The sequence below is a fragment of the Vipera berus genome (genome assembly GCF_964194415.1).
Source record: "Vipera berus genome assembly, chromosome: 1".
Lineage (NCBI taxonomy): Eukaryota > Metazoa > Chordata > Lepidosauria > Squamata > Viperidae > Vipera > Vipera berus.
In genome coordinates this window covers 113,246,263-113,476,851 of record NC_138202.1, presented here as the reverse complement: position 1 = coordinate 113,476,851, position 230,589 = coordinate 113,246,263, and the positions used below count along the sequence as shown (strand labels likewise).

General features: G+C 40.0%; 3 protein-coding genes across 8 annotated transcripts; 1 reads left to right on the top strand and 2 right to left on the bottom strand.

Annotated features, from left to right (window-relative positions):
- Window positions 1-3,094: 3,094 nt before the first annotated feature.
- On the bottom strand, window positions 3,095-53,713 carry SIGIRR (single Ig and TIR domain containing). Of its 4 annotated transcripts, none has more exons than XM_081313014.1 (11): window positions 53,594-53,713; window positions 39,759-39,967; window positions 36,630-36,819; window positions 30,389-30,519; window positions 27,102-27,245; window positions 26,442-26,585; window positions 24,937-25,036; window positions 24,146-24,296; window positions 12,930-13,104; window positions 6,765-8,158; window positions 3,095-6,324 (listed from the first exon to the last, which is right to left on the bottom strand). In XM_081313014.1, the coding sequence occupies exons 2-10, from the start codon at window positions 39,763-39,765 to the stop codon at window positions 7,965-7,967; spliced, it is 1,236 nt and encodes a 411-aa protein (XP_081169140.1). In that variant the 5' UTR covers window positions 39,766-39,967; window positions 53,594-53,713; the 3' UTR covers window positions 3,095-6,324; window positions 6,765-7,964. The 4 variants fall into 4 exon arrangements, with proteins under 4 accessions (XP_081169140.1, XP_081169138.1, XP_081169141.1 ...); XM_081313012.1 differs by having other exon boundaries at window positions 3,095-5,805; window positions 8,076-8,158; XM_081313015.1 differs by having other exon boundaries at window positions 3,095-5,805; window positions 8,076-8,158; window positions 36,630-36,779.
- A 7,403-nt stretch (window positions 53,714-61,116) lies between these two features.
- On the bottom strand, window positions 61,117-130,293 carry ANO9 (anoctamin 9). Of its 3 annotated transcripts, none has more exons than XM_081313009.1 (24): window positions 130,075-130,293; window positions 121,451-121,507; window positions 101,654-101,770; window positions 101,186-101,337; window positions 100,350-100,402; window positions 98,476-98,534; window positions 97,994-98,076; window positions 94,214-94,348; window positions 92,444-92,540; window positions 88,153-88,213; window positions 87,339-87,421; window positions 84,772-84,876; window positions 82,498-82,662; window positions 82,383-82,419; window positions 81,936-82,047; window positions 80,699-80,756; window positions 80,083-80,180; window positions 78,102-78,256; window positions 77,478-77,630; window positions 75,953-76,100; window positions 73,183-73,290; window positions 72,690-72,783; window positions 71,082-71,194; window positions 61,117-63,371 (listed from the first exon to the last, which is right to left on the bottom strand). In XM_081313009.1, the coding sequence occupies exons 1-24, from the start codon at window positions 130,078-130,080 to the stop codon at window positions 63,344-63,346; spliced, it is 2,277 nt and encodes a 758-aa protein (XP_081169135.1). In that variant the 5' UTR covers window positions 130,081-130,293; the 3' UTR covers window positions 61,117-63,343. The 3 variants fall into 3 exon arrangements, with proteins under 3 accessions (XP_081169135.1, XP_081169134.1, XP_081169136.1); XM_081313008.1 differs by lacking the exon at window positions 61,117-63,371 and adding an exon at window positions 66,742-66,874; XM_081313010.1 differs by lacking the exons at window positions 61,117-63,371; window positions 101,654-101,770; window positions 121,451-121,507; window positions 130,075-130,293 and adding an exon at window positions 66,742-66,874 and having other exon boundaries at window positions 100,350-100,418; window positions 101,186-101,292.
- Window positions 130,294-146,096: 15,803 nt separating this feature from the next.
- Window positions 146,097-197,791, top strand: PTDSS2 (phosphatidylserine synthase 2). Its single transcript, XM_081345993.1, has 13 exons — window positions 146,097-146,479; window positions 160,708-160,809; window positions 172,535-172,617; window positions 174,666-174,733; window positions 183,370-183,504; window positions 185,136-185,186; window positions 186,702-186,815; window positions 188,024-188,142; window positions 188,620-188,734; window positions 189,936-190,081; window positions 194,284-194,469; window positions 195,809-195,908; window positions 197,326-197,791. The coding sequence occupies exons 1-13, from the start codon at window positions 146,241-146,243 to the stop codon at window positions 197,395-197,397; spliced, it is 1,530 nt and encodes a 509-aa protein (XP_081202119.1). The 5' UTR covers window positions 146,097-146,240; the 3' UTR covers window positions 197,398-197,791.
- Window positions 197,792-230,589: the final 32,798 nt, after the last annotated feature.

Below are 230,589 nucleotides of genomic sequence, written 5' to 3'. Positions count from 1 at the left end.
ATCTTTAAATTGCCAAGACTGGGAAATCCTGCTCTAAAGACAAGGAGTGGATTAAGAGCTCTTGTAGCTTTAACAAAAGGATAGAGATAAACCTTTTAATTACACCTTTTTCTTCATGCCTGCAGGACAAAGTGAACCTGCTAAAATTCTGCATCCTACAGTATGCAACCACAACTGTTGCAAATAATAGGAAGTCTGCTTGCCTTCAAAAGTCTTCCCTTCCCAGAGGCCTTTGTCCTCCTGCCACCAATAATGCCACTTGGGGGTGTGTGTGAAAGCCCTAATAAGCAGGCATATACATAGAATGAAGGCTACTGCTAAGCTTGTAAGCCGCCCTGAGTCTTCGGAGAAGGGCGGGATATAAATGGAATTAAAATAAAAAATAAATAATTACTGCAAAGTCTGCTCCCCAGCTTGGGCATTTGCAGGCTACCCATCCCTGAACAGACTCATTTGTTACCAAGTAACAACAACAACAAAAAGATCTGTCACTGGTGTTACTTCCTTTTTATGTGATTGGTATTATTAACTTAATAAGCTGATTGTACAATTCTCCTGTTCCACTGGTGTCTAGCAGTATTTCCAGCACTGCTACCCAGTTATCATTCCTAGAATTCTTTAAGGGAAACGTTGCTGTAATAAAACTGGTAAGCACGTAATCCAGATTTGTCCACGTAGGACAGGCTAAGAAAGAAAAATGTCATTCTTGACAGTGTCAAGGTCTATTTTATCTCATTCAGGTTTGGATAAACTAGGAAAACGCCTTAACTTTACAGTAGAAGGGATGAGCTCATGTTTTGCCAAGATGCTTTGCAAAGCAAATATTTTCTTAAGCATTTATCGTTTTGCATTTTTTGCCTAATAGCAACTGGTGCTACAATTCACTTCACTGTAGAGAGTATCTTGAAGCAAAGACAGACTTGAGTGTAGCCCAGGGGTAGGCAACCTTGGCTCTTTTATGACTTGTGGACATCAACTCCCATGCTGGCTCAGGAATTCTGGGAGTTGAAGTCCACGAGTCATAAAAGAGCCAAGGTTGCCTACCCCTGGTCTAGCGTGTGCAGCATTAGGTCAGCAGTGTACTGCAGCTGCCAAAAAAGCCAACACAGTGCTAGGCTGCATTAACAGAGGAATAGAATCAAGATCACGTGAAGTATTAATACCACTTTACAATGCCTTGGTAAGGCCACACTTGGAATAATGCATCCAGTTTTGGTCATTACAATGTAAAAAAGATGTTGAGACTCTAGAAAGAGTACAGAGAAGAGCAACAAAGATGATCAGGGGGCTGGAGGCTAAAACATATAAGGAACGGTTACTGGAATTGGCTATGTCTAGTTTAATGAAGAGAAGGACGAGGGGTGACATGATAGCAGTGTTCCAATATCTCAGGGGCTGCCACAAAGAAGAGGGAGCCAAGCTATTCTCCAAAGGGCCTGAAGGCAGGACAAGAAGGAACGGATGGAAACTAACCAAGGAGAGAAGCAACCTAGAACTAAGGAGAAACTTCCTGACGGTTAGAACAATTAACCAGTGGAACAACCTGCCTCCAGAAGCGGTGAATGCTCCAACACTGGAAGTTTTTAAGAAGAGACTGGACAGCCATTTGTCTGAAATGGTATAGGGTTTTCTGCCTGAGCAGGGAGTTGGACTAGATAACCTCAGGTCCCTTCCAAATTATCATTATTATTATTATTATTATTATTATTATTATTATTATTATTATTATTATTATTATTATTAATTATTAATTATTATTATTATTATTATTGGTGTTGTTGTTTGTTGTTGTTGTTTCTTGTTGTTGTTGTTATAGTTATTGTCATTGTCATTGTTATTATGCCTAAGATGAAACCTTGGGGTCAGCTGTTCTTGCCCTTAAAACTAGCAGCAACAATGAACTCAAAATCTAGACCTCTCTAAAACATGGGTGCAACTTGCATGCAATTGCACTGATAACAATTAAAATCTTTATAAGAATGCATGGTAGTCTCCTTTGAATCAGACCAAAAATAGAGTCAATTCCTGCAGCAAATTATAATTTCCTGATTTTGGGAAAATATAACAATTCCATGGAAAGTAAAAAACTTGGCTGTCTTCATATTATTTCTGAAAGGGGAAATTCTATCTAAAGTTCATAGCTAATAACTTTCTTAAAAGAGAATGGGCAATATAAAGCTAGCTAGGTTAATAGACGACCATATTTTGCTAGTTCAGTTCCTTAAGTCAGGGCTTTTCAACCTTTTCACCCATTGTACCACTTTTAGGATATGGCAACATCCAAGTACCACCAGTCGCCTAGCAAAACCTTGATGACCAAAAAAAAAAAAAGAAAGGAAAAAAAGTGATGAAGTACAGGTAGTCCTCGACTTACAACAGTTCACTTAGTGACTGTTCGAAGTTACAATGGCACTGAAAAAAGTGCCCCTCAAGCCACAGCCGAGCAAGACACCTGCCTGCCTGCCTGGTGGCGCTCTTCCTCCTGTCCGAGGTTTTCATTGTTGTGAACATTTCTGTTGATGATTGGCAGCAGGGGTGGGGTGGGGTGGGGGTGTTTGGTTTTATCCCCCCCCCATCTGCTGGATGGTTGCAGCAGGTTTTGGTCACTTCACATGACCCTGGAGATGCTGCAACATTCCAGCTGATCGGCACTTCTGGGCTCAGAAGCACCAGGATCAGCGGCAAGTTCCAGCTGGAGCCTGACGGTGATCCGTGTGCTTCCACTGAGCCCTGTGCAGCTCCAGCCATCTCTCGCTCAAGCTTGTCCAGTGCTGCCACCAGTTCAGCTCATTTCCCTCCCCCGCTACTTTTCTAGGATGGTTGTGTACCACCTGCCAGGTGCCAATGTACCACAGGTGGTACCCGTACCACTGGTTGAAAAGCCCTGCCTTAAATAGGCATGGTATGAATCAATCCTGAAATTACTGCCATTCAATTTCACTTGAGGTTTGGTGGCAGGAAGATTGTATCGGTTTTCTTCAAACCACTTAATATTTTAAACCTTTATCTTCCTTAGTTCCTTTTTCTTATTTAAAAAGCCATAATAATATTTTTTAAAAAAAACACAAGGCAAATGGTTTAACTGCTTGATAGTTTTAATTGTCCTTTAGCAAGACTCTTTTCCAAAAGAATAGAATAGAGCTGAAAGGGATCTTGGAGGTCTTCTATTCCGGCCCCCTGTTCAAGTAGGAAAACCTACACCATTTCAGACAAGTGGCTGTCCAGTCTCTTCTTAAAAACCTCCAGTGATGGAACACCCACAATTTCTGAAAGCAAGCTGTTCCACTGGTTAATTGTCCTCACTGTTAGGAAGTTTCTCCTTAATTCCAGGTTGCTTCTCTCTTTGGTCAGTTTCCAACCATTGTTTCTTGTCCTGCCCTCTGGTGCTTTGGAGAATAGTTTGATGCCCTCTTCTTTGTGACAGTCCCTCAAATACTGGAATACTGCTATCATGTCACCTGCAGCCGTTGTTCATATGTTTTAGTCTCCAGGCCTTGGATCATCTTAGTTGCTCTTCTCTGAACTTTTTCCAAAGTCTCAAAATCTTTTTTGTAGTATTGTGACCAAAATTGGTTGCAGTATTCCAGGTGTGGTCTCACTAAGGTTTTATAAAGTGGTAATATTACTTTGCGTGATCTTGAGCCTATGCCTTTGTTTATACAACCCAGGATTGTATTAGCTTTTTTGGCTGCTGCTGCACACAACTGGCTCATATTCAAGTGATCATCCACTAGGACTCCAAGGTCCCTCCTACAGTTTCTGTTTTTGAGCCAGGTCTTGCCTAATCTGTACTTACACCTTTGATTTTTTTTCCTGCCTAAATGTAAAACTTTGCTTTTTTCCACATTAAAATTCATTTTGTTGGATAGGGCCCTGCCTGTCAGACCTCTCCATGTGAATGAAATATGTTGCTCAAAGTGCAATACATTATACTAAGGCTGAAACAGAATTACTATTTTGTTGTACATCTGGCTTGGAACTATCTTTTTGAGGCTTTTTGCACAATGATTGCTTTTCAATCATCTTTTTGAGGCATTGCAATTTAACTATGCACACCTCATTCCAAATTATTTGACCACTGTAATAGCTCTGGTCCCAATTCTATGCTGCTTCCCATGTCAGAGATGTGTCAATTTATGCCACGAATAACATGTTAAGTCTGGGGCCTTTGATGAAGACCAGTCAAAAGAATTCACCCACTTTCTTGGCAGCCTTCCTTTAGTATTCCTGTCACCCTAAGTCACGTAACAAGCCAAATGATTCTTGGTTGATATCTTGCCTCATATATTTAAATAATTCTTTTCTGGATTTTCATTTTTAAAGCAATGTATTAAAATACTTTATATTTTATTATGATTTACTAATATATTTAATAACTTGCTTTATTGTAAAATAGTACCAATTTTTGGACTGCTTTTGTTGTAACAACTAATGCTAAATGTATATGTATCTAATTTGTTATATACTGCATGAAAGTTCTCAGAATGAAAAAAATCAATGCAGGTATTGCATGCAACCAAAAATGTTAAAGATACATTTTAACCTAATAGAATTCAGGTATGTGCTGCTTGAATAATTTTGCAGAATGCTCCTCTCTTTCAGCCAATGTTTTTTTTTTAATAAATGGGACTTAGTACCATATCCTGGCTGTTTCTTGATCAACAATTTACTTGGCTTCGACATGGAGCAAAATAGGTGTTTCCAGTCCCTTCTTTTTGCATTCTGTGCTCATGTTGCATTATCTTATGTTACATTCTAATCTCTTGTATCCCTCAACTTACACCAGACATCTTCAAACTTCCCTTTGACTTCAGATTGAAGTCTAGATTGAAAGAGGAAGAACATGCCAGTAAACATTTTCTAAACTTTGATATTTCTGGAGAAAAGCAATCACAAATGGATTCAGATGGAATTTCAGCCAGTTAAAAGCAAGACAGAAGTGGGCCTCAAACTTGGTCTGATTTTATAGGCCATATGAAATGGACTAACACAAGATAACATTAATATGCTTGGTAATGATGTTCTTTACAAACATTTATTGAAAATATCATTTTGATATAAAAAGAAACAGAGGCTCTCATTTATAATCTTTTTTAACCCCTTCTCTCAAGATAGTTTCGAGGATTCCCATTAGTTATGTCCTGGAAGTCACTTCTATCCTTGCTTGAAAAAGCTGCCATTTTTTCCCTCAGTTCAGCTTTGCTCTCTTGATATTCATGAAAAAAGATGGCTTCAGTTTTGATTCTGAGACCAAAGCCTGGTAAGCTATCAATCACATCTGCCTATATTAGAAGGAAATGGGCAGCAGCTGGTTAAAATTCCAACACTTTATTTGCATTCCAATCTTTAAAGTAATAATAGCTGCCTTTTGACTCAAATGTGCCCTTTTTTTCTCAAAAGGCAATTGGACAGTTTTTTGGAGGAGGAAGAGGAAGTAGAAGGAGAGGAAGAGGAGGGAAAGGAAGAGGAAGGAGGGAAGAGGAGGAGGACGTGGTGGTGGTGGTGGTGGTTTCGGTACTCATCCAAGAAGCTAAATGTTTTCTTCTTCCTCATCAAGGAAAAATAGCCCAGTTGCCTTTTGAAAAAAAAGCACCTTTGAGACCCCTATGAGCTGGATGATTGAGGAAACTCCACAGGCAGCTGCCTTTTGAATTGCATAAACCAGTACTTAAGCACAGTCTAAGATTGGCTTCTTGAAATGTTCCTGTGGTTCTTGGTCCCTTGATACAGAGAAATTTGCCTGAAGAAAATTGGTATAGAATATTGGACAAGAAAACGAGGAAGAAGAATTGTCATTACAATGATCTAAAAACAAAGAAACACTAGATCAAGCACCATCACTGTAATATCGGTGCAAGATTAACTTTGCTGCTCTCTGAATTAACTTTCCCCCCCCCCCCGAGTTTAATTTGGATGAAACTTGGGCAATTTCAATATGCCTCTCAAGATTCTATGCTTACTCAACTGCTTAGAAGAGTTAGTCCTAATTTCGGTACTTTCAAATTTGGGGAACTTGAGTAACTGTTCGTGATCCTAAGAGGAACCTATCCCAATGTGTTTGAATTCTTGATACTCCACGAGGCATTTGTTTTACACATTTTGACATCATACTTGCCCATCTTCTGTATTCAGATTTTTCCCTCTTTTTTGGTCTCTTTCTCAGCCCCATTTCTGCATCCCTTCTCTGTTTCCCATGGAAGTGCCCTTTCCCCTAGCAATAGGCATCTAAGATATTTTTCTCTTTTTTTTTCCTTTCAAGTTATTACTGGAACTAACTTGGATACATTATACATATTTTCCCCTTGGGGAAAAAAGGAAGTCTACCTGTGCTGCCACCACGTGGCTGTGCTTGGGAAATTACCAATATGCTAATTGGGTCTGCCAGTACCTCCCCCTTTGTGATGTATTTCCTATCCTGCTCATGATGCTGTATTGGGATCCACCCCTTCTGGGTTGGACTTCCTCCTTCTCCTTGCTCCTTTGTGTTCCATCCTCCATTGTAACATCTGAACACAAGCCATGTGGACAGTAATCCTGTTACTGTCTTTCGACCTTAAAGCTCCGTCCAGATTCACCTGACCACACCTTCTCTGCTGTAACCACCTTCTACATGCAAAATAAAGGTATTTCAGATGAACCAGGTGCTTTATGAGTTCACTGTCTGGAAAGGGCCGTTAAATGTGACTAAATTCGCTTAAACAGACCAATAAGTGTCTTAACAAGGAATTATATTCGCAATACAACTGCCTGTAACAGAACACTACCAGTGCAATTGAGCAAGAGATTTCTGAATTCAGTTTCTGTACCGAAATATTTCAGGCTGTCTTAGAAAATCCCAACAAACATAATAGTTTTTAGAAGGTACTGCAATCAATCTTACATATAATCTGCATCTTCATAACCACACTGCTATCCCCTCTCTTTCCCCTTGCGTCATCCCAATTTAGTTACTGCCTGCATCTTATGTGACCTGCAGTTTATGAAAGATTTCAGAATGCCTTCATACAATATATGTTCATCTGAAAAGGTGGTACCAAACACCTTCCATGTTTCGGCTATCGAAGACTAAGAATGCTTGAAAAGATCAATAAAATCAATCTAGCACCCTCTAGAGGTGTTTCAATTGCAACTTGCAAAATTCCTAATAAAGAATGCCATCACCTACTTAGATAGCATTATATAAAGAATAAAGAGCAATACTATTCCATTAGCCTAAAAAAATTCTGTGCAAGTCTGCATCTCTTGGTGCTAGCATATATTAAGGTGCATTTTCAAATTTACATGGAAATAAGTACAAGTGAGTGCTTTGTTATTTTCTTTCAAAGAAAATCAAAGCTCTTTTTCATTTAGAAACCTGCCATTTTTTGCAGTTTTCTAGCAAGGAGTCTCAGATCTCCTTAGTGTTGATATAAATCCAATTACACTAATAATGTTTAGCTATTAATCTTCACTTCTCACATATCAACACCTGCCTGGAGATGTTAGCAGTAACTGAAAAGCTTGCCAAGCCTGTTGCTTAGATAAGTCCCAGCATTGTAACCTGATGCAAGATAATCATCTGAAATTGTATGGCACTATTGGTGTATAAGATAACCAGATGTTCTCCAAAACTTTGCATTCTCCCAATGGTGAATGCCTATAGAATCATGTAGGAGGTTTAAAGTTCACTTTATTCAATTGCCCTATTTAATGCAGTGGCCAACAGAAGGATGCCAAGCCTCTGCTGTTTTATTCCTATCTTCTGAAGTCTATTCATATTTTTGTGTCATCTGAACATTTCTTTCACTGCTATCCTTTATCTAGGTTAGGGAAAGACATTTTGGAAAGTATTAAGACCAGGTCAGAGTTCTGTAGTACTTGTTGGACAGTTCTGGATTAGAGAGATTAATTGAGCAAATTGTCCTTGCCAAGGAATACCAGGCTTGTAAAAATTATCATTTTCACAGGAATATCTTTAGCAAGCCTTATATATCATCTTCGGTCACTAAGCAGTAAAAGTCTGTCCTTGCATCATAGTTGCGAGATCCCAGGTCAGAAATGTCTATCTCATTCTTCTGGTTTTCCTCAAGCCGTACCTCTTCCATTGCTCCGAGACATGGACCATCAGGACCAATCCTATCAAGTGGTGGTAGAGCCTGGATAATTGGTCTCCGAATTACTGTAGGGCAGAAAAGAATAATGGGATAATGGGATAATATTTCCAAATGTTCACACAAGACTAGTTAGTTTGAAGTAACAGAGCACATTATAATTCCTACAAAATATTCAAAGTGAAGCTATATCTAATACCGAACCCATTCAATACCATTTTAAGTAGCTTACTTTCCAACAAGTTATACATTGTTCTGGATCTAATACTTCTGCAAAATGCTATTAAGTCAGTGTAATGATTAAATTACATGAAATCCAAGAAATCTATGACTGGGGGGAAATTCTACTGGAGGAAATGAATTAAAATGATTTCTGATCAATACTTCAATCAAAGCTTGGATCCTGTGAGAGAACTCCAATTACAGACCTCTACATTTTCACATGGTTTGATCTTCAGTTGGTAGTTTTAGACTTACTCTGCATGTTTTACCTCAAAATATGCCTTCGCTTGGCATAGACAGTAGTAAAGGGGCTGATTTTTCAACCAACAGGAAACTGGAGAGACGTTTAAAGCTAAAATGAATTTGTTAATTAAATTTGAAAATAACAAATTGGTTCCTCTCATCACTAATTTGTGGTTATAACTTTCAACTAACTTCCAGTTATACATTTATGGTATGTTGATGTGTTAACAATAGCAAGTGATATTGCTCTGCATGTATTATCAAGACCTGTATTATCAAGGATAGAAATGCAGTCCTTTTCAAAATTTGTCAACCCAGATTTGAGGATTTACACCAAGCTCAGGATCATGGGAGGGGAAGGAGGTGGCAATGATGTTTTGTGACAACTTATATGATTAGAAGCTGATTTTCATTGTCAGCATGCAGGTGCACATCTGTTAGGTTGTGTTATAGGGAAAGAATGGGAATCCTTCTGATTACCAGTTGTCAGTGCATATTTGCCAAAAACAAAAAGAACTAATTTTATCAAATTTTCTTTTAAACTTGATAACCTGTTGAGTAAAATGTGGGAGAGTTGTAGATAAATACATCTAGATTTCAACAAAACATCCAACCAATGCCACGTAACATTCTGAGAAGCTAGTGAAGTAAAAGCTGAATGACATAAGCATAAGTGGAGGCATAGCTGTCTCAGAAAGTGCAATCCAAGACTGCTCATCAAGCTGGAGTGTCCTTAAGGATGAGAGTCCTTATAGACTGGAGCGAGGGATCAAGATGGGTACCACAAAATTCAGCCTGAGATCCTTTATAATACAATATTTCTGTTAATGACTTGGATCAAGAAGTGGCAGGAATGTTTATCCAACTTTCATGTGGGAGAAAATTGGACAAGACAGCAAGATGGCAGATATAACATTTCAAAGGAGTGGGCTGAATATAGCCAAAGGAAAGATGCACATGCAAAGTTCTTGTTTTGGAAAATAGAAATCAAGGATACAAATATGTGATGGGATACCTAGCTTAACAAGAGTATCTTTGAAAAAGGAATTAAAATACAAAAGAATTTTAAACTGGATATGAGTCAATCACATGATATGGCTGGGAAAATAGTAAATGCAATTTTAGTTACAACAGAAGCAGAGTTTCCTAATCAAGGGATCTATATAAAAATATGCTTCTAGACTCCTCTTCATTTTTATTCAAATCTTGGGAAGTACGGTAATTGTTCTATTTTATTCTGCTTTGGCCAGATCTCACCGCAAGTACCGTATGCTACTGCAGTGGACACCTTCTGGTTTTAAGAAGGGGTCAAATAAATTGGAAAGGGCATATAGAGAAGGGTAGAATGATCAAGAACACTGAACCTAAATGGAAAGAAGTCAGAGAAGAACTGCAGTGGAGAGGATATGAGAACAGCCTTCAAACACCTAAAGAATATCAAGAGAAGATAGTATGTGTGGCTCAGGGTTGAACTGTGGGATCCTTGGTGCGCTCTGTGCTTGGCTGTTTCCTTGCAGACGTTTCATCTACCAGGGAGTGGGGTTTGCTCCCATTTTATATAAAATGGCTTGCCCTTTCAGTGTTGGCAGGAGTAGCCTTGGCGGACCCTTGACTGTTGTTTATTGTTTGTTTGTCTGAGCTGCTGGTTGCTTGACTGAGGTATTTTTAACTTCTGGATTGTTGATCTAATGTTAATCTTGGTGTTAATCTCTGCTCCTCTGGGTGTTGCTTGCTGGTGAGGTGTTTTGGTCTTTTTGTTCCCGCTAGTACAGGGGTGTCAAACTCAATTTCATTGAGGGCTGCATCAGCATTGCGGTTGCCCTCAGGGGGCCGGGGTGGGTGTGGCTGGGGTGGGCGTGGCCTACTGGGTGGGCGTGGCTAGAGTGCATATGGCCTACTGGGTGGGCGTGGCCAGCTCTACATCGTTCGCATCAAGGGTGCCTATGGGGGCCTGGGCAGGAGTGGGACAGATCTGAGGGTCTCTGGCAGAAGGAGGGTCTCTGGGCCAGGGCCAAGGCAGTGGGGGCCGTTCCCTCACTGTTTCCAGGATGGCTTCGCGGGCCACATGAAACCACTTTGTGGGCCGGATCCGGCCCCCGGGCCTTGTGTTTGACATGTCTGCGCTAGTAGATGGTATTCATAGAGGCACTCTGTTGGTCTTCTGCCTGTTGGTCCTAAATGGTGGCTGTTATAGTCCTCACACTGCATGCTGAAGATGACTCCTGTTTTTTTTTCTTCTGGGGCTGCTGGATCTTTGGGTTTATGTAGGGTGTTTTGGATGGCTTTGGTAGGTTTGTGTGCCACGGTGATGCCATGTGGTTGTAATAGTCTGTTGGTCAGTGGTGGGGTTCAAATATGTGAACAACCGGTTCTCTGTGTGGATGCCGCTTCCAGAAGTCCATTCTGGGCCTGGGCAACAAAAAATTAGCTACCAGTTCTGCTGAAGTGGTGCAAACAGGCTGAATCCCACCACTGCTGTTGGTGGTTTCTGACATGTTTTTTATACATACAGTAAAGAACGTCATGCGTAAGAATATATACCGGTAAGAGTAGCTCAATGCTGGAACCAATTATCCAGAGATTCAACTTCACTGCATATGTTTGACTAAGGCTAGACAGAAATCTGTTAAGCATGCTTTAATTTGAATTCTTGCACTGAGCAGGGCTTGGGCTTGATGGTCTAAAAATATCCCCTTCCAATTCTGATTCGTGTTTCTTATTGCTTTCTTTTTTTTCCCCAGTTATGATATATTGGCATATACGACACAGGAAGTCAGAATGTTACTTAATGAAAAGATTATATGCCACCCTCCCATATTGCTACATTAAAATAAATTTATCACAATAATTAAAATGCAATCTCCATCTATCTCTATACCGCTACACAATTTATGGTTACTGCAAATTGTTTTATGGAAAGTCCTGTCTTGCTTGCTGATCAGTATTTAATATGAATTTATAAACACATATGGATTAATTAGCATGCAGTAAACTGTGCCCCAGTATGCTAAGGAGGTTCACTGTCTGTCATACATTGACCTTTACACAGACTGAGGCCAGGGGTGCTTGGGAAAGCAGGGCTGGCTAAACTAATGCCATTCTACATCAGCCACCATTAGGTCATTTGGAAGTCATGGAAACAGCAAACAATGGAGCTGAGAGTTGTCATCAATCAAAACATATTAAAATATTAGGCAAACATGTCCTAATATAAATACCATGAAAGTTAAGTACTTTCATTCATGTGATTTAAACCTAACTGTGCAAACCTGGACTGGAAGAAGAGAAAATTTGAGTTAAAAATAATTGGACAGCCTTCCATTCTCAAGGGATACATACTTTTTCACTTGTCTCCACTGTAACCTCTTGCGAATGAATGAAAAAAAAAATCTGTTTATTAGGAGCAAACTAATAATAAAAAAGCACAGACAGGAGTCATGTTCAACTTTTTGCAACTCTCTGCAAAAAGCCCCAGGCAAGAAATTACTTCTCTGCTTCGTATAAACAGTTGACTACGTATCTATTTGAGTGAGGGTCTATCTTTTTCATAGATGGTGTCACTTATATGGCCATCTGCTCAAAATGATGGGTTTAGCCAGACTACCGAACTCATTTAAGTCTCTGTGAAAGCCTTATGTCTTGACCCATTAATGTTTATAGTTGCCTACTATAATTGATACTTTGGCAATTCCATTTTTTCTTTCTTTCAAGCATTAGTCCCAATTGTCAAGCCTTTTCATGGAATAACTAAAGAAAGGAAAGTACGGCCCCAGCAGAATCGGTATGATTAACTATCAACTATGTCACGTTGAGATTCAAGGTACTGGTTATGACCTACAAAGCCCTACATGGCATGGGTCCGGAGAACCTTAGGGAGCACCTGCGGCCGGCATCAACTTCCCTCCGCCCAGTGCGCTCCCACAGAGAGGGCCTCCTCAGGGTGCCGCCGTTCGGAGAATGCCGTCTGGTGACCCCCAGGGCGAGGGCGTTCTCTGTGGGTGCGCCTGACTTGTGGAACCGTTTACCGGTTGAGCTCTAGATGGCTCCCGATCTTCGCTCCTTCCGACACGACCTAAAAACCTATTTGTTTGAACAAGCCGGCCTGGTCTGATGGGTTTGGGTTTTAATTACTGTTTTAATGTAATTTATTTTCTGCATTTGGGCACTAGGGTTTAATTTGTTTTTAATTTCTGTATTTTGGGTATTTTGGTATTTATGTCCCGGTTCACCGCCCTGAGTCCTTCGGGAGAAGGGTGGTATACAAATCAAATCAAATAAATAAATAAAATAAATATTTGTGCCCCAGAAAGAACTCGCTTCAGAGTCATTCCCTTAAGGAACAGGGACAGAGCTAATATGATATTGTGTTATTACCAATCTCTCCTTCAGGGTGAGAGTCCCCCTGGAATTCTGGATAGTTGCTATGGAGAATCAGCATTGGATCCTTGTCTTCCTGAAGATAGGTTTGAGGATCCCCCCTGAGGCCTTGAAAAGATACTTTCCGTGGCAAGGCGAGGCACAGTTCCTTCCAGAAATCGGATGAAATTGCCTAGAAGCAGGGGATAGGGGGAAAAAATTGTCATATGCTCACCCTCATATGTAGTCTTTTCTGTAATATATCACAATAACCTGACTCGAGAGCGTAGAAACAGTGTCTGGCTTCCAAAGGACTGAAGGAGGGAGATAAAAAGCCTGTTACTGGGAATAGTTTTCTGAGTAATATCTACATTCAGCTTCGTTTCATCTCTGAGATGAAACATCCTGCAAAACCAGAGAAGACTGGTGTTAGCTGCCAAACTTACTTTTTCTTTTTAACGTACAATTTTTAGTGCAATTGTATATTCTGCGTGTGTGTGTGTGTGTGCGCTTTAAGCCATTTTTCCCCCTTCATCATTGTAAAGAAAAAGCAGAAGAATATGTGGATATATCAAGGGGTGTCTCAAAAACTGTAGGGAGATCAAGCAGACAACAGCTTTGCAAAAATTCCTTTCCCTATCCTGCCATTTCTGGACAATCTGACTTTCGCGATGACTTACACAAATCCACCATTCAATTTTCTGCCAGCTATGTTCCTGCTAAATGATTCCAGTTCTACAGACATAACAACTTTTGATGCAACAAGTGACTTCATACAATCATATAAGATTAAAGGTAAAGGTAAAGGTTCCCCCGCACATGCGTACCAGTCATTTCCGACTCTAGGGGCCGGTGCTCATCTCCGTTTCAAAGCCAAAGAGCCAGCGCTTGTCCGAGGACGTCTCCGTGGTCATGTGGCTGGCATGACTAGACGCCAAAGGCGCACGGAACGCTGTTACCTTCCCACCGTAGTGGTCCCTATTTTTCTACTTGCATTTTTACGTGCTTTTGAACTGCTAGGTTGGCAGAAGCTGGGACGAGTAACAGGTGCTCACTCTGTTACGCAGCACTCTGGATTCGGCCGATCTTCTGATCGACAAGCTCAGCGTCCTAACCCACTGAGCCACTGTGTCTCTCATATAAGATTACTACAGTATATTTGGGTAACACTGATTACAATTGTGGAGGAGGAAGTGAAATTGAAACACTGTGATATGTATAATGTAAGCACCACTTCTCAGTCAACTGGCAGAACTAATAGAAGTTCTTGCCAACTTTACTATATTTTCAGACACACGGAGGCATCAGACACCTTCCTGGAGGGTCTATGACAATTTGCTGTGGCCAACTCGCCATGGCCAACTCGCTGTGGAACAACTCGCCATGGCCAACTCGCCACAGGACAACTCTTTGCTGGCCGAAAGTTACACTAATAGCAAAGAAATGGTGGAACAGAATCATTAAAGAAAAGGTGCAAAAGGAGGGACAGAATGAAGTGTAATCAACAAAAATCAAAATATTTTTTATCTTAAATAATTAAGTAGAATTGTCAAATTGTTCCGCACTGAGTTGTCCCATGGCAAGTTGGCTGTGGACAGTTCTCCTACAGCAAGTTGGCCATGGTGAGTTGGCTGTGGCAAGTTGTCCCATTCCCTCCCAGGATGTGGCCCTCCCTTTGTCTTTTTCATTATTTACTTTAGTATCACTGATCTACTGCTGCACCTTCCTTGAAAAGAAGTTGGGGTGAGTTGAGACACAGAAAAAAAATAGACAAGATTGTTTATAGCCGTCATCGGCTGAGGCAAAATAAAACTACATAAATAATGAACAGCCAGACTGTACAAACCTATAGGACAAATGTACACATACATACAAAGGAAACATGAAAATATTGCAGCGCCTCAGGTTACGGAAAGCTTTTCCTGTATGAATACCCCATATATTTCTAAAGTTCTCATTCTAAACAAGGCAGAGGTGGTGCCAGATTCTCCCTCTCCCCTGCTCTTTCCATCTCTTGTCCCTGTGCAGGGTATTAGGTTCCATTATGTCCAGCCAGGTGCCTTCATCTCCTACTCATCAATAATGTCTGCCTCTAGGAAAGGTAAGATGATCCCACCTGTTCAAGATATTTGGGGGAAAATATCCTTCAATCAGTGCATGGTACTTTTAGGATGAAAAATCTCATTACTGATCTAGGAAATGCTCTTAGACTATCTAATGAAGGTTAAGAACACAACAGCCTTTTCTGGGCATGACAAAGCCTCCCTTTTTTCAAAAATCTGGGAATAAACAATTGCAAAATACAACATTTATTCACTGAATATTAGCAGCACCTTTTTGTGGCAATGGAGGTGGCAAAGCGTGCTTACTTCGCCACCCTCATTGCATCCGCAGATAACCGCCCGGACGCCCTGTTTAGGGTGACTCGTTCCCTCCTAAATCAGGGGACGGGAGAGGACCCCTTGCAGGGACGGGCCGAGGAGTTTAGTGAGTATCTGGTGGATAAAATCGCTCAGATTCGGGCTGGCCTGGACTCCGACTGGGCAGTGTCTGACAAAGGGGAAACGATGGGTCTGGCCAATAATATTTGGGAAGAGTTTGATCCTGTGACTCCGGATGAAGTGGACAGGATCATGGGGAAATTAAGTGCCGCCACGTGTTTGTTGGACCCGTGTCCCTCCTGGCTGGTTTATGCGGCCCGGGAGGTCACACGAGGCTGGCTCCTGGCAGTTATAAATGCTTCCTTGAGTGAGGGGTGCTTCCCTGCCGCCTTGAAAGAGGTGGTGGTGAGGCCCCTCCTCAAGAAACCTGCCTTGGATCCAGCTATTCTAAACAACTTTCGTCCTGTCTCCAACCTTCGCTTTCTTGCGAAGGTTGTTGAGAGCGTGGTGGCATGGCAGCTCCCTTTGGTCCTGGAGGAAACTGAGTATCTGGATCCATACCAATCGGGTTTCAGGCCCGGGTACAGCACGGAGACGGCATTGATCGCACTGGTGGATGATCTCTGGCGGGCCCGAGACAGCAGTTATTCCTCTGTCCTGGTCCTTTTAGATCTCTCAGCAGCTTTTGATACCATCGACCATGGTATCTTGCTGCGACGTCTGGCGGGGTTTGGGAGTGGGAGGCACCGTTTTACGGTGGTTCTCCTACCTCTCGGGCCATTCGCAGACGGTGTTGACAGGAGGGCAGAGGTCAGCCCCTAGGCCCCTTAGTTGTGGGGTGCCTCAGGGGTCGGTACTCTCACCTCTCCTGTTCAACATCTATATGAAGCCGCTGGGTGAGATCATCCGTGGTTTCGGGGTGAGGTATCATCAATATGCCGATGATACCCAGCTCTTTATCTCCACCCCGAACCAAGCCAGTGATGCCCTCGATGTGATGTCCCGTTGCCTGGAAGCGGTACGGATTTGGATGGGGAAGAACAGGCTCCAGCTCAACCCGGCCAAGACTGAGTGGCTTTACGTACCGGCATCTCGTCTTGTCCAAGAGGTTCCATCTTTGGTTATGGGGGGAGAGGTGTTGCCTCCCGTTGATAGGGCGTGCAATTTAGGCATCCTCCTGGATTCACGACTCAGTTTTGAAGATCATATTGGAGTCGTGGCCAGGAGGGCATTTGCCCAGGTTCGCCTGGTGCGCCAGTTGCGCCCCTATCTGGACCGAGATGCCCTACGTACGGTCACTCATGCACTCGTTACCTCTCGGATAGATTACTGCAATGCTCTCTACATGGAGCTGCCCTTGAAGACCACCCGGAGGCTCCAGCTGGTGCAGAATGTGGCCGCGCGGGTAGTGATGGGAGCATCCTGATACTCCCATATTACACCCCTCCTGCGTGAGCTGCATTGGCTACCAGTTGTCTTCCGGGCGAGATTTAAGGTGCTGGTACTTACCTTTAAAGCCCTACATGGCTTAGGCCCGGGATATCTGCAGGACCGTCTGCTGCCGGGGACGACTTCCCATCGCCCAGTGCGCTCACACAGAGAGGGCCTCCTCAGGGTGCCGTCGGCCAGACAATGTCGGCTGGCGACCCCCAGGGGGAGGGCCTTCTCTGTGGGAGCGCCAGCCCTTTGGAATCAACTCCCCCTTGAGCTTCGGATGGCCCCGGACCTCCGGTCCTTTCGCCGCGACCTCAAGACGTTCTTTTTCCATCAGGCTGACCTGGATTGATGATGGGTTTTTAAAAGTTTTAATTTTAACTGTGTAATTAATATTTGGGGCTGTTATTTAATTTTCTCTTAACTTTTGTACTGCTGGTTTTTTATTGTTGTTAGCCACCCTGAGTCCTCTGGGAGATAGGGCGGCATATAAGTCCCATAATAATAATATAACAATCATCCAAATTGATGCTCCAACCACTGATACAGAAAACAAGGAGATTGATGAGTTTTACATCAAGTTCAATTTAAAATTGTCAGCACATGCAAGCAAACTTGCCATTAGAGACTGGAATACCAAAGTTGGAAACATTAAAAAGAAAAAATGTAGTTGGAATGTAGAGCTTAGGAAACTAAAATGAAGCAGGAGTCCGACTTATCAATGTCAGTGATGCCAAGGAATTCTTCATAGCCAACACCGCCTTCAAATAACCGAAATGATGCTTACATAAATGGACACCTCCATCAGATGCGCTAAAATCAAATTGATTAAATTATTACTGAAGTAAGATGGAAGAGCTAAATTGTAGCATCAAAGATATGGCCATATGGCCGTGGAAGAGATCACAAACCGGACATGTGCAAGTTGCAAGTTAAGCTAAAGAAGAAGAAAGCCAGCCAGTTTTCACAATATGTTCTTGAACATGTACCAACCATTTTCAAGGAGAACATCAGAAATCACTTTGAAATCCTGAGCCCCATTGATAGAAAACCAGAAGAACTATGGAAGGAACTCAAAGAGGTTGTTAAGGATGTGTGTGAAAAGAGACTGCCAAAGATGAAACAGAAGAAAGCAAACTGGAAAATGCCAAGAAGAGAATAGAAGCCAAAGCCAAGAAAGACAAAAAACTCAGAAAGGAGCATAACAGTTTCAGAGAGATTTTAGAAGAGACAAGAAACAGTATTGCCGTAATAAGTAGAACCACCAGTCTTACAATGGACAATGAAGAGACTGAAGTGGTAGGTAGCTACTGCTTTTCAGAATCAATCCTCAACAGTAAGGGAACAATCTTTCAAGAAATACACTGCAGACAAGCACTTCGTAAAGTAGCCACAAAGGCCTTGGGAAAGATATTCAAATGCTGTGATGTGTCTATAATACTTAACAAAGATCAGAAGTGTGCAAACTGTGGCATGCCCTGGGACCCTCTATGGAAACAAAAGTTGGGTTTGAAAAAGCAGGACAGGAAGAATATTGATGGTTTGAACTTTCATTGGAGAAGATACTTGAGGGTAGACAACCAATAAAACAAATACATGGATCACAGAGGAAAATCAACCCATAATTCTCATTCAAAGCACAAATGAGCAGGCTCTTTTCAAAGCACAAAAAGACCCAGCTCTTTGGAGAAGGCTTTCATGCTGGGAAAGGTGGAAGGAAAAATAAAATGAAAAGATGAAGGGACTCAGTTACAGAAATGATGTTTGCACTGTTAGAAGACCTGAAAAACCTGGTTAGGGAGAGGTCATCATGGAGAAAATCCATCTATATACTTTGCTAAGCATTGACAACATGTAATATGCATGTAATATGTCAACAAGCTGGTATAGGTAACAGAACAAGAGTATTATATTGAATTCACTGCCTTAAAAAATGCAGACAGCTTTTTCTTGGTGATTATAATAGGAAAATAGCAATCCTACTCATTAAGGGCAAATTTGTTAAGAAGTTGGAATAAAAGGGCAGCAATGCATAATTATGACAGAAAGTAAAATATAACTAGGTATTAAACATAAGAAAATATGTTGCTCATTTACTGATATTTCTAAATTGAATAGGAACAGTGCATTAATCTTTCGTTCTGACTCTCCTTGTATGAACAAGAGAAGTAGGCTGTCACTCTGATCTTAATCAGAGTGGGGCTCCAGATTTGGCTCTTTTTTCCCCCCTTATCCCGAGAGTAAAGCAATTATACTGAAAGTATGCAATTTGAGTATATCACTCTCAATAAAATTACCAAATAGTAATTGATGTTGGTATTAGAAAGGTTCCTTTAGAATGTATTTCAGCTGATTAAAATCGTCGGTCTGATTCAAAGTCCACAAAAGCTGCATCAATTTATTTATGTTAAAATACATTAAATAAGCAAGTACAAAACTGGTCTCTAATTTTGAGCCATGAGGACATTCTCCGGCAGTTTCATCACACAATAGGACCCATTCCTCATAAGTAAGTGAGAAGTATTTCACTTATATTTTTTAAAAATATCTCTTACACTCACTGGTGTATAATTTATTAGTCCCCTTTTTTGAAAACTGGGATCAGTGTTCTCAGAACTTATCTTGACACAACGCAACCCTTTATATTTACTGAATGGAATGATTTAACCATGATAGAAAACCTTCCATCAAATACACTTTAAAATCTCTTGAGATAATTTCCTCTTGTGCTTTCTCATTTTGAGAAGAGATGTTAAATGAGAGCTTTACTTTCAGTATTGGGGGGGGAACACCCAAAACAGGAGCCCCAGCTACTGACCAGGACTTAGGGGACAGTGAATGTGTCCAGATGGCCCCTCTCTCTCTGGTCACTTGCAGGCCTCTGAATGCTGGGTCAGGAAAGGACAGCAAAGGAAACACTCAATGTTTTAACTCACCCGGGGACAGCTAGAGCTGCGGTGGCAAACCTATGGCACGCGTGCCAGAGGTGGCACGCACAGACCTTTCTGTAGGCATGCGCACCGTCGCCCCAGTCCTAGGCCTTCAGCTGGGTTTTATAGAACCTTGTCGCTTTAGGCCTCCGCCACCGTGTGCAAAAAAAAAAGATTCAATCAATCAATCAATTTCAACTTCTCACAGGAAAAAAAAAGATCTCGCAAAGTTGGAATTGATTAATTGAACTTTTTAGTCCCAACCAGTCTGGCATTACCACCACAGCCATGCCCACCCAATGGGCCACACCCACCCGGCACCCAATGATACATAAGTGGGGTTTGGGTTGTTATTTGGACACTCGGTCTCGAAAAGGTTTGCCATCACTGAGCTAGAGTCTTGGGGAAACACCCAGAGCGAATAGATAGTGTCCTGGGGAAACACCCAAAAGGGAACATGCTAGCTCAGGGGTGTCAAACTCAATTTCATTGAGGGCCGCATCAGCATTGAGGTTGCCCTCAGGGGGCCGGGTGGGTATGGCCAGGGTGGGTGTGGCCTACTGGGTGGGCGTGGCTAGAGTGCGTATGGCCTACTGGGTGGGCTTGGCCAGCTCTACATCGTTCGCATCAAGGGTGCCTATGGGGGCCTGGGCAGGAGTGGGACAGATCTGAGGGTCTCTGGCAGGAGGAGGGTCTCTGGGCCAGGGCCAATGCAGTGGGGGCCGTTCCCTCACTGTTTCCAGGATGGTTTCGCGGGCCACATGAAATCACTTCACGGGCCGGATCCGGCCCCCGGGCCTTGTGTTTGACATGTCTGTGCTAGCTACTTCTGCTTTCTAGTTTCTTATCTATAGTGTGCCAGCCTTAAGGGGCGAAGTCTTAATCTTATGTGTGTCAGCTTTGCTGGGTGAATTGCTTATATAACCAAAATAGGTGTAAAAATAAGACATCTTTGCTATTTGGTGCTTTTCGTCTTTTTAGAGAAACCCGTTTCTATTCAGCTGAATAAATCCGTACTTTTGAAGGCAAATTCTGGTTTCCTGTATTTTGTTATCGAGCAAAACCTCAGAACCTGCACAACACAGCCATTAAGATCAGAGTGATAGGCTGCTTCCCTATTTCCCTATGGGAAATTTATTCAAGTTTGTATAGCTTTCATGCACTGACTGCAAACTGCAGAGCCCTCCCATGTCGGATTTGGATGGAATTTTTCAGGTAGCAGCAGTGTTTTTGAAACAGGATTTTTTGTTGTTGGTAGTTACTATTGCAGGAGAGGCAGATAATTTCTACAGTCGTGGTTTTAATTTCCCTCATAGCTTTTATTTACTTATTTAGGATTCTTTATAATGTAAATTAAATCGTGCTGGTCTTCTAATTGGTGATAAATTAGGAGCCTTTGATTTTAGTTACTCTACAATTTATCAGGATCTGAATATGTTAAGCCTCAACAATGGCAAAAGCATTATTGCTCTCTTACATATTGAAGTATTATCTCCATATACTGGTGAAATGAAAGGTCCACCATTTTGTCATTAATGGAAATGTGTGTGTGTGTGTGTGTGTGTGAAATTTTTAAGATGAATTTAGCAGCATTTATCACAGAATATCTGTGTAAACATAGTTCAACCATCAGGAAATGATTCCTTGTCAGTGATGTTCATGGTTAATATGTGCATACTGAAGGATTATGTGACTGAGAATGTCATTTTCCCCAGGAACATCACTTATTTTGGTATAGATTTAAAAAGCACAATGGGCACTAACAAACAAATATAGTACAGATCACCTTTCCTGCTAGTTCATGTGACCCAAATCTAAAAACAAATTCACGTCAGAGTAAGAATTGAGATCTCACAATTGTGAAAAATTACACAAAGATCATCTTGTGATGATTTCCAGATTCTGGCCAGTCCTACGTCCCTATGGCTGACAGGCTTCTATGTTTCAATCAGCTACCATGACAGAAAATAGAAATTATCACTCTCTATGACTGTGAAAGCATTCTGGAAGACTGACTGAGTGAGTGAGTGAGGCAAAGAAAACAAAAACTCTTCAAAAATACCTTGTTCTAATGTTCACACATGGGAAAAACCCCCGAAATGAAACAATGTCCTCTCCAGATTTTAAATGCACCTCTATTGTATGCATAAAAGAGAAAGTCAGCCTCTCCAGAAACTGCATACTAAGAATGAAAGAAGATCCCCTTTTCCTAGGAATGTAACATTAAATGAAAGGACAGGCAGTCTTTGACTTACAACCATTCATTTAGGGACTATTCGAACTTAACAACAGCCCCTGAAAAAAGGGGCTTATATGCGTCTTTCATGCTTACAACTATTGCAACATCCCCAGGAGCTCATGAACAAAATTAGGATGCTTGGCAACTGGTTCATATTTATAAGGGTTGCAATGTCCGGAGAACATGTGATTGCCTTTTGCGACCTTCTGACAAGCAAACTCAAAGGTAAAGCCAGATTCACTTAACAACTGTGTTACTAATTTAACAACTGCAGCGATTCACTTGATGGCTGTGGCAAGAAATGGGGCAAAAGTCACTTAACGCTCTTGCTCAGCAACAGAATTTTTGGGCTCAATTGCGGCCATAAGTGGAGAACTACCTGTTTATAAATAAATGTTGTCAGACTTCTATCCAATCATGGAATAAAGCATTCTGTTCAACCCCTGCCCCCCCCCCCCCACACACACTTTGTAGAGAAATCCAAATGAAAGCATTCCTGGCAGGTAGCAGTCTAGCTTTCAACACATCCACTGCAGGAGAACTAAACTTTCCATGGTTCCCCCCCCCCTTTTTTGAGAAACTGGTCCTCTTTTTATTTCTTATATATGCTTCAAATATGTGAACAACCGGTTCTCAGTATGGATGCCACTTCCGGAAGTCCATTCTGGGCCTGGGCAACACAAAATTAGCTACCGGTTCTGCCGAAGTGGTGCGAACCGGCTGAATCCCACTACTGCCCCCCTCCACTTATTGGAATTATTTGCATTGGATCTTTTAATGTATTCATTTTTGAATTCCTTCCTGAGCTCCTTTTCCCAATTAATTCCCATTTGGCAAGAAAATAATTTCCTGAGCCTCTCAAACAGCAGCCCAGCTCATACAATTTAGTTCTGGCACAGATCAGGAAATACTACATGGAAAATTTAAATTAGACACTTTTCACTGAGCCAGGAGATATTCTATTCCTAGGGAGGAAAAAAAAGATATCACATTTTCTGTTTCCCCCCCCCTATGGAATAGCACCCAGATTAGCATAGATTAACTGCTAGGTGTGTAACATCAGACCAGCAATCAAGTAAGCAATACCCCAATTAAGAAACTGCCAAAGAAGCCAACAGTAAACAGCCCAACCAAAGAATTTTTAAGACCACCCCCACCAACACTGACATGGAAAGCCACTAGAATATAAAATGATAGCAAACTGCACTCCTTACTAGCACTGATGATGTTACCTAGTTTGGGTAATAAAACGTCTGCAAGAAAACAAGGAAACTCAGAGAGCACCAAGGACCCGGATTTCAACCTGAACTACAGATATTCTCCTGTATTAATAAGGATTGTTTCAAATACTCAAGTTGTACTAAGCTCATGTAAAATTATTTTCATATCTCAAGAAAAGTTTTCATCCCTCCTTCAATAACCCAATGAAAAAAGACCTCATGTTATTATCCATTTACCACTGATATGTAAACAGAAATAAGTCTTAATAATAATACATTTAGTGCTTTTCTACATTCCTGCTTTGAGAATATTTGTGTTTTTTCATCTTCACTAATCCATATTTTTTATTTGACTTTGAGCTATCTGTGCGTTAAACATCTTGGGTGAAAAACCGTATGTATTATTAATTTTTATTTTTCCTGGTTTTGGTGCCTCACTATGGATTTTTGCCTGTTTCTTTTAAAGATGAGGCATCATAACATTTTTTTCTTATAATTTTCTGCAGCAGCACTTAAAACAAATTCTATGTATGTATGTATGTATGTATGTATGTATGTATGTATGTATGTATGTAGACAGAGAGAGAGATGTGACTTGAGAAAGATGTGACTTGTCAGCCTCAACAATCTATTTTCTAGTCAACAGGCATTCAGGGTAATCACCTATTGAGCAACGATGGAGAATCTCTACAAATCAAAGTTGAAAACTACAATTCCCAGCATCCACCACTGGCTATGCTGGCAACTGAGACTATTACTTTGGGAAGTTACAGGTTCACCACTTCTGAAATAGTTCATTATGAAAAGTTACACAATTAAGAAATGTTTCTAATTTCTACTCCTACTCCTACTAATTTACTACTACATGAAGTCAAAATCTAGGCTTCAAAGAATAGTCAAAGCTTCTCAATATGCAATGCTATTAGGTAAATACTTAAAGGATTGCCTATGGTCCTTCTCAGGAGAGAAGCTACCTTACACTTAGAATAGCATCTCAAATATTATTTGCAGTCTTTTCCTCCCAGTTTACCATGGAACCAGCATGCCACATCAACAAGGTCACGTTGCTCTTGTGCTGCTTTAGCAAATTAATGGCTGGATGTGCTATGTCTTGATATTGGCTCTCAAAGACAATGAAGATTGGTTTCTGGGACAGTTCCAGCAGTCTCCAAAGACCTTCCCTAAAAAACATAGGCAATGGCTTTACAGAATTCCGAACAAAAGTTGATTTTTAAAATTATTTATAGTGCTCACTCTGTAGGAACACTTACATTTCTTTCATTCATCCAATATATACCATACCCAAGATTCATTAAGCTTAGAAATATGCCAGTTGCTTAAATATCAGAAGCTAATATGTAAAATATATATATTAGTCTCCTAGGTGTCATTTACAAAGATGTAGGAGAGATTTTAGTGGCTTCAATAAGGTGATCTAGGAACCTATCAAAAAAGGGATTGCATGCAAATATCACATTTCTGGTGTCTTCAACTATAGCTTGGAAGACTGACAATCAGCTACATGCACATAATCAGTTGAACAGGATATTTATTGTTTTAGTTTTTCAAGTCAGAGTTTACCTTAACATTCAAACCAAACAGTGAGCTGCAAGAAACTCATGAAACAGATATTGGAAACCAGAATAATAATTAGTTTGAAAACTTGGCTTGGAGGAATCATACAAGAAACAATTTATTAGTTTATGCATCACAGCCAAATGCAGTTTACAAAACAGTACAGCATTTAAAAAAAACAACCCAGACATAATGAGAGAAGGAAGTACACACACACAAATGTTAGAGAAATGATTGTCTGTTTACCTGAAATTATTACACCATTCCTGTTCTAAATATGCATAAGAAAGAACCACAATAAGGCGTCGACATCGGCTAACATTCATAATCAGATCTGCAGAAGGTTCTGGAAAAGAATATTTATTTATTTATTTATCTATCCATTTATTTATTTATTTTCTGAGAAAGGCCAACCCTTTGGGGATTTTTTTTTTGTCATCCATCTTTACCTTATGCAGGACGATAGTATCATTAGCATCCAAATCAAGTCTCATAATTTGGAACTTAACAATGTTGGGATGGAAGATCTCTATCAGATCTCCATCAGAGGAAATTTAAACTTGTTCATCCTGCTCAGTTTTTTAATAGCTCCTGATTCTTTTCACCATGGTATCCTTCAGTAGCATCTCTGTGAAATAAGGTATTCAGGGCATATTGTTAGACTGGCTCTTTTTCTACTTCAGGGCTATTCTTAAAGAGAAATAGCCCTGAGTAACTATATTTTAGTCTGACGACAATTAAGCTGTAAAGTTCCACAGGAATTTATTCTGCTCCCAGTGATATCTAACATTTAGATGAAAACACCAGCAGAGACTTCACCAGTACATTGATAACAGCAGGCTGTATTTCTCTATATTTTTTGAATCAAGAGAATTTGTACAGCTTTTAGACCAATGTCTGAAAGCAGCGTTTGTTTGTTTTTTTCAAGAACAGGCAAATAAAGTGAAGCTGAGTCCAGACAATGGTGGCGCACTGCAGAGAGGGTTTCTTGTTCTAGATGGGGGATATTACTTCTTAAGGAGATGATGAGTTTAAGAATACTCCTGGAGCCAATAGTCCAGGATCAATGGAGATGCAGTTACTCCCTTGAAGGAAAGTCTTTTTTTTCTGCTCCATGGTTATCTCTTGGAGAGGGCCAGCCTGGCCACAGCTATTAATACACTAGCAATATCCATTACACACTACCCTGCTTGTTAAAATCTGATGATGCTCTGTTGTTGTTGCTTTATTGCCAGGGGTTTGCTGTAAGGCAGCCAGTTTGGTCTAGTAGTTAACATGGAATATTCAAAGATAAAACACAAGGTCCTGAAAACAAAGACCAACATTTCACTCCAGTATGTCAGCATTCCAAAAAAGCTACTCTGTTATGAACAGGAGGACAAACAAGCAAATTAACTATACTTTTTTTTGGTTCACTCAAATCATTCCACAGGACCAAATTGAATAAACCTAGGCCTTCGTGAGGTACCTCTAAAAGCTTGCTGCTGAAATTTAACAGCAAAATGTTCAAATTGAGGCAAATTATTTAACCCATATTCCATTTGAAGGAAAGATTAGAAGTGGTTTGCTTCTGGGAGTCTTCCTGTTCCTACCTTTCTATTCCAATTGATGGGGGGGAAACCTCAGTTAATTCCCTCTTGGTGATATCACAGTATCTTTGGATGCCCTCCTGCAATTCTCCATCAATTCAGGAAGCTAGGCTGTAGAGCCAACCTACCAAACACTGCCCTCTTCTTGTGCCTGGTTCTTACCTGAGTTGGGCAGAATGTCCTTCTCGTCTAAAAAGAGCTTGTAACCATAGCGATTCTCCAGCTGCGGCTTCACTATGAAATTCACAAATTTTCTATCATCCACTGAGTCAGCGTAAGATACATAGGCATCATAAATTTTTCCATCTGTAAAAAAAAAGCATAGACAAATGCAGTATGCTATACCAACAGATTATTTATTTATTTATTTAAATAATTTTATTTAAAAAATAAATAAATCCTCATCTAATTCCCATGGTACCTGCAAGCTTTTTTTTGTTGTTGTGGAATTTCAAAATGGGGTGGAGAGGAGGAGTTAACTTTGACCTTTGAATTTGGAATAACCTTGGAAGCAATGTCATATAAATAGATGGAATACCAGGCAAAGTTAAACTGAACAAGAGATACAGGAAATAAAATGCAATAAATTATACATAAGCCAGTTTCCCTCATCTATTGCACAGATCCCTGGATGTCAAGAGACAGCAGCCTGGCACCTGTTGTTGCCTCTGATTATTCCCACTTAAAAGAAAGATATAAAAATATAGGCTTGGTTAGAATTTTAAGATCCCATATAGTTTTCAAAAATCCTTCCTCTCTTATTTCAATGACTTCTCCAAATGTTAAATATTCTGAATCAAGAGGAAAGGGGAAAAAACATACCATTGATTTCTACTTCTCCATAATGATTCCGGTACCAGAGAAGAGCATTCAATCGGCACTTCACATACATTATAGCTACAAATAGCAGGAGTGCTGCAGCAAAAAACATGGCCAGCACTGCGCCCAAGTGCCCAGCAGTCTCGTCTGAAAAGGCAACAAACAACATTAATTAAAATTTATGACAAAACAAGTACACTGTAGGATAGAATTAAAAGTGAAAGCTGATTCTATTGGGGGAAAAAATGACACATTGCTGTCTAACTAAAATAACAGCAGCGCAACTACAGAGACAAGCAGAATTTGAAAAAAGGAGAGTTAAAATTCTCTGTGGTGAGCATTCCTATTCACAAAATAATAAATTAAAAGCCTTCAGATGAAGGATGGATGTGAAGTCAATTTCTGACATTCTTCAAAGTCAAGCTTATCTCATGAGCACTTGTACACAGAAACTGGCTTTTAAGGCTCTTTTTAACACCTGGAAGTTGCAAAAGGATGCTCTAAAAAAGTCTGCAGAATGCTCCTTTAACATAACCTGGTAGAATGTTCAGGGTGACTGAGGAAGCCTCATTGCTTAGAATACCAAAATGTGTTTTGTCCTCCCCCAAACTTAAAAACATGCAGCATGGATGCTACTCAACATTTACATTTTTGTTGAGAAGAAAAATCTTAATTCTGGCCAGTATAAATGGATACGTTCCTTGAAGTAGCCAGGCCAAGTTGAAGCTCAGCTCCTGGAGACTTCATAGTAAAGGTAAAGGTTCCCCCGCACATCCGTGCTAGTCGTTTCCAACTCTAGGGGCTGGTGCTCATCTCCGTTTCAAAGCCAAAGAGCCAGCGCTGCTGTTTGAGAGGCTCAGGAAATTATTTTCTTGCCAAATGGGAATTAATTGGGAAAAGGAGCTCAGGAAGGAATTCAAAAATGAATACATTAAAAGATCCAATGCAAATAATTCCAATAAGTGGAGGGGGGCAGTAGTGGGATTCAGCCGGTTCGCACCACTTCGGCAGAACCGGTAGCTAATTTTTTGTTGCCTAGGCCCAGAATGGACTTCCGGAAGTGGCATCCATACTGAGAACCGGTTGTTCACATATTTGAAGCATATATAAGAAATAAAAAGAGGACCAGTTTCTCAAAAAAAGGGGGGGGGGAACCATGGAAAGTTTAGTTCTCCTGCAGTGGATGTGTTGAAAGCTAGACTGCTACCTGCCAGGAATGCTTTCATTTGGATTTCTCTACAAAGTGTGTGTGGGGGGGGGGCAGGGGTTGAACAGAATGCTTTATTCCATGATTGGATAGAAGTCTGACAACATTTATTTATAAACAGGTAGTTCTCCACTTATGGCCGCAATTGAGCCCAAAAATTCTGTAGCTGAGCAAGAGCGTTAAGTGACTTTTGCCCCATTTCTTGCCACAGCCATCAAGTGAATCGCTGCAGTTGTTAAATTAGTAACACAGTTGTTAAGTGAATCTGGCTTTACCTTTGAGTTTGCTTGTCAGAAGGTCGCAAAAGGCAATCACATGTTCTCCGGACATTGCAACCCTTATAAATATGAACCAGTTGCCAAGCATCCTAATTTTGTTCATGAGCTCCTGGGGATGTTGCAATAGTTGTAAGCATGAAAGACGCATATAAGCCCCTTTTTTCAGGGGCTGTTGTTAAGTTCGAATAGTCCCTAAATGAATGGTTGACTCAGCCTTCCATCCTTCCGAGGTAGGTAAAATGAGGACCCAGATTGTTGGGGGCAATAAGCTGACTTTGTAATAATGCCGCTTGGGGTTTGTGTGAAAGCCCTAATAAGCAGGCATATACATAGAATGAAGGCTACTGCTAAGCTTGTAAGCCGCCCTGAGTCTTCGGAGAAGGGCGGGATATAAATGGAATTAAAATAAATAAATAAATAAATAAATAAATGTGGCCGGCATGACTAGACACCAAAGGTGCACGGAATGCTGTTACCTTCCCACCGTAGTGGTCCCTATTTTTCTACATGCATTTTTACATGCTTTCGAACTGCTAGGTTGGCAGAAGCTGGGACAAGTAACAGGCGCTCACTCTGTTACGTGGCACTCGGGATTCGACCCACCAAACTGCCGACCTTCTGACTGACAAGCTCAGCATCCTAACCCACTGAGCCACCGTGTCCCTGGAGACTTCATAGAAACACCCAAACAGGGACATTTTTAACAATATGGAAATGAAAGAGTACAGGTTTTCACAGTTGTTACTTATTGGTGCTGACTTTTTGCTAGTTGCACTATGAGCATTTTCAGGCTAATATATTCTGTGTCTCACAAGGCATTACCCTGAAATTATTTTACAGGATGGAAGTGGTTTGCCACTACATTACCTTCTTCCAGAATGTTTTTCAACTTCCCAGCCTACTCTACAACCAAGAAAATTTTGTTGTTACCTGGTGCCATCATGTGGCAATTTCTCTCCTTAGATTCACAGATGATAGCTTGGTACAACACTGCCCTTATACCATGAACTCCTAAGCTAGTGCTGCTTCTCATTCTCAAAAGCCCAAAGTTTAACCCACCCTCTTTTAATTTGAGCACAAATGTCTTTTATTTCCTCCAGGATATTGAGGCTGTATAATATTACTTTATTCTATTTTACACTCACATGAATCACCAAATAGAAGCAAATAGAAGGCCAACTCAAATTCTTACACCCCATGTTTTAAACTGCATTAATAATGAAAAAGACTGTATGAATGTTTATTCTATGACTGAACAGCAAATACAACCAATAAATATTTTAATTCATTAGTTTGTCGTTTGATTAACAGAATCAGGAAACTGCTCTTCAGTGGATATATATGATGATAACCTTTTGAACTCATTGCTATGAAACAGGGGTGTCAAACTCAATTTCATTGAGGGCCGCATCAGCATTGCGGTTGCCCTCAGGGGGCTGGATGGGTATGGCCAGGGTGGGCGTGGCCTACTGGGTGGGCATGGCTAGAGTGCGTATGGCCTACTGGGTGGGCGTGGCCAGCTCTACATCGTTCGCATGAAGCGTGCCTATGGGGGCCTGGGCAGGAGTGGGACAGATCTGAGGGTCTCTGGCAGGAGGAGAGTCTCTGGGCCAGGACCAAGGCAGCGGGGGCCGTTCCCTCCCTGTTTCCAGGATGGCTTCGTGGGCCGCATGAAACCACTTCGCGGGCCGCATCTGGCCCCCGGGCCTTGTGTTTGACATGTCTGCCATAAAACAATGCTATGCACATGTAGCTGCAGTGATAATCCATAGAATCTTTTATGACTATTTTCACAGGCACACTACCTGTTTTTTTCACTGTAAAGAGAGCGGAACTGTTTCTAATGAAACAGGCAAAAACTCCATAATTTTCATCAGAAGTCATGTTCAGTGCTAAAGAACTGGAGATAAATATTTGCGTTTGATTGTCACCGAACCTGGAAAGCAAACAAACAAAAAAGTTAGCTAGGAGCAATTACCAAAACTTAATGTGTCAGGAGCTCCCTTGCCTCTTGGCTTGTTTATCTGCCTACCCTCCATCCAAAACCTTCTTCTTGTCCACAAAATCAGAGGTGCAGAGGATGGAGACAGCCTAACCAGCACTACTGTGATTCTACACGATGAAAAAATAATTTCTCCAGCCTGAAGAAAAAACCCCACTTTCCTCAGGAGCATTGATCAATGCAAGCAAACATGCTCTGAAGCTTCAGTTCATTTAAGGTCTTTTCAAAGGAGCAGATTGGGAATTGTGGAAAGAAGATTAAATTTGCCATGAGTCAAACGGAAGGCTGAATAAGTTGTTTTATGGGCAATAGGCTTAGTTCTCATGAATGCAATCAAACCAGATAATTTACATTGCACATACACTAGCAGAGAGTTGGGATCTTCCAAAATTATTTTACATACAAATGAATTGTAGGTTCTACCTATGGAGCGTGTTAACGCTTCACTTAAAATGTGCTTTTGTTTTGTTTAGGGGGAAAAAGTGTGAGCTTTTAATCTAATTCTCTTTAAATCCCCATGTGTGCTTATTTCTTTTTTCACTTTCTCTTCTTTCATTTTTAAGGAGTCGTAATTATTGTATTCAAAAAAAATTTTATTATTATTTTTACCTCTGGATTTACTTTCAAGTTGGATTGAAGCTGCCTGCTTTGATTGTAAAAGTCACCAAAATTAGGTCAAAACTGTAAAATAAACCTAACTGCAAAAATGTAGTAGAACAAACAACTAATGATTGACAAAGTACTAACAAGTAAAGATATTGTAGAATTAAGCCCTTATTTATGCTTAACAAATTTGCTTTGCTTAGTTCTCACTGGGCAATAGGCTGAAAGGATAGGAATCGTCAATTAATATTATACCAAAGAAGGATCGCATAACCAATATAATACTGCTTACAGAAGTGTTCAGGGGGGGGGGGAAGCAAGCCTAAATTTCTACTAGACTAGATTATACAGCTGAATAATGTCTGTTTATAGGTCAGACTATTTGTGAACAATTATTGACAATAAATAACAAAATTAATGAGCTTAATACATCTTTCCAGCTTTATGCCCAAGGGCATTATGAGAGTCATTCCCTAAGGCAGTGAGAGTAAGCATGAAAGAAACAAAGGAGAGAGGAAAAAATATACAAATCTGACTCCCACAAAGGGTAAAAGACAAAGGAAAAACAACATACGGTATACTCACTGAGAATCATATGAAACTAAACAAGAAGTCTCCTTTACAAGTTAAGGTTATTTTTTCCAACCCAGCAGACTAATTCCACAGAACAAAAGGAACCACAGAAGGTGGAATTCTGAAAGATTTACTTTAAAAGCTTCTGTGGTGAAACTATAAGCACCTTATTGTTTAACAGAGATCCTCAACTTTTGGAGAAGATGAAGTGGAGTCTTTACTTAGGGTTTCCCACCATTCAGTTCTCTCACATGCTTTGGGGGCTTACAGCAACCAACACAAGAGAGGACTAAAAAAAAGAGAGACAAATACAACCACTAACAGAACCAGTCTGCTGGGCCACAATCTAAGGACTGAATAAAGCTCACTTGTTCTCTAATGCAGACATGTCAAACACAAGGCCTGGGGGCCGGATCTGGCCCGCGAATTGGTTTCATGTGGCCCGCGAAGCCATCCTGGAAACAGTGAGGGAATGGCCCCCACTGCCTTGGCCCTGGCCCAGAGACCCTCCTCCTGCCAGAGACCCTCAGATCTGTCCCACTCCTGCCCAGGCCCCCATAGGCACCCTTGATGCCAATGATGTAGAGCTGGCCATGCCCACCCAGTAGGCCATACGCACTCTAGCCACGCCCACCCAGTAGGCCACGCCCACCCAGGCCACACCCACCCGGCCCCTTGAGGGCAACCGCAATGCTGATGCGGCCCTCAATGAAATTGAGTTTGACACCCCTGCTCTAATGCTTTCCTAAAGAGTCATTTTTATGAAACGAGGCTACTCACAAATGTTGGGGTGGTAGCCCTGTCCCTACTGTATTCTCTCTTTGAGTAAGAGTATCAGAAAGAGAATATCAAGCACACCAAAAAAAAAAAACAAATACACAGACATAAAAAAATCTAAATATTTGGACCATTTGGTCTTCTGCTGCTCAGAAAGAGGCATGTTAGCATCATGATTTTTCATATGTTCTTCTCCAAGCTGTTGCCTTGCCATCATTTTAACCTCCTCTCTCATCTTTTGTTTCCTACAGCAGTTTGAAAATGGTAATAGCAATAAGACTTATATACTGCTTCAGAGTGCTTTACATCAAGGGTCCCCAATCTGTGGGGCACGGCCCACTACTGGGCCATGGCCTGCTGGTTACCGGGCCATGGAACAGGCTGGCCAGTGCGCACACATGCGCACACTCACCCCCCCACTCGTGCTCGTGCTGCTGCCACTATGCAAATAGGGCACCACGTGGCAAAAATGGGGTGGTGCTAGCAAGGGTCACGTGGGTGCTAGCACCGCCCCATTTGCATTACATGTTCGTATGTGCACATAAAAAGTTTCCTCCTCCCTTTCCCTCCGGTCCACCAACAGAGAAAGGTTGGAGACCTCTGCTTTACAGCCCTCTATGCGGTTTACAGAGTCAGCATGTTGCCCCCCAAAATTTGGGTCCTCATTTTACTGACCTTGGAAGGATGGAAGGCTGAGTCAACCTCGAGCCAGTGAGAACTAAATGGCTGAACTGCTGGCAGCCGGCAGTTAAGAAGAAGTAGCCTGAAGTTCTGCATTCTAACCACTGCGCCACCACAGCAGGTGGTGGACTCCAGATCTTAGCAGAACTGTTGGTGATAGAGCAATTTAGAGCAGGGCGCTCCAAATTTGGCAACCTTTAAGACTTGTGGACTCAAGTCCCAGAATTCCCCAGCCAGCTTCTCCCAGAGCAAGTGGAAGAGGAGTAGAGAAAGGTTCTCCTACTTAGCCAAGCAAATAATGTTCTTCAATTGCTTTCTCTATTCTGCCTCTTCTACCAGCTCTTTCCCTTGTTGCCCTTTTTAAACTTACTAGGCATTGCAAAGAAGCCTCATTGCCTCCACTCTAATGATTACTGAGTACCTGAAGAGTAGAATAATACTCTTGAATCAAGGTTCATTCTTCATGATTATAAGGACACAACCATGCAGTTTCAGTAGAGAAGCAATTTGCCCTTTCCTTCTTCTGGAATGTCAACTAATGATCAGGCTGGTGGAGTTAGAAGGATATGATCAGAGATTTGGATAATAAGATAAGATAACCTTTATTGTCTTTTTTTTTTACTGTGGGCACACGGCACACATCAAAAATGAAATTTAGTTGCCCGCTCTCAAAGTGAAACACATACATGACACACACCTAAACATACTACATACAATATAGGTATAGATCCACACCCCCACATATATATAGCAAATAAATATTAAATACTGTCCATCTCGAATATATAATGGAAGGAGGAAGCCTGAGAGATCACAAGGTTAATGCTGTATGGAATGAAACTATGGTTGAATCTGGATGTTCTACTGCAGATACCACGAAGCCTCCTCCCAGAAGGTAGCAAGGAAAACAGGTTGTGAAGAGGATGAGTAGTGTCCCAGATAATCTTATGGACCCTGTTCAAACAACACTTCTGTGCTATGTCCTGGATGGGAGGGAGGGAACTGCCAATGATCTTTTCGGCCATCCTCACCACTCTCTGCACCACCTTCCTGTCTGAAGCAGTGATGCTTCCAAACCAGACTGTGATGCTATATGACAGGATGATCTCACTCATCCCCCTGTAGAAAGTGGTCAGGACAGGGGAAGGAATATGTGCTTTTATCATGCGACGCAGAAAATGCACATGCTGCTGTGCCTGCTTCACCAGTTTCTCACTGTTGAGCGACCAAGCCAGCCTACTTGCTAGCCGCACACCCAGGAATTTGATGCTGGTAACCATCTCCACAGGTGAATCATTTATGCACAGAGAAGTGTGGCTGTCCCTGCCTTTTCTGCAATCGACAATGATCTCTTTGGTTTTTCCAGTATTTAAAACTAGGCTGTTTTCCTTACACCAGTTCACCAACCTCTCAACCTCCTTGCGGTAAGCTTCCACCTTGTCATCATGAATAAGGCCCACTAGTGTTGTATCATCTGCGAACTTCACAATAAGGTTGGTGGCAAACCTAGCACAATAGTCATGGGTCAACAGGGTGAATAGCAGCAGACTTAGGACGCAGCCCTGAGGAGAACCTATGCTCAAGAAAATGGTATTAGAGGTATTTGTTCCAACTCGCACATATTGGGTAAGAAAATCACGAATCCAGTTGCACAAAGGATGGTATGGATATTTGTGGTGTGATAAAGTCAAGGTTAATGTGGATTTTAAAAATCATTCTATTAGACATGCCATATGGGAATAGATAGAAATTCAGGTTGTATTTGAAAATACCTTTGTGGCTCTCAGCACAAAAAGGGTTTTACAGATGAAAACTATCAGGCAAATAAAATAGCTAACTTATCATGAGATAGCAGAATTTGTCAAGGGGAATGGATAGCTATAGCCATGACATCTCTTGGATTTCTTCCACCCATATACTAACGCCTACCTGCTCAACCTCTGGGCCCAGCTAAGTTTGGTCAGTGGCAACAGAACCCACCAGCCCAGGTTCTGTTTTTATTTCTACTCAGAAAAGTCAACAGACAAATGCAAAAGTGCTAAGGAGGAGGAGGGTGAGGGCAGAGAGTGGCTTGCAGAATCACCAAACAAGTTTTTTAGAAGTTGCATTGGGGGTGATACACATGAAACATATCAGTTTGTTATTGAGAAACATAAATGATTTTTTCAATACGAACTTGAATTGATTACAGACTTCACAAGAATCTACCGCTCAAGATTCCCTGGATGGTAGTAGGCACTATCTGATGGTAATATATAATACAGTTCATGTCATCCTCTCATATTAAATCATGAAAATTCTCTCTATATGTGTCACTCAGCAGCTCAGCATTACTACACACCATAACTCTGTGAAGGAGTGTTCCTGTCTATTCTAAAGCTGAAAATCTAAGACAACTATTCATTTCTCTCTCCAATTAAGCATACAATAATTTCTTTTTTTAAAACATAAACCATTTTCTTTCTGGTTCTTTACACATACGCCTTTTCTAAAATTCAATATACCGTAAGTATTCTTTCCAAGAAATACAACAAATGCACCTTCCACTCCATAACATCAGTTTCACTGCAACTTTGCTTCTCATTCCAGAAAATCAGAATAGGCAGGTATCTATCTATCTATCTATCTATCTATCTATCTATCTATCTATCTATCTATCTATCTATGTATATATATATTAATTCATTCCATTCCTATAGCTATCCCTCTCTGTCAATAACACTGGGTGGTTTAAAACTTTTTTAAAAATTATAATCAAAAATACTAAAAACAATCAAACAATAGAAACAATAGAAACATCTAAAAGAAATATGCATAGCAGCTAAGATCCTTGGCCAGTGAGCAATACAGCCAGGAAACAGGGCCCTTGACATATTCAGCGCCCCAGGCTCAGGACCACAGCTAGGGGTTTAGAGCCTTACGAAAGGCTAACAGGATTGGGGTCACTGTCATCTCCAAAGGGAGGATGTTCCATAGAGCAGGGGGGGGAAACCCAACTTCTAGTCCCTGCCAGCCAACACTCTTTGGCTGATAGCATCTGCAGTATGCCCATTTTGCTACATATAGGTAAAGACTCTTGGAAAAAGGTGATCTCTCTGGTACCCCAGTCCCAAGACACATAGGACTTTACAAGTAACCATTACTGCCTTAAATTGCACCCAGAAATACACTGGTAACCAATGCTGCTCACGCAGAGGTGGTATTATGTATGCCATGTATTTGGCACCATTTACTAACGCATTCTGCACCAGCTGAAGTTTCTGAATGATTTTCAGGGGTAGCCCTTGATAGAAAACTGATGATTGTCTTCAAAAGGTCTTCAGGGTTGGAGAGACTTCCCACCCTCCACAATGCCCACTGCCACCACCATACAACCAAATAAAGATAATTTTATATAAAAGTTTTCTTACCACTGAGTATAAGAAGCATGAGTTTTATTGTCTAACAACTGATTATCTTTCATCCAGCGCAGGTCAAGATCACAGTCGTTACTGAAAGGTAGCTGCACGGTGCAGTTCAGTGTTATTTGACTTTCCAAAGCTTGCTCCATAGTCACATTGCTAGAGGGATAAAGGAAGTGGGGAAGCATACTGCAAAGATCTGTCAGAAGAACAAATATATATATACATATATATATATTAAAAAGGGACTGAATTTCCAATTGCATTTCACAAATCCTCTACAGATTTTTTAGAGTTGGTTAACAGGTAAAGTTAAGTATAGTTTGGTTGAGATCTGCATCCCTACCTCCCTTTGTCACACTGGTTTCCCTATATGTCAGAGTGTCCAGATTCTCAAGAAAACAAGCTAGTTCTTAAACTAAAAAAAAGGACACGGTGGAGGAGAAGGGGAGAGAAAGTGTCTACACACAGTTCTAAGAAACAATAATAATTTTAAGTCTCACATTGACTATCAACTAAATTAGCATTAGTGCCTGTTCAGAGTCCAATAAAGGTCACTCTCTAACTTGTTTATCCATAACATATGGATGGAATTTTTGCACCTTTTTTTACTAGCTAGGAGATAAAATCTAGCTGATCTTAGCTCATCTCAGAAAAAAACTAAGCAGAGTTGGAGCTGGGAAATGCTTTGACGGGATACTGTCCAGAATACCTAAGGCTGAGAAGTCTTTGCCTGTCTGTGTGTCCATCCACCCATCCATCCGAGATGGGCAAACAACTTCCGTTGTCAAGAAATCTACAGTACAAGAACCGATCCATGAAAGTCAGACAGGTGGGACTTTTTTATGTATGTTTCTTTGATTCAGGATTGATTCCGGTGACTGCTGGAGTAGTCTAGCAGTTTGCTTGGCAAGAACTTGGAAGTGGTTGTTTTTCCTAGGACTGAGTGTGTATGACTGACTCAAGGTTACCCAGTTGGTTTTGTGCCTAAGGCAGAACTAGAATTCACACACCCCCAGTTTCTAGCCTGGTGCTATAATCACTGAAGCAAACCGATTCCCAAAAAGGAATTATTTTTACATAATTTCAGAATCCTTGAGTGGGGGGAAAAATGTCCACTATTTAAAATTACTGAGATTCATCACCTAAAGGTATGTAAAGGGAAGCTGGGGAGGCAGGGTAATGATGTAGAGCTAGTTATATTAATGACATACCAAATTTATCCTATCTTCTATTCTGTAATCCATAATTTCTTTCTTTTGTAGCCCTTCTCTTCTCAAAGCTAGAAATCAAACTTCTTTTTTTCTTCTTCACACAAATGAAATCATTTTGTAGAAATGGGCATTTGTATATTTGCCAAGAAATTAAGTCCATTCATGTTATTCTGTAGCTTAGACAGTACACAGGGCAAAAATCTATGAAGGTGCAGAGACTTAAATTGTGGCCTATTCTTTCAGCGATATCTACCCATATGCAATCCTTGTTTGCCTTTTAAAGGAAATAACATACATTTTAATTATAGGAAAATGGTACTTTTGATGTGAGTACCCAGTTCCTAGTCAAGTCAAAGCAACTTTTGAGATTTTTGTTTGGTTATTTTATTTTTAAGAAAAGTAACCGGCTTCCCAGTGGCATTCTACAGGTAGTTCTTGACTGACAACCAGTCTTTGAACTTAATAATGAATCCTGGAAAAGGGACTTATGACCTGGATTTCAAATTCTGAAGGCTGCCCATCCCCATGATCACGTGACTGTATTTTGGGTGCTTGGCAACTAACCTACACTTACAGCCATTTGAAGCATCCTGTGGTCATGTGACAATTTACATTTTTTTCTGTAAACTGAGGCTTACAGTACTTCCGAAACACACCCATAACAAACAATGGGTTTGCATTGCTTATGCAGTCACATAACATCTGTGTTTGCTTTAAGACTGCCATGTTTGCTGAATGACTATTGCAAAAAGATTGTAAAATTGTGTGCAGTAACGTGATGGCCCACTTAACAACCATCATGGATCAATTATGGACATAAGTCAAGGACTACCTGTATTCGAAAAATTATCATATAAAACAGTAAGGATAAAAAGTCCCAAAGGTGCTTTTATTAATGGGGAAACTGGACTTCCTTGTTTTTCTTTGAAGACATTTCCCCACCATCCAGTCAGAGCTGAAGAAGCTTCTTGGATGAGAAGTGAAACATCTTCAAAGAAAAACAAGAAAGTCCAGTAGCCTCCTGAAAAAGCAGCTTTGGGACAACCATGGCCTGGATGACTGAGAATCTCCACAGACATAAAGGATAGAAAGGAACATTTGTCTTTTCCAACTACTCTTTTAACCTACAGTAAATAAAAGACTTTTCCCACTTCACCCATCACTCCGCATCCATTTCTAATTCCATCACTCATTATTACAGTGCAATTTAAAAACTTTTTTCTCTTTTTAGCAGCACCCCCATAACAATGGATTATTCTTCAGTCGTTTTTTTAACTGCAAAATTAGTTTGCAATCTGTTTTTACAACTATTTATGTTACCCCAAGTACAATATAAAAGCAATGAAGAGCTTAAAGAAGCTCTACAAACTTGTGCCATTTCACAAACAGATGTCAATTTCTGTACATTTTCTACTTCAACACATAAAACAAGCTACAAATCAATATTATGGCCAACAGAATGCTGTTGCCAAAAGCAGACGCGTTGCACCTTCCTTTCCTCATTGAGTAGGTCTCCATAAGGAAACTTAAGGAATTCAGTAACATAGTGAAATTTGCTCACTGCTGCAAAAAGAGCCAAAGAAGTGGGATCAGGTAGGAAAACTCATTATACAATGATAGGATCGCAGATATTTTGCTTTACTAAATCAGTCATAGGCCAACACATCAAAAAAGCTGAAAGTGCAATTCAGATGATAATGATGATAGGCCCAATGCCCTTACTCTGGAGGAGGGACGGAGGAGAAAAGCTCGGGCCAAGCCTGTTTTTTGGTAAGGTACAGATCAGCTATGAAACCTTCTAAGAGCTAAAATTAGACGGAAAACCGATCTCTTTCAAAACACCAGTAGAACTGCTTCTCCTAGGATTAGGGAACACGGCTGCCCTCAAAGCAAAATGGTCACTTGTCTCATTTCTTGTACTCACCCGCCATGGTCCAGCTGAATAATAAAGGAGATATTTCTTTGATTGTTCAAGGAGAGGATACAGGTGTAGTTGCTACATCATTTGCCCTGGGGTACTCAAAAGGTGAGGTACGACCTTTTGTATTCTGCAGTGTGCTGTGCAGGTGGCTGAAGGAGGAGGTAGCAATCTTAGCTCCACTGGACGCTGAAGTCAGAGGCAGACCGAAGCAGCTGATTAATCCAAAGGGCAGAACAAATGATTAACAGACTCTTGTTGGATCCAAATGCTCTGATCATACAAGTGATCTGGGTCCATGCAGAATAAATCGGAAGCTAATGAAACCATCCAAGAAATTACTTAGTAATAAAGCATTATTTGTTAAAGAGCAACTGCTATATTCCTATGCTGTAGAATCCAGTCATACCTTTACAGCAAGTAAAGCACAACCAACTCCCTAAAACAGGGGTGGGCAACTATGACCCCTTTAAAACCTGTGGACCAACTCCCAGAATTCAACCCCATGCATGGCTGGCTCGGGAATTCCGGGAGCTGAAATCCACAAGTCCTACAGGGGCCATAGTTGTCCATCCCTACCGTAAATATCCCAATCATTTGCTTTTTCTAGGAGTTTCTTAGCCACAAAACTAGAACAGAAGAGTCATTGTGAGCAGAATATACACTAACTTTAATTACATATATAGATATCAAGTTGTGCCACAGGTTGTCTGTCAGTCTTTAAGTCAATATTAAGTAGCAATATTCTTTTAACACCGATGTTTCTGCACGTGAATATATGGCCAGCTCATGAAGAAGAGATTGGACAACCTTTTGTCTGGAATGGTATAAGACGTCCTGCTCAAGCAGTGGGTTGGACTACTAACTAGAACAGGGGTCGGCAACCTTGGCTCTTTTATGACTCGTGGACTTCAACTCCCAGAATTCCTGAGCCAGCTATGCTGGCTCGGGAATTCTGGGAGTTGAAGTCCGCGAGTCATAAAAGAGCCAAGGTTGCCGACCCCTGAACTAGAAGATCTCCAAGGTCCCTTTCCAACCCTGTTATTCTATGTTCCAATTTTCAGAACATAGACTACACAAAGGCTACTTTGATTATTATTTTTTCTACTGTTCCCTTTACATTTCCCCAAGATACACACAGAGATCTCTGAGAAAAATAAAGGAAAACAAGCATTCTCCAGAAGGAAGCAAAAATATGTTTGAAGATAGGAAATTAAAAAAAAAAACAACCCTGTACTGGCAGCATTCTCTGATTATTTTTAGATCTGGACTTCTTTTCTTCTTTTCTCCTCCTCCTCCTCCTCCTCCACCTCCCTCCCTTACTACTAAGAGCGTCAAAGGAGGAGCTCAAATTACAAATCCTTGCAAATGTAAGAGGGACCTGAGGCTACTATAAATTGTCTACTTAAAACAGAATGTTAAATTTTGCCAAACTCAGTGGGACATATGCCAAATAAAGAAACACACTTTCCACTTGTTTGCTCTCTCATAAACAGAACTAGTCTATAAAGATCATCTACCTTCGGACCTCAACTCCCAGAATTCCTGAGACAGCATGGTTGGTTCAGGAATTCTGGGGATTGAAATCTACAGGTCTTAAAGGGCTAACAGTTGGCCACCCCAATCTACAGAGTTGTCCTGCCATTTAGTTTCATGTCATGCTTTTTCTCTTCTATTCAAAATCTACAAATGAAAAAAAGGCAAGAATTTTATCATTCTAAGGAAGCTTATTTCATTGCAATGGCTGTGTTGAGCCCCTACTGTCATGTTAATATGCTGCATTTATATGTTGGTTAAAGTCTTCTCCCCCTGACTGGGAACAGGCTGCCTGCAGAAGTTCTGTTCTTTTAGCTTATATAAGTGAAACTTTATAGCACATTTGCGCATTCCCATAAGAAAGCTTGTAAACTCAGATTTGACATAGGGATGTTTATATTTTTGATAGAATATTTCTTGAACAGTTTAATTCTTTCCAGATCTCTTTTTCAGCACTTAACTTTACAAAGTGAATATCTACTAAGAAAATCTCATAAATGGAGATTAAGAGCTAGAATTACCTGGTTTGAAAGAAAAATCACTATTCATAGATTATATACATTTCCTTTTTTTCCACTTCTGGTTTACATATCAACTGAGAAACCTCCAAAGCATGTTTGGCTAGATCTTTAGAGTAGCTGATCTGAGATTAGCATTATAGACCTTATTTTATCAGCCCAATTATTGCTATTGACAGAAACTCTTTAGCCCAGGGCCAGGCACTCTTTGGGTGATGAATTCAGTCTGGTCCTAGAAGACAATCTAGAAAAGTCCTCATGGGATACAAACCCGTTGATTTCATGCTGAGAGTGTGAGGCTATTACTGAGAAGCTCCTATTTTTAGGATTTACTAGTGTCATTTTGATCAACGGCTAGCAGAAGAAAGAATAGAATAGAATAGAATAGAATAGAATAGAATAGAATAGAATAGAATAGAATAGAATAGAATAGAATAGAATAGAATAGAATAGAATAGAATAGAATAGTTGTGATTCAGGGTCAGCCTGTGGGTTCGGCAGTTGGGTCGGACGACTCAGAGGAGGACGGGGGTGTTGAAGAGCTTGCTGAGGGGGTTAAAGATCTTGCTGATGAGAGCCCTCAGCCAGGCCCCTCCCACCTGGTCACGACGGAGACCCAGCTGTGTGAGCCTGACAGCGTAGATGAAGATGACCCACAGCTGGCCCTGTTCAAGGACGCCCGATGCAGGAGGCAGTCAATCAGGAGTAAACAGAGGAAGGCAATGGGGCACCTCGGAAGGAGGCAGAGAGAAGCCACACCCTAAACTGTATAAAAGGGGAATGCGTGGGAGGGCTGGTTTGCTGAAGGCAACCGCTTGATTAGTTCCTGTTTCATAGCTCCTGTTTCATGGTTGGTGTCTTGTTTTGCTCTGTTTTATCTTAATAAATTTGGCAGGCTTAATTCCAGCCTCTTGCCGTTTGTAAAGGGGTTGTCCCTGCCTTTTCTGCAGGGCCGGTAGCAGGCTGGTACAGAACTAGAATAGAATAGAATAGAATAGAATAGAATAGAATAGAATAGAATAGAATAGAATAGAATAGAATAGAATAGAATAGAATAGAATAGAATAGAATAGAATAGAATAGAATAGAATAGAATAGAATTAGAAGGGACTTTAGAAGTCTTCTAGTCCAGCCCCCCACTCAAGCAGGAGAACCTATACCATCTCAGACAAGTGACTGTCTAGACTCTAGCCTCTTCTTAAAAACCTCCAGTGATGGAGCACCCACGATTTCTGAAGGCAAACTGTTCCACTGGTTAATTGTCCTCACTGTTAGGAACTTTCTCTTTAAGTCCAGGTTGCTTCTCTCTTTGATCAGTTTCCAACCATTGTTTCTTGTCCTGCCTTCTGGTGCTTTGGAGAATAATTTGACCCCTTCTTCTTTGTGGCAACCTCTCAAATACTGGAATACTGCTATCATGTCACCCGTTTTTTCTATTCTTTAGACTAACCAAACCCAAGTCCTGCAGATGTTCTTCCTATGTTTTAGTCTCCAGGCCTTTGATCATCTTAGTTGCTCTTCTCTGAACTTTTTCCAAGGTCTCAACATCTTTTTTGTAGTATGGTGACCAAAACCGATTGCAGTATTCCAGGTGAGGTGTCACTAGGGTTTTATCAAGCGGTACTAATACTTCCCGTGATCTTGATTCGATGCCTCTGTTTATACAACCCAGGATTGTATTAGCTTTTTTGGCTGCTGCTGTATACTGCTGGCTCATAGTCAAGTGATTGTCCAAGGTCCCTCTCACAGTTACTGTTTTTGATGTAGGTCTCACCTAATCTGTACTTATATCTTTGATTTTTCCTGCCTAAGTGTAAAACTTTGATTTTCTCCACACTGAAACTCATTTTGTTGGCTAGGGCCCATTGTTCAAGTTTGTCAAGATCTTTCTGAATCCCGAGCTTGTCTTCTGGACTACCTTTTAAGAGAGGGCCTCCACAACAAATCTTTATACCTAGCTAGATTTGCTCAGATGGACACAGATAGTCCTTCAGATAACCTGGTGCTAAATAGATTTTTATGGTTAGAGTTCAATTTCAAACTGGGGGCCAGAAGATGGACAGCTAATATAAATAGCACAAAGCCTCTTAAAACGTGCCCGGTCGATACTTTAGTAGTTACATTTTAAACCAGCTACCCTTTCTAAACCTTCTTTAATGAGCACTTTGCACTGTCATGCAAGTTCTGCCAATTTCTGAAACATTCCTCCAAGTAACTGAACTTAAGGTCAGAGCCCAAAGCAATTAATGACAAAGGTAGCTTAAGTAGAAAGGCGGGGGTGGGGGGGGAGAGAGAGAGAGAGAGAGAGAGAGAAAGAGAAATGTGTAATGAGAAAGAACACTCTGTTAACCTTCAGTTCACTAGATAGCTCAAAGAATAGAGAAATGAATGGAGAACAATGTGACTACAGCCTCCACACAAAAGCAAATGAAAACAAGATTTACTTTATCTCCCAGGCCCAGCCCTACAATTAGGTAGGGAGAACTGGCTGCCTTTAAGTGACAGAAGCTGGGAGCAGAAGGTGATATCCTGTCTTGACCCTCTCAACACTTCCCCCTTTTGATTCCTTTCTATTCTTATTCGCCTAAGTTGATGTTTTTGTGTCAACAATCACAGCTTTCTTTTGTCAATATGTCACAAGGCCCAAACATCCACCATGCCGGGCAACAACATAGCTTTTTCCATCAATGAATGAGACTGCATTTATTGGCTGTCCTGGCAAGCAGGATTCTAGCAGTTCGAAAGCACGTAAAAATGCAAGTAGAAAAATAGGGACCACTACGGTGGGAAGGTAACAGCGTTCCGTGCGCCTTTGGCATCCAGTCATGCCGGCCACATGACCACGGAGACGTCCTCGGACAAGTGCTGGCTCTTCGGCTTTGAAACGGAGATGAGCACCGGCCCCTAGAGTCGGAAACGACTAGCACGCATGTGCGGGGGGAACCTTTACCTTTACCTTACAAGCAGGATTTATCTATGACTAAGAAACCCTGCACATCAGCAAATGTACAGGTAGTCCTCTACTTGCAACAGTTCGCTTAGTGACCATTCAAAAATTACACCAGCACTGGAAAAAGTGACTTATGGCTGTTTTTCACAATTACAAATATTGTAGCATCCTTGTGGGAAGTCAGCCCCCCAGAGAAGGAAATATTAAAAGGGCAGGAAAATATATTTCCTAAAAGGATCTTAAAGAGGCAGAAAAGCATGCCCAGTTTTTCTTAATAGCCCCAAGTCTCCCTCCCTCAAGCAGAAACCAGCTCTGCAGAAATGCAGATGTAAATCCAGGAAGGTTGGAAGCCCCCTGCTAGAAGATTAAGAAGACAAAGACACCTAAAATCTACATGTTGTTGTTGTTGTTAGTTGTGAAGTCATGTCCAACCCATCGCAACCCCATGGACAACGTTCCTCCAGGCCTTCCTGTCCTCTACCATCTTCTGGAGTCCATTTAAGCTCACACCAAAATCTACATACCCCACCCAAACTTGAAGACAGGACATGCCAAAGGGCACACCCAGACTCAGGTCAGAATACATGACACAGGAAATACAAAGCCTCAAACAGGAACAGGAAACAACTCCAAACAAAAGCTCCACTCCTTACATGTGCTCACTCTCTTTCTTTCTAGAGCCGTCTTTCTGTCTGGCTCTCCTCTTCAATAAACTAAAACCAGTTGCCATGTTGTTTATTCCTAACTTGGACTGAAGACTCTTCCTTCAACACCAAGGTCATATGATCAAAATTCAGATGCTTGGCAACTAACTCATAACTCACTATAAGAGCCTTGGTGGAGCAGTGGGCTAATGCCTCCTTAAGTAACACCAGCTGCCTGCAATTAGTGCAGGTTCGCATCCCACCAGGCTCAAGGTTGACTCAGCCTTCCATCCTTCCGAGGTAGGTAAAATGAGGACCCAGATTGTTGGGGGCAATTAAGCTGACTTTGTAATAATGCCGCTTGGGGGTGTGTGTGAAAGCCCTAATAAGCAGGCATATACATAGAATGAAGGCTACTGCTAACCTTGTAAGCCACCCTGAGTCTTCGGAGAAGGGCGGGATATAAATGGAATTAAAATAAATAAATAAATAAATAAATTTGTTGAAGGAAAAGCCTTCATCAGGGTCCAGTCCAAGCCGGGAATAAACAACATGGTGACTGCTTTAGAAAGAAGGTTGTAGTTTATTGAAGAGGAAAGCCAGACAGTAAGATGGCTCTGGAAGAAAAGAAAGAGCACATGTAGTAGGGAGTGGGTTTTTATACCTTCTTGGACTTTTGTTTGGAGTTGTTTCTGTGTCATGAACTTTGACCTGAGTCTGAGTGTGCCTTTCTGGTATTCTGATGGTGGTGGGTTAATCCTATTATGTCCTGTCTTAGAGTTTGGGTGGGGTATGTAGATTTTAAGGGTCTTTATCTTCCTGATCTCTTCAGCTTCTAGCTGGAGGGCTCCAGCCTTCCTGAATGGATTATTACATCTGCATTTCTAAAAGTAAGCCCCTTCATGGATTACTGCCTTGTCGTGGCGAAGGGGCTTGCGTAATTCAATGAAGCTATGAGCTATGCCGTGCAGGGCCACCCAAGACGGACAGGTCATAGCCAAGAGTTCTGACAAAACGTGATCCACTGGAGAAGGAAATGGCAACCCACTCCAGTATCTTTGCCATGAAAACCCTATGGACAGTACCAAAAGGCAAAACGATATGACGCTGGAAGATGAGCCCCTCAGGTTGGAAGGCGTCCAATATGCTACTGGGGAAGAGCAGAGGGCTAGTACTAGTAGCGCCAGAAAGAATGAAGAGACTGGGCCAAAGCCGAAAGGACGCTCAGCTGTGGATGTGTCTGGTGGTGAAAGGAAAGTCCGATGCTGTAAAGATTTTTTCTCCATAGGAACCTGGAATGTAAGATCCATGAATCAAGGAAAGCTGGACGTGGTCAAACAAGAAATGACAAGACTGAACATCGACATCTTAGGTATCAGCGAACTAAAATGGACAGGAATGGGTGAATTTAATTCAGATGACCATCAGGTATACTACTGCGGGCAAGAATCCCTCAGAAGAAATGGAGTAGCCTTCATAGTCAATAAAAGAGTAGGAAAAGCAATACTGGGATACAATCCTCAAAATGACAGAATGATCTCAGTTCGAATCCAAGGCAAACCATTCAATATCACAGTAGTCCAAGTCTATGCCCCAACCACCAGTGCTGAAGAGGATGAAATTGACCGGTTCTATGAAGCCCTACAGCACCTTATAGAACTAACACCAAAAAATGATGTCCTTATCATCATGGGGGATTGGAATGCTAAAGTAGGAAGCCAAAAGATAACTGGAATAACAGGCAAGTTTGGCCTTGGAGTACAAAATGAAGCAGGGCACAGGCTGATAGAATTTTGTCAAGAGAATACGATGGTCATAGCAAACACTCTTTTCCAACAACCCAAGAGACGGCTCTACACATGGACATCACCAGACGGTCAACACAGAAATCAGATTGACTATATGCTCTGCAGCCAAAGATGGAGAAGCTCTATACAGTCAGTAAAAACAAGACCAGGAGCTGACTGTGGCTCAGACCATGAGCTTCTCCTTGCAAAGTTTAAGCTTAAACTGAAGAAAGTAGGGAAAAGCACTAGGCCACTCAGGTATGAATTAAATCATATCCCTGTTGAATATACAGTAGAGGTGACAAATAGATTTAAGGAATTAGATCTGATAGACAGAGTGCCTGAAGAACTATGGACAGAGGTTCGCGACATTGTACAACAGGTAGCAACCAAAACCATCCCAAAGAAAAAGAAATGCAAGAAAGCAAAATGGCTGTCTGAGGAAGCTTTGCAAATAGCTAAGGAAAGGAGGGAAGCGAAAGGCAAGGGAGAAAAACATACATATGCCCAATTGAATGCAGAATTCCAGAGAATAGCTAGAAGAGATAAGAATGCCTTCTTAAATGAACAGTGCAAAGAAATAGAAGAAAACAATAGAATAGGGAGGACCAGAGATCTTTTCAAGAAAATTGGACAGATGAAGGGAACGTTTAATGCAAAAATGGGCATGATAAAGGACCAAAATGGCAGGGACCTAACAGAGGCAGAAGAGATTAAGAAGAGGTGGCAAAATTACACAGAAGAACTATACAAGAATGAGCTTAATGTCCCTGATAACCACAATGAGGTGGTCACTGACCTCGAGCCAGACATCCTAGAATGTGAAGTGAAGTGGGCCTTAGAAAAGCTGAGCAACAACAAAGCTAGTGGAGGTGACAGTATTCCAGCTGAGCTATTCAAAATCTTAAAAGACAGTGCAGTAAAAGTGCTACACTCAATTTGCAAGCAAATTTGGAAAAATCAACAGTGGCCACAGGATTGGAAAAGATCAGTTTACATTCCAATTCCAAAGAAAGGCAGTGCCAAAGAATGTTCAAACTATCGCACCATTGCACTCATTTCTCATGCTAGTAAAGTCATGCTTAAAATCCTACAAGCTAGACTTCAGCAGTATGCGGATCGAGAACTACCAGAAGTACAGGCAGGATTTCGAAGAGGCAGAGGAACTAGAGATCAAATTGCCAACATACGCTGGATCATGGAGAAAGCTAGGGAGTTCCAGAAAAACATCTACTTCTGCTTCATTGACTATGCTAAAGCCTTTGATTGTGTGGATCATAACAAACTGTGGCAAGTTCTTAAAGAGATGGGAGTACCAGACCATCTTATTTGTCTCTTGAGAAACCTATATGCGGGTCAAGAAGCAACAGTGAGAACTGGACATGGAACCACTGATTGGTTCAAAATTGGGAAAGGAGTCCGGCAAGGCTGTATACTGTCGCCCTGCCTATTTAACTTATATGCAGAGCACATCATGAGAAAGGCAGGGCAAGATGAATCAAAAGTTGGAATTAAGATTGCCGGAAGAAATATCAACAACCTTAGATACGCAGATGATACCACTCTAATGGCAGAAAGTGAAGAAGAACTAAAGAGCCTCTTGTTGCGGGTGAAGAAGGAGAGTGCAAAAGTTGGGTTGAAACTTAACATTAAGAAAACCAAGATCATGGCATCTGGCCCTCTCAATTCCTGGCAAATAGATGGGGAAGAAATGGAGGTAGTGACAGATTTTATTTTCCTGGGCTCCAAGATCACTGCAGATGGGGACTGTAGCCAAGAAATTAAAAGACGCTTGCTCCTGGGGAGGAAAGCCATGGCAAATCTAGACAGCACACTAAAAAGCAGAGACATCACCCTGTCAACAAAAGTGCGTATAGTCAAGGCTATGGTCTTCCCAGTTGCAATGTATGGCAGTGAAAGTTGGACCATAAGAAAGGCTGAGCGCCAAAGAATTGAGGCCTTTGAACTATGGTGCTGGAGAAGACTCCTGCGAGTCCCTTGGACTGCAAGGCGATCAAACCGGTCAGTCCTAGAGGAGATCAATCCTGACTGCTCTTTAGAAGGCCAGATCCTGAAGCTAAAACTCAAATACTTTGGCCACCTAATGAGAAGGAAGGACTCACTGGAGAAGAGCCTAATGCTGGGAAAGATCGAGGGCAATAGAAGAAGGGGACGACAGAGAATGAGGTGGCTGGATGGAGTCACTGAAGCAGTAGGCGTGAGCTTAAATGGACTCCAGAAGATGGTAGAGGACAGGAAGGCCTGGAGGAATGTTGTCCATAGGGTCGCGATGGGTCGGACACGACTTCGCAGCTAACAACAAATTTCTAAAAGCTGTTTTCTGCTGAGTTGTCTGGCTGGGGGTGTGTGGAGAAGTTTCTGCCTTTTTAATATTCCCAAAAATATTTCTTTTCTCTGGATTGTTCCTACATATTTATGATGGTTGCAGTGTCCTGAGGTCACATGACCCCCTTTTGCAAACTTCTGACAAACAAAGTCAATGGGGAAGCCAGATTCACTCAACCAGGTTACTAACTTAACATCTGCAGTGGTTCACTTAACAAATATGGCAAGAAAGGTCATAAAATCGGGCAAAACTCACTTAATGAATGTCTCAAATAGCAACAGGAATTTTGGCTCAGTTGTAGTTGAAAGCCAAGGAGTTCCTGTGCTGCAAACATAAGTTTATAGATGGAATATTCTGTGAAGAGAATTTACAGCCTGCATTCTCACACCATAGAAAATAAGCCTGGAAAGGAAAATCAATTGTTTCTTTTTTTAAAAAAAAATTGGTACAATGAATTTAGAGGAATGACTACCGTACAAAATATCTTCTTGTCAAAAAGTAACAATGTATTTCAAGTACAGAATTCTGATTTTATGTTGATACTGAACCACAGCACAAGTGGGTCTTCCAGAATATTCTTTTGTGATCTCACGTGTAGACAGTGCTTTTTTTGTAAAAGAAAAAGGTGCCAGAACTCACACATGTCATACAACCCGCCTTGCCTACCCTACAAGGTTCCATCCAAAAAAGGTGCCGGAACTCCGTTCTGAGCGTTCTATGAGGAAAAAAGCCCTGCGTGTAGGGATGATTCACACAAATTGACACTTCATGGTTCAGCACTGCAAGACTAAGTGCAGCTAGCTGCCTTGTGCAGGTCAATTCCATTCCACATTTCTTTGTTTAAGGCAAGCCAGAATTTATCCCTTCCTTGATAGTCACATCTATTCACTGTATATCAGAATTGGGGCACAATTTAATCTCATAATAATACTGGTTCAAATCAATGTGCAAGCTATGTGTGTGTGTTTTTTTTTTCAAAGGAGGAAAAAGGAGAGAATTTCTCTGCATCATCCTTCCTCAGTGTAGGCATTTTCTAGATAAACAGACTTCCAAAGTCTATAGTCAACATGTCTGAAAGACACCTAAATTGAGAAAGGTTGCTCTGAAAATGGAGAGTAGAAAACAATTGCTGATGAACGTATTAGAAGCAGCTTCCTGAGTCAGTATTTTTATATTAAATATAATTCATGTGTACTGCAAAATCTAGCAATTCTGTGATGCATTATGCAAGTTTGCTTGATAAGCAGGGTTTTTTTTAGATGACTGCCCAATAAAATAATTCATTGTAAAAAGTACTTGATTCTAATAATGCAGTAAGGTGTTAGACCTTGTGTGTGTGTGTATATACATACATATATATATATATATATATATATATATATATATATATATATATATATATATATATATATATATATATATATATATATATATATATATATATATACACATACATACATACATACATACATACATACATACATATATATATATATATATATATATATATATATATATATATATATATATATTGACCTTATTGACAGTCATCTACATTATTTTCATTTTGCAAAGTGCATAAATACCTTTTTTCCTTAAGAATAAGCAAAAATGTTTTTTTTCTTATAAAATAATAACATATATTTTAAATACATCTATTTTGGCCTCTGTCTAGCTAGGTTAGTGAAGATGCTGATGCTAGGAATCTTGCTTCTAGTATCATCATAATCAGTTCTCAGGTCCTTAATTATTTCACAAATAACTCAAGATAGTGAAGATATCCAAATGTCATGGTTCCGGTAGATGAGACCAATTAGAAAAACTTCAAGGCAAGGAAATCTTCCTCAAAGAACATTTTTATTTGGCTACAAAATAACAGCACATATGAAGGTGAACCCAAGACTAAATTCCCCTCCCCTGGTTACAAAGTTGCAAGTTGCAATTCCCACTCCAATTAGATGTCATAAATCACATTCACCAATTGTTTCTCCAGCCGCCAAAATGTTATCAGTAATGACCTTGGTTCCCATACATGAGAATTGTTATGGCTAACTTAAAACTACACTTCCCCCCTCCTTCCTTTCTAAATATGTGGCAACTGAAAACGAAGTGAAAATGGCTTCAGTTCAGTTCGTTGCAGTGCTGACACCAACATACTTTCCTCTTTTCCCCACAACCACAACTGAGGTTGTGAGTTGGGCTGAGAGTGTGTAACTGGTCCAAAGTCACTCAGACAGCTTTCTTGGCTAAGGTGGGACTTGAACTCGTGGTGTCTTTGCTTTCTAGCCTGGTGCCTAGACCAAACTGGCTCTTTTAGTGGCAGACTAGATTTTAGTCCCAACACGGCCAATTTATATATTTTCAAATCCACTTGTTAAAAAATATTAATGATTAAGTGAAAATGTGCAAAGCCTGCTTTACGATGTGTCTGGATTAAAGATATAAAACCCTAAGTCATATTACAGCAGGGTCAAATGTATATAGCTGCCCACCTCAACAACACTGCATTGATACCTCCTCCTGAACTCATGGCAAAAGTACCTGAAATCTGGCACGTGAATGTGATCAAGACATATACAATACTCTATACTACAGTGGAACTACCACTAAAGTCATATGGCCACCTCTGATTAATTGTAAATATACGTACAGGTAGTCCTCGACTTACGATCACAATTGAGCCCAACATTTCTGCTACTAAGCGAGACAACTGAGTTTTGCCTTATTTTACGACCTTTTTCTTGCCACAACTGTTAAGTGAATCACTGCAGGTGTTAAGTTAGTAACACGGTTGTTAAGTGAATCGGGCTTCCCCATTAACTTTGTTCATCATAAAATCGCAAAAGGGGATCACATGAACCTGAGACACTGCAACCGTCATAAAGATGAGTCAGTTGCCAAGTGTCTGAATTCTGATTACGTGACCATGGGGATGTTAGAGTGGTCATGTGAAAAACAGTCATAAGTCACTTTTTTCATTGCCGTGGTAACTTAGAATGGACACTAAACAAACCGTTGCAAGTCATACACTACCTGCATTCTTCCCTTTCCAAACTTATAACAATCTTTCTAGAAAGCTAGCTAGCAGCAATACATGAAATAGAAAACAAAAAAATAAACTATTTGCATAACCAATAAAATCATGGTGTGTTAGGAAACAAACGCTGGATCTATTCAGTCAGTCAGCTATGTCTGTAATGAGCACTGTACTAAGAGGAAAACACACTCTCCTGCCTACCCTGAGCAGATAGCTTCTAGGCATTCTCCACAAAGGCCTTCTTCACACTGTGCTTGACTACAGTAATTGGCTTGTGGAAGTCAAATAGGGTTTGGCTTTCTGAAGCTCTCTGCACCCAACAAAAGAAACTTCAAGCCAAAGTAGAGAGAAGTCAGCCACAGTTATCTGACAGTGGAGAGAATTTCAGAACACACACACACCCACACCCCGCAGCAGCAAATGAATAACAATGTTCTTTATAAATTAGGCAGCTCATAATAAAAAAATCATTTTGACGAAACCTTCTCGTAGGAAAGGAACAGTACCAGGAAAAAAGTCCCCTATTAGGAAGCCATGACACTAATATTCCTAGCTGTGGGAAGCAATGATTGAAATCAATCTGTCAAAACAAAGTTCAAAATAGGGCCTTAAGTATACTAACAATATTTTTTACATGCAGAGCATAAGTTCCAAAAAGAGATATCTACCATGCCTTCATAAAGGAGAGAGAGCTGGGTCAAATAATAAGAACTGCAAGGAAAGGTATCTTGTCTAGAGCAAATAACAAGGAAGGGGATGGAAATTAGCCTAATGGCATGTCTTCATCTTTAAAATTCAAATATAAGGATTCCCCACTCACCCCTCCACTACCACTAATAGCACCACCAGCAGCAACAGCTTCCTTACCTTATGAAATTACTGTTCTTTCCTATCTGCCCCCTCTAGCAAGACAGAAAGTCAAGAGGACAAATGAAACAGACCAAACAGAGAAATTTCACAATCATTTTAACTTGTTCATGAAAAACACCTTGCAAATTGGAGAAGAGGGTGAGAAGCATTACCTTTCTAGGGCTTCCCCTCCACTTCTAGAGGCAGATAGATATCTTCAAAAGACTGAATTCTTGTGTGCCCTTGCTGTACACTCCTTTATTGCCACAATTTTAATCATATGACTGTCCAACAGACCTGCTTTGCCAGTTAAGTCTTCTCCCCTTTTTAATGACCTCATGCCCTTCTATAATGACTTGTTCTTTTTCTCTGTCCCCAATCAAAATCCTCCAAGCCTGCACTTCAGAGTCAGGACCTCCTCCTTGTTATCACTGCTCCTCCCATTTTTCCACCTGCATAGATCAGAAAATGGAACTTAAATATTTCAAAAAACAATAAAAGCTACTCAACCTGTTGGTAGCAATCAAGCATTCAAGTAGTAGAAGCTTACTCAATAGCTATGAAACAAGTTTTTCAGTAGATTTGCAGCTGTGAAGAGTGCAGCTTTATAACACTGGGTCAGCCAATTTTCCTGAAACTTGGCAAGGGTTATTCTGAAGCAGTTAACATAAAAAAAAGACCAAAAGAAAGAAAATATCCCAAGGAATAACACAGAAAACCTCAATTAACAAACAAAAACACTGAGATATGCTTCTATGTAAAAGAGAACTTTACAAAATAAGCAACATAACATAACATAACAATTACTAAATAATATTGTGTCCAACAGTGGTAATACAGCTGAATTATTTATATCCAAATTTCTCCCCTCTATTTTGCATGCACCATAATAAACACATGTGTAAGTTCAGTGCCCTGAGAAAGTGCTCTATGAGCAACAGCTTAATTTTGGAAGAAACCCACTAAGAAAGTGAAATTCTCTCTTACAGCAGGTTTTGTATTTCAAATATAATTTTGGAAAAACTGACAGACCCCACTGTCTTGTATTCAGATTGTTACCTGATTAAAATTGCCACCGTATCTAAGCTTACACAAAAGATAGCTATCATTCCTTAGTCACTAAATGTAAATAGCAAGAAACTGTTTACTCTGTTAACGAATACCTTATCTATGCTAAATGTTTCTGACTGAAAATCCCAAAATAATCCAATGCTGTACGTGAAAGTGTGTCCATCTGTTCAAAAAAAAAGCAAATGTGAACAGAGTGCATCTTGAAAAAGGGGAAAGCAGAGGAAGCATTTTGATAAAACTTGTCTTGTAATAAACTGCATTCTCATGGGAGCCATTTTGAAACAGGACACGTTTTCCCAATAGCCATATTTCTGTTAGAGTATCTATAATATGTTGTCAAAATTACAGCTATGCAAAACCAGTCCTAAAAGGTCGAAGGTAGATCTTGTAATTTTCAGTTGTATCAAAATTATGTTTCAACAAATCCATTTGATAACAGGCCTGTAGTCTTTTATGTTGCTAATCAATAATTGACACAAAAAAAAAACCTACAATAATTTTTGGAAAACTTTGTACTCTAATTTTGAATAGCAGTTAAAAAAGTGTTCATTGTTCTTTCTTCATGTAAAATGCCAGGTATCCAGTATGATCACTGAGCAATTCTTTTTTTCCTTTAGAAAGCTTTAGAAATCAGGTGCCACAATGTACATTTAATACTGTTTGGTTGTATAATCCTAAAATAAATCCCCAGAGTCACTGTTACAAGATAGGCAGCCATATAAATTGATTAAATAATTTAAAAAAACTTAAAAGCAATAGTGCAAGTTATTTAACAAAAACTGAGAATACTCTAATCAAAATTATCAGTACCCAAGTGCTGTTCATTTCAATAAGAAGTTATGAGTTTTGTTGTAATTTTAAACATACACACTTAGAGTATCCTTAGGCATTGCAGGATGGTGTCAAAGAATATAAGCACACTGTATTAAATCTTTTGAAGTATCACTGTAATCAGTTTAACTTGCTTTCGTAGAAATCTGATAAGAATGTAAATGTACTTTCCTTCTCTTCCTCTCACTCTCCCCTTCCAGTAATTTGAATATTTTATGGATAAATATCAACACAATCCTATTTACATTAAAAAATAAATTACATTTTGTCAGTAAAACATACTTTGGAAATAAGCATTTTAAAGATTGTAGACAGCAGCTATAAACCTATCTACGCTAATCTAGAAGCAAGCCTCAATGAAATGAGTGGGAATAACTTCCAAGTATTTTAGGAAAATACCTTGTCTAGGAATTCCAAGATTCTTCATATTAAAGCAGGTTTCTGATTCAAATCCTCCTCCCACTTAACTGCACTGGATAACAAGAGACTGAGATGTAACGCTTATATATGAGGAGATAAATCCCAAAATATAGCACGAACATCTTCAGTATATAACTCAATACAAATTATTTTCCATCTAAATTGTTTTGTTGGAGATTTTTTTTCTATTACAAAAACAAATCAATGTTTATTGGAGATAATGATTCCAATATCCCAAATAGTTTGCCAGATGTATTTTGTTCTGAGGAGGCTGAAGTTTTGCACACAGGAATACAAAAGCAGGGCTCTCTTTTCTTCTCCTAATGGAAGAATCCTTATCCCCGCTCCTGAAATCCATCTTTTTTTTTCTTGCAAAGCAGAGAAATGGGCCAGAGAAGTAGACGTGATACTTTTTAATTCATTCAACCAACCTCTTTCAGGCAGTTTAACCGACCTTATATCAAAGGTGACTTCCTGCTAACTGGAGCCAATACTTTGACTTGCTGTTACAGGGAGGAGTCTTCATTATCTTCTTTGTTGCTAGGGGAAACTCTGCCCGCCGCTTAGGTAGGTAGGTCATGGGGCAGTTCCTCATACCTTTTACGACAAAGCATTCTGGGTGATGTAGTTCGGCAGTTCCCACAGTTGTCATTCTTTGCGCGAAAGAACTACAGCTCCTAGCAAGCACTAGTCATGCACACCTGAGTAAGGTAAACGTTTTGTATTTACTCAGGGTGTATCACACAGGTGCCCGAACTGATAGGGAGAGTCTGGTATTGATCTAAGGTGTTTCTTGCTGGAATTTTAATCCTGTGCTTTGTTCCCGGAGATTAAGCATTTAATTTACTGGGGCTTTTTTTTCTCAAAGTAAATGTATATGGGGTTGAGCTAAAGCAATGGTAGTGGGCTTTGGAAAGTTCATTTAGAGCAGATATATAGAATTATTTTATTGAAGGATGAGTTTAGCACTGTTTCCTCTCATCACATGTGAAGGGCAAGATTTGACTACCATTTGGCTTTATTTGGGCTCTCTAGAGTTAGGGATGCAGGCAATTCCTCACTTACATAAATATGCTACTAGATCAGGGGTAGGCAACCTCGGCTCTTTTATGACTCATGGACTTCAACTCCCAGAATTCCTGAGCCAGCATAGTTCAGCATAGCTCAGGATTTCTGGGAGTTGAAGTCCATGAGTCATAAAAGAGCCGAGGTTGCCTACCCCTGTACTAGATGAAGCATGTACTTTGAAATGTCCTTGCATTAAAACTGCCAATCAATGCTACTTAAATAGTAAAAGAAATATTCCTGCTTCAATATTTAACAGTCTGCAGACAGGAAAATCAACTAAGATCATAAGAACATTGTATCATCATTTGGGTTTCTGGTACTTTTGTCTTTCTGAAAGAAATATAGGGTGCAGGTAAATAGGGCCTGGCTTTTTCTTTTTGTTGTAGAGCAGGGGTGTCAAACTGCAAACCCATGGGCCGGATGCATCATGCAGAGGCCGTGGCCACCCCAGCTCTGGCAATGCAAAAAACGTCATATGTCACGACACGTCACGTGACACGGCGAGTTTCACACCCGTGTTATAGAGTTTGATGCAAACTGGTTTGAAATAATGGAAGATGCTGTTAGAGTGGGACAGAAATATTTTTTTCTCATTCCCAAAGATATTGCAACGAATGTGTTTTCTGCTGGATAGTAAATTGCAGAACTAAGCAATTATAATTTCTCTCCCTCCCTTTTTGGAGTTCAACTTGACCCATAATGGTGATTCCCTCTTCCATTACCCATTTTTCAAGAATGTTTACCATATTTGGGTGGTTTTGTTTGTGTCAAAAGCATTTCATATATTAAGCTAACATGCAGAGTTTTCTACTCAATGGTTGCTTTTGGCTTGTGGCATGTTGGACATACTTTAAATCACAGACTTTATCAAATAAGTGGGTAAGGCAAGAAAAATGTGACATAATTACTCTTGAATATGTGAGTATGATTACCTCCCAGATACATAATTTTCCAATCTGTTCCATAAAAAAATATTCAGTAACTTTTCAAGAAGGTTTAATGATCCATGGGCTTCAAGTAGGGCACATCCATTATCCAGTCACTGTATAACTTTGGCACTAGCCTTTCTGAAAATATGTTTTATTAAAACCAGATTGCTAAATGTCCTGTCCATGGCAAGTGTAGAATTCAGTATATAAACAGTTAGTCTTCCCCAATACATTGCTTCCAAATGAGAATGCTAATTGTTTCTTGTGGGAACACAGACCTCTTAAACTTGTGAAAAGTAAAAATTGACCAAAGGGTATTATTATCATCATCATCATCATCATTGCCATAATCATCATCATCATTATCATTATAATTTTCATTATTAAAGATTTAATCTTCAATTTGATTCAGTCTGCAACTGGTAAAAACTTAACAGTTCAGGTCCTAACCAAGGACCTAAGAGCTATTAAGGTAGCATCTGAGTATACAGGTAATTCCAAGTAGGGTAGTTTTTTGCCAAGTCAGAATATTCAGGTCTAATAAGTAAAATTTCCATGTATCTAGGCAGCCCTTTGGATGTTGCTATTGGGTGCAACCGTTGATTTCTTCCTCCATAGTCGCTCAACTTCAATTTGTAAATCATGATATTATTTTCTAGCTATTTCTCTTCAATTCATACATCATATGGTATTGCAATATCAATGAATCAGACTTTTTTCTTTTCTATAATAGTATTATTGTTGTTGCTGTTGTTGTTGTTACAACTTGACATGCCAGAAGTACCATCAGAAAACAAAGTTACCATACCAATTATGGCCAAGTGGGAATATTTGGATGGCCTTGCTTTGGGGAACAAATTGAATCTATGAGACTCTCCAAAGAAGGAGGTCTTGTTTGGGAGGGAAGAAAAGTTAGAAGAGGGCTTGGGATTGGCATCTTTTTTACCTGAATGCCCAGTTTGTTTAAAATATATTCAGCATCTTACCTATTCTTATTTTCCAATATATTAAAACTTGGACACTGCCAATAGCGACGGTGAAAATGAACATTTTACCCAAACTACTCTTTATTTCAAACAATACTGATAAAAAGTGACAAATTTTTTTTGATGAATTAAATACATTGATATTGAAATTTATCTGGCAAGGGAAAAAATCAGAATGAAAATGTTACAAGAAGCAAAAGAAAATGGAGGCTTTGGCCTACCAGACTGGGTATCAAGCAGCCACACTAATATGGTTAAAATTCAGACAATGTGTTGCTTATTAAATACTAAAGACTGTTACTATAAAAATTAATAAAATATACATAAAAACGCCATTATGGGCAACTTTGTGAGTTAATTTGTGAAACAGTCTAAACTGCTGAAGTGTTATACTATTTGACACTGACAATCAGATATACATTAATTGCACTGGAAACCATACCTCAAATAACTAATGAGACATAAACAAATTGTTACTTCTGGATTTTTGAAAATCACCACAGCAATAACTACTTTGAGACAGAATATGCTGAAAGTATTAAAATAAGAGGAATAGTACACGTTAGTCAAGCTTCAGAATCAGTATTAGTGGTGTCTGTAATTTCATTTTTCTGCTTCTGCACTCTCAAACATAAATTAATGTAATATACACTAATGAGTCATCAAACTAATCCTGCATACAAGAAAGATTTACTGCAAAACTAAAAAAAAAGTCCTTCAAAATAAACCACTTCTTATTGGGTACATTGCCAGCACACATAAAACATGAGGAACTACAGAGTAGCCACTGTTCTTGCATGGCGATTCAGTTGCAGGTGCCAGGATGTTTCTTCTGCTAAATGTGCTCAAATAAAAATTCTTAGAGGGACTCTTTAATAGAAGTTGCCATACGAAAGTAGACGTGATTAGGATGAACCTCCGCTCCATTCATTCAATACAGACTGCATTTCAAACTCTGAATATTATGAACTCCGCTCCATTCATTCAATACAGACTGCATTTCAACCTCTGAATATAATACTAATGCCAGCGGTCACCCTCTCAATATAAAAGCTTACATTCAGAAGGAAGGTAAGTGGTGTGAAAGCCAGAGCATTGAGGTCTACTAGAATAAGTTAGAAGAGAACACATTTTGACATATTGTCTTGTAATTATTAACCCATTTTCAAGGTGGAACACCTTGTCCCTTGGAAGATTTGACTTTTTTATATCCTACATTTTTTTAGTCACAACAGCAGATTGATGAACCTACTCTGTTTATAACTTTTTATTTATACAGTTTTAATAGCCTACCTCTTTTACTGCTTGAGGTACTATACAGTTCTAAGCACTCAAAAACAAATGGTATATGTAAAAAAAAGTGATGAGATCCAGAAGATATTAACCAGTTTAGTTATTACTTAATTTTAAGAATAAATAAGCCTTTTTTCAAAATTTCAGAAACATTGCTGCATTTGATCTCAAAGCAAATTCCACACAGGTAATTATGGGCCATGGAAATCTGAATGGGATCATTTCAGGGTTGCTTGCTAAATCTATCCAACAACAACAACAACAATAAAGTTGGAAGGTACCTTGGAGGTCATCTAGTCCAACCCCCTGCTCAGGCAGGAAACCCAATACCATTTCAGACAAATGGCTGTCCAGTCTCTTCTTTAAAACTTCCAGTGTTGGAGCATTCACCGCTTCTGGAGGCAGGTTGTTCCATTGGTTAATTGTTCTAACTGTCAGGAAGTTTCTCCTTAGTTCTAGGTTGCTTCTCTCCTTGATTAGTTTCCATCCGTTCCTTCTTGTCCTGCCTTCAGGCGCTTTGGAGAATAGCTTGACTCCCTCTTCTTTGTGGCAGCCCCTGAGATATTGGAACACTGCTATCATGTCACCCCTCGTCCTTCTCTTCATTAAACTAGACATAGCCAATTCCAGCAAACGTTTCTTATATGTTTTAGCCTCCAGTCCCCTAGTCATCTTTGTTGCTCTTCTCTGTACTCTTTCCAGAGTCTCAACATCTTTTTTACATTGTAATGACCAAAACTGGATGCAGTATTCCAAGTGTGGCCTTACCAAGGCATTGTAAAGTGGTATTAATACTTCACATGATCTTGATTCTATCCCTCTGTTAATGCAGCCTAACACTGTGTTGGCTTTTTTGGCAGCTGCAACACACTGCTGGCGCATATCTAAGTGATTGTCCACTAGGACTCCGAGATCCCTTTCACAGTTGCTACTATTGAGCAAGGTACCACCTATACATAAAGCTTCAAAATTTTCGTTTTTATTTCTTAAAATTTTATTATATAAAATATTTTAATCCAAATTATGTATACATTTAATAATGTATTTGAAAAAAAATCTTATTTTAAACAAGTTGCAAAGCACACAAGATAAAAAAAATAGAAATTTTAAACTGCATTAAAAATTCTTGGTGAAATAACTGATTCACGTTTTTCATATTATCTTTAAGATTCTTAACTTTTCAAAACAAAAAACCATCCTTGAACAAAATGTTTTCAGAATTAAAGCCCAAGTTTAATTTACCATCAAATTTAGAATTTATCAGAACATTAAACTTTGGAATAAGATGCTTGGCACCCATTGTAAATTCACACAATTAAGTACCTAGTTGTTATTTAGTCTTTGTATGCTCTTTTGAATCTAAAGTCCCAATTATAAATGTGACTTCAGGAGGCAGAGAATATACGGTAATTGTGATCATTGAAATCAATAGTTAAAATTCCTTACAAGAAGTGAGAATTTGGCTCTGAAGAAAAGAAAAACTGTACCTAAACAGATTACAGTCAGTTTGTAATACAAGTATTTTAATGAAAACAAATGAAATTCACAAATAGGGAACCATGAGGGAATCTAAGTTAAAGGATTATAATAACAGAGTATTACTAACATATTGACTTCAGTGTTGATTTGTTTTATTCATCTATAAGCTATAAATGGAATGGACACTAAATTTAAATTTAAATCCATAGATAAATAGCAATGATAAAATTTCAGCTACTCTTTGGTTTTCAGCATTATTAGACGCTTGATTGGAAGGAAAACATAATGGTATAAAAATCAAAATCAATGCAGCAACTGAAGCTCATCTCACACATCACCTAGATTTCAACAAGCTACATTCCTAATAAATCGTCTTTTTATATGTATTAATTTTACCATAGTTCTCATCTTTGCTGGACCCAGCATTTATGTAAACTTATCTTTCTGAGATAAATAGGATTCTCTAAGATGATTCATTTTTGTAGCAATATACACGATTTCTGGATTAGGCAAAATGCTCTTAGGTTCCAGAATGACTTGCATGAAGAATCTCAAATAACCCAAATTGTAAATGAAAAAGTATAGGTAAATTAAAAAAACATACACATAAAAGAAATCAAATAAGAGCATATCCAGAACAACTTATTGGAATGTGGGATCAAGAACCATGTATAATTTAGACCTTACACAATATATGCATTAGATCTTAATAAAGCTGCCCATTTTTAGTGGCAAATTGGATTACTCTTAAAAACTGACATACAAGAAACCTGTTGCTATATATATCAAAATGGCATGCTAAGGTTGGGAATATAATCTAGAAATGATATGTACAGTAAAGACAAGAGACATTTTGAAGTGTTTCTCTATTAGCTCTTCCTAAATATAAAGAACAGTTTCAGATTATTTGTAAAGAGGGAATATTGTCTCTACTAGAAATTGGGGTATTTGGCTAAGGACTCTGTTAGGCAAGCAGCATATATTTACCCTAATCAAGGATTATCAGTAAATAATTGGTTCTGATATTCTACAGGAAGTGAGAGACTGTTCAGGGATTTCCCATAGTACTGGATTATCAGTCTGAGTTAACAAAGTAAACAACATTTCTGAGTAGAAGTTAGCAAGACAAAAAGGTCACAAATGATTTTGTCAACTTTAGAATGAGCATGGCTGCAGCCATTTTTTTCCTTCTCATTTCTAGTTGACACATAGCTCGGAGGGAGGATGTTTGACAGACTTTCTCTCTCAGATTTTCTCTCATGGGAACCAAGGTCATCGGCTGATCCCGAGACTGCGGGCCATGCGTTTCATGAAAAGCCGGCCAACAAGCTTATGGGGAAACGTAGTTGCTTGCATAGCCTTAGGGGTGGGATTTCTTAACTTTGTACTGGAGAATTGTTATGCATCTCTTCAGACTTGGTTTCACTTTTGAAGTGCCGATACTTTGTATCAATAAACATGTTCTTTGAGGAATTGCAAGCTTCGGAGTTCTGCTTTATTTGTCTCTGTCTGTCGGAACCTTGACAGATTTACTGACTGCAACTTCTTACAGAAGAATATGGAACATTTGAAAATGCTTCTGGCCTTCTGCAGTGCTGCATTACATTGATGATGACATGTCTTCTGGTAATTGTTTCCTTCACATGAGTCTAATTTTCCCCAAATCACTGAAATTTCAAAGCAGTTGTACCATACAAAGCTATTTTGGTGACGAAGTATAAAATCCAAGAACAGTGCAAGTGATAGACTAGGCATGGCTGCAGATTTCTGCTGGCATCTTCAAAGCATATAGCACCATTTCACTCAGCATTTGTTTCTATTCCTGTGATATAGCCACCATATTTTACTATATGTCTGTGGAATCATCCATTGCTCTGAAATACAGAGAAATAGTTTTTATAACTTCAGTTGAATTCAGCAGTCTTTGAATTATATATAATTCAATAAAACAATTTAGACTCTAAAGAGGCACTGTCTTGTTTACACTGATATAGGAAATCTTAGGACACTCTTGTACATCACTCAGAACTGAGATACAAAGATATAAGAATGAATGTGAGTATGGTATAGAAGTTGGAATGCCAAACCTCCCCCCCCTTAAAAGTGTTTGAAATATGGACATCATCCTACCAGACAATATATAACGTTCAGCTTGTTTTCCCATGATCTTCTATAGCTTGGCACCAGTACTTCAGATGCTTACTGGACCACCTTCTCCAATTAGAAATGACTTGCCCAATATACTCTAAGAAAAATTATCGATGGCTCCTTCATAAAGTGAGGAAACCTGAGGTCAGGACATGCTGTTTTCAATACTGGCTCCATTTCTGTGGAACAGCCTTCACTTGGAAGCTAGATTAATCTGTTTACCATAGATTTTAATTGCATTGTTTTAAATGTATTGTTATTACATTTTGTTGTTGGGAGACCATGGGAACTGTAGCAGTATGTACATTTAATAAAGAAATATATGGGAGCCTCCTATATGTTTCTTGAGCCACACTGTGAACTGGACATGATATAAACCAGTTATGCCCCAAAATCGTAATAACTCCCCCAAAGGAAGGTAGGATTATATATTGTTTCTATATGTAGAAATGGACATAAATCTTGTGCAATGCTTAGTTTTCTCTCGTTTATTAACTAACAGTAACCAATTTCAGCAGTAATAAATTCTGAAAACTTTATTTCCCCATCCCTTCACGAATGTGTCCAAATGACACACTTGTGTATGTATGAGTTATGTTTATTATACATTAGAAAACCCATGGATCATCATTTCAGAGATATTTCCTTACCAGATTCTTCAATATCTTTAATAATGGTAGAGCTTCTAATATACTGGAAAAGTTCTTTAAAAATATAGCAATAACAATAGCAATAGAACTTAATGTGCTTTATAGCACTTTGTGAAAGGTTTATAGAGTCAGCATATTGCCCCCAACAATCTGGGTCCTCATTTTATCGACCTCGGAAGGATGGAAGGCTGAGTCAACCTTGAGTCCGTCAGGATCAAACTCCTGGCAGTGGGCAGAGTTAGCCTGAAATACTGCATTCTAACCACTGCACCACCAGATAGGGAAGATGACCCATGTTGAATTGTATAGCACAGTCAAACGCCACAAAAGCTGGTTCACCACAGTTGAACACAGCACATATTTTATAATATATTGCATTACATCATAAAATGTTTTATTTAATTTGCCAAATTTTAATTCCATGGGACTGATAGGCCCTGGATTTTGGACACATCCTCAAGTTAGCCCATTTGAGGTACTTTATTCAAAAATTGTCACCCTACAATGTACCACTTCAACCTGTTAAAAGTTACACACAAAGAGGAGTTTTAGTAGTATGGGTAGTCCTCAACTTACAACAGTTCATTTAGTGACATTCAAAGTTACAGTGGCACTGAAAAAAAGTGACTGTTTTTCACACTTATGACCATTGCAGAATCCACATGCTCACATGATCAAAATTCAGACACTTGACAACTGATCCATATTATGACGGTTGCTATGTCCCAGTGTCTTTGGAGATCTTCTGACAAGCAAAGTCAGTGAGGAAGCCAGATTCATTTAATAACTATGTTATTAAATTAACAACTGCAGTGATTCACTTAACAACTGTGGCAAGAAAGGTCATAAAATGGGACAAAACTCACTTAACTGTCTCACTTAGCAACAGAAATTGTGGGCTCAACTGTCATAAATCAAGGACTATAGAGAGAGGAAGAGGGAGATGGGGAGGGAGAGAAAGAGAGATCTGTTAAAAGCCGCAGCCCATCCTACCTCCATGCAGGACAACGTCATGATATAAACTAAAAACAGAACTAGTAATTAAAATGAATTGTAATGTGAAATAATGTATTCCAGATATAATTCATTAATTCCCATCTGTATATACCACTCACTTTTTACATAAACAAATTCATGTTTGTACATGTACAATCCCCACCTTTAGCACAAACAGCAAAAGAGAGGGGAAAAAACACAGGACGGGAATGAGGGAACAGGGAAGGGGAGGGGGGGAGGGTGAACTCTGGATGGAAATGAGATAAGAGGAAATGGTAACAAGGCAGGGAAAGGTTGGTGGCAAACAGACCTCCTGAGCAATTTAGCTAATCATTTAGCTGATCTTCGTAGACACCCGGGTTTTGATGCTACCTGTATGTAGTCTACAGCTACTTGTACCTCTAGTAACTATCCCTTATTCATTCTTTTGTATTCAACTTTTGCTATTCTTTCTAGAGTATTGTGGAGTAGATACACACAACATCCAATCTCCTCCTCCTCCTCCTCCTCCTCCTCCTCCTGGCTTTCTCCTTTTAAGCAAGCCCTCACTTTCTGTTTTACTAAAAAAAAGTGGTGAGGACAAGAAGCGACTACTGTCACTTGGACTCTCCTGCCAGCAATCTGCTGGTCAAATTAATAATTAGCTGTGATAAAGAGACAGAGCTGCAATTATTGATGGCATTTCTGAAATGGGAGCCTTACTGAGAATGTACTGATGTTTTCGAAAATGTTACTGTTGGTTGGTAAAATAACACACTTTCAATGTGGCTTCCAGAATAACAATGAATAGACACGAGCATCTATTTAAAAAAACAACTGCTTCCTCATCTCTATTATTAAAACTGGTTTGTCTTTGGTTCCACTCAACGCTACATTCAATTTTGCAAAACAGAACAGACAATACTCAAAACAGCCCTTATTGGAACCCTCCCAAATCCATCAGAAACATATTTAAAACGTAAGAATAGTGGAATTGTTTAATAATAATCAGGGTGTAATCATCTTCACTGATTTGCATTCTAATTAAGTCTAAAAAAGATCATGATTAATTTTTGCCCTGCCCTGCCCATTAGTTTTTGGGTTATAGATTCTATTCAATAGTCATGTAGAGCTCTCAGCTCAGGAAAAAAAAATATCTTCTGATCTAAAAAGCCAGTGATTTTAATGCTATAAGTAGTTGGTTATTTTTCATGTTATCTAAGCTCAAAAGTATCCATGAATAGCATGACTTTTAGTACCCTAGTCCCAGTCAGTCTTTAAAATGAAACAAACACATCCATAAAAGTATACGGAGGCAACTGATGTGATTCACAGAATAGCAAGGCAGTTATTTAAAGTGAGATTTTCAGGGTTCAAATGATTGAACTTTATATTGTATTTCCAGGATTGCACCCAGCAGGCTTTCAACCATGTGAAAAAGCTCTAACAGAAATTGAACAGAGGTAATGATCACAAAGGGACGTGGTGGCTCAGTGGGTTAGGACGCTGAGCTTATTGATCAGAAGGTCGGCAGTTTGGCGGGTCGAATCCTGAGTGCCGCGTAACAGAGTGAGCGCCTGTTACTCGTCCCAGCTTCTGCCAACCTAGCAGTTCAAAAGCACATAAAAATGCAAGTAGAAAAATAGGGACCACTACGGTGGGAAGGTAACAGCGTTCCGTGTGCCTTTGGCATCTAGTCATGCCGGCCACATGACCACGGAGACGTCCTTGGACAAGCGCTGGCTCGTCGGCTTTGAAACAGAGATGAGCACCGGCCCCTAGAGTCGGAAACGACTAGCACGCATGTGCGGGGGAACCTTTACAACCTTTACAACAATGATCACAAAGGGGTGAGAGTTCATCCCAGAGGAAGAATGAAAATAGATTCCAGTCTGGTTTTGACTGCATTTGAACATCAAGACAGGACTGGGTCCTCATAGCCTTATAGGTAACCCTCAACGTATGAACACAATTGGGACTGCATTTCCAGTTGTAAGTCATTGCAGTTGTAAGGTGCGGCACTCATGTGAGCAGACCTGATCTTACAGCATTTTTGCAGCAGTTGTTAAGTGAATCCCCACAGTTATTAAGTGAGTGTCATGATTTTAAGTGCAAACCTATTCTTTCAAACGGGCATTTTTTATTTTTATTTTTTCAGTAAAAAATTCTGGAAACCAGCAAAAGAGAGCCACAAATCCCAGTCATGGGACCCTTAGGACACTACAATCAATTGCAAAGGCAAGCCAGTTGACAAGCACCTAAAATGTCGTGTGACCAAGCAGGGGTGGCATGACATTTTACGATGGACAGAAGTGCTTTTACAGACTATAACGCACCGTTCCAGGCCTGCTGTAATTCTGAACAATCACTAAGCGATTGGTCGTTAAGTCAAGGACTACCTGTACTTGGAGTAATCTAGGCAATTGCCTGCTTGCCTCTTTTATCTTGCCAATGTACAAGGAGACAAGCAAGCCACAGCCATAAAGAAGAGGCCTCACATTCCATGGTTCTGTCTGTACTGTTCAAAAAGGGCAGAATGCTCAAGGGAGTCAACAGTTAATATACTGTAGACTTCCGGATGGCAAGGCGTCGCCGGAGGCAGCCATTTCTCGGCTGTCAGCCTCGCGGCTCCGTAGAGCCGCCGAAAACAGCGCCGATCAGCTGTTCGGCGGCTCGGAAGCCCCCACCTCGGGAGAAGAGGAGGGGGTGAGCGTCCAGGTAGGGGTAGAGCTCTCCGGGGCCGCCAGAACTTAGAGTTTTGGCGGCGGAAGGATTGAGCCCCCCTGAAGCCTAGGCATGCTCCGGACTGCGAGGCGCCTCTGCTCCGGGTTTTTTGGAGCAGAACAGGGCGTTTGCAACCATCCCTGCTAGCAAGGAAGAGCTTTTGAGAACGAGGACGCAGGCAGAGCAATGCAGGAGATTTTGGTGAAGATGATGTTTTGATCTTTAACTCAATGGACTTTGCTGAATCTGTAAGTGAAAGTGCGTAGTTAACAATAGAGGGTGAAAATGGCGGCTATATCTTCTAAAGTTCCTGCCTTGAGGCAGCAGTCTTTGGTGAAAACTTCATTGTCCTCTGCATCTGAATCTGTATCAGCTTTTACAGCAAAAGATTTGCAGAATCTGTTGCAAGAGACTATGGGAAAGCAAATGCAGCAATTTGTTGAGATAATGGAGAAAACGTTGGAGGAGAAGTTTACAGAGAAATTAACAGAAATGAGAGCAGACATCACATCTGCAATACAAAGCATGGTTAAAAGTATTGAGATTTTGGATGAAAGAGTGGAAGATCTTGCTCAAAATGATATTAGATTGGAAGCCAAAATGACAGAAACTGAAAATGTGATAGAGAAAATGGATTATGATTTGATTTCGACACAGTATTAACAGATGGAATTTGCTTTAAGGATTAGAGGTCTGAAAGAAAATCCTAAGGAAAATTTGAAGAAAATGGTTTCTGAGGCTTTGGAAGGGGTGTTGAAGCGACCAGCAGATGAAATAATGCAAGATATAGATAAAATCTTCCGTGTTAATTCGTGGATCGCAAGACAAAGGAAACTACCCAGAGATGTGGTGGTTTATTTTACAAAGAGAATGATTAGAAATGAAGTTATCCAGGCCTCCTACAATATTGATTTTGTAATTGCTGAGCAAAAAGTTCTGATTTTAAAAGAGATCCCTGCAAAGATTTTAAGAAAAAGGAAGGAATTTGCTTTTTTGACACAAGAATTGAGACGACGTGATATCAAGTTTAGATGGCAAATACCAGTGGGTATGGTGGTGACCTATGAAGGTACGAGGTATTGTTTTACCACGGAGATTCAGGCACGTGATTTCTACAGTAATGTTTTAAAAGCAATCCCCATACCATCTTTGGAATCTACAAAGAAAAAAGATGAGAGAGTCTCAACGTTCCAGAGAGAACCCGCAAGTTGCTGAAGGGTTAATGCAGACAGATGTGAAAAGTACAGGAGTGGGTGAAATTTCATTATCACTGGAGAAGGCCAGAAATTGGAAGAGGCGTGCTGCTTCTGGACGAATGAATCAAGCCTGAAGATTTAGTCACATAACTGTAAGAGACAATAATGTAATAAGGATTATGGGAATTGGAATTGCTAGAAGGACTAAATATTTGGGGATATATTTTTTACCCTTATAAAATAATTATGTAATATTTTGTGTTTCTTTAGTTTTAAGATGATTATGAAAAGTTAATTGGGAAGATTTGTAGTAGTGTTTATTGATATTCTGTAGGTTATGATTTGTTATTTGGATGAAAAATTTTAAGCTTGGAAGGTAATGTATGGTATTTTAAGTTGTATAATACATTAGGAGAAGGGAAGGTGGTATAAACCTGGTTTTAGTATGTTGAAGCTTAGTTGGATAGAAGAATAGTTTTATAAAATTGATATAAATTGTTTTCTTTGTGATTGAAGCTAACTTGTAATATTTTTATGGGTAATATTGGAATAGGTAATAGAATATAAGAATATAAGAATGATGTGATTATATAAAAAAAATTTAAGTTTGGAAAGTAATCTATGGTATTTTAAGTTGTATAACGCATTAGGATAATATGAATTTAAAGCTTAGTTGGAATGAGGAATAGTTTTAGACAATTGATATAAATTGGTTTATCTGGGATTGTTTTTATTGGGTATTAGATTGGAAAGTATTATTTTGTATTTGAATAATCATTGATATGATATATATATGTATGTTTGGAATTTACCTATATGAGTTAAAGTTTGATAGTTTAAATCAGGGGTCTTCAAACTCAGCCCTTTTATGACTCGTGGACTTCAACTCCCAGAATTCCTCAGCCAGGCATGCTGGCTGAGGAATTCTGGGAGTTGAAGTCCACGAGTCATAAAAGGGCCGAGTTTGAAGACCTCTGGTTTAAATAGTTTAGGATTGTTTGCGTAAGTTAGATCATGATTGTTTGTATTTTTATACCCTGTGTTTTGGTATTAGATTGGAAAGTATTATTTTGTATTTGTATAATTATTGATATGATATATATATATATATATGTTTGGAGTTTACTTATATGAGTTAAAGTTCGGTAGTTTAAATAGTTTAGGATTGTTTGCGTAAGTTAGATTATGATTGTTTGTATTTTTATACCCTGTATTTTGCTCTGGGAAGTGGGGGGGGAGGGGAAAGGGAGGGAGGGGTTGGGGAGGGTTTTTTTTTTCTTTTCTTGGTTTGTTAAAGATAAAATGTATTGTAAAACTTTTTAATAAAAATAAAAAAAACAGTTAATATACTGTACAGCAGGGGTGTCAAACTCACAACGTCATGTGACATGTGACGGTTCACGACTTTTTTGCTGGGGTGGATGCAGTTTCGCAGGCTGGCAGTTGACACCCCTGCTGTGCAGCATCAACTCAGGGCTCGCAAGAACTCCAATAGCCAAAGCAAACAAGTTTTTTTTACTGTACTAATCCTAGTCTTGGCCCCTTTATTTCTGAAAAGGTGCTTGGGGAATAAACTTTTTTACAATCAAATATTTCAGGGGTGTCAAACTGCTGGCCTGCAGGCCGGATGCATCATCCAGAAGCCGCACCCATCCCATTGCCAGCAATGGCAAAACCGTCCCGATACGTTGCACAACGTCGCATGACGTCGCGAGTTTGACATGTCTGAAATATTTGCTACTGTTACAAATATTTAGCTAATTAATATGTTTCAATGGCAAAGCAAAGAAGATGGATACATTTGGAAAAGATGAATGTTCCTAATTGTCAACTGGCAATCTTCATATTCAATGCTGTATCTCTGAGAGTTTTGTAGTTGATAAACACTTACCTCAGCTTTAGCTTTAGTTTCTTGCGTTTTTCTTTCAGATGGTCATTTTTAACACTTCTGGGATCATCAGGCACAAACCATGCCGCAATTAGTTTAACACAAAGAGCCACATGCTGGAAAAGGATCTGAGAATTATCATACTATTCCTTAAGGCAGAATCTGCTTTATCTTCTAGAGTAGACAATATTTAATCGCAATAAAGCAAACTGCTCTTCTAAACTACCTGGAACATGGATTAATTTCATTACTACTGTATATGAGTTCAGAATGATAATAGCATTATAAATCAACCATCATATGGAAATCATCATAGATCATCCAGATGCAATGGTCAGGAACCCTCTTTGGGCCAACTCTGATTTAACTGTTAGTTTATAGTTTATCAAATAAGTCATAGTGGTTTAATTTATACATGAAGCCTAAACCCAAACTTTAGAAATCATACATCAAGCCAAACTAAACCACACATTATGGATTAGCACAAAATGTAAATCCTACTACGATAAGGTGGTGCCAGTGGTCGGATTCAAATATGTGAACAACCGGTTCTCTGTGTGGATGCTGCTTCCAGAAGTCCATTCTGGGCCTGGGCAACAAAAAGCTAGCTACTGGTTCTGCCGAACTGGTGCGAACTGGCTGAATCCTACCACTGGGTGGTGCCTTCTGAATTTTGGATTCAAGGTATGAGATAAAATATTTTCTATTGATAACTCATTCTAATGATGCTCATATCCTAGAACAAAACATAATTTCATCTCTAATCTAAATAGATCTGGCCTCTCAAATATTTGGCAGATAACAAGGGATTCCTATCTGCAAACAGATTTGGAGCTTTTTTGGGGGGGGACATTGCAAATGTTCTGGCATCAGCAGCTTCTTTAAAACAGGATATTTGCACTGGTCAATTTCTCTGGTCAAGTGGTTAAATTCCATCCTGATTTATCTGCTGCAGTATAAAGTCCTGAGTTCCTGCTATGAAACTGTTAAAAGGCAAGTGTTTGTAGATAGATTTCAACTAATAATCAGTTTATGATGAAGCAACTGAATTGATCTGGATTTCAATCACACTTCGCTGAAGGAGACAAACGCTTTCAGTGTGATACGTCCTACTGAAGTAATCAAGCATCTAGTAAAACCACAGACCATTAAGGCAGGCTATATTGGCTCTGGATGTTCACGCTGGAAGCCATATGTCAACAACTGTTAAGAAGATCACAGTTCAAGTCCACTGCTTGGATGCAGGTGTTGATGCCCTTTCCCCACCCCACTCTTGTTTTGCTCTCTATCATGCTCCATTCTTACTCTTACACACAACCCATTCTACTTTCCTTTCATACACACAAAGAAAGACAGCACAATACCTGTGAAGGAAGAGATGCTTTTTCAGATAAAGAAATGTGGTGGAACTTGAAGAGAGGCCGGGGGGGGGGGCAGATGGGAAAGCCTTACAGACATAGGTTGCCTTTTGGTAGAAGGTTTTGTACATTAGTCTTCAATAGTGTTCTTCAGTGGTTGTCCATGCTCATAAATAGTTCCCCTGAAACTAACTCTATAGACTTTGCTGTCTGCACCTGACTAAGTCCATACTTTTGTAACTCAAACACTTACTTCAAATACAAATAGAAAGGCAACACGTGCAGCAAAAATATGCCAAAACTCAATAGAATGATTGTAGTCATCACTGTTTCGGTAATCTGGGTACCTGGATAAAATGAATAGAAACAGGTAAACTTCACCATTTATTTATTTTTCCCACTTGACATACTTTTTCCTCTGCTTTAGAATTGCTTTTTTTCCTTCAGTAGGCAAAGGCTCTTAGAATGTAAAGTTTGTTCTAATATTGTTTATTTTAATGTAATTTATTGTTTAACTTCTAAAGAGCTCTGAGCATAGTCAGGTAAAACAGAAGTAGCATATAATAAACCCTAGTACGTGTATATATGTAAAATCAGTTTTGGTAAAAATCAGTCCTGTCACTGCAGTGCTGAATATAAATTATAGAAAAGGAGGCAGTCTACACCCAAAAACATTGTCTGGCCTGCTGTGTACTTTTCTATTTTGAATATGAGGCACAGGATCATTGATAGGGATTAGCCAATACCTGCAGTGGGTTATCTCATTCCCCATTGGATCCGTCAGATTCACAGTATTCTCAAAGTGCTGGACATTGAAAACTGAAAGGCTGTGGTTGACATAACCTGTCAAACAGCTGTGAAAGCACAACAAAGCAACAATCAGTGTGCAATATGTCAGTTCTGCAGGTTGTAACACACTTAATCTGGGACCATAAGAGATTTTTATTTAATCATTTCTATTCCCTTTTGGTTCATTCTAATATCCAAGGTAACTTAACAACAATCAAAAATTCAAATGCCCACAAAATAAGTTTAATGCAATTAAAATCAAACCCTATCATTTAAATAACAAATGCTTACATACAGCTATTAGAAGGGAAGGAGCAATAAAGCTTGGTGTTATTGGTGTACTGATAGCATCTCACTTCCAAAGTCTAATGGCCTCCTTCAGTTTAATGTTGATATTACATAAAACAGAGGACAACATAGAACTCTGGAGGAGACCATAAGTCAGTGACATAGCTGTTCAACCACTCTTGCAGTACCAGCTTCTGGGCATGTCTTAAGAGGAAGGACTTGATCCATTGCAAAACAATAGCCCCATGACCCAACTCTGCCAGAAGGCCCAGAAGCATACCGTGGTTGATTATCAAAAGTTGCTGAGAGCTCCAGGAGAAGTAGATGATCTACCTAAGTTATATACCAAGCTGACCAAAGCAGTCTCAGTACCATATTCCAGATGAAACCCTGACTGAAATTAATCCAGAAAATCAGTCCACTTTCTCAATAATATTTCAGATTCCAGAATGGAATATTTGATACTGGGCTATAATTGAAAAGGACTTCTGGGTCAAGAAATGACTTTGTCAATAAAGGTCTTTCTTCAAAAGTGTGCAGGAACAAATCCAGGGTTCAAGGAGATAGATAGATAGATAGATAGATAGATAGATAGATAGATAGATAGATAGATAGATAGATAGATAGATAGATAGATAGGCAGGCAGGCAGGCAGGCAGGCAGGCAGACAGACAGACAGACAGACAGACAGACAGACTGATAGATAGATAGGCAGGCAGGCAGGCAGGCAGGCAGGCAGGCAGACAGACAGACAGACAGACAGACAGACAGACAGACAGACAGACAGACAGACAGACAGACAGATTTGACAACCAGGAAAGGAAAAGCTTGACCAAATAAGTGGTGGTTCACATCTCTCATCATACATATCCTCAGGTCCAAGCTGGAAATAATCCATAAGTAGCAGCCAAGACAACCTACTACTACCTGTCCTAATATTGGAGTCCAAATTGAGGCAACTCTGACTGCTAAGAATGATAAAAAATGCCCCCATTGAACCTCTCTTATAGCTCTATCTCACTCTGCATCATTAAAGAGGAGATTCTGTGCATTATCAGCTTCGCCACTCTGTTCTGTGCAGAATACAGGCCAAAAAGTAAGTCCTCTTTGCTGGACCCACTGCCATGGAATAAGATTTGAAATGATCTTGAAAGACGGCTCCATTTCCATGTCCAGTCCTATTCATCACACTATATATTTACACATCTTAATTCTTTTGGAGTTCCTATTAGCAACATTGATAAATATGCCATGTTTCAAATTTCCAATTGCAAATTCAAGTTACTTGCCTAATACAATAATCTGCCCTAATATTGTAATTTCATTATTACATGAAACATGGAAGAAAATATTTCATCGGTATGCATCTGGATTAAGTTAGGAAGCACTTAAAAGCCACTGGGTTCTTTGGTGGTCAAACATGGGAGATATTTTTCCTCTGTGCCATACTTTTGAGGACATGCATGTAATATGATTAAATGAAGGCCTTCAATAATGGGACAATACTGGTTTTATTTTTTGTGAGGAAGAGGCAAAGATATTCTGTCATACATATTTCACAAAATGTGGCCAGTCTAGAAAACTTCCTTTTCTGAGGTTTTCAAGCACAGAAAAGAAACAGAAACAATTCTAATTGTTTTCTTCGTTTTAATCTATCTACTTGATAGAAGTCTAACACCAAGAGGCCACATGCACATGACACTCAGCTATTCAACTACATTCTAGATTGCTTAGTAGTGGGAACCCAGTCGATGTGGTTCAACATATCATGTGAATTAAGCCATTGAATTGAGTTGTTTACAATTATTTACCATAGATAAACATGTCATGTCACCAAGATGTAAAAAAGATGTTGAGACTCTAGAAAGAGTACAGAGAAGAGCAACAAAGATGATTGGGGGACTGGAGGCTAAAACATATAAGGAATGGTTGCTGGAATTGGGTATGTCTAGTTTAATGAAGAGAAGGACTAGGGGTGACATGATAGCAGAGGGGGTGAATGCTCCAACACTGGAAGTTTTTAAGAAGAGACTGGACAGCCATTTGTCCGAAATGGTATAGGGTTTCCTGCCTGAGCAGGGGGTTGGACTAGATGACCTCCAAGGTCCTATTATTATTATTATTATTATTATTATTATTATTATTATTATTATTATTATTATTATTATTATTATTATCATTATCATTATCATTATCATTATCATGAAGAGAAGCAACAGGGTCCACTACAAATACTAGGTCACTAATCCTTACAAATATATAATGTTTATGAAACTCAGTTATATTCATATGATAATAACAATAAAGATTATCCATATCTTTTATCCTACTAGCCATAAGCTTAGAGGAAAACTATGAAAAATATATCTATTTAAATAAAGAATAAATAAAGTATACATTATATTCAACAGCCATGTTAGAATTTCAGATAATACTAACTCAATGCCAGTATTATTCTTCTGCTTGCATGGACTGACTGTATATCGGTACACCAGCATGGGAATGAAATCTGAGGTGATGGCAATAACTAAGCCATTGCCAATGACAGAAAGTATACCAATTGTTTCTAGGATATAGTACCAGATACCTGTAAAGGGAATGAAAAACAAAAGAGTCTTAGTCAATATGTGGAACAAAGAGAATTTGCCCTGACTGCCCCTCATAGGAAAGAATAGTCCTTTTCCTGCAAACCGCTTTGAATAGAGCATTATTAGTGGAAAATATAGAATATAAATGAACTATAGGCTGCAATTAATTAATTGGAGTATCAAGGATTTTCTCACTCTGAGAGAAAAAGCAATATGGAACAATGTGGTGACGTCTGTTATTTAGAGCAGTTTCTCAACCTTGGCAACTTTAACATGCTAGCTGGAGAATTCTGGGAATTGAAGTTGAAAAGGTTGAGAAACACTGATTTAGAGAGAAAACTGGAAATATTTTATTCCTCATTTTCATTCTTCAAATAGCATCTACCTGGACCTTTTTGCTGTGGCCAAACTAGGGTAGATAATAATCGCTTTTTTAATTTTAAAAAAAATAATCGGATTTTTTAAAATTTAAATGAGATTTGTTTTTATTTTTATCAAATTTATTTTAATAAAATGCTTCTGGAGTAAAAATCTATAAAAGATACTTCTCTATTTAAGATACATTAATAATTTAGTTTGTTAAGCATGAAATGCAGCTTAGTTATGTAGCATGAGGCTGTATATTCTGCAATATTTACATTTTTGGTAAACTAAGTGTTTTAATTAAATAAAAGAGTTTAAGTAGTTCTCCAACTATGTGTGATTAACCTATTAACCTAAAATCTCACTGTTTTACTAACCTGACAGCTTATTATTCTAAATAGGAAACCTTCATTTTGTTTGCAAATAACAATATTAAAGATTTTAACTACCAGCAAGAATGAGTCCTTACATTTAAAGAGCACCTGTCATTTCAGATCTACCATGGCAGCACCTGTTAGCGGGCATCCACTCACCTGATGCCTGCCACGTCCCTTACCTTGTTGTGTCACTGCCACATCACCAGCCATCCCATTAAAGTGAATGGGACTGTCGGTGAGTCAACAGCAGGTCAGAGGAGGAGCTGCTGCAGGACAGAGATGACAGTTGCTCTTTAAAAATTATGTTTTAAATCGAATTGATTTAAATCAAGCCTTTTTACTAGTGATTTAAATCATGATTTAAATTGACTTGGTTTAAATCAAATCCACCCTGGGCCAAACCCAGCTAGATCTTAACTTGGAAGGCTGTACTTTAATGGTTTTAGTTGTTGAGTTGATGTATTGCTCTGGACCTCAAAGGCCATCAAAGCATTTGACTCAATCCCCAAATTCTATCTCCTTGTTTAAAAGCAGCTGTATCGAAAGAATGCCTTATCACAGTAAAATTGCTGTTTTGATGCATCAAGCAGACCTACCAAATGGGCTGAAAAAAAATCTCTTTGATCTGCACCTTACCAATGGTGTTAGCTTTCTTGGGCACCATTCGCTTCTGAAGTTTCACCATTTTGATAGCATCCAACCGAATCTCAAAAAGGTTGTTGACAAAGGCCAGAAATGGTGCAAGGGGGAAAGCAGCCACGAAAATAGTGGTGAAGCTGTACTGGATCACTAAGGATATATAAAGAAGAGGCTGAAAAGAGGCAGGAAATGAAAGAATATAAGCTTTTGAATACTAAATTTGTTGGGCACAAAAGGATTTGTACTGTATATTCTAGTCCAAGAGCTTGTCTATACCTTTTCTGAGAAAAATATCTGACATTAAAAATCATTATGGGAGCTCTAGTTCAGAATGCTTGAGCTTTATGAGCAACAATCCAATACTTTAACTGTACAAGTTGTATTCAAGATGTTAATATTATCATTGCGATCAAGAATATTTCTTTCAAAGCAATAGTGATAAGAAAAACTGAAAGCAATCAGTGCAACAATACAGCTATAGTATTTCATTCTCATGTTTCTCAAAACTACCATGTGGCTTTGACTGACAAAACAGCCAGCATTCTAACCTTAGTTTGGCCCCCATGGCCAGTTGCTGACTCTTACAATGTTCTGTGAGCTTTTTCACTGAACTTCACTTACTCATTTCCATGTATTCATCAAACAAGGTGAAGACATTGACTTCATTGAGCTGATAGTTCCACAGCCATTCCTCCTTGCACAAGTCCTGGGATGTCTGCTCCACATCAATTCTTTGGGGCTTTCTGCACAGCAGACGGCACTTGTAGGTCAGGCAGCTGAAGGGGCAAACATGTAACATTAAGGGAAGTAAGATTCAAAAGAAGACATCTGTCTACTGTTAAGTTGCTCATGAATATCCACTCTTAAAGATGCCAACAATAGACATAATCAACCCATCCTGCAACTTGGTGACTTCCCCAAATGTGGAACTCACAACTCCCATTTTCCCAGATTCTCAGCTAACCAGTTGCCTTTCTTTTTTATAACTTTTGGTAAATGTATATTTTTTCATAAAGGCTAGCATATCTGTACTTGGAACACTTCACGGATCTCTCTCCAAATAGTCATTTGAATGTTTCTGCAGAGAAAACAGTTATTCATAGGCTTGATTCACACTGGAGGTAACACTTCCCTTAGTGTTTCTTTAAATTTACATAGCCACCCATCTCACCTGACTCTGAATGGCTCACACATTAAATAGCAAAACCAAATGCATATAGATAAAATTTAAAACAATTAACTGTGTAAGCAATAAAAAGTAGCAATAGAAGAGAATGCTTATAGCTTAGGACTGGGGTCCTTGGTGCGCTCTGAACTTGGTTCTTCAGTGTGATGTAACTTAGTTGGGTAATGAAATGTCTGCAAGAAAGCAAACAAGCTCAGAGAGCAGCAAGGACTTCATTTAAAAAAAAAGTGCAGGAAAAGGCCAGCCAACAGCTCACAGACAATAAAACTATCTTGCAGGCTCCCTGTGCCAGCAAGGTCCTGATGATTGAGCCAATCTAACCTCAGGAAGGATGATGTTCCAGGGGATGGGTGCCACGGCATAAAAGGTTCTCCTCCTGGGTCCATCAGATGAAACTCTTTTGTAGATGGGACCTATAACATGCTCACCTGTGTAATGTAGGAACTCTTTGAAAACAATTAGCTATGTTCCATTTAAGAAGTGAGGCAATTTCTAAAAACTTGCTTCTCTATATATGATGAGGTGGGCAATTGCCAGATCCCAAACCACTTGTGGATTTCAAAGTCCCAGAGAAATTTCAGTTGTTAGCTAAATTTGACAACATATTTCCAATCAAACTTCACTGGAAGAATAAAGAAATCAAATGGGTTAAGTTTCAGAGAGGCTTAATGTACCTTTACACTGCAAAGCAAAAAAAAAACTGTGCCTACTCTCCATAGTAATTGTAATCACACAAAAAGCTGCCACTCTGAACATCATTATTATGTCTCTGTGCTGCCCCCTGGCTGCTGACGGTTTTTTGTTGTTCTTGTTCTGTTTTGTTTTGGTGCAGAAGCTGCCTGATACTAGTTCAAGAAATATTTGTGATAGGATTCCTGCAGTTTACCAGATCAAGATGCTCTTAAATAGGATTCCCACAATGGGACAAACTGCTGCAACCATATGTATAATCCCTTAAGCACAAGCACGGGATTGCCCTCACTTCCTACTTCAAAGTGTTTATAGAGTTACCATATGTGTGCACAGGAGAAGACTCACAATAGCAAAAAAAAAAGGACAGAATGTTGTTATTCCACAATCGCCAACTCCAAGAGAGCCTCCTTCATGTCATGGTTCTCCAATTGTTTGATATAAAAATGCAGGCTGCCTATCTCACAGGCAAAGACCCAGGTTGAAGAAAAAAAATTCCATCGCAGGATGTTCTATCCTAGATTTAAATTATTTAAGCATATGGGCTGCACCACATCTTCCAAAAGAAGAGAGGCCCCACCCACATTCCTAGATATTGGTTTTAAAGAACAAGACTACTCCTTTGTCCTGAAGCCAAAGAAGTACAATTCACCATTTCTTTTCCCAGAATTGAAACACACACACACCAGTTTCACTTGAGCTGTAACTGTGCAATGATCTACTTACGGATGCAAGTACTCCACGAGGTTGCTGAGAGTTTGCTTTAATGCCATAATTACAAACATCTGAATGAAAAGGTCTGTAATGCAACCACTAGGATGACACTAAAAAAGGGGGGGGGAAATGTTGTAAGTAAAGGGTGCTTCCAATGTCATTTTTTTGCTACTATCACTCTGCAAAAGGTATATGGGGAAAGAGCTAGAAAATTATGCACGTCTGTACATTTTTTACATGTTTGCCCAGCTTTCCCTCTCAAGAGTTCTCAAATAGCATACAAGGTCCTTATTTTCTCCATTTTATCCTCTCCCAAATCATCTGACCAAATATTACATTGAGAATGATCGACCCAATTAGTTCTAAGTGTATGAACTTGTCTTATGCACCTTGCATCCATACCTACCCATTACTATCATTAACACATGTATTAGGATGGTTCCTTCTGATAACTTTTATAGAAAGTTCAGAGTGCAAGTCAAAAGTTATAGTGAGATTTAAGTAACAGAATAATCTTCATCTGGAGCCAAGATTTAAACCATTCCAATATGCTAAGATATGAATGAGAAATTAATTTAATGGGAGATCAAGAGAGGAGTAGAAAAGGGGACTTAGTAAAGTAGCTTACTTCTTCCAGTCTCCATTTGCCAGCCACACGTACATAAGATCCTGGACGGCCATTAATCCTAATAAGGAAGTGAGATTAAAATATGAATTGTTCCAAAACCTAATAATAGCTTTGATAATCATTATACACAGAATGATACATTTAAAAATGTATCATGCTATGTGGGGTGTTATAGGTCATAACCAGGGCAGCTATGGACAGCTCATTAAAATAATCCATTTGGGAGGTGACCAGAGCACAAGTGACAGAGTAGAGCCTGCTGATTTAGGAATGGTACACAACTAGTGTATAGCCCAAAGTTCCACAAAAGTTCTCCTAGCCACAACTACCACCTGCTCCTTGAGCAGGAGCTCTGAATCCAAAAGGATCTTCAGAATATGCACCAGTTCTGTTTGGGACAATGACACCACATCCTGCACTGAAGATGGTAGGTTCCCAGATCCTGAAGGCCCCCAAACTCAAAGCCAGTCAGTCTTGCCAGGGTTTAGCTGAAGCCTATGGGTTCCCATCCAGACCCCACAGCTTCCAAACACCAAACATTGCTTAATTCTGGGGTGGAAATGTACAGCTGGGTATCTTCAGCATATTGATGGTATCCCACCTCATGGAGGCAGATGATTCATCCAATGGCTTCATGTATATATTGAACAGGAGTGGGCAGAGTACCAAACCCTATGGAATCCCACACACTAGGGGCTGAGGGTGGAATCTCTAGTTCCAAACCACACTGACTAGAACCGGCCACAGAGAAAAGAAGAAAAACAGCACAATATATTGCCATTTATCCCCAAGTCAGTGGTAGCCAGTCCAAAAACAGACTACAGTCAGTGGTAATAAAAGCTGCTGAGTGGATGCACTACCCTCATCTCGCTCCCACCAGGGATCACCCAAAAGGATGACCAATATTGTTTCAGTCCCATGCCCAGGTCTGAAACACAACTGAAAGGAATCAAGATAATCTACTTCATCCAAGATACACTGAAGCTAACGCACAATCACCTTCTCAACAATCTTTTCTAAAAGAAGGAAGGTTGGATTCTAGCTGAAAATGGTTTCTAACAGGAAAGAGATCTCCACAATAAACTTTAAGAAAAGGTCATCATTACTCCCATTTTACAAATCATTTTACAGAAAAAGGGTAGCAAAGTTTTTCATAAAACTTAGATCTTGAGATTCAGCTCTAATACCTACAGTTGCCCAATATCTAACTCTCCCAAGTTTACTACTTACTGTTTACCTCCCTAGGAAGAAAGCAACGTAGATGAGAGAAGAGAAATGGGTGAAGAACTGGAAGGTGAATACTTTAATTGTATAGCTTTTCTCTCGCTCGCTGAATGATCTTGGCCTCTCTGGGGAAAAAAGGCACAAAACTGCAGTCAGCTATAGTCCTTGGAACATCTGATCTGGTCTCATGCATGAGACCAGTTTCAAGAAAATATTTTTCAAGCGGCATGGAACATCTCTGTAGTGAGTCTTCATTCATCCCCTATACTTGGAAATCTTCAACTTGATATTTTCTAGTTATATTGAGATACAGTTTGCTTCATCTTTCATGACTGGCTATCTTGAGCCACAGATTTTACAGCTGGACAGCACAGATGAAAACAGACTGCTCTACAGTCATTCAGTACATATATATTTCAAATGGAAGGATGAATGGACACAGCATTGGAATGCTTCTTACCTAGTTCACAGAGAATGTGTGCAATATACTTGTTCACCTGCAATAGAAATATAAATTATACAAGTGCAGAGTGCCTGCAGAACAGACAGCTGCAAAATAAGTAGCAGGTGTGTACCTTGCTCATAATGATGATGCTCAAGTAGTGCATCACTGCACCCGTCAGGACTGCCACGGTAGTGGCTTTCTCTTGAAGGAATTTTGAATTGGACTGAGTAAAGACTACTGTCACCACAACCCGATAGATGACTAAGGCATGAGCAATTCCAATCAGCACACATATCTAAAAAAAAAATATATAAGAAAGTACTAATAGCACCAGAAAAGAAAAAGGAAAACATCAGAAGAACAGCCAAAGGCCAGGTGGTCCATCAGTTTCAGGTAAGCATGATGAAACTACATCAGTTCCATCTAAACACATGGTTTGTGACCTATATTGATTAACTAATAAAGTTATTTAGTCTTTAAAGTGCTATAAACTCTAATGTTTAGCTGCTGACTAATTCATACTACCTCTCTGAAAAATTTACTCATTTGTTCAGGTTTTATAGGAAGATGGAACAGCAGGTAGCTTACGAATCTTTTTCTCTCAGCCACTTGGTGGAGCAGTGGGCTAATGCCTCCTTAAGTAACACCGGCTGCCTGCAATTAGTGCAGGTTCGAGTCCCACCAGGCTCAAGGTTGACTCAGCCTTCCATCCTTCCGAGGTAGGTAAAATGAGGACCCAGATTGTTGGGGGCAATTAAGCTGACTTTGTAATAATGCCACTTGGGGTGTGTGTGAAAGCCCTAATAAGCAGGCATATACATAGAATGAAGGCTACTGCTAAGCTTGTAAGCCGCCCTGAGTCTTCGGAGAAGGGCGGGATATAAATGGAATTTTAAAAAAAACTTCTTATCAGTGAAAAGTTCTTCTATGCTTAGATTTTGGAAAGAATCTTCTAAAAATAAAGTTTCCAAATTTCTCTTTTCAGAAAAGTTGTCCTGCTGCAGTGTGGAACAGTGCAAATAAACAGCTGATCTGTGACAAATTCCAGCTCCATATGGTAGGGAAGGTCTGGTTTTACTTTCATAAAAGCTTCCAATATTTGAAACTTCTTGGAGAATACCACAATGGCCAGAATGATATTTTCCCCTATTTTCCTAGCTCCTAAATGGGATCTTAATGTGTATCTGAAGTTTGGAAGAGCAGCACAAAATCCCTTTAGGGATCCTTAAGTGATGCATGAGATGATTGTGTTGCCTGTCTGGAATTTTGGGTTTCTGTATTACCATTTAATAAAGGTGCTATTAGCATTTTAGCATGGCATCCATACTTCCTTTGAAAGTTTAGCAAACCGTGTTTTCTTTTAAAGAAAGCCATTTCTTCTTTTGGTAGCGAGAACTAGCCTTTCCAACAACTAAACAATAGAGAGCATATTCTGGAAATACTTGAATACCTGCAAGTATATTAAGATACAGACTTAATTGGGAAAGTGGGTGATATAACCCATATATTTGCCACTTGTGGAATATTATCTAGAATCAATGCTTTCTGGATTCAATTTTCACATTTATTTTATTTTATTTATTTTTTTATTTTAATCCCATTTATATCCCGCCCTTCTCCGAAGACTCAGGGCGGCTTACAAGCTTAGCAGTAGCCTTCATTCTATGTATATGCCTGCTTATTAGGGCTTTCACACACACCCCAAGCGGCATTATTACAAAGTCAGCTTATTGCCCCCAACAATCTGGGTCCTCATTTTACCTACCTCGGAAGGATGGAAGGCTGAGTCAACCTTGAGCCTGGTGGGACTCGAACCTGCACTAATTGCAGGCAGCTGGTGTTACTTAAGGAGGCATTAGCCCACTGCTCCACCAATTTTCACATGAAATCAATGTCCCTTATTGTTTGATCACTTGCTTTCTATCACATATATTGAATGAATGTATTATTTGTTTCCACAGTTTATTAAAAATCTTGACACATCTCACCCTTAATAAATGCTTTATGCTTGCCTGAATTACTTAAGTGATTCATATTTGCCCCATTGGAAAAGTAAAATAGTTTTCTCTGTCAGATTCACTCCACACAAACTCGGTGCTTAAATTTCTAGGCAACAATTGCATCTTATTCACATATCCCATTGGTGTCCAGCTAGCATATTCACTCCCAATAAGAGGTGAAGACCAGGAAATAAGATGTAATAAATGTTTTGCCTATTATTTAAGCAAATATAATATTGCTCACTTTTATTATTTAGAAATAAAGAAATCTTTAAATGCCTTTTCATTTATAGAAATTGCTTCTAATTACACCCAAAAGTATAGTATTTTTTCTTATATATGTACCATTAATAAACACCCAAAATAAGAATGAAAAGTACATTAGAAAAACAGTATTCACATACCATAATAAGAGCTAAAACAAGGACAATTATACTGCGGATATATGAATGCTGATACTCGTCAGAGGTACTTTCAGGGTTATTAATGAGCTCCAAAGTTAATTCCTCCTACAGAAAGAAGTAGTCACATTTAGCAACCTCTTGTTAAGGTTTTCATTTGTATTAAAGGTGGAAAGAAAACATTATTATTTGTTCTGTTCAGAAAAAGAGACTATAAAGAAGAAAGTTTTATTAAAATTACATCTTCTGACTCAGCTTTTTCACACCTATCAATTTTGTGATCCCAGCAGTAATAGTAATCACCCTTTTCTTAAAAGCCTGAAAGCTTTAAAATCCTCAGGTTATTAAAAGTGAGAAGAGAATCTTTTCCTTTATTCCAATTTTATTTCATGATGGCCTGTTATAGCCAATGAGACTTGGCTTTAAGATAATGCTTGAAACCAGTGTTTGAATTAGGGCAATACTGTGCTTCAGGGACAATTTCTGGATTTTTTAAAAAAAATGTATATAATCAACAGCAACATACTAAGAGTTTGTCACTTAGTTTTGCCCATTCCCCAATTCTGCAGTCAAAAAAATCCATGGAGTTCAGGATGAGAGCCATGATAGTGCAGTAGTTAGAATGCAGTATTGCAGGCTAACTCTGCTCACTGCCTAGAGTTTGATCCTGACAGAGTCAAAGTTGATTCCATCCTTTCGAGGTCAGTAAAATGAGGACCCAAATTGTTGGAGGCAATATGCTGACTCTGTAAACCACTTAGAGAGTGCTGTAAAGCAGTATGAAGTGGTATAAGTCTAAATGCTACTGCTATTCAGCTGCACTAATAAGCGCCACCAGCAGAATAGTATGATTATATAGGAATGGCCTATGCAGCCTAAATTCTGACCTCTGTGTGAAAGCATATTAGCTATCTCTGTAAATTATCCTCAGAATCTAACAGAGGCAGTCAAATAATTCAGCAATTGTAAAACTCTTATAATCTCTATTTCATATGAAATGGAGACTATCTACGTTAAATTTCCTCAGGTATATGCTACCTTCATCCCAACCACAAGATTAGAAATCTCTTTTCTAAGAGATAAAGTGGATCATTTGCTCAGTTCTGTGATAAGCAAAGTTTTGTTCTTTAGGGTTAACTCTGTGCAAAATACAGACATGAGAGAACCGGGTTAAAATATGCAAAATACTTGCAAACAAAATGGGCCAGAAAGCAGTTGAGCTGCAAAAGAATTCCCAAGCTGATGGAACAAAAACAGGCAAATGCTTCCTATTTCTACACCTTTTCATGGAAATGCCAGAGACGGATCTTTCTACAGTATATGAAAATAAGTGCTCTGCTTCTACTACTATTCTAATAGCCTCATAAATCAAGGATTGAACATGTGAAGCTATTTTATAAAGTGTTACACAATTGTTCCAAATAATCAAATATTCTCTTTCAGAGATCAAAGATTTATTCTAAATGATAGGATACAGCTAAAAGCAAGTATGAGAAGTATATGTGACCATCTATCTCTTTCACCTTGATTACCAACATTCAAAATGGACTGATTGAGAGTTTAACTTATTCTGACCAACTCTGCAGGCAGTTTTATTTAAGAATCATGATGCCTATGTAAAAATCCTAACTGTCACAGAAAAATCACAAAATAAGCTTTAAAGAATTTTCTTAAGAAGCTGGAGATAAATAATAATAATAATAATAATAATAATAATAATAATAATAATAATAATAATAATAATAATAATAATAATAATAATAATAATAATAATAATAATTTTATTTATATACCACCCTTCTCCCGAAGGACTCAGGGCGGTGAACAGGGCAAATATATAAAAAAATACAAAGATATACAATAAACAATAATGCCTAGTCAACAATTTATTAAATAAAAGGCACAGGCCTTCCTAAATTGAGCTGACAGACAACCCAACAACTACCACAGTTACTCCTTGTTTCAATTCTGGAATGGCAATCTGAGGAGAAGAGAAAATTTCTAGGAATCTCAACTGGGACTACTGTTCAGCAGAAATAGAGCTCTTTTACTGATCTCTGCCTCAGCAGAAAAGTGCTGAAGCTTCTACCAACATTTTCAAGTGATATTAGTATTAATATCAGTTGGCAGTCAGCAATATAGTATCTGCAACACTGCTATTTGATGCCCAATGCAACCTGTCTACCAGTTAGGAAAAAATGATAAAATTTTACTTATTAGGCAGATATAATAAGATCTTTGTATTTTGCATGAAATCTCTTTGAGCATTTGGAACGTGTAAACATGGATCATTTTCATTTAATTTCAATTATTTGTGTTTAAAACATTGTACCAAATTTAATAATGGGGCTCAATTGGGAATTGGGGCTCTTTACCTAAAAAAAAATGCTGACCCTTTGTCTAAGATGCAAGTAGAAATGTTAACTCTTTATTTTTATTTTGTAATATGTTAGGTTACACATCAGCACCTGTCTACTAGCTGCACTTGTATTAAAGCTATTACAGAAGAGGTTTTCCTTGCCTCCAGAGATATTAGGAGTTCTTAGGTACTAGAAAAGAACTGGCCTTACCTCTTCTTCATCCCAATGACACATATTCCAACGATTGACAATTTTAGCTCTGTGTCGCTTCCATACCTCCAAAAATACAGTGGCTGTACATTAAGGACAAATAAGATAAAGAAAGAGGGAGGGACAGAGGGAGGGAGGGGAGAGAGAGAGAGAGAGAGTACAGAAACATTATTTTCAATTTTTTGCATGAATCCTCCAGTATTCTGAACAAAACAGGGCAATTCATTTTATAAAATTTATAGAAGGCATTTAAAAGTTACTGCAGCTCTGTTTATAAAAGCTATGACAATATCTGTGCCTAATGCACAGAGTTGATTGCTAACAAGGTAACCTAGTACACTTCTCCAGGTTCCATGGAGTGCACTTAAAACAAAACAGCAGCTATTACTTTCAAAAAGTATATATGTAGGATATATAAAGATAATGTTTCCTTTGAGCCAAACCTTTGGTCATATGGCGATATGGAAGTGGCTTGCTATTTATTTCCTCTGTCTTTAAAAGAAAAAAAATCTTAATCTATGTGATAGCCTTGGTATTTCCCAGTGGTCTCCTATGCAACTACTACCCAGGTTCATTGAGATCAGCCAAAGTAAGCAGAGGATATATATCTCTAAGGGAATGTTAAAAATACAATGGAACATATACAATGATTTCTTTCTCATAAGATATTCCATATTCTGTTAGTGGAATTAGAGATTAAAAATATTTTGACAATGAAGAGGAAAAAGGATTGTCCTGTGGACAAAAGAGAGTTTATATTTAAAAACAGCATTCCTCATTAAACTCCAAACAGATCAATCTTCTGCAAGCTTACCCCAGATAGTCATGAACATTGCAAACAGAACTGTCCATTCATTATCAACCACATGGGTGATCTAAATGGTTAAAAAAAAAAGAGGAGAGGTAAATCACTAGAGTTCTTTGAAAAACAGTGTGTGGCTTTTTTCACAATGTTGCTTTTTTTCATTCTGCTTTCTTTGATCACATATGCCCCCCCTTCCCCGGTGAACATTGATGGATGGGCCATTCAGCTGTGATATAGATCATAAAGACATCATACATTCTTTTCTTATATTTAAGTGAAATGTAGGTAACTGTGAGTGGCATTCATTATTTCGGATTCTAGTTTCCGTAGCAGTGAAAAATTGTTCCTATTCATCTTCCCCATGGCACCTTTTTACATACATGAATACAAATATAAATGTCACCTCTTAGTCTTCATTTTTTCAGACTAAGCACCCCATGTTCCTTCAGCTTCTCCCTTTAGGGCGTCTTCTCAAATCCCTTCTAGCAGCTGCTTCATAGTGCTGCCCCATGTTCAGCTTGTGATCAATGTCCACACCTAAGTCTCTCTCCAAGGTAGCATTTCAAAGTCACAAATTCTCTATCTTATATTTGTGCCCCACATTTTTCCTCCCTAAATACAAAACCTTACAATTTTCCCCTTTAAAGAATATCTCTCAGACCAATTTTCCAAACATTAGACTGAAATCTCATTCTCCTATTCTGAGTGTTAGCTTGAACTTCCAATTGCCTGTCATTCCCAATTATGATAAGCAGCCAATCAATCTTTATTAATTGAAATGTTGAGTAATACTGGTCCCAACACAACTGGCTACTTCTCCCAAATTCAGTGTGAAGTCCCTAATGATTACTCTATGAACAGAATAACAGAAGGAAGCTTGGAGGTCCTCTAGTCCAAGCCCCTGTCCAGGTAGGAAACCCTGTACCATTTCAGACAAATGGTTGTTGAGTCTCTTCTTAAAACCCTCCAGTGTTGGACCATTCACAACTTCTAGAGGCAGGTTGTTCCACTGATTACTTGTTCTGACTGTCAGGAAATTTCTCCTTAGTTCTGGGTTGCTTCTCTCCTTGGTTAGTTTCTATCCATTGCATCTTGTCCTGCCTTCAGGTGCTGAGTGTGCCGAGGTGCTGAATATGAGTGTGTTAGCTAGCCAGTTGTGGATCTCCCCTGCTGTCATGCCATCTAAACTACTCTTTAACAGCTTGGCAGCGAGACTATCAAGTGGAAACTTATCAAAACTTTTGCTGAAACTGAGGTTGACTATATCTCTAGCAGTCGGGTTGTCCAATAAAGGAAAGTCTCTTATGGTCTTTTTTTTCCAAGTTTTATTGGTTTTTCAATATTTACATATACATGTATTTGTGAAGCAATATGGAGGCTAGGTAGTGAAAAGTAACAAATAACAAGTTGTTTATAAATAGTTCAGGTTGCATCAATAAAGATTCCCTCTCTGATTCCCTTAGTTTTCACATAGTCAAAGTGATCAAGTTAGTACATTTCTAGATATGACCTAATCAGTTAACAAAGTTTTCAATATAATTAGACTAATACATATCAAAATCCTGTTTTTAAATTTTACCTAATTGCAATAAAATACTCTAAAGTGGCCTATAATATACAGAAGAAAGCTTACTTTTTGGGTAACCTAAAATTCCCTATTTCAATAAAGAATAATTCTCTTGTCTACAAAACTTACATTGTTCATTACAAATCATTCTTATGATTTAGCAGTAAAGTCTAGTTTTCATCTTAACAAATCACTAATTGTTAGAAAAGATTTTTTGTCTTAACCATTCAACACTTATTAAAATACTATCTTATATTATAAGATTCTAAATTCTGTAATATAATTCAAAGTTTTATTCCAAAAGCTTAAGTTTGTTTTCCTTTAAAAATCTAAAACCTAAATATGAAATCAGTTTATTTTTTTTAAGATTCCCCTTAGTCCATCAAAAAAGATTTTTTAAGTTCTGTCCTTACAAATCCCAAAAAAGAGACAAGCCTAAATCTTTAAATCTAACTCTCGCCTTCCTTTTGTGCCAATGAGGCTTCCATCTTAGTGTCTTTAAATTCTCAAATGTGTCTCCCTTTCTTCCTCCAACTCTTATTTGAATCCACAGAGACCATCCAAATGACAGTTTTGCCAAGCTGGTGTCCCCTTTGTAATCATTGAAATATTGCTTTAATAGCTCAGTTTTTGATGTTTGATGTAATTCTTGTTCCATTTCCATCTAGGTTAGGTAGAAAGTAGTAGCTAATGTTGTTATCATTTGATTAGCTGAATCCTTAACATACTGTATTTGAAGGCCTTTGATATCTTTGCTCTTAATGTTGCTTTCTTCGGGTGTTGTTTTTTGAACTGTAACTTTTGTAGTTAAAGTTGGAGTTTGGACTTCAAAGTTCTCTGTAGGCTGCGTTTGCTGCTCTTTGAAGTCTCCTATTTTAGTGTTAATTTCCAGTTCTTCTATTTGTTTTTGGGTTGTCAGTTCATCATTTAAGGTCAAAGTTTGGTCTGGTGGCTTTGAGTTGTCAGGTTTATCATGCAATTTGGCTTTGATTTGTTCAGTTATAGCCAAGATTGTGTCCAATATCAATTTGTAGTTAAGTGGTGGGATGTAGTCATCCATTTTGTTAGTGTTTACAGCTAAGTATTCCATGGAGGCTAATTTAATAAGAGTCAGTAATTTTCCACCTCCAATGCTCCTAGAAGTTGTTTTCAGTGCCAGGTGTTCCCACACTTGTCTTTGAAGATAATATCAAGGACAGCTCTGTTATTCAGTCAGCTGTCAGAATAAGCAAAAGGTTTACTTGCAATTCCAAGTTTAGCCACAGGACATCATCAGTAGCATATAGAATAAGTTGTAAAATGCTTTGTTTCCCAAATTAATATAAAGCTTTTATATAATTAGTCCATTCTTTTTTCCTTAGTTCACATCTTAAACAGAAAATAGGGTAGTAGATTCCCCACAAAAATATGAGATTTTTAATAGGTAGGAATGAGATTGCTTAGTTTCTTTGCTTAATCAGATGGCGTTTTTCCCCCTTCGCTTTAAGGCTTAAAATGTTATTCCCCCAAGTATACAAAAGCTGTTTTTTCAAAAAAAGGGGGGAGAAAATTTTCAGAAAAGTCCCACAGGCAGGCAGTTAGGGGAATAAGAAAGGAGAGGTCTCAACTGAGTCCTCCAGATTGCTTAGTTGTGCTAGATGGTGCTTTTGGCTTTTGGCAGGGAACGGCTTAATGATCGGTCATGTTGATGGGCGGTCTCTTCTTCTTCAGGCCAAAAGGAGCTGCTCCGGATTCAAGTGGAGGGCTGCCGCCCTTCCACAATCACAGGAGGGCCTCCTTGCAGTGGTTGCCCCTCCAGGGCAACTTTCAACCCTTTTCAGGGTCCTCCAATGAAGAAAGAATGGACGGCAGGGAGGGAGCTTTCCCTGAATGTCCAAAAGCGCCATGTGCGCAAACCAGAAGCCCTTATGGTCTCTTTTGAACAACGTTATGCTGACTTTTAGCAATCATGGCATTATCTTCAAGACATTTTCGAAGAAGCATTTGAGGGTCAAGCTAAAGACTATGAATTAAATCCATCAAAATACTCCTGGAACTATATAGTGTTGAGCAACGAAGATGATTGGGGGACTGGAGACAAAAACATATAGGGAACAGTTGCTGGAATTGGGTATGTCTAGTTTAATGAAGAGAAGGGTGAAGGGTGACATGATAGCAGTGTTCCAATATCTCAGGGGCTGCCACAAAGAAGAGGGAGTCAAGCTATTCTCCAAAGCACCTGAAAGCAGGACAAGAAGCAACGGATGGAAACTAATCAAGGAGGAGAAGCAACCTAGAACTAAGGCGAAACTTCCTGACAGTTAGAACAACTAACCAGTGGAACAACCTACCTCCAGAAGTGGTGAATGCTCCAACACTGGAAGTTTTTAAGAAGAGACTGGCCAGCCATTTGTCTGAAATGGTATAGGGTTTCCTGCCTGAACAGAGGGTTGGACTAGATGACCTCCAAGGTCCCTTCCAACTTATTATTATTATTATTATTATTATTATTATTATTATTATTATTATTATTATTATTATTATTATTATTATTAAATATCTGTTTGTTTATTCATTCTTTTATATATTTTTCAAATGTATTTAGTGCCCATCTGACAAATGACTCTTGATTTGACAAGGGAAACTGAACTCTCAGTTCAGCCAAATTCTGTGGATATTCTGTTTCCTTGGCAGGAAGAATGCTAGAATCCTAAGAGCACCATAAGGGATAAGTGAGATGTTTTATGTTCTTACCTTGGCATATGTGCAAATGTCTGATAAAATCCAAAATGGGCACTTCTGGTCACAGAGTGGACACATGATGGTAGTGTTGGCCTCACAGATTTCTTTACTAAATTAGAGAGACAACATTTACCGGTTTATTATTCCTACAATTCACTCTATTCAATAAGAAGGCACAGGTAGAACAGTGTCTAAACAGGTCAACATTGGTTGTCCTTGACTACAATGCTTATCTATTCCATGCATGCAAAATTACTTTGATGGTGATCAATTGGGTACAAGTTACATTTTTTTGAGACACAGTACGTCAATATTAAGTCAGTTTGTCAGTTTGGATAAGTACCATTTAAACATATTTATTGGCTACGCTTAAAGAATTCCCTCTCCCAAAGTAGCTCAGGGCTCACAATAAGTTAAAAATCTAAAATCACTCATGCTATTAGAAACCATCTAAAACATGAAAACATCAGAAAATGTAATAATGGTTATAAAAGAGTATTTGAAGAAAATACTACAATTATAAAAACAAAAAGAAATCAAAGTGTCATCACAACCAAAACATGACAAACTGCATTGACTTGTTGATCTTTAAGCAATAATGTAGTGTGAAACAATATTGGGGGGGGGGGGAATAGGTTGTTAGGTAAATCAACTGCAAAAATTCCTGCAATTATTAGATTGTAGCACTCTTCGGAATGTAAAGGGCGTATGATGCCATCTCTACGGATGCGTGGAATGAGATCACACATATACACACGTGATTCAGAGGTCAAATCTTTTGTCCCTTTGTGTCCTTGTCACATAACTATCAAGATGTCAATATCCCACATGCCTTATCAAGCACTAAGTGGAGAAAGTTCTCCAGAACTAGAATACTTTGAGAATGGGTCTAACTGTTGGCCTTCCTTAAGTACAATGATTGCCTATGTTATACTATCAAGATCCATAATTTCACATCAGATAAGCTCTGCCCAACCATGAAGTGCCACTTACAAAGGAAAAGACTCTCTCAAGCCAACTTAATTCCTGGTCACTTCATAAACAGGTCCACGTAGGTTTGTTTGTTTGTTTTTGCAATAATAAGAAATGAGTTCACCATCTTCTTCTGGGATATTTTTTCAGCTTCCCAGGTCAGCCTACAGTCCTAGGATTTCCTGGGTGTTTCCTACCCAAGTATGATCCGGGTCTGATCTTGCTTCACTTTTTGACGCTATGTATTTTTATTTCGAAAGGGAAGCAGTGGCTCAGTGGGTTAGGACGCTGAGCTTGTCGATCAGAAGGTCAGCAGTTTGGCGGGTCGAATCCCGAGTGCCGTGTAACAGAGTGAGCGCCTGTTACTCATCCCAGCTTCTGCCAACCTAGCAGTTTGAAAGCACGTAAAAAATGCAAGTAGAAAAATAGGGACCACTACGGTGGGAAGGTAACAGCGTTCCGTGCACCTTTGGTGTCTAGTCATGCCGGCCACATGACCACGGAGACGTCCTCAGACAAGCGCTGGCTCTTCGGCTTTGAAACGGAGATGAGCACCGGCCCCTAGAGACGGAAATGACTAGCACGCAAGTGCGGGGGAACGTTTACCTTTACCTTTTATTTTTATTTAGAATCACAGGTCTTCTCCTGACTCAGTACTCAGCTTCCCCAGCTTCAGATGCCTATAAACTGCAGGAACCAATGGCAAAAGACCAACATCGTGGTTTCCCTTTTTAAACTTTCAAAGGTGGCTGCATTCTTCATTTTCATAATCATCTTGCCATATTCTCGCAAGCAAAAAGAGTAACTCACCTGATCTGACCAGCACTGAATCTGATGAAGCCATAAATGAAAATAATACAACCAGGCACAGCAGCTATTAACAGGATGCATGTATACCAGCCCAGCCAAGCATAATAAAGAGCAATTTTCTCCCCAAAATATGTTCTGAAAAAGAAACAATATACCTTAAAAGGATTGTCTAAACAACATAGCTTGTCTTGACATAAATTCTCTAATTCTGGATCTGAAAGAACTTCCACTAGATGAAGACATTTCCAAGCTAGTACTTTATTTTACAAAAGCTGTCAATGGAAGGTAGTCCCAGGGGGGGGGGAAACCTAGTAACAGATGGAAACTAATCAAGGAAGGTAGCAACCTGGAACTAAGGAGAAACTTCCTGACAATTAAAACAATTAACCAGTGGAACAACCTGCCTCCAGAAGTGGTGAATGCTCCAACACTGGAAGTTTCTAAGAAGAGACTGGACAGCCATTTGTCTGAAATGGTATAGGGTTTCCTGCTGAGGAGGGGGTTGGACTAGATGACCTCTAAGGTCCCTTCCAACTTTATTATTATTATTATTCACCAGCCACGGGCCCAAGGCAGGGGCGGGGGATGGTGGCAGTTATTATTAGGGAGAGTCTTTGTCCGTGAGTGGCCACTGTCCCTCAGATAGGCGGGTGTGAGTCTCTCCTTTTGAAGTGGGGTCCTGGAGTTCAGTTGGGCCTACTGATTACGTACCTGTCTCCCAGCTATCATCGGCCCTGCCCAAGCTCCTCGACGTCTTGCCCGGGTTGGTGATTGAGTTCCCCAGGCTTATAGTTCTGGGGAATTTCAATCTGCCCTCTGCGGGTGAGGCGTCTGAGTTGGCCCGGGAGTTCATGGCTTCCATGACGGCCATGGACCTGACTCAAATAATTCAAGACCCGACCCATAATGGAGGGCACACACTCGACCTGGTTTTTATCTCTGGGCAATGGATTAATGATCTGGGTAGGGGGGATTTAACCATCCAACCCCTGTCATGGTCCGATCATTTTCTTCTCCGGCTAGACTTTCAGTACGCCTCCCCCTGCCGCTGGGAGGTGGAACCGACCAGGTGGTTCCGCCCCAGGTGCCTGATGGACCCTGAGAGGTTCCAGACGGAGCTTGGGACTTTTCCTGCTTCCCTTGCCCATGACTCTGCCAAGGCCCTAGCAGCAGCCTGGGAGAGGACTGCTGCTGGGGCCTTGGATCGAGTTGTGCCTTTGTGGCCTCTGACCTGGTGCAGATCCTGGGTAGCCCCCTGGTTTACCGAGGGACTCCAGCAGATGAAGCACCAGAAAAGACACCTAGAGAGCTGTTGGAGGTCCAGCAGATCCAAATCTGATCGAATACGGCTAAGAACTTATCTTAAGTCTTACCTAGTGGCGATGGAAGCGGCAAAGCATGTTTACTTTTCCGCTCTCATTGCGTCCGCAGATAACCGCCCAGCCGCCCTGTTTAAAGTGACCCGCTCACTGCTTAACCAGGGACCGAGGGATGACCCCTTCAAGTTTGGGCTGAGGAATTTGTACAGTATCTGCAGGACAAAATTGCTCAGATCCGGACTGGTTTGGACTCCGACTGGGCAGAATCCAGTGGAGTGGAGAGGGCAGGTCTTGATCATATCATTTGGGGTGAGTTTGACCCTGTGACTCTGGATGATGTGCACAGGATTATGCGTAAACTGAGTGCTACAACCTGTTTACTGGACCCATGTCCCTCCAGGCTGGTTTCAGCCGCCGGGAAGGTGACAGGGGGCTGGCTCCAGGCAGTTGTCAATGCTTCATTGATAGAGGGTGTCTTCCCTTCCACCTTAAAAGAGGTGGTGGTGAGGCCCCTCCTCAAGAAGCCTGCTCTGGACCCGGCCTCGTTGAATAACTAACGTCCTGTCTCCAACCTCCGCTTTGTAGTGAAGGTTGTTGAGAGTGTTGTGGCACATCAGTTCCCGCAATTCCTGGATGAAGTGGACTGTCTGGACCCGTACCAGTCCGGTTTCAGGCCCGGCTACAGCACAGAAACGGCATTGGTTGCACTGGTTGATGATCTCTGGTGGTCCTGGGACAGGGGCTGCTCCTCTGTCCTGGTCCTACCTGACCTCTCAGCAGCTTTTGATACCATTGACCATGGTATCTTGCTGCGACGGCTCGAGGGGTTGGGAGTGAGAGGCACTGTTTTACGGTGGTTCTCCTCCTACCTCTCGGGCCACTCGCAGTTTGTATCGGCAGGGGGGCAAAGATCTACCCCGAGGCCCCTCTCTTGTGGGGTGCCTCAGGGGTCGGTTCTCTCCCCCTTCCTGTTTAACATGTATATGAAGCTGCTGGGTGAGATCATCCGTGGCTTTGGGGTGAGCTATCACCAATATGCGGATGAGACCCAGCTGTTCATCTCCACCCATAGCCAACCCAGTGATGCCCTTGACGTGATGTCCCAGTGCCTGGAGATGATGTGGGTCTGGATGGGAAGGAACAGGCTCAGGCTTAACCCCTCCAAGACCGAGTGGCTGTGGATACCGGCATCTCGTATGGTTCAACAGGTTCCATCTCTTTTGATGGGGGGGGAGGCACTGCCCCCCTCAGAAAGGGCCCGCAACTTGGGTGTCCTCCTGGATTCACGGCTTAATTTGGAAGATCATCTAATGGCCGTGACCAGGGGGGCCTTTGCACAGGTTCGCCTAGTGCACCAGTTGTGCCCCTTTCTGGACCGAGATGCCCTATGCATGGTTACCTGTGCCCTCATCACTTCTCGTCTTGATTACTGCAATGGTCTTTACATGGGGCTGCCCTTGAAGTGCACCCGGAAGCTTCAGCTGGTGCAAAATGCGGCCACACAGGTGCTTATGGGAGTATCTCGATACTCCCATGTTACACCACTCCTCCGCAAACTGCATTGGCTTCTGGTTACCCTCCGAGTGCGATTCAAGGTGCTGGTAATAACCTTTAAAGCCCTACATGGCTTAGGCCCAGGTACTTGCGAGACCACCTGCTGCCATTATCAACCTCCCATCGGCCGGTTTGCTCCCACAGAGTCGGCCTCCTCAGGGTGCCATCAGCCAGGCAATGCCGTCTGGCGAACCCCAGGGGGAGAGCCTTCTCTGTGGGCGCGCTGACCCTCTGGAATGAACTGCCTCCGGAGCTGCGAACAGCCCGACCTTCGGTCTTTCCGCTGTGACCTGAAGACTTGGTTATTCCAACAAGCGGGTCTGGACTGACTATGTTTTTTAAATTTGGCTTTTATTGAGTTAAATTGTCATGTATCTATTACATTTACTGTTTAATTCTTTTTTAAATTTTGTATTCCATGTTTCTTAATTTTTTTGTTGTGAGCTGCCCTGAGTCCTTAGGGAGAAGGGCGGCATATAAATTCAATAAATCTAATCTAATCTAATCTATTATTATTATTAGATTGCACTGAACTTTGGTGAAATCCAGTAATTCAATTTCCAAGTACTAGATTATTAAAATATGTTCAAAAATTGAGCAACACTGGCAAGATCTGTAGCAGGGTTTAATCTTCAGATCAGACAGTGAAATATCAACGAACCATCTCTTCTTCAAGAGAAGCAGATTGTTAACTGAAATGCAGGACATCATTTCAGTTTGTGACAGCATGATCTCAATTCAGAATGAAAAAAGGAATACCATTTAAATCTTATTTAAATGTTCCTTTCCTTTAGATAAGGAAATAGAACACAAAAAGCTATATGAATTAACATGGTGATGTTTTTATTGTAGTAAGGTCATATATCAAAGCATATTCATCAGTGTTTCTAAATCCTCTGTCCCTTACCTGATTTCTCCAATTGGTTGCCTACAGAAGAGATCTCTCCATTGAGCCCAATTCATTTTCAGAAATCCACCCAAATTTTCTCTCTAGACAAAATAATGCAATTAAATATGTTAAAACTGAAAGGTGATATATTCTATAAACAATTTTTCAGCCCTGAGCAATAAACACTTACAAGATGCTGAATAGATAGGTATACAGTATACGGACACAGTTGTCAAACAAAGCTTTTCTTCTACAGGTTATATTAATGCATTGCAACTGTACTTTCTGACATTTATTTTAGCCTCCTCTTCTAATTAAACACTTTCCTTACCACCACCACCACCATCCCTAATACACAGAGGTAATGTATAATGGTGTATCTCTCTGGATCCAGGAATCAAGGTAAAGACTCAACTCCCTTCCTCAACCTAAGTTCACAACTGCTATTTAATTTAACATCTGTATTCATCAGTTTTAGGTTGGCATTCAGGCTTCCTCACCTCGTGTAAAGGAAATGCAGTTTCAAACACTTTCTTCTTTATCAGGTCACGAAGCTTCTCTAATAGCAGAAGAGAAAGAAGATCAAGACCTTTCTGCCCCCCCCCCCCCAAAAGTGCAGTTCTGCCAGAGTATTTCTTTCAAATACAAAGGCTTGCAGGCAAGGGTCTCCTTGAAGCATATGTATCTCAAAGCAGCATGCATATATAGTAGAATGTACATGTCAATTAAGGCTAATTCTTCTCTAGTTTCTGTTACTCATTCATTTTGATAAACATTCTTCCTTCTAGAGCTACAGCAGCACTGTAGCTAAATAAACAATTCACAAAAATAGATTAAACTGAAATACAATACACCAGCCTTTTCTAGGGCAACTACAAGACATCATGACTATCAGATTGTTTGTAGATCGTTTTAACATTTTTAATTTTGGACCTAAACAGCTTGAAATAAAATATTGCCTCCTGGTCATTTGACAGCTAATTCCATGGTAATGATTTGGTTTGCTTGGGATGGCGTAAATTATTTGTCAATTCTCAGGTGATGACAAAAGAAATTACTTTTACCCAAATGGGGCTGTTGAGTCAGCTGCAGGTGTAGCTATGTCTGGAAAAAGCAGACTGGATTACGTGATATGTGCCTCAGTGAGAGAAACTGGATTACTGCAAAACAAACCATTTAAATCTGCCTTTGAAAAAAGCTCAGGAGCTTCCGATGATTTAAAAGACAGTTGGCACCAACTTTAAAAACAGGTTAATATGACCTGCATTCTAGCTCTTGTTTCCTGAATATTCTCAGGTGTAATTAACCTGTCTTCAGTACTAAAGCCCTAAATCAGAGGATGGAGAACCTGCAATCCACAGATGACAAATCACCACTCCTGTTGCCCTCAGTCATTAGTTCTGCTGATTGGGAGGGAGTGATGAGAATTGTGGTCCACAAAAACAGGAAATGTCAGGTAGGGGAAGGTGGCTTCAACAATGAATGCAGGAATTTATTTATTTGATTGATATTCTGTCTTTTGTACAGTTGCTCAGGATGGCATATATAGTGTACCCTCCTCCTGTTTGCTTCAACAGAGGGAGGGAGGGCTGAAAGAGACTGAACTGGCCCAAAATCACTCAGGGAGCTTTCATGGCTAAGGGGGGAACTACAGCCTGGCTCTCCCTGTTCCTAGTGTAATATCTTAACTATTACATCACACTAGCTCCCTAGATAGGTGACCTCTTTGGCGTCTCTTTTTGCCCCAGAACCTCTCTTAAAAATAACCAAACAAGTAAATTTGTGTATATGTGTGTGTGTTTGGTTTTCCCCCTCCTCAGAAACAAAACTGATCCAGGCCCCCTCCACAGGAGCTGCAACAAAGAAATAACACAAGAGAAAGAACATAGGGAGTGATTGGGCTATCAAATCTGCACCACAAAGATTTGAACAATCATTAGATGACAGTCCAAGACTTTTGCACAGTGTACAAAATGTTTCCTGTAATAAAGCACAAGCTATTTCTGAGTGGAACTTGAACCTTGGTCATCCTACAAACATCATCACACTTCCTCCAATCCACCACATTGCAAATACAAATGAAACATTGGGTCCTAAGAGCATCAGATTGTTTGTCTGAAGTGACACTGCTAAAAAAAACAAAGTTTTTTTTCCAGTTCATCACATCATTACTACTCATCGGAAAGATGGGTCAGCTTGCAGGTATGGTTACATGTAATAACGGATGAAGCCTCCCCACAGTGGGGTGTGCCTCACTGTGAACAGTAAAATTGACTGATGTTCAGAGCTGCATTTGCAAAAAGGACACTGCAAAGTGAAAATGAAATACAAATGAATTATATTTACACTAATAAAGAAAAAGATATTTTCATACCTTTGGTATTTGGAATTTCTGTGTTTTGCAGGATAAAGCTCACAATACGTATCCTAAAACATACAAGAACTGAGAAACAGCAATGCTAGTGTAAACTCTTCAGGGACAGGAATAAATACAACTGTTGTTGTCCATGATAGAAAAGTATTTTGTTTTCCCTGATATGGAGCTGTTAAGCTGTTAGCTTTTATCCTGAAAGCTTTTATCCTTCTATCCCTAACTGTGATCCTACTTTATCCTACTTTATGCCGTTTAGAGAAACAAGAACAAATAGATCCATTTCTGAGAATTAGGCAAAAGAGGCAATAGCTCACCAGGGCATAGCCAGTGAAGAAGCTGCAGGATTGACCTCCCTACTTCACTGAAATTTTTGGTCTGGTTTGTTTGCTTTGTTTTAAAAAGCATCCAGTTCTTTCTCTGTATTCTACACAGTAATCTATATACTGTAGCTGCTCAGTAGGCACTACAATTAATTTTAGTTTCCACGTACTATCTAGTAAGTGCAAATGCCTTAACAAAAATCTATTACTTAAAGTTATCTTCAAATGAATAGTGTTGATATCTTTGCAGTTTCAAAATGGCTTAAAAAGTCACTCTCCGCCAATCCTTACCCCTCAGCTACAATTAGAAGCTTTCAGTTAAAAGCAATATTCTCTATACCAATCCAAACATTTTTTCAAAACAATTTTTCCATTAATTTATGACCTCATGACTTGTTAATCACTTGAGCTTCGCTTGAGCACAAACTGTATGCACCAGTTGCCCCCAGTGGTGGCAGATTCTGTAAAGAACTGAGACTGGGACTAAATGGATGGGTGGATGGATGGATACTTTACCTTGTTGACGTGATTGCTGACTGTTGGTAATCTAATTGCTCTGGAAGCAGATCCCCCAATTCATTATCAGAATTATTCAGAAGCCACTGGTATTTTCGGAAGATTCCACTTGGTGCATGAACTCCATAAAAGAGCTTTTGGTCCTGAATTGGCTAACAATTTGATAGAAAAATAAATGATACAAATGTTTATAAGACAACAGTCTAGGAGGAATCCTCAATTCTCATACTTGTGTACTGATGCAAAAGCGTTATGACCATGCTCGAGAAAAAGCCTGTTAGGCAAATTACATCCACTGCATCAAAGCATGAGTTTGTTGTGTTGTCAGTGAGCTACCCAACATCAGCTCCATCCTGAGCAAGGAAAGCTGTGGTCCTCTTGTAAACAAGAGCATGTCAAACCAGCATGTCAGCTTGATATTCAGGAATGTCGGGTCAGCTTTGGAGAGGGAAGGGATGTTAGTCCTACCTTGATAATGAACCCTTTCTTGTGCAGTTCTCCCAGAAACTTCTTTTTCATGCGATCCTTCACACTGTTCCTCTTGTGATCATCACAAACTAGGACAAAGTCCCATTTACTAGGGAACTGGTCAGAGAAAAACAATCAATTGCATCCACTAGTAGAAAATCAATAAGTGGTTTTCCTTGTCTCACAGAAGGAAACAATCATAATACTATATTCAATATATATGCTGCCCAACCCCCAGAGACTAACTGTGTGTGTATAATATATTATGCATACATTGCACATATATAATAAATAAAGTCCCTCTGAGAAAGACAGGTGGTTTCAAAATTTGATGAAGAAATAAATAAAATAAAATAAACAAAGAAACAATAATCTAATTTTTCCTTTTTAAATAACACTGGAAAGCACCTTCCCTCTAGAATTCAGTCTCCAAAATACTTCCCTAATACTTCTGTTTTGTATTTCTGACCACATGATTTCATTAATCAATTCCACATGTAAAAAAACCCCCTATAATTCATTTTCTTTCCAAGGTTTAATTCATCAACACATCATGCTAAATATAGTTGGCCTTCATCACTCCTTGATGAACAAAGCTAACAGAAACTTAGTAAGTTTATTTATTTATTTATTTATTATTTAAATTTATATACCGCCCTATTCCCGTAGGACTCAGGGTGGTTTACAGGGAAAATTAAAATACATAGTATACAAAATTAAAATCAATTAAAACTATTAATTAAATTACAGTCCCTGAAGTTAAACTAAAACCCAATTAAATTAAATTAAATTAAAACCCCTCAGTCTGGGCCAAACAGCTCAAAGAACCAGGTTTTCAAGTCCCGGCGAAATGAGCGAAGGTCGGGGGCAGTCCTGAGTTTCGTGGGAAGTTGGTTCCATAGGGCCGGTGCACCCACAGAGAACGCTCTTCCCCTGGGAATAACCCGCTGGCATTCCTTAACCGGCGGTACCCTGAGAAGGCCCTCCCTGTGGGAGCGCACAGGACGATGGGAAGTTGATGCCGGCAGCAGGTGTTCCCTTAGATAATCCGGACCCAAGCCATTTAGGGCTTTATAGGTCATTACCAGCACCTTGAATCTCACCCGGAGGGCAACCGGAAGCCAATGCAGCTCACGGAGAAGAGGTGTTACACGGGAGTATCGGGAAACTCCCATAACAACTTGCGCGGCTGCATTCTGGGAACCAACTTTCAACTTTCCGCTGACTTGATTATGGCTGATCGCCCTCCAGCAGTCAGTGGTGGGACTAGCCTATTCAGCCTCCAGAGGGTTAGGGTGGGACCACTGGCTGAAGATCAGCCGTAATCAAGTCAGCAGAAAGTTGGAAGTTGCTCCCACTTCTACTAGTTTTTTGCCCTTGGTTATTCTGTTTCTTTGTTTAGGTGAGGAAATACCTCTGAAATGATAACCCAACAGTTCACAGGTTGTCTAGTTTTGTAGCCCATTCTCTCCTTGCAAATCATTTTTCCTTCCATCAGTTTCATACATTGATTCATTGACAGAAACAAGTTCTTCCACAGTTGTTTTTTCCCACTTTTTATTTGGAGAAACATGTATTCCTTTGAGCAGGCCACATACTATTCACAGCTTTTCTATCAACATTTCCACTTTTTTAAAAAAAACAACACCTGGCTCTGTCCATTTTTCCATCTTTAGTAAACATCCTACTAAGTTCTTGCAGAAACAACTATTAGTTCTATTTATTTGTGATTCCCTCTCTATGATTTGTGGACTTCAACATCCAGAATTCCTGAGCCAACATGGCTAGCTCAAACATTCTGTGAGTTGAAGTCCACAAGTCATAAAAGGCCATTATTCCCCACCCCTGATCTAGAGTATCAGAATGCTACCAGAGGACAAGTGGTGACATATACAGTAACTCCCAAATGTCAGAGCAAGATGTCCTTCTGCCTTGCCCTGGGCCATTGCCACTTTCACTAATGGAAGAAAAAAGAGGCACAGGGTCTGAATTACTGAGGAGCTTATTGCTGACTTGATTTAGATGTTAGTGGGTCAGCTTTTGACTATGCCTCAAAGAAAGAAGAAGCACTATGATTTAAAACATGTTAAAGCAGATTGAATTAGAATACATAATTAGTCTCACTAGCTTAGAATCAGCCAAGCCCTGAGGTTTCCAAACTCAAAAGAAAGAAAAAAAGAGAGAAAGAAAGAAAGAAAGAAAGAAAGAAAGAAAGAAAGGAAGGAAGGAAGGAAGGAAGGAAGGAAGGAAGGAAGGAAGGAAGGAAGGAAGGAAAGAAAGAAAGAAAGAAAGAAAGAAAGAAAGAAAGAAAGAAAGAAAGAAAGAAAGAAAGAAAGAAGGAAGGAAGGAAGGAAGGAAGGAAGGAAGGAAAGAAAGAAAGGAAGGAAGGAAGGAAGAAAGGAAGGAAGGAAAGAAAGAAAGAAAGAAGGAAGGAAGGAAGGAAGGAAGGAAGGAAGGAAGGAAGGAAGGAAGGAAGGAAGGAGGGAGGGAAAGAAAGAAAGAAAGAAAGAAAGAAAGAAAGAAAGAAAGAAAGAAAGAAAGAAAGAAAGAAAGAAAGAAAGAAAGAAAGAAAGAAAGAAAGAAAGAAAGAAAGAAAGAAAGAAAGAAAGATCATCAACCAAACAATAACTTTTTGGGTGGTGTATGAAAATAATCTTGTGAAAATTCAGCGCACTGAATAAACATACAATGACAACCAATACAAGGAAGAAACTGAAAAAAAAGTGAAAGGAGAATGGAATTATTCTAGAAGATAATATCTAATCAAACAATTTGAATACACATATCCATAACTGATTACATTTTATATAATCAAAATATAATACTTCATTACAATATGTATTCTTATTCAAATTCTAAAGAGTTTCCATGGAATAACTCTCAAAGGAGCGTGTATAGATTACAAGTAAGTCTATTTCTGATGTCAGAAAAGTCATTTCTGTCTAGTTTCCCACCCACCTTCTCGAGATATCTTCATTTCTCCCAAATATCTATATTACTGGTTTCCAATCAGAACCATTTATCAAAGCTTTCTAACTGTCACCTTTCTTATTCTTTCTTCTTTGCTATTCTGCAACTGCAAAATATTTTGAAATGCATTTCTTTTATTGAAGTTTTTTCTCTCTTCATTTTTTTCCCCTTCAAAAAAGGCTGCTAGAAAAGATCACTGGAAAGTGAAACATTTCTTCTCCATCCATTTATTTAAATAATCCATCCTTCCATCTGTCTTGTGTCACTTTATTGCTACATTTCTTCTTCCACATGAGGAACCCTAGCTCCTTTCAGAAAGAAAATGAATGTTCTAAAAAAGCTACATCAGTGGTGGTGAACCTATGGCACGTGTGCCAGAGGAGGCACTCGGAACCCTCTCTGTGGGCACACACGCCTCACTCTTTGGCTACTTTTTTCAGGAAAAAGCCATTTCTCAAGCCCCTTCCTAGCCAAAACAAGCCTCCAGAGTGAGCGCTCTGTTTTTAGCTTTGAATTATATCAAATCTGACACCAGAAACAGACTAACATATGACCTGAGTGCTGCATGTGTTGCTCTCAAACTTACAAAGTATAAACCAAGGTTAGACAAATTATCAGCATACATAGAACAGCAAAAATCGCGTTAATTGTTCAAAAGCATGCCAAATGCAAACTTTTACCTTTCAGTAAAAAGTTGTTTGTATCATTGAAAGCTTTGTTATTGTGTTTTTCTTTTAAGACAAAAGATGTTAATGTATGAGTTGTTTTTTCTAAACTAAAACCTCAGTTTTCAGATTAAATTGTCGTGTTGGCACTTTGTGATAAATAAGTGATTTTGGGTTGCAGTTTGGGCATTCGGTCTCTAAAAGGTTCACCATCACTGAGCTACATGATGTTGCTTCTCAACCTTGAGCGTTATATTCCTCCAGATCATATTTTCTTCACTAAAGATTCTTACTGGGAAGGGTATTTAGGAGAGAGACAAAACCTGTAAGATGGTGAACAGAACAACACCACACACATATACAAAAGGGGCTGTTGTGTCAGTAGTTAATAAATGAGTGGTTTCTGTGAAGCGGGAAGCACGGTTGCAATTATTGGTTGATGTTTAAACGGCGGGAAATTCCGGGCTGGGGATTGGCTACAGTTCAAGCGTTCCGGAGTATATAAGCTGAAGTTTAACTGACAGTTGACAGTTGACATATGTGTATTAATAAACGTTCTTACTGTGAAACCTCACTGAGTCACTCGTCTGTCCGAACTTAACAAGTGGCGACGAAGGTGGGATTGACGGCGGACTAGTGAAGGAGCGGCGATAATCAGATGCGCGTAAGGCGGTAAAATTTAAAACACAGTCAACCGTCGGCGGCCGCGGCGGAATTTAAGAAACCTCCGAATGGCGCAAGTAGGCTCTTTGAAAGAGTTCTATCCAAACTACCCAGAGGATTGGGAAGAATACGTTGGCCAAGTTGAAGGGTTTTTGCTCGTTAACGGCATTACCGATGACCGGAAGAAGGCTGCCGCTCTATTGACCATCAGTGGCACACCCGTTTACCGGGTTGCCGTCGGCCTGTGCCAACCAATGCCGGTATCCAGTGTCTCGTACGCTGATTTACTGGCTAAACTAAAAGTGCACTTTACGCCAAAGAGATCTGAACTGTTTTGGAGGCGTATATTTGAAAAGCGCAATCAGAGACCCGGCGAGTCCATCACGAAATTCGTCGCAGCGGTCAGAGAGGCAGCTTTGCGCTGCAAATATGATAATCTCGAGATCAGAATTCGAGACAGAGTAGTGCTGGGCTTGCGTGATGAACAATTACAAAATCGAATTATTGCTAAGCCCACCGGCGATTTACAAGAAGTCCTCGACGAATTACTAACTTACGAATCTACGGGAAGTGGAATTCGAGACCCCCCCCCCCGCAGTAGCATGGGCGCTTCAGCCGAAATAAATCTGGAAAGCCATGTGGACTGCGGGGAGGTGGACCAACAATGGGAAGCCGACATAGCCGAAGTCGCCAGAAGATTCGGAAAAATGCCGGCAAGACCCTCTCGCAACGAAGCACCAGAACCGGGACGCAGATTCCAGACAACAGCACCGCAAAGGCAACCGAGGGACAACCCGACCAGACCGCGTGACACAGACACCAGATGTGGAAGCTGCGGTGGCAACCATCCCAGAGCAACTTGCCGATTCCGTTCCGCAAAATGCAGGATGTGCGGTAAAACAGGCCACATCCAGGCCATTTGCCGTAGCCGACCCCGCGACAATCGCCTCCATGAAATCGACATTTGGGCCAAAGGTAAGGTAACCCCCTACTGTCGTGGCATTGAGACCCCCAGACCTTTGGCACGGAACCCCAACCGCAGGGAGGTGGCGCGAGTCAACCACATAGGGAACCCAAAAATTAATCATATTCTGAGATCTAAATTAAAAATTGTAGTCCATTTGCAAGGAATTCCCTGCAAAATGGAAGTGGATTCTGGGGCCTCAGTATCAATAATTTCTAGTGAAACTCTTAAACATATTGAGCTTAGTAGTGGCCGTAGAATTCCACTTAATTCGACTAAGATACAATTAGCTGATTTCCAAAAAACCCCAATACATATTAAAGGGAAAGTTACCATTAAAGTTAAATATAAAGGATTTAATGGCTTCTTAGACTTATTAGTCACCGAAGGCCAGAGGACTAGTTTAGTTGGCCTTAACTGGTTCCCAGCCCTAGGAATTTGGGTTGGGGGAATAAATACTATTAATACTAAGACCCTCAAGTCTGTCTGCGATGAGTTCGCAGACGTATTTGATGGGTCTTTAGGTAAATATAAAGGGCCCCCTATTAATTTTAATTTAGACCCTGCAGTAAAACCCATTAGGCTTAAGGCCCGACGGGTGCCTTTTGCCCTTAAGCAAAAAATTGAGGCCAAGCTCGATAAGCTTGTAGGCCAAGGCGTACTAGAACCGGTCGAGGGAGGCTTGTGGGAGACACCAATCGTCACACCCCTAAAACCTAATGGGGATGTGAGGATTTGTGCCGATTATAAAGCCACCCTGAACCTAGGAATGAGAAAGCATGCTTACCCGGTCCCGACGGTGAAGCAGGTCCTCGCGACGATCCAGGACGGCGCCATCTTTGCCAAGCTTGACTTGGCGCAGGCGTATTTGCAACTCACTGTTTCCAGGGAAGCTGCTGAAGCTCAAACAATTGTTACCCACAAGGGGGCGTTCCGAGTCCACAGATTGCAATTTGGTATTGCAGCAGCTCCAGGCATCTTCCAGGAGGTGATGGAGAGAACATTAAAGGGCATACCTGGTGTATGCCCTTACTTTGATGATGTCCTGATTGCTGGTAAAACTGAAGAAATATTAGCTGATCGTCTGGAACAGGTACTGGGAAAATTTAGAGAGGCAGGACTTAAATTAAAAAAGGAGAAATGTTTTATTGGAGTTAAATCCACTGAATTCTTAGGGTTTAGAATTGATGAAAAGGGAATACACCCTACTGCAGAAAAAATTAGAGCAATTAAATTAGCACCTGAGCCTAAAAATAAGGCTGAGTTACAAGCCTTTTTAGGGTTAGTTAACTTTTATCACACATTCTTGCCACACAAAGCTGCTATTGCTGAACCATTACATAGGTTGTTAGACAGGAAAAACCCCTTGGCAGTGGCAAGAAAAACATAGAATTAGCTTTCAAACCTTAAAGGATATTCTATCTAGCCAATCCACGGTTACACATTTTATAGAAAACAAACCAATCTATTTAGCGTGTGATGCTTCACCTTATGGTGTAGGCGCTGTCATCAGCCACATGGATAATCAGGGCCATCAAAAACCAATTGCATATTATTCCAGGACGCTCACCAAAGCTGAACGGAATTATGCACAAATAGACAGAGAAGCGTTAGCCATAGTGGCAGGGGTTAAAAAGTTCCATGATTACCTTTATGGTAGGAACTTTACCATATTCACTGACCACAAACCATTACTGGGACTGTTTACAACAGATAAACAGACACCCCAGATAATGTCGCCCAGGATGCTTAGGTGGTCAATTTTCCTGTCAGCATATTCTTTTTCCTTGAAACATAGACCTGGCAAAGAAATGGGCCATGCAGATGCCCTTAGCAGACTACCATTAAACGACACGGAGGATGACCCTGCGCCAGTAGGACAAATTCTGTCTTTACAAGAAATACCTGAATGCCCTTTAACAGCAAGAGACATTGCTGAGGCCACTAAAAAAGACCTAATCCTCAATAGAATTACAACATGGGTACAAGGTGGATGGCCAATTAAGAATCCTGACTCTAATTTCACTCCATATTTTAGGAGAAAAGATGAATTATCATCTCATCTGGGGTGCATTTTGTGGGGTAACCGAGTTGTCATTCCAGAACATCACAGGAATACTGTAATTGCTGAATTACATGAGGGTCACCCAGGGATTGTCCGCATGAAGGCTTTAGCGAGAAGTCACTTGTGGTGGCCTGGGTTAGACAAGGCAATTGAAGAGTGCGTATCTGGGTGTTATCAGTGTCAGCGCTCTAGGCCAGAACAGGCACACGCGCATACCCATAAATGGGAGATGGCCAGGAACCCTTGGTCCCGTATACATATTGATTTTGCGGGGCCATTTCAAGGCATAACATTCTTAGTGGTGGTAGACAGTTTCTCCCGGTGGTTGGAGGTTGTGCCTGTTACCACTATGTCATCTGCTAAAACAATTCAGGTTTTGAGGGGCCTCTTTGCCACCCATGGGTTACCTGATGTGATTGTATCTGATAATGGGCCCCAATTCACCTCTGCTGAATTTCAGGATTTCCTCAAGGCCAATTGGATTAGGCATGCGACGTCGGCACCCTTTCACCCCTCCACCAATGGCTTGGCTGAACGCAACGTCAGAACCACAAAAGACGCTTTGAAGAGGATCATTCGTGGCGATTGGCACCAGAGACTTGCCAAGTTCTTGCTGGCTCAGCACACAACCCCCTGCACAGCTACCGGCAAAAGCCCAGCTGAAATGAGGTGGGGCAGAAGACTAACCACTAAATTGGACAGGTTACACCCTGACAGATTGCACACAACTGCTGAACCCGACATACCAAACCGGTCTCTCAACATTGGAGACTTAGTTTGGGCCAGGAACTACGGACTTGGGGACAAATGGGTTCCAGGGGTAGTCACTGACATAACAGGGCCCTTATCTTATACCATTGAGGGGGAAGGGAATAGAGTATTCAAAAGACATATTGACCAATTAAGGAAGAGAGCAACCGAAAATGTGTTAGACAAGGCGGGTCAGAATGATCAATTGTGCAACTCTACGTTTAGGCATAACCAGTCTGATACTACTGTTGTTGAGGAGGGAGTGGGAACTCAACCCAGGTTAGCAGAAACAATTCCACAACAAGGTCAATTCGATTGGGAGTTGTTTCCAATGGAAAGACCAGCTGTGCCTGCACAGCAACAACAGCAACAACAACAACAACAACAACAACAACAATTATCAGATAGAGCATTATCAGAGCCAGTGTCCCAAACATCTAGGCCCATAACTAGCAGCCAGTCTGCAAACACAACTGTAAGTTGCAAGGTCAATAGATATCCTTCAAGGGTTCACAAGCCTCCAAAATATTTGAAAGATTACGTTAATAAATAACATCATCTGGGGGGGAAGGGGTGTTGTGTCAGTAGTTAATAAATGAGTGGTTTCTGTGAAGCGGGAAGCACGGTTGCAATTATTGGTTGATGTTTAAACGGCGGGAAATTCCGGGCTGGGGATTGGCTACAGTTCAAGCGTTCCGGAGTATATAAGCTGAAGTTTAACTGACAGTTGACAGTTGACATATGTGTATTAATAAACGTTCTTACTGTGAAACCTCACTGAGTCACTCGTCTGTCCGAACTTAACAGGGGCAGACTTCCTTAATGCTCCTTCCATCTTGCAGATTTTGAACCCCCCTGCCAGCAGTTCATCCATTCCTAATAATTAGTTCCTCTTTTTCAATGCAAAATAAAATATCAGTAAAATCAGTAAAATATCAGTGCAGCATGAGAATGTCAAGCAAACTAAGCCAACATGATAGTTCAAAATATTTAATGAAGCATTGAATAGATTAATTGAACCTATGCAAGTCCTGCTCATACCTTTTTTAAAATTCAAACAGCCAATACATAGAAATCCCTGAAGAAATGATAAAAATCATTCTGACATTGTTTTGCTTTATTTTTAAAAATCCAAAAAATACTTAATTTAAAAAATTATTTTTACGATGATGCTATATTTATTGAAATAGAACATTCAGTATACCATCATTTTTATTGACATTCAGTGGATTTTCTTGTTTATCAAAAAAGTGCAATAATGGTCTCATTTTGATAGATGAACTGCTAAAGAAGAAATAAATATCTTATGGATGATGTATAGCACTCAAAGATCCAAGAATTGCCCGTAAGAGTGGAAATTTTTGTCTGACAGCTATTCTTTTTGGGGAAAAAATGTAATATAGTTCTTGCTACATAGGATTTCTTTGCAAAATGTCAAAAAAGTGAACATTCCCTTGATTTTTATAAGAATTAGTGGGTTCACGTATGATCAACTAAGATATGGTACTATATGTAAGTAATTAAAAAGCCTTTATTTAATGGCAAAATACTCTTTGGTTAGATTTCTTACATTTATGCTGAGGCTTTTCAGCCATTTTTAAAAGCCACAAAGAGTATCAAGCTAAAAAGTAAAGATTTCTGCAGCCAAGCTTGATTCCTAATGACAATTACATTTGGGTAGTTTTCATAGCAACATTATAAAAATGATTGTCATTTTTTAAAAATAGATAACTATTATTTTATGGATATCTTAACACTTAGAAGGTTTATGATGTGAGGTTTATTTAGGGATTTTTTTAAAAAATGAAAAATTGGGGAAGTATTTTTTATTTTTATTTTTTCCCCTTGGGTAATAGTATCTTGAGCTAATTCTTTCTGGGGAAAACAAATGAATTTGAATTTTAAAATAATAATTCCAAAGGATACAGTGCTAAATCTAGATGAAACTTATAATTATCTGAGGAAGTATTGGTGCTACCAATCAAATGCATTGCATAGATATTGCTTCTTTTTCCTCAATATCTTAAGGGAGTTTTCTTGGTAAGGAAAAAATGGAAACATGGATTACCAATTAAGGGTATGTTCCAGCTGGAAGATCAGTGCCCTATAAAATTCTGTGAGTGATTCTCGAAATCTATCCAAGGTTAATGGTAGTGTAAAAATAGCCCATAAATTGGTTCTTTAAACTTGTTTAATCAAGGTATTTATACAGGAGAGACAACATCCAGTAATTTCAATATATCTGAAACTTGAGAAAGAATTAATCACTGCCCGAAGCTATGACCTTTGTGATTTCTGACTTATCTTTAAGATGGAATGTACAGCCATTCAAGGCCCAGGTAAAAGTAAAGGTATTTTTCTAAAGCACCAGAAGGCAAGACAAGAAACAATGGATGGAAACTGGAACCTGGAATTAAGGAGAAATTTCCTAACAGTGAGGACAATTAACCAGTGGAACAGCTAGCCTTCAGATGTTCTGGGTGCTTCATTATTGGAGATTTTTAAGAAGAGGCTGGACGGTCACTTGTCTGAAATGATATATGTTCTCCTAATTGAGCAGGGGTTTGGACTAGAACACCTTCAAGGTCCCTTCCAGCTTTATTCTGACTGAATTCTCTATTCTGATTGAATTAAAGATGGTGTTCAGATAGCTGCAGAATTCCAAGTTCTCTAACACAATTGATGTAGCAGACAATGCCTGAACACCCTCATCATTAACAAATCCAGATGAATTCCCTTAGCTCAGGGGTGTCAAACTGCCAGCCCATGGGCTGGATGCGTCATCTAGAAGCCGCACCCACCCCATTGCCGGCAATGGTGAAAATGCTCCGATACGTTGCGCGACGTCACATGACATTACGAGTTTGACATGTCTGCCTTAGCTCTAAGCCTTTTTATTCTTTTCCACTGAACAAACATTTGGAAATAAACTATGTAAAGAGGATCCAGAATCTGATGGTACAATAACTTTTCCCAACCAGGAATAAGTGTGTGTGTGTTGTTGTTGTTGTTGTTTTTTTGGGGGGAGGGGAGATGGCAAAACAAAGAAAGAATTTGAAATTATATCTGATCAGGCTTGTGTCTTCAGAGAAAAAAAATCCTGAAAAATGTCCTCATGCATCCCTATGGGAGAGGCAGTTGTAGTGGTCCAGAATGTTAGCAATTGCTCCAGTCTAAAGCCCCATCCCTTGACCCTTCTTTCACATATCCTAAAGTGGAGCATTGGCAATCTGCCCTGTACTTCTCAGTACACACATACACACAAATATATGACCTGAGGTGGTAAATTCTCTGCGAATGGTTGGATGCAGGATTTGATTGTGCCATGTGTCCGACTATTCATACTTCCTGTAGTTGTGTAAGTTTTATACATGTTTTGTATCTTGAATGCTAAGCTAAGGTTTCTGTTATTTATTGTTTGCCATGTAACTTCCATTGTATGATATGTGTGTAAGTGTTATCTACATTCTGCCGGCGGATAACACCCAGGGGGAGGGCCTTCTCAGTGGGTGCACCTGCCCTTTGGAACCAGCTGCCCGTGGAGCTTAGGACTGCCCCTGACCTTCGGTCATTCCGCTGGGACCTGAAGACCTGGCTCTTTGAGCTTTCCGGCCCAGGCTGAGAGGTTTTTGTGTTTTTTTTTCCAGGGATCAAATTTAATTATTTTAACTGTTTTTAACTCTTGTATTGTATTGATGTTTTTAAATACTTTGTAAACCGCCCTGAGTCCTACGGGAAAAGGGTGGTATATAAATTCAATAAACTTAAACTTAAACTTATATTCTACCTTCATTGTCTTCCCTTGTCTACCATCCTTGAATGGGGAAGGGGGTTTATACTTCTGTGTTTATATCACCCTTGGTTTGATCTCATGATGATTCATTTGCCCCAACAGGGCTGCACTTGTGCATGTGTACGTCTAAGTATCTATAAAATTCCCCTTTGCCAATTAGAAAGTTTCTGTCCTGCTCCTGCACCTGCACAGCCACTTCAGGCACACTGTTCTGCTTCTCAGAGAAGGCTGACACGTCATGAGGCCAGCATAGTTTTGCTTTCTAGAATGAGTGTGCTGGCTTGGTACCTTGTGCAATCTTTCAGGGAAAAGAGCCACACCTAGGAAAGGAGAAACTGAGATTAGATCAGAATGCCTTGGCTGAGGAATTCTGGGAGGAATTCTGGGAGTTGAAGTCCACAAGTCATAACAGAGCCACGTTTGAAGACCCCTGGCCTTGGCTCTGGTTGAGTTGCCTTACTGGTAGCACTCAGGAGAAACTATTGCTGTGAGCATAGAGGACATTGAGGGAGAGCACCAGTGTCTACATTCTGCATTCTAGCAAAGGGGAAGGAACTGCAGCTCCCTCATTTTGCTTGCAGTTCTCCAGAAGTCATGACTTACACTTTGAGAATTCCTAGTTGAGGAGAGGTTTGTCTAGTAAGCCTTGTAAAGATAAGCCATGATATAACCACCCTGCCATTATATAGTGTACAATGTGTAATTCTGGGTTGAATAAGATGTTAACCTTTTTTCAAAGATGGAAATTCTACCAAGTTAGTGCATTCAGACAGTTTGCCTGCTAACCCTCGCATTAACAAATCTTAACACATACTTATTTCTTTCCATTTCCCACATATTTTACTTACAGGGTTAGGTTTAACATCCCTCCCATAACCTGAAGTACCTCCTGGATAAAATTAATGACTATAATCTGAGAATGTGCCAAAAAACCCTGGTTTTACAGGTAGAAAGTAAATCTGAAACAGCAAATTGTAGATTTTTTTGCACATAAGAAAACTGAATACTCCTCAGATCTTCATTAAAGGACTTCCCATGAATACCATCATTCATTGTGTTGTGTACTGGGTTCGTTGCACAGGAATGGACGAGGCAAGTGAGTTCAGCAAAGACCATGGTTTATTGCTTGCAGGATCTGAACTAGAAAACAGGGCTGCAGATGCAGCAATTTATACCCTGGCCCCTAGGTGGCGGCCAATAGGTTTGAAGCAACCTATTGCCACCCTAGGGGCAACCAACTGGTTGTCTGAGAAGCTGGGAGCCGTTAGCTAGCTTCCCTGCTCAAACAGCCTTCCAGCAATTACCACGTGGTGTTCCCCCAACAAAGCAAGCCCAATACATTACACCCCTCCCCCCTAGAACGAACATTATAGCAACAACAGAAGTAATTACAGCAATACAATTTACAAAGGGTTAACAATGGTGTGAAAACTGGTTTCCTCTTAGCAGCTCAATAAGGCACTTACAACATCCTAGCTTCATTGTTCAGACAATCTTGTAGGTCAGCAGGCAGTGCAAGAGGTACATACAACATTATAGCTTTATTATTTCAGGACATAATCTTGCAGATAAGCAGGTTTGCGAGCCCTTGTGGAATGCCTGGGGGACCCAGGCACTTCCTGGCCTACCAGCTTGCCCGCCGGGCTGGGTAGACCAGTGTCTCTCAGTTCAAGCGGTTCAGGATGGCTCGGTGCTCTCTGGCTGGCCTTTCCAGGTTGGCCCACCCCAGAGTCAGTTTGTTCAGCAGAGTTAGCATAGCGGCTGTATAACTCAGGTTGGCTTTCTCCGTCAGGGGACCCATGTTGCACTTCCAGGCTTCCCTCCTCTATGGCCAACTCCCCATTGCTTTTGCTGTTTAAGCCTTCAGAGTCTATGCATGGATCCACCTGGCTGCCAGTTTGCGACCCCAGGTAAGGACTTATGGCAAAGTCCTCACTTTGTGGCCGTTCTGGGAAACGCTTCCTAAGCTGATCGATGTGGCAGCAGACAACTCGCCCGCCCTCTAGGCCCACTTCATAAGAGAGAGGGGCTGATGTTTTAGTGATTTTTCCTGGCACCCACAAATTCTCATGCCCATAGTTCCTGGCCCACACGCTGTCACCCACTTGCAGCCCCCTTGGGGATTTTGGGCAAGAGGCTTCTGCTGCTACCCAGTCTAGATGCAACCTGTCCAGTTTTGTGATCAGTCGCCTCCCCCAGTGCAGCTCTGCTGGGCTTTTTCCTATAGCCGTGCATGGCGTGGAATGTTGGCAAAGCAAAAAATCTGCCAGTCTGTGGTGCCAGTCCCCAGTCACTATACCACGGGTCTGCAACCCACGGCTCTGGAGCCGCATGCGGCTCTTTCAGCCATCTCCTGCGGCTCCCAGTCCTCTGCCATGTGCAGTCCAAAAAAAAAAGTGGGACTAAAAAAGTTCAACCAATCAATTCAAATATGCAGGGTAGGTGCATATCTCGCCTTGGCTCCACTCTTCAGTGAAACCCTGTTCTGCGCATGTGCGCATGTACGCGCATGCGCACACATTTTTTGCGGCTCCCAGTTTTTCCTTTTGTGAGGGAAATGGTTCCGAGTGGCTCTTTCACTGTTTCAGGTTGCTGACCCCTGCACTATACGCTTCAGTGACTCTTTTGTGGTGCGAACCATGTGTTCGGCTTGACCATTAGTAGAAGGGTGAAATGGGGCCGGCGTTGCATGCCTAATGAGGTTCGATCTCAGGAACGCCTGAAATTCTGCCGCAGTAAATTGGGCTCCGTTATCGGACACTATGACATCTGGCAGCCTGTGCATGGCAAAGTGTTTCCTAAGCACCTGGATGGTCCTAGCAGTAGTCATGTTTGCAACTGGTATTACTTCTAGCCATTTAGAGTGGCTGTCGACCACTATGAGGAACAGCTGTCCCTGAAAGGGCCCAGCAAAGTCTATGTGAATTCTAGACCAGGGAGTGTGAGTCTCCTCCACCTGTGAACTGGAGCATGCGGCATTTCAGGCCTTGATTGCTGGCTTGTATAACAGCCATGCACCTGGGCCTCAATGGCCTTATCTAATCCTGGCCACCATAAGTAGCTTCTAGCTAAAACTTTCATACGAACAATACCCGGATGGCCTTCATTCAGTGATTGTAAAACCCTGTCTCTTAGTGAGGTAGGAACTATGACCCTGTTCCCTTGTGAGCTGATAGCTCATGTCTTCTTGTAAAATAACTCTGAAATTCAGGTCCAGGGCCTTTATCCAGCCACCCTGTGTGTACCCAAGAAAGCACTCTACTTAGTGTCTTGTCAGCCGCCATTTCTGCAGCTATGTCCCCTGTGTGGAGGGGGAACTCTGGCAAGTCCTGAATGGACAAAACGCAGGCCGCTGGGGCCGGATCTGGTTTGATTTGTGGTAGTGGAAGCCTGCATGGCCCATCTCTTTGCCGGATTTGTGAATCAGCTAATACGTATAAGCCGATAAAAAAATAGACCATCTTAGCATTCTAGGGGATAATATGTGGTATGTCTGTTTGTCGGTAGTGAATAATCCCAATAGTGGTTTGTGGTCTGTGAAGACCATGAAGTCCCTGCCATATAAGTAGTCGTGGAATTTTTTAACTCCAGCTACAATGGCCAATGCCTCTTTGTCAATTTGAGCGTAATTATGCTCAGCAATGGGAACTTGAGTTCCATCTTTCTCTAAGTGACTCAAGACTGTACCCACCCTGTATGAGGCCGCGTCACACGCTAAGCAAACTGGTTTAAAGGTAAAGGTAAAGGTTCCCCCGCACATGCGTGCTAGTCCTTTCCGACTCTAGGGGCCGGTGCTCATCTCCATTTCAAAGCCGAAGAGCTTGTCTGAGGACGTCTCTGTGGTCATGTGGCCGGCATGACTAGATGCCAAAGGCGCACAGAACGCTGTTAGCTTCCCACCGGAGCGGTCCCTATTTTTCTACTTACATTTTTACATGCTTTCGAACTGCTAGGTTGGCAGAAACTGGGACGAGTAACAGGCGCTCACCCTGTTATGCGGCACTCGGGATTCAACCCGCCAAACTGCCAACCTTCTGATCAACAAGCTCAGCATCCTAACCCACTGAGCCACCGCGTCCCTGGTTTTGACTCCTTGAAATGAGTGATAGTGGAACTGACTGACAGAAGTGCCTTCAGGTCCTGAAAACGTTTTTCGTGAATGCTTGTCCACTTCCAAGAAGCTTTTTTATCTAGGAGTCTGTGAAGTGGCTCTGCCACTGAGTCCTTGTTAGGAAGGAACGCGTGGTAGAAGTTGAGAAGGCCCAAGAATGCTTGCAGCTCTCCTTTTGTTTTAGGGCTAGGTGCCATCTGAATGGCTTTTACTTTGGACTCAGCAGGGTGGATGCCATCAGCATCAATGCGAAACCCCAAAAATTCAGTTGAAGCGACCCCAATACTGCACTTGCTCTTTTTCAGTTTGAGGCCTTGCTAGCACCTCTGTGGATTCTCCGGCAATAAGCACGTCATCAAAATAGGGGCAAACCCCCGGAATGCCCTTCAGTATGGGTTCCATGATTCCCTGAAAAATGCCCAGGGCTACACCGACCCCAGATTGCAGGTGCTTAACTTTGAATGCCCCCCGTGGGTTACAATTGTCTGTGCTGCGGCCGTGGCCTCATCAACAGGAAGTTTCTGATAGGCCTGTGCCAAATCTAATTCCGCAAAAGTGGTGCCACCCTGCAAGGATGCCAGGATGTGGCTCACTACTGGAACTGGGTATGCATGCGGTTTAAGGGCCTGGTTAATTGTGCATTTATAATCTGCACAGATTCTGACTTCCCCATTGGCTTTGAGTGGTGTTACAATAGAAGTTTCCCACTCCCCACCATCTACTGGTTGCAAAATGCCCTGTTCAACAAGTTTGTCTAGTTCCGTGTCTATTTTGTGCTTGAGGGCAAATGGGACCCTACGAGGCTTAATCCTGACTGGTACTACATTTGGGTCTAGTTTGAATGCTATTGGTGGGCCCGTGTAAGTTCCTAGAGCTGAAAATATGTCTGCGAATTCCTCTCAAACTGTCGCTAGACTTGCGACTTGTGTCCGGTTGATTCTGGTTACTTGGATGCCTAGTGCATCAAACCAATCGAGTCCAATTAGGCTCGTTCTCTGCCCCCCTACTACGACAACATCCAGGTGCCCTGAAAACTCCTTAAATTTAACGGCCAAGGTGGCTTCACCCTTGACTACAATTCTGACATTCTGAAAATCTGTTAGAATTATGTCAGAGGGCCTCAGCTTAGCCCATCTCTTACTGCAACCACAAACGAAATTAAATGTTTCCATGGAAATAATGGAGACTGCGAAGCCTGTGTCCAGCTCCATCTTACAGGGGTGTTGTGATTCAGGGTCAGCCTGTGGGTTCGGCAGTTGGGTCGGATGACTCAGAGGAGGAGGAGGGGGGTGTTGAAGACCTTGCTGAGGGGGTTGAAGATCTTGCTGATGAGAGCCCTCAGCCAGGCCCCTCCCACTTGGTCACCACGGAGACCCAGCTGTGTGAGCCTGACAGCGTGGATGAAGATGACCCACAGCTGGCCCTGTTCAAGGACGCCCGACGCAGGAGGCAGTCAATTAGGAGTAAACAGAGGAAGGCAATGGGGCTTCTCGGAAGGAGGCAGAGAGAAGCCACGCCCTGAACTCTATATAAGGGGAATGTGTGGGGAGGGCTGGTTTGCTGAAGGCAACCGCTTGGTTAGTTCGTGTTTCTTAAAGCTCCCGTTTCTTGGTTCGTGTCTTGTTTATTTTTGTAGCTATAAATTTGGCAGGTGTAATTCCAGCCTATTGCCGTTTGTAAAGGGGTTGTCCCTGCCTTTTCTGCAGGGCCGGTAGCAGGCTGGTACAGAACAAGGGGACCCCTTGCAACTCCACTTGCAGTCTATACTTGGGGTTAATGGGGCGGCAGGCCCTGGTACAGCAGATGCTTCTGCGGTTTGAGCAAAACCCCACACTGTATGGCCCAGGGCCACCGGTACCTCTCCTGGTTGGATCTTCCAACTGGAGATTTGCTGGACAGTCCCTCTGGCGACCTCTGCAGACGGATGCGATGTGGCCAGTTTTTCCACAGGCCCGGCACGTGGCTGTCCGGAACCTGCAGTCCAAGCATTGGTGGTGGCCACCACAAGCTGGACATCTAGGCAAGGGATCTGCCTTGTAAGTAGTCTCTTGTTGTGGTGGTGCTGTTGGTCGGGTTGTCTGTGCAACTTGTCGACTTTGGTGTCTTCTTCGGGGCCTTCTGTGAGTTCTGCGTCCTCGTGGTGGACGGCTTCTTTGTGTTGCATAGTTTTGGCAGGCCGGATAGCTCAGACGGCTCCTCCAGTGGCTTCATCCGCCATGACTTCCTTCTGGGCATCCAAAAATGATAGGACCTCCCTGGCAAATAGTTTCTGCTCTAGCTCTCAGTTGCGAAGGCCACAGATGAGCCGGTCTTGAAGTCTCTCTTCGACGTCTGAGAATCGGCACAGGCGTGCGGCCTGCCTCAAGGCCACAATGTACTTGGATGCGGTCTCTCCCGGTTGCTGTATTCTTTGCTCAAAGGCGTAGCACCATGCAATCACCGACATCTTTGGTTGGAAATGTTCTCCGAGCTTCTTCTTCAATTCTGTGTAGGAGACGGACTCCAATGGTGTTGGTGCGAACAGGTTCTCTGCTAGATTGAATATCGCTGGGCCACACACAAAGAGTAGCGTGGCGGCCTTCAGCCCGCCCTCTGTGACCTGGTTCGCCTGAAGGTAGTTCTCGACCTGGGACAGGTACAAGGACCATTCTTCTGGTTGCTTGATGTTAAATTCTCACAGCCTTCCAACCTTGGGCATTCTGCTGGTCTTCGCAGCTGGATCTCAGTGTCTTAGAATCCTGCCTCTCCGTTGTCCAGGGACTGGTCCTCTGAGCACGTGGTCGCTAGCGTGGCTTAGCTAGCCGACCGTAGGGGGGGATTGCTTTCCCGCCAGGTGTGTGCTGCCTCTCCCCTAGTGACTTTCAGCTTCAATGGAGAAGCAGGATCCCATCCTCATCACCAGTGTTCTGTACTGGGTTCGTTGCGCAGGAATGAAGATGAGGAGAGTGAGTTCAGCAAAGACCATGGTTTATTGCTTGCAGGATCTGAACTAGAGAACAGGGCTGCAGATGCAGCAATTTATACCCTGGTCCCTAGGCGGCGGCCAATAGGTTTGAAGCAACCTATTGCTGCCCTAGGGGCAACCAATAGCAGCGCTGGAGACTGGTTGTCTGAGGAGCTGGGAGCCATTAGCTAGCTTCCCTGCTCAAACAACCTTCCAGCAATTACCATGTGGTGTTCCCCCAACAAAGCAAGCCCAATACATTACACATTGAATAGCAACTGCCTTGCCTGGGACTGTGGAAAACAATTATGAACAATTACAAAAACAACATTATAAAACATTAAGAAACAAGTCCAAACAATTAGCATGATAAATTCAACAAAGTGCTGCCATTTGAAAGTATTGTCCCTCTTTGAGCCCCTAGCAGTGAATTGAATTAAATGACACAGGCATTCCAGTTGAGTAATTTCTATTCAGTTTAAAAACAGTAGCAGCTATGAAACAAGTGAGGTCAAAATAATTGCATTAGAATATTTTGGATTGATCCCTATCATAACTGCAACTTTTTTTAAATGCAATTTGAAATATATACAATCTCCAGTCCAGTCACTCTCTCGGCTCACCTCACCTCACCGAGTTCTTGTTGTGGAGACAATAGGAGGAGGAAGATGTGTTGAATATGTTTGCTACTTTGAATTACTTGTAGTAATAATAAAGGCAGGGAATGAATGAATGAATGAATGAATGAATGAATGAATATACAGATAAAGAATTAAATCTATGTTTAAGATTAGAATAAAAGTGTTCCTTAGATCCACTTTCAAAATTATTTTTAAAGGCTTCTAAACCAAAGTCGCAGATCTATAACTTACTGGTATCAGTCCTTCATAGTCTTCTGAAGGGGATAAAGGCATCAATGGAATTTCATCCTAGAAAAGATAGCAATGGTCAAAGAAGTTTTTCTTTTATGCTAACCGTATCCATGTCATAGTTTTGTTTTGATGTACAACATTTCCAACCATAATTGCCCACTTTTTTCCTCCCCCCGGCAAAGTTTTACTCCTAGGTATTATATTAAGTGTTCGCTGAGTCTTACTAAGCAGATATCATCTCAATAGCCTGATCTACATATTGCATTCAATCATTTAGTTTCACATAATGCATGATACCATAAATCTTGATTTGCAACCACAGCACTAACCTACAAAACTCAGACAAAAGAAACCACACTGTGTGTGATGTAAGAATTCAGCCTACCATATTTGATTGCATCAGAAAGATCTGCTTGTTAGAGGGAGAACACTTCTAATGAAAAAAAAACAAAGAAGCAGGCACAACAAAAGTGTTGCAACTAACAGCCCTAATGTGAAAGTGTCCTCCAGAGGAAATTTGTTTTCAAAACATTGAATGTTACCCTACTTTAGCAGTGTTTCAAAAACAAATTATTTTGGCACATCTGATATGAAAGAAATATGTATGCCCACAACTTGAACATAACTTCTTTTAAATCACCCTCAGTTGTTACTACAGCAAAAATAAGGATAGTAACCAAATGTCAAAACATATTTTAGGAAGAAAAGGTATCAGTAAAAAATTACATCATTTTATATTTACATTATATGTTGGCAACTATAACTTGATGTATTGCTTTGCCAAAACAGGACCGTCAAGTATTATTAGTATCTGAACTATACTTACGCTTGTCTTGGCTACTACTATGGCTATTAGTATCAGATCTGAAAAATAGAATAGAATAGAATAGAATAGAATAGAATAGAATAGAATAGAATAGAATAGAATAGAATAGAATAGAATAACAGAGTTGGGAGGAACCTTGGAGTCTAGTCCAACCCCACTAGATCTTAGCAAACAAGTATGGTTTATTATTGTTTACTTTTGTTGGAATTTGTGCAGCCCAATCACTATTTCAGTATAATTTCAAACAGATTTTATTGAACTTTCTCTCATCTAGGGTTCTTAAATTGTACTGAGATCAGAACTCTCAGAATTGCGGGACAGTGTGGCCAATGAATAAGCTTTTGTAGCTGTTGTTTTGCTACATATTGGATTCATATATCCTGCTGACTGTAGTGCAGTTTGAGCTTATTACATGAACTTCAGTTATGAGTCAAGTTCTGTAAGCCTTGATGAATGGTGTAGTAGTGCAATGTGGGAACCCAGCAACAGTCTTAAAATAATGTTTTATATATTTTCCTTACTTAAAGAATGTTTTGACCATCATTTTTTATAAAACAGGAAATTGCATCTTTGAAAAATCACTTTCCCTTTGAAAGGACCAGGTTCTCTGGTTTGCAATTTATTATTTGGGGGGCAGATGTCTGAGCAGAAAATACAAAGCAAAAAGCAGGCAATGCCATTTCCAGAATAACAATGGCATTTCTGAACATCAAAATAGCATTCATAAAATTCTCTGAGAAATGACATGAAATGTATTGGATTAAAATATCTATCCACATAAGATGCTACATTATAAATCCTCTTACGTAAATTGGAAACTATGAATATAATCTCCAGCATATAGTCAATTACACATCACTCTGTTTGAGCATTTATTTTCACCACAATGCCACAAGGGCAACTAATTCCACTTTTTCCCCAAGCACAGTCAAAGTTTTCTATGCATACCAGGATCTCTTATGTAGAGGCTTTCTTCCAAGCCGACATCCCATAACCCACAACCCACCACTTAGGAAAAATAAAGTAAAGGTAAAGGTTCCCCCGCACATGCGTGCTAGTCGTTTCCAACTCTAGGGGCCGGTGCTCGTCTCCGTTTCAAAGCCGAAGAGCCAGCGCTTGTCCGAGGATGTCTCCATGGTCATGTGGCCGGCATGACTAGACGCCAAAGGCGCATGGAACGCTGTTACCTTCCCACCGTAGCGGTCCCTATTTTTCTACTTGCATTTTTACGTGCTTTTGAACTGCTAGGTTGGCAGAAGCTGGGACGAGTAACAGGCGCTAACTCTGTTACACGGATTCGACCCGCTAAACTGCCAACCTTCTGATCGACAAGCTCAGCGTCCTAACCCACTGAGCAGATTCATCCAATCAGAACCATTATTCTACAGCTTTGCCTTCAAGAAGCCCTAAAGATCTTTGAGACACTATCAGATGATGACAAAAAGATTTGTCCTTCAACTTTTCCCACCTCTAGTGCTAACTGATCTACAGTGTTCTGGGAGGGCTGATCTCGAGCTTCATTCGGGACATTTGCCAATCCTGACAGAATGCATAAAGACTAGGAATGCCACTTCCAGGGGCTACATGGGGAATGTATCGTGTATTCAGAATGTGTCCAGATTACCGTAATGCCTCTTTGGTCTCTTGATAGGCTCATCTCCAGTTGCTTATAGAGCAGTTTCAGATTATGCTCAGCAAGTGGTTGCCCACACCCGTATTCCTTGTTGTTTGGACATTTGTGTTTTTTTCTTTTAAGATGAATAGAAATAGGATGCAACAGAAATTATTCCTGAGAAACAATGATTCATTTCTTCTATAGAGCACATTTTTAAAGAGAATATACTAACTTGCATTGACATTGTTTTGTTCAAGCATATAATAAGTATTTATATACTCCATTCACACAAAAAAGTGGAAATGGCAGGTTTCGTTAAGGGGAGAGGGATCCAATCTACTGAGTACAGAGCAAAATCAGCAAGCATGAAATTCTGCCCAACTATTAGTGTGGGAAACAGGAAAAGAATGGGGGAATAGAATAGAGTAGAATGGGATGAAATAAAATAGAAAATTCTGAAAAGAAATATATGACATGAACTATGAATAAGAATACTTTGGACAAGAACACTTTGAAAATGTGACTTTTGTATGATTAATAGCAAGCTGCTTCTCTGAAAAATTCCTTGTGTAAGCAAAATTGCACCATTCACACCCAAGAAAGAGATAAGGCTTGAATTTCTCTTGAGGATCACATAATAATAATAATATTTAGGGGGGAAAATACTGAATTGATGAAAAATACTCTATCAGGAAAAATCCCAAGACAGGCCAGTTGACAAATGAAGAAGCTGCAACAGGAGAAACACAGAAAGCTGTTTAGGGATGAGTGGCTGAGTGTACATCTTGCACTAAGTGATGATTTACTTAACTATCATGAAGTACTATATAACTAACTTCTCACAAGAACCAAGATGTCAAGAAAAAATAAACAAACTATTTCACAGCTTAGCACAAAGTGTAAAAAGAAGGCTGGGGAAGTGAGGGATACCATGACAGAAAATGAGATTAGAAGAACTCTCTTCAGCAATTCATTGCTAGGGGATTCTCTTCTATATTTCAGAAGAATCACATGCTGGTTTAGGGAACAATAATTGCTATTATTACTGCATTAGTCTTTATCAAACTACTAGTAAAACTATGTCTTTTGTATGCTAAGAAGTTCAGTTCACTATCGACTTATCTAGTTGGATAATATTGCTGTGTCCCTATGTGTGCACTGGCTTTAATAAATTTCTGATTCATGAAATTTAGTGGACTATACTCCACTACACTGTGTAAGGGGAACACTGCAGCAAACAATAGATGATGCAGCCACTGCATTGTGTAATCTCAAGATAGATATCCTCTAGCAAGCTGGCTGTGAGTAGGTCTCTCTAAATAAATAACTACATTTAATTATCATCAGCACTGTGATCTATGGTTAGAGAAACAAGTCTGGTTGCATTTAATCTAATTACTACAATTAAGATAAAAGTTACTATAGCAGTATCAAATTTTTTTAGTATTATGAATTCAGAGGAAATGTTGCTTTGGGAATGTCTGTCTCTTATGCAATTATCAAGTTTGACAGCCGTGCCAGAAAAGAATAGCTGAACAATGTGTAGAGATGATGTCTCTGATACTTTTGGTGAGATGTGCGGTGGTGTTGGGATCTTCAAAAGATAGAACTGAATTGTTATCAACCTTACTTTGGACATCTAATCCATTTCAACATTTAAATGATTATTTCATCCATTTTTACACTCAGGCACTAGATGTAGAGAATGCTGGGAGACTACACGTGTAGGGAGAGAAAAACCTGATACTTGAAAAAGTCACTGGGGTAGCAACAAAGCATCAAGCAGAGTAAGAATTATAAGCAAGGTACAACCAGTGTGAGCCAGATTTATGATTTCCTGTAGCTAAAGTCTATTTTCTGTTTGTTTCTCTGAATTGTCATCAATCTCTTTTGCAAACCACCATGCTGTTTTCATTGACTGAATCAAGTCAGTATTAACACTTAATGCTCACTTTCATAAAACTTGTCCAGATCATGTGTCCCAAACCTGAGTCTTCCACTGATATACACACATCATCACTGGGTGTATAATGCTGATTGTCCTCTTCTTTCCTTCCACATTTCCTCACCTTTTAAACTTCTCAAGAAATTTGCAAAATGCACCTAAAGTACAATAATTTTAGCCTGGTCATTTGTGCCTTAAGTAAGAATTCTGGGTTGATTAGTGTTATATAAATCACTTTTTGTTTTCTTAGCTATCCATGCTACTTTCAGGAGTCTTCCCAACAGAAAGTTCAAGGGTTTTAATATTCTTTTCATCCTACTTCTTCAAAGTCCAACTTTCACTTCTACAGAGTGTCACAGGAAAACTATTGCTTGAATTATTCTGATCTTTGTAGACATAGAGACATCACAGCATCTAAGTATTTATTTCCAAGGCCTTCATGGCCACTCTACCAAACTATACTACTGGCTAGTATATTTCTTTCCTTTACTGCTGATAGGTCATCCTAAAAATCAGAAGGTCCATGAGAAGGTCTTCATTATCATTCCTTAGACTTGTTGCTATGTTGCTCTCACTAGTTTGGTCTTATTTGTATTTAATTTGAATTTTTGATATGCTCCTTGGTTTTTGTTATTAGAACTTGCAGTTCATTTGCATTTTCAGCGATCAGGGTAGTTTTATTAGCATTGGACAGGTTATTCCTGTTTCTTCCTTCCGAATTAAAATCACATTGTTTATCTTCTTCCATCCAGCTTTCCTCTATATATATTCAGAGTATAAATATAATAAATAAGGAGAGAGTACACAGCTTCATCTCACTCCTTTGCTGATCAGGAGACAGTCTGTTTCCATCCTGGGTGTGGGATTTTGCATGAGACAATTCGATGTTCTGTGATTCCCATTTTCCTAAGGACATTCCACAGATGGACACGGTTAACACAATCAAAGACCCTTCTATAATCAATGAAATACAAATAAATTTCTTTAAAGATAATATTTGGCTTTCTCAATTATTCAGCAAACGTATTATTGTTAGCAATTCAATAATTTGCCTACTTTGTCTCTAAAGTACAAAATATAGTAGGTGTTTTAGTTGTCTGGAGTTTTTATTTGGCCATCGTTCATCAGTCTCCATTAATAATTGTATTTTAAAAGGTTACTTTAAACCTTGAAAACTTTTCATAATTTCAGCTTATCATTTGAACCCAATTTCTGTTCAAAACTAAATATTTCCTTCTGTCTGTGACTCAAAGGACCAAGATTTGCTAAAATGTGTTAAATTAATTGAGATTCATAACACAGTTCAAAGCTTATAGGCAGGATAGATGAGAAAGTTATGAGAAGGTAGGTCAAACATGATTAAAATAATATAAAGAGAAACTGAAAATGGAAAATGCATGCTATTTATTATACTGTTCTATAAACCACTGTAATTTGATCAGGTATAATCTGATTTACAATTTACAATCTATCTGTAGGTAAACTGCAAAATAGCTGAGCCAATATTTGCCTTATGCATTTTAGCATATTTACCCTGTGTGTTAGCATATTACAGGAAGCGAGCTGTTATAGTTGGTAATCCATGGAGAAGAGTAGTTTAATGTCCACATTAACCTCTTTTGGGGTCCTCCAAAAATTTAAAAAATAAGAGTCCTCAAAGAAGTTTAAGAAATATTGTTCTAGAGGATAATCTAAACCAGCACAAAAAAAATCATAAATCCTGGTCACATGACCATGGAATGCCTTGACAGGTCATAAAGCTGACTCACCCAATCTGTGGTCATGTGACAGCCAGATGGGCTATAATAAATAGGCTCTAAAGCAGGGCTTTTCAACCTTTTCACCCATTGTACCACTTTTAGTATATGGCAACATCCAAGTACCACCAGTCGCCTAGCAAGGTGTCAAAAACTTGATGACCAAAAAAAAAGAAAAAGAAAAAAAAAGTGATGAAGTACAGATAGTCCTCGACTTACAACAGTTCAGTTAGTGACTGTTCAAAGTTACAATGGCACTGAAAAAAGTGCCCCCCAAGCCACAGCTAAGCACAGCGTGCCCGCCTAGCGGCACTCTTCCTCCTATCCAAGATTTTCATTGTGAGCATTTCTGTTGAGGATGGGCAGCAGGGGTGGGGTGGGGGTGTTTGGTTTTTATTTCCCCCCCCCCCGTCTGCTGGGTGGTTGCAGCAGGTTTTGGTCACTTCACATGACCCTGGGACACTGTGACCGTCATAAATAAGAATCAGTTGCCAAGCATCTGAATGTAAATCACAAGACCCTGGAGATGCTGCAACATTCCAGCTGATCAGCGCTTCTTCTGGGCTCAGAAGCGCCAGGATCAGCACCGAGCTCCAGCTTGATCCTGGCACTGATCCTGGTGCTTCCACTGAGCCCTGACAGCCCCAAAGAAGCGCTGATCCAGGCGCTTTCACTGAGCCCTGACAGCCCTGCAGCTCCAGGCTTGTGTGGTGCTGCCACTGGTTCAGCTCATTCCCCTCCCTCACTACCAGTTTTCTAGGATGGTAGTGCCAATGTACCACAGGTGGTACCCATACCACTGGTTGAAAAGCCCTGCTCTAAAGCACCTGTTCTGTGGCAATCGTAACTTCAAATGACTGTAAAACAACTAGCCATTAAACGAGCTCTACAAATATATGCTTAATTCTGTTGCCATCTTTTGAGCCTCTGAATGTTTGCAGTGCAGATATGAAAGTCTTAATGCTGGTGAGAAGAGTAATTATTCCTTAGTATGGTATATAAATGCAATGTGTAATAATGCTATTTGATTTCCAATGTTTCTAACAGAAAGATGATTCAAACAAAAGGAAATACTACTAAGACTGGGTTTTGTATACTGATCTCTAGTTATATAAACTTTTATTATTATTATTATTATTATTATTATTATTATTATTATTATTATTATTATTATTATTATTATTATTATTATTATTATTATTTCAGACTGCTCCTACAGCTCTGTGTCAAATAAGGATTAGATAGCCCAGAATAGAGAGTCAGCTATAGCCTCAGGAACCTGCCTGTGATGTAAACCACCAACTCAGCCTAAAATGGTATGAAACTCTTGGGAAATTTTAATTGCATGCGTGGATAACCATCTTTAAGTTCCTCTTATCAACAGTCACCTTCCCTGAAATCACGATAGTTAGCTAATCAAATAGTGAAACAACTAATAAACTTTTGTAACACTCACCAAACTGAGGAAACCTGTGCAAGATTGGACTGCACAGCTATTCAATTCAAATGAAATCTAGCTTCTAAGCTGTAAGCTATGGCATTTGTCTTGATAAACATAATTAATAGTTTTTCTCCAGGGAATGATCAACCAGTTGGTTAGTTTTAAATGATAAACCAATGGTATCTTTCTATAAAATCTTCCGGTTGTAATATGAAACCTAAGTAAAGAATTTTCTAAGTAAATGTAAAATATTGTTCATATTTTCAGTCACAACTAGAACATGAACTTTAAGGGCGGGGAGAAACTTCCAACAGTTGTCTTATACCAAAGTATCTGTAACAAATGTTTCACTCTGCTTATTTTTTCTTCTTTCTCAGAGATTGCCTCGACCAGTCCCTCCAGTTTTCTTGGCAAGATTTCTAAGAAGCGGTTTGCTATTGCCTTCTTCTATCTTAAGGCTGAAAGAAAGTGCCTAGCCGCGCGGTGCCTTAACCATTCATTACTCTAAACCGGCTCTCGAAAGGTCTGCTTACAAACAAGTACATAGAAAAGAAATTCTTGCAAAATGTGTCATGGATTCGATCCGACGCGAAGGAAGACCGAAAAGGCTCAAGAAATGTGTCTGCTGACAGATGTAATTCCGACACGGTTCAGTGGAATTTGTTTCCAGGAAAAGCGGAATATAGGGCCGTAGCTCAATTCCCGTCTTGCAGGTGCCTACCGGCAGGCAACAATCTTACCTATCTGAACGTATACCTGAAGAGCCCGACGCGGTTCATTTTACCTGCGGGAGTTCCTTATTTATCTCATTCGCCACTTCCGTCCCCGCCAGACTTTCAACCAAACCTCAAATCGTTTGTGTTTGGCACCTCACCGCGCCCCGCTTCCCGCCCCGTACGATCCCTGGGCCCCGATCCACCGGGATTGAAGGGACAACTCGCCCGGGGTAGCGGGAGTCCCCGAAGTGGCTCAGCCAGTTAAGGCTGCTGCCCCGCCAAGCTACCTTTGCGCACACTCCACCTTCCCTTCTGCCTTCTTACCGGCATGGTGGAGGGAGACCGGCGCTCCTCTCGTGCCACCGGCCCCGGAGACGAGCGCTCCTAGCTGGGATCTACGACGCCCTCGCCCGCTAACCGAACTTCAGGAGCTGTGCCGGTGGGAGCCCCTCCGCCACATCCTGCTTTGGGGCGTCCTTTCAGGCTCCCAGGTCACGGAGCGCTCCAGGCGGCCGCACTTCCGCGTGTGATTGATTGGCTGCGATGCGCCTCCCGGCACCAGAACCACCACCTGCCGCTGTTACCGAAGGCAGAGAGCGAGCGAGAGAGACTTGCCCTAAATTTCCCGCCCTGCCAGATTTAACCAAGATACGAAAAAGTAGCCGGGCAGGGGGCGGGGCGAACCGAGCCCTTTGCGGTCTTGCTCAGGGACGGAGGCGTGCGCCCCGCGGGAGCCTTTGCTTCCTGACAGTGTAAATCAGGGATCTTCAAACTTGGCCCTTTTATGACTTGTGGACTTCAACTCCCAGAATTCCTCAGCCAGGCCCGCTGGCTGAGGAATTCTGGGAGTTGAAGTCCACAAGTCATAAAAGGGCCAAGTTTGAAGACCCCTGGACCGCAGGAGCGCTTTCCCGCCTTCCCCCCCCCCGGGTTAACTAGCTGAACAGAAGTTTTAAAAAAAATCAATCTGACTTTGGGGACGGCATCAGGAGCTACTTATTTTTTTAAAAAAACTGGATTCGCATCACACGGAACTGTAAAAAGGCTCAGGACCAGTTTAAGGCCGCGTTGGACCACATTAAAGGGAAGGTGAAGAAGAGGGCTCTGTTGAACCTCTGATGCCTGCGCAAAAGCGCTCTGCGCCAGGCCTGGACTGACACCCTTCTTATCTCGTATCATTTTTGTCTAAAGGAAGGGACATTTCTTCTAAAGCACGGCGTTTGTTTGTTTTTTTTCCTCCTCTTTGTTTTGCAGGCATTCATTAGAAAGGTTGTACGTTCATTCTAGAATGCCAGGAAGATCGCCAAACCTGGCATTCCGTGGACCCCAACATTTCTTAAAACTGGTCCTGAAGTGACATGATAAATTCGGGTTCAGTCTGTAACGTGAACCCTGCTGCTGTGGTTTGTACACTATAGCGTGATTAATGTACCTAATGGTTCAATGAACCGTAATTAAACAATAGCTTAGCTCATTATGAATAATCTTTTTATTGGACGTGCATAAGAAGGTTCATGAATGCAGTATAAAAGGCAGTACCTCCTCATTATGCAATTTATCTACTCCCGGATAAGCAATTTCAGGAAGAAAGGGAACATTTAACAGGACTTTTTTGTATTTGTTTTTAGGTATTGTGTGTGTGTGTGTGTGTGTGTGTGTGTTTCATTTATAGTTTTATGGCCCATCTTTTTTACAGGAGCTCAGGCTAGCTTCCAGGAGGTTCTCCCCTCATTCCCCAATAATCCTGTAAGTTGAACTGAAAGAGGTTGCTAGAAGCTTAAACATAAATCCAGTGCTCATCTAACATCTTACCATAATCATATTTCCTTTTCATTCATTCTATCTCATTAGATACAGTGAAAGTAAATGGGAAATAATTGGTGTATAGGATACCTACAGACTAGATTGATTCATTGTACTAAATTACTGTTTTAGTGCGGCATAATAAATAAACCTCAGTTAATAAACCACCCCACATACTTACTATCTCTACTTACTCCCATATACAACAGATAGTGCTACATGTGAACTAAGCCTCTGTGCTTTGCTTGGTTTCTGCTTAGTGTGATAATTATTGTTAAATAAAAATGATTAGTTATTTTGAACTGGGTCCACTATAGCTGCTTGAAAAGCTGGCAGTTCAGTGAGTTGTGCAGTTTCATGAAGCATCGGGTAACACTGATGGCTTTCATACTAGAGTCTAGCACCCTCAAGATTAATAGATTACAATTCCCATAACAAGAAGAAAGGTAAAAACAGCCTTGAGTTAAACTCAATTCCTCCTCACTAGAGGGTTACATCCATGCAGTTTTCTTGTTAACAATACAGTAGTTAAAGAAGTAGTTTGCCTGCTATCATCTTGTAAGATGCTTTCTACTCCCCAGAATTGGAATTTTCAGGTGATTCGGATATCTGTATGAACCAGGCCTGACCTTGCTTAGGCTTTAGAGCCCCAATCATATCTGCAAGCCATTAGAGATGCTGTGCTAATTGTAAAAGCCTGTTGTATCATTTGACTTTTTATTGTATGTTCCATATTTTTTTTAAAAAAAAACCTTCTTCCCAGCAGCTCATGACAAAAATGTGACACAGGGAGCAGAAACTGCTTTAAGTTGGGGTATTGCAGTGATACTCAACCTTTTCTTCAGCATGGACCCCCTTCAAATACCTTTTGTGGCCAGGGACCATGACCATAAATCACCAAGAATTAACTCAACATTTAATTCATAACATTTCTTCAAGCCTCCATGGACCCCCTGTGGGGACATTGTGGCCCACCATGGACCACAGGTTGAGAACCACTGGTATATTGAAGAGGTTAATTTGAAATAAATTATTTGATCTATTTTAGTATTTACCTTCTTTATAATGCATTTAGGAATGCACTACTACTAATAGTATGACTGGTAGTACTAGTAGGATAGACGTGGATTGCAGGTATTTTCTGGGCTACAAAAACATATACTAGACATGAATTGGTCTCTGCTTTTCTAAACCGGCCATAGTAGGTAGACACCCTTGGGTGAAGACAACTTCCAGGCCTGAGCATCTGTGTCTGTTACTCTTGCCTAAGAAATAAACAATTGCTTCATTGCCTAATGCTTGATTACAATTACCCATCAATCAAACATCAGTCAAATTATGCCAGAAGAGTCATAGGTCCTAAGCTGTAATTTTCTTAACCATAATTGAGTTTTAAAATCAGAAGGTTGAGTTACACAATAGCCATAAACCCTGATTTACAAGTTACAAAGGATATATTAACAAAACATGCCAAACTAGAATCAAACACACTGCATTATTCAGAGAAAGTGGTCCAAGTGTATAAAATTCAGCTTACATAATCTGTTGGTAAGGCATGATTTTATTAAAGCAATATGACATGGAAGGAATTTTACAAATCGCCGTGTCCAATTCCCTGTTTACTGAAGGAGTTCATTAAACCTTCCCCGACAGATGGCCAGCTGAACATTTCCAGTGAGGAGGTCATCAGTTTTCTCAACAGATAGTTTACAATTTAACAAGTCTTGCAGTCAGATTCTCATAATCAACCTGAATCTCCTTTTTTAAAAATTTAACTCAATTGTTAAATAGATAAATAGATAACAATGGATGGAAACTAGTCAAGGAGAGAAGCAACCTAGAACTAAGGAGAAACTTCCTGACAATTAGAACAATTAACCAGTGGAACAACCTGCCTCCAGAAGCGGTGAATGCTCCAACACTGGAAGTTTTTAAGAAGAGACTGGACAGCCATTTGTCTGAAATGGTATAGGGTTTCCTGCCTGAGCAGGGGGTTGGACTAGATGACCTCCAAGGTCCTTTCCAACTTTATTAGTATTATTATAAATGTCCATTTCTAACAATCCTTCACATATTTGAAGACTATTATAACTTCCTTTAGTCTTTTGCAAGCTAAACATATGACTTGGTTTCCAGTCCTACTAGTTTTCATCTGAACTTGCTCCAGCATCTCCATATTACTTTAAAAGTGGTTGTTTTGGGTTGCATCACATTGTGTAGCTGATGATGAGTGATATTTCTGTATATTTCTTTTATAGTCACCAAGTCGGATGTCCCAAACCCTTTTCCTGTGCATTTGATTTTTCATACCAAAATGCAGGACACCATACTTGATACCATATATCACGGGTCCCCAATTCCAGTCCATAGACCGGGACCAGTTTGCAGCCAGTTAGGAACGGTCCGCACAACTGGAGGTGCGCTGAAGGCACATCTTCCACCTCCGGGCATGAGGCGAGACTGCAGGGGCAGGAGAATGGCTGGGCAGAAACTGTCTTGCTCAGTGCAAAGGTCCTCCAGCAGCTGCACTTGCAACTGGCTAGCCCTGCTGCTGCTACTACTTCTTCTTCCTCCTCCTCCTCCTCCTCCTCCTTCTTTTTTTCCCCTCACTTTCCTCTTCTCCCCTTCCCGGCACCCCAGCTGAGCTTGCGTGCCCTTCGTGCAACTCTCCAAGTTTGCAAGACAAGGGCGCGCCAGCCCAGCTTGAGACCAAGAGCTTCCCCAAAGCCTCATTGGAGAGGGACCCTCCCAAGGTATGCTTGTGTGAGAGGGTGTATTTTTGTCAAGGTGCAAATAGGGGCAGGGAAAAGCTACCTTACACCTTAAGCCCTGCATCTCCAAGGGATCCTTTCTCTCATCTGCACCTTTTCTAAGACCGCTGGGCTCCGTTGCAGGAGTTTTTTGCTTTTGTTTTGATGCTCCAGGTGCCTCGTGTTTTGGCAATATTCTGCCTGCTTTTTGTGGTTTATTTTGGGGTGTGTGTATGTGTGTTCCTCCTTTCTTCTACAGCTCTCCAAGTTTGCAAGCCAAGCTTGCTCCTACCTGGCTTGCAAAGTAGGAGGGCGGAGGGGAGAAGCTACATTTCCCCTTGAGCACTGTGTCTCCAAGGGAATCCCCCTGTCATTTACACCTGGACTAGTGCAGTGCCTAGTTAGCTCTCTCTCTCGCTCTCTCTCTCTCTCTCTCTCTCTCTCTCTCTCTCTCTCTCTCTCTCAACATACTGGGTTTTGCTGGAAGGCTGAGTTTAGGACTACCTTATCTTTTCCTTCCCACTGTCTTAGAAGCAGAAAGTCACTGATCTAATCTAATACAATGTAATAATAATAGAAATAAGTGCATTATTTATTTGTTTATTTATTTATTTAGAAAATTTTCAATAAATGTAATGCACTTGAATCATCCTGAAACCCCCTCCATCCCACTCTATCCCTGGTCCATAGAAAAATTGCCTTCCATGAAACTGGTCCCTGGTGCCAAATCCTATAGTACCAGATTTGATTACATTTTCTGCACTGTAAAGGTCATTTTAAATTGAGATTCTGTCCTACTAATCACTTATAAAACTGTTGACTAGCACACAGGCAAGGAGAGACTACAGAACCCCAACTAATATTTCCCTTCCCTTGATATAAAATTCTTTATGAGTATAATTTGCAATTGCAAATTCTCTGAGATGTAATATCTTTTAACTCATTTATATCAATCTTATCGACAAAGATATAATGAAAAACTGTCAGATGCTTTACTGAATTCATAGTATATTACATTCACAGGAGCATACCCTTGGTCTATTAAATTGGTTATTCTACTACATGAAAAGAATTAAGGTTCTGACATGATTTGTTTTTGACAAACCCAGGCTAGCTCCTAGTAACAGCATATTTTTTTAAAAAATAATAATTCTTATTAAAGTTTAAAGATGAAAAACAAATATAAACTAAGAAAAATATTAAGTAAAAAAAGAAAAAGTACAAAGAAAAAAATAGTAAAGCAAGAAGAAAAGAAGTATATAAAAATGTTTTCACTCTTGGCTTCCAGTCTGCGCTCTTGGCGCTGGCGTGCATGCGTGGAGAGCTCCTCTCCCCACCACCAGGTTTTCCTACGTTGGGAGACCCTGAAAAGGGCCAAAAGTCACCCTGGAGGGGCGATGAGTGTGAGAAGCAGCTCCTTGGGACCTATGAAGAAAAGATTGGCTATCAACATGGTCGATCATCAAGCCATACCAGCCCAAAATCAAAAGCACTAACAAGCATGACGAAAGCAATGTGGAGGAATTGAGTGAGACCTTACCTTTCTTTTTTCCCTAATTACTTTCCTGTGGGAGCGTTTTGAAAATCTCTTCCCCCCCCTTTTTTTTGGAAGAGCAGTGTCTGCCTACTTGGGGATTTACAGCTTTTAAAAGAAAAAAGAAAATACAACCAAAATTAAATAATTTAAAATTGGACTTACTCTTTTTGGACATGTGAGGTCCCAAAAAGTTCTTATCTCTACGGGGACCTACTACCCTATCTACTTGCTAATCTGAAAAAGAAAAAGAAAAACGTCCAAACGGGACAAAAGATTAACTGGAGCATGGAAAAGGATTTTATATGCTACGAAGGACATCTTGTGGCGAAGCCTGGTACAGCAAGGAAATTTACTTTCTACTGTGAGACCTGGCTACAGTCTAGCTGTCCTTGGCATTATCTTAAAAAGATAAGAATTTGAAACAGCTGGTGGAGAAAACAACTCCTAGGAATAGTGGAGGTGGACGTTCATTGACTTCTATTAAAAATAGCCTCCATTAAAGAACTATCTGTAAATATAAATATCTCAACTGACTGTGCTATAACTAGAATTGTATTAACTTAATTGTGACATAGTAATTATGGGAAACAGAGAGGAAAATTTTAGATGTTTTAACCTGAGATAGGCACAAATGATTTTGTTATTGGATTATTGTTTACCCAATCACCACGTTGCTTTCTGAACATTTTGATATTTTGATGTAAAGTTGGAAAATTAATAAAACTTGTAATAATAAAAAAATGTTTTCACTCTTCATCAAACAATTTTAATAACTTAACATCTTTGATATTACCCACCTCATCTTATCCATAAATTTTTAAAACTTTATCATTCACTCTTAATCAACAAAAGTTCAAGTTACCAGAAATAAGAACATACTTATTTTAACCTCTATCAAGTAAACCCATTCTATTTTCTTTTGCTTCCCTTTTAATAATCTTAATCTTTCAGACATGTCAAACTTGCGACGACACGTGACGTGGCGCAACGTATCGGGAGAGTTTTGCCATTGCTGGCAATGGGGTGGGCATGGTTTCCGCATGATGCATCTGGCCCGCGGGCTGGCAGTTTGACACCCTGATTTCTTTTCTTTTATTTTTTGTCTCTTCTCAGAAGCTCCTTTAAAGATTTAACACATTTGTTCTGTAAATCCAAAATAAGAAAATTATCCAAAGTCTCTCTTCTGGTTTGTTTGTTTTTGGAATATCCCTTTTAATTGTTAAGATATCAGCTGGTTGCATTAATCAAATCCACTGTAATATATTTTTCCATATCATACCTGTAACCTGACAGTTTCAAATCCATTTTGATATACACATTTGAATCAGCTTCAGTCTCCATTCAGTAAAAGCTGTAAACCCTTTTAAATAAATTTTATAGTAGCAATCGTAAGAGTAATTTCTGAGTGCACTGTTCCCAAATGTACTTGAATTCTTCTAGAGTCAGGTTATTTTATATTGTGGGTGTCTTCTCCTTTAATTATAATCTTTAGTTCTTTTTGGTTGCCTTTAGTGTCCAACCTTTAAAGTTCCATCTTATTTTTTTCCTAATCAACAGCATTTTCCCATGGGAAGGTTTCATACTTAAATTTCAAAATGTTCCTGTATTTTTATAGAATTGTAAACAACCCACAGCAAGGATTCATATAATTAATTTCAAAATCTTGTTTTAAATTTCTTCGGCTCTTTAGATGTGGGCAAAGATGACAATCCCTCTGCTTTAACCCCACTGGGATAGCTGTGCTATAGTCCCTTCGCAAGGAGTTATTGTATGGAGTACTTGTGGGCAATCCTGAATCCTTTCTTTATCCAGAGCAGAATTCTGAGAATCCAGTCCATACATCGGCTCTTCGTTGGTAATAGCATATTTTTCTACCTGCTTGCAGAATAATGTTTGACAATGTCTTCTGGTACCTTGTCTGATTCAAATATTTAAATGGTGTGTAGTTTCCCAGGTCCCCTTCCCTAATTTTGAATGCTGGGTATATGTTTTCTTTTCTTCAAATTTCCAAATCTCATTAGTTGTCTGGGAGTTTTCAAAGAATTTAGTTAATGCTGCTGAAGTCATTTCTGTAGACAGAATATATTTTGACTGGCTTCAGAGACTTGAATTTATTTCAGGCAGCAAAGTATATTTTTACCTTTATCAATCCTACGTTATGTCTCCTTATGTAGTTGATCATAGTTGGAAGATATCTCCCTCTTTTGGGAGAATAAAAGTGAAGAGTCCTTCAAACTGAGCTTAAGTATTGGTAATTTAATGGACGTATCTATGTAGGTTTCATGAGAACAATATGAACATGGTTTGCTATTGCCTTCCAAGATGTTTTTTTCCAATTTCCTAGTCCAACCTATCTATTAGTAATCAAATTTATATAGCAACTCATCTCAGTACTTGATTCTGGACACTCAGAAGCAGCTAAAACAACCAAGCAAAACAATAATTCAAGAAACAGTTAAAAACCACCAGTTTGGTGTAGTGGTTAAGGCATCAGGCTAGAAATCAGGAGGTATGACCTTTAGTCTTGCTATAGACAGAAAGCAGCCAGGTGACCTTGGGCCAAGCACTCTCACTCAGCCTTAGAAAGGAGGCAATGGAAATCACTTCTGGGGGAAAAAACTACTGAGAAAACTGCAGGGACTTGTCCAAGGAGTCTTTGAGAATAGGTCATGATTATAAAACTATATAAAATCTGGAAAACATATCCAAGATAAACACATCCATCCACAATAGTAACACAACCAGTGCATAAGCTCTACCCCCTCCTGGGTCTCTATGTCCATTGGTGAAACCATATTTTCAGGACCTTGCCAAAAGCCAGAAGGGTCAGGGCTAATATAGCTTGTATGAAAAAAGAAAAATATATAGTGTTAAGCAGTTTTGCCTTTTTTTTCTAATTCCCCAAAACGAGAGTTTTTGACACTTTCGCATATGAACCCATCACTACTGTATTTTTTGGCGTATAAGACGACTTTTTAACCCATGAAAATCTGCTCAAAAGTCAGGGGTCGTCTTATACGCCGGGTGCTGAAACTTTAGGGACAGGGCTGGCTGGCAAACCTGGAGCGGATCTCCCATTTGGTCTGCGCAGGGAAAGCTTTAGAGTGAATTAGGAAAAGTTTAATCCACTTGCACTGTTTTATGTTTACATGTTTGATGACAAACAGCCTTATGTTTATAAGTGACAGTTTTCCTACTAAGTACCTGCATGTCATAAGCATTTGAATTAAAATTACCATATTAAAATCAAATCTGATGTTTTTTAATTTTTATTTGGTGTGTGTTGGAAGAGGGGTAGTCTTATACAGCGAGTATAGCCCAAACCCTATAATTTAACAGGAAATGTAGGGGGTCGTCTTATATGCCCAGTCGTCTTATACGCCGGAAAATACGGTAAGTAAATCTTACGTAATACACACACACACACACACACACACATACATATATATATATAAAATGAAAGCTAGTCAACCAGCTGTCAGGGAAGCTTTCATTAGGTTCTTGCACTGTTCAAGATGTTGCTCTTAACCTGCATGGCTGGTTCCCTCCGAATCCCATTCTGTGAATCTACAACTTCTTCTCATTTAAATTGCAAGGAACATCTAACAGATCAACGTGAATTTTATGCAATCTTGATTCATTTTATGTCACTGGAAATTTCTAAAAGCTATGCTCATGATTTTCAAAACTCTAAGGCTTTCCTAATTTTTTTTTAATCCCATTTATATCCCGCCCTTCTCCGAAGACTCAGGGTAGCTTACAATTTAAGCACAAACCAATGTGCTTAGCAATAGCCTTCATTCTATGTATATGCCTGCTTATTAGGGCTTTCGCCCCCCCCCAAGCGGCATTATTGCAAAGTCAGCTTATTGCCCCCAACAATCTGGGTCATCATTTTACCTACCTCGGAAGGATGGAAGGCTGAGTCAACCTTGAGCCTGGTGGGATGCGAACCTGCACTAATTGCAGGCAGCTGGTGTTACTTAAGGAGGCATTAGCCCACTGCTCCACCAAGGCTCTTACTTTTGTGGGTTGAATGCCCCTGTAGATATAGCATCAGGACTATTACTGAAGTAATGTGTTTTTTGTTAGTAGGTTTGTCATGCAATAAAGATTAACTATCTGTGCAGTGGTTTAATAACACGTACACAATATTCCATACAGGTAATCCCTGAGTTATGAGCGTTCACTTAATGCTCGTTCAAAGTTACATGATGAGCGCCCCCTAGTGCTTACGAGCAGGTCCCTAAATTACGAATATTGCCACACCAAAGCAGTCATTCACCCTTACGAGCGACCACAGTAGCACTGCAACATTCACCCTGATTATTCCCTCCTTCTCCACCCCCACCCAGCTCTCCCTAGGCACCAGGCCTTCAATACTCACCCTGCGAAGATTGAGATCCTTTGCTTTCTTGGCTGCTCCAGGCCTTCAGTGCATTCGCAGAGAATAGAGGGAGGGAGGGGGAGAGGAGGAGGAGAAGGAGAAGAAGCAGAAAGAGAAGAAGCAGAAGCAGGAGGAGGAGGAGGAGGGGGGGAGGAATAATATTACAGCCTCAATCTGTCCTGAAAGAGGAACTTTTGCATAATGGTACTATAAGTCTCTTTAGTTTAATTATCGATTATTTATATATATATATATATATATATATATATATATATATATATATATATATATATATATACACACACACACACATGTATATACTGTAGATAAATGAACAGAGTGCAGAAAAGTGATGGGGAATGCATTTTCTTCCAGTTTTATTAGGATTCAGCATTCCCCATTTAAACTTATCTATAAAATTATTGAAAAGTAGACATATACATTTTTTAGCAACTTTCAGTCTAAAAATTCAGATATTCAATGAATTTAATTATCTCAAATACAAATAATGATTTCTCATAGAATTATGATATACCTCTTACATGGTCTCTAGTTGGGGTGGGCTAAAGAAGATACAGAAAAACTGGAGTACAAGTTGATTGCATGAACCAATAATTTCTTGCTAATTTTTTTAAATTCAGATACGTTTAAAAAAACACAATTAGATACTTTCATGGATAAGAGCCTACTTACAAAAATCAAATAAGTTCTTCATCAACAATAAAAATTGTATGACCAACAGGTGATGATCTATTGCTTGTTCCTATTATTATTTGCCTATGCAAATGTTCAAATTCAGAATATGTAGGCAAACAAGCACCAGTCTGTTGTAGAAGCAGCTTTTTATAATTATAAAGGTTGTTGGAAAGTTTGTTAAGAAGCTTCCTTCAGCCTGGATTCACGTGTTATTCTTAAACCAGAATGGCTAGTTGGTTTTGTCTTAATGTAAACATGGAACCAGCTTTGCTGTTTATTCAACAACCTAGGCCTTAAACAAACATACCTTAGGTTATGTAAACTCAGACAATGAATCATAGATATGCTCTGGATGATAGCTAGAAATGCAGGGGGATAGCTAGAATAAAGAAATACCTATAATAATTCTACAGTTGTCCAGAAGCTGAGACTAAGATTTATAGGTTAATAATGTGGATGTTTTTTGGACTGAATTATCTTATAGCACCACCTACTGTGCTTTTGGCCAAGCTACAAGCCTCTTCCTTCACATTCAGCATCTTTGAAATACACTTCTATTGCTAATCGGTTTTCTTTTTTCTTTTCTGTGCTATTTTTCTTTGATTTTTTTAATTTGTATTTTTTTATCTTCTTAATTGTATCTTTTAATAAAATTACTATTAAAAGACCACAACACTTTGTCAAATGCTTTGCTGAAGCCAAAGTACACTACATTTGGCATTCCTTGGATTTACTAGGCAAGTAATTCTGTTTAAAAAAATGTTTAATTGGCATGGCTTATTTGTGACAAACGTATGCTGACTCTTGTAAATTATTGTATTCTTGGCTAAGTGTTCACAAAAACACTATATTAAAAAGGCCTCCTTTTTCACTTGTTTGAAAATGGGAAAAATTTTGCACCCTTCCAGACTTCTGGAACATTACCAGATTTCCAGGAATTCTCAAATAATAAAAGTTGGCAGTTCTGTAATCACTTCTACTAGTTTCTTCTATGTTATAGGATAGGATACATATCTGTAGGATGTAGCCTTCCTGGGATAATCTTTATTTCTGGCAACAGGCTTATATCATGTTTTGACTATACAAATGAGTCCTTGACAATATAGTCACATGGACTTTTGAACAGAAGATTCTAGATGGGGTAGAATTTGCCAATATTTTGGCCTTTTACTAGAAAAAAAATCAAGGTTTGTTGGTTTTAAGATGGTGAAGTCCATAATGAGAAGAAAAAAATAATTATATTTTAGTGTTCTAAATATTGTATTTTCTGTGTTAGAGGGATATTGTTATTAATTTTAGTATTAGTATTGATTATATTCTTGTTTAAGTTATTATTATTATGTTTTTAATAATTTGAATGTATTTATGTTAAAGGGGAGTTAAAGCACATTATGAATTTGGTTAATTTTATAATGGATAATTTTAGTTACAATATGATTATTATATCTATAACCCTGTATTCAGCTCTGGGAAGTGGGGGGGGGAAGGGGGTGGTTTGGAGTGGGTGGGTTTTGGGGATATGTATTGTAAAAAAATTTGTAAAACCCTTTAATTAAAAAATATATTGTATTTTCTGTTTCCTAAAATGTCAATATTCATTTTTAGAAATAGACATTTGTTTCCAGGCACCCGTCATTCTGCAATTCAAAGCATTTTATAGCTTGAGCCAGCCATGATCCCAATATTCACTTTTTTCCTTTTGATAAAATAATAGTTGTGATATTCTGAATTACAAGGAATCTGAAAACCCTGCAATACAATACAACCTGCAATACAAGTATCAAGAGGAGTTCATATCTGTGAACTTCCATTTGGTAATGGATCAACTTTTCAATTGACTGTACATAATTGAGAACTCATATCTAGATGCTGAAGCTTTTAAAAACCAATTCCAAAAGCAAAACTTGTGGAGAGATTCTCATTTCAATATGATTTAGATATGACTGCTATATGAGTGATGGGTGCCAAGAGACTTCCAGGTGAGGACCAATGTTTATACTAACTTTTTTATATAGTACTATATCTTTGGAACTGTGAATTCTATAATTTCAGAATGGATGAACAAGGTAAATATAACAACAATGCATTCTTAGTGCATCTGCAATATATTCCCAAGATAGATTTTTGGAACACAAGAATGATAGTAATGATTGCCTTGATACATTAAGCAAGCTTTTCAGTTCTGGCAAACAGGCTTTGCACTTAGGTATGCAAGTTGATAATGAAGTGGTGCATGTAACCTTAAATATTTATAGGCTAATGTAGAGAGCTAACTCTTAGAAAATTTTCCAGTCTGTTTTTTTCTAAGGTGACTATCCTATGAATTAGGAGGTAGATTTTTTTTCCTTCCAGCTTATATAGTTGTCTGCATTGGTCAAGTTGAAGAGACAACCTGGTTAGAAAGTATTATATGCAAAAATATAAGATATGAGGGGGTAACTGGCTTAGCACTGATTATGTGGCTGTTTTGTCAGTGTGGAGTATTAGTAACCACATAGCTAGATCTTCTCTAAGATCATTTGTCCCCAACTTGGCCCTTCTTCCATCTATGTATTTAATACCCTCATTAATCAAATATTTGACTTTGTCCAGAATTTGAGCCTGATCATTTGTCTCTTAAGCGAGAATTGTGAATTGATTTTCTTTTTCTATATGTTTTCTTGGTTATCCATGTTATCTCAAGTTTTCTCCAACACCAAGCTCAAAAACTTCAACCTGCTTTCTATCCTGCTTCTTCAAAGTAGCAATTAAGTTTATTGAAAATATATTTGATTCTCATGATGTATCAATGGATGTGTTAGAATCATTTGACAGCCATTCTCCCTGTGACATAACACGACTGGGTGGTGGTGATGGAGGTGGTAGTAAATTTAGGGCTTGACAATACAACTTATGAAAAACAAGTCACATAGTAATTTATTTCTGACTGAATATGAACCAATAATACATCTGCAAAAACTGCAAATTTTGGATATCATCACCAGACATGGCTTCTAAACCACAAAAACGTATTGTTCCACTTTGTTCTTGAATGCTTATATTCAGTTCTGAGCATACATTAAGGATTCAGAGAAACTGGAACAGGTTCAGAACAGAGGGAACAAGGATGAACAAGGGAAATTAAGCCCTGTAAAGAGACTGGAGGAATTGGGACTGTTTAGAGATGAAAATAGCACAGGAATGCAACAGTATTCATGAAATAATGAAACTAAGTTACATTGCAAGTCACAAGTTTTTGTCACCCCACTAGGCAGTATGAGGAATATTGAATTTAAGTAAGGCATGTTTTGCTAGAACGGCAGGAAAAAAGTTCAGAAGAATAAGAGTAGTTCCATGAATATGTTAGCCAGGGAGGTAGTGATATCCCCTTTGTTGGAACTGTACAAGTAAACTTCTGTTATTGTTTTAGTGTATATGGAGCAAGAATCCCACATCAATTTTGTCTGAGATTGGAAGCAAAGCAGAAATTGATTAATATTTGGGTGAGAGACAGCAAGGAAATTCCAATATTGTAAACCACCAGACTGAGAAGTCAAAAAGTTTTGGAAGAAGGCAGTGACAACTACCATTGCATGGATCTTGGATTGGACTTGACTAATTTTTATTTATTTGATTTTTAAACTACCACAGTGCTGCAACCCATAGCTGTTAAGTGAAAATAAAGAAAATATAATACATGAACAAACAGGCAACCTAATTGGAGCAATAATGTCTTCCAATGCACATTTACACTGGCCAAAATGCACAAATTATGGACATGACACAATTAATACCATCCTAACAATATTTTCTTAAAACCCAAACAGTGTTATTAAAGTAGAATTTATCACATTTGTTTCTCACCAAAACTGGCAACCCACAGCTCAAAATACAAAACCTGTAAAGATAACAAGTTAATAAAATAATAATTGTAATGAATTATATATTAGAATAAACAAATTACTATAATAGCCTGCTTTTATACTCAATACTAGGCATCAGCAGCCCTCAAATGAGTTTACATGCAATGTGATCTAATGCAATCATATGGATGTTTGCTCAGAAGTAAATTATATTGGGCTCAAATTGATTTATTTTTGACCAAATATTCCTAGTTACATCCTAAAAATGGTAACAGGTACCTGTGGGAGAGCAATCTAATCTTGCTATAAAATCAGCAGTGAATGTGAACGGTGCCATAATTATACATCAGGACATATTACATATAGCCTACCCAGTAAAGATAGGGCTCTCTGTATTTGGCAAGTCTAAGCCACAACAATTATGTTGGTCTTCAAGATTCCACAGTATACTCTGTGCTGGATATATTGCAGGTGTTCAGAAACTGAAACATGTACCAGTTTTAGTTCAGAAAGAGTCTAAAACGATCATCTCCAGCTGCATTTTTCCCTGTTACAAGGCAGTCAAAGGCACAGAGACCTCAGCTTCATTAGTGCAATTCTTCTACTGCAGCTTCTAATTCTAAAATAGTTTTGCAGGAATATTTTGTTTTTATCGTTGCCCAACTACTAGTTCAATGAAACAGACCTCTCTTTCTTCCCTCAGCTCAAAGGGTGTTGTATAAGGGGGGGGGGGGGAGTAAATTGCTCTTTCCAAAAACCTGATCATTTGCAGAGAGCTTTTTAAATTAGGCAGGGGACCAATAAGACTTATTTTAAAAGTTGGCTCCCACGCTACTGTTCTTACAATGACAGGAAAATATACTCTCCCCTTTCCCTGTCCCTGTTCAACTAAGCTGCAATTTTGAGTATATTGTCTTTGTTTAGACAGACTCCACTGTATATGCATTTCCTGCACTTTTATATCTGGATTTACTTAACGCACGTAACTCAAACTAACCGTACCGAATTCACCAACAAAGCCCTAACATAAACTATCTAAAAATGTTTTGTCCGCCAACCAATCGTTAAGAAATGCTCCATCCTGACGTCAATCTCTCCATATAAACCTTCCCGAGTTGGCTTGCTGCAATTGAACTTTAATCTATTGTCCACTCTAGAAGCTGTGCTGCCAAAGCTCTCGCTCCAAAGCTTTGCTGGACGAGCCAAGAAAGAGACAGAGAGAGAGAAAAGGAGAAATAAGAGAGGTTTGGTGCGCGCATGCGCCCTGCAGCCTTAGCCGCTCACGTCTCCTCCGAGGCTAGTCCCCGCCCCTCAACCTCGTCCCACGTAGGGTCACGAGTGAGTGCTGAAAAGGCGCTTTAAGAGAGCTGTTGCGTCGGTTCTTCGGCGCTCGCTCGCATGGGGCGCGCGGAGGGATCGGCCGGGCGCGCGCCGAGCATCGCTTAAAGCTTCGCGAGTCGGGGTCGCCTCTCGCTATGAGGCGCGGGGAGCGGAGGGGTCACGGAGCCGCCTCCGGCAAAGCCGCCTTAGAGGAAGGGCAGCCGCCGCCGCCGCCGCCCCCCAACGGCGCTTCTCTGCCGGTTGAAGAGGGGCCGCGGGGGGACCCGCCGCCAGCGGCAGCTGCAGCAGCGCCAGACGCCGCTGTCGTCACTCATGGCGACCGGCGCAGCACTGAGTCCGAGGTGTACGACGACGGGACCAACACCTTCTTCTGGTGAGAGGGGCGACCGTGCCCGCCGGGTCACTCTGCAAGCAGAGAATGGAGCACTTACGCATCTGGACCCTCCGCATAAAAATAAGGGTGGCTGAATCTGGAGGGAGTGGGGAGGGGGCGCTTATTCTGAAGATGACAGCAGCAAAGCCGAGGGTTTCGTAGGGATTTAGAGCTAGTACCTGATTCTAGTTAAATCTGGGCTGATCTTTGATAACTGTGTGTATGTGTGTCCTCTGAAAGAGAGGGTACAGCACGTACTTAGTTTCGGGACAGGCTTTTTTTTCCAAATTGCTCCTTCCCTGCTCTGTGCTGACTGGCTCCATGGCTATTGCTGTCTCGGATGTGATTTTTTTTCATCACTTGCTATCAAAGATGTTAACTAATTTACACTTAAATGTCTTTGGAGATTTTTCAATCATCCAGGTCATAGTTATCCCAAAGATTCTTTTTCAAGAGGCAACTGGACTGCCTTGTTTTTCTTTGAAGGTGTTTTGCTTCTCTTCCAAGAAGCTTCTTCAACTCTGACTGCATGGTTGGGGAATTGAAGGATGTATACCAATGTATATCGATATACCCCAGATTGTTGGGGGCAATTAAGCTGACTTTGTAATAATGCCACTTGGGGGGGGGGGTGAAAGCCCTAACAAGCAGGCATATACATAGAATGAAGGCTACTGCTAAGCTTGTAAGCCGCCCTGAGTCTTCGGAGAAGGGCGGGATATAAATGGAATTAAAATAAAAATAAATAAATATACTTCCCATTCCATGACTAGCTGTCTGCAAGGAGTATAAATCTTTCTATTCCTCCACCATCCAGTCAGAGCTGAAGAAGCTTCTTGGATGAGAAGCGAAAAAGAATCTTTGTGATAAGTTTACAGTTACTAAATAGACAACCGCTGACCCCACTGGGCCATCCTTTCTGAAAAATTTATCCAATGCCTTCAACAATGGCAGAACTTCTAAGTATTCAGAGATGTATCTGCTTTGAAAGTAGCCCATATTGAACTGTATAGCACAGTCAAACATCAGAAGTTGACCACAAGAAATATTTTATGACATTTGGTATTATGTCGTAAGATGCTTTATGATTATTTTTATGTCATAAAATGTTTTGTAAAGTTTGCCAAATTTCAGTTCCCTGGGAATCGTGAGTCTCAGATTTTGTGTGCATTTTGTAAGTTAGCCCATATGAGATACCCTGGTTGAAAGAAATGTTGCCATATGATGTACAATTTCACCCAGTAAAAGGTTATGGATCCAAAAGATATATAGTATGTATAGATACTGTTACTGAACTTAACACTGCTGAAGACCAAGTCATCAGTTTAATCAGGAAACCTGATTAAGATTGCTTTGTAGGCTATTTCCACAATTTTGCCTCCTCTTTTTATCTAATGCCCCTGAATCTGTTAAGGCTATCATTACAAATCAGTTGTATACCGACAGTAGAATAAAGTAGCTTGAAATCAACTTCTAGTTGAGATAGTGGGTCAACATCAGTAACTGAGTTTAAATATGCTTGGGATAAACACATGTCCAGCCTCTGACAAAAATAAAAAATAAAATAGAAATTAATTAAAAATAATGAATAAAAATGGAAACAAACACAAAAGGCAGACTCGGTGGATCACCTAGGTCTTTTTCTGCAGTCAATTTTCTATGTTTCTGTTCAGTGTATAAGTGGATATTGCAACATATAATAAAATCTTGGGGAAATGAGCCAATTTAATCTGCATCAACTTGAACTGCATCCCTTAACTATATTTAAGATTGTGCTTAAATTCATGCCTTTTTCCAGAATACCATGTTTCCCCGAAAATAAGACCTAGCTTGATTTTTGTGGTTGGGCCTAATATAAGCTCTACCCCCCCCCAAAAAAATAAGCCCTACTTACCCCACCCACTCTGTCCCTCCCTAAGTTTTTTGACAGGCCGGATCGTGTGCTTTCCCCCCCCCCCCCCCAGCCTTGCCTGCTTCTGGTGCCACCGCTGTGAGGTGGCCTGAATGTTAAGAGAGCAGGGACTGAGACAAGCAGAGGCTGCCTCTTTTCTATCCCAGCCCTGGATTGGGGAATCCAGCAGGCAGACAATGGTGGGGACTGGCCGGGGCCTCAACCATCAGCTTCTCTCTTTCACACTCACCCCGAAGCAGCCTTCACAGGCAGCCTGCGCTGCCCTGCGGGTTTTGCTGCTTTCCCTCTGCGGAAGGGTGGGAAAGAAAGCTGGGTGTCCTGAGATGTCCCACTCAGGGAAGCGACTCAGAAAGCTTCCCTCAGTAGGGGAAGAAAGCTTTGGAAACTGCCTTTTCATTTATATTCATCAGCAATACTGTAATCCATCTGTTTATTTTTCAAAAAAATGATTTGTATTTACCATGATTAGCCTCCTTGAATGCTAATGGAAATGCGCGGTATGAATTCTGCGCATGAGCTGCGGAAATACAGACACTCGCACCCTCAAAGCTCACAACACTTCCTCACTCGGGGTGCACCACTTTACAGGGGTGTTCAGTTTTGTGGCTCAGCCAAACTTTTTAGCTGTAGTGGGCCGCAGTTCCTATCACCTTCAGGAAGCCTGGCCGATGGAAACCTTAGGCCAGGCTCCTCGCAGCTTGAAGCAATCCGGCTCGCCCAGGGTCAAGTTGGCTGTCGCGGGAGGTGTGGCCCATCCCTGCCCTCCAGCTCTGCCGCACATGCGGGATGAGCCTCCCGTGATGGCCAACCTGACCCTGGGTGAGCTGGACTGCTTACAGGGAGAGGCAGGGGGAGGACTGCAAAGGGCATGTGCAGCTCCTAGAGGCTCTGGGCATTGTTTTTGGCACAGCTGTTTTTGGCACCATGTGTGCATCTGTTTGCTGTTTACAGAGGCGCACCGTGGAGAGGTTGGCTGAGGTTTGAGGGATGGTCTATTCCCATTCGTAGCATGGCCGCAATCCAATCACCATGCCACCTCTTGGGAGGGCAACCTCAGCTGCCAATGCAGCGATGGGGAAGGTGGAAGGCAATCCCGCTCACCAGATCAGCCCACTGGGAGTGGGGTGGGGTGAGAAACCAAGTGGCACCAAAAACAGCGCTTGGAACCTCCAGGAGCTGCAGGGATCTGTGTGTGCCCTTTGCAGTTATCCTCCTGCAACACGCAGCCTCTCCCTGTAAGCAGTCCGGCTCACCCAGGGTCAGGTTGGCCATCACGGGAGGCTCATCCCGCATGTGCGGCAGAGCTGGAGGGCAGGGATGGGCCACGCCTCCCGCGACAGCCAACCTGACCCTGGGCGAGCCGGATTGCTTCAGCTGCGAGGAGCCTGGCCTAAGGTTTCCATCACCCAGGCTTCCTGAAGGTGATAGGAACTGCGGCCTGCTGCAGCTGAAGAGTTTAGCTGAGCCACAAAATTGAACGCGCCTGTAAAACAGTGGTGCACCCCAAGCAAGGAAGCGTTGTGAGCTTTAAGGTGCAAGTGTCTGTATTTCCATGGCTCATGCGCAGAATTCACACCGTGCCTTCCCATTGGCATTCAAGGAGGCTAATCGTGGTAAATACAAATCATTTGTTTGAAAAATAAGTGGACGGATTACAATATTGCTGATGAATGTAAATGAAAAGGCAGTTTCCAAAGCCTTCTTCCCCTACCGAGGGAAATCTGAGTCGCCTAGAGGTGGGAGCACTGGCCAGACTGGGCCTTGTGGTGAAAAAATAAGACATCCCCCAAAACAAGCCCTAATGGGTCTTTTGGACTAAAAATAAATAAAAATCCCTGGCTTATTTTGGGGAAAACATGGTACTAGTATTTCTTGACTTACGAATGGTCACTTTGTGATTTTTTAAAGTTACGAAGCTTCCCCCCCCCCCCGCCAGTGCTGCTGGTTGCAAAGTTCTGATATCTGCTCTGTGGTCACATGACTGCATTTTGGGCATTTGGCCACCAGCCCACATTTATGGCTGTTTGCAGGATCCCTCAGTTTACCACATTTTACTTCCAGTTTTCACCAAAAACACCCCATAGTGAACAATGTGAACACTTAACTGTGGTGATTTGCTTCCTGACCACCACAAAAAAGGTCATAAAATTGGGTTGGTCATGTGAGTGCCGCACTTTATGACCATCCAATGGGCAACTCCATTAAAGTCAGAAATTAAGAGCTATCTATATTTTCCTGGACTGTTAGGGGAAAGGAAATATCTTTTTATATTCTTTGTTCTTTTTAAATAGTTTCTATTAGTTCTTTAAATTCTTTCATATTAATCTGGCTCTTACCCATTGTATAGATTTTCTACATTAATTGTCTATTTTTAGTTTAGCAATGGGAGAAGATTGTAAAATCATTTTGTACTTTCGTAGCATTAGGAAGTGAATTGTGTAGAATGCTTATTGCTGATGGAGCATGCAAAGAAATGGAACTGTACCAAAAGAAAAGATTGACAAAGGAACTTTATTATTTTAAAATAACCCCTGAAGAAAGTGGATAAGAACACAACATGAGATAATAACAGCTGAGTGGGCCGTGGTAAATGTCTGCTATTTTTTCCTTACAGCTTTTATTTTAGCTGATCTTTTAAAATTCATGTTGCTCATAAGAAAAATAACATTGAATCTCCATTTCCAAAAAATAGTGTTTACAATTGCACTTGTAGGTCCTTAAATAAAAAGCAAGCTTGAATTTTACAATAAACAATAATCTATGGCAATCACAAAACTTGGCATTAGCTATATGGATTCCATTCAGAATATTCCTCCTCCAATTAGAAGGGCAGAAACGTGTGGTTTGTGCTGTCGTCCCACCTATCTTTACCTGCCTATACAGAGAAGAAAACAAAATAGTTGTAGGCTAAAAAAACCCCCGTTTAATATTGCACAGTTCTCTAGCTCTGCAAAAAAAAGTTGGCAAAGAGAAAAATGTGAACTGGTTTTGTATGATTTGAACTCTGTGATCTTGGCAGCAAGAGGGATACATTGATACTAGGCGACAGATTTAGAGCGCAGCTAGCAGCTTCCTAGAAGTTGTTGCATTCCAACACAGTACCTGAGAGTTCACAGTGCTCTACAATTTAGGGAACACCATCTTTCATCATAGATCCAGGAAGCATTCTAGAGAGTATATTAGGAACAAACTGTGCAGTACAAAAATAGTGACCTAGTAACTGGAGCTTGTCAATCAGAAGGTCGGCAGTTTGGCGGGTCGAATCCCGAGTGCCACGTAACAGAGTGAGCGCCTGTTACTCGTCCCAGCTTCTGCCAACCTAGCAGTTCGAAAGCACGTAAAAATGCAAGTAGAAAAATAGGGACCACTACGGTGGGAAGGTAACAGTGTTCCATGCCCCTTTGGCGTCTAGTCATGCCGGCCACATGACCACGGAGATGTCCTCGGACAAGCGCTGGTTCTTCGGCTTTGAAACAGAGATGAGCACCAGCCCCTAGAGTTGGAAACCACTAGCACACATGTGCGGGGGAACCTTTACCTTTACTTTAACTGGATCTTACAGACATTTTGGGTTATGCTGTCTTTTAAATGGAGAATGTGGGTAAAATTGCCAGTTCCTCCAATACTATTCAGTTTATAAACTTCTGCTGAACTGGTTTTTTTTTCTGTAACACTTCATAATATTGTAATTATTCATCTTGGAAATAAGTGTATATTGTATTGCAGTTGGATTTTTCCCCCTGTAGGATAAGTACTATTTCAAATAAGTTTCCATTTCTGGCTCTTATTTTTGATGTTCCTATTTTTAGTTATTCTTATATTTGGCTGAACATTTAAAAATAAAAATTGATGTTCTTACATTTTTAGTAGAATTATAATCATTATGGAAAAGGCAAGTAAAGTGTTAAAGATCTAATTTACTTCATGTGGTGGCTTAGTGGGTTAGGACGCTGAGCTTGTCGATCAGAAGGTCGGCAGTTTGGCAGGTCGAATCCCGAGTGCCACGTAGCAGAGTGAGCGCCTGTTACTCGTCCCAGCTTCTGCCAACCTAGCAGTTCGAAAGCACGTAAAAATGCAAGTAGAAAAATAGGGACCACTACGGTAGGAAGGTAACAGTGTTCCGTGTGCCTTTGGTGTCTAGTCATGCCGGCCACATGACCACGGAGACGTCCTCGGACAAGCGCTGGCTCTTTGGCTTTGAAACGGAGATGAGCACCGGCCCCTAGAGTTGGAAACGACTAGCACGCATGTGCAGGGGAACCTTTACCTTTACCTAGTAAACTGGAGTTCTTTAGTGGAATAATTGGATGTGAGGGCGATCTGGCTGCGACATCTGTCACCCCATTGATCGCCAGGGTTGATTTGGCTGATCTGGCTGGCTAGGCAGGTGTCCCCTTCCTCCCTCACCGCTCCATGTGCATCCCTCCCGAAGCTGCACGCTCGATGGAAGAGAATGATCATCCCAGATAGAAGGAGTGTACCGATCTTTGGTCAAGGGTATACAATAGTGGAATAATTTATTGATTGTAATTAAAATACTTATATGTAAGGGTTGCCACAAACTAGCAACAGCTCCCTTATATTTTTTGTTAATTTTTATAGCTGATGCAATTAGTTCTATTTATTTACCAGCAAATCACTACAGATCCTTAGCAGTTTACAAGACACCTGATAGAAGCCATCATTTCAGTTAAAGCATCTATGATAGATGTAAATAAATTAAAGCAACCAATAACTAAGTCGCAACAATATAAGGGTGTGGTGGAATCTGGAGCTGAAGTGAGGGGAGAAGTGAAAAGACTGGTAAGCCTTGAATCACTAATGGAAATCAGATCCTCCCTAAACTTGCAGTGCTTATCTAGTAATTCCTGTGGTAAGTTTATTAGTCTGGCGAGATTCCTACAAATAGGCAAATAGCAACAAAGGTATCACTCTGATCAACTCCTTGTGTTATTTCTGGTCCCTTGCACCTGACTAAGGGTAACTTAATATAATTAAAAAAAATAAAACAAATCATAGGAAAACCAAATTAAATAATATTAAAAAAATAAATTAATATCGTTAAATTAAATGTAGTGATAACAAACTATTCAACCAAATGCTTTTCAGAAAAAAAAATTCAATAGCTTCCAGAACATTAGAACAGATGGAATAAGCTTTAATTCTCAGGAAATTGTATCCCACAAGACCTGAGTGGCAGCTGAGAAGCAGTGTCTCCTGGCCTCCATTCCCTTTACAGCAAGGGTCTCCAACCCCCAGGCCACAGATTGGTACCGTTCTGTGTCCTGTTAGGAACCGGGCCACACAGCTGGAGGTGAGTGATGGGCGAGTGAGCAAAACCAAAACTGTCCTCCCCTCCAGTCTGTGGAAAAACCGATCCCTGGTGCCAAAAGGGTTGTGGTTGCTGCCTTACAGTACTTCACAAAAGTGATGTTTGACCGAAAGCTTTTCCTAGGAAGAACATAATAGATGGGCTTATTTAGGTTGAAGAAGGAAGAAGGAAGAAGGGAGAAGGAAATGGCAAACCACTCCAGTATCTTTGCCATGAAAACCCTATGGACAGTACTAAAAGGCAAAACGATATGACGCTGGAAGATAAGCCCCTCAGGTCGGAAGGCGTCCAATATGCTAGTGGGGAAGAGCAGAGGACTAGTACTAGTAGCGCCAGAAAGAATGAAGCGACTGGGCCAAAGCCGAAAGGACGCTCAGCTGTGGATATGTCTGGTGGTGAAAGGAAAGTCCGATGCTGTAAAGATTTTTTCTCCATAGGAACCTGGAATGTAAGATCCATGAATCAAGGAAAGCTGGACGTGGTCAAACAAGAGATGACAAGACTAAACATCGACATCTTAGGTATCAGCGAACTAAAATGGACAGGAATGGGTGAATTTAATTCAGATGACCATCAGGTATACTACTGCGGGCAAGAATCCCTTAGAAGAAATGGAGTAGCCTTCATAGTCAATAAAAAAATAGGAAAAGCAGTACTGGGATACAATCCTCAAAATGACAGAATGATCTCAGTTCGAATCCAAGGCAAACCATTCAATATCACAGTAGTCCAAGTCTATGCCCCAACCACCAGTGCTGAAGAGGATGAAATTGACCGGTTCTATGAAGCCCTACAGCACCTTATAGAACTAACACCCAAAAATGATGTCCTTATCATCATGGGGGATTGGAATGCTAAAGTAGGAAGCCAAAAGATAACGGGAATAACAGGCAAGTTTGGCCTTGGAGTACAAAATGAAGCAGGGCACAGGCTGATAGAATTTTGTCAAGAGAATACGATGGTCATAGCAAACACTCTTTTCCAACAACCCAAGAGACGGCTTTACACATGGACATCACCAGACGGTCAACACAGAAATCAGATTGACTATATGCTCTGCAGCCAAAGATGGAGAAGCTCTATACAGTCAGTAAAAACAAGACCAGGAGCTGACTGTGGCTCAGACCATGAGCTTCTTGTTGCAAAGTTTAGGCTTAAATTAAAGAAAGTAGGGAAAAGCGCTAGGCCAGTCAGGTATGAATTAAATCATATCCCTGTTGAATATACAGTAGAGGTGACAAATAGATTTAAGGAATTAGATCTGATAGACAGAGTGCCTGAAGAACTATGGACAGAGGTTCGCAACATTGTACAACAGGTAGCAACCAAAACCATCCCAAAGAAAAAGAAATGCAAGAAAGCAAAATGGCTGTCTGAGGAAGCTTTGCAAATAGCTGAGGAAAGGAGGGAAGCGAAAGGCAAGGGAGAAAAAGAAAGATACGCCCAATTAAATGCAGAATTCCAAAGAATAGCTAGAAGAGATAAGAATGCCTTCTTAAATGAACAATGCAAAGAAATAGAAGAAAACAATAGAATAGGGAGGACCAGAGATCTTTTCAAGAAAATTGGAGAGATGAAAGGAACGTTTCATGCAAAAATGGGCATGATAAAGGACCAAAATGGCAGGGACCTAACAGAGGCAGAAGAGATTAAGAAGAGGTGGCAAAATTACACAGAAGAACTATACAAGAATGAGCTTAACGTCCCTGATAATCACAATGAGGTGGTCACTGACCTCGAGCCAGACATCCTAGAATGTGAAGTGAAGTGGGCCTTAGAAAAGCTGAGCAACAACAAAGCTAGTGGAGGTGACAGTATTCCAGCTGAGCTATTCAAAATCTTAAAAGACGATGCAGTAAAAGTGCTACACTCAATTTGCCAGCAAATTTGAAAAATTCAACAGTGGCCACAGGATTGGAAAAGATCAGTTTACATTCCAATTCCAAAGAAAGGCAGTGCCAAAGAATGTTCAAACTATCGCACCATTGCACTCATTTCTCATGCTAGTAAAGTTATGCTTAAAATTCTACAAGCTAGACTCCAGCAGTATGTGGATCGAGAACTACCAGAAGTACAGGCAGGATTTCGAAGAGGCAGAGGAACTAGAGATCAAATTGCTAACATACGCTGGATCATGGAGAAAGCTAGAGAGTTCCAGAAAAACATCTACTTCTGCTTCATTGACTATGCTAAAGCCTTTGATTGTGTGGATCATAACAAACTCTGGCAAGTCCTTAAAGAGATGGGCATACCAGACCATCTTATTTGTCTCTTGAGAAATCTATATGCGGGCCAAGAAGCAACAGTGAGAACTGGACACGGAACCACTGATTGGTTCAAAATTGGGAAAGGAGTCCGGCAAGGCTGTATACTGTCGCCTTGCCTATTTAACTTATATGCAGAGCACATCATGAGAAAGGCAGGGCTAGATGAATCAAAAGTTGGAATTAAGATTGCCGGAAGAAACATCAACAACCTAAGATATGCAGATGATACCACTCTAATGGCAGAAAGTGAAGAAGAACTAAAGAGCCTCTTGTTGCAGGTGAAGAAGGAGAGTGCAAAACTTGGGTTGAAACTAAACATTAAGAAAACCAAGATCACGGCATCCGGCCCTCTCAACTCCTGGCAAATAGATGGGGAAGAAATGGAGGTAGTGACAGATTTTATTTTCCTGGGCTCCAAGATCACTGCAGATGGGGACTGTAGCCAAGAAATTAAAAGACGCTTGCTCCTCGGGAGGAAAGCCATGGCAAATCTAGACAGCACACTAAAAAGCAGAGACATCACCCTGCCAACAAAAGTGCGTATAGTCAAGGCTATGGTCTTCCCAGTTGCAATGTATGGCAGTGAAAGTTGGACCATCAGAAAGGCTGAGCGCCAAAGAATTGAGGCCTTTGAACTATGGTGCTGGAGAAGACTCCTGCGAGTCCCTTGGACTGCAAGGCGATCAAACCGGTCAGTCCTAGAGGAGATCAACCCTGACTGCTCTTTAGAAGGCCAGATCCTGAAGCTAAAACTCAAATACTTTGGCCACCTAATGAGAAGGAAGGACTCACTGGAGAAGAGCCTAATGCTGGGAAAGATTGAGGGCAATAGAAGAAGGGGACGACAGAGAATGAGGTGGCTGGATGGAGTCACTGAAGCAGTAGGTGTGAGCCTAGATGGACTCCAGAAGATGGTAGAGGACAGGAAGGCCTGGAGGAACATTGTCCATAGGGTCGCGATGGGTCGGACACGACTTCACAACTAACAACAACAGGTTGAAGAAAGCAGTCCTGTAAGAAACTAGGCACCAAGCAAGTTTATATACTGATAATATAATTTACACATGTAAATTTCAGAAAATATGTAGGTATTAATGTTTTTTGAAATAAAAAGGAGAAATTCTTTAAAGGCTAAGAATAGGCGCATTTGAAATAAACTCCAGTCCATGAAATACAATCTAATAAATATTATGTTATCTTCCATTTCAAGAAAAGAAAGTAAATATTTGATCTTAATGTCCTTAAAAATGGAATAGAAGGTCTGTCTTCTAACTAATGATTTGTTCATATTGTATGTATATAGGAAGAAGGAGCAGGACTGTTCCTCTTGTCCCCTCTCTGAAGGGGGACATGAAATATCAGGAATGAAAGTCTATGCCAGGGCTTTTCAACCAGTGGTACGGGTACCACCTGTGGTACATTGGCACCTGGCAGGTGGTATGCGACCATCCTAGAAAAGTGGTAGCGGGGGAGGGGAATGAGCTGAACCGGTGGCAGCACCGCACAAGCCTGAGCGAGAGATGGCTGGAGCTGCAGGGCTATCAGGGCTCAGCGGAAGCGCCAGGATCAGCGCTTCTTCAGGGCTGTCAGGGCTCAGTGGAAGCACCAGGATTAGCGCCAGGCTCCAACTGGAACTTGCCGCTGATCCCAACACGTCTGCTGAGCATAGAAGTGCCAATCAGGTGGAATGTTGCAGCATCCCCAGGATCTTGTGATTTACATTCAGATGCTTGGCAACTGATTCATATTTATGACAATCACAGTGTCCCAGGGTCATGTGAAGTGACCAAAACCTGCTGCAACCACCCAGCAGACGGGGGGAATAAAAACCAAACACCTCCCACCCCACCCAACCCCCGCTGCCAATCCTCAACAGAAATGCTCACAACGATGAAAACCTCAGACAGGAGGAAGAGTGCCATCGGACGGGCAGGCAGGTGTCTTGCTTGGCTGTGGCTTGGGGGCACTTTTTTCAGTGCCATTGTAACTTTGAACAGTCACTAAGCAAACTGTTGTAAATTGAGGACTACCTGTACTTCATCACTTTTTTCTTTTCTTTTCTTTTTTAGTCAAGTTTTTGACACCTTACTAGGCGGACTGGTGGTACTCGGATGTTGCCATATCCTAAAAGTGGTACAATGGGTGAAAAGATTGAAAAGCCCTGGTCTGTGCTTTCACTTGAATGCATAGCATTTTTCCTTTTTTGCTTATTGTAGATATAGGCAATAATATTAATGCAGGTCCTATAATCTATTTTCCATCATCACTCATAGAATATATACATTAAGACTTTTCATCTATAATATTAAAATAAATACAAAGTTAAACTCAATCTCTGTTCGCAGTCATAGTGTATAGTAGAAATACAATTTTCCATAGGTAAAGTAATGCCTCCAGTAGAAGAAGAAAACATGATTTTATTTGAACATTAAATACATAAAATTATTGATTAGTCAACAATTTCATATCGGAGTCTTCAACATTTTTGTCGAGGAATTGCAACTCACAAGCCATCAGTGTTTGTTCTAGGACAGTGTTTCTTAAAGTGTGGTCTGCATTGAAATGGCTGTGGCTACGGCCTTGGGAGTAGGAATCCTGGCTGATAGGAGGACTTGGATGCCCAGTTGATGATGGCAATAGGAGCCAGAGTCTGCAATTGTCCTGAGGAAGAACCAATGTCTCCTGTAACTTGCCAACTGGCCAGGGACATGGTCTGCAACAATCTTGGCAGTTTCTTCCCTCTGCGTAGGATACAGGAGTTGAATGTACTATTTTGATTTGATCGTGGTGGCTGATGGCCTGAAGGGATGAGTTAGACTAGCAAGGATATTGAGGGTTTTGGACCGTTTTGTTGGAGGGAGCTGGTCATGCCTTCTGCCCCATGGTTGAGAGGCAGTGGCAGGAATGAGCCCTGGCTTATCAGGCCTATTGGATGTGAAGTTGTGTAGAGACCAGGTAAGAATGGGGTGGCTAGTGGGAGGATTGAGTAGATATGATGGTGTGAGTGAGGAGTGGGAGGCAGTGCTCAGGCTACACAGTGGTTTCAGAAGCACTGGTAGTCTGAGTGGAGTCTAGTTCATCTCCAGTTATTTGTTGCTGAGTAGAGTAGGCAACTTTAGCTTAGGGATGGGTAGAGGTGGGGAGGATATGAGGGGGAGTGCAGTTATGAATGTAACACATTTGCCCAAATTGCACCAGTGTAATATAAATCTTTTAAATAAGTATTCTACAAATGCATAAATTTCCGTTTTTAATATGGTAAATATTGATACATATAGCCCATTCATATAATCTTCCAGTACAGATTGTGCATTAAAGCTGTCACCTTATTTCTAAGGCTTCATGAGAGGCTCTTGGCTGTCTCATGGGTCTTCTGTTATTCTTTCAAGTTTGGCTTTTAGGGAATGAATGAATAACCATTTCCCATCAGCCAAGATTGTCAGATAACATTTTCTCAGTTATCATTATGAAATTTAACATTCGTGGTTGGACAGTGAATGTATTGGGATCAGCTAAAATGAAAAAAGCAAGGTGTAAGCATTTATGTTTTCTAAAACTCTTCGTTGTAAAAGGCAGGGGATCTACAAAAAGCAAGCAAATTCAAAAATTAGATTGGATGTTACAGCTTCCAGGGGCTTTTTTAAAATAATATGGGCTCAGTTTTAAAGTGTTATTTATAAGCACTGAGTATTGATAGTAAAACTGAGTGTTTTACTAGGTGGAAAGTTGTCCAAATTGCTGAATACTACTTAATGAAGAGAGAAGACAGAATCTTTTGTGATTCCTCTTAAGTTAGATAAGTCATCTCTGAATGTAGATGATTTCACCATGTTTGGTTAGATGTTTTCTTTAAAAAAAGCAATAAAAAGATAAAGTGAAAACTAAAAATGTCAAAGTCCTATTGTTCTTGGAAAAAAATTGCACCTCTGAAGGCTTTGAGAACATCCTGGTTCTGCTTGATTCCTAGAAAACAGTTAATGATTGTCCCTATCTTTTTTACCAGTTTGTCAGATTCCAAATATGTTTTGGTTCAGAAGGATTTTACTATAGGTTTTTTTTTCCAGTTTTTACCTCAATGATCAGCTGCTATTTTATTGACCGCTTTTGAAGACCTCTTTAAATTTCAGCTTATATAAAATGTGCAACTCCAAATGCACATAGTGAGCGAAAAAATATATTTTTGAGGCATTTGCTGGTATTTCTCATGTGAGCCTAATTTAAGGTGATGTTATTCTTTTCCTTGCTTGAGATTATCATATCATCAGTTTTCTACTACAGCTGTTGTGCAGGCTTGATTAGTTTCATTAAGTGAGTTTAAATAGCCAACAATGCTAACTGTTATAACAACCTTTTCAGTACTTGCAAGCTCTGGACAGTTCTCCCCATGGAAACTACCATTTTCTTCAGGATCTTTCAAAACAGGTGCAAAAATCCCTTTTTGTAGACACTGATGGGTGACTCCTCTGAACCTGCATATGTAAGCAGTGAATTTGTGTTACTTTGCCTTTTAAATGCTATGTTAATATATTTTACATTACAGGTGTGTATGTACTTTGTCTTTTAAATGCTATATTAGTATATTTTATATTAGGACTGTGTGTATATGCATATACAAACACACATACATACTTAAAACTTTAATTTCTGCTAGTGAAAATATAAGACAAGTATAAACAGTGTGTCAGAAAAAAAATTATTTTTTCCCCCTTATCAACAGGCAAGCTCACACTTTAACAGTCCTGTTTATCCTTACCTGCACCCTGGGCTATGTGACCTTGCTTGAAGAAACACCACAGGACACAACCTATAACACAAAAAGGTAAATAACAATGCAGTGTTGCCCATTTATTAACTGTTGTAGTTCATTGGGATACCACTTTTTTCAATTGTGGTTCTTTGATTGAGAAAGTCTTCAACTTACAACCATTCAGTTAATGATTATTCAGAGTTATGGTGGCACTGAAAAAAGCATCAAGTCTGACATTTATGATCATCACAGCATCTCCACAGTCACGTGATCAAAAATTGGGCTCTGGCCAAGCAGCATCTATTTATGATGGTGGCAATGTCCCAGGGTTGTGTGATCACAATTTGCGACCATCCCAGCTTGCTTCCAACAAATAAAAAGAATGGAAGAAGCCAGGTTCGCTTAACAGCCTTGTGATTTACTTAACAAATGCAATGATTCACTGAACAACCATGGCAAAAAGGTGTAAAATTAGGTGCGCTGCCTTGCTTACTAATGGAAATTCTGACCCCCATTTGTGGTTATAAGTTGAGGACTACCTGCATTTGGATCTGTTGCCCATTAAGTAATTGTTTCCTAGTCTTGTTTGAAAACTAATGTATAGTACATGATAAAAATATATATTAAATGTTGCATATTGATTAATCCTGCTTTTTAAAGAGGTTTCTGTTTATTAAATCACAAGATAATTTGATAACTCTAAAAAATCCTTCCAAGTTGAATATGTTTTCTTAATATTTCTCTATCTGATAAAGTTTCATTGAACTTACAAAGATTGGAATCAAATAGCATCTTTTAATATATCCTAAAGTAAATGTTCAGTTAAATTAGATTTGAAAATTAATGTATTCATACAAAATCAGGATTCATTCTACATGTAGTCTTAAACTTATGAGCAGTTGCTTAACAACTATTCAAAGTTGCAGCAGAATTGAAAAAAGTTACTTACAGCCTGTCCTCAAAATTACATCACCCCGCAGTCATATGATCACATTTCAGATGCTTGGCAACTAGATATGCATTTACCAGATTCGTACTTGCAGCCACGTAATTAGCTTAACCACATGATTTGCTTAATCAAGTCTGGTCACATATAGGTGTGTGTCACGTATGTGTTTCACGTTGAGAGAGGGCAACTAAATTTCATTTTTGATATGTGCCGTTGTATCCACAGTACAAAAAAATGACAAGGTTATCTTCTATCTTATCTTATGATCACAATGCCTTACAACCAAAATTCTGGGCTCAAATGGGGTCATACATTGAGGACTACCTGTATACTGCTTTCAGTGAAATAAAATATTGGACTACAGCTGGCTGCTTTCTGTAAGCTCAAAACTACTGAATGCCAGAGTATAACATACTGGAAAAAATCCTGCTTCTTGTGAATCTGATAGTGTGAGTAGTAGGGTATTGCAGAGTTGAAATGGAATGTAAACAAAGATTAATTATTTCATCAGTTGAACACCAGTCTAGTATAATCATTTCTCTGCTCTTTTCTCCCAGTGATTCTTAGAATAGAACTAAACTATTAAGGCCATAATTATTTGTGAAAAGGTGGAAGGGTATTTTGTGAACTCATTGTTGAAAGGTAATGCATATATATTAAGTAGGTAATAAATTAGTTATATAAAGCAGACATACACTTTGAGAGTGAACTTTCATCTGCTAATTTACGTGGCAATTCATTGGAATAGCCTGCCAGCTGAATTATTGCTAAATTTTGATTAGTGTAATTCTGGAGGCAAAATTGTACTAAAATATTTATAGGTACCTTATATCTGGCTGACACATTAGCACTTAGAACAATTAGACTTCATAACTTAGTTTGAATTACCTTATCTGAGTTTAATGTACCTGAACATGACTTTTGCCCTATTGCTTGTCCTACTGTGACATGAATTATCTGTAAAACAGTCACTAGTTTTGCAATAAGATAGAATATTAAACTCAGTGAGCGATGTTGGATTAATCATTTTCTTAGCCTAATTTATCTCAGGGTTGTTATTTAAGGAGGTAAATTTAAAGGATACAATGCCATGTATGTAGCTTTGAGTTCCTTGAAAAAAGGCAGGATATGAATGCAGTAAATAATAATAGTTTATCAAGTAATCATTTGGCTCCTGAAATATGCATTGTTTTGCTGAGTAATAGGGTGGGAAAAGTTTTACATATGTCTGAGAACTAATGATTGGATGAAATTAATTCCTAATGCTAAAGTTTGGAATGTAACCAAATATATCTACCTACTAATTACGTAACTTAAGGATATATAGTTATAATTTTTTGGTCTTTCAATTCATTTGTTACTCTTTTTTAAAAAATAATAATACATTTCTCTTAATAGTTTGATATCTTTAAAAATCAGTGCTGTTTATGGGAAAGAATAAATAATAAGAGCCAGTTTGTTGTAGTGATTAAGGCACCAGGTTAGAAACCAGGAGATGGTCAATTCTAATCCTGCTTTAGCATGAAAGCCATCTGGGTGACTTTGGGATAATCACTCTCTCTCAATCCAACTCACTTCATCGGATTGTTGTTGTGGAGAAAATAGGAGAAGGAAGGAATAATAGGCATGTTCGCCACTCTGAATTATTTATGAAAATAATAATGGCAAAATATAAGATCTGAATCAGGCAAGTATTGTTTATATGTTTTTTTAAATGGCTGATGGATTTTTATCCTCATTATTGCAGTCAGCACAAACACACTGCTTTGTGTCTATGCGGCTTTCTAAAACATAAACTTTGATTTTGATCAGTGTGCACAAAACAAATTCACAAATTAATCAAAAGGCAAGCAAATTGTCCATTGGAAAGCTAAAGATAAGTCAGGATTTATGGCAAGTTACATGAGCTACAGATCATTCTCAATAATATTATATCAAACAGATATTAAACAGGGTGACTGCACACCTAGTAACATGCCACTTTTTGCCTTCTGATAAATTAATTCTGCTACAAATAAAATTGTTGAGTGTCCCATCTCCCAAAAGGTGGAAGGGGCGGAGGACTGAGATCATTTCTCTCTGTGTGTTGTGCTTCAGAAGTACTTAAAGCTCTCTGTGAGATTGGGGATGAGAATTTGCCCTTTTCTGCAAATTTGGAAAGGGAGAAAATGTTAAATATTAATTTTTGCTGACAGCATCTAAACTCAGTAAAAATTCAATAATCCACTGTCAGGATATCAAGGGACAGCTTTATATATCATGCTTGAATGTAGAAAAAGTAGATTTTTACTGGTCCAATAAAGCAAAAATTGAAATATGTGAATAGTTTTATTGTTTTTTAGAAAGAGAAACCAATTGTTTTGAATGCTTCAAGAGTTATTATCTTAAGCAGTCTAACTTACCTTAGTACTGGTGTCTATAGGTCTTTATTTCAACTTTTCTTAAAGGGCTGAACTAAATTGTGAGCTCATGAGACTGGGTTTTGTTTTTGTTTTGTTTTTTGAGAAGCTTCTCCTTACTCAGTGAACCTTTAAATGGATATGAGAAAAATAGTTTTAGCTATTGCTTAGATGAGACATTAGCTTGATCCATTTCAAACTGGCTTCAGAACACACCATGGGGTTGTGACGGCTTAGTTGGTTTGTGTATATTTGGGAATTGGCATGGGGAATGAGACTCTTTGGGTATTTCTCAGCAGCTCAGTGGCCATGGTATCTTTCTAGATTATCTGAATGTTCTGGGAATAGGAGGCACACTTTATCAGTTCTGTGTCTTAGGCAATTTCAAATGGTGTCACTTGGATATAGTTGCTTCTTGAAATGAGAGCTGTTACTATATTGTCCCCCAGGGCTCTGTTTCGCCTCCAGTGCTTTTCAGTATCTGCGTGATAGAAGAAAGCATCAGGAAATTAGAGCTGGATTTTATCAGTTGTACTGAATCCACCTAATCTGTTTTTGGATGTGGGTCACATTTCCTTGAATGATTAGGTTTATGATCTGGGGCCACATCTGAATTGGAATCTCTGATATCCAGTTTGAGGTAATAGCCAAGACCACCTTTCATCATGTGTCAATTGCATCCCTTCCTGGAAGAAACTATTACACTATTTAAATTATTGTGCATGTAACAGTAACCTCCAGTTCTCAGTATTACAACATGGTCTATGTAGGTATATCTATATTTGTGGTATAGGACATTCCATTGGTATAGAACCTAGATATTAGATTGTTCTTTGGAAGAAGTTAAAGACACTATGTAACACTGACATTAAGTCATTTTCTGACCACCATGTTCTTAGATTAATACAAAATATTATCTTCAAACTCTTGTATTTTTTGACTACTTGAGAGAATGCCTTTTTCTATATGATCTTACCTGCTCATTGAGATAATCTGAGAAGTTTCACCATAGTTGCTTTGGTCTTATCTCAGGGTAAATTAGGATCAGGCCTTTTGTATAGTTGCTCCACTTCTTTGGAACCGCCCTGAGTCCTTCGGGAAAGGGCGGTATATAAATTCAATAAATAAATAAATTCAATAAATAAATATAAACCCCACTGAGTTAAGAGGTATAAAGTAGAATGGAATGGAATGGAATCTAACCTTGGAGGGCTTCTAGTCCAGCCCCCCACTCAAGCAGGAAAACCTATACCATCTCAGCCAAGTAACTGTCAAGTCTCTTCTTAAAAATCTCCAGTGATGGAACGTCCACGATGTCTGAAGGCAAGCTGTTCCACACTGTCCTCACTGTTGGGCAGTTTCTCCTTAACTCCAGGTTACTTCTCTCTTTGATCAGTTTCCAACCATTGTTTCTTGTCCTGCCCTCTGGTGCTTTGGAGAATAATTTGACCCCTTCTTCTTTGTGGCAGCCCCTCATATACTGGAATACTGCTATCATGTCACCCCCATTTCTCCTTTTCTTTAGACTAGCCAAACCCAAATCCTGCAGCCATTCTTCCTATGTTTTAGTCTCCAGGCCTTTGATCATCTTAGTTGCTCTTCTCTGAACTTTTTCCAAGGTCTCAACATCTTTTTTGTAGTACGGTGACCAAAACTGATTGCAGTATTCCAGGTCTATGCCTTGGGAGGGGAACTTGGATATAGAATATTGATTTTATAGAAAACTGAATGCAGATCTTCCAGGAGGTTGATATTCTTACGTCTAAACAAAAATAAACCTTAAAAAGCATTTGCCCTTAAAAGGGTCATGCAGGTCGTATGAGGCAGTTCCCATTCATACAGCACTTGTGATTGCAATATTGATCTCTTGGAAATCAAAATGCTAATATTTCCATGGGTTGAAATGAAAAAACTGCCGCTTGCTTTTCAGTCTATAGAAAAGGAGACATGGCTATGCTAGGAGCAGAGCTTTCTAGTTCAGGTTGGCACTGGGAGGAAAGTCTCAATACGGAGAACTAGGGGTGACATGATAGCAGCGTTCCAATATCTCAGGGGCTGCCACAAAGAAGAGGGAGTCGAGCTATTCTCCAAAGCACCTGAAGGCAGGACAAGAAGCAATGGATGGAAACTAATCCAGGAGAGAAGCAACCTAGAACTAAAGAGAAACTTCCTGACAGTTAGAAGAAATAATCAGTAGAACAACCTGCCTCCAGAAGTTGTGAATGCTCCAATAGTGGAAGTTTTTAAGAAGAGATTGGACAGCCATTTGTTTGAAATGGTATAAGGTTTCCTGCCTGGGCAGGGGGTTGGACTAGAAGACCTCCAAGGTTCCTTCCAACAACAACAACTTCTTTCTTTCTTTCTTTCTTTCTTTCTTTCTTTCTTTCTTTCTTTCTTTCTTTCTTTCTTTCTTTCTTTCTTTCTTTCTTTCTTTCTTTCTCCTCCTCCTCCTCCTCCTCCTCCTCCTCTCCTTTCTTGTTCCCATTCTAGCCTTAGCAGAGGAGAAGATGCATTAGGAAGCAGATCCTCTGCATATTTTTGCAGCTGAATTTTGGATAAGGAAAATACATGTAGAGAAGCAGATTGCTTGGATTCCAGGTTTCTACCCTTAGGCCTTTGCATTCTCTCTGTTATTAAACTGAAGTCATCCAGCTGGTGGCCTTTCAGTCAGAATGACTTTATTTACTTTTTTACTTCCTTAATCCCTGAGCCTAATGTGGGAGACATCAGCTTCAAAGAGAAGAATGGACTATTGCTGTTTGGCAGTATCTTATTACAAATCTTGAATCTAGGTAGGGCAAAATTCCTTTTTCTAAGATAAAGGGCTCTTCCCCACTACCATGTTTTTTGTTTGCTTGTTAGATTTGTTAAGGCTGCCCAACTGTAGAAAGATGTTAGTGTGTTTTCCTCCTATCCTTAAAAAAAATAGGTCAGTACTAATAGCATTGCCCCCCAGCTTCTAGATTGCTTAATCTAGGGGTTGAATAATGTTTCTGTTGTAACTAGTCAGCTTACATGTTTTTTTCAGGAAACTGTAATTTTAAAACAGGAAAGGTGACTTATATCCGTTCTTGGTGATTTAATTTGCCTTGATTGAAATTAGCCCATTTTCCTGCTCAGTAACTAAACTTGTATTTTGGAGTTCTGTCTGGTAGATTTAATTCAGTTATCTCCTCCCCACCCATATCTAGACTACCTTCTTTTGAGAATAAAATTTGAGTGACACAAGTAAACTTCTTAAATAAAATCCTAATAAACTTTCTCTGTCTTTAGATCCCTGTTTCTGTATAATAATCTGCACATGAGCTAATTCAAGTTAGCAGAATTTCTTTGATATAGTATTAAAGTAATTCTCACATACACTCATCATATAACTTACTGATAAGCTGTTATAATGATGGATTCATATATCATGCTAGGTTATTTATTTGTATGCTGTCCATTCCTAAAGGCTGAGACAGGTGCAAGATTTAAATTGGAGTAAGGGAAAGAAGTCATGGAGAATATTTTTGTGGTTGGTAAGAATTGAAAACAACTCGATGGCATATAATTAATCAGTAAATCAGTCACGGGAAGCAAGATAGACAGCATTGCCACTCCAGGTATTTCAGAAGTGAGTGCAGATTGTGCAGGCTAATGCCTTTTAATAAAATGTGTTAGTTGGAAAAGATGTTATCAGACTCCTGAATTTCTGCAAATATCTCTTAAGAAAATTTCCTTCTTACTGATATGGCTAGCCTAGAAATAAAAAAACATCAGAATAATTACTTGAAGTATCCCCTCTTAAGCTGAATGTATAAGGTTGGCCCTCTTTCTCCCCTTTTTAAAAAGATATGTCTACTTTGTATAACAGGATTAGATTGGAATTAACAGAATAAGAGCTATATTTTAATTTGGTTAAATTGAACAATTTATTGGTTAGATTTATTGGTTATTTCCAGGCTTCAAGATTTCATTCTAAAAGATATTTTAAATTGGCAGTTTGTCAGATTATGATGGCTAGAAGCTAGATAGATCAGAGTCTATTGGTAGATTTCTTGGTCATCTGCATTAGTTTGTCAAGGATTTCCAAACTATAATAGCACTAATGGAAAGATTTTTCTCCCTTGTCTAAACTGGGTTGTTAAGATGAAAGTTTGGTTGTTTGGCCAGGTCTATAAACTCATTTTTGAGGCTGAAAATAATTCCTATGTTGCCACCATTTAATATTTGGTTCTAGTTGGTCAGTTCTGTAAAAATCGAATTATAGAAAAATAGTTATGTAGCTATCAAATCCAGTCCCTGCTAGATACAAAACATTGCAAACTAAGGTTTGTCACTGTCGTAACTAAAGTTCATGATACTTCATCAAGACTGGCCTGCCTTAAAGGTTTCATTCATTCAGTAATAAATTTTATCATGGTTCAAAAATATCCACAATGTAAAATCTAAGGCAAACAGAAAACAAAAAATAATACTGACATATTGACTATATCAAGATTGTTGTTGTTGTTAGCTGCGAAGTCGTGTCCGACCCATCGCGACCCTATGGACAACATTCCTCCAGGCCTTCCTGTCTTCTACCATCTTCTGGAGTCCATTTAAGCTCACGCCTACTGCTTCAGTGACTCCATCCAGCCACCTCATTCTCTGTCGTCCCCTTCTTCTATTGCCCTCGATCTTTCCCAGCATTAGGCTCTTCTCCAGTGAGTCCTTCCTTCTCATTAGGTGGCCAAAGTATTTGAGTTTTAGCTTCAGGATCTGGCCTTCTAAAGAGCAGTCAGGATTGATCTCCTCTAGGACTGACCGGTTTGATCGCCTTGCAGTCCAAGGGACTCGCAGGAGTCTTCTCCAGCACCATAGTTCAAAGGCCTCAATTCTTTGGCGCTCAGCCTTTCTTATGGTCCAACTTTCACTGCCATACATTGCAACTGGGAAGACCATAGCCTTGACTATACGCACTTTTGTTGACAGGGTGATGTCTCTGCTTTTTAGTGTGCTGTCTAGATTTGCCATGGCTTTCCTCCCCAGGAGCAAGCGTCTTTTAATTTCTTGGCTACAGTCCCCATCTGCAGTGATCTTGGAGCCCAGGAAAACAAAATCTGTCACTACCTCCATTTCTTCCCCATCTATTTGCCAGGAATTGAGAGGGCCAGTTGCCATGATCTTGGTTTTCTTAATGTTAAGTTTCAACCCAACTTTTGCACTCTCCTTCTTCACCCGCAACAAGAGGCTCTTTAGTTCTTCTTCACTTTCTGCCATTAGAGTGGTATCATCTGCGTATCTTAGGTTGTTGATATTTCTTCCGGCAATCTTAATTCCAACTTTTGATTCATCTAGCCCTGCCTTTCTCATGATGTGCTCTGCATATAAGTTAAATAGGCAGGGCGACAGTATACAGCCTTGCCGGACTCCTTTCCCAATTTTGAACCAATCAGTGGTTCCGTGTCCAGTTCTCACTGTTGCTTCTTGACCCGCATATAGGTTTCTCAAGAGACAAATAAGATGGTCTGGTACTCCCATCTCTTTAAGAACTTGCCACAGTTTGTTATGATCCACACAATCAAAGGCTTTAGCATAGTCAATGAAGCAGAAGTAGATGTTTTTCTGGAACTCCCTAGCTTTCTCCATGATCCAGCGTATGTTGGCAATTTGATCTCTAGTTCCTCTGCCTCTTCGAAATCCTGCCTGTACTTCTGGTAGTTCTCGATCCACATACTGCTGAAGTCTAGCTTGTAGGATTTTAAGCATGACTTTACTAGCATGAGAAATGAGTGCAATGGTGCGGTAGTTTGAACATTCTTTGGCACTGCCTTTCTTTGGAATTGGAATGTAAACTGATCTTTTCCAATCCTGTGGCCACTGTTGAGTTTTCCAAATTTGCTGGCAAATTGAGTGTAGCACTTTTACTGCACTGTCTTTTAAGATTTTGAATAGCTCAGCTGGAATACTGTCACCTCCACTAGCTTTGTTGTTGCTCAGCTTTTCTAAGGCCCACTTCACCTCACATTCTAGGATGTCTGGCTCGAGGTCAGTGACCACATCATTGTGATTATCTGGGACGTTAAGCTCATTCTTGTATAGTTCTTCTGTGTAATTTTGCCACCTCTTCTTAATCTCTTCTGCCTCTGTTAGGTCCCTGCCATTTTGGTCCTTTATCATGCCCATTTTTGCATTAAACGTTCCCTTCATCTCTCCAATTTTCTTGAAAAGATCTCTGGTCCTCCCTATTCTATTGTTTTCTTCTATTTCTTTGCACTGTTCATTTAAGAAGGCATTCTTATCTCTTCTAGCTATTCTCTGGAATTCTGCATTCAATTGGGCATATCTATGTTTTTCTCCCTTGCCTTTCGCTTCCCTCCTTTCCTCAGCTATTTGCAAAGCTTCCTCAGACAGCCATTTTGCTTTCTTGCATTTCTTTTTCTTTGGGATAGTTTTGGTTGCTACCTGTTGTACAATGTCGCGAACCTCTGTCCATAGTTCTTCAGGCACTCTGTCTATCAGATCTAATTCCTTAAATCTATTTGTCACCTCTACTGTATATTCAACAGGGATATGATTTAATTCATACCTGACTGGCCTAGTGCTTTTCCCTACTTTCTTCAGTTTAAGCCTAAACTTTGCAAGGAGAAGCTCATGGTCTGAGCCACAGTCAGCTCCTGGTCTTGTTTTTACCGACTGTATAGAGCTTCTCCATCTTTGGCTGCAGAGCATATAGTCAATCTGATTTCTGTGTTGACCGTCTGGTGATGTCCATGTGTAGAGCCGTCTCTTGGGTTGTTGGAAAAGAGTGTTTGCTATGACCATCGTATTCTCTTGACAAAATTCTATCAGCCTGTGCCCTGCTTCATTTTGTACTCCAAGGCCAAACTTGCCTGTTATTCCAGTTATCTTTTGGCTTCCTACTTTAGCATTCCAATCCCCCATGATGATAAGGACATCATTTTTTGGTGTTACTTCTATAAGGTGCTGTAGGGCTTCATAGAACCGGTCAATTTCATCCTCTTCAGCACTGGTGGTTGGGGCATAGACTTGGACTACTGTGATATTGAATGGTTTGCCTTGGATTCGAACTGAGATCATTCTGTCATTTTGAGGATTGTATCCCAGTATTGATTTTCCTACTCTTTTATTGACTATGAAGGCTACTCCATTTCTTCTGAGAGATTCTTGCCCGCAGTAGTATACCTGATGGTCATCTGAATTAAATTCCTGTCCATTTTAGTTCGCTGATACCTAAGATGTCGATGTTCAGTCTTGTCATCTCTTGTTTGACCACGTCCAGCTTTCCTTGATTCATGGATCTTACATTCCAGGTTCCTATGGAGAAAAAATCTTTACAGCATCGGACTTTCCTTTCACCACCAGACATATCCACAGCTGAGCGTCCTTTCGGCTTTGGCCCAGTCGCTTCATTCTTTCTGGCGCTACTAGTACTAGCCCTCTGCTCTTCCCCAGTAGCATATTGGACGCCTTCCGACCTGAGGGGCTCATCTTCCAGCGTCATATCGTTTTGCCTTTTGGTACTGTCCATAGGGTTTTCATGGCAAAGATATCAAGATTGCATGTAACCAAATTCACTAATTCTATAGAAATTGGAAAGAGCCCACTGATCATTCATTCATTCATTTATTTGCATCAGCCTTTACTATTTTTACAAATAACTCAAGGCAGTGAACATATCCAACTCAACTTCTTCTCTTGTTTTCCCCACAACAACAACCCTGGCAGATGGGTTGGACTGAGAGAGTGACTGGCCCAAACTCACCCAGCTGGCTTTCATGTCAGGCTTTAAATGCTGCTGTACAGAATTTGACTGCGTTATGTGTAAAGTATGATGCCTATTTATAGTAAGATGACACAATAATTGTCTGGACAACCTGAAATATTTAGTTTAAAAAAATTGAACTGACTTACTCTGCATGTTTTTGTAATATTCTTAATAAATAAGATGTAGCTAGCTGTTTTGTTTGCAATTGACTCACATGTATGCTACTTCCTCCTAGGAAATCTTAATAAACTAGTCATCGACATCTACCAAGGCAGATGGTAATACCATATATTAAAGGGAAACCAGGAGAGGCCTCTGCAGTATCTAGGGTAATTCCAAGATAGCAAGATATCTATTTCTGAGACTTAATGTCACTGGAAAAGAGGTTTAGATGGTTTTATAATCTATGTCCATAACTCATTGTTTAAGAATATCTATAGATCATTTATAATTCATTGACACCAGAAATACCTATGTGATAGTAATTAGTCCAATGAGGCTAGTCCAACTGATCTTAGTCAAGGTTCATTTAAGGAGTCAAGCCTGCTAGGCAAAACATCCATTTTAGTTCAGTCACTAGCCAAGATAAAAGTAATAATCGTATCTCCTAATTTTATATTGCATGAACAGTCAACATGTTAATAAATGCAAGTATTGTTACAATATACTGAGGACTGCTTTGTTCTTAATGTTTTACAGAGGTATTGTAGCCAGCATTTTAGTTTTTTTGTGTTTTGGAGTCACTCAAGCAAAAGATGGTCCATTTTCAAGACCCCATCCAGGTAATCCAAGTAGCCCATAGCATTAAAATAGATGGATAAAGTAATCTTATGTAAACTTTGAAAACTGTCATTTTTAATACTATCTATCAAAATTTCCTTAACAAAATCTGTCGTAGCATTTTGAAAATCCTAATCTGATCCCTGTCCAGACTAACCATGTATTTATTGGAATAGATTCTGTGCGCTTAACATACGGCTGTATATTGATGTAAATTTCCCAATTTCTTGTTTAATTTTATAACATATTTAGAAGAATATATAAGTAATGTTTAAATTAAAAAATCATATCATCAAAAAATTTAGATATGTATCTAATATTATACATTACCCATATGTTTATGAAAGCTTCTCCTTACTGTACTTAATAAAAATAACATGATAAATGAGAAAATGATTATTGCAAATAAATGAGTGCTGAGCATTGTGAAAGTTGCAAAAGTGACATGAGTTGGTGAACGTGTCATGAAACTGCTAATAGAAGATACATTATATATTTCATGAATGGTTCATGTGAACACTTGTATGGTACTTCTGGAGATTTGAAGTCTCTAGTCCAGACATGTCAAACTTGTGATGTCAAATGATGTCGTGCAACGTATCGGAACTTTTTCCCCGTTGCTGGCAATGGGATGGGCGCGGTTTCCTCATGACACATCCGGCCCGCGGGCCGACAGTTTGACACCCCTGTTCTAGTTCATTATTTGTCAGCTTTTCCATGTTGAAGAGACACTGGGCAGTCCAGATTTTGGAGAAGGTTTTTTTTCCCCACTTCAGTACAAATATTGTTATTCTTGTCAGAGAAGGATGTTTCAGAAACAATCAAAGCCATGTTCATTTTAAAAATATACATAGCCATTCTAACAAAGTGTTCATATTTCAAAAAAAACTATCATATACTTATTTCTCTGTAGCTAAAAATCATTAAGAATATCTTCATAATGGAAGGTATAAAATCAGAACAATAATTTAAAAAATGCAATATGTCTAATTCAAATTAATTTTAATGACACTGGAAGAGTTCTTTTATAATGCTTAGATACTATGAAGTACATTTTACCTTTGCAGTCATATGTGCCAGTAACCTATTCATGAAATAACATATGTAATAATTAAAATAATAAATACACCATTTAAAGTAGTATTATTCTGAATGGAACTTCTGAAACTCACATCTGTAAACTGTTATTCCTTAAAGTACTTGCAAATTCTAATTTACCAATGTGAATAGTTTTGAGAAGATATTCCAAGTAATTCTGGGTCCACATTCTTTTAGCTTGGTTCAGCCCAGTATGACCAACAAATCAATCTTACCTGTCTAAATAAGGTGTTGTGTTTTCTTAATAGTAAAATAAGAAAGTTCAGCACAAGATATTGATTGTTTAATTTCTGGTATTTCCAGAATACCCTTTTATTCGTTCTTGGGATGTTTATTTGGTGACATTACCCTTATCTGTAATTTCCTTGACTTTAAACCTTTCCACTTTGAAATGATGATGTGATATGAAACTGAATAAGTCAGATTTGCAACATAGATGAAGTCAGATTTACTTTCACTACAATTCACAGCTTTTTATAATTTGTAATGTAAGAATGCAGCATTCTGTGTATATTAGCCAAGTTGCAAGGGTGTTTTGCCCTACTTTGAACCTTGTTTCATTCTTATTAATAATTTAAAAAATATGGAATAATACTGCAGTTGTAGAACAAAAATCTAAGGCAAGAAGCCCACTAAAATTTAATTCTTGAGAATTGATCAAAGTACTCCACAATTTGCTGCCCCAAATCTCTTTTTGGGAATGAGTGGATTGTAAATCCTCAAAATATGGAAGAATTTTCTCTGTAATTGATTTCACTAACCTTTTCGAGTTAGTCATTTGGGCCTTTTGTATTTTTATTTTTAACAAGGCTTTTTATACTTCCTTCAAAGCATGTAGAATTCCATACAAACGAGGTTTCTTATTATTCCTAGATTCAATAGGTACTAGTTTAGCCTTATGCCCAACTGTAATATATCTACGTTTTTCTTTTTTGTTAATTTATTCTGCTAGCTTACTGGAGGTTTTGGCTATGCGTCAGTGTTGTCTATGAACTTTTCCTCATTTTCATACTTTTTCAGGTAAGGAATTTAAAGTTTGTATTTTAAAGAAAACCTTAAAGTTAAAAAAGTAGAGAGTATAATCATCAGCTTCACTTCTTACCATGAAAGCTTATTGTATAGAAATGCATAAGTAACATCATTCAATAGTCTATCTGACTATTGTTATTATAATAACCCCTCCCCTTTTAATATATTTTGGTTAACTCAAGGCAGTAAACATACCTAATACTCTCTCCTCCTATTTCCCCACAATAAAACCCTGTGACTGGCCCAAAAATCACCCAGCCAGCTTTCATGCCTAAGGCAGGCTTAGAACTCACAATCTCCTGATTTCAAGGCCAGCTCCTTCACCATTACACCAAACTATCTTTCTAGTATTACAGTACAATATATAATGCAGCTTTCCCCAACCTAAGCATCTTGTGGATTTCAACTCCCAGAATTCTCAGCAGTAAGTTTGATTTAATCTGTTTGGCAGTAACTGCAGGATCTTGGGTTGAGATCTTTCTTATATCTACTGAACTTTCTGTAACTGAAGATTCCACAGAATTAATCTGGACCTTCTACAAATAAAATGGTTCTTTCCTGTTTGCAGTGCAAGAATCAAAATTTTATTTTAACTCAGTTGTTTTAGACATGCTTGTAAACATTCAAACAACACTTTTAACTTATATCTTCCTTTGGAAAGTTTAGGATGGTTTGCTTTCTGTACTGGGACAAACCATTTAGCTAGTAGGATAATTGCTCTGCCGAAAATTTTTAGCCCTTTTTCCAGGTTTCAGGTCATCCTCAGAAGGAAAAAATTACATCAATCTCAAATGGATAACGGCTAGTTTCCCTCTCTTTTTCAAGCAGAAGCAATGGCAATGTTCATATAACTTTTTCACTGGGTCAAGGGTCAAGTTGATTTGTCATATGATTGCCAAACCCCAGACAAGATCGGGGAGGGTCATTTCAATTATGATACAGCTAATGTGAATTTTTAGTGAAACAATTATTCTTAGAAAGTTTGGAAAAGCAAAAGGCATATTTTCTTAGGGATGGCCATAATCTGTAGAAAACTGATAAATCTTTGATTTTAAAAAAATTATAAGAACTAAATGGACATTAACAGTATGCATGAAGCAGAAAAATGTTTGAAATGAAATATTTAGAATGGCTTTTTAGAACATGGAATATAGTATGTTCTGAATGAACTTTGTTCCAAAAGAATAAAATTTGAAACATTCTAAATTTTCCTTCATAAATAACAGAATAATCTTATTCTCTTACTTTTTCATCCCACAATTGCAAAAGTAGATTGTATGGTAGTTCACGATGAATGCTACTTGGTATCCAAAACAAAGACAATTTTACATTGATCTTAAATATAATAAACAATGTTTTTTTTATTTTTTTAAAAGCATCATTTCAGCTAATGAAAAAAACAGTTAAGCATACTTTCTGCGGCAAGTGCCCCAGCCAAACAACATTTCCCAACAAAGAAAGAACAGTCATCCACAGAACAGTTCCAAAAATACACTTCTCCAGCTATTCAGCTGTACTTTGTTCCCAATACTTATGTGAAGAACACTCATATATCTGGCAAACCTGGCTTTTCGATTTATCAGGCCTGGACTGAAGGGGTTTTAGCTTTTTAAATATTGTTTTAATTGTTGGGCTTAATTTAATTTATTTTAATTTTATATTATCTTTTATATTGTATTTTATGCTACCCTGTAAACCGCCCTGAGTCCTTCGGGAATAGGGCGGTATAGAAATCTAATTAAATAAATAAATAAAATCTAATAAAGTAGAATATTTGTAGCTCAGGTTGACATGAGGGGTCGTTGTTGCTCTCTGAGCTTGCTTGTTTTCTTGCATAAGTTTCATTACCCAAACTAGGTAACATCATCAGTGCTACTGTGTTTCCCCAAAATAAGACCTACCCTGAAAATAAGACCTAGCTTGATTTTTTTGAGAGTGGGCCTAATATAAGCCCTACCCCCAAAATAAGCCCTGGTTTTGGGGTGATGCATACGCCTAAAAATCAAGCTAGGGCAGGGGTGGGGAGTGGAGCTGCCTCACGTCCCCTACACCTGCATACCTTAGGACCGCTGCAGCCAGGCCTCCCATCCCCCAACACCAGCCACGCTACTGCCCAAGTTCTTTTGTGGCCAATTGCCACATACAGTTTTTGCATTTGCTACCTATACATAGTATACTTGGAGAAATACCTGAAAATGAAATAATAAAATATAAGGAAGTGTGTAAAAAAATTGTTGTATGTCAAATAATTACAGTGCATTCAGAAAATATTCAGACCCCCTTCACTTTTGTCAATTTTGTTATGCTCACATTCTATAGTTGTTGAAATTCATTTTTCCCTCATTAATCTACACTCAGTAACCCATAATGACAAAGTGAAAACAGAATTTTAGAAATGTCTGTAAATTTTTAAAAAGGAAAAAATGAAATATCACATTGGCATAAGTATTCAGACCTTTTCCAACATTTGAAATTTAGCTCAGGTGCCTCCCAGTTCTCTTGATCATTGGTGACATGTTTCTATACCTTGATTGGAATCCACCTATGGTAAATTAAATTGGACATGATTTGGAAAGACACACACCTCTCTATAGAAGTCCTCAGAGCTGACAATGCATACTGTAGCACAGCAAAGGCCATGACGGCAAAGGAACCGCCTGCAGAACTCAGGCAGAATTATTGCAAGGTGCAGATCTGGGGAAGGCTACAATAAAATTTCTGCTGCACTGAAGATTCCCAAGAACACAGTGGCCTCCATAATTTTCAACCAGGAGAATTAACTAGGACTCTTTCAAGAGCTGGTCTCCCAGTCAAACTGAGCAATCGAGGGAGAAGGGCCTTAGTAAGAAAGGTGACTAAGAATCCATTGGTCATTCTGATTGAGCTCCAGAGATCTTGTGTGGAAATGGGACAGAGTTCCAGAAGGGCAACTATCACTGCAGCCCTCCACCGATCTGGGCTTTATGACAGAGTGGTTAGATAGAAGTCTCTCCTCAGTGCAAATCACATGAAAGCCCACTAGGAGTTTGCAAAAAAGCACCTGAAAGACACTCAGACTGGTGAGGAGCAAGATTCTCTGATCTGATGGAACCAAGATTGAACTGTTTAGCCTCAATTCTAAACATTATGTCAGGCAATGCTGATCACCTGTACAGTATCATCCCAACAGTGAAGCATGCTGGTGGCAGCATCATGCTGGAGGGGGGGCTGTTTTTCAGCAGCAGGGACTGGGAGACTGGTCAGGATTGAGGGAAAGCTGAATGGAACAAAGTTGGAGAGATAATCTCAATAAAAACATGTTCCACAGTGCTCAGGGCTTCAGACTGCGCTGAATGTTCACTTTCCAACATGACAATATCCTAAGCACACAGCCAAAACAACACAGGAGTGGCTTAGGGACAACTCTGTGAATGTCCTACAGTGGCCCAGCCAGAGCCCTGACTTGACCCCTATTGAGCATCTCTGGACGGACTTGAAAATGACTGTGCACCGATGGTGGCCATCCAACCTGACTGAGTTGAGAGGATTTGCAAGGAAGAATGGCAGAAAATCTCCCAATCCAGATGTGCAAACCTTGTTGTGTCATACCCCAAAAGACTTGAGGCTGTAAATTGCTGCCAAAGGTGCTTCAACAAAGTACCAAGTGAAGGGTCTGAATGTCAATGTGATATTTCAATCTTGTCTTTTTAATAAATTTACAGACATTTCTAAAATTTTGTTTTCACTTTGTCATTATGGGTTACTGAGTGTTGATTAATGAGGGGAAAAAAGAATTTTAATAACTGTTGAATCAGGTAGCAGCATAACAAAATTGAAAAAAGTAAAGAGGGTCTGAATACTTTCTGAATGCACTGTAATTATGTGACACACAGCAGTTTTTTTGCATATCTAGGTATTTGATTGTCCCTCAGCTATATTCTCTTTCTGTTCTCAGATAGCCCCAGCCAGTATCAGCAGAGATTGAACCAACATGTGCTGTTTTATTGGCTAATGCAGTCTTGAATTCTTTGTATCTGGATTTTTTTTAAAACAAGCCATTTGCAGGAATATGGGGTAGTTTGAAAGAATTGAACGAAATAAGCCTAAAACAAGTATCCAGAGTAGTTGATATCTTGTTCCTAGTTCCACACAAAATATGGCTGTTTCAAACTTGGTATGTTGTATACAGTCATGGCCGAAATTATTGGCACCCTAGAAATTTTTCCAGAAAATCAAGTATTTCTCATAGAAAGGTATTGCAGGAACACATGTTTTGCTATACACAGGTTTATTATTATTATTATTATTATTATTATTATTATTATTATTATTATTATTATTATTATTATTATTATTAATTTAATTTGTATACCGCCCTTCTCCCGAAGGACTCAGGGCGGTGAACAGGGCAATACATAATAAAAACAAGATACAAAAATTAAAAATTATTAAAAAGTAATTAAACAGCAATGCCCGTAATAAATTAGTACAGATTAAAAGTTAAGACCAATTTATAAAACCCAACTCCATCCCATCAGGCCAGGCCGGCTTGTTCAAAAAGGTGGGTTTTAAGATCGCGCCAGAAGGAGCGGAGATCAGGCGCCATCCGGAGCTCGACCAGAAGATGGTTCCATAAATCCAGCGCGCCCACAGAGAACGCCCTCCCCCTGGGGGCCACCAGTCGGCATTCTTTGACCGGTGGCACCCTGAGGAGGCCCTCTCTGTGGGAGCGTACTGGGCAGAGGGAAGTTGACGCCGGCCGCAGGTGCTCCCCAAGGTATTCCGGACCCATGCCATGTAGGGCTTTGTAGGTCATTACTAACACCTTGAACCTCACCCGGAAGACAACTGGAAGCCAATGCAGCTCGCGGAGCAAAGGTGTGACATGGAAGTGTCGGGAAACTCCCAACACAACTCTCGCGGCTGCATTCTGTACCAGTTGGAGCCTCCGAGTGGTCTTCAAGGGTAGCCCCATGTAGAGAGCGTTGCAATAGTCAAGACGAGAGGTCACGAGCGCATGAGTGACCGTACGTAAGGCATCCCGGTCTAGATAGGGCCGCAACTGGCGCACCAGGCGGACCTGGGCGAAGGCTCCCCTAGTCACAGCTACTATATGGTCTTCTAGGGAAAGCTGTGAATCTAGGAGGACTCCCAAGTTGCGAGCCCTATCTACAGGAGGTAATAACTCACCCCACATAGAGAGGGTTGGGATATCCTGAGTATCCCGAGATGCCGGTACGCACAGCCACTCACTCTTGTCAGGGTTGAGTCGAAGCCTGTTCCTCCCCATCCAGACCCGGACCGCCTCCAGGCAACGGGACATCACGTCGAGGGCATCACTGGGGTGGTTTGGGGTTGAAATGAAAAGCTGGGTATCATCAGCATACTGATGATACCCAACTCCAAAGCCACGAATGATCTCACCCAGCGGTTTCATATAGATGTTGAACAGGAGAGGCGAGAGGACCGACCCCTGAGGAACTCCACAAACGAGAGGCCTCGCGGTCGACCTCTGCCCCCCTGCCAACACCGACTGCGAGCGTCCCAGGAGATAGGAGGAGAACCACTGAAGGACTGTGCCTCCCACTCCCAATCCCCTGAGGCGCCGCAGCAGGATACCATGGTCGATGGTATCGAAAGCCGCTGAGAGGTCTAATAGGACTAGGACAGAGGAATATCCCCTGTCCCGAGCCCTCCAGAGATCATTCACCAGCGCGACCAATGCCATCTCCGTGCTGTACCCGGGCCTGAAGCCCGATTGGTACGGGTCTAGATAATCCGCTTCATCCAGGACCAGGGGGAGCTGATGCGCCACCACACTCTCAACAACCTTCTCAAGAAAGCGAAGGTTGGAGACCAGACGAAAGTTATTTAACACAGCCGGGTCCAAGGCAGGCTTCTTGAGGAGAGGTCTCACCACCGTCTCTTTCAAGGCGGCGGGGAAACTACCCTCACTCAAAGAGGCAGATATAACCACCTGGAACCAGCCTCGTGTCCCCACCCGGGTTGCATAAACCAGCCAGGAAGGGCACGGGTCCAATAAACATGTGGTGGAGCTCAGCCTCCCCATAATCCTGTCCACTTCCTCCGGAGTTACAGGATCGAACTCCTCCCAGGTAACATTGACAAGACCACCCGTGTCCTGATCGTCCGACTCTGCCCAGTCGGAGTCCAGACCGGTCCGAATCCGAGCGATTTTGTCCGGCAGATGTTGACTAAACTCCTCGGCACGCCCCTGCAAGGGTTCCTCACTCACCTCCTGATTAAGGAGGGAGCGGGTCACCCTAAACAGGGCGGCCGGGCGATTATCTGCGGATACGATGAGGGCAGCAAAGTAGTTAGACCTCGCCACCCTCATCGCTGCGAGATAAGACCTAATATGGGTTCTTAGTCGCAATCGGTCGGATTCAGATCGGCTGGACCTCCAACCGCTCTCTAGGCCCCGTCTCCGACGCTTCATCTCCCGGAGCTCCGCAGAAAACCATGGAGCCCCCTGGGATCTGCGCCAGGTCAGGGGTCGCAAGGGTACAACTCGGTCAAGTGCCTCCGTGGCCGTCCTTTCCCAGGCTTCCACTAAGGCATCTGCCGAGCTGTGAGCAGAGGAGGCAGGTGGGGACCCCAGCGCTGCCTGGAACCTCTCAGGGTCCATTAGGTGTCTGGGGCGGAACCATCTAGTTGGCTCAGCACCCCCACGGTGGGGAGTGGCAAAACGGAAGACCAGCCGCAGGAGATGATGATCGGTCCATGACAGGGGCTTAACAATTGGAGAGCCCCCACCAAGATCATCTAATCACCGTCTATAGGAAAACCAAATCCAGGGTGTGACCTCCCACATGAGTCGGTCCATGAATTACTTGCGTCAGGTCCATGGCCGTCATGGAAGCCATGAACTCCCGAGCTAACTCAGATACTCCTCCCAGGAGTATTCCCTTTGTGTGTATTGGAACACAACAAAAAAAGGGAGGAAAAAAAGCAAATTGGACATAATGTCAAACAAAACTCCAAAAATGGGCCAGACAAAATTATTGGCACCCTTAACTTAATATTTGGTTGCACACCCTTTGGAAAAAATAACTGAAATCAGTCGCTTCCTATAACCATCAATAAGCTTCTTACACCTCTCACCTGGAATTTTGGACCACTCTTCCTTTGCAAACTGCTCCAGGTCTCTCTTATTGGAAGGGCACCTTTTCCCAACAGCAATTTTAAGATCTCTCCACAGGTGTTCAATGGGATTCAGATCTGGACTCATTGCTGGCCACTTCAGAACTCTCCAGCGCTTTCTTGCCATCCATTTCTGGGTGCTTTTTGACGTATGTTTGGGGTCATTGTCCTGCTGGAAGACCCAAGATCTCGGACGCAAACCCAGCTTTCTGACACTGGGCTCTACAGTGCGACCCAAAATCCTTTGGTAATCCTCAGATTTCATGATGCCTTGCACACATTCAAGGCACCCAGTGCCAGAGGCAGCAAAACAACCCGAAAACATCATTGAACCTCCACCACATTTCACTGTAGGTACTGTGTTCATTTCTTTGTAGGCCTCATTTCGTTTTCGGTAAACAGTAGAATGATGTGCTTTACCAAAAAGCTCTATCTTGGACTCATCTGTCCACAAGACGTTTTCCCAGAAGGATTTTGGCTTACTCAAGTACACTTTGGCAAACTGTAATCTTGCTTTTTTATGTCTCTGTGTCAGCAGTGGGGTCCTCCTGGGTCTCCTGCCATAGCGTTTCATTTCATTTAAATGTCGACGGATAGTTTGCGCTGACACTGATGCTCCCTTAGCCTGCAGGACAGCTTGCATTCCTTTGGAACTTGTTTGGGGCTGCTTATCCACCATCCGGACTATCCTGCATTGCAACCTTTCGTCAATTTTTCTCTTCTGTCCACGACCAGGGAGATTCGCTACAGTGCCATGGGTTGCAAACTTCTTGATAATGTTGCGCACTGTGGACAAAGGCAAATCTAGATCTCTGGAGATGGACTTGTAACCTTGAGATTGTTGATATTTGTCCACAATTTTGGTTCTCAAAATCCTCAGACAGTTCTCTTCCCCTCTTTCTGTTGTCCATGCTTCGTGTGGCACACACAGACACACAATGCAAAGACTAAGTGAACTTCTCTCCTTTTTATCTGCTTTCAGGTGTGATTTTTATATTGCCCACACTTTTTACTTGCCCCAGGTGAGTTTAAAGGAGCATCACATGCTTGAAACAATCTTATTTATCCACAATTTTGAAAGGGTGCCAATAATTTTGTCCAGCCCATTTTTGGAGTTTTGTTTGACATTATGTCCAATTTGCTTTTTTTCCTCCCTTTTTTGTTGTGTTCCAATACACACAAAGGGAATAAACCTGTGTATAGCAAAACATGTGTTCCTGCAATACTTTTCTATGAGAAATACTTGATTTTCTGGAAAAATTTCTGGGGTGCCAACAATTTCGCCATGACTGTATGGTTTTTTTTCCAAATACCTAAAATTCTTTCTTCAGTTCTTTTTAGGGTCTGGATAGCCATTATATATGGTCTATGTTTGGGGTAGCCATTATATATGTATATGTACATTCTTTCTGTATTGCCAATTTAACAAATATAACTTTTTAAAAGAAATGTTGATGTTCTTGAACATGTATTTAATTTTGCAGACTGTACATGATGGAAGACAGTTTATGAAATTTATTGATCCTAATTTAGGAGTCCCTTTGCCTGAAAGAGACTATGGTGGAAATTGCCTTATATATGACCCAAATAATGCAACAGATGCCTTTCACAATATTTGGGTAAGATGCTAAAATGGAGAGATTGTATTCATTTAATGATATTTTATGTCCTAGGATTTTGTACTTCTATGATTACCATGGATGTCTGATAATTGTTTCCTAATCCAGTATCAGTTGTTTCATAACTAAGAGTCTGTCTTCAGTGATTCCATCGATGAGGTCCAATGCATCTTTCTGAGAATTTCAGTCTTCATTTCTTTAAAAGCAAATTTTAACTTGGAGGACAGACTGCAGGTAGTCCTTGTTTAGTGAGTGCAGTTGGTTCAACAACCTGCTCATTAAGTGAACTGATTGCTATGGTAAGTGAACACCTTTCTGAGAGAGAGATGCTGTGATGATCACTGATTGCTGCTGTCTCATTTAGATAAAGTTCTCTCAAATAATGGCCTCTGCCTGATTCACCACCCCCCCCTTTTTTCCCCCCTCCTGCAGGATGGAGAGATTGCCTAAACAAGGTATTTCTTCCGGAGCTGCTTCTCAGTGCAGGATTTTCCTAAAAAGTGTTAACTACAAGTTAACAAGGTCACTGTGACCTTTATTAGTTGATTAAAAGTCTCCAGGCCTCATAGCTGCTGCATGAAACTGACCAGAGCTTAATCAGTTTCACTTTAAAGGCTTCTTTGATCATAAATTCTCAGAGTGGAAAGCATTCATTACCATTGTATTTGTGAATGGTTGCTATTCAAGGTGGTTGTTAAATTTTACTTGTAGTAAAATTTTGAAACCTATGTCATTTCCTACACATGGAAGCTAAGATATTGATTGCTGCCTTGCATATGGCTTTGTTTTTTGTTGTTGTTTTTGTTTTTTCATAACTAACCAAATGCAGAACAAAAGTAAAAATGTTATCCAATGTTATTAATTTATGTATAAATCTTGTTACATTGTATATGGATTTTTGTAATGCAAAATGTATGCATGTTTCTGTAACCATCTACTAATCTGTGTAGTAACTTAATCATGCTCTCCATTCCTCCATAATAGTATATTAAGAGTTTACTTTATTTAATTACTCCCACACTTTTAAGATAAAGGAAATCTATATCTTTTATCTGCAGTTGTTAAAGTCCATCTTTGTAGACTACAGTGTGTTGGCTGTTGAGTCTATAAAAATGTGAATTACATAATATTTTAGTAAAGCTTTTCCTTTTTATAAAATAAAAAGCTGGTCCAAAACATTGAGGCCTCAGATCTAAAGAACAGATTAGGACTCATACTGTATTTCTAGACTTGTGGCTCAAAGGTACAAAGGTTGAAAGTTAAGATAAACATGTTTGTCTGAGGTTTTTCTGCGATGAGGTATACACAACAGCAGAATTTAACATATCAGGAACATTATATGGTCAGATGTTGTTTTATCTAAGATAAGAACCCATTTTTCATCTTCCAGATGAAAATTGAAAAAAGAACAGTAATCTTTTTGTTATTTGGTTGATAGAAAAAATATATTATACATTACATGTGGGATGTAAAATTTATTTTTTAATCATTTAACATATTTTAAAACATTGTGAAGGTGTTTCATGTTGCATATGGAAATATATGTTTCAGTAGTCATTGTCATCATTTATATTGATTCATTTTATTACATAGAAAGTAACTCTAATCAGTATAATCTACTTGAATTACAGGATAAACTAGATGGATTTGTTCCTGCTCATTTCCTTGGTTGGTACTTAAAGGTGAGAATTGGCCCTTTCTTTGCTTAATTACTTCCTATAGTTCTGATCTCTCATTGGTTGTCAGTACTTCAAGTGTTGCTTATTCTCTATGATTATCACTGGTCATCGAAATTCTTTCTAAAATAAGTTTCTGACAGTAAATTTCTGTTTTACTGTTTTATAGCTTTAAATCTTAATCAGTTAAGGTATTAAGCTATTTATTAGCTATGTTAAGATTAAACTAATGGTCAGATAAATGCATCATTATTTTCCTCTTAATATACAAAGTATATTATATTGAACAGAGAAATGAAGCAGTCCTGCTTTGTAATTATTGCTAAGAAGTTGTCGATTGTGTTTTCATATCTTTTGTCTTGATAATTACTCAAATTTATTTTAGTCTTAGAACTTCTAGTCATTACTGACTATAACTTTGTAATACATCTATGAAGGCTACTCTAGTTGCTTTTGCTGACAGACAAACCAGTTCAGTTATATAGGTAGTCCTCGACTTACTACCATTCATTTAATGACTCTTTGAAGTTACAGTGGCACTGAAAAAGTGACTTATGACTGGTTTTCACACTTGCCACTGTTGCAGCATCCTCATGGTCACGAGATCAGAATTTGGGCTCTTGGCAGCTGTCATATATTTATGTCGGTCTTGGGGTCATATGATCACCAATTGTGACCTTCGCAGCCAGCTTCCCACAAGCAACGTTAATGGGAGAAGCCAACTCTGCTTAATGACCAAATGATTCACTTAACCACTGCCATGATTCACTTAAAAACTATGGCAATAAGGGTTGTAAAATGGGCCAAAACTCACTTAACGACTATCTTGCTTAGCAACATAAATTTTGGGTTCCATTGTGCTAATAATTCAAGGACTACCTCTATGTATAGTTCAGTTGAGTAATTTTAAGTTCCTGCTTGAAAGTAAACTCAATATTCTGTGCTACAGATATTTTTGAGAGCCTTTGTTCTCATCTTCAAAGGACTACTGAAACTTGGTGTTCTATCTATACTGCTCAAAAAATAAAGGGAACACTTAAACAACACAATGTACTGTATTTAATAGTAGGATGTCTTATTTTCTGTTCCCTTTATTTTTTTGAGCAGTATACAATATATTATAAGCAAAGCTGGAGAAAAAATAATTTGATTCACATTTTAACACCAGCTTTTTAAATTTATACTTCTTCACTTAATACATGAATCAGAATACTATTATCCTTTGCCACCAGAACCATGTATATAAAAATACAAATAATTGGGGAAAGCAGGATTTGAAGAAACATTGGCAAAAGTTGCTTAAGAAGTTTATTAAATGATATGTTGCATTGCACATGAGAATGAATATTGATTTTTATTTTAAATATAAATTAGTGCAGATATATAATGCTTGAAAACAATTTACTACTATTCACAAGTTAAATGTCAGTGAGAATTTTTTCTTATTTTTTCTTCAATATTGGGTAATGCAAATTTGGACTTAACCTGCAGAATAACTTTCTTCTTTCATAATTTGCTTAGACACTAATGATTCGGGATTGGTGGATGTGCATGATTATCAGTGTAATGTTTGAGTTTCTGGAGTACAGTCTAGAACATCAGCTTCCAAATTTCAGTGAATGCTGGTGGGATCATGTAAGTATTAATTACTCTCTTTAATTATTTGGCATATAGTGATGCAAATTCATTTTTCAAAAAGTCATTTCATAGGGTTGAGTTACCAATTAAATATGAATAACTTTGGCAAGAGTAATTTGTTAGTCTTCTTTCTAGGGACCATCTAGCATTGAACTCTGATATCCTCAGATTCATGAAAATGATCTGCAATTTCTTTTATTTCTAATTTTATGTAAGATACACGTGAGCCTGAGAGCCAGTTTGGGTAGTCCTCAACTTATGATCACAATTGGAACCAGAATTTCAGTCACACTTCTGTCATCACATGACCAGACCTGATTTGACAACCATTACTTTTTTTTTTGGTGGTGGTGATTAAGTTAGCCATCATGCTTGTTAAGAAAATTATCTGGTATTAAATAAATAATGCAATTGTTAAGTGAATCCAGCTTCCCCCATTGATTTTGCTTGTTGCAAATCACAACAATATAACCACAGAGGTGATGCAATGGTCGTAACTTCAAGGACCAGTGATAAGCCCCCTTTTTTCAGCACTATCATAACTTCAAACTATCATTAAACAAATGATCATAAGTCAAGGACTACTATAATAGTTAAGGCATCTGTGAGTTCTAATCTTACCTTAGACACAAAACCAGCTGGAGACCTTGTGCTAGTCATTATACATATGTTAATAAAACAATAATAATGAAATTTATAAATAAAAGTTTAATTTTTGTTAAATGATGCATTCTGAACTGAACAAAAAAACCAGCAAAGAAGGAATCAAAGATGAAGTGAAAAAGGCAAGTCTAGGAGAAAACAAGTTATATGTCTTGACAAAAAGTGTTAGACCAACCCAAATTTCATAACTAAAAATTGAGGATATATATATCTAAGCTGGTTAATATAGAAAATAAACTAATGGATGGAAAACTGAAAAATGAGTAGGATGAAGTTCTTTTTATAATTTTCTGTTGAGAAAATAACATGCTAATTCTATAGATTAAATCATTTTATAGGCTAAGAAGCCATCTGTTTTGCCAAAATATTCATTATATATACCGTAATCGATATTTTGAAGTGCTATTTAGTATTTTATAAGGGATGTTTGTGTGTGTGTGTATGTGTGTAATGTATGCATAATATGTATAGAAACTGCAGCACCATTATTGCTATTAGTCACAGATTGTGATGGATCATTAAATTATTATTATTATTTGTAGTGGATTATGGATGTAATCTTCTGCAATGGACTTGGCATTTACTGCGGAATGAAGACTTTGGGGTGGCTTTCTTTGAAAACATATAAATGGCAAGGACTTTGGAATATTCCCACATATAAGTATGTTCAGTTATAAAATTTTATTTCTAAGGCAGAAAAATGCAAATATTATAACTTTTATCACTTTTTATGCTAATGAATCCTAAATTGCTTAATTTGAAGTGAGGTATCCAGTTTATTTGGACACAGATAGGTTTTAATCTAGGATAAATTAATAATTATAACAGTTTTATAAATATTATGAAATGAAATATATAAATAAATAGACTAATTATGGATTATTACCACTTATACAAATGTCTTTTGGGTAGAAATTTGAACATACTGTAGTTCTGTAAAGTATTATTTCTTAAATTACAAAAATACTTCTACATTCTCCCAAATCCTTTTTGTTTGTTTTTATATTTTAGTTTCTGCATGACTTCTGGGTTGTTATTTATGCTGTTTTAACATTTTCAGTGCTTTTGTTCATCACACTTTATTTAATAGAAAGTTTTTTTAAAAAATAACATGAGATATTTTTAATTTCCCCTCCAGAGGTAAAATGAAGAGAATTGCCTTTCAATTCACACCATACAGTTGGGTTAAATTTGAGTGGAAGCCAGCATCCAGCCTTCGCAGATGGCTAGCAGTGTGTGGCATTATTTTTATTGTAAGGGTAATTTCTTTCAATGAACTAATATAAGTATTTCAAATGGTTTTTATTTTCAGAGTACTGTAAACAGATTTCTTGCTTTTTTCCCCACAGACTCCCTAAGTTTGACATAATAAAAATACTATTTATCTTGCAGAATTCCTGCTTTCATGCTAAGAGCTAAATAAAGAAAAGGAAGGAAGGAAGAGGTCATGATGGTCCCATTTAATTTAGAAGACTATACAAATACTAAACAATATATAAATTGTATAGGTTAAGGCAGGGGTAGGCAACCTTGGCTGTTTTATGACTCGTGGACTTCAATTCCCAGAATTCCTGAGCCAGCTATGCTGACTCAGGAATTCTGGGAGTTGAAGTCCACGAGTCATAAAGCAGCCAAGGTTGCCTACTCCTGGGTTAAGGGATGAGTGTTCACATGCAAGAAACACATTTTATTTCAGTATTTATTATACTGTAAGTAAATGATTCCCTGATAATACAGACCACGGGAAGTAGAAACCCTCTCCATCAAAAGCAGTTCATTCACATGTGCACATAATTGGTAGAATGTAGATTGGAAAACTGGTAGGGAAGAAACGGTAATTCTGACTCTGTAGTTAGGGACAAGATTGTGCTTGGTATTATTCTCTGTGTAATCAAATGCAAACTTTTATCTGGGGGGAAAAAGGAAGTAAAGAACTTTTTTTTCTGCATTTGTCAAAATTAGTCTTGAATGATGATCTGATTTGTTTTAAAGTTTGATCTTTTGAATCTGTATGAAAGAAGCGACTATCTTAAAATAGTATGAATGGCAGGTTAGAATCACTGTGAGGCATTGAGTTTGTAACCTTGTATTGAATAATTATGTTCCTTCTAACAATTCACTTCCATAATTTTGAATACAGAACATCAGCAATTGCTGCATGGACAACCACATTCTCATTTGGGCATTGTAGTACCTGGTCATTTTATCAAATTTCCATTCTATAATAGATGAGAATAGGGAAACAGCAGCATCCAAGAAGATATAGGGGATAATGATTAAAAATACAGTTTTATTTCTTAAAATTGTTTTATGAAAACCCTACTTTGTTAACCTTGATAGTATTTCTTTGGCAAGACATTTCATACATTCAAATTTGTACACTTTGAAGAATTGTGACATATTTTAGGTTTGAATAACAGGAAATCTCCTAAGTGATTGAATGGTACGTGTCAGTTTTTATTGGCAGAGCTGAACACATTTTACTTGAAATTTGTCCTGTGGATGCCTCCAGAACACTACTTGGTCCTGCTACGACTTGTCTTTTATGTGAATGTGGGAGGAGTAGCTATGAGAGAGATCTACGATTTCATGGATGATCCGTAAGTTATGTTTCTTATTTAAACTCAGTTGCTTTATTTTTTAGAACTGGGGATGTTTCCTGCAAATTGCTGAGAAACATTATTCACCAAAATAATGAATGAATGCATCTGTTATTTCAAGGAAAAGAACACTACCTTTTTTCCAGGCATCAGATATATAATGCTTGACAAATTAACAATTCTGCTTTATTATAACATTACTTTGCAGCATGCCATTTTCAAATGTATATAGTGCACAACAGCTGAAATGAAGTTTATGATTTGGACTAATTGGAATGCAAATAGTTTTTGCAGAGGAAAATTTCGGATAGTGTTTTAAAAGCAATGTCATAGCCTGAGGATGTTGTTAAATCTGGATTTAGCCTAAAGATTTTTGTAATCTTGGTTTTCTGACACTATGCAATGCCTTGGTAAGGCCACACTTGGAATACTGCATCCAGTTTTGGTCACCGCAATGTAAAAAAGATGTTGAGACTCTAGAAAGAGTACAGAGAAGAGCAACAAAGATGATTAGGGGACTGGAGGCTAAGACATATAGGGAATGGTTGCTGGAATTGGGTATGTCTAGTTTAATGAAGAGAAGGACAAGGGGGGACATGATAGCAGTGTTCCAATATCTCAGGGGCTGCCACAAAGAAGAGGGAGTCAAGCTATTCTCCAAAGCACCTGAAGGCAGGACAAGAAGCAACAGATGGAAACTAATCAAGGAGAGAAGCAACCTAGAACTAAGGAGAAACTTCCTGACAGAACAATTAACTAGTGGAACAACCTGCCTCTAGAAGCTGTGTATGCTCCAACACTGGAAGTTTTTAAGAAGAGACTGGACAGCCATTTGTCCAAAATGGTATAGGGTTTCCTGCCTGAGCAGAGGATTAGACTAGATGACCTCCAAGGTCCCTTCCAACTCTACTATGATGATGATGATGATGATATGATGATGATGATGATGATGATGAGACATTATAGTATTCATATTTTGTAGCAGTATGGCCTTGCTGAGCAATGCATGAAGTAAACACATGCCTGCTTATTATTTGTTATTTCTGTTTGTTTATTTCTGTTTATCAAATACTAGAACACAGATCCATCCAATTGATTTTTGTTTTATTGTATTTTTGTTTTAAGTTTAGTGATAATGGAACAAACTGATTGACCCCATAACTTTCCAGCATACTGTTTTATCTCTGACCATTAGAGAAATGTCTGTATTTAGTTATCTAGGATTCCAATACTTTATGAAGATCACTTGTTGGTCTTTGATTCCTAGAGCAGGGAAGAATGGCTAAAGATGATTACTTTATTTGGATTTCAGGATATTGAACAATGGCATTCAGACCATTCCCTAACCCCTCATTTTGGACCTGCTGATATGGAATATACTTCCTGCTTCAAAGTAGGAAAAGATCTCACTTCTTACTAGAGAGCTTCTCCTCAGTATTCTGGTTCATGTTTCGTTCTTTGTGTTTGAGTTGAAAAAGAGTCTGTCTTTTATTCTTTTGCCCTCTGTTCAACCACATGGCATAACATTGGAAAAAGGAAACTTCATCAGTCACAAACGTCTCATTACCAATTCACTGTATTGCCATTCTTTGCCAATAGAACAGGGGTCGGCAACCTAAAAAAGGAAAAGAGCCACTGGGAACCGGTTCCATCACAAATTTAAAAAAGTGGGAGCCGCGTGCGTGTGTCCATGCACGCGCATGCACAAAAAAGTTTTGCGCATGCGCAAAACGTTTTTTTGCGCGGACGCACGTGGTTGCCATTTTTTTAAAAAAGTGAGATGGAACCGGTTCCCGGTTGCCCGACGGCGACGGCCCGTCTGCAAAGCTGCCGCTTTCAGCAGCTTTGCAGACGGGCCGCGGCAGCTTCCTCAAAGAGCAGCGCCCCTGCCCATTCTGAGAGGTCGTTCGGAGAGGTGCGCGCGCACCTCTCAGAATGGGCAGGGGTGCTGCTCTTTGAGGAAGCTGTAGCGGCCCGTTCGGAGACGGGCCGCTACAGCTTCCTCAAAGAGCGGCATCTCTGCCCGTTCACGCGGAGGTACGCGCGCACCTCTCCAAAGGTTTGGGGAGGTGCGCGCGCACCTCCGGTCGTTCGGAGAGGTGCGCGCGCACCTCTCAGAATGGGCAGGGGCACTGCTCTTTGAGGAAGCTGTAGCGGCCCGTCTGCAAAGCTGCCGAAAGCGGCAGCTTCGGAGACGGGCCGCTACAGCTTCCTCAAAGAGCGGCATCTCTGCCCGTTCGCGCGGAGGTACGCGCGCACCTCTCCAAAGGTTTGGGGAGGTGCACGTGCACCTCCGTCCATTCGGGGAGGTGCGCGCGCACCTCTCCAAACGGGCGGTGCCACTCTCCATTTGGAGAGGTGCGCGCGCACCACTGCCCGTTCAAAGAGGTGCGCGTGCACTGGGCGGCTGGGAGCCGCGGGTTGCCAACCCATGCAATAGAAGATATGGAAATCAAAGAAAAACATCCAAAAAATGATCCTATATATAACAATTTCCTAACTTTCTTAACTTTTATTATAGAGAAAGTGACTTGGTATTTCCCAGTTCCACTACAGTTTTAATTTCTGCACAAATATAAAAATCTCCTCAGTCCTACACTTCTTAATAGGAGGAAGTTAAAAGCAAAAGCAAGGTCATATTTGGAGAAATGTGACAATCCAGTTCAGCAGGATTCCTTACACTACAAAATAGATTAAAGAGCTGTAGGATTAACATTCCTTGCTGTAGCAGTTGCTATTGTTTCCAGCATTCCTTCATGTAGATTTTTCCAGGGTGATGGTTTAAAATGGCAGAAATAGATGCAGTACGGAAAAACTACTACGTACTAGATGTAAAAACAGGGACCAAAAATACTTGATTTTAATAGTTTTGTTAGAGGTGTCCTTCACCCATATTATCATAAGTCTGCTTTGTAGGTATAGCAAAATGATCTGCCAAAATTATTTATAATTAACCATGCAAAATTGCTATACTTTCTCTTCTTTATTAAAAAGCTAAATTATTAATATAATATTGTAGCATGGTAAATACAGCGGTACCTTTGTACTAAACAGCTGTGGAATACTCAATGCATTTTGACATGAAAATTTTGTCCCAATATTCATCGTTTGTTTGGTACTCAATGCACCTCCTAGAATCAATTAATGATAAATACTAAGTAACAGTTTGTTCAAGAGGAAGTGTCTGTGGAACCTGTTTGTTGTTAAATCCCCACTCACTTCTATGTTCTTTCTCACTCTCTTTTCTCTTTCTTTCTTTCTTTCTTTCTTTCTTTCTTTCTTTCTTTCTTTCTTTCTTTCTTTCTTTCTTCTTTTTCTTTCTTTCTTTCTTTCTTTCTTTCTTCCTTCCTTCCTTCCTTCCTTCCTTCCTTCCTTCCTTCCTTCCTTCCTTCCTTTCCTCCTTCCTTCCTTCCTTTTCCAAGACACTGGCCACAGGCATTTAGAAACAGCGCTCCATGGAGCATCACTCCCTCTTCTAACTTTAGGGAAGGAATTTTTTTTCCTAACTGTTATCAGCATGGAAGTACAGAATGGGCCAGAAACCATTTCTCCCATTAATCATACCTTTCTCATTCAAACTTCTGAGCATCTTCCCAGCCTCCCAATCTTTATGCTGCTGCAACAGCACACTGTCTACCCATCTGACAGATATTTGAAGTGTCTCCCGTCTCTGCCTCCTTCCGTCACGAACAACCCTGTTATGAAATATGCACATACCCTGCTCAATCTTCCTAGCATTGTCCCTCATGCCCCAGAACTCAACCATGTCCACTGTAACTAAACCACTAGAACAAGGTTGGTTAATATACCGCAAGTATATGAACTGTAGTTTTATCAACATAGAAATTTGGGTTACCATTCTGATCAATATTTGTATGATAGACGTTTACTGTTATTTATGGGATAACATTTTGTGGTCTGGTGTCCACTTCATCAAACCTTTTATTTCAGCCTTTGATTATGGAGCACACTAGAGTCTGTCTGAAAAGCAGTTGCTTCTGAAGCTATGCTTCCTGGGTACGGTATAGAGAAGCATCTCAAGATAACATTTTGATAATATTACTGAATGAAATTGAGATTAACTGGAGTAATTCAATTTAATCAGCAAATTTTCAAGATAATGCATATTCTGGATTTTCCTTGTGAATAATATTTTGGATACAAATATGTACATATATGCTACTACTTTTGTTTTATTGCAGGAAATTCCATAAGAAGTTGGGTCAGCAAGCTTGGTTGGTTGCTGCTATCACAGCTACAGAGTTCCTTATAGTGGTAAAATATGATCCATACACTTTGACACTGTCACTCCCTTTCTACATTACTCAGTGTTGGATCCTTGGAATCATGCTTGTGCTTTCCTGGACAGTGTGGCGCTTTTTCATTCAGTAAGCAAAATTTGATTCTTGACCACCTAGCTAGGCCTGTAATCTTTAGATTGTTTGTATGGGAATTTTAAAATACTATGGTATTTTCAAGATGCCAAACTTGGAAGTCTTGCTGATAGAAATTCACTTTCTTGTTGATTGTCAGGTAACCCTTCAATTAAGGGCCTTTAATAAAGCCTTAATTATAACACTAGTTGCCCTATAATTCTAAAAGAAGCACTCTTGTCAATTCCCATAAAATGTTATTTATTTATTTATTAAATTTATATTCTGCACATCAGTAAGAGAGAAAGAGTTAGTATACAGAACTAACCACCACAATGAAATTTCTTATCTGGAAGATTTTTTGCTCTTTCTTATCGAAATAGAGAAATGGGACAGAAATAGAGAAATGGACAGAAAGAAATTCCATGTTTGGCAGAATGAATCCCATCTGGCTATGCTCCCCATCTCTGAGAAAGAAGGGCTGCAGGATAACTTGCTTTGGTTTCAGCTTCAAGGTGCCACGTAAACATATTTTGGGGATCATAACCCTTTTATTGGGATCATGTAGCAGCACTAGTTTCCAGGAAAAGATACAGCTGCTTAAAGGTATTGCTGAGGGATGCTACATTCATCCTCCCACATGCCCTGATTAGATTACATTAGATCTGAAGTGTTGCCCAGACTTTGTTTTAAGAAATCTCCGAAGAATTTGCAGGGGTGTGTGTGTTGAGAGTGGCTCATCTTCCAGTTTATTTATTTGGAAGGCTGTTTAAAACTTATAGTGCTTTTTAAATAGAATTAAGAGGGGCTTGATATTCTCAAAACTTAGCTTACAATTGTTTGAGAGAAATGAAAGGAGCTACAGAGGTTTATTGCTTTTCCTTTTTTTTTAAGAAAAAGAAACAATTCTTAACTTGCAATAGTGGTGGGTACTCCACAAGCGATTCCATCAACAGACACATTGATCTACAACCAACCTACGAACCCCTCAGAATCCAAATCAATTGCATAGCCAACCAGAGACAGCACCGACCCCCAACCAGCCCACGCAAGCCTCCCTCCCCCCCAGCGGTTCACCTCCCATCGACCCTGACCTGATGTAATCTCCCCATCACAAGACCCATCACAAACCTCTCACTGATGACACACCTGACCCATCACAAGACTCTCACTTGACACACCCACCCCTGAAGCCCTTATAAACAGAAGAACACAGACACTGACACGCCTTAAGCTCTGCTGACGATGTTACCTAGCCTAGTAATGAAACTTTTGGAAACCAACCCACAAGCTCGAAGAATGAACCTTCACATACACACATCCTAATTCTTAACTTGTTTTTTGTTTGTTTCAGTGACATCACCTTACGGTATAAAGAGATAAGAAGGCAAAAGCAAGAACATAAATTTGGAAAGGAAAAGTATTTAACCAATGGTGATGGACAATCTATACTGGTAAACGAGTACCTGAAGAATAAACTAAGAGAGAAAAAACTTTGATCCTGAGTAATCAGTGAAGGGCTAAGAGGGTTATTTTCTTGATTTGCAAGTTTAACCCTCCCTCATTTTGTAATTTTCAATGTTTTCTCATGTGTGAGAATCCTTTTGGAAAAGATGCCACTTAATCTCTTTTGAGGAAAGTGTTTACAACTAACTGTAGAAGTAGGGCTCCTTCCACAAGGGAACCTCAAACAAAGTGCGGTAAATGTGGGTGCCACCTCAGAAAGAGGAGGATTGGGGAGGCTTTAACCAATACAAAGGCTGCCTCCCCATTCTGGAAAACTGTTACCATTTGGGTCATCATGAACATGTTTTATGAAATAAATCGGTGCACTGTGAAAAGCAGTTTGATGTTTTCTGCTGAAACTAGTTTAAGCTATAGTGATAATGTTCATGTTCTTATGATTCATCTAACAATACAAACAAGAGGGATGCAACTGAAGTATAGAACAAACTGCAAAATTTGCACAGTACACTACTGCAGCCAGCCTTTGAAAGTCCTGAATTTAGCTGCCTGGATCTCAAAGCAAAGGTGCTTTACTTTGAACAACTGGCTATTACATTACACTCTCAAATACCTCTTTGTTGACTGTCTCTTAGGAAAGGCATCTCTGTAGAAAGGATGCTGATTAGCCAAATAATGAAAATGAAGACAAAAACAGGTAGAAATGTGTCCTATTCCTAGTCATATGAATCAAAGAGAACCTTAGTTTTATTCTTCTGCAAATAAGATACTTACTGTTCTTGCTAGGACTGTGTTTGGGTGTTGCTCCTCTGTTGAATTAAACCAAAATATATGACATGGATGTTCAGAATCATTTTTTTTTAAACTTCTAGAATAGCGATGGGCCCAAGTGTCCTTGCAGATATTATCAAACAGTTCTCATCAGCCCAGCTAGCATGGCTACCTATGCTGGATGATGGGATTTGCCTATCTCTGTTGTAGAAATTAAGGCAGGAAGATTTATGGGCAAGTGGTATGGGCTAAATCAGCCACTAAATACTGATAGAAATATATTATCATCTCTCAAGCCTCTAGATCAAGGGCAGCAGCTGTCTTGCTTGTCACATCCTCTCAAAATAATGTTTGTTTTATGAACATCTTAAATTGTTTTTGTATTTTTAAAACAGCTAGATCAATTTAACTTACAGGTAACACTGATTTTTATCTTAACACTAATTGGATCTCAAATAATTAGACTTGGGGGAATTTATTTTGAAATGTTTTACTGTTTGGACATGCATATAAGCTAAAACACTGTATTTCTACTTGCCTCTTCTGCTGCTACTTAAAGCACAGTGCACAGATCTTGGCTCCCTTTTATGATAATACTTGAACTGCAAAATAAGTCTGCCCTTGCCTTGTTTCCAGGATACCACTAATATTCTCCTCTTAAACAATGGACGCTTTCAGGAAAAGAAAAGAAAAGAAAAATCCATATAAATGAATGTTGGAAAGCTGACCAGAAGCCACAGGTTGAAATTCTTCATTGAGTACCTAGTACATTTCACTTTAAGATTTACATAGTCGTCTGTTTTGTACTAGTAGATTCTGCCCCTCTTTGTAATTTTGTATTGTAAAGTCTTTCATGTAATTCTGGTGGTAACAAGTGCAATGGGGAAAAACTTGAAAATAATTTTGTTTGATTTGTTTTTTTGTTGAGGAAGTAATTGTGTAAAAACTGAAGTATGTGAAAAATACTACTTTTATTTTCAAAATTGAAGTTGACTTACTCTCAAACCATTACTTTCATACTGATCTTTATGTTCATGCAAACAGTCTTAAAATTATAGTATGGCAAATTGAACAAATGTAATAAAAAGAGTATTTGCTGGTATGTTTCTGAGTTATTTATTTATTTAACTTGATTTGGGAAGGGAAGTGGTTCTCGTGCTCCCACCCATGTGGATAGTTTTACATACATACATAATTATCAGCTCAAACTTGCATTGTTTTTTTCTTCTACATCACCATCACCAATTCACACATTGTATTTATTTTTAAAATTTTCCAGTTTTCTTTTTCAGAATCCCAGCCTGTCTTATTTCCTATTTAACACTGAATCATTTTAAGTACTTTATTTATTGGTCTCATACATGCTTTATTATATACTGTATAACAATAGTATAAGCTCGCACTATATTCAACAACCAGCCATCATACCATATTTGTGCAAATATAATTCTATAATTCAAACCTATTTATTTTATTGCATGTGTTCTCTAAATCCTCAAATCTATAGTAAATCTTTCTCACATTCATACATTTCTTAATGACCTGCTAAACAAAAGGGAATCTTCTATGCATATTCTTGCTGGACATAAGCTATACAGTGCTTATATAAAGCAATATTGCACTTCCTAGGTTTTTTTAAAATTTTTGCTAATCTCTATTCAATTTGTGAGATTAATCTCTTTGTTAATACTTTTCCATACTGGATGTGTACTTTCTCTTCTTTGATTCAACTCTGACTTTTTTTCCAATGCCCATTATTTCCCAGGATCCATTCTTGACATTATGTAATATAATCAGAATCAGAATAACAAGAGTTGGAAGAAAACCTGTAGTTTTCTAGTCCAACCCCCCCCCCCCCGGCTGCCCAAGCAGGAGACTGACAGATGGCAGTCCAGTCTCTTCTTGAAAGCTTCCAGTGATGAAACTTCCATAACATCTGAAAGCAAACTGTTCCATTAGTTGATTGTTCTCACTGTCAGAAAAGTTCTCCTTATTTCTAGGTTGAATCTATCCTTGATCAGTTTCCATCTGTTATTCCTTATCTGGCCTTCAGGTACTTTGGAAAATAGGTTGATCATCCTCCTCTCTGTGGCAGCCCCTCAAATATTGGAACACTGCTATTGTGTCTCCCCGGTCCTTCTGTTCACTAGACTAGCCATGCCCAGTTCCTGTAACCATTCTTCATATGTTTTAACCTTCAGCCCCTAATCATCTTTGTTGCTCTTGTCTGCACTTTTTCTAGAGCAGGGGTAGGCAACCTCAGCTCTTTCATGACTTATGGACTTCAACTCCCAGAATTCCTGAGTCAGCAGGAGTTGCCTACCCCTGTTCTAGAGTGTCCACACTTTTTTATAGTGTGGAGACTAAAATTGGTTGCAGTATTCTAGTGTGGTCTTACTAAGGCTTTATAGAGTGGTATTAGTACCTCATTTGACCTTGATTGAATCTGTTAATGCAATTTAGGATTGCATTGGCTTTTTTGGCTGTTGGCTCATATTTGATTGTCCACTAAGACTCCAAGATCCCTCTCACAGTTACTGCTATTAAGCCTAGTTTCACCCAGTCTGTATGTGTAATTTTGGTTTCTCTTGCCTAAGTGTAAGACTTTACTTTTCTCTACACTGAATTTCATTTTGTTACAAAGGGCCCAGTGTTCAAGTCTGTCAAGATCCATCCGGATATTGAGCCTATTATCTAGGGCAGGGGTGTCAAACTGCCGGCCCACAGGGCGGTTGCATCATATGGAGATCATGCCCTCCCCAGCTCTGGCAATGCAAAAAAAGTCACGATATGTCGCGACACGCCATGTGATGAGGCAGGTTACTGGATACTTCAATCAGTTGGATTTCTTAGCCAGGGTTTCTTTGCCAAAACTCAGGTTTACCGGGACTCTTTGGGTGTGAAATGCTAATTAAATTTCCCTTCTTCAGCCATTAAAGGATGTAATGAATGTTACATTACGGGGGGGGGGGGGAGAGAAATACCCCCAACATGTTCAGAAGCTAATATTGTTTTACTTCCGAAGGAGGGTCAGGATGCCACGATGATAAAGAATTACAGACCAAACTCATTATTAAATAAGGATTATAAACTATTTGCTGCAATTTTGGCAGAAAGACTTAAAAACGTTTTGCAGGTTATTCATGATGACCAAGCTGGCTTTCTGCCAAAAAGGCAGCTAAGGAATAACATGAATGGATTTGAATATTATTGAATACCTACAATACCATAATGAATGACAGGCAGCTCTAATATTCCTAGATGCTGAGAAGGCCTTTGACAACTTAAATTGGGTCTTTATGTTTAAAGTTCTACAAGAAATGGACTTTGGGGGGAATTTTATTCAAGGGGTTAAAGCTATTTATAATTTACAGCAAGCAAAAATTGTTATTAATGGCAATCTAACTAACTCATGTGAAATCCGAAGGGGTACAAGACAAGTATGTCCACTGTCTCCACTGTTGTTTATCTTGGTGCTAGAAGTCCTGAATAGAGATATCAGACAAGAAAAATAAAATAAAATGTGGGGGGGGGGTGTTTGAAATTTTTTTTATTAGTTTTTATAGGGTTAAAAAGGAAGGTAGGGAAATGGGGATTTGGGATAGGGTAGAAGAAAGGGTAAGGGTAAGGGTTGGGGTTTCTCCCAATAACATTCAATATTTGGCAAACAGCATGTTGTCTGGGTAGATATATATAAATAAAGATAAAGAGGCTAACAATAACACTGATAGATATAGTAAATTATCAAAAACAATACTAAATTTTCAATGTATGCTAACATTCTTAGTCAAATAAATTCAAAGTTGCATATCACATTCCTTTCTCTCTAACTCGCTTATCTAGCCATTGATAAAATTTATTCCAAGTTCTATAATAAACTGAATGCTCTTTCTCTTTAATCTCTAAGGTTAATCTATCCATTTCTGCACAATCCAATATTTTCTTAATTAATACTTCTTCAATCGGTGACTTTTCATTTTTCCAATATTGGGCATACATAATTCTCGCTGCTGTCAATACATGTAAGATTAAGTATCCGCTCTCCTTATCATAGTTAGGGCCTATCATTCCTAAGAGAAATAATTCTGGTTTAAATTCTATTTGTTTTTTAATCATCTTCTCTAACCATAAATGTATCTTAAGCCAAAACCTTTTTGCTTTAGGACATGTCCACCAGATATGATAATAAGTACCTGGTCTTTGCTTACATTTCCAACAAACGAAGTATTTTTAAACATTTTAGCTAGTCTCACTGTTGTCATGTGCCATCTATAAAACATTTTATACAAATTTTCTTTATATGATACAGCTTTGGTTAATCTAATATTTCTATCCCATAGCTTTTCCCATTCTTCAAGCTCTATAGTGTGACCAACATTTTTTGCCCAAATTATCATTGTTTCTTTAACTTGTCCCTCCTCCATCTTTAAGTTAAGCAGTAATCTATAGAGTTTTTTAATCAGCTTTTCATCTCTTTTTAACAATGTAAGATCAAGTTCTGTCTGTTCCTTTACTTGTGCTTTTTCTTTTTCTCTTTTTCAGTTTTCATTTTTTCTTTTACTTTTCTTTCACTTTTTTTCTTTTTCATTTGTTTTTTCTTTTACTTTTTTCCCTTTTTTTCTTTTTAGTTTTCCGGGTTTTTTTCTTTTACTTTTTTCTTTTTCTTTTTTCTTTTTCTTTTTTTTTCTTTTTCTTTTTCTTTTCTTTCATTTATTTTTCTTTTCTTTTTCTTTTTCATTTGTTTTTTCTTTTACTTTTTCCACTCTTCTTTTTTCTTTTCCAGTTTTCATTTTTTTTCTTTTTTCTTTCTTTTCTTCTTTTTCTTTCATTTACTTGTACTTTTTTTTCTTTCTTTTTCATGTTATTTTTTCTTGTGCTTTTTCCATCTTTTTCTTTTTTCTTTTTCAGTTTTCTTTTCTTTACTTTTCTTCATTTTTTCTTTTCTTTTTCTTTTCCTTTCTTTTCCTTTCATTTACTTTTCTTTTTTCTTCTTTCTTCTTTTTCTTTTTTCTTTCATTTACTTTTGCTTTTTTCTTTTTTCCCTTTTTTCTTCTTTTTTTCTTTTTTCTCATTTTTTAACTTTTTTTTCTTTTCCTTTATTCTTTTTCTTTCATTTACTTGTACTCTTTCTTTTTCCATTTTTTTCTTTTACTTTTTTCTTTCTTTTTCTTTTTTCTTCTTTTTCTTTTTCCATTTTTTTCTTTTTCCATTTTTTCTTTTAATAGCCTCATCGTATTCCAAAAGAGACTTGTGTTATTGACATGTTTGCATCTGAATAAACAGCACATTTGAAGAAATACATTAAAATGAACATTGTTGTTACTTCTCACACTGTCCTATATTTTATGCCAGTACTATTAAAATGCATTAAGAATCCATATTAAGTAGATCCAATTATAAATTAGAAAACTGAAGTAGTGTTGATAAAATTAATGTATCTTAGGAAAGTCTAGTTAAAGTCCATGTCTGCATCTAAGAAAACCAATATTTTTCATTATGTTGCTCCAAATGTTCCAAAATGTCCCAACATATTTGTAACATTGTCTTTTGACTGTCTTTTAGATAAAAACCCAGAATAATAATTTCTTGTAACATTATATTCAGTTCATCTATTAGAATTGTTGTGAACAAATGTTGTGTTCCACCTAGAGTCACTTTTGGTGAGATGGGCAACTATACAAATTTTATAAACAAACAACTCATTATTCAACAATGATACTGGCCTATAGTTGCTTATTAAAGTCAAATCTTATCCCTCTTCAGGCATTGATACTATTTTGGCCTCTAACTCTCTGGCCTCTTTCCTCTCTTTAGGATAGAGTTCACTGTTTTTTGTATGTTTGTAAAAGTTCATCCTCAAAACATTTATAAGAAAAAACTGATAATCCATCTGATCCACGCACCTTTCTTAATCTTTTTTGTAGCTTCAGCAACTTCCCTTATTGTTATACATTCATTCCTAATCTGTTTCTGTTCCTCTGTAATCCTCAGTAATTTATGTTTCTTTAAATATTATTTTATTTTCTCTAGAGAGATGTCATTTCCTTCATAAAAATTTGAATAATCTAAAAATACAAATCTAAAACAGTCTTTGATAATATATCTACTTTAGAAGCCTTGTAGCCAAATTCTTTGTCTATTCTTGAAAAATATTTGTCTTTCAGAAAAGTAAGTATACAATCTTGAACTGGCATTTTCTGTCTTCATATAAATTGTCCATCAAATTGAGAGAAAGTTTTGGTAATTTGGCTTGAGTGATTTTAATATTTTTCTCAGAAGTTCTGTCCAGTTGTGGGAAGATCACTCCATTCCAATTACCCGTCAGGCATCAATTTCCGTAAGAGAAACCTATTAATCTCTCCATAAGTCATTTATAAAACAACCCTTTGTCCTCATTTGGGGCACAGATTCCCAGTATCAAAGTCTTTGTTGTTGTTGTTAGTTGCGAAGTCGTGTCCGACCCATCGCGACCCCATGGACAACATTCCTCCAGGCCTTCCTCTCCTCTACCATCTTCTGGAGTCCATTTAAGCTCACGCCTACTGCTTCAGTGACTCCATCCAGCCACCTCATTCAAGTTAACTTCCACCCCAATAAATCTACCATGCTCATCACTTACCATAATGCAAGTTCTGGTTTTAGTTGTAGATTTATATAGAATACAAAATTACTCCTTTTCTTTCTTTTCTTTTGTTCCTGCTGAAGTGAATTCTCCCAAATTTTTATAAATCAAATATTTTATGTCCTTTTTTTTCAAATATATGTTTCTTGTAGGCAAATTGCATCTTGTTTTTCAAACCATGGTTTTGTACAGCCCAAGAGCAACATGGGAATTGCAACCTAGAGAAACCCCAACTTTCCATCCTATATGACCTGATGACCACAACATTCAATTTCATTAATAATGGGCTTCCTCGGCAATGCTGCTGCTGCTCCTGAAAGACCCATGTTGCCTAAGAGTAGAAATAACTCCAGATAAAGGTACAAAGATCTGCTTACCTCCCCTGGACTGTAAAGGGGATTGGGGCGAGAAAATATAATTTCAGACTTGCAAGGTTCTATAGAATTAGCTTATCTGTCCTATCTGGTCTACCTTGCAAGGCTGACAATAGTAGATTAATTGATATGCAAGCAATATTACTCAAAGCCCTACCCTCCTATTACTGGAAAATAGTTGGAAAATGGGAAAAGGATGATATCCTCAATATGGAATCTTATTACTTTTCAGCATAATGTCTATGGAGATTCTCAGTCATCCAGATCATGGTTGTCCGAAAGGTGCTTTTTCAAGAGGCAACTGGACTTTCTTGGTTTTTCTCTGAAGTCATTTTGCTTCTCATACAAGAAGCTTCTTCAGCTTCAGTTTTTCAGCATACCCCGTAAACTTTAATAAATACGCCTGTTGTCCACCAGGGGGTAGTAGTGTACAACTATTCAAGAAACCAAATAATTGGTAAAAGAAAACTTCTGGGTACCAGCAAAGAAGAAAATGCTACAAAATACATGTTTTGGGGAAAGCTAGGCTATAGCTGTAAAGAATCTTTCCATTTCAGAAACTGAATTTAAAATAGATTAAAATCTTATATTCTAGCCAAATAATCCACATTGTTTCCACTAAAGGTAGAAGGAAAGAATCCCATCACTGGAAAAAAAATCAGAAAGAATCTGATAGCACCTTTGCAGACTAACACATTTTATTATCATTGTTTTATTGTTCAGTCTGAGAATTTTTGATGGGAATTCTACAGTCTCTCTCTAGTTTTGTTCCAAAATGTTGCAGAGTATCACAGGTTATCTAACAACACAATGGGTTTCAACACATTGCAATTTCTAGTTGATAAGGTAGTCCCTCTTTGGCATTCTCCTTATTTGCCTCTCCTCGGTACCCATTACAAATTATGAGTATCTACTATTTTTATTGATTTCACCCAGCTCAGGATGTGGTTTTTCTGCCCTCGAACCAGAGTTCTGTAGATATGGCTCAATTCGTCTCTTGATGGAGATTTTACCCCTTTGTGCAGCTTATAGCTTGCATGTCTTATGAGCATCTTACGATCAAGAGAATGAAAAATGCAGTTGGAGTGATAATAACCAAGTAGCACTCCTGCTGGAAATAGACAGAAAATATCCTTTCCTCCAACCACAACATTAATGTTTATGTTGGAAAAAATAAACAGACATACTTCTGCTTAATGAGTTTCAATTTGCACTAAAATTTCCATTAGTCTTATTTTTCATTAAAATGTTTTGGCTGAATTTGTTTCCTCCGACTTTTCTAAGCCTCTTTTAGTGCGTTTCTGAAATCTCTCAACCATGGGTAGACAATTTCAAGAGCGAATAAAAAGATTGGATACCAAGCTCACAAGACATAATTTTGTATTAACATTTCAATACTCACATTTAAATGCAAACCTTAATGTTAACAAAATCAAATTCTGACTTTCATCAGTAATGGGATATTAATTGGGCCCAAGTCTTCTATGCAGTGCTGTTTTAAAGATGATTAAAATATTGTATATGAAATAGTTTAATTCTTGAATTATACTTTATTAAACATATTAGGTAATATTGCTGCATACTTTATATTCAGTCTTACATAACCTACTATTTTCTGAGTTTACAACTCCACACTAATTTGGCAAAAAAAAATGCTCAGGAAAGCTCATGCATATGCATGCAAATCACATAAGAATGGTCTCATTGTGTTGATCTAAAATTTTTGCTTACGAAATATTTATAGCAAGAATCCTGGCAACTTTTTAGCTATTATTATTATTATTATTATTATTATTATTATTATTATTATTATTATTATTATTATTATTATTATTTAAATTTATATGCCGCCCTTCTCCCTAAGGACTCAGGGCGGCTCACAACAATAAAAAAATTAAAAAACATAGAATACAAAGATTAAAAAAGAATTAAACAATAAATAAAGAAATAAAGGACAATTTAAGCCGATAAAAACCAAGTTTAAAAACCATGATCAGTCCAGGCCCGCTTGTTGGAACAACCATGTCTTCAGGTCACGGCGGAAGGACCGTAGGTCAGGGGCCGTCCGCAGCTCCGGAGGCAGTTCATTCCAGAGGGTCAGCGCACCCACAGAGAAGGCTCTCCCCCTGGGGGTCGCCAGCCGGCATTGCCTGGCCGACAGAACCCTGAGGAGGCCGACTCTGTGGGAGCGAACCGGGCGATGGGAAGTTGACATTGGCAGCAGGTGGTCTCGCAAGTACCCCGGGCCTAAGCCATGTAGGGCTTTAAAGGTAATTACCAGCACCTTGAATCGCACCTGGAGGGCAACCGGAAGCCAATGCAGCTTGCGCAGGAGTGGTGTAACATGGGAGTATCGAGATACTCCCATAAGCACCCGCATGGCTGTATTTTGCACCAGTTGAAGCCTCCAGGTGCCCCTCAAGGGCAGCCCCATGTAGAGAGCATTGCAGTAATCCAGGCAAGAAGTGCATAGGGCATCTCGGTCCAAAAAGGGGCGCAACTGGCGCACCAGGCGAACCTGTGCAAAGGCCCCCCTGGTCACAGCAGTTAGATGATCCTCCAAATTAAGCTGTGAATCCAGGAGGACACCCAAGTTGCGGGCCCTTTCTGAGGAGGGCAATAGCTCCCCCACATCAAAAGAGATGGAACATGTTGGACAATATGAGATGCCGGTATCCACAGCCACTCGGTCTTGGAGGGGTTCAGCCTGAGCCTGTTCCTTCCCATCCAGACCCGCACCGCCTCCAGGCACCGGGACATCACGTCAAGGGCATCACTGGGTTGGCTCGGGGTGGAGATAAACAACTGAGTATCATCAGCATATTGGTGATACCTCACCCCAAAGCCACGGATGATCTCACCCAGTGGCTTCATATAGATGTTAAAAAGGAGGGGGGAGAGAACCAACCCCTGAGGTACCCCACAAGAAAGGGGCCTCGGGGTAGATCTCTGCCGCCCTGCCACTACGAACTGTGAACGGCCCAAGAGGTAGGAGGAGAACCACCGTAAAACAGTGCCTCCCACTCCCAACCCCTCAAGCCGTCGCAGCAGGATACCATGGTCGATGGTATCAAAAGCCGCTGAGAGGTCAAGTAGGACCAGGACAGAGGAGCAACCCCTGTCCCGGGCCCGCCAGAGATCATCTACCATTGTGACCAATGCCGTTTCCGTGCTGTAACCGGGTCTGAAACCAGACTGGTATGGGTCCAGATAGTCCGCTTCATCCAGGAATTGCGGAAGCTGACGCGCCACAACACTCTCAACAACCTTCGGTACAAAGCGAAGGTTGGAGACAGGACGATAGTTATTCAAGGAGGCTGGGTCCAGAGCAGGCTTCTTGATAAGGGGCCTCACCACCGCCTCTTTTAAGGCAGAGGGGAAGACACCCTCTGTCAATGAAGTGTTGACAACTGCCTGGAGCCAGCCCCGTCGCCTCTCCGGCGGCCAAAACCAGCCAGGAGAGACATGGGTCCAATAGACAAGTTGTAGCGCTCAGTCTATGCATAATCCTGTCCACATCATCCAAAGACACAGGGTCAAACTCACCCCAAATGGTATAACCAAGACCTGCCCTCTCCACTCCGCCGGATTCCGCCCAGTCGAAGTCCAAACCAGTCCGGATCTGAGCGATTTTGTCCTGCAGATACTGTACAAATTCCTCAGCCCTACCCTGCAAGGGGTCATCCCTCCGTCGCTGGTTGAGCAGTGAGCGGGTCACTTTAAACAGGGAGGCTGGGCAGTTATCCGCGGACGCAATGAGAGCGGAAAAGTAAGCACGCTTTGCCGCTTCCATCGCCACTAGGTAAAACTTAAGTTCTTAGCCGTGTTCAATCAGATTCGGATCTGCTGGACCTCCAACAGCTCTCTAGGCATCTTTTCTGGCGCTTCATCTCTCAGAGTCCCTCGGTAAACCAGGGGGCCACCCGGAATCTGCGCTGGGTCAGAGGCTGCAAAGGCACAACTCAATCCAAGGCCCCAGCAGCTGCCCTATCCCAGGCTACCACTAGGGCCTCGGCAGAGTCATGGGCAAGAGAAGCAGGAAATGTCCCAAGCTCCGTCTGGAACCTCTCAGGGTCCATCAGGCACCTGGGGCGGAACCACCTGGTCGGTTCCGCCTCCCAGCGGCGGGGGGTGGCGTACTGAAAGTCTAGCCGGAGAAGAAAATGATCGGACCATGACAGGGGTTGGATAGTTAAATCCCCCCTACCCAGATCATTAATCCACTGCCCAGAGATAAAAACCAGGTCGAGTGTGTGCCCTCCATTATGGGTCGGGTCTTGAATTATTTGAGTCAGGTCCATGGCCGTCATGGAGGCCATGAACTCCCGGGCCAACTCAGATGCCTCACTCACGGAGGGCAGATTGAAATCCCCCAGAACTATAAGCCTGGGGAACTCAATCGCCAACCCGGGCAAGACATCGAGGAGCTTGGGCAGGGCCAATGACACGCAGCTGGGAGACAGGTACGTAATCAATAGGCCCAACTGAACTCTAAGATCCATAAGGCTTCCTTAGCTTTCTCTAATACCTTCCTCAAATCTTCTTTTCTTCCTGTATGCTAAATTGTCAACATCTTCGTGGTTGTGTATGCATGTGCAATCATCCACTTTGTGAGATCACAATGTCAGGTTAGGTAGAATCATCTGTGTTACATACGTAAAACTATAGAATTTAATGCTTCAGATATCTTTTTATATTCTGAAATTCCCACCCACCCCGCAAAATGGATCTGTCCTGTTTGGGGAAACTTTAAGGGGCAAAATTTCTTTACTGAAGCTTCCTCTGAAAGCTCTTTTAAAAAAAAATCATTTACCTACCTCACTATATCAAACATAGTCTTCCCCCCTCTGGCCCCAGGCCAAGCAGAAAATGAAAACACAGTTCTTGCTTCCAAAAAGTTGCTAGTCCTTGGATCTCCAATATATGATGCCCGGAGAAAAGTCTTTTGATGCTGCTGGGCTCCAGCCCCATCTGATTTGTTAAGCTTTCTTTAATTAAAGCAAACTTAATTGCAAGCTAACAAGTGCAAAGCAAAGGTGTTCTTAGAAATAACAATCTAATTTCCAGAATATTTGTAACCCAGGATACAATCCTTAGACATTAATATGAGGAAATTCTTAACTTTCCTGCATCCTTCATTGGCTTTAAAAAAAACTACTACTAATGTCTCTTCATGCATAGACAGTTCTGTCAACTATTTGATATCCTCATATTGACATATTCTTTAAATGCATTTTTAGATGGTCATTTCCCCCATATACACTGTCCCTGGGAGGAGATACATTATGACAATCCATCATTCTTTTCAGCATTTATGGTCCATTCTTAAAGGCATAGTTGGCAAGTGCAGAGCAGTTTTTCTACATTTTGGGAGTTATTATCTACCAAGAATGTTTCCTTAAAGGTAGCCCTTTGACTTTTATGTATTAATGTCAGTTGTTCAGACTCTGAGCAGTACTCCAATCTGAATATTAGCCTAGTAGATGATCAAAGTAGTTCATAATGGCTAGGGATGTTTGGTCCTAGTTGGAGAGTTCAGGACTTAGGGTGACTTAATTCCTGCTTTGGTGAGTTGGTCGATCAGGTTCAGAGGAAGGGTTGCCACCTGAAAGTAGTGTAGCAGAATAAAGGGAATGAACAACCCCTGCTGTTATAAGAAGACATATTAGGTGAACAAATAGTTTTTGTGCTGCTCTTGCTTCCTTGGCTATCTTTGATACAGACATGTTCTTTGTTGAAGGATAAGAATATTTGAACTAACTGTTAAATGAAATATTCTGACCTGCAGCAATTTGAAAGTGAACATATTCAGTTCAGTATCATGAAAATACTAATACTACAATAATCCCCATTATGAGAAGAGCACCTTCATAACTGCTTTACATTATACTGTTTAAAGCAGTGGTCCCCAACCTTTGCGGCTTGACGGCCAGGCTGGGGGGGAAAGGGGAATTGGGCTACATGAGTGATGGGCAGGCACGCGCATGCACAAGCAGCTCGACTGCAAGTGGAGCTGTGCACACCCGCATATGTACACCCGCCTGCCACTCACGTGGCTGCAGTAGTAAGCTGTGGCCTGGGGCTTAGGGACTCCTGGTCTAGAATCTCATGAGTGGGACAACCTTCAATTACTGTAATATACAATGATAAATGGCTGAGAAATCTTAACTGGATTGCAGTGATATATAAGTGTGGTAAATAAATAATCACAGACAGGCAGTTTAATAAATAGTTTTATGAAAGATCTACTGATTAGGACAAAATGTGTTGTTTTATGGAAAAAAATCTGCCTTTTCTTGTTTATGTGCGGTTTATTGATTTTACCTGTGATTCAGGTAAACCCAGGCATTGACAACATTCAGATAAAGTGGGATCAGTAATTGAATTGTTATAGAAATGGAACTAGCTATAAAGTGTGGATGGTGGAGTTTATTCAGAGGAATCATCAGTACTCAGAAAACCTCACGTGTAGATATTCTCATTTTATCTTGTTTAGAAATAATATGCCCTAATAAGCAGGCATATACATAGAATGAAGACTATTGCTAAGCACACTGATTCGTGCTTCTTAGATTGTAAGCCGCCCTGAGTCTTCGGAGAAGGGCGGGATATAAATGGGATAAAAAAATAAAAAAATAACAGAAAGTGACTATTTCAAATCACAGCAAACTCCTTTATACTACGGAAAAGGCAAGAGGGGAGAAAGTGCTCTTTAGAAGCTGGTGGAGCAGAAACCGAGGAGATAGAAAGTCAAATGTTTGTGGTCTGCTCAGCAGAAACTTCATGTCAAGGTGGAAGACTTTGATTTTTTTTTCTTGTAACTGGGGAAAGAAGGATAGCTGTGTAACTGGAGTTTTTCAATTCCCTTTTCAAAACCAACCCTTTCAATGAAGAATTTATAAAAAGGTAAAGGTAAAGGTTCCCCCGCACATGCGTGCTAGTCGTTTCCGACTCTAGGGGCCGGTGCTCATCTCCGTTTCAAAGCCGAAAAGCCAGCGCTTGTCCGAGGACGTCTCCGTGGTCATGTGGCCGGCATGACTAGACACCAAAGGCGCACGGAACGCTGTTACCTTCCCACCGGAGTGGTCCCTATTTTTCTACTTGCATTTTTACGTGCTTTCGAACTGCTAGGTGGGCAGAAGCTGGGACGAGTAACAGGCGCTCACTCTGCTACGTGGCACTCGGGATTCGACCCGCCAAACTGCCAACCTTCTGATCGACAAGCTCAGCGTCCTAACCCACTGAGCCACCGCGTCCCTTTTATAACAGCTACTTAATTCCACACCTTAATTTCATGCCTTACTGCAACCATCTAAGCATGTTTATGTCTAGGGAGATTCTCAGTCATCCAGGTCATGGTTGTCCCAAAGGTGCTTTTTCAAGAGGCAACTGAACTTTCTTGTTTTCCTTTGAAGACGTTTCGCTTCTTGTCCAAGAAGCTTCTTCAGCTCTATTGGATGAGAAGCAAAACATCTTCAAAGAAAAACAAGAAAGTCCAGTTGCCTCTTGAAAAAGCCCCTTGGGACCAAGCATGTTTTCCTCAAATAGTTACATATCGACTTCACTCTTTCCTCTTTGCTAAATTGAGATGGGAATATTTATTTATTTATTTATTTATTATTTAAATTTATATACCGCCCTATTCCCGTAGGACTCAGGGCGGTTTACAGGGAAAATTAAAATACATAGTATACAAAATTAAAATTAATTAAAACTATTAATTAAATTACAGTCCCTGAAATTAAACTAAAACCCAATTAAGTTAAATTAAAACCCCTCAGTCTGGGCCAAATAACTCGAAGAACCAGGTTTTCAAGTCCCAGCGAAATGAGCGAAGGTCGGGTATCTCTAAGCAGGGAGTTATTGTAAAGTTCAATAAACATAGAGCTACAAAAACAACCCATAGGCTCACTTTCAAAGTATTATAAAAATGTGAACTGACTTTGAGGTCTATAGTTTATAAATTAACAATGGGGCCATCCTTCTTGTACAGTAAGTACTTCGGTAAAGCATTTGATACAATAGACCACAACCTACTCCTTGGTAAGCTAGAAAAAGGTGGAATAGACAATATCACCACCAGATAGATCTGTAGCTGGCTGGCAAACCTTACTAAACGAGTAGTCCTCAATGAACTACATCCACATGGAGAGAAGTAAGCAGTGGGGTACCACAAGGTTCTGTCTTAGGCCCAGTACTCTTCAATATCTTCATCAATGATTTAGATAAGGGAATTGAAGGGGAACTCATCAAATTTGCAGATGACATCAAACTGACAGGAGTAGCCAACACCCCAGAAGACAAACTCAGGATCCAAAAAGAACTTGACAAACTTGAACAATGGGCCCTATCCAACAAAATGAGTTTCAATGGGGAGAAAAGCAAAGTTTTACATTTAGGCAGGAAAAAACAAAGGTACAAGTACAGATTGGGTGAGACCTGGTGTAAAAGCAGTAACTGTGAGAGGGACCTTGGAGTCCTAGTGGATGATTACTTAACCATGATCCAGTAGTGTGCAGCAGCAGCCAAAAAAGCTAATACAATCCTTGGTTGTATAAATAGAGGCATAGAATCAAGATCACACAAGATATTAGTACCACTTTATAAAACCCTAGTAAGACTGCACCTGGAATAGTGCAGCCAGTTTTGGGCACCATATCACAAAAAAGATGTTGTTTGGAAAAAATTCAGAGAACAACTAAGATGATCAAAGGCCTGGAGACTAAAACATATGAAGAACGGCTGCTGTTTTGATGTCGTGGTACAATGGATGCAGGAAAGCAGGGCTCTGCCTCCTGCTTTCTTCCTGCTAGGCGCCTGAAAAGGGCCTGAAGTTGCCCTGGAGGGGTGACGAAGTAAGAGGGGACCCTAGTAGATTTTGGGGAGATGGTTGTCGACCCCCTTGATCCAAGGAAGCCCTCAGAACCAACAGGAGAAAGATTGGCCACACCCATGCAGCCAGTCGGAACCTATAGGCTCACTGACAAAGTATTATAAAAGCATCTAACAAGTGCGAGCAACATGTTTGAATCTGGGTGAGATTATTTTCCTTCCTCTATGATTTTAAAACCTGTTCTTGGGGGGAAAAAGCGACCTGAAAGCAAGTAAACTCCCAGAACTAAAGGGAGCATTTCCTTTTTTTAAAAAAAAACCCTTTCTCCCAGAATAAAAGTGGCGGTTTAAGCTTTCTTGGGGGAAAATAGAGAAGACTATAAAATTAATTTGGACATAACAGAGAGACTTAATGTTGGAAAAAGTTTGGGGAGTTATAATACTTTTTTTAAAAAAAACTTTCCTTGGAGAGTATTGGAGTAAAGCTTTAAGAAAAAAAATTGGTTGGAAAATTACAAAACGGACACCTAGCGATATCTAGTGATGTAAAAAAAGAACTACACTAAGTTCTGTTTATATTTTGTCTGGAGTGAGGGAACATGGCCTGAAGCCCAGACACAGATAACAGACTAAATCCTTTGATGTCTCTGAACTTCATAGCCTTGTAGATTGCAGCTGGAAAAGGAGAAAACCCTTTTGGGCTGTCTTTTCTGCAGGATGGATTACAACCAAAACTACAAACTATTTTGAAGCCACCTGGCTTCTTTGGATTACAAATACTGCTTGAGCTGTAATTTTACAAACCATTTAGAGATAGAGTGAATGGTGAGGAACTATCAGCTGTAAGACATTTTGGATTATAACCTTGGCAGATGGCAACTCTGGATTTTGGGACAATTGTTTAGAGCTGGTGTTGGAAGATAGAAGTGGATTATAAACTTTTCTTTCCTCTCCCCAGGGCTTTTTTTCCTCATAGAACACTCAGAACAGCGTTCCGGCACCTTTTCTTTTTGCAAAAAAAAAAAGCTCCATCTGAAAGCCTATTGCAGGGCTAGGCAATCTTAGCCCTTTTTTATGACTCATGGACTTCAACTCCCAGAAATCTTGAGCCAGCCATGCTGAGGGGAAAGGGAGAGGTTTTCAAGCTGAGTTATGCTGGCTCAGGAATTCTGGGAGTTGAAGTCCTTGAGTCATAAAAGAGCCTGCCCTACAGGAGGACATTAAAGTTATTTACAGGGTTACTTCTTTGGGAACTAAACTTTTAGAATCTAAAACAGCTAATTAAGAAAAGCCAACAGGAAAGAACCTCACATTTTTCATCTGCTTCAGTCTTTTGGAAGGTAAAATTAGATAACAAAATAATTATTTCCTCTGTTAACATCTCTGCAATGAAATCAAACATTTTTCTCAATGTCTAATTTAGCTGCTGCTAGAAAAAAATAATATCTTTTGTACAGACTCTTGAAAACTATTTTGAATCTAACCTTCTATTACAACTAAACCACTTTAAATTAAACAATTCTTAAGAATCAAATGTTCTTAATTTGGACTTTACTTTTACTGTTTGGACTGTTGTGTGTTTTGAAAAATAGATTATTTAGAATCTAGTTATGTTGCACTTCAGTCTTTAAATAATTAATCTAGTATATACATAACAATATATGATGTTTTCCATGGTGAGGTTAACATCAATAACAACATTTATTAAAAAGGCTAAAATAATTTCTGGTGGTATTATCTGTACATTAAAATTTTGTTTAGTCACAATCTTTCACTTTTCACATTCTGGAAAAGCAGTGGTCATGTATCTTAGCAAAAGATGTTACATATGTGCATAAGTGTAGTCAGTAGCATATGCCATTTTAAAAATATCAGACATGCAAAGAAAGAAAAATAAGTCCAAAATATCTGTATTACATTCAGAAATGCCAACTTTGCAACCAATATTTCTCATCCATAACTATGGCACCCTAAGGATACCTGCATACATGCAAATGCTTCTCTGGGATCAGTAACACAGCAGGGATTGCTTTTTCCTTCCAGTAACAGATTGCTGGGAAATACAAAACATGGCCTTAAGAATTCCAATGTTTGTTAAAAAAATTTCTGGCTGTGGTTGGAAAGAGGCCTAGAAATGCCAGCACAAATACATCACACTTGCTGAACGTGCACACGCAACTAATTATAATCTTCAATTATATGTGATATGCTATCAAGGAAAATGTATAGATATAGCCAGCAGATGTTTAGGGAACCTTTATTTTTCATACACTGTTCGAATTTTGTTTTAATGCCATGGTGATAGACAATCAAATGTAGTCAGTCTTTTTTTTTTAATCCCAAAGCATCTGTTCGTTAAATACAGTATAACAAAGTTTTGGATGATGGAATTATTTTTTATCTAAGGATAACTAATGATAACAGCTCTTAAATCTGTTATTTTGTTTTATTTTTGCACAAAAAATTGTATAATTTGCATTTGCATTCATTTACAAATGAAATATGTTGTTAAAATGTATTGGTGTTGACATAATTAGTGCACACATATACGTAAAACCAGTTTATTGCATTTGGCAATTGTACTAAAAATAAATCTCGTTGTCAACCAATATAATTCATTTAATTTGAAATCAAGTGAAAAATTGATTTAAATTATTTTATTAAAACAAATTAATGGCAATTCTTTTATAAGAAGTTGCCTCAAACAAAATCAGTTTGACATGCCTGCTCTAGATAGTTGAATGCTCCAAAATAAATTCTAGACCAGGCCCTTGTACCCTTGGACAGAGCACAGACTTTTTTTTTAAAAAAAAAAAGTAATAAAATTACCACCAGTGCCCTGAAGGTCATGTTGCCTAGTGCCTCCATGGCTTACCATGACCACGAGCTCCAACACTGTAGATGCTCCTCTACTCACCAAATCATTGATTAGCCCACCAGCATTCCTTTGCAGACCACAAAGATTTTTAATTTATCAGTGTGGGCCTTTCCCTTCTGCAAGTTGCACAAACCTCTTCTAGATTTTCCTCTTGCCTTTCTGAGTTAACTCCTTGGTCTGTCATTGAGCAAGAATTGACTTTGTAGGGAAGCATATTATCATTTGATGTATATTTAATATATGTTCTACCTTTATTTACCAATTATATAATATTTGTATGCAATTTGTATGCACCTGGCGAAGTTTGGGGCAACTTACTATATTTTTAAAATCATAAGATTAAAACATAAAAGCAGGGCTTTTTTTCTCATAGAACACTCAGAATGGCATTCCGGCACCCTTTTTTGCACAAAAAGAAAAAAGCTTTTGCACAAGCTATGCTACTTCCCTCTATTGGCTTTCAAAAGCCAATAGGAATTGCTGCTGAGTGTGCCAAAAGACCTGGCTGGCAAATGTTGCACCGGCAAGTTGTCTGCAGCGAAGGCGATTTGGCAGGAACTTTGCATCCCTCCCTGCTGCCCAACTACACTATCTCAACTAGGTAAGTAAAAGAGGACAAGGAGTGGAAAGTGGGTTCTGCGGAGTCCATTGGCACTCCTTCCTTGTGCTCCCCTGTGTCAGCCAGGTTGCTGGCCTACCTGGTGCTGGACCTGTGCCACCATCGCCTCGCCCTGCGTGCCTAAGTGGCCGCCCTGCATCGCCTGACCCACACCGCCTCCGCTGCCCGCCCCGCACAGCCCCACCATATAGAGCAGGCCCCGCTGCTCCCACAGCACCAGCCGCGCCAGCTCCAGCCCTGGGGGGCAGCCGGCCACCAACACCCCTCGCACCCGTGACCGCAGCAACGTTCCCCCCACCCCCCTGCCGCCACCAAGATGAGAGTTCCGGCACCTTTTTTTTTTTTTTTAGAAAAAAAGCACTGCCTCTCTCCATTTTTTTTGTCCTTTTGTTTTTTCTCTTTTTCCTTTTGTTGCTTGGGGAGCCTATTGGATTATAGATTTTTAGTTTCAGAACTACTTAGGGACAGTGGAAGCTCAACTGTTGGTGATTTCCCCCGAAGAAGGCCCTGTGGACTACTAACTCTAAATAGTAGGACCTTGTGGATTATAAATTCTGACTGAGAAATAACCTTGGATTTTGGACAACTGCTCTGGAAGTGAGCCTCACAAAGATCACAAATCTTTTTTCTTTGCTCTCCCTTTTCTTTCAGGGAGTTTATATTTAAGACAAATTTAAATGATATATTGTGGGATTGAATATAAAATTAGTGGTTTTGTATAAGGCGGGCATTTGGGGAAAGTATTAGAGCTGATAAAAGATTTCGAGGGTGGAAACAAAAATGTGTGTTTCAAATTTAGCTAAAACTGGCAAGAAAATACCTCAGCCCCATCTTCCACCTCTGCAAGCCCTGTGTAACAACTTTCAGAAAGGCTGAAGGGATTTTTGATTGAATTTATACATACAGACCAAAATGGATTTTTACCTTAGAGACAAATAATAAAAAAATTAAGAATGATTTTAGATACTTTGGAATACTATGAAATGCACCCAGGGAAGCAGATGGCACTAATATTTTCCTAGATGCAGAGAAGGTTTTTGGTAACATAAATTGGCAATTTATGATTCAACAATTAAACAAAATGGACTTTGGAGAAAACTTTATAAATATAATTAAAGCAATTTATCATAGACAAATAGCTAAAATAATCGTAAATGGACTTTTTACAGAAAATTTTAATATTAAAAAGGCACAAGACAAGGATGTCCATTATCCCCATTATTATTTATATTAACACTGGAAGTATTGAATAGAAATATTAGGCAAGATTCAGAAATCAAAGGAATGGAGATAAAAGATGAAAAATACAAACTACAGGCATTCACGGATGACCTGGTTTTTATGTTAGAAGAGTCTCAAGCTTCTGAAAAAGATAGAAGAATTTGGAGAAATGGCCGGACTGAAAATAAATAGAGAAAAGACCAAAGTGATAACCAAAAACCTTACAGATAAACAAAAAAAAAATCAACTGTCAGAAAAAACAGATCTTCAAATAGTTAAGAAAGTTAAATACTTGGGGATACACTTATCAGCAAAATGTGCAACAATAAAAGAAGACAACTACCGTATATACTTGAGTATAAGCCGAATTTTTCAGCCCACTTTTTGGGCTGAAAAATTCCACTTCGGCTTATACTCCAGTCAACAAAAAAACTTACCGAGGACTTGTGCGCGGCCGAGGCTTCGGTGCTTCCGGGATCGCGCGCACCTCTCCCAAGCCGCCGCCGTCCGGAGACCTGCCGAAGTTTGGGGAGGTTTGGGGAGGTGCCCAAACCTCCCCAAACGTCGGCAGGTCTCCGGACCTCCGCGCCCTGCCTGCCTGCTTCTTTCCGCAGCGGAAAGAAGCAGGCAGGCAGGGCGCGGAGGTCCAGAGACCTGCCGACGTTTGGGGAGGTGCGCGCGCACCTCCCCAAACCTCTCCAAACTTCGGCAGGTCTCCGGACGGCGGCGGCTTGGGAGAGGTGCGCGCGATCCTGGAAGCACCGAAGCCTCGGCCGCGCGCAAGTCCTCGGTAAGCTCCGGGCGGTCACTTGCTTCGCGTCTCCTGAGGGAAGGGGGGGCGACTGGAGCGGGCGTGTTTCCTCGCCTGCTGGGCGCCGCGATTTGCCCGGGGAACGCGCGGGCCCCGAATGGCAGCGTGGAGCGAGGAAGCGGACAGACAGGGCTTCCCTGAGAGCCGCGGCCACACAGGGTATTCCTGTGTATTCAGGCTTGCAAAATGGCGGATCGAGCCTCTGCTGGCGGCGGAGGCTTGCAGAACGGCGGATCGGCTTATACTCGAGTCAATAACTTTTTCCAGTTTTTGGGGGTGAAATTGGGGGTCTCGGCTTATACTCGAGTCGGCTTATACTCAAGTATATACGGTATGTAAAATTATTAAAACAAAACTAGACTTGGAAAAATGGAAAAATCTACAACTTTCAACGTTAGAGAGAATAGCAATGGTGAAGATGAATATTTATTTCAAACAATATCTATAAAACGGGGGGGAATCTTCGATGAACTAAATCTTGGAATTTTTTGGCAAGGAAAAAAAGTCAGAATTAGATTGAAAATGCTACAAGAAGCGAAAGAAAATGGGCTGCCAGACTGGACTTTATACTATCAAGCATCTGTATTAACATAGTTAAAAGAATGGATAACCCTTAGGCATAAAAGATTACTATACCTAAAAGGGCATGACCTACAACTTGGATGGCATGCCTTCCTATGGTATGGGAAGAATAAAATACATAGATAGTTTCAAAACCACTATATAAGAAATCCACTTCTTCTAGAATGGGAAAAGGCAAAAGCGAAAATTTATATGAAAATACCTGGATGGCTTTCAACAATGGAAGCGTTTGTTCACCCGAACCTAATTAACGATGAGAAAATTGTAACTTATAAAGACATTTTGAATATTGAAGGGAAACTAAAATCTAGACAAGAACTGGAAGAACAGGGCATTGATCTATCATGGTGGCCACACTTGCAAATTCAAACGAGATATGAAAATGATGCTAAAACATCTGGATTTTATAAAGAACAGACAGAATTTGACCAGATACTATTGACATCAGATGAAAAATTGATTAAGAAACTGTATATGTTAAGTTTAAAGATGGAAGAGGAAAAGTCAAAGAAACAATGATAATATGGGCAAAAAACTTTGGGCATAACATAGAGTTAGAAAACTGGCAAAGCCTTTGAGAAAGAAATTCTAAAATACCAAAGGTGATGGCCTACAAAGAAAACCTATATAAATGTTTTATAGATGGCACTACATAACAAGGAGGAATTTTACAAAAGGGGATAAAAATGATTCTTCTTTCTTCTCTGAAGGAGATGGTTGTGGGTAAGTCTCAAATGCAGATGACTTAAAAAATGAGGAATCCTGGCTAGCAGATGCCTGCCTTTTCCTAACTCACCAGCAGGTGTCACTCACAGTCTTCCCTTTCATGGGGCCCCATTGCTTCAGACAAAATTTGGGAAGTACTGTGTTCCCTCTGGTGCAGGGCTTGTTGTCAAATGTAGTTTCCTAAAAAATAAGCCCTGCTTTCTTAAGAGACTGCAGACTGTAGCAGACATTAATTTTAGATTATTTATATTTATTTATGTTTAGGCGATACCAGTGCTTTTTTTGTAAAAGAAAAAGGTGCCGGAACTCACATGTCATACAACCCACCTTGCCTACCCTACAAGGTTCCATCCAAAAAAGGTGCCGGCACTCCGTTCTGAGCATTCTATGAAAAAAAAAAAGCCCTGGGCGATACATAATATTTGCTGTGATATTTATGCTATACAAGGCCAAAACCAAATTGAAATAATTGCTGGCAGGTCTGCCCTGACTCCTGGTCCCTCTTTCCCTATTTTGCCAACCATCATTAGCTAACATTTTTATCCTCTATCTTACAGGAAAAAGATGCCAACAAATATTTTTCCCCCTACGGTTTGCTAAAAGCCATCCGTCCAAGCCAGAATATGGCACCCAGCTGCAGGAGAACAATGCTAAACTGCTGCAAGCAGGCCATTTATTAGGGGTTTTTTTTTTTGAGGCTTTCATTCCAAGGAGAAATTGCATCTGGATTGGATTCAGCCATAAGAATCACAATATCCACAATCCGTACTATTTCTGCTCTGCATCCATGCACCTTTAAGAAAACTGCATAAGATGCCATACCACAAAGTCTGCAAGAGCTGAAAGAAATTGCTTTAAAAAATCCAGGGTTCAGTTAAGATTTGATCTGGGAATATCCCAGGTTCACAATACCAGGTCTGACCTGGAAACCCCCCAAGTTTAATAGGAGCAGAAAAAACATTATGATGCTATTGTGGGAGACTGCTTTGGACAAGTGCCTCCAACAACAGGGCCGCTGATATTCAGCTCTTCTTGGAAACCCAGTAAGAAAAAAACCAGCAAGAGTTGGGTCTCTTCTCTTCCTGTCCCCTCCTTCACCACCTTTCTCACATGCAATTTGCAACCCCAGGTTTGCCTGCCATGAGGCAAGAGATGGCTGACCATTCACAATCTGTACTAATGGCCCACAGAAGAATAAAGTCACTTTTAACTCCATTGTTTCCATCTACATTTTTTCCAATAACCTGAGCCAGCAAAGTGACAGAAGCATCCAAAGGCAGGGCTCCTGTCCACCCGAGGGCTGATGAAGAGTGAACCCTGGTTAAGTACACCGTCTCACCCCCGTCTCTTAATTCCACATTTTTTCCCCACCGTGAGATACTCCTTCCTTATACTCGGCCTAAACCAGCTGTAGAAACGACCTTGCGGGCGAGCTCTTTTCAGTTGGGAACGGACTCGCCCGGAGAGAGGCAGAGTAAAGCTCGCCGCTCGCCTTTCCCTCACTCCTCTCGCCTTGGCAGCCTCCGCAGCGAGGTCAGGAGGCTGAGCGCCGGGGCCCGAGGGCGCAAGGCGCTTTTTTTTTAAAAAAAAATATTATTATTGGCCGGGACTCCGGTGGTGGCGAGGACTTTCCCCAAGGGCATTTTTGGTGCAGGGACGAAACGCACAGCGCCCGTGTTTCGCAGGCCTCCCCCGTTGACCTCGTGCTTCTGTCTCCTCAGGGAATCTCCTCCACCGAGCAGAGCGGAGACGTTCCACTGGCGCGCCCAGCGGCCTCTCCAGTCATTGCAGGGGGACGCGGCGGCGCTCCCGCAGTTAGGCAGATTAATTCCCCGGAGCCCGCCGGCCAGCGCGGGATTAGCTAAACTGCTCGGAGCGGCGAGAAGTCAACGCCGAAGCGTTCTCCCCGCGAATCGCCAGCCCTAGAACTCGCTTCTCTTGGAAAGGGAGCCTTACGGCTTCCTTCCCAGCTGGGCAAGACGGGGGCGGGGTAATTCAAGCTGCCGCCGCCGCCGCCGCCGCTCCTCCATGGGAGGAGGAGCCCCGTCAGAAGAATTGTGCCTCTGCCTCTCCTCAGGCCGTTTGCCGGAGCAAAGGCGGCGTGTCGATGAGGGGCCGCTGAGAGCCCGAGCCTAGCTGAGCTGCAGCAGAGTTTGCAGGTCATCAGTTCTGCACCAAACTCCAGGCGAGGTAAGTGTGGCGCGGCGGTCGCTGCCGCTGCTTATAAAGGCGTTTGGGACCTACGCTCGGATGGGAACCGGCGGTCGAGCTGGAGTAGCCCAACCCACCCACCCCACACCGCCGGCAGAGCCGTTTTTTCTGGAAGAAGAACGGCGGCTTCGTAATGCCATCCGTTCGGCAGGCGCGCTGCTCCGTTGCGCTTAGCGGCGCTTTAGTTTCGCTCGCCGGGAAGGTTTTCCCGCTCCGTGCGGTCGGCGCCGCTGTGCTGCAGGCTGCTTTCTCCTCGACGGGGTCCGCGATTCACAGACTAGCGAGGGTTCTGAGGGGAGCGGAAGATAAGGACGCTGCAAAATGCGCGCGTCGGTTCCTTGTACCTGTGCGAGGAAGAGGGTTTACCGAGGATGCCTGACTGCCGGACCGAGCTGACGTTCCTTGAGAGGCGGAACTGTCCGGAGAAGTCCAGCTGGCCTAGCAGTGAGTGCGCTGTCAGACGGCCATTGAGCGTCAGTAAGAAAGCTATGAGAGGATTCGGGGCGAGAGGGAACAGGTACAAAGCTACAAGCAGCCAAGGACGGAGAAGTGACCTTTGCAATCCCGCACTGGGATAAATCTCGGGGAAAGGGCCCTTCATGCCTCGAAGGGGTATAAGGTATAATGAGGACCCCGATTGTTGGGGGCAATTAAGCTGACTTTGTAATAATGCCGCTTGGGGGTGTGTGTGTGAAAGCCCTAATAAGCAGGCATATACATAGAATGAAGGCTACTGCTAAGCTTGTAAGCCGTCCTGAGTCTTCGGAGAAGGGCGGGATATAAATGGAATTAAAATAAAAAATAAATAAATAAGATGTACCCTTTAACGAGTTGTGGGTTTTTTTGCAATGCAAAGCCTCAGAAATGTATATGTTGTTGCACAGCTCCTAAGTGTGGCAGAAGTTTCCTCCCCGGTGATTTTTTCAATGAATCTCCTTTGAGCGACTTGGGGTCGGACTCGGACCGGCAGCTTAGTCTGCCCCGCGGGATGCTTTAGCTTGTCCAAGGCGCTCAGAAGCCCGCAGGTTCCTTTTACACCCGCTTTGTGTATAGGAACGGTCGCAACGCAGATCCTTCCTAGAAGTTCTCGTCTTCTGCCCAGAGGGACGGCCAGGGAAAGCGCGCAAGCTTTCGTATCTTCCATTTCAACCCTGCGCTACAAATCTTCTCCTTCATTGGTTTCATATTTGGGTCAGGGAGGGAGGGAGACTTGCTGGGGATTAAAGTGGGACTTCTTCTAGCGGGTAACTCAGCGCTCTGGGGCATTTGGTGGTAGTGTCGTCGGTTCGTAGCAGGAGCAAGGATTCGGAGTGACTCTCTCCCAGCCACTGCGAGGAGGGGGAAACTGCGGGGGTGGGAGGGGGGGGGCTGCGGATTGACGCTAAAAAAAATAGGATGAAGGGCAGAAGAGATGGCTGCTTCTGTCACTTGGCTTTTGCAGCAGCTTCGCTTCAGAGCTGCCTTGGGCATGTTTCCCCTTCGAGTTTTTGGGTACAGATAAAGTACCTTTTGCTGAGCCGAATAATGTTAGAGTAGGACTCAGCAGGCTCACATAAAAAAAACACAGGTTTATTTTTCCTGTAAAGGCATCCTGATTGTTTCATTTCCTTCCTTCCTTCCTTCCTTCCTTCCTTCCTTCCTTCCTTCCTTCCTTCCTTCCTTCCTTCCTTCCCTTTTTAGAAAACAGGATTTGTAATACATGTGAATAACGAAGGAATATATTTTGCACTTATGCTATTGATTGGCAAAAGCTTCAAGAGAGCTATTAGGCAGAATGTGAGGAAGACCAGGGGTCCCCAACCCGGTCCGTGGCCCAGTACCAGTCCGCAGCATGCCAGCAATGGGTCAGCACCACACAGCTTCCATTCCTGTGGCGGGGGGGGGGGAGAAACCTCTCTCCACGGAACTGATCCCTGGTGTCAAAAAGGTTGGGGACCTCTGAGGAAGACTAACAATTTGCATGGGGAAATGCAAAATCCATTCGGAATTCTCAAAGTGGAACAGAATTTATTCCCCTTATTTGCTTGCAGTACTCCCTTCCTCTGAAGGTGCCTTCATTAACAATACTTATGTTTCCTTTTTAGCACCTAGCCTTTCTGTTAGGCAATCACAGCAGGAAATGCTGTATTTTACCCATTTTCTCTTCCCAAAAATGTAGCTCTTTGAGGCTGAAAACTAAAACTGGCTGGACAGAGGTTTTGAAAGATTTCTTCTACTCATATTCCACACCCTATTCACTGTTCCACATCAATTTTATGACAAGTGCATTAATATTCAGTAATATATAATATATTCAGAAACAGCACCAAAGAAGTAGCTTGTGCTAAATCTTCAGAAATTTAGCCAAAACCAAATAAAATTGTATCACAATGTTAATGTTTGATTGGGATACATACCCTAGTGAAACAATCCCTTTAAGAGTATATAATTTTAGGCTCATTTGTCTGGGAGAAAGACAATATAGCAACAGAGCAAGATTTAAGTAAAAGATCCTCAAGCTGAGCTTATTTTCTGTTGACTTCGTAGTTAGATCCATGTATCTTTCTGATAGCTGCATAGAAATGTTTGCTGTTGCTTTCTTCTAGCCTTTTTTTTCCCCAATTCCCCTCTTAATGTAAGGCCTTGGAATGCCTTTACAGTCCCCAAATGTTAGCCAGGGCCAGTCCTTCTTGAGCTTCTGAACTAGATTAGCTGCTGCTATTTGTGAAGACAGTAGAATTCAACTTTAAGGAATATCTTCATCAAAGTTAACTAGCTCTTTCTTCCAAAGGAAAATAATGTACTATCTACCACCCTACTGACAGGATCCTTAAAAATATTCCATTAAAGTTTCTATTGCACATCCTTTTACTAAGCTAGCTTACTAGAATACATTAATATAAGGGTGGGGTTTTTTTTGTTTTGCCAAAATAACAAACTGAAGAACTGTATCTGCTACAGGCAGGAAGTGGTTATTTACTATCACACTTATGTATGTACTGTATATATGTATGCATATTTCATACATCTTAACCACCCATCTCCCTCAGATGGGACCATTTCCATATCTACAATTTCCATACTGTAATGGACTCAAGCAAAGAAAGAGTAGACACAACTCATAGTACCTTTCTGCAATTAGGGATCTCAGCTTTGGAAATTGTGGCCTTGGAGATAAAAATATTTTTTTCTCCTTCCTACAAAGTTTTATGAGACATTCATATCACTTGTCACAAATGACCTGAAAGTACCATTGCTAGCCATTTCCTATAGCTGTTTTCTTTACTTCCATTGTGTAATGATCATTTTGATCAAAATTATACCAACTCTTATGGTATCAGAATCCAAAGATAGGCTAAAGCAAGATTCATGTTACACTCGCCTTATTTTGGAATTATTTTAATACTATGTGAACAACAAACTGCTGCAAATAGTTACATTTGAAAAAGGTGGCTGCGTGTTTTAACAGAGGTTTAAAAACTCTGTGTTGCCTTTACCACACAATGGAGCCACCTTATATTCTGTACTGGCCTGCATGCCTTGCCACGTATGCCTGGTGTTCATTGGGTCCTGAAAATAGTTCTGAACTTTCTGACAATAGTTGCATATTATGCTCCAGTGAATGATGATAATGGAAAAACTAAGAATGAGAATATGGAAAAATTGTACAGCATTCTGAATGAACATATACAGGAAAAACTTAGGTAGCAGGAAAGGAATGGTGGGAATGAAATGAGAGAGCACTGCAAAAGTTATTGAGTTACTTGGCACCCCAAGGATTAATGAGAATTAGGCCTATTTGGTAAGCGCCTGTTAGAAAAAGACATGGCTTAAGCATCTCTGTTTATCTGTGCACACAGAAAAACAACGAATTTTAAGAATTGATTCTTTGTGGTGAATGATTTAGACTCTAGAGAATTAATGGAAGGATACTAAAATGGTGAGAGCCCTTTATTTGCCAGTGTCAAGAATAGTTCCTGGGGAAAAAATGGGCATGAAGGAAGAAGTGAAAAAAGACTGACTGCAGGAAGAAAATAAAAGCACAAGACCTCTTTGGAAAAAATATTAGAAGATAATTTATCTCCCAACAAAATGGAAAGTGAATGTAAGGAAAGAGGAAGTAGAAGTGAATGAGGTAAAAATAATTGCTATTGACTGTCACAAAAGTGTGGAGCTATATTAATGGGGTGATGAAGTGAAAGAAGATCTGGAATGAGAAAAACTGCACATATGAACCTTATTGCCACAAAAAAGAAACTAACGTTGCCCATTGTGTATATGGAGAGAAAGATAGTTACTGAGAATGTAGACAGAAAGATCAAGGAACATGTAAGATTTTTTTTTATTTTTTATTTATTTTAATTCCATTTATATCCCGCCCTTCTCCGAAGACTCAGGGCGGCTTACAATCTAAGCACAAATCAAATGTGCTTAGCAGTAGCCTTCATTCTATGTATATGCCTGCTTATTAGGGCTTTCACACACACCCCAAGCAGCATTATTACAAAGTCAGCTTAATTGCCCCCAACAATCTGGGTCCTCATTTTACCTACCTCGGAAGGATGGAAGGCTGAGTCAACCTTGAGCCTGGTGGGATGCGAACCTGCACTAATTGCAGGCAGCTGGTGTTACTTAAGGAGGCATTAGCCCACTGCTCCACCAAGGCTCTTGTGGAGATTAAGAGAGGTAGAGAAAATGCAGAACAATTTTGATAGAAATTTTAAAAATGTTTTCAGAAATGGCCAAAGAGAAATAAACAAGGAGTCTCTAGAAGAGTGAATGGAATTTTAAAAATAAAAATTATTAGGGATAAAGCTGAGGTAAGGGAATGCTGAAGTGAATATTTTAGAGATGTATATGGGAATTAATATTGAAGAATGCTCTCTCTGATCATGAAAATGAAAGTTTGGCATGTCAGGGAAAAAAACAATGGGGATGAGTTAGAATCTAATTTTAAGGGGTGCTGAAAGAATGTGGACCAAACACAAGAATGTGTGACCAGGACAAAAGAAGAACATTGAGCATTAAGATGATTTTGGTCACACAGAGAAAATGAATGAGGGTCACATTGCAAAACAAATATTTGAAGGAAAAATGAACTAGTTAAGAGGAAGGGAAGACCAAGAAAGTCCTTTTTGCATATAGTTGAAGAGATCCTTAAAAAGGGAAAAACAAGGATTTTAAAGGGTAAAAGGCAGTGTTTAAATCGTATGTGGTTGTGATAAAAAAAAATAGAGAAATAAAGTGAGGTATTATATCATGCCTTTTATTTCTTCTACTTACTGATTCTTACTTCTTTTCTGTGCTTTGCATGGTTGCTTAACCCAAAGGGAATGATATGGTGGTTATTTATGTACATATGTTTGTAGGACCTTACTGTTCTGGGACATTAATTGAGAAAATTTCATTTAGCTTTAGGCTCTTTCAAGAATATTCAATCTAAGCTTTTTCATTAGCTTTAGTGCTGGGGAATTTGAGGGAAGATTTTGTAATGTCAGGCTCATAAATCTGCCAGTAGAAGGTAACATTTTCCATGGAAGTGTATGTTTGTGAGATAAAATGTTACCATTGGAATTTGGATTTTCTCATACTGATGCATGACACTCATATCCTTTTAAATTTGCTGTTTTATTAAAGCAAGAAAAGCTGGGATACAAGTAGCCTTGGTGGAGCAGTGGGCTAATGCCTCCTTAAGTAACACCAGCTGCCTGCAATTAGTGCAGGTTCGCATCCCACCAGGCTCAAGGTTGACTCAGCCTTCCATCCTTCCGAGGTAGGTAAAATGAGGACCCAGATTGTTGGGGGCAATAAGCTGACTTTGTAATAATGCCGCTTGGGGTTTGTGTGAAAGCCCTAATAAGCAGGCATATACATAGAATGAAGGCTACTGCTAAGCTTGTAAGCCGCCCTGAGTCTTCGGAGAAGGGCGGGATATAAATGGAATTAAAAAAAAAAAGTATAGATAGTCCTTGACTTACCACCACAATTGAGTGCAAAACTTCCCTTCTTTTTGCCACAGCTGTTAAGACCTTCCCATTGTCCATCCTCTTTCATACAGCTAAAGTGGGACAAATGGGAAAATGTGTGTCTGAATGCAGTCTTAAATCTCTCAGCTTTGCTTCATTGCTGCACACACACCCCAGTCAAAAATGCTCATTTCTCTGGAGCCAGTGGTCACGTGACGGTCACCATCATCACACTGAGTTATCTTCACCATTGAGTTATCTTCACCTGGCACTTCAGTTCAGCATCTATTTCCCATCCTATGCTGTCTCCACCATTCTGTGCCTTTCCCCTTTCTTTCCTCTTAGCTTCCCTTCTCAATAGCCAGTTGCTCTCCCTATCACCTTGCTCGTCAGCTTGTTTTTCAAAAATTTTTTACTTAAAGGCTGAAGGACCTTCTGCTTAGATTGAGTCTTGATATATTCCTGTTTTAATTAAGAGATCTGATTACTGTTTCTCCCCCCCTTCCTTTTGGGTGTCTGGATACTTTTGCTGCATCCCTTTTGCTACATTTTGCTGCATCCCGTGAGTAGGGTAGGGTTGCTTTGGTTTCACAAGCATAAAATTGGGAAATCGGAGGAATAATAATTAACAAAAAGATATTTAGGAATTTTTGGTATGAGAAAGGAGAATAGATTCTAGTAGTGTAATCTATATTATAAATTATGCACCATAACTAGGAATTCTGAAAATTGTAGTCCCAGCAGAGCCAGAGGGCATCACATTCGATAAGGCTAAGCTAGAGGGAACTGCATTTAATGTGTGAATGCCCTTTTGGTGTATGATTTTCTTCCATTTTCTATAGGTTGTCCTCACAAGAACACCATTGCTGCTATAATCTGACTGCATATGAGTAAGAGCCTCCATGCAGGCTTATCCGACCTATGACAATAAGATTGATGGAACGTCAATATTTTTCCACTCAAACGAATTCACAGAGTGCCATCTGACAACCATTTTTAAAGTGAACCAAACCGTAATGGGCAGAGATAGGCAAGAGGACCATCTGAGAGCCATTATGAAGCGTTTTCTAGTCATCTGAAGTATATGGTTGCCTAGATTCACTCAGCTTGATGCTATCTGGGTAAATCCAGAAGAGATATTAATTTTAATCAAGCTTGTGCTTTCTATTTTGAGATCAACTAAGTGCACCTTTGATTCAGGAAGTCTTTGTTCTTTGTGTATATATATTTTTTTCCTTGTCACCCATTTCAAAATGTTATTATTTCCTTCCGGCAAATGGTGCGTGCTTTCCTCGGCTTCATGTAGCCCTTCCTGTCATCACTCTCTTGGCTACAGCAGCTCATAAAGGAAACTAATGAGAATCTGTCTACAATCACCTTTGTCTTCATTAGATTTTCATCACCCACCACTGGCTCCATCCGTGCTTTAACGAAACTACTAGTGACAAATTGTCAGTACAGTATTAAATAACGTTGCTCCAGGATATGAAAACAGAACTTCAACAACAATCCATAGTTTCTGTTGGAAAACCAGCTAGGATATTTATATGAAGCCTTAGAACAGTAACACAAACATTGTTAAGAGAAAATAAAATGTTGCATGAGCATATGAAATTACCTTATAACGGTTCCAATCATTTTTTCATGTAGCTCTGGAATGCCTCCTCTGACTGGCAGCTCTCCAGGTTCTGAAACCAAGAGCTAAAATGAAAGAACATAGAACATAAAGTAGAGTTCTGGAGAGTTGAGAGTTGGAAGCAGCCTTGGGGGGGGGTGTCCCTTAATGATCATTAAGAAATCTTAATGACCATTTTGCCTGGCAATAACAGTGATTGAAATGGTGGCCCTCTGCATGCCAAAGCAGCACTTCAGCCAGTAAGCTGAAAAATGACTACATAGAACAATCTTAATGAATTAAGTGTAGATGTGTAAATACAGTAGTTCTTTTAAAGTAGGAAGTAGGAAGGGGCATTTTGAAATGATTGAAATTGTTTAATGGAGAGGGGGGAAATGAAATACCAGAATGCACTGGGAGTTTGTTTTTGTTCTAACATTTCTGTTTTTCTGTTGTTTTCATCCTGTGCTATTCTGAATACAGACTTCAAGACCTGAGATTGTTTCTTGTCTTGTTTAAAAGATTTTTTTTTTGAAATTCACAATACCATGCAGCCAGTTAACAAATAAAAGCTCAGTAGCATTGTCTGGTAAATAAGATAACTTTTCCTTGGTAATGTGTATTAGGTAAGTCTGTTTATAGGAAGATACCCAATAATCTTCAGAGTACTGCTTTTATATGTACTGCTTTATCAGAACATATCCTCATAAAGGAGCTACACCACATAGAGAAGAGGTATTATTACATAATAAAAATGGTGGATTTCTTATTTGGAAAAATTCTTAGGACAGGAACATTTCCACAAGTGTGCATCCGCAACATATTGTTAATGTTCTAAATATTCCCCACCCACTGAAAACAGTGGGGATTTCCATCAGAAGACATGGAAGAGCCAAGCCATGTTGCCATACCATGGCACTCCTATAGCCACCCTTGCCACTGCACTGTGGGCCAGCTGCAGCTTCCAGAGGAACTCCTGGAAATATAGGTGCTCCTAAATGATACTTTTACAACATTCAGCTTCCATATATAATATTTGTTTAAAAATAAATTTTTGCAGCCTTGAGCAGAAGCTGATTCCTGGATTGAGAAAATTTCAGTTGAGTTGACAGTGGAATAGCGTCATCAAGATTTCTTGACCTGAATCTCAAAGCTGAATGCTGCCACAGGGACTCAGGAGACTAGCAAATAAGCCATATAATATGAATGATAGAGGCAACACGGCTTGACTCTTCTATGTCTTGTCATGGAGATTGACAGGTCTTCTGATGGAAATCCCCACTAATTTCAGTTGGTGGGGAATATAGGTGCTCCTAAAAGATACTTTATGTCTTTATATAATTATGTTTGTTTATTTAAAATGCTTTTAGGCGGTGAGATTTCAGACGAATCTCACAGAATCAATTACATAAAAATACTCAGGCAATAAACATTAACTAAATCATAGGGTTGCGCTTAAATGGA

Bases quoted from the DNA above. Each gene is read 5' to 3' on its own strand.
- SIGIRR (XM_081313012.1), bottom strand. The intron at 26,586-27,101 runs GTATGTTTTTTC...TTTTTTTTACAG, and splicing joins TGGAGAAGTAGAAATCAATG to ATGGAAAAATTTATGATGCC. The intron at 8,159-12,929 runs GTAATAACACAA...TCTGCCCTACAG, and splicing joins TCACCCTGAAGGAGAGATTG to TAATTCGGAGACCAATTATC.
- ANO9 (XM_081313008.1), bottom strand. The intron at 98,535-100,349 runs GTATGAAAATAT...TTCTGCTATTAG, and splicing joins AGAAATTCCAAATACCAAAG to AGAAGCTTCGTGACCTGATA. The intron at 88,214-92,443 runs GTAAGAACATAA...TTAACCATTTAG, and splicing joins ACATTTGCACATATGCCAAG to ATCACCCATGTGGTTGATAA.
- PTDSS2 (XM_081345993.1), top strand. From the start codon at position 146,241: ATGAGGCGCGGGGAGCGGAGGGGTCACGGAGCCGCCTCCGGCAAAGCC. The intron at 185,187-186,701 runs GTGAGAATTGGC...TAATTTGCTTAG, and splicing joins TCCTTGGTTGGTACTTAAAG to ACACTAATGATTCGGGATTG. The intron at 188,143-188,619 runs GTATGTTCAGTT...TTTCCCCTCCAG, and splicing joins TGGAATATTCCCACATATAA to AGGTAAAATGAAGAGAATTG.